The 222,332-nt window shown below is 59.5% G+C and overlaps 9 protein-coding genes and 2 long non-coding RNA genes across 24 annotated transcripts; 7 read left to right on the top strand and 4 right to left on the bottom strand.

The window, feature by feature from the left end:
- The first annotated feature begins 427 nt into the window (after window positions 1–427).
- Nudt14 (nudix hydrolase 14) lies at window positions 428–7,687 on the top strand. 2 transcript variants are annotated; one of them, XM_047540916.1, is made up of 6 exons: window positions 428–861; window positions 3,686–3,729; window positions 4,357–4,421; window positions 4,581–4,818; window positions 6,807–6,956; window positions 7,363–7,481. In XM_047540916.1, the coding sequence occupies exons 1-5, from the start codon at window positions 781–783 to the stop codon at window positions 6,928–6,930; spliced, it is 552 nt and encodes a 183-aa protein (XP_047396872.1). In that variant the 5' UTR covers window positions 428–780; the 3' UTR covers window positions 6,931–6,956; window positions 7,363–7,481. The 2 variants fall into 2 exon arrangements, with proteins under 2 accessions (XP_047396872.1, XP_047396871.1); XM_047540915.1 differs by lacking the exon at window positions 6,807–6,956 and having other exon boundaries at window positions 650–861; window positions 7,363–7,687.
- A 4,871-nt stretch (window positions 7,688–12,558) lies between these two features.
- On the top strand, window positions 12,559–33,704 carry Jag2 (jagged canonical Notch ligand 2). 2 transcript variants are annotated; one of them, XM_047540342.1, is made up of 26 exons: window positions 12,559–12,661; window positions 12,881–13,231; window positions 19,787–19,844; window positions 21,252–21,503; window positions 21,580–21,640; window positions 24,557–24,687; window positions 24,778–24,897; window positions 25,048–25,161; window positions 25,390–25,503; window positions 25,652–25,765; window positions 25,847–25,893; window positions 25,989–26,162; window positions 26,975–27,125; window positions 27,213–27,365; window positions 27,439–27,552; window positions 27,701–27,814; window positions 27,892–28,005; window positions 28,101–28,217; window positions 28,603–28,630; window positions 28,704–28,789; window positions 29,315–29,428; window positions 29,500–29,615; window positions 29,975–30,223; window positions 30,734–30,865; window positions 32,028–32,184; window positions 32,328–33,704. In XM_047540342.1, the coding sequence occupies exons 1-26, from the start codon at window positions 12,602–12,604 to the stop codon at window positions 32,807–32,809; spliced, it is 3,723 nt and encodes a 1,240-aa protein (XP_047396298.1). In that variant the 5' UTR covers window positions 12,559–12,601; the 3' UTR covers window positions 32,810–33,704. The 2 variants fall into 2 exon arrangements, with proteins under 2 accessions (XP_047396298.1, XP_047396299.1); XM_047540343.1 differs by lacking the exon at window positions 25,652–25,765.
- A 25,441-nt stretch (window positions 33,705–59,145) lies between these two features.
- LOC124977309 (uncharacterized) lies at window positions 59,146–65,009 on the bottom strand. 2 transcript variants are annotated; one of them, XR_007107139.1, is made up of 4 exons: window positions 64,692–65,009; window positions 63,271–63,386; window positions 60,087–60,724; window positions 59,146–59,838 (listed from the first exon to the last, which is right to left on the bottom strand). XR_007107139.1 is itself a non-coding variant. In XM_047540766.1 (4 exons), exons 1-4 carry the CDS (start codon window positions 64,974–64,976, stop codon window positions 59,585–59,587), a joined length of 675 nt encoding a protein of 224 aa, XP_047396722.1. In that variant the 5' UTR covers window positions 64,977–65,009; the 3' UTR covers window positions 59,146–59,584. The 2 variants fall into 2 exon arrangements, 1 of the variants encoding a protein (XP_047396722.1); XM_047540766.1 differs by having other exon boundaries at window positions 59,146–59,813; window positions 60,087–60,131.
- A 17,444-nt stretch (window positions 65,010–82,453) lies between these two features.
- On the top strand, window positions 82,454–92,424 carry LOC124970986 (uncharacterized). Its single transcript, XR_007106244.1, has 3 exons — window positions 82,454–82,785; window positions 87,109–87,220; window positions 92,343–92,424. It is a non-coding gene; the product is annotated as an uncharacterized LOC124970986 (long non-coding RNA).
- On the top strand, window positions 92,422–95,479 carry Gpr132 (G protein-coupled receptor 132). The gene has a single exon (XM_047534593.1). The coding sequence runs from the start codon at window positions 92,450–92,452 to the stop codon at window positions 93,488–93,490; it is 1,041 nt and encodes a 346-aa protein (XP_047390549.1). The 5' UTR covers window positions 92,422–92,449; the 3' UTR covers window positions 93,491–95,479.
- Window positions 95,480–103,240: 7,761 nt separating this feature from the next.
- Cdca4 (cell division cycle associated 4) lies at window positions 103,241–112,179 on the top strand. 3 transcript variants are annotated; one of them, XM_047540423.1, is made up of 2 exons: window positions 103,241–103,260; window positions 109,746–112,179. In XM_047540423.1, exon 2 carries the CDS (start codon window positions 109,752–109,754, stop codon window positions 110,475–110,477), a length of 726 nt encoding a protein of 241 aa, XP_047396379.1. In that variant the 5' UTR covers window positions 103,241–103,260; window positions 109,746–109,751; the 3' UTR covers window positions 110,478–112,179. The 3 variants fall into 3 exon arrangements, with proteins under 3 accessions (XP_047396379.1, XP_047396377.1, XP_047396378.1); XM_047540421.1 differs by lacking the exon at window positions 103,241–103,260 and adding an exon at window positions 103,783–103,987 and having other exon boundaries at window positions 109,746–112,178; XM_047540422.1 differs by lacking the exon at window positions 103,241–103,260 and adding an exon at window positions 108,195–108,216.
- Window positions 112,180–117,419: 5,240 nt separating this feature from the next.
- Clba1 (clathrin binding box of aftiphilin containing 1) lies at window positions 117,420–124,776 on the bottom strand. The gene is made up of 5 exons (XM_047534576.1): window positions 123,908–124,776; window positions 122,660–122,805; window positions 121,105–121,234; window positions 119,439–119,555; window positions 117,420–118,168 (listed from the first exon to the last, which is right to left on the bottom strand). Exons 1-5 carry the CDS (start codon window positions 124,322–124,324, stop codon window positions 118,004–118,006), a joined length of 975 nt encoding a protein of 324 aa, XP_047390532.1. The 5' UTR covers window positions 124,325–124,776; the 3' UTR covers window positions 117,420–118,003.
- Window positions 124,777–138,583: 13,807 nt separating this feature from the next.
- On the top strand, window positions 138,584–165,434 carry Ahnak2 (AHNAK nucleoprotein 2). Its single transcript, XM_047538606.1, has 7 exons — window positions 138,584–138,708; window positions 146,179–146,237; window positions 146,339–146,437; window positions 146,975–147,076; window positions 147,799–147,949; window positions 148,176–148,357; window positions 148,478–165,434. Exons 4-7 carry the CDS (start codon window positions 147,062–147,064, stop codon window positions 164,756–164,758), a joined length of 16,629 nt encoding a protein of 5,542 aa, XP_047394562.1. The 5' UTR covers window positions 138,584–138,708; window positions 146,179–146,237; window positions 146,339–146,437; window positions 146,975–147,061; the 3' UTR covers window positions 164,759–165,434.
- A 3,188-nt stretch (window positions 165,435–168,622) lies between these two features.
- Window positions 168,623–176,047, bottom strand: Pld4 (phospholipase D family member 4). 2 transcript variants are annotated; one of them, XM_047540890.1, is made up of 11 exons: window positions 175,944–176,018; window positions 174,080–174,166; window positions 173,513–173,679; window positions 172,634–172,817; window positions 172,194–172,314; window positions 171,607–171,734; window positions 170,670–170,870; window positions 169,947–170,086; window positions 169,644–169,809; window positions 169,460–169,556; window positions 168,623–169,204 (listed from the first exon to the last, which is right to left on the bottom strand). In XM_047540890.1, exons 1-11 carry the CDS (start codon window positions 175,968–175,970, stop codon window positions 169,002–169,004), a joined length of 1,521 nt encoding a protein of 506 aa, XP_047396846.1. In that variant the 5' UTR covers window positions 175,971–176,018; the 3' UTR covers window positions 168,623–169,001. The 2 variants fall into 2 exon arrangements, with proteins under 2 accessions (XP_047396846.1, XP_047396847.1); XM_047540891.1 differs by lacking the exon at window positions 174,080–174,166 and having other exon boundaries at window positions 175,944–176,047.
- A 9,867-nt stretch (window positions 176,048–185,914) lies between these two features.
- On the bottom strand, window positions 185,915–211,117 carry Cep170b (centrosomal protein 170B). Of its 6 annotated transcripts, none has more exons than XM_047539115.1 (19): window positions 210,944–211,117; window positions 208,036–208,167; window positions 201,004–201,093; window positions 199,694–199,772; window positions 199,187–199,245; window positions 197,988–198,126; window positions 196,753–196,857; window positions 196,159–196,629; window positions 195,205–195,923; window positions 194,803–194,976; window positions 194,245–194,338; window positions 192,371–194,077; window positions 190,977–191,217; window positions 189,195–189,354; window positions 188,718–188,861; window positions 188,542–188,630; window positions 188,125–188,218; window positions 187,974–188,025; window positions 185,915–187,876 (listed from the first exon to the last, which is right to left on the bottom strand). In XM_047539115.1, the coding sequence occupies exons 2-19, from the start codon at window positions 208,138–208,140 to the stop codon at window positions 187,629–187,631; spliced, it is 4,770 nt and encodes a 1,589-aa protein (XP_047395071.1). In that variant the 5' UTR covers window positions 208,141–208,167; window positions 210,944–211,117; the 3' UTR covers window positions 185,915–187,628. The 6 variants fall into 6 exon arrangements, with proteins under 6 accessions (XP_047395071.1, XP_047395074.1, XP_047395073.1 ...); XM_047539118.1 differs by lacking the exon at window positions 210,944–211,117 and adding an exon at window positions 210,456–210,670 and having other exon boundaries at window positions 190,977–191,112; XM_047539117.1 differs by lacking the exon at window positions 210,944–211,117 and adding an exon at window positions 210,456–210,670 and having other exon boundaries at window positions 194,245–194,335.
- Window positions 210,829–216,475, top strand: LOC124976212 (uncharacterized). 3 transcript variants are annotated; one of them, XR_007107014.1, is made up of 3 exons: window positions 210,829–211,098; window positions 211,479–211,639; window positions 212,312–216,475. It is a non-coding gene; the product is annotated as an uncharacterized LOC124976212 (long non-coding RNA). The 3 variants fall into 3 exon arrangements; XR_007107013.1 differs by lacking the exon at window positions 210,829–211,098 and adding an exon at window positions 211,303–211,358; XR_007107015.1 differs by lacking the exon at window positions 210,829–211,098 and adding an exon at window positions 211,303–211,358 and having other exon boundaries at window positions 211,479–211,811.
- Window positions 216,476–222,332: the final 5,857 nt, after the last annotated feature.

The following is a 222,332-nucleotide window of genomic DNA, read 5'->3' as shown; positions in this document are numbered from 1 at the left end:
TCTTGGGTCAGAGAACAGCAGCTGGCCCATGACAGACAGCTGGCCCCAAAGCTAGATAAAAATCAGTAGCTCCTTCCCCAAGTGGCAGGTGGATTGTTCAGACCAGGCCAGTTCCTTTTTGTGGGAATCAGGAGGAGAGACGGCCGACTCTGCGTGGGCCCCCTACCCCACCCCAGTCCCTTCCCCTCTCCTGCAGACCCCCCTCGCCCCCAGCCCTCCTTCCTACTGGCTGAGCGGTGTCTACACTCTCCCCCACTGTGCTCACCCCTGGTCCTCCCCGTTAGCTCCACTAGGGCGCCCAGACCTCAGGCTCCTGCAACTCCCCGCCAGGGTCCAGCATTCTGCCCGTGGAGGACTGCCACCCCTGCTCCGCCCTGGAACGACTTAATCGTGGGGTTGTCACAGACCGCAGAGGGGCAGGCATCCCTGGGCTCACCTCCCCCCAGGGTTCAGGTCTTTGGCCCCCTCCCCTTCTCTCCCAAAACGTACCACCTGAGCCCGCGCCCCAGCCGGCCCGGCCCACTCCCACCCAGCAGCCAGGGCCGGCTGGCAGTCCCTCCTGGGCCCGCACCCTCCCCGCGACGCCCACGTCCCCGCGGGGCTCACGGAGTACCCGGGACCAGTGCCCCGCCCGCGTGCGGCACTCGGTCGGTGCTACCTGGGCGCCACGGCCCGCCCCGCGCGCACTGAGCATGCCCAGAGCCTCAGGCACGCGCCCGCCAGCTCGTGTCCGGGGAGCACCCTGCCCCGGAAGCCAGGGCCGGACTGCCCCGCGCCGCCATGGAGCGCATCGAGGAGGTGGCCGTGGGCCGCTGCGCCAGCTCGCCCTACCTGCGGCCGCTCACGCTGTACTACCGCCAGGTGAGTTCGCCTCGCCCGCGCCTCCGCGGCCCGCGCTGGCTCACTCCGCGCGGCCCGCTCGCCCCGCCCCACGAGGACCCGCCCCGGCCCGTCGAAGCCACGCCCCTGTGTCCACGCCCCGCGCTCGCACTCCGGGGCCCCGGAGGCCACGCCTCCGGCCAGCGCCAGGACTCCGCCCGAGCCCCGCCTCGGTACTGCACCGTGGTCGCAGGTTCGCTGATCCGTGAACATAGGCCCCGTCGGGCTCAGGGAGGACATCTGAGGAGGACCGCTCATCCCTCAAGGGAGCTTTGCCTTCCTACCTGGCCACCCAGTCAATGAGTCATTGGTTGCTCTAGGGATCAGGGGAGGCTTCCTGGAGTTGGTGGCCCTCCTGCTAAGACTGGAAGGAGGAGATAACTGGGCAGAGGAGGAAGGAACGTGGAGCACCGAGGCCCGTAGGGAGAAGGCAAAAGAGGGAGCCTCTTAAGGGGGTTTCCAGGGGTCTTCACAGGGAAGGCACCGCTGCCCTCGGCAACATCATGCAGCTGCTGCTCTTAACACACAGTAGGCTCACACTTGTTGGGTGGATGAGTAGCCCAGGCCCTTGTCTTCCCTTACCCAGTCCTGCCACCTTCCTCCAGTCGTTGGCCAATGCCTGGCCCCATCCAGGTGGGCCCTGTGTGTGCCTGCTTGCCTACCTGCTACCCTGTACTAGGTCCTTTGTGCCACTGGGTCCTCCAGCCACAGTCAGTACCACCCCTTTCTGAGCCACAGCCAGGCCAGGCAGCCCAAGACCTTGGTGCCCCTCTGCCTAGCCCATGGACTAGCACCATGCCCTCCCATCACACCCGGTGGCTGCTCTTGTCAGCCCTGTGCAGCCTTCCAGCTGAGAGGCCCCAGCCCTCCCCTCACTGCCTGATGGTCCTGCTCCAGAGGACAGGGAATTCTGTTTTTCTGGTTGGAGCCAAGGGCACTGCCAGTCTGGGGGAGCAGCTGGGGCCAGTCAAGGGACAAGGGTGAGGACATGGGTTTCTGTCCTTTTCCCTTTGACTGGCCTGGAGCAGGGAGGCTGGTGGACGTGAGGATGCTTGGTGTGGCTGCTCGGCCTCCAAGGGCCTGGGCCCTGGTGGGTAGTGGGTGGGGCAGGGTGGCCTAGGCATGGTCCAGCTGTGGCTGGTGCCCACAACTTTTCCCCTACTTCCCAGGAAGAGCCGTAGGGTGGCCCCTGGAGGGCCGCCCGCCAGCATATTCCTACGGATAGTCTGGTGACTGAAGTGATGTGAGCTGGGGCAGGCTGTGAACTGATGCAGGGGACCGGGCAGCACTCCCTCAGAGACCAGGGAACACCGTGGGGCGTCTGCACCTGTGGTTGTTTGCTGCACCTGGGTGGGGGAGGCCTGGTGGACAGACAAGTGAACCAGAAGCCAGAGAAACCTTTGGCCCTGAACAGGATGTGGCTACCTCTATACCCTAGGCCTGTCCCTCCCTCCCAGGACCTCAGGGGTCTCTCTGGGCCTTCCCTTGCACCTTGCTGGACGTAAGGGTCTGACAAGTTTTGATCTTGAGCCAAGAAGGTCCCTGAGACCTACACAGGGCAGCATTTACCCAGAGGTAGGCCATGACTGGGGTGGGCACTGAAGGCTCCATTGTAGGCTGCATGGGGCCCTCCCTGGAGCCTGCCCTGGGTGGCCAGACGTTGGGCAGGCCTGGGCTTGCCTGTGGGGTGGTGCCTCAACCACCTCTGGGGCAGCCTGACCTGCACAGGACGCAGGCCCTCCCCTCTCCTTGGAAGCCTGACTGCCACACCCCTCCTGGCCACCTCTGTCTGTAGGCTAGGCTTCAGCTGATCTTCCTGACTCCTCTGGGCCTCCATCTATGATACTCCCTGAGCTGGAGTGCCCACTCCCTCTCTGCCTCCTCCAGGAAGTCCTCAGGATTGCTCCTCCTCTTCTGCAGCCCTGGCTTTAGGCTGCATATATTTCAAAGCTGGGGTGGAGCTCCAGCATCTGTCATGGGCTGGCCAGGGCCGTGGGGCTGACCCAGAGGCTGAGTGGCAGATGGGCCAAGCAGACCAAGGATGGACAGGCAGGGTTTAGGTCTGTCCCCATCAGCAGGGATCCAGAGTGAGGAATGGACACTGCCAGCCCAGCTTCCAGATGGAGCCCATCTTGCTTAGTGGTATCCAGCTGACGGAAGCCCCTCATACCCAGGCCCATTGGCATCAATTCTGGCTGCCCTGTGGGCCTGTTGGTCAGGTCCAGTGCCTGCCCCTCCAGTCCCTCCATCCACTTCGTTCTGCTGGGACCCTGGAGCCTGCCTGTGGGGAGGCAGGACCATGAGATGTGTGAGAGGCAGCCCAGGGCAGGAGCTGGGTGGGGAGTCCCACCCTCCAGCCACCGTCCATGGGTCAGAGTCCTGCAGCATGCCCTCTCCACAGCCCAGCTGCTCTTGGTGCTGGGCCCCTTGCAGGACCAGCGTGCCCTTCTGCCTCCTGTCTCCCTGGGTCCAGTGGCCCAGCCTCAGCAGTCAACACCTGGCCCCTGCTGTGCCTGCATGGGATCTCCCTGCCCTGACTGTGAGGTGTCAGCAGTCCTTTTTGGGCCCTCTGTGCTTCCCATACCCGTGATAGCGTACACCTCTGCAGCCCCTCGTGCCCTTTGCCCCTCTGGGGGTCAGGCTGCCCTTGACCTCCCACTGAGGCTCCTAGCTCCCCTGGGCCCAGGCCATGGGCAGGACTCCCTGCCAGGAGCTGGTGTAGCAGCTCTGTGTGGCCTTAGCTCCCAGGGCCTCCACACATGCTGACGGACACCTGGCCCTCCTGACTGCAGCCCTGCTCTTTCAGAATGGTGTCCGGAAGTCGTGGGACTTCATGAAGACCCATGACAGGTGAGGGTCTCGCCTGGTAACTGGGAAGCCCTGGACACACCAGAACCCTGCCGTGGGGCCCATCCACCCCCTAGTTTTTGCTCTCCTTCTGGTCCTTAGTCGCCCTTTCTCTCAGTCCCGCCTTTGGCTGCTCTGTCGCTGAGGGGTCAGCCTGAGGCCTGGCATCTGGGTTGGGTCCTGGCTCAGACCACCTGGATCATGGCAGCAGGCTGCCCTCTTAGAGCTGGAAGGCTGTCCTGGTGTCCTTGTCCCCAGCACTGGGGCACAGGCTGGATGGAGATGTGGCCTGAGGCATGCAGCACTTATGCAGCTGGCTAGCAGGGGCCAAGTGTCCTGTCAGTTACCTGGCCTCCACCACCCCACCCTGACACAGCCAGCTGTTCAGCATGTCCTACCCCCTTTCCTGCTAGCTGGAATATGTAGGTCCAGGTCCTGGCCTGACCATGTATCCCTAGCAAGCTCTGGCCCTGCTGGACCTCAGTCTCCTCATCTGAGCAAGGGGCCAACTTTCCTGGGCTGCTGGGAAGAGGGAGAATGAAGCATGCTGGGAACAGAGGATGGGAACCAGGGTCCCCAGCGAGGGGAGGTGGGGCCACTCTGTGCTGAGCTCCCCTGACCCCCACACAGCGTGACCATTCTCCTATTCAACTCTTCTCAGAAGAGCCTGGTGTTGGTGAAGCAGTTCCGGCCAGGTAAGGCCAGACGGGTGTGGGGTGGGGTAGGGAGGAGGGATCTGCAGGGCACTTCCAGTTGAGGGTCTGTATGCAGGTGTGGGGGCTTCCAGGAGACACTGAGGCCTGGAGAGAAGGTCTGGCCCCGAGCAGTCACTGGGAGGCACCACTGTCCCCCAGCTGTGTATGCAGGTGAGATGGAGCGCTGTTTCCCAGGGTCTCTGGCTGCTGTGGACCAGGACCGGCCCCGGGAGCTGCAGCCAGCACTGCCTGGCTCCGCAGGGGTGATGGTGGAGCTGTGTGCCGGCCTCCTGGACCAGCCCGGGCTCTCGCTGGAGGAAGTGGTGTGTAAGGAGGCATGGGAGGAGTGTGGCTATCGCCTGGCGCCCTCTGATCTGCACCGGGTAACCACGTACAGGTGAGGGGCCGGGGACAGGACATCAGCTGTCCTCGCTGGGGAGAGGTGTGTGTGGGCGGGGCAGATTCCTCCTTGGCTTTCCTTGTGGACGTAGCTCAGATCCTCAGCGAGGCCACAGCCCCGGGTTCTTGGGGCTCTCCTGGAGCATGCTTGGTCCCTGTCCCCACCCTGCAGCCCAGCCATGTGGGGCCAGGCTCCCGGTGGCAGCTGCTACTGACAGATGCCTTCACTTCCTGTGGGATTAAGCACCGGGGCACTGGGGGTGGGGTGAGTCACAGCTCTGTTCTCAGATGGAGGCTCAGGAATGAGGAGAGGCCAGTCCTGGGCCCAAGGGGACAGCTCTCAGGAAGGGAAACCCTGAGCTTCGGCACCCATGCCAGCAAAGCCCAGGCGTCCCCTCTCCTCCTCCGCGAGACAGGCTGGCTTCCCAGACAGGATGTGGGAGTCGGGGATGAAGCTCCCCGACTCCAGCTGAGGCCCGGGAGCAGGAGGAGGGTCCCTCAGCCACCTCTCAGCCTGGCATGTGGTCACTCCATTTTGGGCCCCAGGACCTCACCATGGGGCAGGGGTTCCACACAAGGCAGGATTTTCCAGGCCCAAGGGTTGCAGGTTGTGAGTGAAGGGCTGGCTAGCTCATCTGCAGGTGTCCTCCGTGGGGCCCTGAGCTCTCTAGCCTGGGGTGGTGGGGCAGGGAGAATCCAGGGGCCTGGTCTTGCTTAGGGGATTGGCCAGTGGGTGGGGCAGTGGACCAGGCAGGGACAGAGGGGAGGTGGGAGGTTCCCCAGGGGGTGCTTCTGGATAAAATGCACTGGGTAGGGTCCTGGCAAGGTTTCAAGAGCACAAAGACAGGTAGTTCCACAGACGGGTACTGGCTGGGGCCTGATTCTGAAGGTGCTGGTGGCCATGAAGGGCACTGGGTAGGGGGACATCTGACTGAGACCTGCACTCGGAGAGGAGGGTGGGACCATGAGGAAGGGAGCTGAGTGGAGGTCAGCACAGAGGTCCTTGTGGCCTGCAGAGGCTGGACAGACAGCAGAGCCTACCAGAGGTAGGGCACTCACCTGCTGGACACAGATAACAAAGCCCAGGAGAGCCAGTGACCAGCTACGGAGTGAGGGAAAGTGGAACCTGCCTGTGGAAGGCCAGCCCCCGACTGGGCCGCAGACGGGCTGCCTCCTCCACAAGCCAGTGGAAGCAGGCTGGAGACCCCACCACCCAGGGCACAGGCTGTGGCTCTGGGCAGGAGCCCGTCAGGGAGGGTCTGTGGGGATGGGAGTGGGGGCACAGAACAACCTAGGGGTTTGGTCTGGGGCCCCCTTTGTGGGGCTGGGGGCCTTGGGAGTCCCCCAGCTCTGCAGGGCCGGCTCCACCCTGAGGGCTCTCGTTGTGCCCTCCTGGGTGAGCAGGGCCTTCCCCAGCCCAACATCGCCCAGACACCCCTGGGCGCACACCTGGTTCCCCGCCTGGCCCCTGGCCACCCCATCCTCACATCACAGTCACCACTGCCACTGGGACCCTGTCCATGCCAGTCTGGGCTACTGACCACTGACCACTAAGGGAGTAACTCCTCCCCCATGTCCAGCCTAGGACAATGGGCCAGTCCTGGAGGCTTTGCTGCCAGCCCATCCCACACTGCCACACTGAGAGCCCCAGTCCACACTCTGGCCACGTTGGCCCACGCTGACCTCACCTGGAACTCAGACCTGCACCACGGGCCTGCTGGGTTTTCCCTCTTCCCATCAGCCCAGAGTCTGGGTGCAGACAGGTCTGGCAGAGACCTCAGCCGCCAAAGGAGGGGGCTGCAGACGGGGCCAGCAGGGGAAGAGGCCCTGGCTGGACAATCGGAGGGCGGGGCAGGGAGCTGCAGGAGGTAGCCTCTCCATAGCGGCCTGCTGTGGGCCTGGTGGTGTCGGCAGCACCCTTCACACCCTCACTGTTTCTGGGGCTCCCGAGTCGAGTCCAAGGCCGGGTCCTGCTTGTCTCCCCAGGCTGCAGGCAGGGTGTCAGCCGGTCTGGAGACGCCTCAGGTACGGGTCTTCCCAGCCCACGGTTGTGGCGGAATTCAGCTCCTCGTGGCCACAGGACAGGCCATGTTTCTTTGATGGCTGTTGACTGAGGACTACTCTCAACTCCTGCAGGTTCCTGCCACAAGTTTGTCCTCAGGGCCAGAGAGACAGTATCTCTCATTTTCTCCACCTCTGACCTAGAAAACCCTCTCTTGAGAGTCGCCTGATTAGACCAGGCCCACCAGGATGACTCCTCTGTGGCAGACTCAGATCAGCCACATAGGGTCTGGAATCACATCTGCAGAACCCTTACTGCTGACATGAACTTGGGCTGGTCATGGAAAGCATGCCCCAACGTGTGCCCAGGTGCCCCACTCAAAGCCTCGTTGTGTCAGAATATGCTTCTTGGGTGGCAATCTAGGCAGGGGTGGGGCAACCCAGAATCCCACCCACAAGAGGTCAGAAGGAACAGAGCAGAGAGCATGGGGTGACTCACAGGGCCAACTTGGTGGCTCAGCAGGCCTGTCTCAACCCACAGGTCCGGAGTAGGGCTGACTGGCTCTAGCCAGACCATGTTCTACGCGGAGGTGACAGATGCCCAGCGAGGCGGGCCAGGAGGGGGCCTGGCGGAGGAGGGTGAGCTCATTGAGGTTGTGCACCTGCCTCTGGACAGCGCCCAGGCCTTCGTGGACAACGTGGACATTCCCAAGACCCTTGGTGTTGTCTTTGGCATCTCTTGGTTCCTCAGCCAGGTGGCTCCCCGCCTAGGTCTCCAGTGAGACTCTGGGGTGGAGTCTTAAAGAGGCTGGTAGACCTGGCCACTCACCGTCCTGCCCTGCAGACCTAATAAAGCTTGTGCGGTTGTAGCTCATGGCCGCTGGCACTATGTTCTGTGACGGGCAGGGAGGAGAGGACCGGGTGGGGTGGGGAGCTGTGAGTTGCCCTGGGTGGGTCTGGGTGGGCGATGACAGACTCTGTGAGCCCCTCGGCTCCCTCAGCTGCAGGCCATGTGGTGGCAAAGGGCTGGGGACAGGCCAGGGGTGAGCCACAGGAGGGTCAGCTGGGGCAGGCTGGGGCCACTCTGTGCTCCTCTGGGCAGGGGGCAGAGAGTCCAGGGCATGGCCAAGCTGGGTGCTCAGGGAGTGCAGGTCACAGGCCCGAGTGGGCCTCCTAGTCACTGCTGTGGGACAGACTGTGTCCACAGGAACGGGGGCTGAGCCAGTCCTTGAAGGCCTGTTGGAAGGGGTCAGCACTGCTACACCTTCCAGAGAGTGTGTACTTCCTGCCCCTGAGACAAGTGAAGAGCTGGGCTACTGTCCCCCCAGGAGCCTGTGGGCAGCGCTGCCCCTCACGGCCCCTGGGCTCTGTGTCTGTGAGGGACCCTCTGTCAGTCTGCAGGGTCTGGGGAAGGTCTGCAGGCCTGCCCCATCACGGGGACCCAGGGCAGTAATCTTGGCATGGATGCCTGGGCCCCTTGCAGGACAGCTTCAGCTGGGCCTGGGACCTTGCTGGTCTGTGCGCTATGCCTGCAAACCCCAGTGCCCTGGCCCACATGCCACTAGCCTTGCTTTCTGGCTGGAGACTCCAGCCAAGTGAGATGGGCACAGCTCAGAGCTGGTCCCCAGAGCATCTGGGGTGGTGGGCTGAAGTCGCCTAGGCAGGGTCCCCCTGTGACTAATGCTGTTGCTGGCCCTGGAGATGCCAAGTGACCCATCGGGCATGGAGGCGAGACTAAGGGTCGGGTGGCTGTCTAAGGAAGGCCACGCCTGACCCTTTCTGACGGTGGTCACCTGGCTCAGTCCTCTCCAGCCTCAGTCGCTCAGGCCGATGGACCTGAGTAGGAGTTGCCAGGGAGCACCGTCCCCGTGGGCAGCTTGGAATGGGAGCGGGAGTGACCAGGAGGTCTGCTGGGAGCCCAACTTGCTGCTCTGTGCCCATGTCCCCTTGGGCCAGCCCTGACCTAGAGGGATGGAGCCTGCTAGCAAGAGCTGAGGCAGGACTGGGGCCCTCCTGCCTCCCACCCACTGCCCTGCCCTAGGCCCAGCCAGACAGGCAAGCAGGTGACGTGGAGCATGCAGGGCCTGGAAGCCCTCCCCTCCGGCTCGCCTGGCAGCCACGCTGGGGACACCTGAGCACATTGCGGAATGGCCTGGGGAAGCCTGGTCGAGGCTGTCCTGAGGAGGCTGTGCTGAGGGGCCACTGGGGCAACACCACCTGTATGCAAATTCGGGCTACCGCCAGGTGGGACCGGTGGGAACCCAGCCAGGCAAGTGACAAGCTGCCAGGAGGGGCAGACTGGGCTGGGCTGCAGCGGGGTCCTGGCCCGCCAGCCGCCCCTGCCCAGAGGAAGTCCAGAGGATTCCCAGGAAGGAGCCCTCTTCAGGCTCCAGCCACCCCACCCTGTCTCCCTCACTTCCAGCTCCTCGTGGCCCCTGGGCACCTGGATTTGGGTACAGTTCATCCCCTCAATCTGTCCTGCAGCCTGGTGGGCAGGTCAGCAGGCGCGGCTGCCTGGCCTAATGGAGTTGGCATCAATTTCCCGGCACTGTTGGGGGGGGGCTGTAACCGGAAACTCCCCTCCCTGGCCGATGGCTATATTTAGCACCATAGGACGCTGGCGGAAGCACAGTTCACTCCTGAGCCCAGCCAGCTCTGTCTAAACTGCCTGGCCCCAGCCTGGTCCCCAGCAATGCCCTTTGGGACCTGAAGGCCCTGGCAAGGCCAAGTGCTGCCCCCACCCCTGCCTGTCCGACACAAGCTAGGCATTGGAGAGGGGCCCCCGGCGGGGGTGGGGTGAAGCTGGGGGACAGTGGGCCTCAGCAGAGCCAGGGAGGCTTCCTGGAAGGGGCCTCCAACCCCCGAGCCCTGCAGGCCCAGCACAGGGGTCAAACGCAATCCAAAATCCGTTACTGCTGTTGACTTGGAAATCTCTACAGGGAGGGAACCCCAGGAAGAAATCCCCTTTATAATGCCCAGTCCCTCCCTGAGGGCATGTCAGGCCACCTTCTCGACCTGCGGCCTCTCCTGGCCACCATCAGGTCCAGGCTGTGGCTCCCAGCAGGCAGGAGAGGAAGGTGAACTTGGGGGGGAGGGGCATCTGTACCTAGCAGGTGGCATCCTGGGCAGGAAGGCAGGGACTGACCCCTGGTTCTGCCCTGATGCTCACTAGCTGCCCTGGCCACAGAGAGTCCCAGAGGACCTGGAAGGAGGCGGGAGGGGCCAGATCACCATGTCCCTGATCTTCAAAAGGTGGGACAGCAGGCGGGCGCCCCAGGGATGCTGCCTCCCTGCTGGGAAGCCTGCTGACGGTCTGCACAGGGGCCCTGCCAGCACACACTGTGCCCACTGCCTAAAGCAGGAAATGAGAGCAGTGGATGAGGAGGGTTCAGGTTCAGTTTGCCCCCTGAATTCTGCCTTGCTCATGGTGGGGTTCTCTCCCCAGCCCCCATGCTGCCCGGTGCTGGCTGGCCACCAGCCCCTCCCACCTGCACTGTGGCAGTGCCCTGACCTGGCCCCCGTGCCCCTCTCCTGTCTGCAACCAGGGCTCTTGGTGAAAATGAAAGCTGCCTGCTGCCCAGCTCAGCAGCTCGAAGGCTTCCCCTCGGTTGCAGCAGGAAGACTACAGTCTCCATAGTGGCTTGACCTAGTTGCCACTGTCACAGAGGCCCTTGCCAGCTCAAGCTTCTCTGGCCCCAGGGCCTTGACACATGCTGTTCCCACTCCTCACCCGGTGGCCCCTGCCCACCATCTGGTTCTCAACAGAGCTTCTGGCCTGGTTTTGGTCATCTGCCAAATGGTTTATTGCTCTACATTATTTGTCTAAGTCCCTGTCCACCCCTGAATGGAAAGTTCCTTGACAGTGGACAGGGGCTATGACTGCCTATTTATCACTTGGTCAAGTTCCCTGTAGGGACATCCCAGGTCTCCCAGGTAGCAGGGCAGAGTGCATGGGCAGGGATGGAGATGGGACCCACTCTCCAGGTGGGTGAAGGGTAGGAGGCATCCCCACTGGGAGCTTCCTTCTGCAGGAAGTGACTGAAAGGCTCTGGACACAACTTGGAATCCCAGGGGTCTCTGTGTGTGGCAAGGCCTGGCTTGTGTCTTGCCCCCTACCCAGACTACTCACCTATAGGCTGGAGACTTAGGGAGGGTGGAGTCTCTGACAGCAGAAACAGAGGCTGTGGTCATGGGGCACTCTGGCCCTCTCCTTCAGGGACCCTGCTGGGGCAGGGGGGACAGGTGGATGGGTTGTGGGGGGCATTCCCAGGTGCTGGATCCCCAGGGCAGGCTGCTAGGAACAGCCTAGTGAGGCAGGGCAGCACCTCTGTGCCCACTTTCCTCTTGACAGCCCAGCCCCTGAATCTGACTGGCATCAGTGCTTCCAAGTCTCCTGCTCCAGGAAGCCCCCTGGCTGGCAGTGACTTGGTCCAGGCAAGGGGCAGCACCATCAACACCCATCCCAGGGCCCAGATATTTCGGGAGCAGTCAGGGGGAGAGGACAGCCCAGCTGTGGGTGTGGGACCAGGAACGTTCCTCGGTATGGGGATATCCAACCATCACAATGACCACAGCCCCTGGAAGGGGTTCTGATCAGTGGAGGAGAGGCTGTTTGGAGACAAGGAGCCCTTGGTGTTGACCTTGTGTAGAAGGAGCAGAGAGGTCACCTAGGGAGAGTGCAAGGAGGTGATGGCAGAGGGGTGGGACACAGGGCTCCGCAACAGGGCAGCAAGAGGATACTCTTCAGACAGCCCTCTGGACGTGTACCCCCGGCCTTTGTTCCCGTTTCCCGCCTCCCAAGCCAGGACCTCTGATCTGGACGTTCCTCGAGGGCATGGCCTGACGACCCCACGCCAGTGCGGAGCTGGGCACATAGCCTGCGCTCAGAAGCGTTTATGAACGGTCTGTTCCACCCGCGTGCCTCGCCGAGGGGAGGGCCGGGCGTCGGAAGGGAGCAGCGCCCTCTGCAGCCGGCATGGAGAAGGCAGGAGGGATGAGCGGGGTAAGATTCCCTGGGGAAGGGGGTGCACAGCCGGGGCCGCGCCCGCCCCGCGTGGAGGCCGAGAGGATTTGCGCAGCAGGCGGCATCTCCTCTGGGACCCGCAATAGCGCGGCGGCGGCGCACTGATGGGAGGGGACCACGGCGGTGACCTCAGGGGGCGCCCCACCTCCTGCCTCCTGACCCCAGGGGGAACTCAAGCGCAGCCGAGACTGCCTTGCTGTGCTGATCCCTCCTCGCTGGGTCCGGGCAGAGGCAAGGGCGCAGCCCCGCCGCCCCGCTGACCCACTGTCCAGCAGCCCGCCGCCCAGAGAGCAGGCCGCGCCCTCCTCGCCTTTAAAGCCCTGGGCGCCCCCCAGCCCCCCCGGCCCCACCCCGCAGCGCGGCCCCGCCCCCTCATGCATATGCAGGTGCGCGGGTGACGAATGGGCGAGCGAGCTGTCAGTCTCGTCCCGAACTTGTTGGCTGCGGTGCCGGGAGCGCGGGCGCGCAGAGCCCAGGCCGGGACCCGCCGCCGCCGCCGCCGCCGCCGCCGCCGCCGGGTGGAAGCCGGGCCGGCCGCCGGAGCGCGGCCGCAGCGAGCCGGAGCCGCCGCCGCCCCTGCACGCCCGCCCGCAGCCCGCGCTCCCGGCGCTGCGCTCGACCCCGCCCGCACCGCCGCCTGTGCCGCTGCCGCCGCCGGCGCTTGAAGGGCGGGCGGGCAGGCGCTGGAGGCCGGCGCGGCGCCGGAGCGGGCGCGGGCGGCGGCGGCGGCGGGGCCGCGGGCGGGGTCGAGGCGGCGATGCGGGGCCCGGGGCGCCTGCCCCGGCGGCTGCTGCTGCTGCTGGCACTCTGGGTGCAGGTGAGCCGGGCGCGCGGTGGCGAGGGGCGCGGACAGGACGCACCGGGCCGCCCCTCGGGGCCCGGAGGGCGCCTCGGGGCCGCAGCGGTTCGGAAGCCCTCGGGGCTGCGCGCGGCGGCCGGGGTGGGGGCGGGGCGGCGGGGCTGCCCCCCACCGGGCGCCTGGCGGGCCGACCCCGGCCCGCGCCTCCCTCTGCTCCTCTCGCCGCCTTATTTTTAGGCGGCGCGGCCCATGGGCTATTTCGAGCTGCAGCTGAGCGCGCTGCGGAACGTGAACGGGGAGCTGCTGAGCGGCGCCTGCTGTGACGGCGACGGCCGGACGACGCGCGCGGGGGGCTGCGGCCACGACGAGTGCGACACGTACGTGCGCGTGTGCCTGAAGGAGTACCAGGCCAAGGTGACGCCCACGGGGCCCTGCAGCTACGGCCACGGCGCCACGCCCGTACTGGGCGGCAACTCCTTCTACCTGCCGCCGGCGGGCGCTGCGGGGGACCGAGCACGCGCGCGGGCCCGGGCTGGTGGCGACCAGGAGCCGGGGCTCGTCGTCATCCCTTTCCAGTTCGCGTGGCCGGTAGGTGCGCCCCTTCCCCACGCCCTGTTCTCCCCGCTCGGCGCTCTGCGCCCTGCACGGCGCTCCAGCACCTGCGGCCCCGCGGGGTACGGGCCGCTTGCGCCCAGACGGGGCGGGGCCGGTAGGGGGCGCCCCGCGGTGGGGCGTCCCTAGGCGCGTGCTCTGCGGGCCGATCCGCGCCTGGCCACGTGGGCGCGCAGGGGCCGCGGGGCCGACGAGCGCGGGCGCGGGCGCGGGGTCGCGGCGGGCGGAGCGTCCCGCGTGCGCGGCGGCCCTCGGCGTGTGCCTGCGTCGCCCCGCGCGTGTCTGTCTGGGTGGGGAGGCGTGAGGCGCCCCGGGCCCGGGCAGGCGGCGGAGGCATGTGCGCTGCGCGTGCTGGGGCCGGTCTGGGGCAGGCCCTGGCGGAGCCGCCCCGGGCCTGTGGCCAGCCTGCTCCCGCCCTGCAGTTTCCTGGATGCCCGGGGGCACGGGCGGGCGCCTGGGACCTGGGTCGGGAAGGCCTAATGCATGTGTGTTGGCGGAAGTCCTGCTGATGGGATAGAGATCCCCAGGAGAAGAGTCCTGGGGCCCCAGTGCTGTGACCCTCCCTGGTGCCTCTGTTTGTGGGTGTTTTGATTTTATTGTTTTGGAGGGTGGGAAGCTGAGGCTAGGGGGCGTCCTGTCTTCTTTGGGGTTGGCCAGAGGCAGGAACCCCGGCCTGGGCATCGTGGGCATGCTTGGTGGAGGATGTGGGGATATTCCGCTTTGGTGGGAGACAGGCCCTTGCCTATGGCTTCCTTGGGCGGTGGGGTGCAGAGGGCTGAGGCAGGGAGACTTCTGGTGCTTGACTTTGTTCCATTTCTGGCACCGGAACTTGTAGGTTCTTATCTGCTTGCTCGCTGTCTGCAGGCCTGGAATTGACTGGGGTCAGGAACTGGAATGGTTGTGAATAGGTCTTTGCTTGTGGAGGAACAGAGCCTGGGGCAGCTGGGGCCTGTGATTAGGGAATGGATGAAGCAGGTGCCCGGTGACTCAAAGGCCTTTGCTGACTGTGGACTTCTGACTGGCCTAGCCATGGGGAGGCATAGGCGTGTGTCCACCTGATGTCCTGGTCTTGGCTCTCCACCCTGCCCTGGTGGTGCCCTGGGTAGCATCTTCTTGTCTCCATCTTCGCCCTTCCTTGTCCCACCACACCGGGAGTGCCTGCCTGCCACAGCCCCTCTAACTCTCCCCTGCCCCTCAGCACCCTGGTGTTCCTTGACCCAAGGCCCTCAGGATGGGAAACGTGTCCCCAAGATGGAAAAGGTCAGGGGCAGGCATGGGCAGGGCCCCGGCCGTTACCACCAGCCCAGCCCCCCTCGCCCCCACAGTGCGCACCAGGCAGGTCTGAGCAGGGCCCGCAGCCTGTCATCTGCGCTTGGGCTGGGGCCAGCACTGCTCCAGATCGCTACCTGAGGATGTGTTTTCTGCTGGAGTTGGCAGCAGTGGCGTGGGGGCAGGGAGGCCCTGGAGGAATGTGACGGGCCAACGCGTGTCCCCGTGGCTCTTTGCCCCACCAGGCGGCCAGTCTGTGTGGGATGGGATGGGCAAGCCCTTGCCTTCCCTGGGGTCTGGGCCTGGGTCTCAGGCCCATCTCACCTCCTGTCCTACTGCTCCCAGCTGGTTCCCTCAGTGCCCAGGAGGGCTGGGGCCGTGGGGTAGTGGTGTGCTTGGAGGCAGCTCTGCTCTCCCCTCTCCCCTCCTGCCGTGCGACCTGGCCGCCAGGCCTGGAGCTGGCACGGTGATGCCAGCACCCTGGTATTTCCGCTCAGCCGGCAGCAGCCCTGCGGCTACGCTTCTCCAGCTTGCCACAAGTTCAGTTCTGTCCCGTGAACTGGGGTGCACTTGGAATTGAGGTGGCCGCTGGAGCAACTGGCTCTGAGTAGGCAGAGCAAGGGCTGTCTAGGATCCCAGAGACTGAGGCAGGCGCTTCAGCCTGGAGGGTGGGCCAAGGTCCTACATAAGACCAGTGGAGACCCCTGGGGTCCCGGGAGGAGTGGACGTGAGGTTAGCCTCTTGAGAAATGAGACAGCGGTGGAGGGTGCCCGGGAGCTGCTTTGGACGCTGCCGGTGGCCTTGCTTGGTGCTCTCTGTGGCCTTGGCTCCACAGTGGTCTCAGGCTCATCCTCAAGTGGGTGGGCCTGGGTTCTTGGATGTGGAAAGGTGTGACCACCCCCAGCTGGGTGTCCGTGTGTGGGGGCTGTCCAGCCTCTCTTGGCTCTGCCCCAGATGCCCCTCGGAGTTTGGTATCACCCTGGCTTGGCCTGGCCTGTGGCTGTCAGGTGTGCTCATTCACAGGTGTGGGTGTGTGCTCTGAGTGTGGCAGTGGCCAGAAGAGGGTGTGAAGAGGAGCAGGAGGTTTCCTGTTGGGCCTTGTGGGTGGTGGGATGGGGCTGGCACCTGTTGGCTGAGGCAGGTACAGGGTAGTTAGTAGTTGGCTATGACCTGGGCAGCCAGGGCCCACCCTGCAGAGGGCTGGCAAGGGAGAAGCCTTGGCTAGCCTACCTTTTGGACCCAAGACCCCTGTCCAGAGTGAGACCCTGTTCCCCAGTCTGCTTCCTTGGAAGGGGACCCCTCCTGGGGTGTGTACTGCGGGTCCCAGAGGGCAGCTGCATCTGGTGGCATGGTAGATTGTGGACACCAGGCAGGTCTGGGGTTGTAGGGAGAGCCAGGGAGGCAAGGACCCTGCAGACACCTAGGAGGGCCTGGGGCCCAGTGTTCTGTGGACTCAAGGAGCTGAGATTTGGGGTTGTGAGCAGTTTGGGTCTGGCTGTCCTCACCAGAGGCGGATGCAGCAGTGCTTTCTACTAGGACCTTAGGAAGGGCACCCAACTTGGGCGCTGCTGCAGCCCCCGGCCTGGCTCCCCAACCCTTCCCTCCTCCACTGGCTATTCAAAGAAAGCCCAAGAGCCATGGTGTGCTTAGGAGTGGGAGAGGAGGACTCCTCAGGGTTGTCCCATGTAGTGGGGAGGGGCTTTGTGGCCCGTAGGGGCCATGAGTGCCAGGGGCAGGGCTGGTGGGTGTGAACACAGGGCCCAGCCCCACTGCATCCAGCTGCCATGGAGGCCTAGCCTTCTGAGCCCTGAGCAGGCCTGTGCTGGGAGGTGCACCTGGGCAGCCCTTGGCAGGTGTAAGCTCCAGGCTGCCCCTCGCCTTGCCTGAAGCTGGGGGCTGGTGCACCACTGGCCTCTTCCTCACCCTGTCCACCTTGAGGGCCTTCTCTGCACACAGGAGTGGTGGGGGTGGGGAGGGCACTGCCTTGTCCCTCTTATACCTTTTCAGTTGAGACTAGGAGCCCTGGTCAAGGGGAACCCAGGGATGGCCGAGCACTGCTTTGCACCTGGGCGGGGGAAGGGCTGCCCAGTCAGTAGGGGATTTGCAAATGGCTGGGGCCTTTCTCTGTGTCTTGAGGGTGCAGCTGGGGAGCAGGTGGGTTGCAATAGATGGGCATGCAGTAAGGGTTTGTTGGGAAGGGATCATGGCTCTCAGGGAGCTTCCCGGCTGCTCCGTGGTGTCTGGACTGAGTGGGGCATGGGCCGGGCCAGTGTGGGGTCCTGGAGAAGCCAAGCCAGGGCCTGAGCTGAAGGTGGTGGTACTGACAGAGATCCCTAATCACCAACCTTAGCTGGTCCCCAACCCCAAATGGTCCCTGTCCCCATGCTCAGCCTGAATTGGGCCACCTCCCTCCTCATAGCAAGTATCTGGGACTTGGGGGTGTGAGGGGCACCCAGGGAAGGCTTGGGTGGGTCTTTGGAGCCTGGGGTGGGGGGTTGCCCCCTCCCCTCTCCCTTGGGTGACAATGGCCCAGGAGGCCTGAGTCTCTCCAAAGCTCGGGTTTCAGGAAATGTATCTGCTGAGAGCTCCTGGCGCCGGCACCTAGTGCTGTACTCTGGGGGCCAGTGGGGATGCGGAGAGAACCAGGTGGAGGCTTGGACCCGGGCTGTGAGCCTGGAGGCCATGCTGGCCTGGTGCCTCTGGCCGTGGCCTCCGTGACACATCTGACCCTATGTCTGCCTCTACCCCACTAGCCCATGCGTGGGCCTCGTCAGGCCAGCCCACGGGGATAGGCAAGGCAGGGCCATCAGGCATGAAATGCTCCAACTGGGTGAACTCTGGAGGCTGGGTTGGGAGGATGCTCTGGGTTCTTCCTGCTTGTTGGGGAAACGGGGCAGGTGAGGTCTCAGATCTGTGCCCAGCCCACCCAGCCCCCATTCCCTGCTGGTCCTGAGTCCCCATGGGTCCCTAGCACAGCAGGAACTCAACACCTCTGTCCAGTGCCATTGTTCTTTCTGTCCTGTAGGGTTTGGTGTTGACAAAACCCAGCCCAGGCCACGGGCTGCTGGCTGGAAGCACGGGAATGAGAGGTTGATATTTGCAGGGAAGGAAACTGAGTCCTGGAGGCAGGCGGGCGGGTGGGGGCCAGGAGCTGGGAGGGCCCAGCAGGGCCTGGCAGGTGGGCTGAGGTGCAGGTGCTGCCCCGCCTGCCAGCTCAGGTTCTCCCTGGATGACTTCCTGCCGCCCAGGTGTAGGGAGCCCAGCTGGCGGGCGGTGGGGCCCTCTCGGACGGCGGGCGGGCAGGCGGGCGGGCGCATGTCCCTGTGGGAGTGTGTAACTGGAGCCCCAGGCTCATGCGAAGGTGGCAGTAATCCTACCTGGGCGACTGGCGTGGGTTTCCTGGGAGCTGGGAGGAGTTCCCTGCTCACCCTGCAGCCCAGGTGTGGCCGGAGCAGCTGAGCCCTGGCTGTGGGCTTGGCCTGCTTGGGTGGTCTGTGGCCCTGTCCTCTTGGCCATGGTGACTCCCAGTCCTGCCCGGTGACTAGAGCAGTTCTCCAGCCATTGGTCGCAGACCCCCAGTGGCCTCAGTTTTGCTGAGTGTTGGTGACAAAGTCCGAAGTAGACCCAAGGCCCTCCGTGCATGGCATGCTGCTGGACACCCGCAGCCCTGCTGTGTCCCTCCTCAGAGCCCTGCTGCGTGGTCCTGCTCACGCTGCTCCTCACTGCCCTGCAGTCCCTGTCCCCAGGCCCCCCGCCTGCCTGGCCCTGCAGATAGTCTTTGCCCTGGCCCTGTGCTCCGACCTCCAGGACAGGAACGGTCTCTGGCATTGGTCTGGACTGGTCTGTGCTTCATGTGAATGAGCGCAGGGGACAGCAAAGCCTGGAGGACCTGGAGGCCTCGCTGCCCCTGGAGGTAGACAGGACTGGCCAGGCAGAGGTATCCAGGTGTAGGCCCCACGGTGGTGTTCCAGACAGGCGGGTGGTGGCGCTTGGGGACTGCTAGGGTCCTGTGGGGGCCGGAGGCCTGTGGCTATAGGGAACCCGGTGAGAAGGGCGGCTGCCGGTGCCTGGCCTGGGCGGGGGGCTGGCAGGCATGTGGAGGAGGGCGCTGGCCTGTGGGAGGGTTTAGAAAGACTAAAATGTAGGACAGAGGGACCTAGTGACAGCCCCCTGGGGCCAGGGAAGCTTCTAGAAGGCCAGGTGGTCCCTGCTTCTGGCCGTGCTCCCAGATGTTTGTGGGTCTGGCGCCTGGTGGAGGCAGGTGCAGGGTGGGCACCAGTGCAGGTGTGGTCAAGTGAAGCCTGAGGTGTCCTGTTTGAGGTGGCACCCGGCAGGGCTCCCCAAGTCCGGGCTGGGTGATGGAGGCTGAGTGTGATTTGGTCTGGTGGGCAGTGAGTTCGGTGGGCTACGTTCTCTCGTGCCAGGCAGGTGGGTGTGGGTGGCAGACTTGGGGTCAGCGTCAGTGGGAGGGTGCAGGGGCAGTAGGGTGTGTGGCCTCCCCAGGACAGCCAGGCTGCAGGGAGAGGGGCGTCTTCCCAGATGCCTGATGCAGTGTCCCTTTGGTGGCAGACCTGCCATCCTGGGGGCCCTGGCCCAGTGGAGCCGGGCTGGCCCTGGGGTTGCCCTGAGGACCTGACTGGGTGGTGTGGATGCAGCCAGAGGGCAGCGCAGCGGAGCAGTGCGGGTTCCCCCTGCAGGGCCAGGGCTGCTGTTGCCAGGGTGACTGACAGCAGCTGCGCCCATGGCTGGGCAGGAGGGCCAGATGCTGGGGCAGCTGTGGTCCTGTCTGAGTCTGTGCCGGGTAGACCCAGGGCCTCTTGGGCCTCAGTTTCCTCATCTGTACCTGCCCAGACTTGGAGTGGGTTCTGCCCGTTTGCCGTGAAGCTGCTGCTTGGCAGGGCAGCACCTGAATGTGGGCCTGGGGGGCAGCAGGGTGGGCAGCTGGTAGTGGAACCTCGAGTGTCCGGCCGCCGGGGTGTCCCCACGTGGAGCACTCCTGTCCTGGCTGCCTGCTGGGCCGGCCTGTGCCACTGCAGCCGGTCCCCTGCCTCGCGTCAGCTCAGGGTGGGCTGGGCATGGGCCTTGGGGGCTCCAAGCGCAAGGAGCCTGAGCTGGTGTGACCAGGAGGGGTCTCTTCTTCAAGCTGAGATGGGGCCTGAGGGTGCCGGGCAAGGGGCTTCTCAGCTGGGGAGGGGGCCCGGGCCTGACGGGGCGTGTGCTGCCCTGCGGCCGGCAGGCGGCTGACGGCCCCTCTGTCTGCAGCGCTCCTTCACCCTCATCGTGGAGGCCTGGGACTGGGACAACGACACCACGCCAGATGGTGAGTGAGCCGCCGGGCGGGCCTCAGCCGTGGGGAGGCCCGTGTCTGTTGGGACAGAGGCTGGTGCTCCTGGAGGACCTGTGTGCGGTTTCCTTTTCTCGATCAGCCTGCCAGGAAGCTCTGCCGCCTTTGTGCTTTGGCAGAGCTGGGTGTGCACTGTTCTCCCCGCCCCAGCTTCTTCAGCACCGTTCTGTTGGACGTGTCCTTTTGGGGCCCTTGTCAGGGACGTGGTGCAGTGGAGCACCCTCAAGCAGCTCCCTCTGGTTTCGTGGCCCTCTGTCCAGGAACGTGGGACCAATGGCTGTCTCCTCAGGGTGGCACATGAGGGTCTTGGCCCTGTGGTATGAACAAGAGCCTCACAGGCGGAGGGCCAGCAGGCCCGAGAGCTGGAGGTGGGATGGCGCCTGGCATCAGAGCAGCCATGCAGGGTCCCCATGGTTGGGGATGGCAGGGTCACAAGGCCAGGCTCCAGCCTTTGCCTGGTGCTGCAGGGCTCAGGCTGCCCTGAGAGGATAGGCAAGGCAGGCAGGGCCAGGTGTGGCCAGGCTGTGGGCTGGAGGAAGGGGCTGTGGGTGGGGCAGGCCTGCGGAGGGAGGGCCAGAGACTGGTGCAGTTCGGACATTCTGCACTGGAGGACCTGCAGGCAGTGCTGTGTGGGCAGCTGGGTGCCCAGCCAGGCCAAGCCCCAGGGCCCACACTGACGATGCTAGGGTCGTGTGGAGGCTGGGATCTCAGGTCTGGGGTGGGTGGAGGCTCAGGCAAGTTTATCGGGGTCCTTGACAAGGCTGGCTGGGCTCGGGGTTCGAGGCCAGGCTGGGGTGAACTGGCCAGGGGACTGATGACTCCAGGGCTCTCTTGAGGGCCAGCTGGGTTCTGCAGGGGTCCTTGATGCAACCTGGTGTGAAGACACAGGGAGAGTGTCATGGAGCTGTGTGCCGCCCCCACCAGCTCAGGGTGCCCCGCCCCTGCAGCTCCCTCTAACGCGAGACCCAGCTGTGGGCTCCTGGCTCCCTGTGTCTGGTCCAACACAGGCTGTTCTAAATGGCAGCTCTGGGGTAGGAGAGAGGCCGGGGCTGGACACAGTGCCAGTGGGTACTGGCACTGGGGCAGTGGGGCTCAGGTGTAGGCACCTGGGCTCCTTGTGGCCTTAGCTGCTGTCCTGGCAGGCCCCACCCCATGGGTGTGTGGTGCACGTCCAGGGGCCGCAGGAGCGCGGGGTTGACTGGGACCAGGCAGACACTCTGGGCCCCGAGCTTCCTGCCTGACCGGGAGTGTCCCCAGCTGTGGCACATCTGTGGCTTCCTCTGTGCCCCAGCACCTCCAAGGCCAGGAGCTGGTTGGGCCCTTTGTGCTTTCCATGGGGCGGGAAGGGCGAGGCACAGCCGGCTGACTCTGCTGCCCCCCAAGAGGAGCTGCTGATTGAGCGGGTGTCTCACGCGGGCATGATCAACCCCGAGGACCGCTGGAAGAGCCTGCACTTCAGCGGCCATGTGGCGCACCTGGAGCTGCAGATCCGCGTGCGCTGCGACGACAACTACTACAGCGCCACCTGCAACAAGTTCTGCCGGCCCCGCAACGACTTCTTCGGCCACTACACCTGTGACCAGTACGGCAACAAGGCCTGCATGGACGGCTGGATGGGCAAGGAGTGCAAGGAAGGTGAGGGCCCTGGGTAGGGTGTGGGGCGGGCCGCTGGGCGGGCCGCTGCAGCTGTGCCCTGCTCCTCTGTCCGCAGCCGTGTGCAAGCAAGGATGTAACCTGCTCCACGGGGGATGTGCCGTGCCTGGGGAATGCAGGTGAGCCCGCCGGCCCTTCCCTGTGACCGCCCAGCCGCCCCGGGAGCGCAGCACGCACTTGGGCTGGGCTCCTGCATCGGGCCCATGCTGGGGTCAGGCACCTACTGCCGAGATGGGCCGTCCCACCCTGCGAGGCGTGTGGCCATCCAGGGCCTGCGGAGTGTCTGGTGGTGGCCCTGTGGGACAGCAGGGGCCTGGGGAGAACAGCCAGACGGTCATGCCATCAAGGGCCAGAGGCCTCAGAGCCACCCACAGACCAGCAGCCTGCAGCAAAGAAGGAGCACCGTGGGCCAGACCTGGGTAGGGATTGCCAGTGAGGCCGGGGAGATGGAGGGGCCGGCATGACAGAGCTGGAGGCCTAGGAGGCTGTGAGGGTCAGGCTGCTGCAGATTGTGGCCAGGGGTGGCGGTGGGGTGACAGCCAGGGGAGGTGGCGGGGCAGGCCAGGTCTGCAGACTTCCCAAGGGCCCCCATTTTTTTTTTTGAGGTACTGGGGATCGAACTCAGGGCCTTGTGCTTGCGAGGCAAGCACTCTACCAGCTGAGCTATCTCCCCAGCCCCCAAGGGCCCCCATTTGGAGGTGGGTTTGATGTACCCATGTGGGTGGGTGGGGTCAAGAAGGACCCCCAGCCTTGTGGCCTGAACCCGGCAGGGGGTGACTGGGCAGGGAAGGCCAGCAGAGGAGCAGCCGAGGGGGCGTGGAGACGGAGGGCTAAGGAGAGGCCTTCCCCAGAAACGGTGCCAGTGGCGCGTGGCTGTGGTCCTGGGGCTGGGAGTGCAGGGCAGAGGCCAGCAGCAAGCCCCTCATTGCATGGAGGCGCACTGGTGCCAGGGCTGGTGTCAGGTGCGGGCCGCAGAGACGTGACTAGGTGAGGGGCGCACTGGCTGGCCACTCTCACCCGGGTGCTGGAGGAGGCCCTGGGAGGCTGTTGGAGTGGAGGGGCTGCAGGTTGGTAGGAGGCTGTGGAGTGGGGCTCCAGACCTCCTTGGAAGAGCTCCCCCTAAGGGCGGGGTGCACTTCAGGCCAGGACGCTGAAGCAGGAAAGGAAGGCACCTGAGGTCACTCTGACTTTGCAGAGGGGAGCTGGGGGCTTGGAGCTGGGCTGGGGGTGGGGACGTGGTTGCCTTGGCCTGGAAGGTGGAGTGGGGGCCCCGCCCAGTCCCAGGGAGGGGCACCAGGCTGCGGGCTGTCCCTTGCACACACTGAGGGTTCTAACTAGCTGGTGGTCTCAAGGCCCTGCAGGGAATACAAGGGGCCCTGGCCCAGAGGGAGCTGGCATCCTATGAGGGGCACAGGAGCCACACCCAGGGTGGAGGAGGACAGTGTGGGGCAGGGAGTGGCCTCTTGGCTCGGCCTTGTGACCTGTGATGGAGGTGGGTGGGGACTCTGGGTCAGAGCCTGGGCTTGGCCTCGCTCTCCTTCTGGGCCCTGGGTGCAGCGCTGCACCTCGACGCCTCTACCAGTGTCCCTGGGTGGTTGGTAGCTGCAAGGCCTGAGTGCCCCTGCTGGGACGGGGAGGAGGAAGAGCCGCCTGTCCCCTCACCACCTCAGCATCGGGGCCAGTAGGTGAGCCCCACCCACCCTCTCGCTGGCCCCGTGGGTGAGGCAGCTGCTTCCAGCAGCCCAGGGCTCAGGTTTCAGCGGAGGACACTCCCCTCCCCAGCCGGATGCTGCGGAGATGGCTGAGCCTTCCTGCCGCCTCCCCAGGCCCTGGAGCTGCTGGCGGGAAGCAGCGGTGGCGTGGGCTGCCCCGCCCAGGGCTGAGAGCTGAGAGCGTGCCCTTGGGACCCGCGAGGTCTGGGCTCTGAGCCGGGCCCTGCGCTCCCTGGCTCCCTGGCGGGTGAACCAGCCACGTCACGGCCCCACCCTGAGCCTCATCTCCCAGTGTCACCTGGAGGGAGGACGCTGGGTGGAGCCCAAGGCCCCATCACATGCCAGTGCATACGGGGCTGGGCCCTGGAGCCCCCTGCTTCCAGCCTCAGTTTCCCAGCCGGGAGCCTGGGTGAGCCGGGCCATGCCCTCCGTGCTGGAGGGCAGCTCAGGAAGGGCTGTGGTCTTTCCTTTTATAAAAATAACTCCTGGCGGGTGCCGGCGTGGAAGTGACGTGACCTGGACGTCATTCCCGTCCCACAGGACGTGAGTGTTGTAGGAAGGGGCCCTGGAGTCCCGCGGGGGCCTGGAGAGCAGCCCACTGGGACCTGGGGCGTCTGCTGTAGGACACTGGGCACTTGGACCTGGTGGCTCTGTGCCGCCCACTCACCTTCTGAAGGGCTCACGGAGGGGCAGTGGTGGGCAGCAAGGGCAGAGCCTGGCCTTGGCGTCCTACTCTCAGAACCAAGGACCCCGTGGGGCCGTGGTTGGAGCTCCTCTTCGGCCAGCAGCCATCCCAGCGAGGGCTCCAGCAGGGCCTCCCGGGCACCTGTGGGCCTCGGTACTCCAGAGCTGCGCTTTATGGGCTTGGCTGAGGGACAGGCTACTGCCCTTGAGTAGCAGCAAGGTCACGTGCAGTGCCCAGGGTCACACAGCCAGGGTGGGCAGAGCCCTCTCCTGATGCCTGGCCAGCCTGCCAGGCCCCAGTTGCTGCCGCCAGCCCTGACACACCTGGTGAGTGGGAGCTGTGCGCGCGCCCGGCCTGCAGGGCCTTCCTTTGCCGGCGCCTGTGCCGGGGGCTGGCTCAGGGTCGAGTCCCAGAATAGCTCGGGGAGGAGTGACGGGACAGCTGGGGGCTGAGTGTCCATGGCCAGCAGCCGGGAGTGCCTGTGGCAGTGGCTGGCCTGCGGGTCCCTAACCCCTACCTGGCTTGGAGCCGCTCTGGTTCAGAAGCCAAGACCGCTGTCCCCAGGGTGGCCTGCATGACTGTCCACTTCTCAGCCACTCTCAGCCGTCGCTCATGGGACTCACGCCTTGGCCTCCCAGGTGCAGCTATGGCTGGCAGGGGAGGTTCTGTGACGAGTGTGTCCCCTACCCTGGCTGTGTGCACGGCAGCTGCGTGGAGCCCTGGCACTGTGACTGCGAGACCAACTGGGGTGGCCTGCTCTGTGACAAAGGTAGCCTGGGGTGGCTGGGGGTGGAGGCCAGGCCCCAGCTGAGAGGTGGGAACTCGGGGTCTGTCCCTGAGGACCTGCCCTTGTCCCCAGACCTGAACTACTGTGGCAACCACCACCCCTGTGTCAACGGGGGCACCTGCATCAATGCTGAGCCTGACCAGTACCACTGCGCCTGCCCTGATGGCTACTCTGGCAAGAACTGCGAGCGGGGTAGGCTGGGAGGCAGCCACGAGCTCGGGTCAGGCTTGGGGCTGGCCCCTGGGGAGCACTCCTTGGGCTTGGGCTTTGTGGGCCTGGGGAGGAGCCCTCGGCAGTGGGGGGGCCTGGGTGCCACCTCCCACCCCCACTTTGATCCTGCAGCTGAGCACGCCTGTGCCTCCAACCCCTGTGCCAACGGGGGCTCTTGCCATGAGGTGCCATCCGGCTTCGAGTGCCACTGCCCGTCAGGCTGGAGTGGGCCCACCTGTGCACTGGGTGAGTGCCCATGGGTGTGTTTGGGCTCCAGTCTGGCCCCCAGGGACCTGGGGAGAGGACAGCACCCTGGAATGGGGGCAGAACGAGTGGGTCCACACACGTGGACGTGGATGCCGTGGCCGGGGGACCCGGTGGCAGGAAGACCCAGGCGTGTAGCCCTGCTTCCCACCAGGGGCCCTACCTCCCCACACAGACCATGCCACACGCCCCGCCTCTCCACCTCCGCAGATATTGACGAGTGTGCCTCAAACCCGTGTGCAGCAGGCGGCACCTGCGTGGACCAGGTGGATGGCTTCGAGTGCATCTGCCCTGAGCAGTGGGTGGGGGCCACCTGCCAGCTGGGTAAGGGCTGCCCGGGGCCACATGCGCATGGACATCAGGCTGTGCATGTGGCTGCTGTTGCTGCTGCTGCTGCTGGGCTGCGGGCGCTGGGTGCAGGCCGCGGCGAGCAGGTGGGGCCCAAGCCCCACGGCTCCCTTCTCGTTCACAGATGCCAACGAGTGTGAAGGGAGGCCGTGCCTTAATGCTTTTTCTTGCAAAAACCTGATTGGCGGCTATTACTGTGATTGCATCCCGGGCTGGAAGGGCATCAACTGCCACATCAGTCAGTATGGGTGGGCGGCGCAGGTGGGTGGGACTGGGGCGTACAGGGCCCCCGACCCTGACCCTGACCCTCTGCTCCTAGATGTCAACGACTGTCGCGGGCAGTGTCAGCATGGAGGCACCTGCAAGGTAGGGCACTGTGCCAGCCGCCCCCGGGAGGCGGAGTGTGGCCTGGGCGGGAGGCTGTGAGGCACTGGCCTCACCACCCTGCCTGCTCCGCCCAGGACCTGGTGGACGGGTACCAGTGCCTGTGTCCCCGTGGCTTCGGAGGCCGGCACTGTGAGCTGGAGCGTGACGAGTGTGCCAGTAGCCCCTGCCGTGGGGGTGGCATCTGCGAGGACCTGGTGGATGGCTTCCGCTGCCACTGTCCCAAGGGCTTGTCTGGGCTGTTCTGCGAGGTGAGGCCTGCTGCTGGCCATGCTGCTGGCTGTGCTGCCTGGGGTAGGAGCAGCTGCCTGAGTGACCTGCAGGGTCTGCCTTGGGAGCTCCCCAGAGTGGCCTGTTTCCCGTGCTCCTGAGAGCCTGGCAGGGTGGGGTTGGCCTTAAAGGGTCAGTGAGTTTGGGCTCCTTTGGTGCTTGTCTGACCCATGAGCCTCTTCCTGCAGGCAGCCCAGGAGCCCCATCTGATGGGAGAGCAGCCTGAGAGAGGGTTCCAGGTCAGGGTAGGGTGCCTGGGTGGGAGGGGTGTCATGGGTGCAGCGGGCCCTGAGCAGGAGTCACTGTCCCCTGGAGCCCTTGCCCTCCTCACTCCCTAGACCCCTCCTGCCTTGACCCTGGCCACATCTGCCTCTGCTCTGGCCTTTGTAAAGAGGCTGAGCCTTCTGCCCAGCAAAAGCCTGGCCTAGGTCAGCAAGCATGGAGGTGACCTGCTGTATTGGCTCTAAGGACGCCTGGCATGTGGGGTCAGGAGCTGGCCTTCCTGCCAGCAGGAGGAGCTGAGGCCGGATGCCGTCTGTGGGAGGCAGAGGAAGCTGGGGCTGTGGAGGCGAGGGGCTGGGAGGGGCCTTGGGACCCACAGGTGTTTCCGTCCAGCTGACCGCCAGTGTGGTCTCAAGCAGGCGGCCTCCCTTTAGGCTCTGGCCAGCACTGCTCAACCTGGGGCTGTCTGGTCATTCAGGTGGAGCAGTGGCCTGGCCTTGGGGATCCTAGGGATCTGTCTTCAGGCGAGCAGTTGGGCTGGGGTTTCACACCAGCCCTACCCCGGTCGCAGGTGGACGTGGACCTCTGCCAGCCAAGCCCCTGTCTGAATGGTGCCCGCTGCTACAACTTGGAGGGTGACTACTACTGCTCCTGCCCTGAGGACTTTGGCGGCAAGAACTGCTCGGTGCCCAGGGTCCCCTGCCCTGGTGGAGGCTGCAGAGGTGCAGGGCAGCAGCCTGCAGGCCCAGTGGGGTCAGGGAGGGGCGAGCCTGGGCATGGCTGGCCTGACTGCTGTCCCTCTGCCACAGTGATTGATGGCTGCGGCTTTGAGGCGGGGTCCCGGGTGCCTGGCTCCAGGCCCTCTGGTGTGTGCGGCCCCCACGGGCACTGTGTCAGCCAGCCCGGAGGCAACTTCTCCTGTGTCTGCGACAGCGGCTTCACGGGCACCTACTGCCACGAGAGTGAGTGCCCCCTAGGGCTGGGCCGCAGGGCGGGCTGGGCCCCCGCGCGGGGCTCACGTGCCCTCTCCAACAGACATCGACGACTGCCTGGGCCAGCCCTGCCGCAACGGGGGCACCTGCATCGACGAGGTGGACTCCTTCCGCTGCTTCTGCCCCAGCGGCTGGGAGGGCGAGCTGTGCGACACCAGTGAGTGCGGCCCCGCCCTGCCAGGCCTGGCCCCGCCCCCAGGCCCCGCAAGCCCACGCCCCGCCCCGGCAGGCGGGCCGGGTCCTCGCCAGCTCTCGGTCCCTTCCCAGCGCCGGTGCTCCCCGCTGACCGGCGTCCTCGCCCCCAGATTCCAACGACTGCCTCCCCGACCCCTGCCACAGCCGCGGCCGCTGCCACGACCTGGTCAACGACTTCTACTGCGCCTGTGACGGCGGCTGGAAGGGCAAGACCTGCCACTCGCGTGAGTGCGCGGCCGCGGCTGCCCGCGGGGACCCTGCCCTGGCCAGGCCTGCCTGTTGAGCCGCCGTGTGCCCGCAGGCGAGTTCCAGTGTGACGCCTACACTTGCAGCAACGGCGGCACCTGCTACGACAGCGGGGACACCTTCCGCTGTGCGTGTCCCCCCGGCTGGAAGGGCAGCACCTGCACCATTGGTGAGGAGCCTCGCTTGTACCGTGTGCACAGCCACCCAGCGCCCGCTGCCCCACCTCAGCTGGGGTCTGAGCAGGCCCCGCCTCCCTCCCCACAGCCGAGAACAGCAGCTGCCTGCCCAACCCCTGCCTGAATGGGGGCACCTGTGTGGGCAGTGGGGACTCCTTCTCCTGCATCTGCCGGGACGGCTGGGAGGGCCGCACCTGCACGCACAGTGAGCTGCGGCCCCCGGGTTGTGAGGGACGCTTGCCTGTCCGGTGGGGCGGGCCCATGGAGGGGGGCCCACGTGTTTCCACCAGGCTCCCAGCCCTGCCCCCACCCGCTCCTCCAGTCCTCTGCCCACACCCCAGGCCCTTCCCCAGAGCTGCTACCTCCCCCTGCAGCTCAGGGCTCCTGCTCACAGGCCCCCTTACTCCACCTCCTTGGTGACCCTGCCTGGACTCCTGACTCCTCTCCAAGACTCTCCTGCCCCACAGCCTGGGGGGGCTGGTGTGGACAGTATCTGTCTGCCCTTGAGCCCGGGCCCCCAGGCCTGGCGTGGAGGCCTGCTGGGCAGGTGGGTGCTGGACCAACGATCTTCTCTCTTTCCTCAAATCCAGACACCAATGACTGCAACCCTCTGCCCTGGTGAGTGGTAGCCCCAGAGGTGGGTTGGGGGCTTCAAGGGTAGGACACCCTGATGCCCACCCTCTTTCTGCAGCTACAATGGCGGCCTCTGCGTAGATGGGGTCAACTGGTTCCGCTGCGAGTGTGCACCTGGTTTCGCGGGCCCTGACTGCCGCATCAGTGAGCAGCTTGGGGTGGCCGGGTGGGCGCAGGGCATGGGCTGCAACCCTGGGAGCCCCTCAGCCAGCCCGGGTGTCATGGTTGGAGACCTAGATGTCCACATCCTGCTTCTCCTGAGCCACTTGTGTGTCCTACCTGGTCCAAGGGCATGCCCTCTGAGTGCCGAAGGGTGGCCCCACCCTGGACCAGCGGAGGGTTGCGGGAGGCGGGGGCCGTCAGGGCATAGCACAGCCTGCTGCTGTTCAGCTGTGGCCCAGAGCTGTTGTCCACTGGGGTCCATGCTGGTGGTGGGGTACCCTAGGAAGGGATGGAGTCTGGGGGCTCCTGTGCACCCCGTGGCAGAGGCAAATAGGGGACAGTGGGTGTGGGAAGGCCTTAGGTGGGCGAATGACAGTGGCAGCCCCTGTCCCAGCCAGGCTGCTACAGGCAGGTGACCCAGGGCTGCTCCCCTGGACCCTCCCTGGGTCCCAGGCCCTGCTTGGGTGCCAGCCTGTTGCCCCTGAGCGCCAGCCGCTTTCTTTGCAGACATTGACGAGTGCCAGTCCTCGCCCTGTGCCTACGGGGCCACATGTGTGGATGAGATTGATGGATATCGCTGCAGCTGCCCGCCTGGCCGAACTGGCCTGCGGTGCCAGGAAGGTAGGCCTGGTGGGGCTCTGCTGCACAGGGCCGGGCCCGGACACCCCTGTGACCCTGCCCCTTTCCTGCAGTGATGGGATTTGGGAGGTCCTGCTGGTCCCGGGGCACGCCGTTCCCACATGGGAGCTCCTGGCTGGAAGACTGCAACAGCTGCCGCTGCCTGGATGGCCACCGGGACTGCAGCAAGGTGGGGCCCCGCTGGGAGTCTTAGGCCTCCTGCCCTGCCCTGCGTCCTGTGGGTCTGCTGAGATGCTGACCCTGGGCACCCTCGATCCCAGGGCTTCCTCTAAGACGCCAGGAGGCTGCACTGGGGTGGGTCGAGGCCTGATTGCACCTTACTCTGAGACAGGCCCCAGCCCTCCGCTCACAGCTCGGGAAACAGGCTTAGCCTGGCCCCACCGGGCCGCCTGCACCAGTGGACAGCTTTCTGAACTGCAGTGGAGTTCAGCCTGCCCCCCTGGGGCCTGGGTGGTGGGGCAGGGCCACATGGTGGACCTGCTGACCAGCCATCTGTTTCTGTCTCTGTGGTGTCAATGCCTGCCCCAGGTGTGGTGTGGGTGGAAGCCCTGTCTGCTGTCTGGCCAGCCTGCCACCCTGAGTGCCCAGTGCCCACCTGGGCAGCAGTGCCGAGAGAAGGCCCCAGGCCAGTGCCTGCAGCCACCCTGCGAGTCCTGGGGGGAGTGTGTCTCAGGGGAGCCCCTGCCACCCAGCACGCCCTGCCTGCCACGCTCCGGCCACCTGGACAACAACTGTGCACGTCTTACTCTGCGCTTTGACGGTGACCAGGTGCCCCGGGTGAGTGTGCTCAGCCCAGGGGCTGCCTCTGCTCCTGAAGGGCAGGGAAGCCATGGCTTCCACGTAGCTGCCTGTGGGCTCAGGTGAGGGGCCACGGCTCGGGGGAGGCTGGGAGAGTGGGTCCAGGCTGGGCTTCCTGTTTGCCCAGCTGTCTGGGTCCTGGACCACGGGTCATGGTGGGCTGCACTGGTCTGGTTGTTGCCTGCAGTTTTGTGGATAGTTCTCCTTCCTGCTGAGGTCCTGCCCTAGTCATCCGGGTGCCTGGAGCTGACCTGCCCATCCCCCCAAGCCCTTCTCCCCCCCCCCCCCCCCCCCCCCCCCCGGGGTCTATAGGTGGAGTGACTGCCCCAGGACAGGGTTGGGAGGCAGGGTGGTGCCTCCTCTTGTCTGCTCTGCTCCCCCTGGTGGGTTGCAAGGTATGTCCCACCATGAGCTGCTGGCCAGCTGAGGGACAAGCAGCCTCAGGTCCTGGGCCCCCAGACCCTGCTCACCTGCTGCCCATATTCCCAGGGCACCACTGTGGGCGCCATCTGCTCTGGGATCCGCTCTCTGCCTGCCACGAGGGCAGTGGCCCATGACCGCTTGCTCCTGCTGCTTTGTGACCGGGCCTCCTCAGGGCCCAGTGCAGTGGAGGTGGCCATGGTGAGTGTCTCCTGTACAGGCCCAAGCCCCAGGGGGACCTGGGACATGCCACAGTCCCATAGAACCAGGCAGACTTGAGGGCAGAGCAGTGGGGACTCAGCCTGGGGCTGGATGGGCATCCACCTGGGGACGTCCACCTGGGGAATGGTGGGAGGGCAGAGGGCAGAGGGAGTGAGGGTAGAACCAGGATGTCCAGGATCGGAGTGACTGGAGTGGCCCAATGACTGAGGGAGCCATGGGGTCAGCTTCTAGGGGTCCAGAAAGCAGGGTGTGGGCTGTGGTCTCTGATGTGAGGGAGAGGTCCAGAGCAGAGGTCCACCTGAGGGGGTCCACAGGGGCTTGTCTGTGGGTTTGGAGGGGGTCACTCTGGTGGCATGGAGGGAGTGAACAGTCTCTGACTGGCCCAGGTCTCAGGCTGGGCTGGGCCTGGGCTGCAGAGGCCGCGCTGGGTGGAAACGGGTTGGGGGCTGGGTCAGCAGGTAGCAGGCTGGGCCAGGTCTGGGAGGGGCAGCATGGGCAGTGATGGCCAGCACCCCTGGCTCAGCTGGGCAGCAGAAGTCCTTTCCTGAGTCTGCTGTCTGAAGTCATGGAGGTTAGGGCTGTTGGGCAGAGGGCCCTGGTGGGGGGCACGTCCTGGAAGAAGTGGCCTTCAACTGGCAGTCAGATTGGCCAAGAGGAGTTATCACAGGCAGGGGACACCAAACAAAGGGGGGGTAGCCTTGGTGCTTGGTGGAGGGACAGTGGTTAGGGAGAGGGCATGGTGGAAAGTGTCTTGCGGTGCAGGCTGGATGCCAGGGTGGTGTGTGGGCAGAGGTCAAGGCCTGGGGACACTGCTGGTTTGCAGAGCACTTGGGGGGCGTGGCCAGCAGGGTGGAATTGGGGGCTGGGAGTGGATTGAAGGGGCACCCCTCCCCGTGCAGAATGCAGGGACAGTAAAGGGCTAGCCCAGGCCACACCCTGCCGAACCTGCCCAGTGGGTATGTCCCCACCTTAGCACCTTTTCCCATGAGCCCCCCACAGGGGAAGCCTTGGGCCCCAGGTTCCCCAGCCCTCACCGTGTGCTGCACAGCCCTGGTCATGGCGCCTCCTGCTGGCAGCCTCCCGTGCAGCAGCCTAGGCCTGGGCCGGCTGGGGCAGGCTTCAGGGACATCTTATGCTGCAGTCCTTCAGCCCTGCGCGGGACCTGGCCGACGGCAGCCTGATCCAGAGTGCTGCCCACGCCCTTGTGGCTGCTATCACTCAGCGGGGCAATAGTTCACTGCTGCTGGCGGTCACCGAGGTCAAAGTGGAGACGGTCGTCATGGGTGGCTCTTCCACAGGTGAGCAGGACCCCCAGACCCAGGGAATCCTCCAGGCAGACCCGGCTCAGAGGCTGGGCAGGGTGTGGAGCCCCCAGCCCTCTCCTGCAGAAGCCTGCCCGAGCGGCGGCCGGCTGCGGCTCCTCAGCCCCTCCCTCGCCCAGGTCTGCTGGTGCCCGTGCTGTGCAGCGTGTTCAGCGTGCTGTGGCTAGCCTGTGTGGTCATCTGTGTGTGGTGGACACGGAAGCGCAGGAAAGAGCGGGAGAGGAGCCGGCTGCCCCGGGACGAGAGCGCCAACAACCAGTGGGCCCCGCTCAACCCCATCCGGAACCCCATCGAGCGGCCCGGTGGGGGCCCGGGTGGCGGGGGCCACAAGGACGTGCTCTACCGGTGCAAGAACTTCACACCGCCACGCAGGGCGGGAGAGGCACTGCCCGGTCCCGCAGGCCACGGGGACGAGGAGGAGGACGAGGAGCTGGGCCACAGAGAGGAGGACTCCCTGGAGGCGGGGAAGTTCCTCTCAAGTAAACTCACCAAAGACCCCGGCGGCTCGCTGGGGGGGCCAGCCCTCTGGGCCTCAGGCCCCAAAGTGGACAACCGGGCCGTCAGGAGCGTCACGGACGTGCCCCGTGCTGGCAAGGAGTAGGGCGTACCGCCCACTGGGCCGGGACCCAGGACCCTTGCCGGAACCCTGCCACCTGCCGGACCATGGGAGGCCAAGACCATGTGCATAGTTTCTTTATTTTGTGTAAAAAAAACCACCAAAACCAAAAAAATGTTTATTTTCTACGTTTCTTTAACCTTGTATAAATTATTCGATAACTGTCAGGCAGAAAACAACCGAGTATTCTCAGATAGTCGCTATTTTTGTAAAGTGCGTCGCTCGCTGTGTAGCGGGAGAGCGCAGGGCGTGTCCCCCAGGTGGGTGGCCTTTGTCACCAGAGGCTGTGCGCTGTTTACAGGACCTTCTTTTTTATTCCTCACTTGGGTTTCTCTGTGGCTCCAAACCAAAGAGCCTGAGACCCGTGGCCGACAGTGTGGCCCCTGGCTGTCCCTGGGACCCATGGCCAACAGTGTGGCCCCTGGCTGTCCCTGGGACCCATGGCCAACAGTGTGGCCCCTGGCTGTCCCTGGGACCCATGGCCAACAGTGTGGCCTCTGGCTGTGTGGCTCCCGGCTGTCACTGGGACCTGTGGCTGTTGGTGGCGGAGGCCGGTGGGCAGAGCTGCCGCGCTGTGGCCGGCCGTCTGCCAGCCGTCCCTGCCTCCCTGCCCGTGCTGCCCAGCGACCCTGCACTGTGCTTTCAGAAGTGCCCTTCCCCGCTGCTTGGTTTCCCCTCCTGGGACGTTGCAGCACTGACGCTTGTGACAAGTGCCTTCACACAGACCCCCGCAACTGTCAGCGTTCGCTGTGGGCGCCAGGCCGCTGCCCACCTGCTGGCCCTGCCCCCTTGTGAAAGTGCATTTCTGTACATATGTACATATTAAATGAATCACTCTGTATATTTGATTTAATAACTTAAACGTTTTGGCCTCCCCGTTCTTTGGGTGCTGTTGCTTTTTTATTCGGAGTCAAAGCAGAGAGGCCCAGGAAGGTGGGGTGTGGGCGGGGTGTCAGGCTAGGCGGCCCTGCTGGCCTCAGGTCCTACGGGCGGCCCTGGCCTGGAGCACCTTGGTGCCCTGTGGTGGTTGGCGCAGGCCTGGTTGAGCACTCCTGGAGGGTCTGGGTGCCTGGCGTCCCACCTGCTGAACAGCCAAGAAAGGCTGTATGAAAGTGTTTGGAATCTAGCAATGAGGAAGCATTCGGGTCCTAATGAGTGTCCGTGCTGAGTCCGACGGAAGGAAAGCCCAAGGGAGATGCAGCAGGTGACGGTGGCTGAGTGTTGGGCTGACCCAGGGCATCGCCCAGGTGTGCACAAGCTATTCTGCCAGCTGCGAGGGGCAGGGGCTGGTGGAAGGTGAGAAGCAAAGCCAAGAGCCATGGCCAAGGAAGGAGGAAGCCCACAGGAGCCGGGGAGAGGGATTTCTCGGTACAAGTTGTCGGGTGACCTGACCTGCTGGTGCTGTTAGGGTGATTCTGGACGTCTGTCCTTGGGCCATTTCCCTGAATTCTTCAGTGATCCACGCTCACACACGTGCTGGCCTGTGTCCTCCTGCCAGCCTCCTCACTGCAGCAAGGCCAGGTGTGCAGGGACAGGCCTGGGAGCTGGTGGGGGCCTTGCTCACTGATGGCTGGACCCAAGCTAAGCCCTCCTCCTCTCTTGTCCCCAGGGCAACCAGGCAGCCCAGTGGGAAGTCTGCGCCCGAGGAGTTGTGGTCTATGCCTTGACGTGGTGCACACAAGACCTACTTGCCCACCACCAGATTGGCCCCAAATCCCCCAAGCCTGGAGTTTCCTTGTAAACAGTGTTTACCTAACTTGGGGTCCGCTAGGTGCCTGGTAGGAAGAAGCATGACCTGTCCTAGGCTCTGCACACTTCCCTCCTAAGTGACTTCAAGGTCGTTGAGCGGATCACAGCGGACCCAGCACTGGGGAGCCTGGCCCATGACAAGGAACCCCAAGGGGCTTGTGGAGGCAGGGGGCATGCGTGCAGGGGCTGGGGCTTGTGGGACCACCGAAACAGATCAGAGGGTGGGTGTGGCTCATGGTGGAGCATTTGCCTAGCATGGTGAGGCCCTGGGTTTCATCCTTAGCACTGGGGAAAAAAGGCAGATTATAAACAAGCGTGCTGTCTGTACTCACAGAAAACAGTGTTGGAAGTATTGACAGGTCAAGTAGAAGCTGTTTAGTGGGTTTGAGAAAACAAGTGGGGTGTCTAGAAATGAACAAACAATGCCCCAACCTAACCCTCCAAGAGCAGTTAAGCAACTACTCCTAGACACTGCAGGAGAGAGGACTTGTGAACTGGAAGATCTGTCAGGAGAAGTCATACAGAAAGCAGCCTAGAGGGACAGATGAAAAACGGATGGGCAGGGCTGTCCTGAGGCTCATCACTGAGGGGCACCTGTGCGGACAGTGTGGGTGGCAGGCTGGGGCCTCTGCAGCTGCCTGCTGTGCACGTAGGTGCTCAGGCCTGCTGCTCCCTCAGCCTGCTGCCCAGCATCCTAAGCCCATCCGGGTGCTCCACACCCTCTGCCCAGGCCTGGCCTGATCAGCTGCTGAGGGGTGCAGCCCTGCCCGGGTGACCTGATGCCAGCAGCGGGTAGGAATGAGATGTCACGTGCCTTTTTTGGCCCAGCCGCGGCCAGCACGTGCTGATGGCCACAGTGAAGCAGCCTGGGCACGGGGCCTGGCACACTCCACGCCGGCCCTGCGCTCAAGTCCCTCCTGGGTGGGGGCTCATCTTCACTTCCAGTGCTGCCCCACTCTTGGTGGGGCTCTGAAGGCTGACCCTGCGACAGGCCCAGCTCCGCTCCTCAGCCCCCGCGTGCGGCCGCCTGCTCCGACTTGTCCCTGCCGCTGGAAGCCCAACTGCGTGTTCCCTCCTGGGGTGAGGAGCTGACCTCAGAGGGGCCCTCAGGGCCAGCAAGTCCCACCAACGACAGCTCGCTCAGCCCCACGGGCTGCGCACTGCCACTGAGGGCGTTGCTGGCCCCAGGGTTCACCTGGCCAAGCGAGAAAGTGGTGGTGGGAAGTGTTGGTGCCTGAGGCCACCTGAGTTGGCTTGTGCCCCTCCTACATCCCTGCTGCCCAGACAGGGAAGGACAAGACATCGGGAGCAGTTGGGGCTCCAGGGGGAGGTCTGGGTCCCATGCAGGGGGTCACAGAGACCCTGGGGTGGCACCTGCTGGGGCCTGGGCAGCAGGTGGGCAGTCCTCAGCCACAGGACACAGACCCTCCCACCATGTCCCACCACTGCAACCAAAAGAGTGACCTGTGCTCAGTGGCCAACACTGCCAGTCCAATCCAATGGCAGGGCAGGGCCACCCCCCGCAGGATAACTGCCATGTCTGTCCCCTGTGTCAGGGCAGGGGACAGTGATGGAGAGGCCCTGCTGGCCTGCTGTGTTGCGGGCAGTTCTGAGGCCCCGCAGCGGCACCTCTCGCACCCACTGCCAAGAGGGCTGCCCACCCGGCTCCCAGGCTGGCTGCTTCCTTGGTGCCTGGCCCCAGGGACCATGCCAGCTGGTTCTGCTTGGCGACAGCTCTGCCTGCCCTTGTCTCCGAAGAAACCGGCTCAGGGGGCAGAGAGGAGATCCACACGGGAGCCCTGTCCCAGGAGGGCCAGGTCCATTAACCCCTGCAGGCCAGGCCACAGGCAGCTGGCATTGGCCCTGTGGTGGCCATAGGCCCAAGTCCAGCTACCCAAGTCCCAGCTGGGCCCACCCCTTTCTCATCAGACCCCCAGGCCCAGGTCACCCAAGGAACCTGGGTCAGCAGGGATCAGGGAGGGTCTCAGATTCAGAGCAGTGGGAGTCAGAGACCACTACTTCAACGGGCCTTCGCCTGGGAGGAAGGGATACACACGCGCACCCTGGACTCTGGGCCTCAGAAGCTCCCTGCAGAGGTGGCCCAGGTGTGGCCTTGGGAGAGGATCTGGGGAGTGGGGGACGATCTCCCAGGGGAGGGCAGTGGGCAGGGGGTGCAGGTTAGGGAAGGCCTGGCTCTCTAGCAGTGGACCTTCAGAGGCCACAGGTGGGCTCTCCTTCCTGGGGGAAGGCTGGAGGGTGTGACCCTCGGGGGTCACTTCTTCACGCAGGTTTTCCGCCTGGTGCTGACCCAGGAGGGAAGCCTCTGCAGAGCAGCCCAGGTGATGAGGCCCACGTGAGATAGCCCGGAGCTTCCGCAGACCCGAGGCTCCTGAGAGTCGGCTCGGTGTTCTGATGGATGGGCCCAGGACACTCCCTTTCCCAGCAAAAAGTCTGCAGGTGGTCCAGGGGCCTTGACCCAAGGCTGGCTCTGGACGAGGTTGGGAGATGGGCCTGAGCAGGGCCCAGCTGTGTCCACAGGTGTGGAAGCCCTTGCATTCGGTACAGTGAGTTCTGAGGGACAGCATCCTGCCACCAACATCACTCCCCTGATCTGCTGGCCATGTCACCCCACGGCTGCACCCAGACCTCAGCACAAGTAAAAATACCTGCCTGCAGGGACAGGCCACCTCTCATTCTGGTCCTCTCTGCCTCCTTCCAGGTCCCCAACGAGGGGCCTGTCCTGCCTCTCACCTAGGGGGCCTGCTGAGCAGGCCACTCCTGCAGCCTCAGGGCTCGAAGACCCCAGAGCCCAACGAAGATGGCAATGGTCCTCGGGGGGGCTCAGTGGCTGGAGAGGTCTGGCCAGGACCCCATGGTACCCGTGACAGGTAACATGCAGGAACCTCTGTGTACACGCGCACACACACACACCCTCCTGGTGCACCTAGGAGCCAGCGTCCAGTGGTGGAGCTGCCCCCTCCCTCCAGGGCACTCGCCTTCACCCTCCCCGAAGCTTGGGGCCAGTCGCCTCTGCAAGGCTACAGCTCTGCTGGCCCACTTGGCCCTGTCCATGCTTTCCTGATGACGGATGAGGCAGAACAACTTCAGATGAGTGTTTGCTGGGATTACAGGCCGGCTCCCCAAGCCCAGCTCGCTTGCTTTTATTTATTTTTATTTTTTATATTTTTAATTTATTTTATTGTAAACAAATGGGATACATGATGTTTCTGTTTGTACATGGAGAAACAGCATACCATTTGCATAATCATACATTTACATAGGGTAATGGTGTTTGATTCATTCTGTTATTTTTTTCCTTCCCCCCACCCCTCCCACCCTTCTTTTCCCTCTATACAGTCCTTCCTTCCTCCATTCTTGCCCCCCTCCCACCCCCCATTACGTGTCATCATCTGATTATCAGTGGGATCATTTGTCCTTTGGATTTTTGAGATTGGCTTATCTCACTTAGCATGATATTCTCCAATTTCATCCATTTGCCTACAAATGCCATAATTTTATTATTCTTTATAGCTGAGTGATATTCCATTGTGTATATATATATCAATCACAGAATCTTAATCCATTCATCAATTGAAGGCCATCTAGGTTAGTTCCACAATCTGGCTATTGTGATTGAGCAGCTATGAATATTGATGTGACTGTATCTCTATAGCATGTTGATTTTAAGTCCTTTGGGTATAGGCCAAGGAGTGGGATAGCTGGGTCAAATGGTGGGACCATTCCCAGTTTTCTAAGGAATCTCCACACTGTACTAATTTGCAACCCCACCAGCAATGTATGAGTGTACCTTTTTCCCCACATCCTCGCCAACACCTATTGTTGCTTGCATTCTTGATAATCGCCATTCTAATTGGGGTGAGATGGAATCTTAGTGTAGTTTTGATTTGCATTTCTTATTACTAAAGATGTTGAACATTTTTCATATGTTTGTTGATTGCTTGTAGATCTGTAAAGCGTCTGTTCATTTCCTGAGCCCATTTGTTGATTGGGTTATTTGTATTCTTGTTGTAGAGTTTTTTGAGTTCTTTATATATTCTGGAAATTGCACTCTATCTGAAGTATGAGTGGCAAAGATTTTCTCCCACTCTGTAGGCTCTCTCTTCACATTGCTGATAGTTTCTTTTGCTGAGAGAAAGCTTTTCAGTTTGACTCTATCCCAGTTATTGATTCTTGCTTTTATTTCTTGTGCTATGGGAGTCCTGTTAAGGAAGTCTGATCCTAAGCTGACATGTTGAAGATTTGGACCTACTTTTTCTTCTATAAGATGCAGGGTCTCTGGTCTGATTCCGAGGTCCTTGATCCATTGTGAGTTGAGTTTTGTGCAGGGTGAGAGATAGGGGTTTAGTTTCATTCTGCTGCATATGGATTTCCAGTTTTCCCAGCACCATTTGTTGAAGAGGCTATCTTTTCTCCATTGCATATTTTTGGCACCTTTGTCTAGTATGAGAAAATTGTATTTATTTGGGTTTGTGTCCATGTCCTCTATTCTGTACCATTGATCTACCTGTCTATTTTGGTGCCAATACCAAGCTGTTTTTGTTACTATTGCTTTGTAGTATAGTTGAAGTTCTGGTATTGTGATACCCCCTGTTTCATTCTTCCTGCTAAGGATTGTTTTAGCTATTCTGGGTTTCTTATTCTTCCAGATGAATTTCATGATTGCTTGCTCTATTTCTGTAAGGTAGATCATTGGGATTTTAATTGGAATTGCATTGAATCTGTATAGCACTTTTGGTAGTATGGCCATTTTGACAATATTAATTCTGCCTATCCAAGAACATGGGAGATCTTTGCATCTTCTAAGGTCTTCCTCAATTTCTTTCTTCAATGTTTTGTAGTTTTCATTGTAGAAATCTTTTACCTCTTTGGTTAGATTGATTCCCAAGTTTTTTTTTTTTTTTTTTTGAGGCTGTTGCAAATGGAGTCGTTTTCCTCATTTCCCTTTCAGATGTTTCGTCGCTTGTGTATAAAAATGCTTTAAATTTATGTGTGTTGATTTTATAGCCTGCTATTTTGCTAAATTCATTGATGAGGTCTAGAAGTTTTCTGGAGGAGGTTTTTGGATCCTCTAAATATAGAATCATGTCATCAGCAAATAGTGACAGCTTAAGTTCCTCTTTTCCTATTCGTATCCCTTTAATTTCTTTAGTCTGCCTAATTGCTCTGGCTAGAGTTTTGAGGACAATATTGAATAGAAGTGGTGAAAGAGGACATCCCTGTCTTGTTCCCATTTTTTTTTTTTTTTTGGGTGCTGAGGATCGAACCCAGGGCCTTGTGCTTAAAAGGCAAGCACTCTACCGACTGAGCTATCTCCCCAGCCCCTTGTTCCCATTTTTAAAGGGAATGGTTTCAGTTTTTCTCCACTAAGAATGATGTTGAGGGACTGGGGAGATAGCTCAGTCGGTAGAGTGTTTGCCTCGCAAGCACAAGGCCCTGGGTTCAATCCCTAGCACCGCAAAAAAAAAAAAAAAAAAAAAAAAAAAAAAAAAAGAAAAAGAAAAAGAAAAAAAGAATGACGTTGGCCATGGGCTTAGCATAAATAGCCTTTGCAATGTTCAGGTATGTTCCTACTATCCCTATTTTTTATAGTGTTTTGAGCATGAAGGGATGTTGTATTTTGTCAAACGCTTGTTCTGCATCAATGGAAATAACCATATGATTCTTTTTTTTTTTTTTTTTTTTTTTTTGGGTGCTGGGGATTGAACCCAGGGCCTTATGCTTACAAGGTAAGCACTCTACCAACTGAGCTATCTCCCCAGCCCCACCATATGATTCTTATCCTTAAGTCTATGGACATGATGGATTACGTTTATTGATTTACGGATGTTAAACCATCCTTGCATTCCAGGGATGAATCCCATTTGATAGTGGTGCACAATTTTCTTAATATGTTTTTGGATACGGTTTGCCAATATTTCGTTAAGGATCTTTGCATCTATATTCATCAAGGATATTGGTCTAAAATTTTCTTTCCTTGATGTGTCTTTGCCTTGTTTGGGTATGAAGGTGATGTTAGCTTCATAGAATGAGTTCGGTAGTGTACCCTCCTTTTCTATTTCCTGGAATACTTTGAGAAGTGTTGAGTTCTTCTTTGAACATCTTGTAGAACTCGGCTGAGAATTTGTCTGGTCCTGGGTTTTTCTTGGATGGTAGGTTTTTAATGGCTTCTTCTATTTCATTGCTTGATATCTATCTGTTTAAATTGTGTATGTCCTCCTGGTTCGGTTTGGGAGGAGCATATGTCTCTAGAAATTTGTCAGTGTCTTCAGTAGTTTCTATTTTGTTGGAATACAGATTTTCAAAGTAGCTTCTCATTATGTTCTGTATCTCAGTGGTGTCTGTCGTGATATTTCCTTTTTCATCATGAATTTTAGTAATTTGAGTTTTCTCTCTTCTTCTCTTTGTTAGTGTGGCTAAGGGTTTGTCTATTTTGTTTACTTTCTCAAAGAACCAACTTTTTGTTTTGTCAATTTTTTGAATTGTTTCTTTTGCTTCAATTTCATTGGTATGATTTGTATTCCCAGTCATTTGGGCTAATTTTTGGTTTTTAACTTGGCTTGGTTTCTTCTTTGAGTGGTTTTTCTCTAAGGTAGTTCCTCCCTTTGCTGACCTACATTGTTGTTTTTCATTTCCTCCTCATGGAATATTTTGTTGAGAACATTCATCTCACGGCCTTCAAACTCCTATCTTTATTTTGAATGTTAGGCACTTTCATTATAATGTGCCTTGGTGTGGACCTGTTGTGATTCTGTGCATTTGGTGTTCTGTAAGCCTCTTGTATTTGATTTTCCATTTCATTCTTCAGGTTTGGGAAATTTTCTGGTATTATTTCATTGAATAGGTTGTTCATTCCTTTGGTTTGTATCTCTGTGCCTTCCTCAATCCCAATAATTCTTAAATTTGGTCTTTTCGTGATGTCCCATAGCTCTTGGAGATTCTGTTCATGATTTCTTACCATCTTCTCTGTTTGGGCAATTTCTTTTTCAAGATTAAATATTTTGTCTTCATTGTCTGAGGTTCTGTCTTCCAAGTGATCTAGTCTTTTGGTGATGTTTTCCATTGAGTTTTTTTATTTGGTTTATTGTTTCCTTCATTTCAAGGATTTCCTTTTTTTTTTTTTTTTTTTTTTTTTTTTTTTTAGAATCTCTATCTCTTTGTTGAAATGATCTTTTGCTTCCTGCAGTTGCTCTTTCAACTGCTTATTGGTATGATCATTCATTGCCTGCATTTGCTCTCTTATCTCATCCTTTGCTTCACAAATCATCTTAATCATGTATAATCTGAAGTTTTCTGACATTTCTTCTAACATACTGTCATTGGATTCTATTAATATAGAATCTAGATTTGTTTGGATCATTTTCTTCTCATGTTTTTTTCATGTTGTTCATGTATCTTCCCCTCTAGCAGTGCAGATCTGGGGTATTGCAGATTTCCTCCTATAGGCTTATAGTGGCCCTATAGGTTTCCAAAACCCTTTCTTTAAGGGGAGATCATATTAGCAGTGCCCAATTCAGACACTATGCAATCCTAGACCAAATAGCCCCTATGAGGACATTAACAATATTGTCATAATAAACAGAATGAGTTCAAATATTATCTTCAGTAAAACAAACAGGTTTGCAATAAGGTCTGCAGTTTCTAATGGAGAACAAAGGGGATGCAGAGGGATGTAGAATGTGGCTGTTAATGAGATAAGAAAAGAATATACAGAAGTTCTAGATAATAGAAAGGGTGAAAGTGTAACCAAAAGAAATTGGATGTTAGCATGCAAAAAGGGAGAAAGAGACTCTGAGGGAACAGGTAAACAAAGGGAAAAGAGAGCAAAAAAAGTAAAGAAATAAAAACTTAAAATTGTTCAATAAGGAGAAGAAAGAAAATCTACAGTATAACAGTCATATAGTATTCAAACCTCCCAGTTTTCAGTAGCCTGATGCATGAGAGGTACCTGACAATGAGCTTCAAGCCTCCAGCAGGCGTCTCAGGATGGGATTTGCCCCACCTAAAGATGGGAGATACAGCTTCCAGGATTATCCAAGATGGCCGCTCTGGCTTGGAAATGTGTTGGCAAATGGGGAGCTGCAGCTCAGGGTGTGGCCGTGGTCAGCTGGAGGTCCTGGAGGCGGGATGCAGTTGGTCAGGCAGGGGTTCTGGAGATTGGATGTGTTTGGTGTGGTTGTGGAATCCTGGAGGCCGGGTGCAATCAGAGGGTCTGGGGTCCTGGTGATAGGGCACAATCAGTTGGTCTGTGGGTCCTGGTGGCAGGGAGCAGTCAGTCGATGTGAGGGCCCCAGAGGTAGGGAGTGTTCGGTCGGGCTGAGGGATCCTGGAGACGGGGCTCAGTCAGTCCAGCCAGGGGTCCTATGGGGCCTGGCTGTTGTCTCAAAGTGGCGGCAGCCACGTGTAACCAAACCTGCAGGTACTGTTACAGTGAACTTCCAGGCAACAGCAGGCAGCTGGCGCTCCACTGGCAGTCTGCGATCAGTTTGCTGGCAGCTGTCGGGCGATCGGGAGGTGAACTTCAGGTGGTGTGTGATGGGTAGGTGTAAGGCAGGTGATGGACAGGCAAGAAGTAGGCAAATGGCGGATGGTAGATGCCTGACAGTGAGCAATCTGCACTCAAAAAAGGTGTCAATACGCTGGCAGACTGCAGGTGATCACAGCAGACAAATGGGGTAAACAGCAGGGGATCAATAAGCAGCAAAAACTGCCTCACCAAGAAACAGATATCCTCTGCTTGAAACCGGAGTTATGGAGCGACAAGGAACGCAGCCTCCCTCTAGTCCGTCATGGATCCTCTCTCTTGCTTTTAGTTAGAAATTATCGTTGTTTTTTGGTTTACCTTTCAGGCTGCGATTCATTTTGAGTTGGTATTGCATACGGTTAGATACTCATTTGTTGTGGGCTCTGTGTTAGAAGGCTCCTTCCTCCACTCTGTACCTTTACACACTTGTTAGAAGTCATGCATTCTGCCAGGCATGGTGACACCCGCCCGTAATCCCGCTGGATTAGGAGGCTGAGGCTGAAGGATCGCCAGTTCAAAGCCAGCCTCAGCAATTTAGTGAGGCTCTAAGCAACCTAGCAACACCTTGTCTGTAAACAAAATATAAAAAAAGGACTGGGGATGTTGCTCAGTGGTTAAGCCCCCCTGGGTTCAATTCCTGGTACCAAAAAAAAGTCACATGATTTTTATGTCTTTGGGCCAAAACCACAATATTCTGATTACTGTAGCTTTATTGTGTCTTGATGTAATGTTCTTCTTTTTTTTTTTTAATTTTTAATTTTGAGACAGGGGCTCACTAAATCACTGAGGCTGGCCTTGAACTTGCTCCGCCTTCTAAGTCTCTGGGATCACAGTGACTTCCACAATTTTGAAATCAGATTCTGTGTTCTTTTCCAAGGCTGTTCAGGCCATTCTGGGTCCTTTGTATTGCTACGTGAATTTTAGAGTCAGCTTGCTAATTCGTGCCCAAGAAAACTACTGAGATTTGGTTTGTTTTTCAGTTTTTAATTTTGAAACAACTTGTGTGGCCACTACGCTGCCCTCCTGTGGGGTGTGCACAGCCCCCTGGATTCAATCCCTGGTACATATGACTGAGAAGAGGAAGTGGCTGCGCAGACTGAACAGCTTTGGTGGCCCTTGTCCTCGGGGTGTGCCGTGCAGGATTCTGTGGTGTTCAACACACAGGCAGAGCTGTAAACCACCCTGTGGCCAAGACTGATGCAGAGGAGCAAGACGCCCCACAGGGACCCCCGAGGCCCTGTAGGATGGTGCCTCCACCCTCCGTGCCATCCGCCACTACTCTGTAGTAGACGTCTACAGTCTTGCCATTCAGCTGCCATGCTGAGTTCCACAACGGGCTGCCCCTTGAGACTGGCTGCCTCCCCAGGTCCTTGCCATCTGGTTACTGTGAGCATCAATAGTTTACCCCTTTTCCAGGCGTGCTCCAGTCTGTTTAGCCACACACCCACTGAGTTCTGGTTTGGGGCTACTACCAATAAAGCTGAGGTAGGGCCGTGGTGTGGCTCGGGGTAGAGCGCTCGCCCAGCACGCACAAGGCCCGGGGTTCTGTTCCCAGCGCCACAGAACGAGATCAAACCCATCAACAAACAAAGCCCTACCCATGTTGGTGTATGAGTGTTGGTATAAATGTACATTTTCACCTCTGCAGGGTAAAGGCCTGGGTGGCAAGTGCAGGGTTGTCTGGGAAGTGTAGGTCCAAGTCTTAACAAGTAAGACTGGTTTAGATTCACAGTGAGCTTGGACTTCAGGATCAGAACTCCCGGAGCCCCTGCCCGGCGCCCCCACCTCTGCTCTGCACCTGCCGGGTGGTGCCTTAGTGACCGCTTGTGAGGACTTGTGGCGGCTGAGTTAGGAAGCACCTCACCACCCAGAGCCACCCTCTGCTCACACCCCATGGCTGGGGGCAGATGCCCAGTGACGTGTGCCCATACTGCAGCGTCCTTCAGAATCGGCTGGCTGCCTCCAGGGCCTCTGTGCCACGCCTGTCTTTCCTCCTGGCCATCCTCCTGCCTCTGGCCAGAGCCATTCATCTTTTTCCTGTGTCGCTTTTTCCAGAAGCTCATGAAGTGGGAATGGTGCAGGAGGCAGCCCTTCCCCATCACCTTTCACTAGCCTCTGGACGCGCGGTGTGCACAAACCACTACTGAATCTCCCCTCGCCGGCATCGTGGCTGCTTCCGAGCCTGCGCAATGATAAACAAAGCCAGCGTCGGTGTGCGGATTTTGTGTGGCATGTGTTCAGTTTGGGCATTCTTCTGTCAGAAATACCGGGGGGCTGCAAGGAATCAAGCCCGTGCGGGGAAGTCGCTCAGCAAGGCAGACCTCACGGCTGCGGAAGGTGCAGCTGCAGAGCCTGGCTCACAAGCACACCTGGGTGGGCAGTGTGCCTGCTTTATCCCCAAGGCTGCGCTACCCCTTGCTCTGATAGGAGGAGCTGGGCTACAATGCACGCAATTGGCTAATTTTAAAATTGGGGCGGGAAAAGGGAAGGGCTATGGTTAGCGCATCAGTTGGATCTTACTTCACAGTAAGGGCACCTGCTATACTCCAAAAATGGACCACTGGACTTTCTCTTTCTCACACGTCCCCCTTTTTCTTTTTACACCTTTCAGTCTCAGTTTCATTGTTTCTTGTAGCCTTCGCTATTGCCCTCCACCCTAGACATATTAACTTTTTGAGGTGGAAGTTGCCCACAGAGTTCTCCCCGTTTTAGCGAGTCAGATAGCTGTCAGGTGACTGGGAGCACTTGGTAAGGTCCTTTCCAGCATTGAAACCAAGTCGCCAGCCTGGAAGTGATGAACTGTGAACTGCAGAGGAGTCTGAGTAGCAGCTCTCAATAATCATACCAGCAGAAACAAAGAAGCACACAGCTTCAAACTGACTCGGAACAAACTCGTGCCTCTGACAACATTTTGTGATGCTGATCAGGCCTGCCTGTATGAAAACCCTTCCTCTATCACCTCCCGGTTATACTGACTTTCAGGAGGTCTGGCACAATGTACCTCTCAAGTAGAAGAACTGCTGTCTCTTCTTTTAAATGCCCATGTATGGCTGTGCTTTGGCTGTACTCTCCTGCCAGGTGTTCAAGACCAAGGTGGTCAGAATTGACCTTGTTCCTGTCTAAGAATCAACTGAGATTCCCCGGGGATCGCTCTTGGGGACCGCTGAGAAGCCTCTTGGCTCCTTTAGTTTTCCTCTACCAGTCGTGCCATCTGCCAGGATGGGTCAGGGTCTTGCTGACCCATCAGGGACCCTTCCTCTCCCATGACCCTGCTCTTGGCAGAACGTGCACTGCTTGGCTTCTCGTGTTCTGGGTTCCTCGTGGTCCCCCTGATCAGGAGGTCAGGTGACTCACCTGAGTTTCAGGGCCCTTGAGGGGTCCCATTGTTCCCTGGGTCCTTGCTGACCTTAGAGGGCAAGGGCCAAAATATTGCCCTTTTTCTTCCCTGACTTTGGCTCTGAGTTTTGGGTTTCCACATCCAGCAGGCCAGTTTCATAGTCTTGAGCAGGAGTACTGGGTTTTCACTTTAATGTCTATAATTAGTTGGCATCAGTATTAGTGCTAGAAGTCAGCATCATATCCTACCTGTCCTGCAGGTGATAGCTTACTGTCTCACATTAACTCAGGTGGTTCTATTGAAGCAATGCTTTTGCAAAACACTAACTGGCAGTTAGTGTTTTAGTTAAAAAGTTTTACAAGGAAAATCCAAAATAGAATTAACTAGAATAAAAATAATCAGTTTTTATAATAGCTATGCACCAAGAAACATAATTCTTATAATACATTACTTTACCTAGTAATGTATTATAGCCACTGTTTATTTTGAGATCACTGTAATTGTTATAACCCCCGCCCCCCGCAAAAAAAAAACAAACCTGTCTTTCACTCCAGGCTGCTTTGGAGCCATCCTCACGCAGAGGAGGGCGAGAGGCAGAGAGAGCCTGGTCTCAGCCCTTGACAAGTCTCAGGTAAAGTGCTTTATTTCTGAAGTTGGTCTTTGCCTCTTAAATATCATTTTACAAAGTTCTCCTGTATTATTTCCTATTATTTCCTATTTCCTATTATTTCTATCTGAATATCAGTTGACACAACACAACATTACATCTGAAACAGGAATCAAACAGAAAGGCTAAGAGAGCTCTTAAACAAATCAGACTCTCCTTATTACTTCCAAAAATATATTTAAATTCCCATCCCAGAGTAAAGAGTGATAACAGGTTACATCATTCAAACACAAAACATTAAATGATATAGTTATCGAGTAAATTGATTATTTCTCTATAAATCTGAAAGAAACTATTGCTACAGACATTTTAGTCTGGAGAACACCAACGTGGTAAAATGCTGTCCTAAGCTTTACGTTTTAAAACTCAAAGAACGCAATACTTTTAATACACAGAGAAGCCAGTAGTGATTAGGGTTACAATTACACAGATGTTAACTAAGTTCAGTTTTTACTTTAAAAACTTAGAGAAGGCTTGAACAGTTCTCAGATGTATACTTAACCGTTGTTTATGTAACAGTTACAAAGTAAGCATTTAAGAGACTAAAACCAATATGAACCCTGGTCCCTTTAGGACTTACTGTCCCTAAGTAATAAAACCTAACAGATGCAGGAAGTGGTCTTGCTAGATAAGAGCAGGGTCATGCTTTAAGGACCCCTCGTTGTTTCTAAACAGAGAATTTGCACGGTGAAGGTAAACCTTAGAAAAAACCTTGGATAACTCACTGCCCACACCTGGTGGTGGCCCCTAGGGAGAGGGAAGTGGCGCTTCCTCGCCATCCAGGCGCAGTGAGGAGCAGCTTTCCCTGTGCTCTCTTGCTGTCCCCACATCGGCAAGGCTTCTGTGGGGTCCCTCCCTTGGCGGACACCTGGGTGAGTGAGTGGCAAGGGCTCTTGTGTTGGAAACCGGTGCTCCATCGCGGTGTCTTCTGGAAGTCCCCGGGCCTGTGGCTGGCTGCCCCTTCCCCCGGCCGGGTCTTTCCACTTTCCAGGTGCTCGGGGGTCTGTGGTTTGGAGTCCCAGGCTGGCCAGGGATTGTGCTCCTGCTTCTGCTGCTGCCTGGGCCCCTTTCGGTCCTCCTCCTCTGTCACGCCCACTGCGTGTGAGGCCTTTGGCAGCTGCCCTCCGCTGCCGGGCACCCTGTCCTGTTCCTTTCTCTTGGCCTCCGTGTCTGCTATCAGAAGCGGGTGCAGTCCCTTCCTGGGCAGTCTGCAGCCCAGCCGCCTCGGGCCTCTGCCGTCTGTCACAAGCTCCTTCATGTGGACTCTTGGGATGCCTCTGCACCCTCGCCCTGTTCCCGTGGGCTGCCTGCCCTGTCCCTCAGCAACCTCAGCCTCTCCACCATGGCTGCCAAGGTCTGGACTGGTGGCTGGGGCGCTCCTGCGTGGACACTGGCCTCCTGGTCATGTGCTTTGCTCTCACTGCATGTGTCATTTTTGCATTCAAAGCTGGACGTGACCGTCAAAGAATCTCCCACCTGGGCGCTCAGTGGCGTGTGCAGAGGTGGGAGGCAGGGCAGCGTCCCGTGCCGGCGCGGGGCCTCTGGCTTCTCATGGTGGCCCCGGGGTGGGGAGCTGGGCCGGGCCCCTTGCTGGTCAGGTCGGCTCTAGGCAGCTGTAGGTCCGATCTGAGGCGCCTCCTTAGGAAGAGCAGGCGCTCTGGCCGCCTCAGATGGCTGCTCCCCTGCGCCTGCAGGAAGTCCAGGGCGTTTCCCCAGCGCTCACCTGGGAACCCGGCCAGCTCCTGGAGGGGCTGCGAGGGGCTGGCAGGGGTGGGCATGTGGTCCCGGGTGTGGCTGCTCCCTGTGCCCAGCCCTGACTGAGCAGCGAGCCTCTAGCAGCAGGCTGTCCATCGCCAAGGGTCTCCTTTCCCGCCTGGCGCCCCCAGAGCTCTGGCTCCAAGTCCTGATTCTCTGTACCTGACAGCGGTCACTCTGGCTCTGGGGACAGCAGTGTGTCCGCCTGCACTTGCCTTCAGCATCTTACTTGCTGTTAGGGCGGAGGGGCCATCCTGAGCTCCTCGCCACCTGGACCAGGAGCTGTGGTTCCTGTTTGACAGGCACTCTGGCTGGGATGTGGGGTACAGAGAGACACCCAGGGAGGAACCAGCCTCTGCCCTGGACAGGGCACGCCTGTGCATGGACTTAGGGAGGCCGCTCAGTGACACTCCATTGCTGATTTTAATTTTTACTTATGTATTCATTTGCTGTCCTGGGGATTGAATCCAGCAGCACTTTACCCCAGCCATGTCCCCCACCCTTTTATTTTTGATTTTGAGACAAAATCTTGTTAAGTGGACAGTCTGGCCTCAAATTTGGAATCCTCCTGCCTCAGCCTCCCAGGACTTCAGGTGTGCACCACTGCAGCTGGTTGGTTTTTTTCTTCCCATGCTGGGAATCAGACCCGGCCTCGTGCATGTTAGGCAAGCCCTCTGCCACTGTGTTTTATCTTTAAATTAATTACTTTTTCCGACTATGAAGTAAGACTTGTTTGTCAGGGAGCATTTTGAAAGGCAGAGGCCCAGGGTGGCGGGGGAAGCCACTGAGCAGCCTGGCTGGCCTTGGGTTTGGAGCACGCTTCTGCCCTCTCGTTCCTGTGAGTCCTCACCCAGGTCCCCTGGCGTCACCCGTGGTGCCCTCGCACCAGGTCCCAGCAGTCGGTGCCCTGGGCCTCAGCTAGCAGCTGGCCTGTCCTTTGTCAGGTCTACCCTGGGTACCTCCTGCTTCCAGATGCCTTTGTGGGTGGTCTTTCACTTCAGTTTCCCTTGTTTCTTGCGGTGTGAGTGCCATTGTCTTTGCTGACCATCTTACGTCCCACAGACGCACCGAGCCCCTTATCACTCCCGGCTTCCCTCCTGGAAGGGCGCGGAGCTGCTGGCCGTGACGTCCAGCACTCTCTGTTCGTTCCCCAACGAGAGCTTGCAGGTGCCCCTCAGGGAGTGTTTGAAGGAGCACTACCAGTTGCTTCCAAGAGGGGCCGCTGCCTGGTCCCCCAGCAGGGCGCTGCGTGAGGTCTGCGGAGGCTCTGGGCCCCGTCGCAGCTCCTGACTAACCAGCAGCCTCCTCTGGGCTTTGCGAGGAGCCCCTGGTGGCCCGAGTGCCAGCAGGTCAGAGGGGTGGTGGAGGCTGTGTGCCTCCTCCCTCCCTGGCTATCCCTGGACACGCCTAGCCCTTGCCCTGGGGAGTTCGATCCATCCATACCCGGCAGCCCCTGCGGCAGAGGCCCAGGGAAGAGCCAGGGCCTGCCACAGCAGCCCACGGTGTGGCCTGCTCACACCAAACAGCAGGGGCCGGGGATACCAGTCGGGGCTGGCCCTTGGGAGGACTTGGGGTTCCTGTGGCCCCACCCCAGCCTCCTCATCCCCTCCTGCCCTGCTGCCTCTTTCTCCTCCCGCTCAGAAACATGGAAACCCTCCCTGTCTCCCACTGTCTTACCCACTTGGCTCCTGCTGGCTCCTTGAACAGCCCAGGCTGCCTGGCACCCCTGAGCACCTGCCCAGCCCAGCACCCACTGCTGCCCCACTGCCCCTCCACAGGTCGGAGGCTCACCATCTTCTCCCTGGAGCTCAAGTTCCAGGCAGGGCCTGGCTGGCCCTGGGCACTGTCTGGACAGTGGGGGCTGAGGGCGGGCCCCAGCGTGAACCTCGGCCTGTGAGTGAGCCCAGATCTGTAATGGCTGCAGAAGAGTTCCCGCTGTCCCCCTGGCTATGCCGAGGGGTGGCCCTGGAGACTGTCAGGCGATCCCGCTCTTTCCTAGCTGGGCTGCTTCCCTTCTGCTGGCGTGGTTAAGGTCAGTACCAAGGGTCACATGACTGCATTGGCTTGCTCTGAAAGCCCACCTTCCCTCAGCCCACTGTCAGCTTCTGAAACCCACCAACACAAGGAGCCACGACCAGCTGGATTCTGGCAGGGCCTGCACGCGCCTGTGGCTGAGATCAATCCATCTCTTGACTACAGGAGCTGCTGGGAGCCGTGGCCACTTGCAAGCAGCCCCTTCTGAGGTGCCTGCAGTCCTGCTCCTGCGGCAGGCACGGTGCTCTCCATCCCTCTCCCACTCAGCTCTGTGTGGAAAGCAGGCGCGCCCCGCTCAGCTGCCCCGCGGGGTGCGGAAGGGTCCCCAGGCTCTGCCTGACCTCGAGAGGCAGAGGTTTGCCCCGAGCTGCTGCTTTCTGAGCACCAGTGCCCAGGGAGAACCCGTCCACCCCTCACTTGCCCAAGTGAACAACCACACCTGCAGCACAGCCCCGGGCACAGGGCGACACACAGCTTGAACTCCCACCTGGAACTAAGCCGGGAACACTGGACCCGCGACATCCCACTCACCCAGGAACCCCGACACGGCAGCTCGTCAGCCTCTGAGATGCACGAAGGAGGCGCCCCCAAGACGGACGCCGCGCAGCCTGGCCCCAGCGCCTGGTCTCTCGCCACGAGCCGTCCAGGGAAATCGCAGTGACGAGCCTGGGTGTCCTGTGCCGTGGGGCCTCAGCAGAGTGCTCTTTCTCCTGCCCCCGAGGACCACGTGCAGGGCCCCGTCCAGCTGACCCTCTGGGGCAGAGCGGCCCTCTCCCTTGACACGCTGCAGAACTGGTGGTCAGACCCCCTGGCCCTGCAGTGGCTGAGTCTGCCGCGTCTCTGCCTGTGCTCCGGCTCAGTGTCCTGTGAGCCTGCGGCCGTCTGGGCCTCTCTCGGTCTTTCTGTGACCTGTGGCCTCATCCTGTGACGTGCAACGTGGGTGTTTAAACCTTAGACGTTCAGACTGGAGTGAAAGAACCTACACTTGCTCGGCTCGTGACCGTCAGGGATCTGCAAGGTTCCCTGAGCCGCTGCCGCCGAGGGTGGCCAAGCCTGTGACTTGGCTGTTCTTCAGTGGGTCCGGCGGAGCCGCGGTGCGGCTGCGTGGCCTGCTGAGGGCACAGCCTCCAGTAGGACAGCCTCCAGCAGCTGGGAGGGCGACTGCCAACTCCCTCAGCACTTGGAGCCAGCAGGGGTCACAGGCCCAGGCCCTCCAGGCTGAGTCCAGGCTGAGTCCAGGCTGGTCTTGGCCTGCGTGACTCTGAGGCCACCAGGGTGAGGACCGGAACCCCTGGCATGCAACGACAAATCAGTGGACTAGAAGATGAGCCGGCAGCCCTGGGGTGAGGTGCAGGGGCAGGGTGTGCCCTGGCCACGAGAACCCAGTACAGGGGCACTGGGAGCCCCACGGCGGGATAGGCTGCCTGCAGGGTCTAAGGAAAGGAAGGACACCGTGAGGGTCTTTAGTCCTGAGCTCGAGGTGGGCCAGGTCTTCTGTAATCACCGAGGGGTCTACTGCTGCCCAGGGCTGTGCTGTCGCCACGCCTGAAAATCAGCCGCAGAAGCGGGAGGAAGCCTGAATTCACCTTCCCCCCAGGTCCATCTGTGGGCCACAGGTGAGTGGGCCCCAGGAGGGAGGGGTCCGAGGGCCATGGTCCTCCTGCCAGCAGCAGCCCCCTTCCCGTGCCCAAGGTGCCCTGGCTTGTTCAAAGGCCTCGCTCTGACCTCACCCACTGGGTTGCCCTGCAAGCAGGCCACCCCTCACTGCCTGCAAACCCACAATTAGAATCAGACCCCAGCACGTCCCAGGGGTAAGTACCACCCTGGCTTGGGAAGGAAAGGCTCACCGTCCAGAGCACTGGCCGCCTGTCCTGGGGTGTGGGCAGCAGGACCTCTAAACAGGTGGGGGAGTCTAGCAGGCTGCGAGCTCCCACCAGAGACTCTGCGTCCAGGGTCTGCAGCGGAAGGAGCTGGTGGTATGGCTAGTTCTCCTCGGCTGGCTGGAGCCTCAGTGGTCACAATCACCTGCCTGGGAGGCGGGGGGCCGGGGAGGGGAAGGAATGGCTGCTTTCAGCTGGGCCCCAGGGGACCTCAGGACACTGGCCTCACCAGGACTAGGAGGGGAGTGCAGGCACCCGGAGAGCTGGCCTCACTCTAGGCAGGAGTGAGCGGGGCCGTGTCTGCATGTGCTTCCCCCGGGGGCTCCTGTGTTGGGAGCATGGTGCTCAGCACAGCCCGGTTACCAGGTGGGGCCTGCAGGAGGTCCTTAGGTCGAGCTGCCCTGGGCAGGGGCTCACACCATTCTCGTGGGGTCCCGCAGCCCCTGGCACCTCACCCGGCTTCCTGTCCTGCCACATCATCTCTCCTTCTTACAGGTGCTTCTGCCAGGAGGCCATCTGCTGTGATGAGACCCCAGGGGCCCTCACCTGAGCCAAATCAATGGGGCTGCCCGGTCTTGGACTTCAGTCTCTAAAATTGTGAGTCAAATAAACCTCTTTTCTTTATAAGGTACCTAGATTCAGGTATTTTTGTCATAGTACAGAGGGAGATGCTGATATAGATATGGGCTCCCTGGTTGCAATAGGGATAGTGGACAGATTCTTTTTAGAAGATCAGATAGTAGAGAAAAAACCCAAAAACAACTGAATTTGAACACCAAAAGACAGAACTAATAGACAAATATAAGAGCTAATTCCTTGGGGGCAAATCAAAATAACAGAGAAACAGTTAGAAAACCCAATCAGGGAAAGAAGAAAGTTAAAATACACAAAAGAAGAAAATAATCAAAAACATAGAAAAAATTGTAAGAAAACACTGAATGCCAAGCAAATAAATCTGGTTCAAACAGATGATTTCTAAGAACAACATATTATAATTAATAATTTTTTAAAATATATATATATTTTAGTTGTCATTGGATCTTTTATTGAACCCAGGGCTTCACTCATGCCAGGCAAGTGCTCTACCACTGAACCACAACTCCAGTCCCTTAATAACCTTAATTAAATAACAACAGATGCCTGAAGAAATTTAAAAGCCCAAGTACACAAGTAAGGCAGACCAATTTTCAAAGAGACTAGACTATATTCCAAGAATCCTGTGTATTTTAAGGCAAAAGTAACTACAATACTACCTAAAGTATTCTGGAATACAGAAAACCAAGGGAATTTTCCCATTTTAAAATACTTGTTGAATAATATTAACAATAAGACTCTAAAAATGTAGCAACATAATGTAAAATTGAAGACTGATCTGATTAACATAACAGCAAAAAAATTAATTAAAACATTAGTAAATGGGATCAAGCAACACATCTTTCAAAAATCACACTCTGAGACTAAGTGGGGCTTACTTGTGGAATGCAAGGATGGTTCATCAATGGAGAATGTTTTAATATAACTCATCATATTGACCGACGAGAAGACAGAACTGGGGATGTGGCCCAGTGGTAGAGGGTTTGCCTAGCATGCACAAGGCCCTGGGTTCCACCCTCAGTTTTACCAAAAAACAGGAAAAATCAGAAGACAAAGGTAGTACTAACATCTGCTCAGATGCATGAAGAGACATTTGATAAAGTTTAACATGTATTTTCTTTTGTTGGGGTAAAATTTGCACATAGTCAAATGGACAGCACAAAAAAAATTTAACTCTTTTTCCGGAACTGCTTGAGAGCAAGTTGCTGACCCAGTGCCCCACTGCCGCAGCACTTCAGGAGGCAGCCCGCTAGGACGGTCCCCTCTGTCATCAGAATGCGACTGTCAGAAATAGGACTTAACTCAAAGTGCATCTGCCCCGGCCCCCTCAGCCCCGTGGGAACTGCGTAAGTGTGGGCAGTCCTTCCCTCTGCGGCCAGGTGGCCCGCAGCTGTCCTTCCCGCCATTTTCTCTCTCCTCCTTGCTTTCATGCTCTCTTCCTGGCTTTCTCTCTCTCTCTTCCTCTCATTTTCTCTCTCTCACCCTGCAGGGAGACACTCTGCCTGTCCACTTAATAAAATCTCTTGCGTGAGTTCCCGCATCCGGAGTGGTTTCTGGGTGCTTTCAGTTCCTATCTGGATGTCCACTTCCTTTCCTAGATTTGGGGAGGTTTGGGTCATTATTTCTCTGCACGTGAGTTCTAGTCCTGTCTCTGGTCCTCCTGGGACTCCTTAATGCATGCATTGACCCACTTGATAGTGTCCTCTGAGTCCCTTTTGCTTTCTTCACTCTTTTCACCTTGTTTTGTCTTTTTTTTTTTTTTTTTTGGTACCAGGGATTGAACCCAGGGGTGCTTAACCACTGAGCTGCACCCCAGCCCTTTTTTGTAGTTTTTTTTAGAGGGAGGGTCTTGATGAGTTGCTCAGCACCTCACTAAGTTGCTGAAGCTGGCCTTGAACTCACGATCCTCCTGCCTTAGCCTCCTAAGCCACTGTCAGCACCCTGTCTTGGGTCCACTGATCCTTCCTCTGCACTGGTCCTATCTGCTAAGAAACCCTTCCAGAAAACCTGTGTGTTCAGTTACTGTGCTCTTCAGCTCCATGATTTCTGTTTGGTGTTTTAAACTATTTTCTCTTTGTAGAAATCCTCACTTTGTTCAAATATTGTCCTCTTGACCTCAGTGAACAACTTTAAGACAGTTGCTGAACATTCTGTCAGGTAAATCATACAACTCTGTATCATGAGAGTTCGTTTCTAGAGATTTCTCCTGTCCCTTTGTTGGGAACTTGCTTCCCTGTTTCTTTGTTTTCCTTGCTTTTCTGTGTTGGTGTCTTTATATTAGACCAAGTAGGTATCTCGGTTTTTATGGACTGATCTCATTCAGCACAAGACTGATTACAGCCCAGTCCAAGATCCAGCTGCTCCAACCCCCTCTCTTTGCTCTCAGCTGCCTTCGGATGCCCAGGGCTTGCAAGGTCCTGCCGGTCCTAGTGAGGGAGCTGAGGCTGGTCCTTGTGCGACACGCAGGGACCTGGACTGCTGGAAGCGGCGTCCGACTCGTTCTTCCTGAGGACTTCTGCCCCTCTGCTCTTTGCTCAAATGGCCGTTTCTTCTCGCTATACTCAGTACACCAGGTCCGTCAGCACTCAGAGACAAGCTGGACACCAGCCAGTCCTCGGGGGAGCTCCTGGATATGCTGAGTACTGGACATAGAGACTACCTTTCCCTCCCCATGGGGAAGTGGGGAGTGTGGGCTCCTCCCAGCCACCTGGCACTGTTGAGGAGGGGGGTTCTCTCAAATGTTCCTGCCAGTTTGATGTGGATGGGCCCAGATTCACTTGGGTGCAGAGACTCTTACCTGGTTCTGATTTCCTCACAAAGGGCTCTCTCTGAAATTTGATGTTGAACTGGTGTGTTCTTGGGAAAGCCAGGCCCAGAGCCCCCAGTTCCACCCTGTGGTTGTCACCCCAGGTTGGTTCCGTGCTTAGTGAGTCTACTTCACTTTGCTCTTAGTCCTAGGCTTTGGCCTAATTCTGGAGGCCAATTCCTGCTACTCACCACGGCCTCTGGGCTTTGCCCTAGCAACCTGAAAGGCTTGGCCAGGCCTGTGCACTCCAGCCCATGGGGATGGTCAGGCCGTGGCCCCGGGTGGATTCTCTCCTCAGCCCTCAGCCCACAGCGGCTACTGTCTGCAGGGCTTTATGGAGGAGCTCCCTGCACACAAGCCGGGGCCTAGGCTGGGATCCGAGCAGAGCCCCAGGCAGGCTGCCGCCCCAGTCCACATGACCTGGTTTCCAGAAACCCCGCTCTGCCCCGGACTCTGCTTGTCTTCACACCCCTCTTGTGGGGAAGCCTGGGGTAAAGTGTGCTCTACTCCTACTCCACTGCCCTCTCTCCCATCCCTGCCAGGAATGACCCTGCACATCTGGGCCACCTGCAGTTGCTGTGGTGGGAGGTGACTATCAATCCAGCTACTCTGCCTGGCCAGGATCCATGTGCACTTTTTTTTTTTTTTTTTTTTTTTGGCGGTACTGGGTATCGAACCCAGGGCCTTGTGCTTGCAAGGCAAGCACTCTACCGACTGAGCTACCTCCCCAGCACGTTTTTTTTTTTTGGGGGGGTACTGGGGATTGAACCCAGGGCCTGGTGCTTGCAAGGCAAGCACTCTACCAACTGAGCTATCTCCCCAGTCCCCCCAGACGTGCACTCTTGACAACGCTTTCTCAACAAATGCCATACATTCATGTCAGCTCCACAGCGGCTCCCATACCCGACCGGGAAGATGCCAGAAGCACACCCATTAGGTGAAAGCCAGGAGAGTGTCTTCTACCATACTGTCACTTAATATTCATGCAACTGGAGAAGGGAGAGAAACGAGGCGCTGAAAACACAGGAAGAAATGCAAGATCACGTTTTGCAGATGATACGATCAAATCCCTACAAGTTCAAGAGGATCGGCTTAACTTCTATCACAAACACATCTGAATTCTTCGCTGAGACGGAAGCAGCATAATCATCGGCATCTACACAAAAAGTCAATTTGTTAGCAGGAATGACCAGAAAAGATGCCATTTAGCACAGCACTCAGAGTCACAAATCCCAGGGGGAAACCTGGTGAGGGAGGCGTGGAACCAACGGCAGGCCCCACACTGAGGCGCAGAAGCGCAGTTGGGCCATCTCAGGGCAGCGCAATCCGGCTCCTGGTCCAGGAATTTCTCCTCTGGTGTGCTTCCTGTCTGTACTGCCCAGAGGGGATGGTCCCAAAGGGCCAGCAGGGCTGGCCACATACATCATGCCACGCTACCATCAGGGACTGCTCCGTCATTAGCTGCAGACAGCACTGGACCCTGCGGGAGCCCAGTGGTCAGTGGTCAGTGCCTGACCCGTGTAAAAGGAGGGTGTGTGGCCTGCAGGTTAGCAATGTCTCGGCTTTGAGTAGAAGAAACCCCCCGCGGAACGCGACCTTAACAAACAGGCCTCTCCCCCGCTGGCCCGTGGAGGAGGCGTGGCCCTGCTCAGCCGCTCCACAGGCTGTCCTATTCTGAAGCAGGTGGGCGTTGCCCTGCAGCCTCGCGGCCTCCTCACTGCAGGAGAACGGCCTCCTCTGCAAAACTCCAGGCAGAACAGCTGCAATCCAAGGGGTGCGGCTGGGTGCTACGCGTCAGGAGAGTTAGACGGATCCCAGCCAAGGGGCAAGACAGCCGGGACGCGTGGCGCCGAGCCGCTCGGCGGCATGTGCCACGCTGTGGAGACCGCGGAAGGACACCGAGGGCGCTGCTCTCCCGGGCTGCCAACGAGACAGCCCCGCTGCGGTGGGGAGGCGCTACTTTACTCTGTATTGTGAATTTAATAGAATAGTGTCTGTTATCTACAAGTAAACAAAGTAGAAAATTACTCAGCCGTAAAGAAGAATGAAATTCTGGCATTTGCAGGTAAATGGATGGAGCTGGAGAAGATCATGTCAAGTGAAATAAGCCAAATCCAAAGAACCAAAGACCCAATGTTTTCTCTGATTTGCGGACACTAATTCACAATGGAGTGGGTCCTGGAGAAGAATAGAGTTACTTTAGATTAGGCAGAGAGCAGGGAAGACAGAGGAGGGGATATGGGCGTGGGAAGGATAGTAGGATGAACCGGACGTTATTACCCTGCGTACAAACATAACTATACGACCGGTGGGATTCTACACCATGTAGAACCAGAAGAACGAGAAATTATACTCCATTATATATGATGTATCCAAGTGCATTCTACTGTCATGTCTAACTAAAACAAACTAAAAAATAGAAAAATCAAGGAAGAAATTAGGACAGAAGTAGGGTTTTTTAAAATGCTACATTCAGAAACTTGTTTTTATGTATAAAAAAGTACCAAATAACCTTTAAAGGGGAATTTATAGGGCGAATTACAAAACACAGCATTTAGTCCTAAGGAAGTCTCTGCCTTCTAAAACGCGTGGGATTTGTCAAAACAGCATTGGTGACAATTAGGTAGCTTTGAATGTGTATGTTTATCTGAAAATAAGAAAAACTGAAAACAAATAGGCCAAGGCAAGGAGCAGCAGAGACAGCATAGAGTTAATAGAAACACAGGAGGAAAATAGAAAACGGGAAAACCGAGAACAAAAGGTAAAAATAGGAATCCTGAAGAAAATTCAAGCTGATTGTCTGAAAAGTTTATTTCCAGCCTGACAAGAAGAGAGGATAAAACCTAGGACAAAGGGAAAGGAAACGCCATCGCCTGAGAGCATTAACTGTAGGAGGTTTTTTAAAAAACACTTTTATTAGTTGTTGACGAACCTTATGTATTTACTTGTGCGCCCCCCGCTGAGAATGAACCCAGGGCCTCACCCTTGCCAGCCAGGACCCCAGCCCGGTGGGAGGTTTTCGTTTGTTTTGTCAAGTGTATACCAAGTTCTTTCCATCCTGCGCCAAGCAACGGGCAGCGGCGCCACAGTGCCGGACAGGTGAAGGCCCTGCCACCAGAAGTAGAGGCAGAAGCTGGGGCACCAGCTGCAGCACGCAGTGCCTGCCCGAGGCTCGCGTGGGGAGTCTCTTCTGGGCTCTGAGCGTGGCACTTGCAAATCGAGGACCACTGCTGTCACCACCAACGCATCCAGCATCCAGCTGGTGCGCACCGCCACCCCAGGAAAGCAGCGCGCCCGTCACAGCGCACCCTAGCGGCGGGGCCGGAGTCCCGCTATGCACTGCCCCTGGCCGCAAGAGGGGGCCCCCGACGGCTGCTGAGGACGAAGGGACGCTAATCAAAAAGAGATCAAAGAAAAGTCAAAAGAAACGTGATGGAAGGAAGAGGAAGACCCAGGGCAGCAGCCTTCCCGAGGGCAGGTCCAGGGCGGCTTCTTGCCGGCGCTGCTCGGGGGCCGGCGTGCAACCTGGCAGATGGCTGCGTAGAGGGTGAGGAGCCTTCTAGAGTCCATCTGAGGACAGTCAAGGTCCGGAGAAGCAAGACCGTCCTCCTCCGGCCCGTCCAGGCTGCATGACAGAGGTGCTGATTGTTCTAAAACATAAAGTGTGAACGGAAACATTTGAAAACCCAGACAAAATGCACAGACTCTCAGAAAACTAAGAAGAGGAAACTGAGATAAGAAGAAGCAAAACCAGGAGAGTCTGATCATCTGAAAAGTTAGAGTAGAAACCAGATCCTCTCAGCACACTCGTGCGCATGCACACACACACACACACACACACACACACACACACACCTCCCAAAGCCCCAGCCCATCAGGAGTTCCAGGCTGCACTTACCAAACCCTCTGAGAACAGATGATCCATAGGAGAGATGAGTCATTCCTGAAAGAGAAGTACCTGGAAGGAAAGCGTCTGACCACCTCACACAGCTCCCTCCGAGCCAGGAAGGGAAGCTGGTAAATTGTAAGCCAGTTTTATTGATGAGCATGAATTAAAAGATCTTAAAGTGGTAGCTACCCAAAATCCAACAGAGTACTAAGGTCACATAAATTTATCTCAGGAACACCAGGAGAATTTTAATCAGAAATTTTAATACAGAAGCTCACTGGGGTGGGACTGGGGTTGTGGCTCAGTGGTTGAGCACTTGCCTAGTGAGGCACTGGGTTTGATTCTCAGCACCACATATAAATGAATAAAATAAAGGTCTATTGACAACTAAAAAATATTTTAAAAAAAAGAAAGAAACTGGGTTAAGAAGAAAAGTAACATAATCCTTACATTGATGCAGGATGAAGTATTTGATGAAGTTTAATCTATGCTGATGGCTTAAAAAATAGAGAATGCAAACCAAATGGAGTTTTCCAACTGAATGAGGTCTATTTCCTGTAAACTCATGGTCATCATCACAATGACAGGGACTCTGTCAGGGTTCCCGTTAAGTTGGAAAATGCTCACACTCACTGTTCAGCATCATCCTGGCCAATGCAACAAGACAAGAAAAAGAAATCAGGAGTTTAGTAGAGGAAGGGGGATACAACTGTATTGTCATTCCTTTTCAGGTAAGGTGATGACTTACACTGAAATATCCAAATAATCAACAGATCAATCAATAATTAGCACTAATCAGAGGTCAGCAAGGTTGCCCAATAAAAAAGTCAATGACATTATTTTAAGCCACTAAATATATAATGGGAAGAGATGCTATTTTCAAACAGAGCAAAAATCATAAAACATTTGGGAATTGAGTATGGACTCCACTAGTCCTCAATGGGAAAAAACAAAACAAACAACCAGAGATCTCTCTACAAGCCTCAACAGGAGGCGGCACTAGACAGCAGCTTCTGCCTGCTGCTGGCCGGGGGCCAGGCTGGGCGGGCACTGCTGGTGCACTCTGGGCCAGGGTTACCTTGGCCATGCATGCTGGGTTCTGCTGCCCAGATTCCTGTGGCTTGGGAGGCTGAGAAGAGGCACTGAGTAGCAGGGCATCAGCCTCCAGCCCCTCTGGGTCGGCCTTTGACCCCAGCTGGTCCCGCTGGAGTGAGCTGCCCTGGCCCCTAGCACCCCACAAGTTGGGCCTAGGCCCTGCCTATCTGAGGTGTGGAGACCCAGCATTCCCCCAGGATGCCCTTCCATGCCGAACCGTGTGGCTCAGAGGACAGGACACCCTGGACCCTCTGTCTCTCATGCTTGGTCACAGGTCAGTGGCCCACGCTGGTGTTCTCTGCTCAGCCCTCTGTGGCCTGAGCACCTAAAACATTGAGTGGTGACCAGCTTTGCCTAGGTTCTTCCCAGCCCATCAAGTGGGAATGCCGGGGCATGCTGGAGCATGCCAGCTGCCTGGCTAAGCTGAACTGCTTGGTTCCTGTGTGTGTGCCTGCGTGTGTGGAGGAGGGGCCAGGCAGGGAGTGAAGAGCCAGCCCTTTGCTGAGCCAGGAGATGGGAGGTGTGGAGGGAACAGGTCCAGGGGTCCTCCCATCCACTCACCACTTGGCTGTACATGTGCTGTGTGACATCAAGCCAGTTGCTTAACCTCCCTGGTGTGCTGTGTCCCTGCCACAGGCCCTGCCCCTGCCCCTGCCCAGCTCTCATTCTGCAGGCCCTTACTGAGGGCTCTTTCTGCCGTGGTCTGGGTTGGAAGATGAAGATGGTGAGGGTCTGGGATGGAGCCAGGGCAGGCAGAGGCAAAGACTCTCAGCTGGCGCCCACGCGCTCAGGCCAAGGGCAGAGAGGAGGGCGTGGGGCTGGGACAGCACGCCAAGAGCATGTCACAGGGCCACAGGGCCCAGGGCTCTTAGAGGAGGGGCGGGGGGACAGCGTGCAGTGCAGAGAGCTGACTTCCAGCACCAGGACTGCCGCTGAGGGGCCAGGCAGAGAGGGCAGCTGGGGTGGAGCAAGGGTCCCGTGAGGCTGTGGCCCAGGAGGAGCGGGCACTGGTCCTTGGGTACTGGGGGTCTACGGTGGCCTCTAAACAGAGGAGAGACTTCCTTGGCAGCTGGAATGCAGAGGGTGTGGACAGCAGGGACCATGGCTGGGTGCTAGGTGGACAGCTGTCTAGGAGGTGGATGTGATGGTGGAGAGAGGAAGGAGCAGCCCCGGCTTGGGCTCGGGGGTAGAGTGCCTTGATGGAGGGGTTGTGGAAAGATGAGGGCCTTGGGGTGCGGCTGGCGAAGGGCCTGGAGGCCAGCTGGAGACCCTCACTGGTGCTTAGGAGTCAGGACTGGGAACAGAGGTGAGGGAGGCCAGAGCTGGGGCATCCATGAGGAGACCCAGGAGGAGAGATGCAGCGTGGGAGAGGCAAGAGGCGGTGGGGAGAGGAAGACCGTGCAGGGTAGAGAGGTGAGGGGGACAGCCTGAAGCTCAGGTAGCACCGGAGGCAGGCAGACCCCACGTGCTGCGAGGACACAGACCGGGCCTAGGGGAGCAGAGTCACAGCAGGCCAAGGGGAGCTGGGGTCGGTGCAGGAGCTCCAGGACCCCTGGGTCTGCCTCTGGAAGGTGACACGGACACAGTCCTGGGTGGCACCTGCTGTCCAGACAACCCCTTGTGCTGCTCTATGGTGGAGGCTTTTTATCCTGATCCTAGAAGGACTGGCACACGGGGCCAGGGCCGGGGCTCACACCTGCACCTTCCTTCCATCTGGACCACAGGTGGGTTGGTTAAAGGGCTCAAGGTCTGTTTAAGTTCATATGAAAGTCAGGAGTTTACCAAGCTTCTGGCAGGAAGGCACTCTGGAAACTTAGCACCAAAAGAGAGGTCACAAAGGAACCAGAGGAAGAAGCCACAAAAGGAAAGCTGGCAGAACTGACTGCACACGCGGGCACCCCACGGAGCAAACTCCCAGCATGGCGGGGAGCAGGTGCGGCGGCAGGTGGGTGGGCAGCCTCCGTGCAGTGGGAGTTAGTTAGGACCTGCAGCCGCAGCCCCGGGCAGAAGGCCAGCAGCCTCTGACCAAGTTTCCGCATGGAAAACCAAAAGGACTTCTAGATAGCAGCTCTCCAGCAAGCGGGAATATAGGGCTTACCCTCTCAGGCCATCAGCAGCAGGCGGCCCCTGTAGCCACCGAGGTGTCACCTCCCAGCACAGACAAAACAGACAGGGTGTACCAACTCCAGGGGTCTGGCATGGCATCTGGCTTCTCTGTGGGTGAGACCAGCAGGGGTCAGTGCAAGGGGCTCCATGCTCAGCAGGGACATGGGCCACTCATCAGAGCCTCCCAGGGCTCTGGGTAAATCTCGAGAGAGGTCCAAAGCAGGTGTTTGCACGCAGAGGTGCCTGGCAGATGTTTGCACTCAGTGTTTTCCAGTAAATTTTTAAAGTTAAGCACCGTTTTCAAAGTCAGTCAACATAACCAGATTAGTCGGCTGGTATCTGTGACTGTCCACTGGTGGGGTGTGAAGTGGGCTCAGCTTCTTTGGTCAGCTCCTGAGGACATGCATCAAGTGTCCTTGCTCCAGCCAGGTGCAGTGGCCCACACTTGCAATCCCAGTAACCTGGGAGACTGCAGATTGAGTTCACAGCCAGCCTGGACAACTTAGCAAGACCCTGTCTCAAAATAAAATAAAAAGGCCTGGAGATGCAGCTCAGTGGTAGAATGCCCTGGGTTCAGTCCCCAATACCAAGAAAAAACAAAACAAAAAACTCCTTACTCTTAGAAATGGTTTTACTGGGTCAATGTGCAAGGAACAGATGTGATTCTCATGCAGAATTATTTCTAAGCAGAAACCTGGAAACCACTTCAATATCAACAACGGGAGACTTATTAAGTAGCTATAGGTTCACTCTGAAGATGATTACAGACTGTAAAGCATGCTCTTACTGTCTGCTGTGATGATATTTCCCCAACACAAACTTGACCCTGCTGCTCCCCTGCTCAGACACCTGCCATGGCTCTCCACTGCCCTCCTGACCATGCTGGAGCCCAGGAGCCTCTCCCTCCAGTCTTCTCTTCCTGGGGAGGTTCTCACCAAGCATTTCTCACTAGTCCACCTTTGCTTCCTGGCACCCTCTGCCTGGCATGCAGACCTGCTGAGGACTCAACCCAGAGCCCCTCCCCAACACACTCTACTCCCCAACACCCGCTCACTTCCTACCTCTTCCTCCCCTGTGCCCCACTATGCTCATGCCCCCCACCTGTACCTCCAGTTATTAGGTCCCCTAAGGAGTGTTGGCCTGTCCTGTGCCAGACCTGGGTTTGGGGTGCAGAGCGGTCAGCAAGGGAGCTGTGCTGCCCTTTTGGGAGCCAGGAGGTTCTGCCAATAGGAGTGGCCCTGCTGGAAGTGAATCTGGGCTAGGGATCAAGCCCCTCGAGGGCGCAAAGGGCCAGTATCTTGTCTGCACGCATTCCAGGGACATGTGTTTGTTGATTGACTGGAGGGCCAGGAGGAAGGGCCAGGAACACACACGAGCCCTTTCTAGGCCTGGTGGGGAAGCTTCGCCACTCACTGTGGGTTCAACAGCGATCTCGGTCCGTTGCCCGCCGGGCCACTGACAGCGGCAGTCGACTCCCTGGGGACTCGCTCCCAGCCCCAGGCTAGCCAAGTCACCCTCTGGGGCCCTGCCGTCCCACCCCGGCGGGCCGGTGGTCGCAGCCGTCACAGGGGCTCGGGACAGCGTCCACGCCTCGGGAAGGGACCCTTGCTCTCCAGGCCGCAGCGCCCCGGCCTCGCCACGTATGCGCAGGGTGCAGGGCCCGCCGCGACACGCTCGGGGGCGCGCACAAAGGCGCATTCTGCCGCCGCCGCCAGCCCCGAGCCCTCCACCTTCGGTCCGCGGACGGCCTCGCCCGGCGGGGCCCAGCCCACTGAGGGGGTGTGCCGGGGTCGCGGTCCCCACCTGCCCGCTCCGCCCCCACGCAGGCGCGGGCTTGTCCCACCGCCGCGCTGGAATCTACCGGCGCTAGTTTCCGACCCCGCCCGGCGGCTGCGCGTGGGAGGGGCGCGGGGCCGCCCGGCGGGGACAGTCAGTGGGCCCCACTCTTCAGTCCCCACCGCGGAGGAGGCTTCGCCTAGGAGTTTCCGCACCCAGGGGAAGCGCCCCGGCTGTGCGCGAAGCCTCCTCCTAAGGGCCGCGTTGGGGACTGTGCGCGACCAGCTGGTCCCTCTCCTCTTCTGTGTTCCCAGGGCAAGATGCTGCATTGGGAAAGGACCTCGAAGACGCGCTGCGCCTGGACCCGGCAGGGGCTGGAGTGGAGGGTGCTCCCGGACATCAGGGCGGGGCCAGGGCCCAGCAGGGCTCCGCGTGGCAGGGCCGATGGGTTAAGTCCCAGGCCTTTGAGTACCGTGCCTATGGGAAGGGGTGCTCATTACTGGGACTTCCACTTACTAGATGAGGAAACTGAGTCATGGGAGCTGAGGTGACAGAGCAGAGTTTGTCCCTCGGTTCTCCCCAGAGAACCTTCTGTGGGTCCCCTCTGTGAACTCTGACCCTGGCCCCATCGACTTGGGTTTTTGAGACCCTGCCCTCCTTTCCTGCACCCAACAGGGTGTTCCTGCTTGCTACTTGATGCCTGTTGGGCATTCAGTGGTGACTGAACCGGGGTCAGTGACACATGAAGTTGTACCAAGTGAGTGGGGAACTGTCACCAGCTCAGAGAGGTTGTCGGGGTGGGACCTCAGGCTGTGCCCACTCCTTTGTGGGCAGAGGTGGGGCCCAGGGCATCCTGAGATCCCTCTTGATACCAGGCAGTCCAATGCCCTGACAGCACTAGTCAACCCACTGGGAGGCAGACAGCTGCCCCAGGCAGGAGGAGGGTCAGGAGTTTCTGGGGCAGCAGGGAAACCAGGTGAGACCTGGGCTGGGATTTGGGAGCCTGGGTTTGGGAGTCCCACCCCCTGCCTCCCTGGTGGACTGGCAGGCAGGGCCTGGGTGTGACACAGCTCTCTGGAGTTGGCAGGGACTAAAGGGCGGAAAGCTGGCCTCCACCCTCACCCACTGAGACAGGAATCTGTGGCCCCAGGGGACAGAATCTGGGTGCCCTGTTCTCCACAAGGCAAGGGTGGGACAGGACTGGGTGCCAAGAACAGCACCACACAGCGTGGGAATAATTGCTGCCAGTGCCCGCCCAGCAGCCTGGTATAGGTGGCAGCCTCTTCCTGGCCTGTGGTCTTTGCTCCTCCTGACTGCCCTGGATGACCTTGGGCATCAAGGTCAAAAAGGGTCTACACTGCCACGTCCCTGAGGATGAATCTTGGGTGGGTGCAGCTTGAAGCAGTGACCATACCTGACTTCAGGCCCTGTGTGCTGGCAGACCCTGCTCCCATCTGGGGCCACAGGGGGGAAGGGTGTTATTGGGTGGGTGTCCCTCATAGGGGTGGCACTGGGCACAGGATCTTGGCACACTCAGATGTGCTCACACATGTACACACAAAGCCTGCAGAAAAGCAGCTCCCCTTCCTGGCTACAGCCCCCAAAAGCTGTCCTGAAGGATTGTCCCCATATGGCTAGAGCAGAATTGGAGGCCCTACGGACCCCACCCCATAGCTGCAAGGTCACAGGTCTGCAGAGACAGCTGCCTGAGACCCCTGTGCTGTGGGAGCTGGAGACCAGTCCGTGCTCTGTCCAGTAGTTGGCCCTGCGAAGACACCGGAGTGATGCCTTCCTTCCCCCATTTTCCAGGGGGGAAACTGAGGCACAGAGGTCAAGTGACTTTCCCAGAGCCACGCAGCAAGCTGGAGGCAACACAGCCAGTTCAAGGGGGCCTTAGAGAAATCTTGGTGATCCAGCCCTTCCACTCCCAAGAGCCAGGGGAAGAGGCATCCCCTTCTCTGGCCTGTGTCCTCGTTCAGGAAATGGGCTCACAGTAACTACCCGGTAGAGTTGTCCTGAAGACCAGAAGGCACCAGTCAGAGCTCGGCTCTGCTGGCCAGCTCCCCGCCCCTGGTAGCTCCCAGCACCCCATCCTAACCCTGCCACCAAAGGCACCAAGGCTGGGCTCCCCCTGGTGGCCACCTTAGTGTGAGCCTAGGACTACTTCCACTCAAACCCGGTGAGCAAAAAGACCTGAGGGGGCGTGGGAGGAGTTAGGCTATGAGGGCCCTGGCCTGCAGAGGGGCTGCTGGGTTGGAGCCACATGGTGAGGGGCCGGCCCCTGCGTGGGGTGCCTGGAGAGGGTGCTGGTCCTGCCAGGGTGTCTAGGAAGGCTGCACTGAGGAGCCTGGAGAGGAAGCTGTGGGCAGTTGAAAACCACTGGGTCCAAGGGACACCACCCAGAGGATGGCCGCAGGTGAAGCAGGGACTGGGCATGACCTGTATGCAAGAGGAAGGCAGATCCAGATGCACAGGTTGGAAAGTCCCTGGCCGATGCCCCAGTCTTGCTGTTGCTCCAGTGGCAGGGCGAGGTCAGTCTGAGACCTCAGTCAGCCACACCGGGGGAGGCTCTCTGAAGGTCTTGCTTCTGGAGGCCTTCGTCCACTTCTTGGCCCTCAGAGGTCCACAGTGACCCTGTCCACTTGCCCCAGCTGACAGCCATCCCAGCACCAGGTTCCAGTTTGGCCCTGGGCAGCCAGGTTGGTTGGAGTCAGGAATGGGCAACTGAGGCTCCAGGAATGAGTGGGTGGATGTGGGTCCAGCCTCCCAGGCAGAGTCTGTGGTGGCCACGTGCTGGTCAGGGAGTGACAAGGCTCATCCACGGAAGGGCGCCCAGGGTGCTCTATTGTGGGTTTTCCAGGCGTGGCTCCAACTTCCCATCCTCCTGCCTCAGCCTCCTGAGTATCTGGGATTGCAGGTGTTCACCACTGTGCCTGACCACCCTGCAGATCCCCCCAGATTCCCCAAGCGTCTGCCCACAGGACCCTTCCTCTTGGCGCCCGTCCATGCTTGGCCTCTTCTGAGTGCCCCATCCAGGTGCCTATGCTGGCTTTGCTGGAGGAGGGTCTGCTTGTGGATGGTTGTATGGCTGACCCTTCTTGCTGGGCTCTGTTGTCACAAAGCTGGTGGTTCCTTGTCCTGGAGAATGACCTAGGGTCACATCTGGCTTGCCTTACCAGGAGCTGGGGGGCCCCTACATGTCCCCTGACTCCTGTGTGGCAAAGCACTCCTTGGTGAGGGCTGACCAGGGGAGATAATGGGTTGGGGTGTGGCTAGCCAAACCTGGTGGCAGGGATCAAGCGTCCCCAGGGGCTGGTAACAGACCCGCATCATCTTGCAATTGCCCACTGACAGAGCAGAACTGGCAAAGGTATGCAGGCCTGCACAGCCTGCGAGCACAAGGCCCATACAGTCACACCAGCAAAACTCACAGGCACACACTTCTGCACTTGGAGGAACACAGGGGCTCGCTCTCAGGACACACCCAGCCCAGACTCCCAGCCCAGGCACCATCTTGCCCTCAGAAGGCCAGGGTGTCATGATGGAGCCCCTAAAGACACTGAGAGGGATTGTGGGAGAGGTGGCCCTGTTGTGTGGGTCCTCTCAGCCTCAGTCTCCCTTCCAGCAATGGTAACCTCCTATTTACCAGGCACTGTTCCAGACTCACGAACCATCCTGTGATAGAAGAGATAGAAATAAACACCTTCGCACAGATGGGGAAACCAAGGCACATACCATTTGGAAATGTGTCCCAGCTAGCTGGGACTCAGGTCCAGGACTCTGATGGAGCCCGGGAGCTTTTTTGGGTGACTGTCGGGTGACCAAAGGTCACTCCTCCTGGGTCTCCGGCACAGAGTGAGTCTCTGCCGCGAGGCAAGAGGCTTAGAAATTTAGGATTGGGGCTGGTGCGAGAGGAGCTGCGAGGAGCCCCGCCTCCAACTCCGGAACCCATCCCCGCCCCGCCCCCGCCCCCAGCGGCTGGGGCCAGCCCTGGGAGGAAGGGGTCGTTGGGGTCGGGAGGGCCCCCACCTGGAAATTCCAGGCTCCTGTGTCAGTGAGCTAGGGATCACCCCCTCCCCCGACCCCGGCCCCAAGGCGGTTTGGCACACTGCACAGGACAGATTCCGAGAGCGAGGGGGCGTGGCTCCTAGGGCTTAGGGCGGGGTCGGGGGCCCACCTTTTCACCGTCAGAGCCCCCCACTCCAGTCCAGTTTCAGAGTCCAGAAGGCTTGAGGCTTACCAGGAAGGGGTCGGAGGGAGGGCCCCCAGCGGGGTTAATCAGGAAGGGAGGCCCGGGACACCAGGGCCTTTGCCCCGTCCTGGGGATTCTCCCTTCCTACTTGAGGGCAAGTCCTGCCCTGCCCCGCTCTGCTGTGTTGCCCGCCGAGGGATGGGACACCTAGTTCGGCGAAGCCCCCAAGGTCACAAAGGACCGCAGGTTTCAGTGCAAACCGCTAGCTGAGCGGAGAGACGTCTGGAGCCTAAATACAAATCCCAGTTGCACTTCGATTTTTGCATCTGCAGAATGGGAACAAGGGCAGGACCTATCTCTCAGGGTTACTGTGTAAGAAAAAGACAAAGGCGAAGGTCGTTTTGCTGCGGATCCCCTAGGTGCCCATGCTCGAGGTCCCAGGAAATCCGTAGCGGGTCAGCCCTCCAGCGTCAGACGGTGAAGGTGGAGACGCGAGTCTGGGGCCCAGCTCGCCGCGCGTCTCTGCGCCTGCCTGCCGGGGCTCGCTCCAGGACTGGGGAGCACCCCCCGCCGCGCCCAGGGCCGGGCGCACGCACCTCCCTGCGCTCGCAGACGCTGCTTTCCCCGCAGCCTCGAACAAGCCCTGGCAGGCTTCATCTGCCCCGGGGTGCAGATGGGCGCCGGCGCTGCTGCAGCCAGGTGCCTAACCAGCCTGGCCTGCGGGGGTTGGGAACGCAGGCGGTGAGGGCCGAAGTAGGGGGCGAGAAAGGGGCAGGGAGTCTCGGGAATTGCAATGAGGGAAGGGGTCTCCGGGACTCAGAGACCACCCCAAGACAGCTGATCCAAGGCGGACTAGCTGCCCCTCCTGGAGGGCGTGGGGGCAGCATTCCGTTTCCCTGCTAGGGAGGAGGAGGCTCCGGATCTTTGTGCATTTGGTGGAAGGCACAGGGACTTGGCCCAGGACCTGTGGGGAGCATCAACTGCCTGGGTCCCCTGGAAGAGCTGATGTGGGAGCACCAGCTTCACTAGGGAAGGAAGCAAACTCCCGCAGCGCTGGACGAGTCTGCGGTCCTGGAGCACAGCCTCCTGCCCCTGGGACAGAATTGCTCCTGGGACAGGCACTAAGTGGGAGACCAAGGATGAGCCTGCAGGCTCAGCCCTGCCCAATGCCAGGCCCCTGGGACCAAGTCCCCAAGAGAGCCCTGGGTGGGCAGGTGGGTGCAGGGCAACCAGAAGCCACCAGGTGGCAGGGCAGGCAGTGGGACTGGGGGATGTTGGGAAGGAGCTGAGCGGGTGCAGTTGGCTGGGCTGGTGTTTTCCCCGCCTACCCCACCCCTTTCCTGGAGCAAACTTTTGGGGTCACAGGTGGGGGCACATGGGCCTGGACACCCTTGCCCCACCGTCAATCCCTGAGACTAGAGGGGTGCAGGGAAGCAGCTATCTTAGATCACGGGGTGGGAGAAACTTGAGGTCCCCCAGCCCTGTGGTGAAGAGCTGCGTGACCCTCAAGCAGCTTCACCAAGTTCCACGTGCCTCAGTGCCCCGTGAGCAATTCCAGGCTGCCGATTCTCCTTGTCCTCAGGAGAGACAGGCTTCTGGAGAAGCAGGGCTGTCTGAACAGAAGAGAAACTGACCACTGGCTGCCCCAGGAGAAGAAGCCGTGTGACCAGGGACCCCTGGTCTGAGCTGGTGCTGCGCAGGTCAGAGCCCAGCCATGGCATTTGGGGCTGGGTACTGGGTGTACGTCTCCCATCAGGGCCTGGTCGCTCCTAGAGCCCCTGTTCAGTTACGCTGAGCACGCTCACAGCACCCCCACCCGATGGTAGCTCCTGCTGGGGTAGGCCTGGCTGGTGATGGCTGTCCCTTCTGTCCCAGGCATTGAGGCTTGGCAGGGCTGTGGGCCAGGAGATGGCACAGGAGGGACCTGGAGGTAGGGAGGCCCAGAGTGCAGTGGCTGAGGCCTGCCTCTATACCACCAGGAACCAGACAGGAGGAACAATGGGTTTTGAGGAGTCCAGGCCAAGGCTGCCCTCCTGCCCGTCAGGGAGACTGTAGTGGGCAGTCCTGACCAACCCCAGAAGTCTGGGGCTTCCCTGCATAGGATCGGGCAACTGCCCTTACTGTCACCAGGGTCCCTGGGAGATTTTCTGAGTGAGGTGAATGAAACAGGTGCCGCAGGCCAGAGTGGGCCAGTCTGCAGAGTCCCCCACTCCTGTTACTTCCCTAGGATGGGTGGCAGGCACTGGACTAAGGGGGCTGTGTTCAAAGTGGGCTGCTCCCATCAGCCTCCTGCCCTCCAGGGGCTACCTGCATGGAGGCAGGAGCAGGCAGGGCTGGACTCTCCTCCTCTGGTGCAGCTGCGAAGCAACAGGTCTGTTGGAATTGGGGAGATCTCCAGATGGTCAGGACCCAGTGTGGGAAGACGAGGCTCAGAGCTTGGTGGGTGTGGGCAGCTGGGGCATGTGGGAACTGAGGGGGAGCACAGGCCTGCGTCCCTAAGCAGCTCCCTGCTGATCCCCTCCCCAGACCCTGCTTTCCAGAGGAGGGTCAGTGTGTGAACACAGGCTTCACAGGCTCCAGACACCTGAGTGGCCTGAAGACTGGTTTGGTAAGTGCCATTGGCAGATGAGCCCTTCTTGGGTGCAAGCCCAGCTCTGGGGACCTGGCCACTAGGTCTGCATCACAGATAGGTCGGTGCCACGGTTTTTTGCGATGGAGTGACTGAGGTGTGTCCCAACCCAGGCTTACGCTGTGGCATGATTCACACCTTCGATGCTGCCAGCCACCCACCTGACTGCCCCCCTCCCACCCTACCTCCCAGCCACCCAGAACTCACCTTCTTCAAACTCTTCGCTCCCCCGCAGGTGGGTCTGGGTGCCTTCCTCCTTCTGTGCCTGTGCAGTGGAGGCCTGGGTCATCCGTGCCCTGCACAGTCAGGCCCTTGCTGGGCTCCCAGGAGGCAACTCTGAGCCCTTGGAATGTCTGAGACCCCTGGGGACACGGCAGGCAAACAGCACTTCCTGGCGCTCTAGCCCTGAGACTTTCTCTGCTGGATTCCGATTCCCAGGGCATAGGGCCTGCCTGGAAGTGGTACCCCAGGTGGAGTCAGCTGTCCCGGATGGTAACGAGGAGCCTTGTAGGGAAAGTATGGGACAGACAGGTAGACGAATGATCAGAGGGGTGACGAACAGACAGAGGAGTGGATTGATGGGTAGAGGATTGGTGGAGAGAGGAGGGATGGGTGGATAAGAGTGGATGGTTAGATAGAGGGACAGAAGGAGGAAGGAGCAGAGGAGTGGACGGAGGGAGAGATGCATAGAAAGAAGGGTTGCTAGAGCAAAATATCTGAGACTGGGTAGTTTATAAAAAACTGGAGTTTGTTTCCTGCCAGTTTTGGAGGCTGAGAAGTTCAGGATCAAGGTGCTGGCACCTGGCGAGGGGCTTCTTGCTGTGCCATTCATGGTGGGTGACAGAAAGGCAAGAGGAGGTGAGTGGGTGCAGAGGGGGTTGACTCATTCTTTTATCAGGAAGCGGCTCCTCTGAAAGCAGAGTTGAAGGCCCCAGCAGGGCAGAGGTCTTGGGGGCAATCAGCTTGCACCTTACCCCCTCACAGGCTTCAGACCCCGTTGCCTGCACATTCAGGCCACAGCAGGCGGATAGAGAGGTGGATGTGGATGGATGAGTGGAAAGAAAGAGGGATGGGTGGATGGAGAGAGGGTGAATGGGTGGAAGGCAGGGTGGACCGTGGACGGAGGGCAAGCACAGCACATGGACAGCTGAGTAAGGAGAGGGTGAGTTTCAGGTCACACCGTAATTCTTTTAACATGGCTGATGTTTGGAAATGCAGGACAATGTGGAGACATTTTTTTGTAGCCAAGCTCTGTAACACACACTGCTGAGTAACCCATGAGTTAAAAGAAGAGAACCTAATAGAAATTTAAAATGCCTAAGATGGCTTGATAATAAAGACATGTGTGCCCAGACCGGAGGTGCGGGGGAGTGAGGGCGGGGAAGCAGCCTCAAGGACCTGCGCTGAGGAGAGATCCTGGACCTGCAAGTTCTGTCTCTGCCTCAGGGGGCTGGGCCTGCTGGGGAGGGACTGGCTGCAGCGGGCATGGGGACTTTTTTCTTTTTTTGTAGTTGTAGGTGGACACAATGCCTTTGTTTTATTTATTTACGTGGTGCTGAGGATGGAACCCAGTGCCCCACGCACGTGAGGGAAGTGCCCTACCACTGAGCTGCAGCCCCAGCCCACAGGGACCTTTTTGGGTGATGGAAACATTTTATATCTCAGTTGTGCTAAGATGCATTTATCCAAAGTCAAAGCACCAAATGTCACTAAACTGTACCTCAACTTAGAAAGTCAAATGAAAGAAGGAAGCTTTGGGGTACAGAAACAGGAATAAGTCCAAGGAAGGCAAAAGCCTAGATAAAGCTAAGACAAGGAGTCAATGAAGTAGAAAATGAAACGCACCAGAGATCACGCCACACTTGTGGATTTGAATGACAAGAAACCACAGGCTGGCAGCTCTCAGATACAGGGCTGGTGTTCAGGATGCGTGAACTCTCCTAACACACAACCAAGAAACGTGGCCCACTTTAAAAATGGGTCAAATATCCAAACAAACAGCACCAGAGAAGGTAAACAGACAGCAAGTACAGGAAGGGCGTGGTGCGTCACTTACCGCCAGGAGACACCCACACCCCCTCAGAAAGGCTAAGCCGTGAATGAACGCCAAGACATCGCGGGTGCTGACCAAGAGTGGCGTAAAAGGGGTACTCATCCCTCACCCGCGAGAATGCAGCCTGGTGCAGCCTGGGCAAAGCTGGCCGCTACTCGCCGTGACCACCAGAGAATCCACTGATGAGTCCTTCTGGCGGCTGTTGACAGTGGCAGAAGACTGGAAATAGATGAGGCAGTCTTCGCTGGCGGTCCATGCATGAAATGACACGACTGTTCAGCAAAAATTGACGGCTGAGTTCAGGCTATCTCCCACCCATGGACAGATCACAGGTGCCATTTTCCCGTAAAGGAAACCAGATTCCACGGGGCACTGATTGTAACGTTCCATCCACGCGAACTCTGAGAACGACTTCAGGCGTGGCAGGGGAGCAGGGCTGACCACACGGGCACGGTGCGAGTCTGGGGTCCTTGGGGCCGTTCCTGCCTCGTGGCTGTGCCCTTGTCAAGCCTGGGGTACCAACATCAGAGAGCAGGTTTTCTGTGTGTCCATTTAAAAATCAAAAAATTCAAAGCAGGAAGTGCCGAAGAAAGGTAATAGGATACCATGAACAACTGTGTCCACGTCTTTGACAGTATAGACGGAATGGGCGAGTTAGAAAAATGCAATGGCCAAAGGAAATGGAAAGTAGAGCCCCCACAGTCCCTAACTATCAAGTAGATTTAAGGGACCGTTCAAAGCCTTCCTGGGCAGACATCTGGGGAGGTCAACCTCTGGGCCAGCGAGGTCAGAACTGCCCTCAGGAGGGCTGCTCCAGCATGGGCAGTCCAGGACAGCTGGTCACAGGGGGGTTGCTGGGTGGAACCCCCCACACTGTAGGGCCCCCCACTTTGTCCTCAGGGTCCCCAGGTGTGAGCCCGGAGCCCTGCGTGGTTTCTGCACGTATGCGTGCTCCACACCTCTCTGCGAGGACGTGCACCTGTGTGTGTCTGTTTGTGCACAGGTGTGTGTGAGCTGAGCAGCCTTGGTCTCTGTCTGGGCAGGGGAGGAAGCCTGAGGGGTGCAGGCAGGAGCAGGGGTGCAGTGCCGCCGCATGGAGGAAGCCCTGGCTGACAAGGAGAGGTGCATTCGCAGATGCCTGCAGGTGAGGGGCTGGAGCGGAGGCACAGCGCACTCTGCTCCCCTGGAGTGGCGGGTGGCACACGGGTGTGCACGCGCTCGCCACACAGGCATCCACGTTCGCGTGGGCACAGGCTTGTGCACGCACAGCCTTCCCCTCGGTCTCCTCGACCCTGCGTCCTTCAGCAGCACCCGTTCACCCCTCTGCACCACTTCCCCTGCCCCGTGGCTGGAGACTGAGGAAGGCCAGCCTCCTCTGGCCTCTGAGTCTCCTCTGGGCACCCTGACCCCAGGCTGTGCCCTTTGGCCTCCCCTACCCACGAAGCTTCCACCCCCGGCCTTTGCACTGGCTGCCCCTCTGGATGCCCTTTCCTGGGTGCAGGACTCAGCTGCTCTGCGAAGCTCCACCGCACTCCAGGATTGGGGTACGGCCTGCTTCTGCTGACAGTGAGGGATCCCTCTTTGGACTGTGGGTCCCTGTGCGGCAGAGGCCTCCCTCTACCTCAGAACCTGTCCATGGTGGGCTCCTGCTGGAGTCTGTCTGTCCTGGTCCTCCCCTGGTAGTGACAGGTGAGGGGTCCCCAGGACGACAGCCCCCTGGGTTGCTCCCTGAACCCCTGGAGGCTGAGGTGGCTGGAGCCCCCATGGCCTATGGGGGACACCAGACTGTTTCCGGAGAGCTCTGTGGGTTCCGGAGGCAGCTGTGTCTTCTGTGTGGGCTGCTGTCCCTCGGCCGGTGCCTGGGCAGGTGTCATGGACGGGTGGCAGAGGGAAGGGGCCAAGCCACACCACAGCACCAGGGCCACCAGGTCACTTCTGCTTTTCACCCCGGGGCAAAGGCTGGGGAACTGCGCACGGCCCCAGCTCCAGGCCTTCCCCACGGCTAGCATGCAGCGGGAGGAGGACAGAGAGCAGGGTGGTCCCCCGTGCTCCAGACCTCCCTGGGGCCATGGCAGGCAGCCAGGGCTTTGGACCTTGGACATTGGAGGCCAGATACTTCTTGGTGGTGGTGTGAGAGCCACCTGCGCGGGATTGGGCCCGTAGCAGCAGCATCTCTGGCCTCTACCCAGTGGACGCCAGAACACCCTCTCCAGTGTGTCCAGAGATGCTAACCATGCCCTTGGTGGGGGCTCAACCCCACCCTGGGCAAGGTCCTCCAGCCTGGGCAGTGCTCGGGTGAGGAGGAGGGTGTCAGTTGGGCAAGGCTGGCTGCTCAGGCCTCCTGGGCAAAGATCTGACGTGAAAATCTGGACCCTACCACAGCACCCGGGCTTTGCTGGGCTGCCTCGTGGCCAGGAGTTACGCAAGGCTCCTGCCTGCGGCAGTCGGGACAGGGTCCTATGCAGAGGGGACGAAGGGGATAGCGCCGGCTTGCACTCTGCCTCTCTCCACCAGGTCCAACTCATGGGCGGCCCGGGGGAATGGGCAGTTCTGCAGCACCTGCCCTGCCCCCATGCCCTGAGGTCTGGAGGCCTAGTCTTCGAGGTTCGTCCTGTCTCAAAGCGATCCTCAGGACAAAAGCAAATAGTCCTAAAGCTGCAGAGTGGCCTTAAACAGGTGTCTCCACAACCCTGCGGACAGCCCCAGAGGTGCGGGTTCTGCCTGGCTCTGCCCTGCGTCCTGGAAGCAGGTATGGACAGGCACCTCGGCCGGCCCCAACTGACTCACAGCCCTAGGTCACTGAGGGCCGCAGGGGCTGTGCAGAGGGGTGTGCCTACTGACACTGTCTCTGTGGGGAGGAGCGACACCCAGGGAGGTCAAGAGACAGCTCCTGGGCAGAGACGATGGAGCCAGTGCTGGTGCCCCTCCAAGTGGTCCACAGGCCCACTGTTCCGACAGCCGTAGGTTTGCTGGACCCTCCCCCCATGGCCTCTGGTCCTCCCCAGGACCCTCCATTGAGTAGATGGAGCCTGAGCTAAACTGTCCTCCCACTCTCTGCCCTCGGGACACTGAGCTGGTCCAGACAGGCTGACCCCAGCGCAAAGCCAAGAGGGCAAGACAAAGAGCAGTGGGGATTGGGGCAGCGTGGACAGGGTCCTCCAGGAGAGGTGACCACATGGTGTGAGGTCGGTGTAAAGGGGAAATACCAGGAGCAGGGCAGGCTGAAGCTGGGTGGGCACTGGAACAAGCCCCCGGGCCACTCCCCACATGGCTGATCCAGGGATGGGCTCCAGACCCTGACTCCCCCAACGGGGATTTTCTCATGGATATTTCCAGAAATGGAGGTGAGGTGTCACAAGCCCCCACTCCACAGATTGTCACACAGATGGGAGGGACCTGCAGGTCTCCTGCCACACCCAGCCCCCAGGCCCTCCCGGGCTGCTCCCTCAGCGCCATGGGGCTGTCACCCCCTGTCCCTGTCTTCACATGGGTCCTCCCCCAGCCCCAGGCCCCCAGTCCTGGGGAGCTCTGTGCTTGATGGTGGCACTCCGTGACAGTCTGTGACAGCACCACAGGGCCCCAGGGACTCCTCTCCCTCCCACCCTGTCTCCTGCAGAGGTGCTGGGCGAGTCTGACCTTCTCGAGGGGCGGGCCATGTGTCCTCCTGTCTCCCTTCCGCACACCTGGAGCGCTCCTGCCACGTGGGGATTCGGAGCTGGCTCTGACCATGCGATACCTCAGGCACAGGGGTTCTGAGGGCCTGTGGGCTGCCAGGCCTCCCTTCCCTGGGAAGGACACCTCTGTGGCATAGGCCCGGTGCTTGGGGTTGCTGGGGCTGCAGGTAACCTGCCCTGGGCTGTCGTGGTTGGGATCTGGAATATCCCCAAAAGCTCGTGTGTTGAAAGTGTATTTCCCAACCCAGCAAGGCTCAGAGGTGGGCTCAGAGGTGGGCTCAGAGGTGGGCTCAGAGGTGGGCTCAGAGGTGGGGCTTGCTGGACAGCCAATGATTGGATCCCAGGGCTCTGACCTCATCAGTGGATTGGTCCATATCCACAGAGACCAGTGGACTTCTGGGAGGTGGGACTGGCTGGAGGTGTGGGTCACTGGGGGCGGCCGGAGGGGCTTTTCTTCACCCTCACCTCTCTTTCCCTGCTTCTCTCAGCTTTGCCCTGGGCCGAGCAGTTCTCCTCTGCCATGTCCTTCTGCCATGGAGCCAGCTGACCATGAACTGGATTCTCTGAAACTGTAAGCCAAAATAAGTCCTTCCTCTTTGAGTTGTTCTTGTCAAGTGTTCTGGTCACAGTGACAAAAAGGTGACTAACATAGAAATTGGTATCAACAGTGGGGGTCACTGTGGCCACTCTTCCTGCTTTGGTGGTTCAGAGACTTTAGAACTGGTTTGTAGGAGGAGCTTGGGCACGCAGGCTGGAGAAGCCTCCGGATGTCCCGCGGAGCTTGCTGGGCGTCGGTGGCGGGAGCTCGGGGCCAGACGCTGATGGGAATGTGGATAGGAAGAACTGTGCTTGATGCTTCAGAGGGGAGGAGACCTCTGCTGGGAACTGGATAGAGGCCACTCGGGTTACATGGTTGCAAAGAACCTTTCTAGCATTGTCCATGCCCTGAGACTGTCTGTCAGGCTGAATGTAAAGATCACCGACTACTTAATCTAGAGGAGGACATTTCAAGGCAGCACAGCATTCAGGCAGGGGTCCGGGCATTGTTGGAGGATTTTAGTCAGGTTACTGAGAGAATCAGGAGCAAAAAGCAGAGCAGAAAGATTTGAAAAATTTGCAGTTTGGCCAGAAAAGGAGCAGGTTTAAAGTTGTGGCCCCGGTCGATCTTTTCTGAGGAGATGGGCACCACTGAAGAGAAGCCACGTCTTTGAGCAATCAGCAGGAAAGATGCCATGAGGGCATGCCAGGAATCCGCAAGTCACACCCGCTGCAGCCTCAAGGGAAGAGTTTCCCCAGGATTCCCAGCCCTTGGAGGTGAGGGCCGAGGGTGCCTGGCCACTGCTCAAGCTGCAAAAGCCATCAGCACTGACTCTGAAGGAATGAGAAATGCTGGAGTTTTGGGGTCCTGGAGGCTTCCACTGAGACTTCGAAGGGCTGCTGGGGAGGCCAGGCAACATGTAGCAGCTGAGTCCCTGCGGGCAGGCCCTGGACCATGATGCATGGATGTGAGAGTGAAGCCAAGGCTGTCATGGAGACCCCTGGAAGTTCGAGGTGCCAAGAATCCAGTGCATCTGCTGAGGAAAGCTGCAGGAAGCCAGCATGCCAATCCAAAATAGGCTGCGCTGGCTGCAGCTGGCAGGGGCTGCCCCGGCCTGGGGCCCACATCCTGCCACTGCACTGGACGTGGAGCTACAGAATTTAATGTTTTCCTAGCAGGATTTCAGTCTTGCTTTGGCCCCATCCTTTCTTCCTATGCCCGTTTCTCCCTTATGGAATGGGAAAGTCTACTCTGTGCCATAATATATTGGATACATGTAACTTGCTTTTGAGTTTTACAGAGACTCACACTGAGAGTTTGTCTTGAGTTTCAGAGCAGACCTTGGACTTGAAATTTTGAGCAATTCTGTTAAGACTACAGGGACTCCTAGAGACAGACTGAATGCATTTTGCATTGTGAGGTAGATATGAGCTTTGGGGGGGTCACGGTGGAATGTTATAGTTTGGACCTGGAATGCCTCCCAAGAGCTCACGTGCTGAAAACATGACCCCAATGCAACAAGGTTCAAAGGCGGGGCTTGTAGTGACGATTGGATCGTGACATCTTTAACCATCAGTGAATCAGATCATTCGCTGGGTTCATCCATTGACAGCAGAATGGCCCAGGGGGAGGAGGGACCTGGATGAGGGTTTGGGTCACTAGGGGACACCCTTGGGAGGGTGCATCTTCCCCCCAGTGTCTTTCTCTCTCTCTCTTTCCTGGATAACCTGAGCTGAGAAGCTTTCTGCCACACCCTTCTGCTGTGATGTCTGGTCTTGGAGCCAGCTCCAAGAGGAGGATGGATCCGGCACGGCTGGATCCTCTGAAATGGTGAGCTGAGATAAACCCTCCCTCCTCTAAGTTTTTCTGGTCGGGTATTTTGGTGACAGTGAAGAAAATATGACTGAAACGTGGGCCTAACTGGTGCACACTTGATTGAAACCACATTGGTGACTCACACTCAGGGTAAGTTTGGTTGAAGGAGCACCGGCTAGCGATGAGGACTTTCAGAATTGGCAAGTTCTTGTGTTGACACTTCTCAAAAGCCCCTCTCCTTCCCCATCCTGTCCTTTTTCTGTGAAACTGTCTTTAAAACTTCCCTGGCTGGAACCTGGGAACCTCTTTCCCTCTTGTGTGTGGGAAGGCTGACCCTATGGAAACTCCCAGAAACCCTGCCTCCCATTCAGCATCATAAAAGGTGGGAGAGGCAAGGACAGAGCCCTCCTCCAAGAGATGGTCCAAGGATAGTCCAAAAGGCCAGGAAGACCCGTTCTGCTCAGAGGTCACCAGCTCAGCCCACAGATCAGGCGCTACAGTAACAGACGGACCCACTGAGAGGCAGCTTGGTTTCTGGAAACTAATGGACGTCACTTACCATAGTGACAAATCTACAGAGACAAACCTCACAGCCAGCAGTGCAGAGGCATTGTGGGCAGCTCGTCAGGTTTGGATGAGTTGAGCGACTTCAGGAATAATGACTAACAGGCCCATGTGACGCATGCCTATAATCCCAGCAGCTCAGGAGGCTGAGGCAGGAGGATCACAAGTTCAAAGTCAGCCTCAGCAACTTAGTGAGACCCTGTCTCAAAATAAAAAGATAAAAGGGGCTGGGGGTATGGCTCAGTGGTTAAGTGCCCCTGGGTTCAATCCCCAGTACCAAAAAAAAGAAAAGAAAAAAGAAAAGAATAATGACTGAGAGAGACACAGAGGGTGTTAAATCCATGGATCCTGCACACCTATGTCCACTACACATGGCAGCCAAGAGGTGGAAGCCACAGAGTGTCCAGCAGAGAAGTGAAGGTCCATGCACCAGTGGACCATCGTGCAGCCTTGAGAAGGAGGGACGCTGACAACTGAGCAGCAGGGAGGGACCCTGGGGACACAGTGCTGATGGAAAGAAGCTGTCACAGTAGGGCAGACGGTGGGCGATGCTGCTCAAGATGCGGTCCCAGCAGCCAGCAGTCCCATGCGGTCCCACGCAGCTGCAGGGCAGAGGCCCGGCAGGGCACGGCAGGGAGCTGGTTTGCTGGGCAGTTTCAGTTCCTCAAGGCCACCAAGTCCTGGGGACAGCGGCTGCCCTCTGTGAGTGTGCTAAGGCTGCCCAGCTGTTCCCTTGGAGGTGGTGAAGCGGGCACTGCTGGACCTGCTTACTTTACCACAGTGAGGGGAAAGTCTGGGAGTCCGTGGAGAAGAAAATTAGCGAGCTGAGGGCTTCACCACGCCTGGAGGAGACCACAGCACCGGAGGGCCAAGTGCGCCTGCCCCGCGGGAGGAAAGCCCTGGCCACCCCAACGCAGCTGTCGGGGAGGGTTATGTCACTGGAAAGCACCACTTGGCAAACCCCAAGAGATGGGGCTCTTGGTGGGAGCAGAAGGCAGAACTCCCCAGACAGGCTGGTCAGGGCAGGAGGCTGTGTCCTCCCACGGCGGCCCTGGACACCTGGACTCCCCAAGGCGGGCAACGCAGGACCAGGGGCACAGAGGTCAGTGGCTTGGGGTGGCCCCTGGTGGACGTGGCGTGTGCACCAGACCCCTTCAGGGTCCCAGCCCCTGGGCAGGTGCGGTGCCTCAGACCTGCACACTCGTCGGGCTTCCTAGACACCTAGGGGTTTCACCGCGCCCACTTGAGCCCCCAGAGACCGCTGCTCAGGGGTGGTCCTGAGAGGCAGAGGGCTTGGGGCTTGTGGCCAGGCATGGGCTGAGACCCATGTTTCTTGGGGAAACCCCCAGGGGCCCTGGCCTTTGGTACGACTGTCTGGTGCAAGACTGTTTTTCACCCCTGAAGCAGTGCTGGCCACAGAGCTGCCCTGGAGATGTCCCTGGACACAACCCCTTCCCCTGTCCCCACCACTGTAAGGACCAGGACTGGGCCAGGTGCCTTGGGGTGGGCAGGGGAAGGGGCCACACCCCCCACCTGGAGGCAGCCCTTGTGCAAGGAGAGGTCTGTGGGGGGTGGACGGGCTGGCAGCGGCCGGTGTTTTCCAGAAGCTGGAGGCTGCATGTTTGGCTCCAATTTGCTTTGGCCCAGGGCTTTGCAAGCCACAGGAAGCCTGTGCCCCCACTGAAGGACGCTTCCCAGGTGGCCCCTGGCCCCCTGCCCCCAGTCGCTGTGGGGCCCCTCAAGGAGGAACCCCCAGGGGAGCCCCTGTGCCCGCAGGCCTGCCAGGAAGCGGGCAGAGGGAGGGCAGGGCATCTTCGGCAGGGCACCCCTCAGGTGTTCCGGGGAGCACGGCGCTTCTGTGCCTGGGCGGTGTGGCTTCCCCTCGCCAGCCCTCCTGCTGCCTATGCTGCTGGGCTGCCTGGGACACAGGGAAGGTGTGCACCAGCTGGATGGAGCTGCCTGGCTGTGTTGCCCTGGGGTCCCTGGTCTCTGTGCCTGGGGTCCTGGTTCATCTCCTGCTTGCTCTTGCTGGGGATGCTGTCTGTGCAGGCAGGCGGGCCTGCAGCCGTTGGCTGACACCCTGTCCCGTGGAAAGCGGGGAGGCCCCACTGTCATCACCAGGAGATAACACCCCATTGGCCAGCCCGGCTCAGCTCTGCTTGTGGTTAGGGGAGTTTTGGAGTGAACGTGTTCAGACCCCTCTACTTCCTGAAACTTCAGTGAGCCCTGGAGAGGGGCACACGGCGCCGCGGCAGGATGGGCCTGGGTAAGTCACCGTCCTTGGCAAGCTGGCAGGGTCCTGGGGGACTGGCCCCCCAGCAGAGCCTCTGAGGGAAGGCCGTTTGCTGGAGCGAAGGAGGGGCTTGGTTGAGGGCCCTTAACCTGGGGCTATCCCCAAGATGGGACTTGGGGGCACAGTGCCCTAAGTCCTGTGGTGGAGCCTCTGTCACGTTGGTGTCCCCATCTACCCTGATTCCCTCAGGAGAGCCTCAAGGGCTGCTAGTACAGAAGCCAGGCAGGGGCTGGACGTCCCCCACCTCTCTTGGCCTGTGTGCTCTGCCATCCCCTGGGAGCAGCCTGGGGCCGCGTGGTTAGTGGACGCGGGGCTCCTTCCCTCCAGGGTAGTCTAGGCTGCGCAGTGCCACAGAAGAGGGACAGCAGGACCCTGGGGCTCTGTTGCAGTGGGCAGTGGCCCATCCAGTCATGGGGCAAGATGCCATGGCTGGTGGCTCACAGGTCTCTTAGGCTGGGCATCCAAATCACCTGGCACAGCATGGGCTGGCTTCATGAAGCCAGGCTGGGCAGAGCCACGAGGAGCATGGCTGACCACCGACTGCTGGAGAGGGAGGCTGAGCAGTGGTCTGCAGCATCTCTGTCCAGGACACATAATGCCATGCTTTAGGGCCAGGCACAACCAAGGCAAGAGGGCAGAGAGGGGCTGGGACGAGGCCGGCAGCTGGGCAGGAGGGTGCGCCTCACCCACAGTGCAGAGACGAGACCGCCTTAGAGACCGTGTTAGAGACCGCGTTAGAGACCGTGTCCTCTCAACCCTGACCTGCCCCAGTGGGAAGGTGGAGGGCTGCCTCTGCTGGGGCGGGAAGCAGAGCCCACTCCTCGCGAGGAGTCTGCGCTCCAGCCTGAGCGCATCCCGGCCGCGGAGACCGAGTGAGGGCAGTTCTCGGAGAAGGATGTGGGAGGAAGGGGTTGGAGATACCCCACAGTGCCCGCGGTGCTGAGGGCGGAGGCCGGGAGGGCACTGCAGCAGCCCAGGCTGGCGGCCCCTGAAGAGCGTGGCAGGCCGTGGCCGCAGCCCACATCTGCGTGAAGCGCTCTGTGATGGACGGCCAGAGGGTCACACAGCAGGTGCCAGGGCAGTACTCCCGTGTGCCGCCTGAGCGTTCCCAGGTACTGTGGCCAGCGGGTGGGCAGCAAGCCAGTGGCAGCCTCCCCAGGGGTGCGTGTGTGAAAGGAGAAGTCGCCGAGGGCGCTGGCCAGGCGCAGGGGAAGGTGTGGTTGGAAGATGGCTGGACAGAGTGGCGGTTTGCAGTGGGGGCTGGGAGGCAGGGGACGCAGGCAAGCAGTGTCGGGGCCGCTGCAGAGCAGGCGGAAGGGATGGGGCTGACCCAGGCCCACCTCCTGACTCTGACTAGTCCCCAGGTGACGTCCAAGGACCCAGCTGCGCTGCTCTGTCTCCAGCCTCCGCAGTTTCCCCAGGAGCCTGGCGCCACCGGGCCTGGGCTGGCATCGTCACACCGCGGGCGCCGTGGGCCTTGTGGACATGCAGTGCTGGGAGCCCTGTGAGTGCTGTGGGCCTCGAGGGCATGGCGGGCACGTGCAGGCTCCTGGGCAGCCTAGGCGCCCCTTGCTGCCAAGTCAGGCCCCTTCCCAGGGCTCAGCCACTCCCACCTACCCACAGCTGAGACAGACCCCAGAGAGTGGCCCGGTGGCCAGGGTGGGCGAGTCGAGCAGCCATCAAGCAGGGCCTGGCCTGGCTCCCACCCTGCTGGAGGGCCACGTCTGCTTCTCAAGGTGGAGCAGCAAGGGATCCTCTCACCTGGCCCTTGTCCTCTGACGCACACAAGAGCCAAGGGGTAGCGAGGGCCCGACCCACTGCACCCTTCCGGGGAAGGACCTGTGGCCAGGAGGGTGGGGCACACCTTACCTCTCCTCGTGGGAGACAGCCCTGCTGCCCCAGAGATGGCCACACAGCACCTGAGCTGCCTGGCTCAGGGCCCCTGCAGTCCAGCAGGTGAGAGGGCCCTGTGCAGTCTCACCTGAGGGCAGGGGAGACTCGGGGAGCAGGAAGCGGCTGGTAGCAGCCGTGGGTGTGAGCAGCAGGGCGGGCGCCTGGATCCTGGCTGGCCTGAAGCTGCATGCTCGTGGAGCAGAAGCACCCAACCAAGCACAGGGCCCGCTCGGAGAAGCAGAGGCTGGTGACTGGTGTGCAGGCAGAGTGGGCGGCAGTGCGGGGCAGACACCCCGGGCGGCCATGGTGAGGAGTTCAGCCCAGTGTGGGGACAGTCCCCGTGGGCCCGGAGTCTCTCTTCAACTGCCCCGGCTGCTCCGGCACCTGGGCGTCACCACCAGCCCCTTTGCTGTGGTCCAGGGGAACCCTTGGAGCCCAGAGGTCAGACAGGACCCCAGAGCTGGGCCTCAGTGCCCTGTGGTGCCTGGCCGGCTGTGCAGGTGCCAGATCATCTTCCCTGTCCAGGCTGTGCCTCTGTAGGCAGGCGGGGCCCAGAGGAGCCCCTCGGTAGTAGGGTGGCCCTGCCAGCTGCTGGGGAGCACGGAGGCCAGCCTCCATGGGAGGTAAGCACCTCAGGTTTTCTACCGGGCTCTCACTGCTCTGGCCCTTGTGAGAGTGGCCTGTGGGGCTGCGGCTCTCCCAGCTCAGGGGATGCAGATGATTTTAGGGACAGGTGTGGTGAGCCCTGCAGGGAAGGGTTTGTCTCTCCAGGGTCTGCATCTGCTGGTTTTCCAGAACTCTCTGCCCAGCAGCAGGGAGGTCCTGGCCCTTTCGGTGTTCTGAGGCTCATCCTGGGCCTCCATGCTCGCGTCTGATGTATGTGGCCTCACAAGGCTGCCTGTGCTGCTCTGCGTGTGTCCCTCAGGATCTGAAAGGAGACAGCAGCTCGCAGCGCTAGGCAGGACCCCACGACCAGGACTGGGCCCAGGAGGAGCGGTTCAGCTGGAAAGGAGGAGTGGGGCAGCTGTCCCCACTGCTCCTGGACTGATCCCCAGTGGGCTCAGCACAGGAGGACCTGAAGTCCCCTAGTAGTGTCCTGGCAGGGGAACTATGAGGGTCCTCGTCCCCTTCACACTGGGCAGCTGGCTGAGACCCAGGAAGTGGAGGACACTGGGTAGCTTCCTCCCTGCTGCCCCTAGTCACGCTTGCAGAGGGCCTTTCTGGATTGTCCAGCTGGACATCTCACTTGGCCATGTCCCTTGAGGGGTTGCTTTGACTTCTCACACACTGAGAAGCTTCCTGTGACCTCAGGAGAGTAGCTCAGCTTCCTGTCAGCCCCAGCTTTTAGAAACAAACTTGAAGAAGGAAGGCAGGGAGCTAGGGAGCTGTGCCGACCATGACGCTGCAGTCCCGGGGGGCCTGGGGGCTGGAGGCCCGCTTTACGTGGGGCTGCCTTCCAGGAGGCTCTCTGCCTGGCCCAGTGCCGTCCCTGGTGGGGAAGGTGGGATTGGGGCCGAGTTGCCCTCTCCATACCCATCTTCCTTCCTTCTGTGGAAGCTGAGACGCACGTGTACCAGACTTGCAGACAGGAGGACCCGGGGGGCCCCAGCTCCCCAGGGTTCCAGGCTCACAGTAGGTCCTTGTGATGCCTTGGAGTGGTCCGGGGCTCCTGCCTTGCTTACACCCTCTCTGCCTTGCCGCCATGGAGCCAGTTTTAGAGCTGCCCTGTTAGTGAAGGGTGCAGAGAAAGAGGTCCCCTGGAGCCTACTGTCCACCTCCCCATGCCCTGTGTGCAGAGGACACCGTCCTCAGGGGTCCCCTGCACACTGGGCAGCAGCCTGTGGTACAGCTTCTGGGTCACACGCACTTCCCACCGTCAGTCACCTCCCAGGAAACACTCTAGACAGAGATTTCCTAGGTGAGAAGGGAAGCACCGGGCTGGGAATGTAGCTCATGGCAGGCCGCGGCGGGAGCAGGGGCGCCCGGGTTTGTGCCCAGTGCTGACAATGAAACGAAAAAACAAAGGGACGTATGGAAGAGTTTTGGAAACCTATGGCACAATTGTGCTTCCAAACTTTTGTGGCGACTGAAACCCCCTCAACACGTCACAAGGACACCTACCTTTTTCTCCAAGACAAGGAGAGTTAAAATTCTTCATTTCTGGAGTACTGTGTGACAGCTTCATGCTCACTGGCTTCAGTGATTCTTTCTATTAGGTTGCCTTTTGTTGATTTGGGGGAGCTTTCTGTATGTTAAGGACCTGACATTGCATCCCACAGGATGAATCAAGAGTTGGCACATCATAAATGCTCTCTAATCGTTTTGTCCAAAGAGTGAATTCGTGATCAGTTCACAGGATTTAATCCAATCTTCCTAAAGCAATTTCAACCTCTCTTTCTCTAGGTCCTTTTAAACTGCCGCAGTACACTTCTCATTAGGACCTGCAAGGCGCACAGGGTGCACTAGAAAGCTTATTTTAGAGCCAGCCTGAGATTGGAACCTGCGAATATGCCAGGTGAGCGCACTCCTTCAACCCTGAATAGTGAGGAGGGGCCCCAGGAGCCTCCTACCGCACCTCCTCCTTCGCCTCTCTTTGCATGTTGATTCAAAAAGCAACACGCAGAGGCAGATTTCTGAAACAAAAACGAACTGAGACAACAGACCCACAGGCTCTCCACCAGTCTCCACCAGGAGCTGACAAGTGTCCATCTCACCGTTCTGGAAAGTGCTGGGAACAGCAGGAAAGGGATGAGGGACAGGAGCTCTCTTGTCCACGTCCCAGAAGCACTGCCGTCCCACGTGCCCCTCAGGAGCCCTGCTGGCCATGGAAGAGCTTGGCAGGGGCCATGGTGAAGAGCTGGCCATGAGCCTCCCCCTCTGCCCTGCTGCCTCCCTTCTGGGGCTCTTCTGCCCACACCCCGAGGCTCCCGCCCAGGTCACACGCTGGGGGAGACGAGTGGAGCAGGTGGGACTTGGTGGCCCTAAGTGAGGGCCTACAGGCGCGTGGGCCTGAGCAGGTGGCGTGGGGCCAGGCCTCATTAGGACCCTGGGCGGACCGCGTGGCAGTGTGGGGTAGGCGGGGGACGGACCAGAGCTGCTCTGAAGCAGGCAGGCTGGGCCGGCTGCACAGGCCTCGCTTCTGCTTCCACCTGGGTAAAGGGTCCTTTGCATCTTTGAGGCACCACACAACAGGGGTGCTGGGAGGGGGGAGGACAGGCTGGGGGCGTCTGAGGCTGGGGAGTGGGCTCAGGTGGCCAGGGGGGCGCCTCCCTCCGGCCCCGCTGCCTGCTCTCCTGGCACAGCTCTTGTGCAGAGGACCCTCAGTCAGAGCTCAGAGGCAGCCCAGCACTTCTGGAGCCTCAACTTGTCCACCTAGACTGGGGACAATGACACAAGCAGAGTGAGTGGACAGTGGGTGGGTGGCCTCATACCTCACACCCAACAGGATGGCCACTACCAGCAGACAGAAAATAAGAGGGCTGGGGTGGAGCTCAGTGGTAGTGTTTGCTTAGCACGGTGAGGCCCTGGGCTCCGTCCCCGGCTCTGTCCCCAGCCCCTCGGGAAAAACATCAGAAAACAACGCCTGCAGTGAAGGACACGGGGAGACCGAGCTTCTGTCCTGTCGGGGGCCAAAGTGGAGCAGCACTGGGGAGGCATATGACCAAGCACTCAGCATCCGGCAGACTGGGGTTCCGTCCACTCCCCGGCTGGAAACACAAGGGAGGGACCTGGGCCAGGACTTGGGCGCTGCCCACTGGGCCCCACTTCTGGCGCTGCGTGAGTGGGCTCTGGTCAAATGCTGGGCATACCACTAAGGCTGGACTCACAGGACGCCCAGAACCCCGGGCCAGCAGGAGGATGGCAGGCAGTGGCCGCACACGGCTGTGATGGCTCTCACACCCTGTGGCCTTCAGAGCCCCGGCTCCAATATCCTCTTGGCCTCAGAGGCCATGTGACCCTGTACAGTGGTGGCCATGTGCTCTGGGGTCACGGTGAACCTCAGCGACGGCGCAGACCTAAGGCGCCACTGAGTCTGGCTTATGCCCACGCCGACTTCTTGCCGTTTATTTCCAGCTGGTTGGGTGGCAGGTGATCCCGGGACTCTCCTGGGGGCTGAATGGGCGTGTGCAGAACAGACGTCCACCGTGAGGGCACAGGCTCCCCTGGAGAGAGTCTGAGGACCCTCCTCAGCCCGCCCGCCCCCGTGGGGCTGGGGCAGCAAGCCCGCACCCTCGTGGGTCTGCACCCTCCATGCAGGAGTGCCCACCCTCATGCCAGGCACCACGAGCAGGAGCCGATGGAGTCCCCAGAAGTGAAAGAGACAATTTTAGAATTCAGCAAGTGAGTTTAAATAAGCAGGTTAGACAGACACAGAAAGAGGAACAAGCCAGCATCGGGTGTGAGGCACCCAGGAAGCAACGCAGGAGGGGAGGAAGCCCAGGGTGCGCCGCGGCCCCGGACGGGGAGGTGCACATGACCGCCAGGCCAGCAGGGCCACTCCCCAGCATCAGAGGCCAGGACTCCATCAGCACCCACCTGTCAGAGAAGAGTCCGGCTTTGGTTTTTCAGGACTGACTTATTTCACTTAGCAGGAGTCTCCAGTTCCATCCTCTTACCGGCAAAGCCTAGGTCACACAGGCTCTACTGCCGCCTACATCTAAAAAGAACAAGGACAACTGGACGCTGGAGCTGAGGCGGGCCCACTGGGGAGCGCCGAGGGAACTGGGCGGGCGCGCTGAAGGTGTTTCTGGCAACAAAGGCAGGGACGTTTGCACCACCGCCTTTGTAGAGCAGGATGTGGCCCAGTGGTAGCGGGAGCCCCAGACGCCATCCCCCGCACATGCCATCCCCCCTGCACACGCCATCCCCCCACACCATCCCCCCCTGCACACGCCATCCCCCCTGCACACGCCATCCCCCCACACCCCCCCCCCGCACACGCCATCCCTCCTGCACACGCCATCTCCCCTGCACACGCCATCCCCCCACACCATCCCCCCTCACCCCATCCCCCCCACGTCATCCTCCTCACACGACACCTCCCACGCCATCCCCCCGCACACGCCATCCCTGCACACGCCATCCCCCGAACACGCCATCCCCTGCACAGCAAAACAGACAAGCCGCAGGGAGAGCAGAAGAGCATTCCTAAGGGCTTCCCTCTAGCACCTGGACGCTCAGCTGCAATCCTCGCCCCCAGCGGATGGCAGGAGGGCGTCGGGCTTGGGGAGGTGATCAGATCCCCACGGTGAGTGAGTGCCCTTGGCAGTAGGACTCAGGAGCCACCTCGCCCCGCAGTGCACTGAAGACACGGTGAAGGTGGGAAGCAGGCCTCCCGGCGGGAGCGTACTGGCGGCTCCATCCAGGTGTCCAGCCTCCAGGAGGGTGAGCGCAGCACCTGGACGTCAAGCAAGGAGGGACGTCTCAGAAGAAAGGCCTGAGGCTCAGAAGGACAAGCAACAGGCCTGGCTGGGCTCAGAAGGTCACAGGCCAGCAGACCACCTGGCTGACTCCAAGCAGCCCTCCAGAGCTTGCTCAGCACCGCTGGGTCGAGATGGTTGCCATGCGGTGCTATGTTGTTCAGTCTTGTTTAAAAATCACAATTTTTAAAACCATACAAACTGAAATGAGGGGACATGAGTCACACACAAGCCAGGCGGGGGGAGACTGGATCCACTCAGAGGTGACTGCACACTCATGGAGCCCTGCAGGTAATCTCTAACCCATCCGGAGGATGGAGGGGGAGCAGGAAATGTGGAGTCAGCTCGCTGGTCCCCGAGGCGAGGGCTGGGGCTGCCCTGAGGAGGGGGTCACTGAATGCCAGCATTCGCTTCCCGGGCACCATGGAGGGGTCCTGGCGGGCGTGCCGGGCTGAGGGAGTAGGCATCCCCAGTGTCTTGTCTCCCTTCCTCCGTGCGGTCCCCATCCAGATCCCTCTTTGTGAGGACGCCCTGCCCCACTCTCTGATCACCTCAGTCAAAGTGCTGCTTCAAGATAAGGTCACCTTCTGAGGTCCTGGAGGTGAGGGCCCCACCGAGTCTTTTGGGTGAGGACGGACATTCGGCCCCTAGCAGGAAGCCCAAGGGCAGTGAGACACATGGAGAGCTGTTCCAAAGAGGACAAACAGGTGGAGGAGAGCCATCGAGTACCAGCCAAGCTGGATGGGCACACACCTGGTAGCCCTCTTCTCAGGAGGCTGAGGCAGGAGACTGGCAGGTGCCCCGCTGGCTCTGGTCTAGGCCCAGCTGATGCTGCCAGGCCATGGCTGGCAGCCCCACCCTCCGTCCCCCAGCATTCCTGGGTCCCACCCGGGGTAGCCCCTGGTTCCTCCATGGAGGCTCCGACCTGGCACCACAGTGGGAAACCTGCTCAGAGGTCCCCACTGGCTGGTCCTGGCAGGGAGGGCAGCAGGCCAAGTGCTCGGGTCAGGGGAGGCGGAACCTAGAGGCAGGCAGAGTGAAGGGCAGCCAGTGGGCCAGGGGAAAGGGTGGCCCTCCGTCCTCGGGCACACACCAAGGATCCTTTTAGAGGGAGCAGCCTGGGAGCCCTGTCCACAGGCGGGCAGATGCCCTGCGTTCTCACCTCCGGCCGCTCGGCTATTGGGGGGGGTGTGAGCTGGAAGCTCTGTCCAGGGTGAATGGGCCCTGCTTCTGTAGGGGAACCAGACGGGTCTGCAAAGTGGACACCAAGGCCACACAATATTAAAGGATTCACCACCATGTCCCTGTGGAGGCCACAAAGAGCCCAGGTCCCCAGCTTCTCCAGGTTTTGGAGGCTGCCTGTGTTCCCTGGCCTGAGCCCTGTCCTCTCAATTCGAAGCCACCATGACTGTTTTCTTTCTCCCTGTCCCTCATCTAAGCACCTGTGATACACTGGGCCAGACGATCCCTATCTTATAGTCAGCTAATTAATCCTAATTCTATCAGCAACCTGTTCCCCCGCTGCCATGACTACTAGCACATTCACAATTAGGGATTAGGATACAGACATGTGTGGAGGAGCTCATTATTCTGCCTACCACAGAGATAAAGAGCATCATGACATAATGCCAAAAGGGTCAATTCACCAGGAAGCAGGACAATTTAAAATTTGTATGCACCAATTAATGAAAGCTTCAAATATATAAAGCAAATCTTGAGTGACCTAAGAGGAGAAGTGGGCGAATCCACCATCATGACAGGGCTGTTAGTCCTCTTTCTTTGTAACTGATAGTTCAAGGAGGCGGGGAGGAGATAATACTATGCATAAGGAAGGGACAATGCCTGAGTCAGGGCAGGGGCAGGGGCCAAAGCCTGAACGAGGCTGGAGGAGGGTGGCGATGAGCACCCAATTCCGGATGCTGTTGAGCGTGTGCCCAGAAGGGCACCTGCTCAGCTGTTGGAAGACAGAAACACTCATCCTTTCACACATGCCCACATTTTTTAAAACTGACCTCAATGAGTTGCAAGGAGTGTATCCTGCCCAGCCTGTGTTCTTGTCCCAGTGTCAATGGGTTGGACATCCAGGATCTGAGGATCTGTTTAAATAATCTCTCTGGAAATTTTTGTAGCAGCTGGTGGGCCTGGTCTGGTGTCACAGGGATCTTGATTTTGCTCTTTCTCAGTTCTGTGGATCTTACTCTTGTTTCTGCCCCACAGGAAATGCCACCCTAGTGGCCACCCCTGTCCCTCAGACCATCTCAGGACCGGCTGGGCTCTGCAACGCATCCTTTGCATCCTTTGCATCCTTCCATGAGAGCAGCAGCATGGTCCTGGTGGTGGTGTACAGCATGGTGTGTGCGCTGGGCCTGCCGGCCAACTGCCTGACCGCGTGGCTGACGCTGCTGCAGGCGCTGCAGGGCAACGTGCTGGCCGTCTACCTGTTCTGCCTGGCGCTCTGCGAACTGCTCTACGTGAGCACGCTGCCCCTCTGGGTCATCTACATCCGGAACCAGCACCGCTGGACGCTGGGCACGCAGGCCTGCAAGGCAGCCGCCTACATCTTCTTCTGCAACATCTACATCAGCATCCTCTTGCTGTGCTGCATCTCCTGTGACCGCTTCCTGGCCGTGGTGTATGCGCTGGAGAGCCGAGGCCGCCGCCACCAGAGGACAGCCATCCTGGTCTCTGTGTGTGTCTTTGTTACTGTGGGGCTCGCTTACTACCCGGTGTTTGACATGGAAGTAGAGAAGGACAGCTGCTTCGAGCCAATGCGGATGAACGAAAAGATCGCGGGCTACCACTATGCGCGGTTCGCCGTGGGGTTCGCCATCCCCCTCTGCACCATCGCCTTCACTAACCACCGGATCTTCAGGAGCATCAAGCTGAGCATGGGCCTGACTGCTGCCCAGAAGACCAAGGTGAAGCACTCGGCCATAGCAGTGGTGGTCATCTTCCTGGTCTGCTTCGCCCCCTACCACGTGGTTCTCCTCATCAAAGCAGCCTCCTTCTCCTACTACAGAGGAGACAGGGTCGCAGTGTGTGCCTTTGAAGCCAGCCTATACACAGCCTCCGTGGTGTTCCTGTGCCTGTCCACGGTCAACAGCGTAGCCGACCCCATCATCTACGTGCTGGCCACAGACCATTCTCGGCAAGAAGTGTCCAGAATCCAGAAGGGGTGGAAGAAGTGGTCTGCAAAGACAGAAGTCACCAAACTCACGCATTCCAAGGACTCAGAGGAGATGCACTTGCCGGTGGTGCTTGCAGATGGCTGCACATTGCCCCCGACTGTGAACCCTCCAGGGCCACAGCCAGCTCGGTGGGGTTCCGTGCACACCTCAGAGAGGCTGGTCGAGGAGTCCTGCTGAGCCCACTGCACTGCAGGGGAGGCCTGTAGGTGTGGGAAGCCGGGGTCGGAAATGTGGCCACAGTGTCCACAGGCTGGTGACAGATGCCCCTCTCAAGGACACCCTGTTGTTTCTCATTCCAGGCCCCCCATTCTGTAAGCCTCTGCCCTTGGGTGTCCTTCCCCTAGGGTCTCCAACGTGGGAGGTGGCAGTGATGGTCCCAGGCTGCAGAAGCCCAGGGAACTCGGGCATGGGAGACTCACAGCTTGTTCTAGCAGGCTCCTGGGCCACCGGCCAACCGCAGGGCTGTCAGCAGAGCTCTGGGCGATGGCTTTGTTTTCTGTGCTTTTCTGCGAGCGCTGCTGGGTGACCACTGCAGTGCATCCTGGGCTTTCCATGCTTCTGCCTCAGGGGTCTCTGCAGGCCACACTGAGGGGCCCCGGCACCAGCACAGTGCCTGGGTTGTGGCACAGCCCGGGAGCAGCAAGGGGTGGGAGTCCAGCCCTGAGGGTCCTTGTCTGGGCTTTCTGAGCTGGACAGACACAGGCTGCCAGGGTCCCCTAAGGGAGCCATGAGGGAGGGTGGCCAGTTGCTGGCTCCCGTGTGTCTTCCACAGGGAGCCCCAACACTCATGTTGGGAATACCAGTCAGCCGGAAATGCTGGTGCACACACCAGAAGGCTGAGGCACAGCTGCCCCAGAGAACGAGGATGCTCGGAATTCTTTTGCATGGAGACTTCCTGGCTTCATTGTTGCAGGGGAAGAGCCAGGGGCTGGGCCAGGTTAAGTCAGCAGCAAGCAGTTGACCACCCAACCCTCACCAGGGCTGGAGTACAGGGGAACCCTCGGCTCTCGCAGACCCCAGCTCTGCTGCTGCTGAGCCTTGTCTGGGCCAAGCATGCTGACGCTTGGTCTCCCCATCCGGAAGGTGGGAATGATGACACCTACCTCACTGGTCACTGCTGGGGCTGACCCTCCCACCTGCCTGACACCCCTGCCTCAGACACTTCTCACACACTCAGAGCACCAGGGCAGGAGCCTGAGCTGAGCAGTGGAACTGCCTGGACGCAGGGCCGGCTGCCCGAGGCACACTTAGGCTGCTTCCCTGGGAGCTCACAGAGCCACTGTGCTGATTTGGGGTCTCACTTCTGTAAGGCAGGTGGAGATGGCTGCTCTTCGCTGTGAGAGACTTCTGAAAAAGAGATACAGAAAATACATTTAGAAATAAAAACACACAATGCATGTTCATCCCACTTTGTAAAAGAAAGAACCCACCTTACCTAAGTGTTCTTCATCTGGAAGTCCCTTGTGGGGGCCAGGTCATGAGGAGGGTGAGCCCTCCAGAACTCTAGGAGTGCTGGCAGGGGTTCTGCAAACAGGAAATTTAGGGGTGTGTGAGAGCAAAAAGACCCCGGAGAGGTCGCCTGCTGGTGTCCTGGGGCTGCTGTAACTGATTCCACAGCTGGTGACTGATCCCAAAATAACCTTACAGTTGTGCAGGCCAGAAGCCCAAGACCCAGGTGTGGCAGGGCACACCCCTCTGGAGGCTCTGGGCAGGGTCCTTCCGGCCTCTTCCAACTGCCCTGGCTAAAGGGCTCCCCAGCTTTTGGACATGGCTCTAATGTCCATGTCCAGAGACATGCTGTCTCTGCATTGCTGTCCTTTCTGTCTCCAATGGCCATGGGGACACCACCCTGCCTGCTGGGTTTATACCTGCCTGGTTCCCTGTGCTCCTGGTCCTGTAGCAGGACCTCACCACAGATCCAGCAGGGAACCTGCCTCACAGCACCAGGGTGACCATGCTGCCTTCCGTCCTGCCTCTCTCCACCCCTGAGCTGAAGAGGCAGCCAGCCTGTGATAAATGGCCCTGAGTGCCTTAGGTTCCGGTGCCCTCACACTCCTGATACCAGCGTTTTAATGCATGGAGGCGGAAGCTGGTCCATGCAGCACGGTGGGTGAGCTTTGCCTCCTGCAACGCCATGGTACCCGTGGACCTCCCTGTGTCCGGAGAACTTGGTCCAACTCAGTGGACAGCCTGAGCGGGCGGGGCTGGGTGGGATGCGGGGGCGTGGCCGAGGGTTGGGCGGGGTCGACGGCTGAGGCGGGCGGGCGTGGCCGAGGACTGGGCGTGGCCGAGGGCTGAGGCTGGCCGGCGTGACGGGGGGGGGGGGGGCTGGGCGTGGCCGAGGGCTGAGGCTGGCTGGCGTGACGGGGGGGGGGGGACTGGGCGTGGCCGAGGGCTGAGGCTGGCGGGCGTGGCCGAGGGCTGAGGCTGGCTGGCGTGACCGGGGGGCTGGGCGTGGCCGAGGGCTGAGGCTGGCGGGCGTGGCCGAGGACTGGCCGTGGCCGAGGACTGGCCGTGGCCGAGGGGTGAGGCTGGCGGGCGTGGCCGAGGACTGGCCGTGGCCGAGGGCTGAGGCTGGCCGGCTAGACTTGCTGGCTGGAGGCCTGGGACCCGACTGTACGAGAGAGGTGCGGGGATCCGTTAGGGCCCGGCCTTGCCTTTCCCACCGTGGCGTGAGGCCGGACCGGCACCAGCGCGCCAGCGCGTCCACCGAGGCCCGGACGGCAGGGGCGGCAGGGGTGGGAAGCCCTATCCTGTCCTGAAAGCCAGCCCTCCTTGCTCGCTCTTCACCGAGGCCCTGGGGACCCCAGGTCCATTCCCTGGGCCAGGGTCGTGATCAGCCCCCGGTAAAAGGGCCTCCCGGGACTCCTACATGCATACCACGTGTTCTGGCCTGTACGGAGGCGGGAGTGACCGGGAGGCCCCTGAGTGGCCTCTTCTCTTGGGGTTCCTTCCCATCATAAACATGAGGACTAGAAAAGTTCTTGCGCAGGGTGGGGCTAAATAAAAGGAATTTCAACAACACTATGTCACTTAAACCATGTAGCACTTTTTTAAAAACGTGGAACACTTCATAAATTTGCTGTGTCTTCCATTCTACTCTTCCCCATCGTTCCCATTTTAGTATGTGTACTGCGAAGGGAGCATATTCTTTTAAACGACTGAAAAGACGAAAGAGGAGGCGCCTGGGCAGGAGTCAGACAGCAGGGACAAGAACTGTCACTTTCCTGACCTAGTTGGCTACTTTTCCCTCTCAGAATCATGGGACCAATAACAAAACTGAGAGCCAGTTGGGCAGAGAGGGAAAGCTTGTCCTTTGACCAGAGATTAGAGAATCCTGTAGGAAAGACACTCTGATCAAACAAAGGATGAGGACCTTTCAGAGGGAGGGGAGGAAAGGCAGGGGTTCCTTGAGTGGAATTACTCATGACTTTTGAGTAGGGCCCCCTCTAACCCGGGAGGAGGGGTCTCTTTCCTCAGATGCTTATCTGGACCTCTTTCAGCTGGGGGTCAAGAGCAGGCTGTACCAAGATGGCCCAGCGGATGGGAATCTAATCAGGGACATGCTTTGCAAAGGCAAGCTAGTGAGTGGGAAAGCTGCAGGTCCACAGGGCTTCCTCCATGGCTGAAACCAGCTTTGTCATCCTGCAGCTGGTTTCCCTGCAGCTGCCTGGGCCCCAAGGTCTACATGGCTCGGGGTGGGTAGGGGTGGGGTGGGCAACGGATGACACGCCTGGTCTGGCAAAGAACCCTGGTTAGCAAAAGGTTTATGTCCCAGGGTCTGAGAGGGTGTCAGCCTGGTGATGGGCTGTAGCCCCATGACCCCTCCTCTGGGCTCCACTCCACCCCCTGCAGCCTGGCCTCAGGTCTTTGCCTCTGTGGCTTGCAGCGGGTGAGGAGTCCTCGGGACCCAGCCTCAGGCCACTGCTCCCTGGCCTTCAGGCTCTGTCCACTCAGCACAAGTTCAGCCCATCCTCCGTCCCCTCAGGCCTTTCACGGGGTGTCTGGCTCCTGTGTGGTGCAGTGTAAAGTCACTGGTCGTGGCCACCACTGCCAAGAGGTTTTCCAATTGGTCACGGCTACCTCCTCACAAGGGGATGGGAGTCTCCCACTTAGATGAATTTTTAAAAATACCACTTTCATTTTTGCTGCTACAGAGTAACAAATAAATAGACCTTTTTGATTCTGTCAAGCTAGGCTACCCCAAGGGCTTGGGCTGGAAGCCACCAGGGGCACCTGGCCCAGATGAGAGGTTGCAAGGGTTTGCCAGTGTCAGGGAGGCATAAGAGACCAACAGGCGGGGAGGCTGGAGATGGGCCCTGATGTGGCCAGGTGGGCATCCCGGGGGGGCCTCCTCTGCTGGGTCTCAGAGGGCCTGAGAGCAGTGGTGTGGAAGCCACGTCAAATTAAACAACGGATGCTCAGGGAGACCAGGAAGCTGGGCAGTCACCACTGGGCGTACGTGTTCTTGCAGACCAGGTGGCTTGGAGTTCCACCACCTAGAGATGGATCCATGGCTCTGGCAAGTGCTCGCCTGAGGGGGGACAGCACCTGGGACCTTCCCAAAGGCCAGACCTGTGAGAAATGCAAAGTCCAGGGGTCCATTTTCAGAACACAGTATTTAGCCTTAAATGGAAAATGACTTGGGGTGTAGGAAAGGCAGCTGCAGGGGAGAGCAGGACGGAACGGTGCACGTAGGTAACACAGAGTGTGAGGTTCACAGACCCTGGACACACAGGAGGGAGAAGGAAGGGACCTGACCAACAGAGATGGACTCTGCACGTCCAGCTCAACCCAAGGGGACTTTCCTGCCACAGGAGCACACAGGGAGGTGGGGACAACTAAAGGTGCCTCTCTTTAAATAATCCAGTAGGAGGCAGTAAAACCTAGGTGATGTTCCGAAGACTGCACCCCAAGCCAGTGAGGAACCAGGGAGAGACCCTACGCTCCAGGGGAGAGAACACCGGTTGTACCCAATCTGGGGGTCCTTGGCCACCAGGCACCTGACCTTGCAAGACCATCATTAAAGTCAAGTCTGGCTTTAGCTGTCCCTGTGTCTCTCAGTCCATTCTTTGGGCTTGAATTGGTGAGTGTGTTTCCCATTGGCCCAGAGGGGAGTGAGCTGACTCCAGCCAAGGGCCAGCTCCTTGCTGGACATGGGGGCACCCAGGGATTGAGGCCCCGCGCTGCTGAGGCTGAGGCCCTCCAGGGCAGTGGGTGGAAGGCTGCCCAGCCCCTGCAGAGGGCTCTGCCTGCTCCTGTTGCTGCCCTGGGCCACATCTGTCCTTTCCTGCATGAGTGATGGGCATAACAGGGTGTTGTCATCAGGCACTCCCAACCGTGGTGCATCCCAGGAACCCCAACTGGCTCTCCCTGCCACTGACCACCTCCTGTCCCCCAGTAGACCTGCAGTGCACACAGCAGGTGGACCCTAGGTGAGAGCCTGGGGAGAAGCTGCACTGGCCGAGTGGGGGCTAACCGTCGTGTCGGGACCCGGCATCCCCTTGCCTGGCATTGATCAAGGGCGCACAGCCTCGGCAGCTTCCTGAGTCGGGGGAAGGCTTTTCAGAAACTCTGGCCCTTGGGGCCAGCCCCAGGGAAAAGGGGTGCTGCAGACCCCAGGCCAGCTGGTGCGGGGGGCTGAGTACGCCAGCCCCCTGAATAAGGCGTGTGGAGGAGCTTGCTGGCTCATGGTCAGGGCCACCCACAGGCAGCCCAGGCCCACAGTGGGGAACAGTCCAGCTGCCCAGACACCCCTGAGACCCTGCGAACCCGGCCCCTGAGTAGTCACCATTGGGCACCACTGTCTCTTTTCTAAGAGATAGCTTACTTTGGACAGGTTATGGCCCAGCTCCCCCGTGCCTCAGTTTCCGCATCCATAATGATGAGGCAGAGATTGCTCCTGGGCTGCAGGTCAGTAACTGAGATGTGACACTGAGCTTCAGCTGCCCGCCCAGCAGAGGGTCCTGTGAAGACGCAAAGTTCACTTATAAAACCACCAAGCTGGCTGGGGTTGTAGCTCAGTGGTGGACCGCTTGCCTAACATGTGTGAGGCACTGGGTTCCATCCTCAGCACTGCATAAATAAAATAAAAAACAAATTAAATAAAGGTATTGTATCCATCTATAACTAAAACAACAACAACAACAACAACAACCACCCAGCTAGCTGTCCCTAGTAACTGCCCTCCAGGGTGCCAGTGGCAGGTCCTCAGTGCACCGGGGGGCAGCCCCCTACAGAGCCAGAGCAGGGTGTCTGCGTGGCTGGCAGTGTCTGTGCCCACCTGATTCTTTTCCTCCTCTTTGGCACATCCTTCCAGACCCTTCCGAAAGGAGAACCTGCCTATGGGCACTGTGGAAAATATATGGTGTGGGTCTCTGTACATGGTGGGTGAGCATTTAAATTTAGTTTAATTGACTCATAATAATTGAACATATTTACAGGACACCATATGCTCATTTGGATACATGTACGGATAACATTGGTGTAATTAGCATTTCCATCTCCTTGAAAAGATATCATTTCTTAGCCAGGCATGGTGGTGCACACCTGTGATCCCAGTGACTCAGGAACCTTAGGCAGCAAGATGGTAAAGTTCTAGTCCAGACTCAGCAACTTAGCGAGACCCCGTCTCAAAATAAGAAATAAAAAGGACTGGGGTATGGTTCAGTCATAAAGCACCCCTGGGTTCAGATCTCAGTACTGCCAAAAAACCCATATATATATATATTTACGTATGTACACTTTAGTTTAGCATCTTTGAGCTCCTCTCTGCTAGGTCTTTATAAGGTCACCCTGTGGTCATGGTGAACCCCACTGCACTATGGGACACGGAACTCACCCCTCCTGCCGAACTGTGCTTGGGTCCCCTGTTCCCCAACACTTCCCAGCCTCTGGTAATCACTATTCTGATCTCCGCTTCTATAAGATCAGGTGCCCTTTTATCCAACTTTTCATGCTGAGGTAATTTCCAAGTTACAGAAAAATGGCAAACGTAGTGTGGAAGGTCTGGATGCTCCCTTCCCATGTGCCCCACCTGCCCACCCTGGCCTCCTTGTTCTTGTTTGTAGACTGTCTGCACAGTCCGAGCACACATGCCGTAGAATTGATACGCGTTACCCTCAACACCTCAGGGTGCTTTGGAAGTAAGCAGACTCACAGAGTGAGTCGACAGGAGGAAACTGACAGGCCAGATGCCTGTCCAATCTGTAGGACTCCCACCAAGGTTTCTGCATTTCCAGCAGGAATCCCGGAGTGAGGCCTGTTCCCTGTGTCCCATCCCAGGCTCAAGGTGGTCTTCTGGACGGGACTGGCAATGCTAACAACTCCTGTTGCCTGGGTGAGATGGGCTCCGCCACGCCTCCCCACTGTGAAGGTAGTTAGTAAGCATCTTACATTTCTGGGTAGCTTGCCATTCCCTGTGAGGTCGGGCCCCCTTTCTCCCTTTGCACATGTTATATACTTTCTATGTCTGAATTTAATTCAGGCTCAAGAATTGTTCTTTTGCTGTGTAAAGTAAGCTGGTGCTGTGTCCTCTCCACCTGTCTCTTCACTCAAGCACTCCTCACTTCATGGTACAGATGTTAGCTACCTGGCTCTGGTCTTGGCTCAGCCCTCCTCCCAGGAGCTGGTGGGGCTTGGAAGCCAAGACCTGGGCTCCAGGGTGTGCGCTGCTGCCAGGATAGTCTTGTTTCAGAGATGGGAGTATACGTCTGCATCTATTTCTACACCTAACAATACTAAAATTGGATTTTTGTCAACATCTCCAATTTCAATCCAACAACCCCGAAGCTGGTCCAGCCTGCCCCTTTCCTTATTTGCAGCTCCCTTCTCCAACAGTGAGAGGCCTTGAATTCTTCATCCACACTATTTGCTTACTTGTTCAACTCCCAGCACCCTTCCAGGCTCCCCCTGCAGGTTAAAAGCTGTTTTTCATAAAGAGGATGGAAAGGGAAATGGAAGGTTAGATTTTACCCTGCTTATAAGCTTGTAATCTGTTTTCTGTTGCTGTAACATAATATCTGAGAATGGGTAATGTATAAAGAAAAGAGATTTACTTAGCTCACAGTTTTGGAAGTTCAAGGGCATGGTGCTGGCACTGGCTTGGTTCTGGTAAGGGACCCATGGCAGAATGGCATTACAGTGTTGGGAGCATGTGTAGAAAGAGATCACATGGTAAACCAGGAAGCCAGAGCCAGCCTTGCTCCTTCGTAACAACCCTCTCTTGGGAACTAACTGAACTGGTGCCCCAACATCCATTCGGAGGGTGATTCCCACAATGACCTATTTACCTCCCACTAGGCCCCACCTCTTAAAGGCCCCACCATCCCCCCAAATCACCACACTGAGGACCAAGCTTCTGACACAGGAACCCTGGGGAACACTGAAACCATATTCAAACCACAGCATGGCCAGCATGCTGCCAGTGCTGGGCAGTGGGTGGGAGACTGGAGACTCCTGGGCCGAGACAAAAGGCTCTCCTACTCATGGCACCAAAGACAATAGGTGCTTCAGGTTGTCCTTTGCTCCCAAGCCTTTCAGGCAACAATGTGCTTGGATAGCAATACTGGTCACTGATGGCTGGTTCTCAGCTGGAGCTCAGGACCCATTCCTAGCTTGTCCCTGTCACGGGAAAGAGTTGACTGCTGCAGTGTAGGATGGAGGTCCTTCCTTCTGGTGGCTACTTCAATGTTCTGAGTCCTTCTAGGGAATCTTTAAAACCCGGCTGTGGTCCTGGTGACCCCCAAGCTTGTATCTGGTGTCAGAAGTGAGGGCAATGCTGCAGACTGTTTTTCAGTCTGTGTGAATCTTTCACATACTGTTTTACCATGAAATGACGTCAGATTTTTTATCAGACGCTTTGTCTATGCTTACTGAGCTTTTTCATACCTTTTCTCCTTCATTCCTTTTATGTGGTGAACTGTGTTGTCTGCTTTTGGAATGTTAAACCAACCACGCATTCCTGGAGTACGGCCAACTTGGTTGTGATTATTTATTACGCTGGATCTGATTTGGAATGCTCATGAGAGACTAGCCTGTCAGTTTTTCTTGCTCTTTCTAAGTTTCAGCATCAAGGTTTGGCTGACTCTGCAGCAAACTGGAGACTTGTAGCTGGGCATAGTGGGCAACACTGTAGCCCCAGCTATGCAGTAGGCTAAGGCGGGAGGATTGCTTGAGCCCAGGAGTTCAAGGCCAGCCTGGGCAACTTAAGGAAAACTTGCCTCTTAAAAAAGATATTTAGGGGCTGGAATTGTAGCTCAGTGGTAGAGTGCTTCCCTAGCACACGTGAGGCCCTGGGTTCCATCCTCAACACCACATAAAAATAAAATAAAATCATTGTGTCCATGTACAACTAAAAAATATTTTTAAAAAAGATATTTAAAGCTGGGCTTGGTGGCACATACCTGCAATCCCAGCAACTTTGGAGGCTGAGGAAGAAGGACTGCAAGCTTGAGGCCAGCCTAAAAAATGCAGCCAGACCTTATCTCAAAATAAAAAGGGTTGGGGATGTAGCTCAGAGGTGAAGTGCACCTGGCTTCAATTCCTGGTACAGAAATATAAAAAAGGAAAAAAAGAATTAAGACTGATGCTTTTTCTTCCCCTTGAGCCTTTAAAAAAAAAATTCTAGTTCTTTGGGGGTTAATTTTCCTGAATACACTAATTACTGTTGCCCGAAAACTTGACAACTCCGCTATCAGGGTCACGCATGGACCTGTTTCTATTATCTGGGCTCCTCCCACCCCCGTTTCCCACCCTTATTTGGTCCCTTGTCCTGCCATGCCTTGTTAATGTTTTAATGAATGCCGGACACTGGGTGAAAGCCGCATGCAGCTTTCAGAGAGCATTTCTGATCTCTGCAAATCTGGCGGGTGGAAAGCGGCATCCATCAAAGCTCCAGTTTGCGTTGACTGTTGCGACCGGCTGGACTTCTTGTCACCCTCTTAAGGGTGAGTGTTATCTCCGCCCACCTTCTGCCGGCTTGGTCTTGTTCTCAGGCGCCGGACATCTGCCTGCAGGGAACCGCGCTTGCTGCGTGGGCCAAGCTCAAGCGTTTGCTTTTAGGCCCCGGGTCCCGGTCCCCGGTCGCTTCTCCAGGGTGCGGGGACGAACCCGGGCGTCGCGCACGGCTCTACACCGAGCCGCCCCTACCGTTGTGAAGCCGCCACTGCTCCCTACGCTCACGGTTTCTTTGCTCTCGAGTGGGACGGGGACCACGGCTTCCGCACGCGCACCCTCCACCCTCTCGGCTGCCCACCGCCCCGAGAGCCTCACGGCAGGTGCGGCGTAGACCTGCCCTCCAGCCCGCGGGGGAACCTGGGAGCCCGGAGCAGGAGGGGCGGAGCCGGGGCACCTGCGGGCTGAGGGTGGGGCGCAGCGCGTGGGGGGAGTTGGGGGCGAGGCTGAACGCGAGGGCACCTGGGAGATGGGGCGGGGCCTGGCGCGAGGGCATCTGGGAGCAGAAGGGGCGCACGGCGCGCAGCGGCGCACGCGAGCCCAACGGCCGCCGCCGCGCGGGAAGCCTTACCACCGAAGCCCCGCCCCGCGCGGGTTTGAACGAAGCCCCACCCAGCGCTCAGCCAATCGGCGGGCGCGCAGCGGCGCCATGGCGACCCTTTGTGGTCGCTGAGCAGCTCCCTGGCTCGGAGCGGAGCGGCGGCCGGCCTGGCGGCGCAGGTGAGCGGGCGTGCGGGCGGGCGTGCGGCGCCTCTGCGCGCGCCGGGCGCTCCCGGGGTGGGCGGGTCGCAACGGGCTCCCCGGCCGCCGCCCTGTGCGCGATGGTCGCACCGCGGCCCTCGGGGAGGGCAGCCGCCTCCGGGCCGGACCGACGCCCTGCCGGCGGCCTCCTCCGCGCCCCTCGGCCCGCCGCCCCTCGCACACCCACTCTCGGTCCACCGTCCGCCCCTCGACCCGTCCACCCTCGGGCCACCCTCGGGCCACCCCGGGCCCTCTCCGTCCACCCTCCGCCTACCCTCCGCCCACCCTCTTCCTCCCTCCGGCCGCTTCCTGCCCGGTTCCTCTCCCGAGCGCGCGTGCGAGCGCCGGGCCTGGCCGGGGTCCTGCTAGCAGAGCAGGCCGCCCCGGGGCCCGTCCTCCCCGGAGCGCTGGGCCGGAGTGCTGGGCCGGAGTGCAGTGCCTTCCCCTTGTTTATCGCCTTTTTTAGCGCCCGAGGACGAGGACCCCGGGACGCTCGGGGCGGCTTCGCCCGCCTGCTGCCGTAGATCCTCTTCCCTCGGAGCCGGTCAGGGCCGCCCTGGACGCCCCGCCAGCCCTCTTAGGTGGGACCGGGAAAAGCACCAGAGACACTTTCAAGAGCTTCTTTCCCTAAATTAGGGTCACCAAGGAAAAGGCTGTTCTGAGCACTTTCCGGGGATGCACTGTCCGGACAGCCTCCGTGTTTTCTCCCCTGGTGGCCTTTGTGTGTGGCCTATCAGTCCAGAGGACTGAGGCAACCATTCTTTCAAATGAGCTGACAAAGTTAAGGTTGCACCTTACGAACTTCTTAAACATGACTGCTCTTTATTTTCACTGGTCGCCATGTTTTATAGTGAAAGAGTAGAAAGTCAGCCATGGCTTTTATCTAGGCAGAGTAGCAGGTTTTATCTTGGAAGGGGGCCAGAAGTTCCTCTCATTTTGCCACTGGAACTGCTTCCAGGCATAAGAAAGTCTCCTATCCTTCTGAGAATCCAAAGTAATTGCAACCAGCACGTAGTAACTGTCAGCAGACTGTGGTGGAATGATGAGCTCACATCAACCTCAGAGACCAGGGACTTGTTATATCTTCCCTGCCTTTTTTTAAATGAGATATTTCAGACTGAATCCGATTGTGTGATAGAAATTGAAATTGTTAGTGTTGATTCACCTTAAAAGCCCCATACCCACAACAAGAGTGGTTGGCAGTGGCTACAGGTCCAGCTGCAGTGGTGTCAGTGTCGGCTCAGGTCCCTGACCACACCAGCCCTCCTGATCAGAAACTGGGGATCTGTGTTTTCAGCCAGTAAGAACTGCTGCTGGAGTACAGTATGGCAGCTGTGGGGGTCCTGTGTCTGCCCCCTTGGGTTGCTCTAGGGGAGCAGTTGGAATCACTCGCCTTGCTCCCCACTGACCTCTGCTGTCCCTTGCGCCTTTCAGAGTTCCTTTGTTCACTTGGCCCTGTCTTCAGGACAGTGCTTGGCCTGGAGGAGGCCTAAACCCTGCTGGTGGGATTTGAGGCATTTAACTGGATGTGGAAAGGCCTGGCTACATGGGAAATAAGGGAGATGTGAAATAGTTAACACACTCTGTGTACAATTTAGCAGGAAGCCAGGCTCTGCAGCCCCCCAGGGGTAGGGCTTTCTTGTCATTCCTGTATTGGAAGGGTTAAGCAACCTCAGGCCAACCGCAGGAAGTTGTTCCCAGACCAGGCCGCAAGGCCAGTCAGAGCCATGCTTCTTGCTAACTTGGTCTCAGACACAGAATCTGAATAGGGAATCCTTACTTACCTCCTGAGCCCACCATTGTCCCTTTATTCTGGATCACAGGTTTTGGGCAATAGCACTTTGGGTTCATGAAATTGTAAAAACTGCCCATGAACTTTATTCTCTTTTGTAGTAGTAAACATTGGTATTTTTTATATTGAAGTAACAAAATTACCCCTTTCTTGAGATTAGGAGCACTCTGAAGGGATGCTATTATTAGCGTGGACTCTTCTCATGGCGCACAGAACACACCTTATGTGCAGAAGAGGCAGCTGCTAAAATGGCTTCTGATTTTCATGTGGTGGCCCTATATCATCCCATCAGCTGACTTATTTACTTTGTAATCAAAGTATAATTTAATACAATAAAATGAACAGATACTGTGCAGTGCAGTGAGTATTGACAGATGTGTCCTGTGTCACTAAGAGGTGTGTCCCCACATCCTGGAGTCCCTCTGCCCCTTGCTGGCAGTCGCCTACCCCCAGCAGCAGCACTGCCTGCCATCCTGCTCTCACACTGGGTTCTAGACTCTCAGGTGGGCTGTTGTGATCCGTCCACATTGTAACAGAAGCCATTATGGTTTTTGTTGCTGATTTGTATTCCATGGTGAGGGTACACCACAACGTATCCATGAGACTCATTTATTTTTAATATTTAAAGAATGTCCTCAAGTTGGGGCTGTAACTTGGTGGTAGGACTCTTTCCTGGTGTGCTCAAGACCCTGGTTCTGTCCCCAGTACTGGGTGGGGGAATGTCCTTATCTGCAGTGATAAAGTAAGGTTAAGGGCAGAGCGTGAGGCCAGCAGAAACATGGATGTGGAACAAGGCTCCCTGTAGGAGGCGGGAAAGGTGGGGGAGTGGAGCAGTCAGCTTAGAGAATCAGCCAAGCAGCAGGGGAGTTTTCCAGTACATGTGCAGGAGAAATCAGACCTCCTAGAGGTCAGCCGAGTGCTCAGCCAGTGCCTTTCTGAATGCGTGTGCCCCTCTCCCTGGTGCTAACCCAGGAACCAAGGGTTAGGAACCCAAGTGCCAGGACCATTGCAGCAGCAAAGTTGGAAACCACTGTTACCTGGGACAGAAAGCTCGGTGTAAGTGAGTGGCATGACCTGGCCTGGAGCAGCCTGCCGTGCTCCTGCAGGCTCTGAGTGGGCAGGCGACTATCAGGGAGCATATGATCAGCTGCAGAGGCAGAGCTTGCAGTGGACTATGCAGAGAGGAGACTGCCTTGGAAAGGGCTGGAAGGAAGGGACCCACAGGGTGATTGGCTTTCTCTGAGTGCTTACAACTGGGGGACATTTTTGTTCTTTGTGTTTTTGGTACTGGGGATTGAACTCCTGCCTCTGCCTCCTGAACCACTGGGATTACTGGGATTATAGGATTGCATGCACTTGGCCTGTTTTGTGCTTTTTGATTGTCTAGTGAGCTGTCTTCAGCCAGGCAGGTTAGAAAAGGTGGAGGCTGTGGGAGAGAGGGAAGGCCTGGGGGCTGGGGTAGGGAGGTGGGCAGGTGTGGCCTCCTTCATGAGTGGAAGGGGGCGCTATTTGTTTGCCCCTCTCTGTTTGGTCCTACCTCTGGTACAGGGACAGAAACTAGAGAAGCTGTCATTTTTATGTTCTGGCCATTTCTGTTAGGAAGTTGCTGTTTAGCTTCCTAGAGAGCCTGATAGCTTCCAGGTTGTCCTGGGGTCCGGCTGGCTTTCAGAACTGGTGTGAGGGTCTTCATGGAATGTGCTGCCCAGAGGTTCATGACCTAGAGATAGGGATGCCAAGGACATTACTGTTCAGGGTAGCTCTGGGACCATGTCCAGGTATGAGGGGTGCATCCTGCCCCGTTCTTACTACTTTTGTGAGTTGCCCCATGTGCCCCTGGTGGGCTATACTGACCTCTGGTGGACCTACCCAGTCGTTACCTGGTTTACAAAGCCAGAGAGGGCAATCAGGAGTTCTGGGTATAAGCTAGGGCTCAATTTATGATGTTTGAGTCCTACATTAAACCTTGCAGAGTTGGAATTTTAGATGTGGTTTAAAAGAGAAACCCAGGACCGGAAGAGATAGAGGAATCTTTGGAATTTAATTTTCCCCCAACACAATTTTTCTGTGGTATAACATAATCTTAATTTTCTTGATACACTTAGAAGTTTTATGCCAGTGATTTAAATGCGATTGGAGTTTTAAAAACAACAACTCTGTAAAAGTTAAATTTACACCAAGACAAAGAACTTGAATGCTACAATACCAGACGTAGTTGAGTGTAGTGTATGTCGGTGGTGAACTCCTGCTCATTAAGAACCGGTTGTCTGGTGTGTGTGGCATGGGATGGGGTGGGTGGTCATGCTGCTTTGCTCTCTGGGGAAAAGCTGTGGCTCAGGCTTAACTCTTCAGTTTGAAATACTCTAGACCCACAGGAAGTGGCAGAGAGGCCCTGCAAACCTGTCCCCTGCTGCTCCAGGTGGGTACCAGGGGCAGTGGGGAGTGGGGTCCTCTGCAGTCCAGCACACTTGTCCCTTAACCCCAGGATTCCCTCCGGCCCCTTATTTTGCCACTGCGTGAGTGTCGTGTGAGTGGGATCCTTCAGGAGACCTTCCATGGCCCTGGATGGTGCCAGTGCCTTCCATTGTGCTTTGAGTAGGATTGTGGTGTGGCTGGGCCCTTCTCAGCCTTCCTCAGCCGAGGGGACTGTGGGGAGCATTGTGAACGCTCTTGTATACCTTTTTATGTGAACCTTGGCTTTCATTTCTTTGGGATAAATGCCCAAGAGGTTATTTAACTTAATTAAATTTGACGTGTTATATGCATGGGAGGTGATATCTGTGACTTTGAAAGGAAATTTAGAAGGACAGGGGATCTTTTCTTGTCCGTCCCAGGGTGGGGTCCGCAGGAGGGGCCCACTAGGACACTTGGCAGCTGGTTCTCCCACACTGCAGAACTTCTCTGCTTATTCCTGTGCCTTGTGTGGGGACAGCACATGCTTCCCACACCTGCTTCCCAGAGCCACCTGGCTGCACAGGGCACCATTGCCTTGGGAAAAAAATCCTAAAGCTTGCATATTTAAGAGATTCTGTTTGTGAATAATTTGATGAATTTATTCATTTAACTTGAGTCATTTGAAATAAAGATGTTTTGCTGCTTTACAAACATGAAAGAAGAGTGACCATGCCTCCTGGCGTACCTGTGGTCTGGGAAGGGTAGTGCTGACTGGAATGCTGGTTGTGTCAGTCTGCCAGGCCCCATGGCTCTGAGCCCCAGACTTGTGCCCAAGTGCAAGGGGAAGTCAGATGGAGAGCAACCTGTCCAGGGAATCCCTGAGCCCTAGGCATGCTGGGCCACGGGGCGGCGCAGCGGGAGAACGAGACAGGGTTTGCTGGGACCCTCGTCCCTTCTGAGGGTGCTGCTGTGTGTGGAGCCAGGTAATGCTGGCCAGTTGGAGTAGGAGGAGGCCAGGCATTCTGATCTGTGCATTTCTGGGGCTACAGTTTTCCACTGAGCTGCCCCCCATAAATGACCATAATTTTATTAGTATTAGGAGGGAAGGAACCAGCCGTTGTGAAACGCAGGGGACTCTCACTAGTGAGGATCCCATCGCACATTGGCTTTTGAAGGTGGACAGCATGACAGTGCCATGAAAAGCCCTCCTGCCCTGTCCTCTCCAAGGCCCTGTGTTCTGCGCCTCACCCCAAAGTTCCTCTTCTCTCACAGACGCCAGTGCTTAGATTTCTTTCAGTACAAATTTTCAGCCTGACACTTTAAAGAAGGCAGTTTCTCCTGTTTGTTTTCCTGTTGATGGAAACATTGTGCTACAGCCTTGAGCTGTGTCGTTGGTGACAGTATGGCTGTGCCAGCATCACAGACACAGGGCTGCCTTTCAGGTCATGCCTTTGTGCCTATATGTGGATGCCCCTTCGCTCTCTGATGAGTGTCCTGGGGGCACTGTGCTAGGTGCTGAGCTCTGCTAAGTGGCATCTTCCTTGGTTCCCACAGGGCACGATGTTTGCACGAGGACTGAAGAGGAAATGTGCTGACCAGGAGGAAGACGGGGAGGGTGCCCCTGCTGGCTTTGGCTCCGTCCCTGCCTATAGCCTACAGCGGCAGTCGCTCCTGGACATGTCCTTGGTCAAGCTCCAGCTCTGCCACATGCTGGTGGAGCCCAATCTCTGCCGCTCGGTCCTCATCGCCAACACCGTCCGGCAGATCCAGGAGGAGATGAGCCGGGATGGCGCATGGCGAGGGGCAGCACCCCAGAGTGTGGGGCGGGTGCCGCTCGACCGCCTGGTGTCCACGGAGATCCTGTGTCGCACAGCGAGGGGGCCGGAGGCGGGGCACCCTGTTCCTGACCTGGGAGATGACCCCTTGCAAGGCCCAGTCTCCGAACTTTCCACAGTCAGTTCAGCACAGGTGCCAAGGAACCCTCAGAGCAGCCTTTGGGATTCGGGCAACCCTCAGGAAAACAGAGGAAGCTTTCAGAAGTCTCTAGATCAGATATTTGAGACCCTGGAGAACAAAAGCCCCAGTGCTGTGGAGGAGCTGTTCTCTGACGTGGACAGTTCCTACTACGACCTGGACACTGTGCTGACAGGAATGATGGGGGGCACGAAGCCAGGCCTCTGTGATGGGCTCGAGGGCTTTGCCACAGCAGCCTCACCTCCTGGCTCCAGCTGCAAGTCTGACCTGGCTGAACTGGACCATGTGGTGGAGATCCTAGTGGAGACCTGAGGCCCCCAGTGGGCCACGGACAAGGCCACATGCCCCAGAGAGCTTTTCTGATGTACTGTGGCCACACAGACACACAGGGCCGCAGTCCTGTGAAGAGTTCGCACCACGGCAGCCTGCGTCCTAGCCCTGTTGGGCAGTCTGCTGATTCCAAGAGTGTCCTGGGACAGACTCTCATCGGCAAGGGCTACAGACCCTAGGCCTGTGCCTGTTCCCTGGGGAGGGCAGGGCAGAGGCTGATGCTGGGAGCTGGGAGCTCTCCGAAGGCTCCTCAGCCCTGGGCTAGGTGGCATCCCATAGCCCTGGGCCCTCGTTCCTTTTGTGTCCTGGCTGCAGCTCCCATGGAAGATGGCGAGCCACAGGCTGCATCCAAACTCATTAAATCTAGATAGGTGAACTTTTAAAACTCAGTCTTACACATTTGGGGCAATATTTTGTCTTAAGGTATTTTTTTAAAACTTTTTATACTTTATCTCTTTAAATTTTTGCAGTTATTTTCTTAAAAGTCTATTTTTTTGTATAAACATCCTTTGCTGCTACATTAGAAACGTGTGTAACCTGAACAATTGCAGTTGGTGTATTTCATTGTTGGAAAGTTTAAATGGAAATTTTTTTCAGTGAGGCAGCAGTGTAAGGGTTCTGTTTTCTACTTCAGCTGTTTGCAGGACCCTCTTAGGTTTTGTTACAACAGAGTGCGCTTAAAATGGGAACTGCGCGCAGCTGGTACCCTCTTCACTAGACCTGCTCTGAGGCCTTGTCTCTTTGCCTTAGTGTAATGATGGAGGGCTCTGTTTATGCCCATTTACATATGCAAATGCCACTGGAGGCAAAGGTCAGGATTTGTGTGGAAATCACAGGCACCATTTGCTCTTCAGAAACTGCAGTCAGCCTTCCTTCAGGTGGTCACAGAGGGCGCCTTCCCTAAGTTCCTGGCATGGCCCTGGCAGAGCTGTGTGCCCCTTTGGAGCATGCACAGTGGGCTGCTGTGTGCCAGGCACGCGTGTCAGAAAGGGTGTGTCTGTGCGCTGTTGGGGTAGAAATACTTAGACCTGCTCTATTAAATTGGTGCTAGAACAGAATTTTAAGGTTAAATTTAAGTCCAGAATGAAAGAACTCTGACTGTGTAACTTATGTCCCCTTGATCTGAAAGGTCATGTGATGAGCTGCCCCAGGAAGGGAGCTGGTGTGGCCCTGTGCCCGACCTGCCACATCTCCAGGTCCTTGCTGCCTGCCACGCACGGGTGTCCCTGTCTCAGCCTGAAAGGCTTGTTTTCCTTTGTGCATATGACCATTGTTCAGCAGGGATTGTTGTAAACCTCACTTTATTAAAAATCTGTCCAACACCCAAGATGGGAAGGTGTTGTGTCAGTTTTCCCTGGTTGGCTTCAGCTGTACCGTCTGCCTGCCTGTGGAGGCAGGGGAGGCTCTTCACTTGGATACACCAGCCAATGATGGTTTTCCTTTTCCTGACCTTAGGTAGAGCCTCTCGGGTCAGGCACATCACGGCAGCGCGGCCGGCTCTCTCTCTTTCCCATCCGTGGAGGGCTGCCTCCTGATGAGAGCACTGCTCCCCCAGGATGCTCAAGGGTGCGTGTCCATAGCATGACCGGAAGCAGTGTTGGCTTTCTCTGCAGCATTTCTGTTGTAAATCTCACGAGTTCATTTCAGATTGGCCGAGTGTAAGATGAAGCAAGGGAGCGTGCTGCCCTTGTGCACGGAGGCCTGGTGCCCTGAGCTTCCACACCCAGGGCAGAGTTGCCTCCCCTGATCTACCACACGGGTGGCGAGGAACCCGCGGGACTTGCGTTGAAGAGCCCCTTAGCAGTTCCTCATGCTCCGGACTTAGACGTAGGCCTGGGAAGTGCTTGTTCCATGGTGGCCCGTCAGTTGTGGGGGTTTTTTTTTTTTTTTTTTTTTTGGCGGGGGAGGGGTTCGGTGGGTACCAGGGTTTGAACTCAGGGGCACTCAACCACTGAGCCACATCTCCAACCCTATTTTTTGTATTTGGAGACGGTCTCACTGAGTGGCTTAGTACCTTGCCGTTGCTGAGGTTGGCTTTGAAACGTAGTCCTCCTGTCTCAGCTTCCTCAGTTTTTACATTATGTGTATGTGTTTTTTAAAGATGTAGGTACAAGTAATTGACTGGAAACAGTTTTCCAAGCATTTGATAATTTTGTTTACAAACTATTTATATAGTAACAAATATAAATTCGTCACCCAAACTACAGTGTTTTGGGGATCTGCCTCCAAACCCTGAACCCTCTGCGCTGAGAGAAGTGGGCATTTGATTTTAACTTAGTTGATAGTTTGTGAACACCAGGTGTGCATGCTGTTCCAATGCACATAAGTATGGGGGGGGTGGCAGCCCAAGACCAGGGAGCATGCTGCAGAAGCCTCAGGAAGTGACCCTCGCGCAGGCTGTTCCACACAACCTGGAGACCCTTTGCCCTGGAAATGTATTGGTTTTTTAAAGATTGAAAAGTAACGCATACTGATTTCACCCATGTGCACTGTGCACGGCTGTAATCCAACCACTTTGTAGCTGTAGGCTGAGGGCTGGGATGTCCTCAGTTGTGAACACCCTGGGTTTGTTCCCTGGGTTTGTTCCCAGTACCAGGGAAGAAGAGAGAACACAAGCCACCACATGAATGTTCCTCTAATTCTGAAGTCTGTTTGGCGGATCATGCAACTCTCCCCAACAGTGCTTGAGTGTGGACTTCCTCAGGAGGACATTCCATGTGAGCAACACAGTCCTCAGCTCCAGAAGGATGATGTTGATGGGCGTGCCCACCAGCCTGCACCTGGATCCCTCCTGGCCTCACCTGGCTAGCGCCTCTGCCTGACACTGCCCATGAAGGTGATGGAGATGCAGTGGTTAAAGCTGAACTCAGACCAAAGTGCCTGGCCTCCCAAACGCTGCTCAGAAGCAAGGGTGTAACCAGATGATCTGCTTCAGTGCAAGGAGCTGTCAGAAGGTACCTGTGGCTGGCTGCCCCAGGCAAGGGTCCCTGCTTCAGTGACTCAGTTTCCCACAGGCCCGCTGCTAGCCTCAAGTGGTAGACTCACTGGCTCCACCTGTGAACTAGGAGCACTCCCAATATGTGCTGAGGTCAGCCTCAAGATGGAGAGTTAGAGTTCATCTCTCTGTAAACAGCCTTAATTGGTATCTAGATTTCTGGAAGTTTCCATCTGCAACACCTGTGCCATGTCCTTCCTGGGACTTTCACCAGGCCCAGGTTGGTTGGTTGGCACTGTTGTGTGTGTTGGTGGTTGGGTTCAGTCACAGGAAATGAACTGTGCTTGAACTCAGGGGCACTGAACCACTGGAATATATCCCCAGTCCTTTTTTAATTTTTAGTTTGAGACAGGATCTAAGTTGCTGAGGCTGACCTTGAACTTGGGGTCCTCTTGCCTCAGCCTCCCAAGTCGCGGAGATTACAGGTACATGACACCTTGCCCAGTGGGTGACTTTCCATAATGCACTGTGTGCTGGACGGTCTGCCCAGGGTTCTCAGTAGACACAAGAAAGGCAGGGCAGCTGAGGCGTGTGGTGTCTTTGGGCTCGAGTGGCCTCACGGCCCGGCAGAGCCCTGCAGAGCCCTGCAGCGTCTGTAGTGGGAAGCACTCTCCTGGAGATGGAGTCGCACAGCAGAGTCCTCTGCCACTCCCATGGGGCACCAATGCTCCCCGCAGGCTGCCGTCTCTGGCCTGTTTCACCCTGCCCTGTCCAGTGGGTGCCAGGCCTAGCACTCCGTCTGCCCTCCATGCCTCCCAAGCTGGCTAGTGGTTTGTTTCCAGCATTCCCAGAGCCACTGATGGGAGGTGAGTACAGGGATGACTAGCCGGACCTTCCTCTTGTGGAGGATGCTAATGGTTACCTGAAGGGGAGCCAGGAAGTTCAGAAAGAGCCCCAACAATGAGGGGCCCAGAGCAGCCCACTAGCAGGCCGCGGAGGGGGTCACTGCCTCTGTGCAGACGGGCTGGGTGGCCAGGTGAGGTCTGAGTCATCCCTGCGGCCCTGTGCTCTGTGGGCTGCACCTCGTCTTTTTGTAAAAATCCCCCAAATATTTAAATGACCAGCAGCTAGTTCCCCACATTCCTGCAGTCAGGATCTGGTCGGTCACGCTGACCTGCTGCTCCATGGTCAGCTGGGTTGTGGAGGGACCCATAGGTGAAGCCCAGAGTGAGCTGAAGAGGCTGCTGCAGCCGGACTTGGGACAGAAACATGTGACTGAACCACGGACTCCTGCTCCCCCTACCCTTTACCGTCTCCCATAAGTGGCTTCGGGCTCAACACCTGGCACTCAAGAAAGCTACTGCCCCACCTGTGCTAAGCTGGGGGACGAGCAGGGCCTGGACTCCAGGGCAGCAGGTGGCCCTGGGTACTTGCCCCACTGCTGACTGCACAGTGACGGCAGAGTGCAGGCAGGGCCAGGTGGGGCACTGGCCGCCCTGAGCTGGTGCAGGCCTGATCCCTGCCATGCCCTTGCCCTCTTTCCAGCTCTGGCTGCTGACCTGGCAGCAGTGGACCAAGGCACCAAGCAGAACAGGTGGCAGGAGCCTGGCCCATGGCAGTCCCAGGTGTGTGATCTGTAGCCTCACACACCTCAGCCTGGGTGATGCCCCGCATCTCCTTTCCATCCAGGCTGCCCCAAAGCCCAGCCCCTGGTGAGGAATGATGGGAGAAGCTTTCTCCTGGTCGTCCAGATTGCTGTTGCTCTGGGGAGCTGTCTGGGGTGGTGTGGGAAGGGGTAGTGCATGTGGGCGCACGGGCGTGTGCTGGAGGGAGGGGTTGGGTGAGGGCTGGGGACTGGCTGGGTCTACTGGTACTGAGTGCCCAGCGTGTCTCAGGGCCCTTGCTTGCCACACCCTGTGCACTTCCTGGGGAAGCAACCTGGCCTTTCTGTGCTCCCCTGAGGGCGACAGAGGTCACAGCCCCTGCCGACACCAGGCAGGGCACCCCTTCACCACAGCCTGCAGTCTGCTCCACTGGAAGGACTCAGAGGAGGGGCTGCACCTGAGTAACTGGAGGACACTGTGCATTGGAAAGCCCCTTGTTCATGCTCATTTGTACACAGCAGAGGGCACTGCGCCAGCCCCCCGAGCCTGCTGCCTAGGTTGGCCAGTTGTGAGTGTTGTCCATCTGTTGTGTTTTTCTGAAAGATATGTACATATCTCCCAGGGCCTCACACATGCTAGGCAAGTGCTGTGCCATTGAGCTACGTTCCCAGCCCCCTGAAACAATTTTTAAACAAATCTGAGCTGTGGAGACCATTCTAACCTTAAAAACCAGGTTAACCTTGGAAAATAGAGCATGTTTATAAAATAATTCCACAGATAATAATTCCTTAATGTTCTCTAATACTCAGCTCATGTTCAGACGTGTCTGCCCTGAGTTTACTCCCCACTACCAAAAAAAGTTGAAAAGGACATTTGGAGCAGGACTTTTTTTGGTACTGGGGAGTGAACCCAAGGGTGCTCTATCACTGAGCTACACGGCCAGCACTTTTTTAGAATTTTGAGACAAGGCCTTACTAAGTTGCTGAGGCAGGCCTGGAACTTGCAATCATCCTGCCTCAGCCTCCCAAGTCTCTGGGATGATAGGCATGTGCCACCGTGCCAGGCTACGTTTCAACTTTTAAAAACAGGTTCCAGTGTGCATACAGTGGTGCTCACAGCATGCCTGAATTGTGCCCCCTGGCGATGGTTCACGTGGGGAGACATGCATGGCTACTCCCTGGTCATGCGAGCAGGGTGTGGCCCTGCCCCACAGACTCCGTGTGCTGCCCAGGACTCAGCATGTCCCCACGATGGGATGGTGAAGGCCCATTACCAGTGTGTCACCTCAAGTCATGGTGCTTTGTCATGGGAACACTTCAAACCCAAGAACGTAACCGATGTGCAGTGACTCTCCTGAGTGCTTGTGCTGTGGAAACCGGCACCTTGCCCGTGACCACCTTGTCCTTGGCTTCTGTGTGGGCGGTGGCTTTGGGCCACTGCTGGGTGAGGTCACATGGCCGTGTCTCCTTGTGCCTGCACTGTCTCACTAATACGTGCCAGGTCCATCCCTGGAGGCAGTGGCAGGGTTCACCCAGCTGGTGGATGGCAGGGCTCCCTCAGGCGTGTACTGCATTCCTGTACCTGAGTGTGGGAGGACAGTGCGGCTGAGCAGGCCATGAGGACGTGGGCCTGCAGCTGTCTCCTCCACAGACTGGCTCTGTCGCCTTGCAAGGTGCCCAGCAGCGAGCTGGGATCTCGTGGGGTTGTGCTGGGGAGCCTCCGCACTGCTTTCCACGAGGGCCACGTGTGCTCCAGCTCAGTGTGCAAGTCTCCCCTCCCTCCCTCACGTTTTCCTGGGTGATGCACCCCTGTCTTACCTGCACTTCCCTGATAGGGAATGACCCTGGGGGCCATTTGTGTGTGTTCCGAGAAGCACGCATCCTGGCCCTTTGCCACCTGCCATCGTAACACTGCCGCTGCAGGGTTGGAATCGTCCTGCTGTGTTTTGCTGTGTGCTGTGCCACACTTCTGGTTCAGGATGAGAACTTAAGGCAGCTTTCCTAACATCTGGTGCCATAGAAACAACCCGAGTTACCCCTTTGTCGTGAGCCTCAAGCCACGGGCCACACTTGGTGCACAACTATTTGGGGTGACCACACCCAGGCTGGCATGACCAGGGACAGACAGCTTCCTTCCTCCTCCTGGCAGGCACAGCAGCCATCACCTGCATCTGGACCAGTGGGTCAGGTGACAGGGAAGCTGGCACCTTCTGGGCAAGCTGGCCCCAGGGTGGCCTTGAGACAAACAATGGGGGCTCTCACTTGGAGTGCCAGTCCCCCAGCCCAGCATGGCCTCTGCAGCCCCTCCAGCTCAGGCCTCTCTCTGGAGACAAGATTTCATCCCCGGTCCCTAGAGAGTTAATGAGTCAGCAAGAACACAGGCTTACCAAGGACCTTTTATTAAATAAAGCTCTACAAAGTCAGTGCCGCCTGCTTGGCCCTTCCCTGGGAAAAAACAGTTGCCACGGAAGATGACCAGGGAAATCCACCTGCCTACCCACCTGGACCTCCAGGGGTGGCACAGTATGGCCTCCCATCCACTCGGAAAGGCCTGTCCCCAAGGTCATCAGTGGGAAGGCAGGTGGGGAGTGTTCATGGCCCTTCCAGGAAACAGCACAGAAGCCCAGGACCAGGTGCAGATAGGGTTTCCCAAAGCCCCGCTGTCTCCTCAGTGGTATTTCAGCACATACCCACTTTTGAGCCAGGCCTGGGGTCATCCCTGACACCTTCCACCAGGAGCAGGTGGCACCGACTGGGCAGGCTACAGTGCATTCAGAAACCCCTCCCCTCTGCACAGGGGCTGGCTCTGTCCCCGACCCACCCCTGTGCTTCCTGAGCAGACCTGAGGCAGGGGTTTTGAAAAGATCCCAGGAAACTGATGTGGATTTGGGAAACAGCTACACAAAATAGTACCAAATCCAACCAGTAAGAATGTAAGATGCCTCATGAAGACGTAATGTACTCCTGTTCTTAGCAGACATCCCTGTTAAAGAATGCCAGTTTTAGGTTACGTGGAGGGAAAACCTTCTTGTTCTGTGGACTTGTGATGTACCGCCCATTTCCATGCAGGGGTGTCTTCAGAAAGAGGCTGTAGGCAATCAGGCTCCCCTGCCTGTGGCCAGGTGTCCCTGAGAGCTGAGAAGAGGGCAGCAGTCAAGTACAAGTGCAGGTGACCCAAGGTGCCAGGCTGGCATCTGCCCTACCTGCCTCAGGCCCTCAGTGCTCTTTCCTTGGTCATCATGGTCTAAAGACCTCATTGTGCAGTGCACCCAGAGAAGCAAACGGGGGGTTCACTGCGACCAAGGCCAAGAGGCGGCCACCTGTCCCTGGACGCCTCTCACGGTAGCAAGCTACTGCCACCTGACTTCCCGAGTGAAAGGCCAGCTTTCTTACCATTCTTCGAGTGGCCTATGGCCCCCAATATGGGTGGATCTCTCTTTTGCAGCACAGGGAACTAAACCCAGGGCGTCTACCACTGAGCCACACTCCCAGCCCTTTTTATTTTGAGACAGGGTCTCACTGAATGGCCAAGGCTGGTCTTGAACCTGGAATCCTCCCGTTTCAGTGTCCCAAGTGTCAGGATTGCCAGCAGGGTGGCCTGTTTCCTTAGCAGGCTCTCGGCCCTTCTGCTGGGTCTGGCCCCTGCCCTCCATGCTCCTGGCCCTGCAGTACCCACCTGATGGCTGCTGCTGGACCCCTTCAGCGCTGGCAGCCACAAGCATGTGACCTCTTGTGCTCAAAGGCAAGAGTGCTCACCTCAAGGTTCTTCCAAAGGGCAGAGGCACCCTGTGACAGGCTCTCCCGGGTGCCACCCGTCAGGCTGCAGCCTGTGCCAGCTGGGTGGACCCTTGCCCCACACTGCCCCAGAACCTGGCCCCAGCGTCCTCCTGCAGAGAGCTACGCCTCACTGGCCTCACTGCTGGCACTCTCCAAGCTCATCTGCGGCACGCATTGCCCAGGGGCCACGCTCTCCCACCCGCGTAGAGCCCCGGGACAGAGCCTGGCTACCTGCAGTATCTGATGCAAGGTGGGCTTAAGTCCTCACCCAGACAGACAAGAGATGGCTGCAGGAACACAACCTTCTGCCACCCTCCTTCCTGCCTTGAGTCCACAGTGAGGATGGTGGCAGGACCCTCGAAGGAAGCAGCAGAGCTCACTGCCAGGGGAGACCCAGGGCTGCCCTGCTCTTGGAGTCCCTCTCAGCCCCAGGTCCTCTGCTCCCAGTCTTTGGGATGACACAGTCAGAGTCCTTGGCAACAGAAGTACCCATCTGCCCTAAACAATAGGCAAGTTCATTTTTCTGAATCCATAAGGATTAAAGGAAGAACATAAACCAGAATCAGTGGAGACCCAGAGCTGTGTACAGACCTCACCTGGCTGCCGAGGCCTCTCCTGGGGCACTCACCTTGGTCTGGATCAGAGCTCTGCAGTGGTGCAGGTGGAAGGTGCTGACTGCCAGCAACTCTTCAGGACCTTTGAGGTCAGAATCTTCTGAAATGTGACCTTGGTCTCTGGAAAGACTCTGAGGAAACAAACCTCTGTCACACAGGTAACATGTTTACTACTTCCGCTCATTTCCCCTTTTAATCCAAGCCCATCTACCAAATTTCACCCTAAAATTGCAGTTACCTTAATTCTGGACATGCTCAGGCCCTGGGAGGGTCAGGCCAGGGCCTGCCCTGATCAGTGCTGCCACCTGCTGTCCACCACCTGATTCAGGGGCAGCCAGACCTTGGTGCCTCCAGACCTGCCTGCTATGGCTTGAATGTATCCCCCAAGAGTTTCTGTACTGAGCATGTAACCCCAAATTCAGAGTGTTGATGGTACTTGGGGGTGATTAGGGTAGACCCAGGCCATGGGGGGGGGGGCTCTCCCAGTGGCATTAGTGGCTTTATAAGAAGAGAGAATTGAGCTGGCATGACTACACTGTATTGCCTTGTGATGGCCAGCACCATGTTAAGATGCGCCAAACAAGGTCCTGACCATGCCAGCACCATGATCTCCAGAACCATGAGCCAACTAAACTTCTATGCTTTATAAATTACCCAGGTATTTTGTTATAGCAACAGAAAATGCAGTAAGACACTGTTCAACAGAAACACCTTCACAGCCACCTGAAAGATGAGCACCCACACCCTGCCACCACGGGAGCTGTCCCACCTGAGCCTCCCCTTCAGAAATACCCCCTGCTCCTGTTTTCCCTGCACCAGGAGATCTCCTGACTGGCCAGTGTGGCACACTGGTGACACAGCAATCACCCACACCACTGCCTTCACCAGGGCCAGCAGGCCTGCCTAGGCAGCTCCTTTTGAGCTCTGTGTTTAAAGGTTTCCTTACTACTTAACAGTGGAGGGCTGGGGCTCAGTGGTTGAGCACTTGCCTAGCATGTGTGGGGCACTGGGTTTGATCCTCAGCACCACATAAAAAATAAATTAAAAGTATCGTGTCCATCTACAACTAAAAAAGACTAAAAAATACTTACATTGTTGAAAGGTGCCTACTAGTGTGGTTTCTTGATGACACAGACCTTGAATGTGTATACACTGGGCTTTGCTGGCTCTGGGCTGCTCCTACCTTAGGCAGCAGCAACTCATGCCTATGGGGCCACCTCTACCCCCTGTGGATGCACACTGGCCATCCTCCACTCTGCTGAGGGCCTCTCCTGCTCAGCCTCATGCATGTGCCCACACTGGAGTGTGCCCCATCCCCCTCAGCAGGCCCTGGCCCAACCCCCAGCACGTCCCATAGCATCTGAGGTGCAGGCATACCCTGGGGCCTGTAGTCCCCAGCAGAGCGCTCCCACCATGCTCTGGAACTTCACCCAGGGCACCTTCCTCCTCTCGCCACCAAATCCATGTGCGTCGTCTCCACATCTGCCCCTGTTCCTACTGGAGCCTGCACAGGTGTTCCAGTGCTGCCCAAGACAGGCACACCCACACTCCTCACCACCAGTGGCCTTCTGAGCAGTCAGTGGCTTCAGACCTCAGGAGAGGTGGCCTTCCAGTCTCATTTTCTCCACTTTCCTCCCTGTCCCCAGCCCAGTAAAGTCTCCATCCCCTGAACTGTGTCACCTTCTGAGCGGCTTCTATGCCGAGAACCAGGAAGAGCTTCTCCTGGCAGTGAGACTGGCTCTGGAGGCATCGAGAAGCAGACATGGTGCTGGTGTTCTGCAGGGCTCTCCAGAATGTTCTAGATTCAGAACTGGAAAACATTAAACAGGAGGCTGAAAGCCTTCTGAGCTGGTCAGGAAGCCCAGTCTCATAAGCAGAGGGGCACCTGGCATAGGGGAGTGAGATGCGCCCCTTCAGGAGCCTGGCCGTCTTCACTCAGACACAAGCCCTACATCCAGCATTCCTGATCCGGCCCTGCCTCTTCCGTGCACAGCATCCTCCGGGCATGGCAGGCTTATTCTCAGCAGGGTGTGTCTTTGGGGCCAGATATCTGCTGGTTTGGCTCACTATCATAGCTGTGCCGGCCACAAAATAGATGCCTGCAAACTAGGAGAACATCGAGTGCAGAGGAACGGACGAAGAAACAAACGGGGAATGGCACCATCATGGCCAGGCACTGGGGCAGGAGGAGCCTGGGGTCTGCAGCTCATGCCCCGGTGAGGACGTGTGGGTGCCTACCACGCAGCACAGGCGCCTGCGACCCACCAACGCCTGCATGGCTTCCCAGGCACGCCCCGTCTCAGAACAGGCAGACACGCCCTACAGCCCCAGGCGGCACTTGTGCCCTGTCTCCCCTGTGTCGGCCCTGCCAGGACTGACCCCAGAATAGCTGTGCCTCCGGGGAATGGCCTGTCAGTGCCACCCCATGGCCCCGGGGCTGAGGGGCCACCCTCAAGGCAGGCTCTCCCTGGGGGCTGTGCTGCGCAGGAGCCTCACACACAGAGGGAGCCAGTATCTGAACCGTGCAGGCCACAGCCTCCTGGGATCCAGGTGTCCCTCCCCGGGCCACTGGGAAGGCCGGGTCAGTGCCCAGTAGTGGCCAAGATGGGCCAGGCCAGAGCTCTGACACGGGAGGCCTACCCAGACATGCATGGAGCCCATGGTGTGCCGCCCCCAACCACTGGGGGTCAGGAAGCCTGCTCACCACCTCCCCTCCCCTCCTGGGGCCTCAGGCCAACTTATCTGAAGCATCTCAGCCCTTCCACCACCTCAGCCCAGAGCCTGTTTGTCACCAGCTGCTAGAAGTCACTGTCTGCACACAACTGCCAACCACACCTGATCTCCCTGGGAGCTGGCAACCCTGCAGGCAGTACTGGAAGCACGAGGTGGCCTGCCTGGGGGTACTTTCTATAGCTCTGGGGTTGAGCTCGTGGGGCTGCCAACAGCCACTGCCAAGTACCCCAGGGTCCCACCACTTGCCCGGGCCCACCACTCCTGCTACCCTCCCCTGCACTCATGCTGAGACACAAGAGGAGCTGGGAACCCAGCTGGCTTGCTCAAGGTGTGCAGGGTCAGCAATGCTGCAGGTCCAGCTGTGCTGCCAGTTCCTCAGGGACACTAGCCTCCGGGGGGCTATGGGAGCAGTGACACTCCCCACGAGGTGCAGCCACACCATCAATCAACCGTGCAAGTGCAGAGCTGCCTCGGAATTTTTAGTTCCGTCCGTGTTCATTACCACAGTCTATGCGCAGATGCAAGGCCAGGATCTTCTTCGCTGCTCATTTCTAATAAATGGTCTAAGGTGGAAACATCTTCAGGTACCTGCTCAACTGTGACTTCTTGAAAAGCAAACCTAAAAATGTTCTCATACCTGAGAACAGGCTGGAAAGAAAGAACATTCCAGAATCAGGAGAAATACAGGCATTAGGTCACCATATTCTGAATAACTAATTTTGATACAAAAGAAACCTGTGCTCAATTGAGCAGTCAGTGCCACCATCATTTGACACTAAAACCTCCCGCTCTGTCAAGGGTTCACAGGAGGTGGGAGAGAGCACAACTCAAAGCTCATCGGAGATGCAGAGACAAGGTGGCCTCTGCAAATGCTGGCTGAGAAGTTCACACATACAAAGGAAACAGCCTCACCTTGAAAAGGCCCTGAGGGGTGGGGACAGTCTGAACTGGGCGTGTCCTAATGCCAGCTGGGGTGGGTGAGGCAGATGAGGTGCAGGTTTTATGTATTCCAACATGCCCCCATCTGAAGGGTGCAGGTTTTTTCATTTGCCTAGTGTTTCCTACAAAATTCCCATATGCAAAAACATTCCTTAGTACACAAATCACACTGGAAAGAAGTCCCAGTTTGAAAACAAGGGTCACAGCAGAACTGGGCGGGCCTTGCCAGAGGCCAGGAACTCTGGCTCAGGAGAGTCTGCATCGCCAGTAGCACCTTTCATTTCCTTCCTGACTGGTTAAGGTATCTTCTGTTCTCTGATGTGTGGTGTGAACCATTTGGGAAGAGCCAGCAAAGAGGACAATAAGAGAGGGGCCAGTCAGTCAGAGCAGGCAAGGGTGGGCACTGAGTCAAGGGCCAGGGCTTTACTCCAGCCATCTGTGATCATGCGACTTTAGGATCTGGGACTTTCTAAACCTGCAGATTCAGAATCAGAAAAAAGAGCTCCTTCCCCACAGGCTCTGAATGAGGCCACACAAGCACTGCCCTGCAGATGGGGTGTGGTCAGGGAAAGTGGCCCAGCTTGGGTGGCTCCCACCTGGTCTTGCCCAATTCATTTCTGCAGCCTCCACTGTCAACCAGTCCCTTCCCTGGCCTTTTGAGGACAGGGTGGCCAACCCCATGACAAGGGAAGGAGGTCAAGAGATAAAAGAACCCTCAAAGGCTGACAGCCCCCAAACCCAGTGCCTCGATGCCTTTGAGAGGTCTTAAGGCCTTTTCCACGCAATCTGGTGACAAAGACCACAGAAATACCTCTGAAGATGGGTGGGAAGTGGTTCCTGTCGCCCCGGATCCACCCTGGTGCGGCAGTTGAGAACCACATTCCTTTAAGGCAGGAGTTCCTAGTGGCTGAGGATCTGTGGGTCTCTCCAGGAGTTCAAGAGACTGAGGGAGTCCAGGCTTGGCTGAAGATTCTTGAAAGCCTTCAAACTCCCCCCACGTGCTGCTGAGCTCTCCTGGGTCTGGACAACTGCAAGTCGGAAGGCCCTCTCCCGCTGGGGAGCTGTTGGCTTTCCCACCTGGCACAGGCAGAGAAGGCTGGCAGTGGATCCTTATCTGTTCCCAACTGTCACCATTCTGTCCTTCAGCTGCGAAGCGGCGGGAAACCTCGACCGGTTCCCCTGCGAAGTCACTCACGGACTCTCCCCAGCGCTCCTGCCGGCCTTGCATCTTGGTGCGGCCAGGCCAGCAGTCCCAATGGGAAGCTGCGCAGGAGACATACAGTTGCTGGGCTGAAGCTGTCCAGAGCTGCGCTGGACAGGGCCTGGGGCGCCGGGAGCCTCGCGGTTCGGTCGGCGGGGCTTCCTGACGAGTGCCACGTGCCGCGGTGGGCCGATACCGCCTGGTCGCCGCTGACCAGTCCGCCACAGGGGCGTGTCCTGAGGCCAAACCAGGCGCGGGACCGGGAAGCCCGCGGGGAGGCCGACCGCAGTCGGGAGCGAGTCTGGGAGGCCCCGAAGACAAGGTGGGCTGCCGGGCGCCAGGCCCAAAAAGGAAGAGAGGGCGCGGCGCCCGGGAGCCCCGGAGCGCGTCCCCGCGGGAGGGCGGACGGCGGCCCCACGCACTTCGCTGCGGCTGCTGCCCGCATCCCCCGCGGCCCGGCCAGCGTTGCCCAGCAACGGCGCGCGTCGGCCCGCTTCCGGCGCCCGCCGCCGTGGCGTCAGCACGCTGCCGTGGGCGTGGCCGACCCTCCCGGCCCGCCCTGCGGGCTGCACCTGCGGGACCCGGGTGCGCCGGCGCCGCCTGGCCAGGGCTTGCCTGCCGACCGGCAGGAAAGGTTCTCGACGCTTTGTCACGCGCCTCGCGTGCCATTGTGCACCCGATACCCGCCCGCGTGGAGCACACGCACTCCGGAGTGAGCAAACGCGAGCTGCCCACTTCGCCCGCGCCCGGCCCTCAGGCGGCCTCACTTCTGCCCTCCGGCCCTGGGTCGCACGTTCTAGCCTTGGTCCCCTCGTCCTGCTGTAGCCACTTTTGGGGCGAGTCTGCTGCTGGGGAATGTTTTTTCCACCGAACTGGAGGCTCCCTGAAGGCCAGGGACCAAGTCCGTCTTCCCAGAACCTAGCCCGGTCCTAAATGGCCTGAACTTGTAGGAGGATGAGGGTCCACTGCCTGCAGGGCACGATCCCCTCCTCCCAGGTCTCATGTAGTGCTGGAATCTCTGCCGGTCATTAGCCAGCCCCCAGAATAGGATTAGTGTGTGTATGGGGAGGGCAGTCACCCACTCCTGCTGCCACCTGCCCTGGGGTGAAGGCACTAATGAATTTTTGCCCTCCCTAGGCATTCCCTGTCTTTTCCCATCTGTCCCCTAGGCTCATGAAGTCGACCTGTGCTTCACTCCATTTCCCCTGCAGCCTCACCAGACTGGCAGCCATGCCAGCCTCTGGAAGGGAAGGGCCAGGCCCCCATCCCTAATCCACAGCCACCTGCAGCCCACCTCCATGCTCACATTTCTACCACACTGCAGCCTCCTTAAGCCCTGCAGGGGCCTGTCCTTCTCAGCCACACCACTGAAAAATTTGATTTTAAAAGTGAGGAGATGAGTTCATTCTCTGCACCCACCCTGGACTCACCCTCCTGACACCCCCACCCCACATACTTTCCTGAGAAGCAGAGCAGCCTGGCAGTGCTCAGGGGAGCCTTGCAGTCCGACTGCTCAGGACTAGGTCTTGAGCACCACCCCAGCACCTGCAGCAGACCTGCGGGATGGGGGTCAGGCACTGCCTGGACTCTCAGACAGTGGCTCCACTTGCCTTGTCTTCACCAGGGACAGTATCAGTCAGCAGTCCTGCTGTCTGTCCCTGCCCACTGCTCCAGCTCCCCTTACCCACTGTGCTTGCCACCCTTGAAGTCCAGGAGTTAGAAGCGGAGGGAGAGTGCTGTCCTCTCAGGGGCTGAGGCCTGGGCCCAGAAGCCCAAGTGAGAAGGAATGGGATGCTTTTCCAGCAACTCCCAAGCCTCTCTGGGCCTCAGCTTTCTCCTGGGGAGCTTGGTGGCCCTCAGGTGGTAGTAGAAGGAAACCACTCAGGCACCAGCAATGACGGGTTCCAGTGCCTGGCCATGGGCTGGAGGTGGGGGGCATCTGCATTACCTGATGTGGCAGCTGGATGATGTTTGGGGGAACATCACTGAGCACTTCCTAATCCCCTGGAAGCTGTGCATATGGGACCTTCTGACGGAGGCAAACTCACACACGTGATTAAAGCAAGGGTCTAGAGATGAGGAGGTGGTCCTAGATTATGTGGTTGAGCCCAGCATAATCATATGGTCCTTACAAGGAGAAAAGAGATGCCAGGTGTGGTGGTGCATTGGGAGGCTGAGGCAGGAGAATCACAGGTTCAAGGACAGCTGTGGCAACTTAGCAGAGCCCTGTCTCAAAATAAAAAATAAAAGGGCTGGGGGTGTAGTTCAGTGGTAGAGCACCCGTGGGTTCAATTCCAGTACTGAAGAAATAAGTAAAGGGCTGGAGATGTAACTCAGTTGTAAAGTGGCCCTGGGTTCAATCCCCAGCACTGAAAAGAAAGAAAAGAAAACCGAGAGACAGGAGATCAGTGCCAGAGAGAGAAGATACAAAGATGCAAGCAAGACCAAAAGCTGAGGAATGCAGGCAGCAGGAAGCCAGAAGCACCAGGAGACTGAGGTCCCCTGCTGCCTCCCAGCACTGGGAAGGAGGGCGAGCTTGTGTTGTTTTAACCCAGGCCATGTGTGGCATTTTGCCACAGCAGACATTTGGAACCATTATACCTGGATAACCCCTAGTGACCACACTGAAGAGGAAGGGTAGAGGTGACCCTGACATTGGGTGACCAGCCCTGGCTGCAGGAGGGGTGGGGCAGCCCAGGTAGCTGTTAGGTGGCCCCTGCCACTTGGGCCAGCATTTGGGCAGACTGTCCTGTTTCACAGCACAGTCACATGGGGCATGAGCCCAGCAGACCTCAGGTAGGTGGGCAGAGCAGGCAGCTGCTCAGGTTTAATTGGCTCCACCTGCTGAGAATAATGGCCAACGGAGTGGCTCCCCACTAAAGTCAGGGAGTGGACACAGGCCATGACTCCCCCTGGAGGAGCCCAGGCTGCCACCTGCCTGTCCCCCCACAGCCCGGCTTAGAGCCAAGCCTCCCCATCCCATTCTCAGGAGGAAGGGCCACTCTGGGTCCTGAAGCAGGTGCCACTTTGCCTGGAACCCATAGTCACCCTGGTGGCTCCTGCATCACCTAATAGAAAGGACTGGCTGAGCAGGGGTCTCTTGCCCCAGAAATACCCAGGTGTCCTTCTCCTCCAGGATCCCTAGGCTCCAGCTCCTCCAGTGCAACAGGGAGGATGTCTGTCCCTGCCTCTGTTGTCCCGTGGAACGTCCAACCCTGGAACTTGCTGCAGCTCAAATCCAAGCTGGCCTTTGCATCTACCGCCAGGGGGCAGTGGAGGCTCAGGGGGAGGAATCCAGCATCCCGGCAAGCCCCCCAACTACCCTGTGTCCTGGTCCTAGGCATGTGCTGAGCTGTGCAGGCACAAAGGAAGAGACCTGGGGGCTATGCCCAGGCCAGAGACAGCCACTTAGCTTTGGGGGAAACTGAGGCAGTTAAGGGGGGCAGCCGTGAACATGTGGGCCATGTGCCACCTGCTGGGCCAGCAGGCCTGGAACCCTCCCTATCATCCCCGAGGGGCTAGGGTGGCTGAGAGGTCCTAGATGCCCCCGCTCCCTCTGTCTGGGTTGGGCGGGGTGAGGCTGTGGTGGGAGGGGCAGGGACAAGTTAGAGCTATTTTTGTTACGCTGCTGCAGTTGCCGCAAGGAGGCATCAATCATTGATGCTCTGGGCATCCTGGCCTGCCTGGAGACACGCAGGAGAGCAGTTGGAGCATCCAGTGGGGGGTAGGGTGACACGCCAGCTCCTGGCCCAGGCCCCACCCGTGAAGGAGACCCTGCCCTGGGAAGGACAGAGAGCAGGGCATGGCACAGTCATGCAGCACCCTTGGGTGACATTTAGAGGTGTGGGGCCTTGTGTGTGCTGGGGTGGTCCTGAGCTGGCTGTGTTCTCATGATGCTGGGGGTGGTGAGGGAGAACTGATTCTGGAGCTGAGTCCTGCTGTAGTGGCCTTCCCCAGCTGGCATCTGTCCCCAGGGGTGCACCTGGGTGCGATGACAAGAAGTCCTGGCAATGCAGGCTCTGTAGCAGATGAAGGTCAGGCTGCAGCTGGTGGAGGGATGGGAATGGGGCAGACACACTTTGTCCTGGCTTCTGCTTGCTGTGATCCAGGGGACCAGTTTGGGCTTCTGAGGCCTGGGTCCCGGGGAGCAAGGACCCTGTGACTGGGCCCATCTGTGGGCAGGCCCTCTCAGAGTCAGCTTCAGGGAGACACAGCCCACAGTTCCACAGGGTGAATCTGGGGCCTCTGGGGTGGGGAAGCTCTCTGGGTTGACACCCCAAGTTATCTATTCCTTAGGACACTGACCTACCATCTAAGAAGGGGCTAACAGGTGGGCAATAGCAGGCAGGCCTGGGGTGGGGCGCTCAGCTCCCTCTGACAGCCAAACTGCAGCCCCAGCACTGGGGCCAGAACAGAGCCGGACTCCACCGGCTGGTGGATACAGCCCTGGGGACAGGGCTCCTGCCACCCTCAGCATGGAGCCCAGGGCCCTGAGCCAGCCCTAAGGCGACTCCCAGGGCTGCAGATAAGCAGGCCAGTGAGCACACCTTGGCTTCACCAAGGAACTGGCACCCCTGGGCATGCCATGGCCAGGACCTGGGACCACCTGTGTGCGAGGAGTGGACAGGACCAGTGGACACAGCTCAGGAGGATCTTGGCTGACCCAGGGTGGGGGTAGGGCTGGGGCACAGCCCCACTCACAGGATTGCATATGGGACGGCTTGGTCCTACCAAGACAGCCTGAGGGCTGTCCTGCTTTGCTGAAGGGGAACACAACAGGTAGGGGGAGCATTAGGGGAGCCCAGGGTCACACCAGGAGGCCATCCCTGCCTCCTCTTCCCCACAAAGTGGACAGGAGCCACCACAGGCCCATGGTAATCATACCAACCAGTATGCGTCACATGGAGTGAGTCCACTTGATTTGGGCGGGGCCCAGTGGGCCACATGACTTCACTAAAGGAATACACCTCATGGGGTAGGGGGCACTCCTGGGCCTGTGCCATAAGGTCCCGATTCCACCAGACTGGCCCTTGTTCCCAGGACCTGTCCTGGGGCCCAGAAGCCAGATTCAGACCCAGTGGAGACCAGTAGGCTGAGATCTCCAGCAGATGTGGGCAGATGCAGGGACACACCTGGGACATAGGGACACACATACCCAGGCACATGACGGTTCTCTCTTCCTGGATCCAGGGCCATTCCCAGGGGAAGGGGTGAGACCCCATGTCCCCACCTGAAACACAGGGCTGTGCCAAACTGTGCCACGGGAGGAGGCTGCCAGGGCCCTTTCCCAGCAGTGGCTCCAGTGTCCGGCTGACCTGCTGCTGGCAGGCTGCCTGGCAGCCGCAGTCTGGCTAACGGGAACCGTCAGAGTGCGTCATACCACCCAGCTGGCTCACCTTGCAGTCTGGCTAACGGGAACCGTCAGAGCGTCATACCACCCAGCTGGCTCACCTGGGCCCTACTGGCTGAGCATGGTCCCCTTGTGAGTCTGAGATTGTTTGTGCTGTTGTACATATAAGTGCATGTGTGCCTTAGTGTGTGCATGTGAGCGTGTCTGGGTGTGTGTGCATGTCTGACTTGACTGGGATGTATCCAAGGTGGCCTGTGGTCTGCCTATGAATGCGTGTGTCTGTGTGGCCCTTCTGTTACAGCCTGGTCCCTTTGAGCTTCTCAGTCTCTACTGCCCCCCAGGCTGCCTCCTGCCCCAGTTTCCAGCCCCAGGAATAGGGGTGTATGTGTGTGTGTTTGAGTGTACCCAGCATGACCAGCACATTGCCAGGAAGGTTCTTCTTGACAGTAGCTGTCCTGTCTGGATTGTACCTGCCTACAATGCCTCCAAGATTTTGCTTCTGCCCCATGGTGTCCTCAAGCCTATGCCAGGCAAGGTCTCAGCCACCTCTCAGTTTCTGCAAAACAAGAACTGTTGGGCTGAGCCCTCCATGCCCATCCCCCATGCATGGCGCCAAGGGGAGCCCAGCAAGGTTTCCCACCTGCCCTACTCCAGGCCTCACCAGGCCCCTTCTGCCAGCCTCTGCAATATCCCAGGATCCCTCCACTCTGTCCCCACCTCCCTGCCCTGGTCCAGCTGCTCTTGACTTCCAGCATTGCTCTGCCTCCCCCCACCCCACCAGCCACCTCAGTGGTTTTTCCTCAGCCCCCACGGACCTTTGCAGACCCTGCTTGGAGCCCATTCTGCAGAGGCTCCCTCAGCCTGTCCCCAGCTCTCCAGCTTAACCCTCTGCACCTAAACGACACTGTCCTCTCTCCTGGGAACACTTTCTGCCCTGTGTCTGACTCAGGTCCCAGCTCAGGCTGTCTGCCAGGAGCCCTTCCCAGCCAAGCCCCCACCCAGCACTGCCCTACAGAGTACCTCAACTTTGTAGGCTTGGCCATGCCTTCACCAGTCTAGGGCCTGAGCCCCAAGTTAGGGCCACCACTGTGCCCAGCACCCAGCTCTTCAAAGAACCTCGGGAAGGATGAATTCTGGCTGGGGGTCCTGGGCTCCAGGACGGCTTACAGCACCCGGCACTCCCAACTGCACAGCCCTCTGCGAGTCCTGCCCAGTCCACCCTGTCCTTTCTGGACGTTCTAGTGCGGTCTTTGTTACTGCAGCCCGCCGCCCTCCTCTCCTGCCCTGAATTCCATTTTGTCCTGATTAGCCCAGATCACAGGCCGTGCTCCCCCGTCCCTCCTCTTCCCAGGTTGGAGGTAACAACTGCGACAAGTGCTAGAACCCTGGGGCAGGCGTCTGGAGGGTCTCCACCTAGCTCTGTAGACCCAGAAAGGCTGACTGGGGGCGCGGGGCGGCGCCAACCGCAGGGGCCGGGGGCGGCGCCAGCGCGGCGTAGCCAATGGGCTGAATGAGGACTGCGGCACCGCCCCGCGCTCGCCGCGCAGTGGCCGGCGCGGGCTGGGCGGGCCCGGGCGGGTCCAGCGCGGTGGTCGTGAGGTGCGGGCTGTGTCCGCAGTCCGAGGCTGGCTGCCCGCGGCAGCACAAGGCAGCGAGGACGAGCGCTGCGCCCGCCCGCCCGCGCACCGGAGCCGGGATCGCGACTGGACGCGCCGGGCCGCTGGCGGCCCGCACCGCCCGGCCGCCACGATGTGCGACTGCTTCCACGTGGTGCTGCCCACCTGGCCTGGAGCCCCAGGCAGCGGTGCGCCTCCTCCCCGCCTGCAGCCCGCTCCCCTCGGCGGGTGGGCTCCGCGGGCGTGTTGGGGGCGAGCAGTGCGGGCCGGGCTGCCGCGCGGGCGGGCGGGGGGCGCCCCAGGGCGGGCCCGCGGTCTGGCGCGCGCTGGGTCCCAGCCTCTCTTCTGCGTCTCGCCTTTGACCTGTCCCTGTCTCCCGGCGTCCCGCTTCTCCCTCGGGGTCTCCATCTCTGACCCTGCCGGTCACTGCCTCTCTCGGGTCTCCGTCACTCTGTCTCCCTGCTCCTGTCTGCTTCCCTCTCTGTCACCATTCCTTTTTCCTAACCCTCGGGAACTCTTGTCTTACTGGGACAGGCGGCTGTAGGGCAATGCTGCCCAGACCGGAGTGTGGCTGAACGTTGGAGGGAACTGAGGATCCTGGGAACCTGCTCCAGGCCTGCCCTCTGACCTGCTTTGGGAAAGAGCAGCCTGGTGGGACCAGGAGTCAGGGCTCTTGGCCTTGGTCCAGAGCTGCCCAGGCTGGCCTGGGCTGGGTCCACCGTGTGGCTACTGTGTGTTTGAGTCATCAGTTAGGTGGTGGCTGTGGCAGGGCTAGGTCTGAGGCTTGGTAAGGGGTCTGAGTGGGGCCAGAGATCAAGCCACAGGGTCCCCCTGTGCTGGGCAAGGGAGTGTGGGTACTGCCCACAGGGGTGACCCCTTCCTCAAGCCTCTGCTGCAAAGTATCTCTCTGTCCCTGCCCTGGGTCTGGGCCTGGGTGTCTCTGTATCTTGGAGGGCAGGGTGGAGCAGCAGGGGGCTGTCCTCCAGGCTCTGGGTCAGTAATGCAGCAGCCTGCCACACCCAGGGCACCTGGCCAGCCCTGGCACAGGGGCTGGGGCCGTGCTGCATTGGCACAAGCTGGACCCTGTTCCTTGGGGGGAAACCAGTCGGTGATGCTCATGAGACTGCCAATGATGCAGAGGGTTGCCCGGCGTGGCTGTCCCTCCACCTGCAGGGGGGCTCCCAAGGGCCCTCCTGTGGCCCATTTGTCAGACAAGGACTGAGGCCAGGATGGGAGGGTGGATCTGCAGGGCCACTGGAGGAGGGAGCCTGGGCCCCTACCAGCAGTCCCCCTCACTGTTCCAGGGGACCCCCTATTTGGGCTTCCCCTGCCCAACTGGGAGCCTAAGGTACCCTGACTCACCCTGGACAGCACTGGGAGAAGGCTGGCTCTGGCGGGTGGCACAGACCCCCAGCCTCTTCCTCCCTCACTGTGGTTCTGGGTGGGCTTCGCTAGAGGAAGACGGGTGGAGCCCCAAGGATGTGGGGTTTCTCTGCCTCCAGCTTCCCTGTGCACCCTGGACACTGCTTCCTCACCCATGAGTGCCTGAGGCTTCTAGGCTATGGGGTCTCATGACCATCTCGCCCACCCTCTGGCTCCACAGGTTCCTATTCTGACTGCCCCTCCCCAGCTGAAGGCCTTAATTTCTGCTTTTGGCGTTGTGGTTCCCTGACCCCTCTGGGTCAGTCCCTCCTCCTGTCCAACCTACAAAGCATCTGCTCTTGGAGAGTGAGGTCAGTGGTCCTTGCTGCAGCTCTGGTAGGAGACCCCCGGATCAGAGCCCCTGGGGGTTCTATCCAACACAAAGATCCCAGGCCCTCCACAACCCTTCACTGTGGCCCCGGGACATGCATAATTGAGATTTGGTCCTGGGCCTTTTCCAGCTTCAAACCCCCTCCCCGCGAGCAGCCCAGAGCTCAGCAGCCCTGCCCTGCCCTTGTCTTTCTGCCCAGCCTGAACTTGCCTTCCTATATCAGCCATGCCTGGTTCCCGAGCCCCCTGGTGCCAGCCCCTCCCAAAGCCTGTCTGACTTCTTGACTGCAGCCCTGGGAAAGGAGCACTTTGTGGTTCAGCTTGTGTGTCCTCTAGTGGCCATGCTGGGAACAGGGAGCCTGTGGTCCCTGCATAGGGATCCGCCCAGTCTAGGGACACTCCTACTCCTTCACCCACCACATTCACCTACCCCATGCAGGGGGGTAGAATCTCACCCTCTTGGGCGTGGGTCTCACACCCACCCCTATCCCAGGGGTAGGCCTGTTCCATCCCAGAGGCAGAGTTGAGTCCTGGGTAGTTAAAGTGGCAAGAAGACCCCACCCCCAGCCCTGGCCCCTGCAAATGCCTGGTATGGCCTAAGCACTTCCGCATCCCTGGCTCCAGGGGGCATGGGGTTCAGTGGCACTATGATTGGTATTAGGGTGGTCTCTCCCCCAGGGTGTGGCTGGGTCTTCCCCAGGATTGGTCTGCAGCTGGCTGTGCCTTCTGCCTGTCATGGCTGGGGAGCTGTAGGCTGGAGCTGCCTCTGCACAGTGGCGCCGAACTACGGCTGTGCAGTCAGGAAGACCCTGGGTCAGCACCGCACTGTCCTCTCCCCAACCAGGGACACTGGGGGGCAGTGTCCCATTTGGCAACTGGTACCCTGAGGCCAGGAGAGGAAGGCTGTGTCCTGCACCATAGTGGCACTCCCTGGGTGCACTGAATGCTTGGGGCAGTGATGTGGGTCTGACAGGTGCTGGCTCTGCCCTACCCCACCGGTAACAGGGTTCCAGGCCACTCAGTGAGGAGGAGGTAGCTGAGGTCACCCTGGGATGCCAACCCCCACCCTTCGAATGAGGTAGGTTCTCAGAAACCACACTGGTGGTGGCTGTTGCTCCTGGCAACACTCCAGGTCATTTCCCTGGCCAGGGATCAAGCTGGGCAGCACAGGGCTGAGGCTGTGCTGTCTCCTGGCTTCTGGTGCCTACCCCAAGTCTCAGACTGTGCTCACCTGGTGCAGCCAGGGGCAAAGGGTGCACAGAACCCAGGAGTGGCAGGAGGGTGGAGCTGGTGGGGCCCCCAGACTCCCCATGCCCACCCCACCCAGGGATGCAGCAAGAAAACCCTCATTACCTTCTCTCTGCCTGGACACACTTGTCTGCCCTGGGCTAGTTGTTACCTCTTCCAGGAAGCCCCTGGATTGCTGGGCTGACCTAGCTATTCCTGACTCTGACCCTTTCTGTGTCTTTCCTCCTATGACTTCCTTTGCAGAAGGCCTCTGTTTGGGGTTCAGCTTGGGCTGGCTTGCCCAGGATGTGGGGAGGTGTAGGTGTTAGCAGGAGAGGGCTTGAGCCCTGGCAGCCAGGTCCCTGGTGGTCCCTGGTCATCTGGGGGTCCCTGCCACCTAGTCCAAGAGTGAAAGCCAGGCTCCTCAGTCTCTCCCAAACCCTGCACTGGGGATAATGTAAAGAGCAGAGGTGCCCACCCATCTCCACCTGTCTACCTGTCCATCTGGCTCTGAGAGCCACCCAGAGCCAGTGTGTCCTAAAGGCCCTGGGACCCAGGAGGTTCCACCTGAGCAGAGCAGGGATTCGCCCAACGTCTGTCCAGCAGACACAAGGCAGGCTCTGCTGTGGCACGTGGCCTCGGTACACGGGGAGTCAAGGAGGAAGGCCTACCCAAAGGAGACCAGGAGCAGTTCCTAAAGAGAAGGGTGGGGCAGGGAAGGAGGGCTCCTGCAGAGGCCGGGAGAACTGTGCAGTGGAGCAGGACGGGTCTGGGGGTAAGATGGACAGGTGGCCGGGGCCACTGCTATGAGGGAAGGAGCCCCAAGTGTTTTTGGTGCTGGGGTTAGAACCCAGGGTGCTTTCCCACTGGCTACACCCCTGGCCCTTTGTGTTTTTGAGACAGGGTCTCACCGGGTTGCCCAGCCTGGCCGCCAGCTTGCAGTCTGCCTCAGCCTCCCAAGGAGCTGGGACTCCAGTGTGCACCGCCTGGCCCCCGTGTTCGGCAGCTCTGGTGGGGAGGGCTGAGGCGGGGGCTGGGGCCGGCAATGGGCCCAGGTGTTGGGTGAGCCTGGAGGGGGCTTGGCGTGGATGGGAGTCTTAGCTCGGCCACCGTTGGGGCCACCCGCTCCCTGACTTCTGTGCCGGGGGGCTTTGGTCTTGAGGGGTGTCACCTGCCCTGCCTGCCCTGCCTCTACCTCTCCCTTCCCTTTGCTTTTCTTTTTTGGAAGCCACGGGCCAATGGGAACAGGACCTGCCTTGCTGGGATGAATATTTAATAGTCAGAAGCGTTTCTCAGACGGAAAGCTGGAACTGGGCCCAGAGGCCTGGAGCGGGAAGCCGTCTGCCCACTCCCGGCACCCAGACGTGTCCAACGCCCAGAGCCCGCCCCCGCTGCCAGGCTCCTGTCCTGCGTGCTGCCCCCATGCTGCCCTCCCGCCGTGTGTGCTTGCGAGGGGGTGGCTCTTGGGCCCCTCTCCAGAGAGCTTCTGGTGGACTCCATCTTGCACGCGGCCTTGCTCCCACCGTGGAGGTGGATGGTGAAGTGGGATCAGCTGCTCTGGACAGGAGTTCAGGAAGGGATGCGTTGCTGGACATGGGTTTCTGGAAGGACGGTGGGAAAGAAAGGCAGTCAGGGCACCAGGGACACAGGGAATGGGACCGATGAGGGGCCTCCTGCAGGCTTGGGCTTCCATCCCCTTAGGCACCAGGAGTTAGCGGTCAGTGCCGGACCCCGTCTGCGGGGCAGAGGAGGCCCCGTGTGAGCTGAGTCAGGGCCTCTCTGTCTGCAGCTCAAGCCCTGGCCCCCGTCGCCCTGCGTGGAGTCAGACCACGACTTGCCCCCTCCCGTGTCTGCTGGACCTCCTGACCTCTCCTTGCTTTTGAGAGCTGGACCCTCTGTGGGCGGGAAAGAGGGCAGCCTCCGATGGGGCAGCTGGGGACAGGACCCCTGTGGTGGCTCCCTCCCTGACCAGTCTTGCTCCAAGGCGGCGCCCACAGCTCCTCTGACACATTGCCTGAGAATGCCTGCTCCCACCTGGGCGTCCATACCAGCCGGTTCTCGCGCTCGCTGCTCACCCCCGCCCTGCCTGCCCCGCCAATGCCAGGTTCCCATGGCGACTCTGCACTGGGCTGTGGGTCCTGGTGGCTTTGAGCCAGGTCCGCCTGTGCAAGTGGGCACCAATGGCACATCTGGGTTCCTGGGTCCCAGGGTCTGTGATGCGGCTCAGCAGTTGCCTGCAACTCCTCCAGTGACCCAGCACCTACCCGGCCACTGAGCCCGGCCACATGGAACGGGTCCGGCAGTGGGGTTCCTGGGAACTGAGGCAGGTGGGCAAGGCCTTCTGGGCTGCCAGGTGAGCTCCTGTTGGAGTGGGCACTGGCCAGGGGCAGGTGGTGGGGGTGGCAGCTGTGACTCCGCCCCCAGGGGACGGTGGTCTAAGCCGAGTCTGTCTGACCTTCCAGCCTAACTTCAGCCTTTCTGCACACCTGCTCCGTCCTGCCTGCACCCACCACTCATCAGCTTGGGCCAAGGCTGGGAGCCATCTTGTTTCTGAGCAGGGAAGGTGCCCAGGCAGAGCAAATGGCTTGTGCCCGGGCCTGGGGACTGCAGAAGACCTGAGTGGAGTGCAGTGCCTTGCGGCAGACCTGAGTTGATGAGGGCTGTGCCTGGAAGGGAGGTCATGGCCTCCTGGTCACCCAGCAGCAGGCTGGCTTTGCAGGCCCTCCCCTCAGCTGCCGTGAAGTGGGCATGTCTCAGCTGGGGCCCCAGCAACTATGCTATGGCCCAGGACCCCCCAGGCAAGTTGAGCTAGGAGTCAGGAGGCACCGAGCAGCTGCTGGGGTGGGATTGCTGGGTGGTTAGCACACGTGGGCTCAAGAGAGAGGGGTAGTGGCCAGCGTCCCTTACCCACTAGGCCCAGCTACTGGGCTCCACTCTGACAAAGCCTGCCCCACCTGGCCCTGGGGAGTTGGCTACCTGGCGGGGTGTCATGCCTGGTGGGGTGTTGGGCAGCAAGCAAGCCCCAGGTGAGAGGTGGGTGGGGTGCGTGGGGGTGGCCGGCCTCCTGTGGCAGTGTGAGCAGCATCTTCTCCTTTGGTGACCGTTGGTCTTACCTCAGCCTTTCCCGGCGGAGTCTGGGGTCCGGTGCTGCCCTTGCCTTCCAGGACTGGGGGCCCCTGGGTCTCGTCCCATTTCCCTACCTGTCTTCCTCTGCCTCCTCCCTACCTTGGAGCCCTCTGACCCACCTGGGGCCCTTCTCTTGCTTTCCCCACCTCAGGCTGCTCCTGGCTCCCATGTCCCAGTGGAAGGTTCGGCTCCCTCAGCTGCCCCAGAAAGCCCCCGCTCTGGGCCACCATGTTGGGCAGGGCTGAGGGTGCAGGCTGTTCTGTGCTGACCTCCCAGGGGCTGGCTGGACCCCTCCCAGCTCTGGAACCCTGGGTTCGGCTCCTCTGCTGTGTGGACTTGCCCCAGCCTGCCCCTGGGAGCAGGAACCCTTCTCCAGCTGGGCCCTGCCCACTGGGCTGTGGGCACAAGGCACAGGGCGTGGCATCCCTGGGATCCCTGCATATCTGCAGCCAACACAGCTGCTGCGTCCTGCCCAGGCCTGCTGGACACCCAGAGCCAGGAGCTGGGTGCTGAGCCCTGGGGACAACAGGAGAAGAAGGCAAGGAGGGGCGGGCCTGGCAGCTGAGCTCTGGGTGGTGGGCGATTGGGGTCACTGGACCCAGGGGGAGTGTTTCTCCACCACCACTCGGATCCAGATGCCGGGAAGGGCGTGCCTGTTAAACATACTGGGGCCCAACCGTAGCCAGCTCGTGGGTCCCCTGGAGCTTTGAGGGCTGGGAGCCGTCAAGGACTGAAAGGGCCAGGCTGCCCTCGAGGGGCGGCCACAGCCACAGCCACTTCCCCAGGGGCCCAGCCTGGCCACCTGTGGGCTCCAACCTGTCCTCGGAAGGCATCCCCCTGTCCCTCCCTGCACACACAGCCAGGCCTGCTCCGAGCGGTCTCCACAGGGAACTGAGGCAGGGCCTGGGAGGGCGGCCTCCCTGCAGTGTCCATCCACACAGCAGGATGCAGTGTGCACTGACTGGGCTGGCAGCTGTGACTCAGGCAGGCGTTTCCTCCCCGAGTCAGCTGCCTGGGCTGGGGGGCACTCCGGGTGGGGGCCCTGGCTCCCCAGGCTGAGCTGGGGAGGCTGGCCCAGTTCCTGGCCTGTGAGGGGACCCACCCACCCCCACTGGTGGGGCTCAGCCTGCTGAGGAGGAGGCCGGGAGGGAGGGACGACGGGGAGGCTGTGGAGGGAGGGCGGGCGGGGCGTCAGGGAGGCAGCCAGCTCAGGAACCTTTTCTGGGCCAGTTGGGAGAGCGTCTTGGGCCTGGCCTCCTCTGTGAGGCTGCTGCCCGCCCCGGCCGGCCTGTCCCCTTTCAGTTTCAGCCCTGCGGCACCTGCCCCTCACCACTCAGCAGGTCAGTGGGGGCCGGATGGGCAGCCAACAAGGGGGCTGCAGGGGCAGAGCTGGCCTGGGCATGTCCTGATCCCTGACCCAGAGCCCGCCTCAGGCTAATGTTGGAGGGCCGGTCTGCCGGTTCACAGTGGCTCCTGCTGACTTGTAGGGCCAGCCAGGCTGGGAGGGTCATCGGTGAGGGGCTATCTCGACTCCAAGTGGCCTGGAAACTAAGAAGGCCTGGCGGGGACTGCTCCCAGCTCCTGGACCAAACCCGGGGTGTGCGAAGCGTGTGCAGGGCTCTGGGTCCCACCCTGGTCATGGCTGGGGTTGGTGGCTCTCTCTTGAAGGGAGCCTGGGCTGGGGGGACGTTGCTGCCAGGGCACTGGCATGGCCATTTGGCAGCAGGACAGATTTCCAGGCCCCCTGTGTGTCCTGGGGCAGTTCTAGGGTAGTGGTTGCTGACCTGTCTGGCATGGGGACCTGGGTTGTGGAGGTGGCTCAGCAAGGCCTGGTTTGCTTTCCTGCAGCTGCCAAGGTGCACTCTGGAGCCTAGGGCGGAACCGCCCCTTGGTCACAGCACCCTGGCATCTGGCCTTTCCACCCAGACTCAGTTGACTTTGGGGATGGATGGGCATGGGAACTGCACTGCTGGCCACTGAGTCCCTTGGAGCTGGTGGGCTTGCCTGAGCCTCTGCTTCTCCAGGTACAGGAGATGGACTGGGCCCACCTGCTGCCCCTCTGGCCCTGGTACTAGTCCTGCTAAAGCTGGGCGAGACTTGCTCCTTGCCTGCAGCTTTGACCGACTCCTTCCCTTTCCCTCCCCAATGCTTGCCTTGCACTAGCATTTATTATGCATCAAATGTATGCCAAACTCTGAGTGCTTGGTGAGCACAGTGTTCTGCAGACCAGAACTAAGGAGTGTCCAGAATCAATGGCAGGTCACCCTGTGAGTTTAGGGTGGAGGAAACAGCCTGTGAAGTCCAGAGACAGGAGAGGGCCTGGGCCCCAGGCAGGAGCAGAGAGGAGCTTTAGATGGTTGGCAACAGGGAGCTACAGAAGATTGTTTCAGGAGAGGGTGATGTGAACACTGGAGTGGGTGAGGAGCCCTGGCCCTGGGGCTGCCGAGCCTGGTTCCCCCAGCTCGGCCTCTGAGGCTGGCTCTGTCTCCACATTCACAGAATAATCTCCAGAAACATCAGGGGTGGGAGCAGGCCCCTGAGTGCCTGGGGTGTTGCTCACAAGGTCAGAGGTCTTGTGACAGTCAGCCGAGCTTGGCACTTTCTTCTTGAAGTCCAGGATGTGGTGAGGTGGAGCTGTGTGCTTGAGTCTGTGTGGGTGCCCAACTGAGGGCAGGGTGGCGGCCTCCACTGGCTAAGCCTGCTCACTCCCATTGCCAGAGCCAAACTGGAGGCTGTCCAGGGTGTTGGGTGGGAGCAGACCTCGCCACACGGGCCTCTGCACGCTCTCTCAAGTGGACGGAGAAAAGAGAACCTCTGCAGTCTCCCGGTCCCTGTTGCCCTGGTGACATGCAGAGAGGCCCACCACTCTGTCCAACCTGGAGGCCAGAGCTCACCCTGGGTGGTGGCTTGGGTGCGAACTTGGGTTTTGTTTACCTGAAAGCTCCACCTCTGTGGCCCTGCACAGCAGGGCCCTGCAGGCAAGGTGTGGTAGGGTCATTTGGGGTAGGGTGCCCTTCTCTGCAGTCCCTGCTGTGTCACTCCCTGTTCCCCAGGCCAGTACCTGCCCCCCACAGCCCACATGTTCAGGCCCCGCCCTGGGGTATTCCAGTCACTGGAAGCGACTTTTCTGGGCTGGGGTTTCCACCAGGGCTCACTGGTGTGAGGGGCTGACCTGGATCCTTCCCCCAGCTGTGGGTCGGCACCTGCAGGAATGTGGGGTCAGCGGTGGTGTACGAGGCCCTTCGGAAGAACTGGGCACTCCCAGGAGGGTGGGGGGAGGCCCTGGATGCCAGCAGCCAGAGCAGCTGGGCCCCCTCAGGTGTGTCCCCTCCATGGCCTCCTCTGCAAAGTGGGGCTTTGTGACTGTCAGCAACAGTGTTGTTCCAGCGAGCGCTAACAGCTGGGCTGTTTGTAGCGCTGTGAGGACAAGGACAGTGTCTCTGGTGGGCAGGTGGGTGGGATGCCTACCCTGTGCTCTGGGGCCAGGTGGGGCTCCCTCAGGACCTGGCCGAGGCCGTGCAGCCGGTGGAGGTGGCCAGACTCCTCCTCTCCCAGGCGGGCAGGCCGACTGAGCAGTCTTCTCCTTCCTGTTTGTGCGTCCCTGGGCCAGGCTCACGGCAGCTCCTGGTCACAAGGCCCCTGGCAGCGTCCTGGTGGCGAGGAGGTGGTGGGCTGGTGGCGCCGCCTCCTGGCCTCTGCTCTGCATGCGTAGGAGGGCGGCCCTGAGGGAGGCCCGCAGTGGGCCAGGGCCGGGCGGCTGGGCGGGGCTGCGTGTGCCTCTTCCTTCCCTCCTCTCCTCCCCGTTCCCAGTCCAGGGTGTGTCCTGCCTCCCAGTCGTCAACACCTTTCCTCAGGGCCCTGGACGCCCCTGAGCAGATTTAGGGTGCAGCTTCTCAGGACTGGGGGGCCTCCATTGTGGGGCCGGCCCCAGCTCCCCCCCAGCAGCCCACCACCCTGCCAGACCTGTGGGTCTGGACTTCCTGCCTGGAGGCTCCCCTGTCCCAAGGAGCCACCTCACAGATCCCTGTCCTGTCAGCTGCCCACCACCCCATACGAGAGGGAGCTTCTCCCTGACTCTGGCTTTGTCTGACCAGAGGGTGGCCAGGAGGCTCAGGAGGGAGAGGGAGCCGCCGGGTACCTGGGTGCCCTGAGAAGCTTCTCAGGTCAGCGCCCACCCAGCCCAAGGACCCCAGGCCCACCCTAAGACTAAGGGAGTTGCTATGGGCCAGTGGCCCAGGGAGGCCCTGGGGAGGGGTTTCGGCCCGGAGCAGCCTTGCCTGAAGGTGACCCTGGGGGGGGGACATGACGCCGGCTTCTGCCCCTGCCCTGAGCCCTCCCCCAGCCCGTTTCCTGGAGTGTTGAACGCCAGGCCCCAGCTTGGGGTTGGAGGCTTTGGCTCTGGGCACAGCAGAATGGGAACCGGGGTCCAGAGAGAGGCTGCCCTGCTGCTACCCAGCTTCCAGGAAGGGCAGTGCCCAGAGGCCCGGAGCCTTCCTGGGGTCGCCCTCCCTCCTCCCGCCGCACCCTCCCCCTGCAGTCCTGGCGTGACTGGGCGGGTCCTCTGAGGAGCCCTGCAGGAGTGGGGTGAGGGCTGTCGGGAGGCAGTGATGGGGCGTCAAGCACTCCCGTGTGGGCCTGGGGAGGCTCGGTGGGAGCCGCAGGGGACCCCGTGGTGGTGGACTGGTGTCCCCGTGTGAAGGCATATGAGCTGGCCATGGGGAGGTGGGCCCATCTGGCCCAGGTCAGAGCTGTACAGGAGACAGCTCCACCTGGTTAGGGAGCAGGGGTCTGTGGGGAGACCCAGGGGAGGGCGCCAGGAGCAGACCCCTTGCCCAAGGTCAGATTTACCAGTCCCCCCATGGGGCCCTGGAGTCCAGGGTCTGGGCATGCTGCTGGAGCAGTAGAAGGAGGTGGGCGGGAAGTGGGGTGGGCGCCAGCAGCTCCTGCCATGGCCCAGCACCTCTGCCCTGCCTTGGCCTCTTCCCCATCTCCCCTGGAGAGCCTGACCCAAGGCTGTGCCCGGCCCTCCAGTCACCTTGAGGAAGCACAGAGGAAGGCCCACGCAGGACCAGAGCTCTTGGGGCGCACAGGTGCAGCCTGCTGTACTCTGCAGACGGGGGTGTCCATGGCCTGACACCCAGGCAGGACAGGTAGGCTGGACCGTGGGTATCCATGGGGAAGTCTAAGCTCAAAGAGGGGACAGGCTGGCTCAGGGTCACATAGCACATTGGTCAGAGACCAGCAGCCAAACCCAGACTCCTGCCAGAACTGGGCTTCCCCATCTCCTAATGGGGTGGTCTCCAAGGCTAGGGCACCTCTCTGTGGCACAGGAAGTGCATGGTCCCAGACACCAGTACCCCAGCATGGGGTGCCCTCCGTATTCTACCAAGTCTGGCCCAGGGTCCTTAAGATATTTGAGGACCCCCTAGGCAGGTGGGGTTGAAGCAGCACTTGTACCCCTGGTCACCAGCAAGGAATCTCAAGCAGGAGGCAGCCCTGGAACACAGGCCTGTGTGCCAGCCAGAGTCTGATCAGCATGGTCCCTTCTTCAGTATCCACTACGATTCAGGGGGTTGGGCCCAAAATTCTGTCTGTGGAAAGATTTTATTTATTTGTTTTTTTCTGTCTCAATAAAACTTTATTCACAAAACAAGGCAGTGGGCCAGATTAGGCCTGTGTAGTTCACTGACTTCCTGTCTCCTGACAAAAAAAGCACAGTACCTGATTTTATGAGTCCAGAATGAGTCTCTGGGACTGGTGGGCACACTCACCAGCTGTAAAATGTCAGCTTGGGTTTGGCAGGGAGGTGGCTGAAGATGGGCATTGCTAGTCTCTCTCTTTTTTGAGACAGGGTCTCACTCTTTTGCTGAGGCTGGCCTTGAACTTAAACCCTTCTACCTCAGCTCCTGGGGGGCAGGGATCCCCAGCAAGGCCACTGTGCCCAGTCTCTTGGATTCCCAGTGTCCCATGTGGGAAGCGGTTCCACAGGGGTTGGTACTGTTTGGAATGTCTACTTCTTGAGCAGCACTGACTGTTTTTACAGTTGATCTAAAGCTTCCCATTCATTGGCATAAAGTTTGTACTTTCCTCATTTTGATTCTATGTGAAATTTTAAATTTTTTTATGAGAAAGAATGCAGATTATGCAGCTATTCCAATAACCAGAACCCTACTGAGGAGCAGACGCCTCACCTGCTCCTGTACTGCTTCCCACTGGACGGACATGCCTCAGGTGCTTCTCCTCCCACTCTGTGGACATCTGAGTCTTCCTGGTCCTCAGTGCTGCCAGCAGGACTGGCTGCGGCCGTGCTTCCATCTGGTTCCCCAGTTGATGGGCCACAGGGTAGGTAGGATGTGGTGGCTGTTTCCAAAGGTTGTACCAGTCTATCCCATGCCTGGGACGGGGCAGAACCTGCCACACGTCCTCCTCACCGCCGTCAGTGGCCGGGCTTGGCTGGCGGGCCTTGACTTTCAGGGGCACTACCCTAGAGAGGAGGGTGCCAGGCACGGCTTCATGTGGCCACTGGCCAGCGCCGGTCCCCCCTGGTGGGCAGCCTTTCCCGCACTGGCTGGCCCGCCTTTCTGCTGGGTTGTTTTGTCTTTTGCTTAGCTTGTGAGGACTCAGTGCTTTTCGGAAGGAGGCCCGTGCTTGGGCAGCGTCTTGTGACATCTGTGCCTGTTTGGGGGCAGCTTCTCAGGTCACACTGGTGTCTTTGGATTTGAATGAGCAGCAGCTTCGAAGATAGACATGCTCCTCAGTCATTTCCTCTGGGAACTGTTTTTGAGTCCAGTTTAAGAATTTTTTCCCCCTAACCCAAAGTAATTTCTGTTTATCTTATGGAAGCTTTACGGCTGATCTTTCCACTGTGGACCCGTGACCCACATGACGCTCTCTTCCTGTGCTGAAGGTGGCCTTGAGGTTAGGCTTTTTCCGTGCGACTGTCCAGCGAACCCTGCACTGGAAGAAGAGGGTCCTGACATTCGACGTGTGTAGGAGTTTCTGGAATCCCCATTTCACAGGCTTTCATCTGTATTTCCCTGATGAAGATGTCAACCATCTTTTCTTGAGCTAATTGACCATTTGCACATCTTTTGTGAAAGGCTAGTTCAAATCTTTAGCTCATTTTCAATCGCAATTTTTTGGAGTACTATATGAACATGTATGTAAAAAGTGATATATGTGCTATCTGAGTGGTAAATACATATTCATAATCTATATTTTAGTACTTCATTTTAATCACACTATTGACCTACTGGCTAACCCAGGGGTGCTTAACCACTGAGCCACGTCCCCAGCCCTTTTCACTTTCTATTTTGAGACAGGGTCTCACTAAGTCGCTAAGGGTCCTGTTAAGCTGCCAAGGCTGGCCTCAAACTTGTGACCCTCCTGCCTCGGCCTCCCACTTGCTGGGATCACTTGCTGAGCCACCATGCCTGCCTACATCTTCTTGTCTTTCAAATGACTGCCTCGTGGGTGACGTCTGTACTTGAACTCATCACAGTCGCTGTGCCGCTTCAAAAGTCAAAAGTCCAGTGAGAACTGACCAAGGACTGCTGCGGCCCTGTCCTTGGTGCTGAGCCGTCACCTGCTTCTCCTCCACACCTGTGACAGCACGCGTCACCATTTTTGTGTGTAGTGTCGCCTTCTTCCTTCACGGTCATTGAGGTTTGTTCTGCTAGGCTGTGAGGCCCCTCTGTCCTGAGTGCGCCGTCCTTTCTAGCAGCCGCAGAATCGCCTCTACCATCCGCACGATCCCTTTCTAGATGGTTGTCTCACCCTGGGACCCCTCGACCCTGCGGCGGCGGATCTCCCCAGACCCAGACAGGCGATGCTGGCGTGATCCTGGTAGAGTGTGAGCCTCTTCCTGCTCACCTGCTGTGCACCCCGTCCCACTGTCCTGCCACTGCAAGGCCTGGTCACAGTCTCCACGAGATGTGGGGCCAGGCCCGCCGCTTTATCCACGGTGTTCACGGCTGAGACCTGTACCCCAATCCAGCCGGCCGCTTCTCAGTGAGGTCTGGCTGGAGCGCTGTTACCCTGTGCCCTGTCAGCTTCCGAGCGGCCATGGCAGACTGGCCGCAGAGCCAGAGGTGCTGGCCATTGGGGCTTCCACAAGAAAAGTCTGCCCACGAGTGCTTCACACAGTCTTCTGTTAAAGAAATCAGTAAAAAGAAGTGCAGACAGGCGTGTGCAAAGGACACCTCTGCCAACGAGGGGGCGTAGGACAGCTGTCCTGTGAGACCAGGTCACCCAGGGACAGGTGGCCCTCTGCATAAGGATGCACTAGGGGTCCACGCATGACCAGGTTTCCTAGCGTGTCCCTTGGCTCAGCAGCTTGGGACCAACTCTGGTCTCCTCTGCTGGGCTCCACGCTGCTTCTCATCTCAACTGCTCCTCTAACGCTGTCCGGAGCTCTCTGAGGTCTGCGGGTTTTCTCCGTCCCTCCCGCTCTTCTATCAACCCACAAGGGGACAGCAGCCTCTCCGGGCACCTCAGACCTGCTGTTGAGCTGCTCTGGGAAGGTTCAGCTGGGAATGTCCATCTGGGTTTGAAACATGCTGCCCCTCCCAAGTCCTCTCACACCGAGCACAGCCAACCTGGTCCACTTCAGTCCCAAACCTGCTTTCCTCCAGGTGTGACCAGCTCTCAGCAGCTGCCTGTGTTAATGGCGATTCTTGGGGCAGTTCAGAGGAGGGGTCCGTGAGCCGCTTGCTGCGGGTGTGGACAAGCCTTCTGAATCCTCTGTACGTTTGGTGTTTATTGCCGGGCACCCATCAGCATGTCCCTACCAATAGCCTATCTCTCCGCAGTGTCTGGCCGGCAGTTGCAGCCCGAGGAGCCAGGGGCAGCCACTGAAGAGGACCGCTCTGTAAGTGGGACCGGGGAGGGAGTGTGTTCTCATAGCCGGCCCTTCCTGGCCTTGCAAGAGCCTGAGTGGCTGACGGGAACTTGATTCTCTCCTCCTGCCAGGTGACCCAAGGACCTGTGGACGAGATCATCCGGCCACGGCCACAGGGGTCCTCCCCTGTCTACGAATGCACAACAGAGGCCGCTGGCTTTGCAGTGCAGGTGAGCAGCTGGGCAGAGCCCTTGGCTGAGTCAGGCCCCGGCCCCCGGCCCCCCAAGTCACCCTGTGTGGGCAGTTTGCACGACGTCTGTGCTGCACCCTGCCCTATCTGCTGCCATCAGGCCATGGCTGCCCTTCAGCTGTCCCCTCTATGTGCCCTGGGCACAGAGATGCCTGCAGCTGGTGTGAGCTGGTGTGTGGTGGGGGCCTGGTGGGACAGAGGTGTGCACGTGTGCAGCCTCTGGGAAGGACACGCGGGCCCTGGGAGGCCTGGAGGCCACCGGAGATCACCTCCTACCTCTGGAGTTCTTTCCTCCACGCTCAACTCCGGTCGCCACAGGGTTTGCCAGAGGGAGCTGAGGGCTGGCCTGGCAGGAGGCAGGAGGCTGAACGCTGCCTTTTCCCTGGTGGCCCTCAAGGGACGCAGCTCCCTCTGCAGCTTCTGGGTCCCTCTGCCTGGGGTCTGCTGGCTGGAGACCTCTGTCCCCCCTGTTCCTGGGGCTGGGGTGGGTGGTAACTCCCAACCCCTGTGGCTACAGGAAGACGCCCCAGGCAGGCGTGGCTCCTCGGGGAGACGGAGATCCTGGTGGAAGCGGGACTCGGCAGACTCACGGGTCTTCTCCAGGATGAGTCACCCGGAGGTGGGTGTGCGGGATCCAAGGTGCCTGAGGCAGCCCCTCCCAGGACTCCAGCCAGAGGGAGGGTGGGGAGCAGTGAGGAGCCTGGCAGCACGTCACTGGGTCCCGGGCGGATATGGAGGCTCCCTGTGATGAGGGCACAGACCTCAGCTACTCGCCCACCCGGAGGGGCGGTGCCAGGTCAGCGCACAGCCACAGACGCGTCAGGGCTCTGCGGGGGCCCTGAGGGGCACGCGGCCTCCAAGGCCGTCTGCTCCTTCCTGGGTGGCCTCATCTCTGCTGGCCACAGAGGGCGCCATCAGGTCCAGTGCTGTCCAATGCTGCGTGGGCTGCCCCTGGTTTCCCGTGTTGCCTGGGCTCTCTGGCCCTGTGTGATTTGAACACTGGGTGTCCTGCATGTGCCCAGTGCTTCACTTGTTTGTGACAAGAGAACGAGGTTGCCGGTGACAGCAGGCGTGGGCCACAGTGCCGCGGAGCCTCTCCTCTGCTGGCCGGGCAGTTCTGGTAGGCTGGGTTGAGGGCACGGGAGGCAGTGCCCACTGGGGCTCTCCAGCCGACTTCCTCCGGTGCTGGGACACCGCAGCCTGGGCCCACCTGGCCGATGCTCCCACCTCTGCCGTGTGTTGCCCAGGGCGACAGGCAGATGCTGAGGACCCCACCCTCGGGAGACTGGCCCTCGCAATGAGGGTGCTGCTCACTGTGGCCCTGATGTCCTTGTGCTCCAGGCTGTGCAGGAAGCGGCAGAGGTGACGATGGAGACTGAGGTGGAGGCAGGAGCCAGTGGCTACAGTGTCACAGGTGGTGGGCGCCAGGGAATCTTTGTCAAGCAGGTGCTGAAGGACTCCTCGGCGGCCAAGCTCTTCAGCTTGAGAGAAGGTGCCATGCCCATTGTAGCCCTGGGTCCCCAGGATGGGGGGAGATGGAGGGGAGGGCGGGGGGCAGGGCCACACCCGGAGCTCAGGATGGCCCCCCTTCATGTCTCTGCTCAGCTGCTCCAGCCTGGGCCACTCGCGGTTCCTCCTGTGCCCCAGGGCTGGGGAGCCCCGGCGCCCCCACATGGCAAGAGTGGGAACCAAGCCAGAGCTGTTCCTTCTTCCTCTAGGGGATCAGCTGCTCAGTGCCACCATATTCTTTGATGACATTAAATATGAAGATGCTCTCAAGATACTTCAGTACTCAGAGCCTTACAAGATCCAGTTCAAAATCAGACGGAAACTCCCTGCCACAAAGAGTGAGGAGTCGGCTGTCTGTGCCCCTCCGCGAGGCTCCAAGGGAAGGGAAGAGGTGAGGCCCTGCCCAGTGAGGCTGCAGAGGCTGCCCCGCTGCACTGATGCCCCTGCAGTCTGGTCCCCAGGGCCCGGGCTTTGCTGCCAGCTCCCCTGAGTCCCTCCCCCTGTGTTTCAGCACAGAGACGTTGCCGAGGAGTGCACAGAGACCCCTACAAAGACGCCGGAGGCAGATGGAGACCGGGAGAGGCTCATCTCCAAGCCCAGGATGAGCCGTGGCAGGCGGCCCCAGGAGAGGCTCTCCTGGCCCAAATTCCAAGCCATAAAGGGCAAGCGGGGGCCTGGCCCCCGGCGTTCACACAGTTCCTCAGAGGCCTGCGAGCCTGGAGACGTGTCCCCAACTAGAACAGACACGGAGGCCCAGCTGCCAGAGGAGTTCCTGGAACAGAAGGCAGGGCCAGGCCGTCAGAGGAGGAGAAAGTTCCTGAACTTCAGACTCAAGTTGGGCTCAGGGCAGGACCCGTCTGCTGCAGGGCATCAGGGCAAAGGGGCCCAGGGCAGGCCACATTCTCCTGGGGTGCTGGGGGAGACGGGCCCCTGGGATAAGGGGCCAGAGGACATGGGGGCTGCTGCAGGGGGAAAGAGCGAGGGGAGAGCACAGTCACAAGACGCCATGTCTGAACCTCCTGCGCAGCAGCAAACGGAGCCAGAGCCGGGTCTCCCAACACAAATCCTCGGCAACAGAACCCCTGGAGAAGGGGGAGGGGTGGCAGCCAGGGGCCAAGGGAAGACACAGCAGGTGAAAGCCCAGCAGAGGGCAGCAGCGCACAGCGACCCCAGGCCTGGGACTGATGCAGACCCCCAGATGGGCTGGACAGAGGAACAGGAGGAGGGACAGGGCCTGGAAGTGGGGACAGCAAGACTGTCCCTGCTGGACACTGGCCGGCCAGGCAGCACACAGGCACACCCACCAGGAACACAGGTCCAAGTACGAGAAGTAAAGGCCCCCAAATCTGGAATTTCCAAAGAAAAAGTACCAGAGACAGAAAAAGGCAGCAAAGGACTTGAGCTGAGAAAAGACAGGGGCAGGACACAGGTCACAGCAGGGAAGGACAGGCCAGCGGGCACAGGGCCCGCTGCACACGGATCGGGAAAGGAAGAAGGAACTGAGCAGACCCCAGAAACACTTCAGGAGAGGGCGTGGACACAGGAAGGCAAGGACAGGGAAAGGCGGGAGACAAAGGTGAAGGTGCCCAGGTTCAAAATGAGCTCTCTGGGATGGCCACCCACCAGGGAGGCTGCAGCCAGCCAGAGCAGAGCAGGGCGAGAAGAGCAAGAAGACAAGAGACACAAAGGCCAAAGAGAGAACACAGGACCACACATGCTGACCACGGACACAGAGGAAATGCTAACACAGGAAGGAGACGCAGAGAGCCTGCTAATAGGGACACCAGAGAAGGACAATGCCACCACAGAAAAACATGTGAAAAGGGGGGACAGAGAACCAGAGGGCAGGGACAGCAAGTTCAAAATGCCTAAGTTCAAGATGCCCTCTTTCGGGGTGTCGACCACCAGCAAGGGCTTAGATGGATCTGTCGAGGTGACGACACCCAAGGTAGAGAACAAGGAGGCCGTAGCCTCCATCCAGGGTGATCTCAAGCACCCTGATGTCAGTATCCAGCTGCCCACTGCTGAAATGGACGCCGGGGCTGTCCAGGTGGGGGTTACACTCTCAGAGGCCACCCTGCCCGAGGGAGAGCCGCCAGAGATCCGGGCAACGGGACTCAGCACAAAGGGGCACTTTCCCAAGGTGCAGATGCCCAGCATCCAGATGCCCAAAGTGGAACTCAAGGGCCCCCAAGTGGACATCATGGGCCCCAAGATGGATGGGAAAAGCCCCAAGGTCGAGGTGAGCATCCCTGATGTGGACGTGGAGATACCCTCCTTGCAGGTGGACATACAGGCTCCAGATACGAAGCTGGAGGGGGACGTGGCCTTGCCAGACAAGGACGTGTCCACCAGAGACAGCAAGTTCAAAATGCCCAAGTTCAAGATGCCCTCTTTTGGCCTGTCCGCCCCCAGTAAGGCCCTGGACGCATCCCTTGAGGTGAAGGCGCCCAAGATGGAGGCCGACGTGGCCCTGCCCTCTATTCAGGGTGACCTCAAGGGTTCTGACCTTAGCATCCAGCTGCCCTCCACAGACATGGATGCCAAGACTGGACAGGTGGGTGTGACCCTCCCAGAGGCCACCCCTCCCGAGGACCACCTGCCAGAGGGCCCTGCAGCACAAACTGGACTGAAGGGCCACCTACCCAAGGTGCAGGTGCCCAGCATCACGATGCCCAAGGTGAACCTAAAGGGCCCCCAGGTGCACATCAAGGGTCCCAAGCTGGGCATGAAAGGCCCCAAGGGCGAGATGAGCACCCCTGCTGTGGAGGTGGAGATGTCCTCCGTGGAAGTGGACATTCAGGCCCCAGACGCCAAGCTGGAGGGGGACGTGACCCTGGCAGACAAGGACGTGTCCACCAGAGACAGCAAGTTCAAAATGCCCAAGTTCAAGATGCCTTCTTTCGGGGTGTCAGCGCCTGGTAAGGCCCTGGACCCGTCCGTTGAGGTGATGATGCCCAAGGTGGAGGCTGAGGAGGCCCTCCCTCCCATCCAGGGTGACCGCAAGAGCTCTGACCTCAGCATCCAACTGCCCGTGGCTGACCTGGGCATCAGGACTGGACAGGCGGAGGTTAAAATCTCAGAGACCACCCTACCAGAGGGAGAGCTACCAGAAGACCAGACAACGGGACCCAGCATGAAGGGCCACCAAAAGTTGCAGGTACCCAGCATCAAGATGCCCAAAGTAGAACTCAAGGGCCCCCAGGTGGACATCAAGGACCACAAGGTGGACATGAAGGGCCCCAAGGGTGAGGTGAGCACCCCCGCCCTGGACATGGAAATGCCCTCAGTACAGGTGGACATGCTGGCCACAGACGCCAAGCTAGAGGGAGAACTTGCCCTGGAGGAAAAGGACGTGGTCACTAAAGACAGCAAGTTCAAGATGCCCAAGTTCAGGATGCCCTCCTTTGGTGTGTCAGCCCCAGCCAAGGCCCTGGATGTGTCCATTGAGGGTAAGATGCCCAGGGCTGAAGCTGACCAGGCCCTGCCCTCCATCCAGGGTGACCTCAAGAGCTCTGACCTCACCATGCAACTGCCCTCTGCTGACCTGGACGCCAGCACTGTCCAAGTGGGTGTGACACTCCCAGAAGCCACCATGCCTGAAGGAGAACTTCCAGATGTCCCTGTGGCAGGAGCCAGAATGGAGGGTCACCTGCCCAAGTTACAGATGCCCAGCATCAAAATGCCCAGAGTGGACCTCAAGGGCCCCTCGATGGACATCAAGGGCCCCAAGGTGGCCGGGAAAGGCCCCAAGGTCGAGGTGAGCATCCCTGAAGTGGACAAGGAGCTGCCCTCCTTGCAGGTGGACATACAGGCTCCAGATACGAAGCTGGAGGGGGACGGGGCCCTGGCAGACAAGGACGTGTCCACCAGAGACAGCAAGTTCAAAATGCCCAAGTTCAAGATGCCCTCTTTTGGCCTGTCAGTCCCCGGTAAGGCCCTGGACGCATCCCTTGAGGTAAAGGCGCCCAAGATGGAGGCCGACGTGGCCCTGCCCTCTATTCAGGGTGACCTCAAGGGCTCTGAACTCAGCATCCAGCTGCCCTCCACAGACATGGATGCCAAGACTGGACAGGTGGGTGTGACGCTCCCAGAGGCCACCCTTCCCGAGGACCACCTGCCAGAGGGCCCTGCAGCACAAACTGGACTGAAGGGCCACCTACCCAAGGTGCAGGTGCCCAGCATCACGATGCCCAAGGTGGACCTAAAGGGCCCCCAGGTGCACATCAAGGGTCCCAAGCTGGGCATGAAAGGCCCCAAGGGCGAGATGAGCACCCCTGCTGTGGAGGTGGAGATGCCCTCCGTGCAAGTGGACATTCAGGCCCCAGACGACAAGCTGGAGGGGGACGTGACCCTGGCAGACAAGGATGTGTCCACCAGAGAGAGCAAGTTCAAAATGCCCAAGTTCAAGATGCCTTCATTCGGGGTGTCAGCGCCCGATAAGGCCCTGGACCCATCCGTTGAGGTGACGGTGCCCAAGGTGGAGGCTGACGTGGCCCTCCTTCCCATCCAGGGTGACCTCAAGAGCTCTGACCTCACCATGCAACTGCCCTCTGCTGAACTGCACACCAGTGCTGTCCAGGTGGGTGTGACACTCCCCGAAGCCATCATGCCCGAAGGAGAGCTTCCAGATGTCCCTGTGGCAGGAGCCAAACCGGAGGGTCACCTGCCCAAGGTGCAGATGCCCAGCATCAAAATGCCCAGAGTGGACCTCAAGGGCCCTTCGGTGGACATCAAGGGCCCCAAGATGGACGGGAAAGGCCCCAAGGTCGAGGTGAGCATCCCTGACGTGGACAAGGAGCTGCCATTCTTGCAGGTGGACATACAGGCTCCAGATATGAAGCTGGAGGGGGACGGGGCCCTGGCAGACAAGGATGTGTCCACCAGAGACAGCAAGTTCAAAATGCCCAAGTTCAAGATGCCCTCTTTTGGCCTGTCAGCCCCCGGTAAGGCCCTGGACACATCCCTTGAGGTGAAGGCGCCTAAGATGGAGGCCGACGTGGCCCTGCCCTCTATTCAGGGTGACCTCAAGGGCTCTGAACTCAGCATCCAGCTGCCCTCCACAGACATGGATGCCAAGACTGGACAGGTGGGTGTGATGCTCCCAGAGGCCACCCTTCCCGAGGACCACCTGCCAGAGGGCCCTGCAGCACAAACTGGACTGAAAGGCCACCTACCCAAGGTGCAGGTGCCCAGCATCACGATGCCCAAGGTGGACCTAAAGGGCCCCCAGGTGCATATCAAGGGTCCCAAGCTGGGCATGAAAGGCCCCAAGGGCGAGTTGAGCACCCCTGCTGTGGAGGTGGAGATGTCCTCCGTGCAAGTGGACATTCAGGCCCCAGACACCAAGCTGGAGGGGGACGTGACCCTGGCAGACAAGGACGTAACCACCAGAGACAGCAAGTTCAAAATGCCCAAGTTCAAGATGCCATCCTTTGCCCTGACAACCCCAGGCAAGGGCTTGGACGGGTCAATTGAGGTGATGACGCCCAAGATGGAGGCTGGTGAGGCTGTGCCCTCAATCCAGGGTGACCTTAAGCACCCTGATGTCAGTATCCAACTGCCCTCTGCTGACCTGGACGCCAGCACTGTCCAGGTGGGTGTTAAGCTCTCAGAGGCCACCCTGCCCAAGGGAGAGCCAACAGAGGTCCGGGCAACAGGACTCGGAAGGAAGGGGCACTTTCCCAAGGTGCAGATGCCCAGCATCCAGATGCCCAAAGTGGAACTCAAGGGCCCCCAAGTGGACATCATGGGCCCCAAGATGGATGGGAAAAGCCCCAAGGTCGAGGTGAGCATCCCTGATGTGGACGTGGAGATACCCTCTGTGCAGGTGGACGTCCAGGCCCCGGACGCCAAGTTGGAGGGGGACGTGGCCTTGCCAGACAAGGACGTGTCCACCAGAGACAGCAAGTTCAAAATGCCCAAGTTCAAGATGCCCTCTTTTGGCCTGTCAGCCCCCGGTAAGGCCCTGGATGCATCCCTTGAGGTGAAGGCGCCCAAGATGGAGGCCGACGTGGCCCTGCCCTCTATTCAGGGTGACCTCAAGGGCTCTGAACTCAGCATCCAGCTGCCCTCCACAGACATGGATGCCAAGACTGGACAGGTGGGTGTGATGCTCCCAGAGGCCACCCTTCCCGAGGGCCACCTGCCAGAGGGCCCTGCAGCACAAACTGGACTGAAAGGCCACCTACCCAAGGTGCAGGTGCCCAGCATCACGATGCCCAAGGTGGACCTAAAGGGCCCCCAGGTGCACATCAAGGGTCCCAAGCTGGGCATGAAAGGCCCCAAGGGTGAGATGAGCACCCCTGCTGTGGAGGTGGAGTTGCCCTCCATGCAAGTGGACATTCAGGCCCCAGACGCCAAGCTGGAGGGGGACATGGCCCTGGCAGACAAGGACGTGGCAACCAGAGACAGCAAGTTCAAAATGCCCAAGTTCAAGATGCCATCCTTTGGCCTGACAGCCCCAGGCAAGGGCTTGGACGGGTCAATTGAGGTGATGACGCCCAAGATGGAGGCTGGTGAGGCTGTGCCCTCCATCCAGGGTGACCTCAAGCACCCTGATGTCAGTATCCAACTGCCCACTGCTGAAATGGACGCCGGGGCTGTCCAGGTGGGCGTTACGCTCTCAGAGGCCACCCTGCCTGAGGGAGAGCCGCCAGAGGTCCGGGCAACAGGACTCGGCAGGAAGGGGCACTTTCCCAAGGTGCAGATGCCCAGCATCCAGATGCCCAAAGTGGAACTCAAGGGCCCCCAGGTGGACATCAAGGGCCCCAAGTTGGACGGGAAAAGCCCCAAGGTCGAGGTGAGCATCCCTGATGTGGACATGGGGATACCCTCCGTGCAGGTGGACGTCCAGGCCCCGGACGCCAAGTTGGAGGGGGACATGGCCCTGGCAGACAAGGACGTGTCCACCAGAGACAGCAAGTTCAAAATGCCCAAGTTCAAGGTGCCTTCCTTTGGGGTGTCAGCCCCCGGAAAGGTCCTGGACCCGTCTGTCGAGGTGACGGTGCCCAAGGTGGAGGCTGAGGTGGCCCTCCCTTCCATCCAGGGTGACCTCAAGAGCTCTGACCTCACCATGCAACTGCCCTCCGCTGACCTGGACGCCAGCGCTGTCCAGGTTGGTGTGACACTCGCAGAAGCCACCATGCCTGAAGGAGAACTTCCAGATGTCCCTGTGGCAGGAGCCAGACTGGAGGGTCACCTGCCAAAGGTGCAGATGCCCAGCATCAAAATGCCCAGAGTGGATCTCAAGGGCCCCTCGGTGGACATCAAGGACCCCAAGGTGGCCAGGAAAGGCCCCAAGGTCGAGGTGAGCATCCCTGACGTGGACAAGGAGCTGCCCTCCTTGCAGGTGGACATACAGGCTCCAGATATGAAGCTGGAGGGGGATGGGGCCCTGATAGACAAGGATGTGTCCACCAGAGACAGCAAGTTCAAAATGCCCAAGTTCAAGATGCCCTCTTTAGGCCTGTCAGTCCCCGGTAAGGCCCTGGACGCATCCCTTGAGGTGAGGGTGCCCAAGATGGAGGCCGACGTGGCCCTGCCCTCTATTCAGGGTGACCTCAAGGGCTCTGAACTCAGCATCCAGCTGCCCTCCACAGACATGGATGCCAAGACTGGACAGGTGGGTGTGACGCTCCCAGAGGCCACCCTTCCCGAGGGCCACCTGCCAGAGGGCCCTGCAGCACAAACTGGACTGAAGGGCCACCTACCCAAGGTGCAGGTGCCCAGCATCACGATGCCCAAGGTGGACCTAAAGGGCCCCCAGGTGCACATCAAGGGTCCCAAGCTGGGCATGAAAGGCCCCAAGGGCGAGTTGAGCACCCCTGCTGTGGAGGTGGAGATGTCCTCCGTGGAAGTGGACATTCAGGCCCCAGACGCCAAGCTGGAGGGGGACATGACCCTGGCAGACAAGGACGTGTCCACCAGAGACAGCAAGTTCAAAATGCCCAAGTTCAAGATGCCATCCTTTGGCCTGACAGCCCCAGGCAAGGGCTTGGACGGGTCAATTGAGGTGACGACGCCCAAGATGCAGGCTGAGGTGGCCCTGCCTTCCATCCAGGGTGACCTCAAGAGCTCTGACCTCACCATGCAACTGCCCTCCGCTGACCTGGACGCCAGCACTGTCCAGGTGGGTGTGACACTCCCAGAAGCCACCATGCCTGAAGGAGAACTTCCAGATGTCCCTGTGGCAGGAGCCAAACCGGAGGGTCACCTGCCCAAGGTGCAGATGCCCAGCATCAAAATGCCCAGAGTGGACCTCAAGGGCCCCTCGGTGGACATCAAGTGCCCCAAGATGTACGGGAAAGGCCCCAAGGTCGAGGTGAGCATCCCTGATGTGGACAAGGAGCTGCCCTCCTTGCAGGTGGACATACAGGCTCCAGATACGAAGCTGGAGGGGGACGGGGCCCTGGCAGACAAGGACGTGTCCACCAGAGACAGCAAGTTCAAAATGCCCAAGTTCAAGATGCCCTCTTTTGGCCTGTCCGTCCCCGGTAAGGCCCTGGACGCATCCCTTGAGGTGAAGGCGCCCAAGATGGAGGCCGACGTGGCCCTGCCCTCTATTCAGGGTGACCTCAAGGGTTCTGACCTTAGCATCCAGCTGCCCTCCACAGACATGGATGCCAAGACTGGACAGGTGGGTGTGACGCTCCCAGAGGCCACCCTTCCCGAGGACCACCTGCCAGAGGGCCCTGCAGCACAAACTGGACTGAAAGGCCACCTACCCAAGGTGCAGGTGCCCAGCATCACGATGCCCAAGGTGGACCTAAAGGGCCCCCAGGTGCACATCAAGGGTCCCAAGCTGGGCATGAAAGGCCCCAAGGGCGAGATGAGCACCCCTGCTGTGGAGGTGGAGATGCCCTCCGTGCAAGTGGACATTCAGGCCCCAGACGCCAAGCTGGAGGGGGACGTGACCCTGGCAGACAAGGACGTGTCCACCAGAGACAGCAAGTTCAAAATGCCCAAGTTCAAGATGCCATCCTTTGGCCTGACAACCCCAGGCAAGGGCTTGGACGGGTCAATTGAGGTGATGACGCCCAAGATGGAGGCTGGTGAGGCTGTGCCCTCCATCCAGGGTGACCTCAAGCACCCTGATGTCAGTATCCAACTGCCCACTGCTGAAATGGACGCCGGGGCTGTCCAGGTGGGCGTTACGCTCTCAGAGGCCACACTGCCCGAGGGAGAGCCGCCAGAGGTCCGGGCTACAGGATTCGGCAGGAAGGGGCACTTTCCCAAGGTGCAGATGCCCAGCATCCAGATGCCCAAAGTGGAACTCAAGGGCCCCCAGGTGGACATCAAGGGCCCCAAGTTGGACGGGAAAAGCCCCAAGGTCGAGGTGAGCATCCCTGATGTGGACATGGGGATACCCTCCGTGCAGGTGGACGTCCAGGCCCCGGACGCCAAGTTGGAGGGGGACATGGCCCTGGCAGACAAGGACGTGTCCACTAGAGACAGCAAGTTCAAAATGCCCAAGTTCAAGGTGCCTTCCTTTGGGGTGTCAGCCCCCGGAAAGGTCCTGGACCCGTCTGTCGAGGTGACGGTGCTCAAGGTGGAGGCTGAGGTGGCCCTCCCTTCCATCCAGGGTGACCTCAAGAGCTCTGACCTCACCATGCAACTGCCCTCCGCTGACCTGGACGCCAGCGCTGTCCAGGTTGGTGTGACACTCGCAGAAGCCACCATGCCTGAAGGAGAACTTCCAGATGTCCCTGTGGCAGGAGCCAAACCGGAGGGTCACCTGTCCAAGGTGCAGATGCCCAGCATCAAAATGCCCAGAGTGGACCTCAAGGGCCCCTCGGTGGACATCAAGAGCCCCAAGATGGACGGGAAAGGCCCCAAGGTCGAGGTGAGCATCTCTGATATGGACAAGGAGCTGCCCTCCTTGCAGGTGGACATACAGGCTCCAGATATGAAGCTGGAGGGGGACAGGGCCCTGGCAGAAAAGGACGTGTCCACCAGAGACAGCAAGTTCAAAATGCCCAAGTTCAAGATGCCCTCTTTTGACCTGTCAGTCCCCGGTAAGGCCCTGGACGCATCCCTTGAGGTGAAGGCGCCCAAGATGGAGGCCGACGTGGCCCTGCCCTCTATTCAGGGTGACCTCAAGGGTTCTGACCTCAGCATCCAGCTGCCCTCCACAGACATGGATGCCAAGACTGGACAGGTGGGTGTGACGCTCCCAGAGGCCACCCTTCCCGAGGGCCACCTGCCAGAGGGCCCTGCAGCACAAACTGGACTGAAGGGCCACCTACCTAAGGTGCAGATGCCCAGCATCACGATGCCCAAGGTGGACCTAAAGGGCCCCCAGGTGCACATCAAGGGTCCCAATCTGGGCATGAAAGGCCCCAAGTGTGAGATGGGCACCCCTGCTGTGGAGGTGGAGATGCCCTCCGTGCAAGTGGACATTCAGGCCCCAGACGCCAAGCTGGAGGGGGACATGGCCCTGGCTGACAAGGATGTGTCCACCAGAGACAGCAAGTTCAAAATGCCCAAGTTCAAGGTGCCTTCTTTCGGGGTGTCAGCCCCCGGTAAGGCCCTGGACCCATCCGTCGAGGTGACGGTGCCCAAGGTGGCGGCTGAGGTTGTCCTCCCTTCCATCCAGGGTGACCTCAAGAGCTCTGACCTCACCATGCAACTGCCCTCTGCTGACGTGGACGCCAGCGCTGTCCAGGTGGGTGTGACACTCGCAGAAGCCACCATGCCCGAAGGAGAACTTCTAGATGTCCATGTGGCAGGAGCCAGACTGGAGGGTCACCTGTCCAAGGTGCAGATGCCCAGCATCAAAATGCCCAGAGTGGATCTCAAGGGCCCCTCAGTGGACATCAAGGGTCCCAAGGTGGCCAGGAAAGGCCCCAAGGTCGAGGTGAGCATCCCTGATGTGGACAAGGAGCTGCCCTCCTTGCAGGTGGACATACAGGCTCCAGATATGAAGCTGGAGGGGGACGGGGCCCTGGCAGACAAGGACGTGTCCACCAGAGACAGCAAGTTCAAAATGCCCAAGTTCAAGATGCCCTCTTTTGGCCTGTCAGTCCCCGGTAAGGCCCTGGACGCATCCCTTGAGGTGAAGGCACCCAAGATGGAGGCTGGTGAGGCTGTGCCCTCCATCCAGGGTGAACTCAAGCACCCTGATGTCAGTATCCAACTGCCCACTGCTGAAATGGACACCGGGACTGTCCAGGTGGGCATTATGCTCTCAGAGGCCACCCTGCCCGAGGGAGAGCTGCCAGAGGTTCGGGCAACAGGACTCGGAAGGAAGGGGCACTTTCCCAAGGTGCAGATGCCCAGCATCCAGATGCCCAAAGTGGAACTCAAGGGCCCCCAAGTGGACATCATGGGCCCCAAGATGGATGGGAAAAGCCCCAAGGTCGAGGTGAGCATCCCTGATGTGGACGTGGAGATACCCTCTGTGCAGGTGGACGTCCAGGCCCCGGACGCCAAGTTGGAGGGGGACGTGGCCTTGCCAGACAAGGACGTGTCCACCAGAGACAGCAAGTTCAAAATGCCCAAGTTCAAGATGCCCTCTTTTGGCCTGTCAGCCCCCGGTAAGGCCCTGGACGCATCCCTTGAGGTGAAGGCGCCCAAGATGGAGGCCGACGTGGCCCTGCCCTCTATTCAGGGTGACCTCAAGGCCTCTGAACTCAGCATCCAGCTGCCTGTCACTGAAATGGAGACCGGTGCTGTCCAGCTGGACGTGGGGATCCCAGAGGCCACGCTTCCCGAGGGAGAGTCTCTGGAGGCCCCGGCACCGGGCCTTGGACTGAAAGGCCACGTACCCAAGGTGCATATGCCCAGTGCCAAGATGCCCACAGTCGACCTCAAGGGCTCCAAGGTGGACGTGAAAGGCCCAAAGGGCGAGTTGAGCGCCCCCGCCCTGGGCATGGAGATGCCATTCGTGCATGGCAAAGACACCAAGCTGGAGGGGGACCTGGACCTGACAGACAAGGACGTGTCCACCAGAGACAGCAAGTTCAAAATGCCCAAGTTCAAGATGCCTTCTTTCGGGGTGTCAGCGCCTGGTAAGGCCCTGGACCCGTCCATTGAGGTGATGATGCCCAAGGTGGAGGCTGAGGTGGTCCTCCCTCCCATCCAGGGTGACCGCAAGAGCTCTGACCTCAGCATCCAACTGCCCGTGGCTGACCTGGGCGTCAGGACTGGACAGGCGGAGGTTAAAATCTCAGAGACCACCCTACCAGAGGGAGAGCTACCAGAAGACCAGACAGCGGGACCCAGCATGAAGGGCCACCAAAAGTTGCAGGTACCCAGCATCAAGATGCCCAAAGTAGAACTCAAGGGCCCCCAGGTGGACATCAAGGACCACAAGGTGGATATGAAGGGCCCCAAGGGTGAGGTGAGCACCCCCGCCCTGGACGTGGAAATGCCCTCAGTACAGGTGGACATGCTGGCCACAGACGCCAAGCTAGAGGGAGAACTTGCCCTGGAGGAAAAGGACGTGGTCACTAAAGACAGCAAGTTCAAGATGCCCAAGTTCAGGATGCCCTCCTTTGGTGTGTCAGCCCCAGCCAAGGCCCTGGATGAGTCCATTGAGGGTAAGATGCCTAGGGCTGAAGCTGACCAGGCCCTGCCCTCCATCCAGGGTGACCTCAAGAGCTCTGACCTCACCATGCAACTGCCCTCTGCTGACCTGGATGCCAGCACTGTCCAGGTGGGTGTGACACTCCCAGAAGCCACCATGCCTGAAGGAGAACTTCCAGATGTCCCTGTGGCAGGAGCCAGAATGGAGGGTCACCTGCCCAAGTTACAGATGCCCAGCATCAAAATGCCCAAAGTGGACCTCAAGGGCCCCTCGGTGGACATCAAGGGCCCCAAGGTGGCCGGAAAAGGCCCCAAGGTCGAGGTGAGCATCCCTGAAGTGGACAAGGAGCTGCCCTCCTTGCAGGTGGACATACAGGCTCCAGATACGAAGCTGGAGGGGGACGTGGCCTTGCCAGACAAGGACGTGTCCACCAGAGACAGCAAGTTCAAAATGCCCAAGTTCAAGATGCCCTCTTTTGGCCTGTCCGCCCCCAGTAAGGCCCTGGACGCATCCCTTGAGGTGAAGGCGCCCAAGATGGAGGCCGACGTGGCCCTGCCCTCTATTCAGGGTGACCTCAAGGGCTCTGAACTCAGCATCCAGCTGCCCTCCACAGACATGGATGCCAAGACTGGACAGGTGGGTGTGACGCTCCCAGAGGCCACCCTTCCCGAGGGCCACCTGCCAGAGGGCCCTGCAGCACAAACTGGACTGAAGGGCCACCTACCTAAGGTGCAGGTGCCCAGCATCACGATGCCCAAGGTGGACCTAAAGGGCCCCCAGGTGCACATCAAAGGTCCCAATCTGGGCATGAAATGCCCCAAGGGCGAGATGAGCACCCCTGCTGTGGAGGTGGAGATGCCCTCCGTGCAAGTGGACATTCAGGCCCCAGATGCCAAGCTGGAGGGGGACGTGACCCTGGCAGACAAGGACGTGGCCACCAGAGACAGCAAGTTCACAACTGTTGATGTAGATACGCCTTTTCCAAAAGAAGAACTGGAATTGAAATTCCAGAGACCCCATTTTAAATTTTCTAAATTTTCCCTCCCCCATAACAAGGGTGGTGAGGATAGTGCTGGCCTGGACGAGGGCTCTGGGGTGTCCCTCCTCAGTGTGTCCCCCAGGCCTTCTTCAGAGTCTCATTGTGGAGAGTCACAGGAGCCTAGCATGTCTTGGGCCATGTCATCTATGGGTGTTCCCAGTTTTGCCACATCTGATCTTCCTCCTGTTAGATTTGACGGTACTGCTGACCACACTGGGGATGCTGTTTTCCCAGGCAGTTCAGATTCCACACTTAACCACACCCTTGGGCCTTTCTTTTCACCTGGTGCCCGTGCTGAGTGCCCTCAGCCCTCCTCCTGTTCTTTACAGCATGATATTCCCTGTTCTGGCTCTGAGACCTCTGCCGTCCTCCAGGTGGGAACCGTCATTCCTGTGTTCCCCCCCGAATACCGGCTAGGCCCTGAGGATACCCTGCTGCCTGTACTTCATGCCCGTGTAACTTTTCCTAAATTCCACAAACCCAAATTTGGATTTTCCAGTGCCACTGCAGTTGATGCGGAGGCAGATGCACCTGCTGCAGACGGCGGCACAGGCCTGTCTCTTCTCTGTCCTGTTGAGGGGGTGGATTCCTCAGGTGAGCGAGCCATGGTGGCCAGTCTCCCTGCCTCTCAGCCCTTGTCCCTAGGTGTCCCTGCATCCCCAGTGACGGAGGAGCAGCTGGGTCCACCTCTCCTCGGAGCCCCAGCTGAAGATGCTGACCCCGATGGGAAGGGCAGTCCCTTTAAGATGCCTCGACTCAAGCTCCCGGCTTTTAGCTGGTCTCCAAAAAAGGAGGCCATGGCGACTGGGGACCCTGGGGACCACCCAGAGGACTCCGCACTCAGCCTCGTTCTGGATCCGGACCAAGTGCATACCCAGCGTGGGGTCCCGATTTCCCAAACGGAAGCACAAACAGCTCTGCCTCCAGAGAAGGAAGGAGAGAAGGCGCGGCGCAGGAGGCCCGCCATCGCCATGCCCAGACTTTCACTTCCCAAACTGCGGGCTTCCAAGGGCCGGGAGAGCGTGCCACCGGGAGGCGTGGACGCTGCCTTTTCCAGTACCACAGGTGGATGCGACTCTGAAGCCACAGAGAAGGCCCGCCATGCTGATGGTGGCAGGGACACCGGTGTGAAGTTCAGCACCCTGGACGGAGACGGGGGGCCCACCCAGGTGCCACAGTCCCCTGGTCCCAGTTTAGGTCTTGCCAAACCCAATCTCAGCGCCTCCACAGTCAAGGTGGAGGTGAGTCTGTCTGAGGCTGACCTGGGCCTTCCCACACGTGACCAGGCTGTCAGAGGTGACAGCAGAGAATGCGGGCTGGGGGACACCTTGGTGAGCCAGTCCCATGGGGAGAGAACCGCTCCCACACCACCCCAGGACGTGCCCCCCGCGGAAAGCGCAGAGGAGGGCACCGCAGCCGGAGAAAGCCTGGCAGGTGGGCAGAAGCGCTGGCTCAGAGTGGCCAGCTTCCACACGCCTGGCGGCAGGCGCCCTTGCTCCAGGGAGCGAGGGGCGTCCTGGGAGCAGGATGCAGCCGAGTCGTGCATGCCGGCTGCCCGGGCGCCAGCAGAGGCGTTTTCCCAACCTGGGTCGGAGGAGACAAGCGTGGCCCCGCAATCCTCAGAAGCAGAGACAGAAGCGACCGCGCCCGAGAGCGAATCCCCTGCAGACGTCCCGAGCCGTCAGCTGGGGCGCCCGGGCTTGAGGCTGCACCTCCCTGCTGCCCCGATGTGTGCGTCGGGCCCCGGGGGCAGGACCCACCCAACTGAAGACTTCCTTCCCCTTCAGATGCCTAGAGTGAGGCCTTCTGAACGCCAGGCTCCACCAGCAAAAGGGTGCGGGGAGCCTCCTCCCAGGCCAGGAGGAGGAGACCTTGTCAAGGCAGAGGCCAGCACAGAGACGTGGTCCCTCCAGCCTGAGGGTCCTCTGAAGCTGAAGGCTTCCAGCACCGACCTGCCGTCCCAGGTTTCTGTGGTGAGCGTGGACCAGCTCTGGGAAGATTCCGTGCTAACTGTCACGTTCCCCAAACTAAAGGTGCCCAGGTTCTCCTTCCCTGAGTCCAGCTCTGAGGCGGACGTGTTCTTTCCCATTGTGAGGGACGTCCCCTGCGTGGAGGCGGGTGCAGAGGCAGCCCGTCTCCAGGAGAGTCCCGGGCTCTGGGGAGCCAGCCTCCTGAGGGCCGCTGGCACTTCGGGGCCTGGGGAGCGGCCTGAGGGCCCCGACCTCTCCTTAGAGGCACCCCCAGTTTCTAAGGTCAGGGTGCACATCCAGGAGTCTCGGGGTGAGAGTCAAGGGATCACCATTTGCAGCGGGGTGACAGGAGAGTGCGCTGGTCTTGGGGCACCCGAGGCCCTTTCCTCCCAGATTGTGCGGGAATCTGAGATCCCTGCATCCACAGTTGAGATGCCTTCGTATGGATTTTCCTTGCTAAAGGCAAAAATCCCAGAGCCCCCTGCACAGGCTAGCACGTGCGCCCTGTCTCAAGACTTGGGGGCATGGGAGCACCCTGGAGGGGCCCCAGGAGGAGACGCTGTCCCTGGAGGTCCCTGGCCTGACCCTGGAGAGCCATTTGAGGTCATCTCTACCAGTGCCGGCCTGCCGGGGCCACAAGCATGCGCGAGAGAGGTCTGCTCTGGCCTGCAGCTTGCAGACGGCGGCTCTGATGAGGAGCCAGCAGAAATCCTCGAGTTTCCCTCCGACAGCAGCCTGGAGGCAAGCACCCAGCTGGCAGGTGAGGACAGGGCTCCAAAGGAGAAGCTGGAAGGTAAAAAACCTTCTGGGTTGTTGTGGTCGTGGCTTCCAAACATCGGGTTCTCTTCCATGGACGAGTCCAGCGTGGAGGCCGGAGATGATGCCGGGAGGTCTGCTCCCATCCAGACCCAGCCTGGGGCACGGTCAGACCCAGAGCCACCAAAAAAGCAGGAGAGGGCGGGTTGGTTCCGGTTCCCCAGACTAGGCTTCTCCTCTTCCCCTGCCAAGAAGAGCAAGGGCGCAGAGGCCGAGGCGGGCCTGGCAGAGCAGAAGCTGCAGGAAGAAGCCGCCACCTTTTTTGATGCCAGAGAAAGTTTCTCCCCTGAAGAGGAGGAAGATGAAGTGGCAGCTGGGGCCGCAGGTGCCAGGCTGGGGTCCAGAGTGATGGTGGCGTCCTCGGCAAGAACAGCACTGACCCTGCTGGAGCACAGAAGTGCTGGGGAAGAGCCTGTGCCCAGGCCCGTGGCCGAGTGAGGGCAGAGAGGTGCGGCGCCAGCAGAAGGGACGGAGCGGGAGGCAGGGGCCGCGCCTGGCAGCACCGGGCACCCACCCTGACCATGGACATGGGAACCAAGCAGAAACGAGCAAGAACGTCGGTGCAACACCACCCACCCTCCTGAAATGGAGCCAAGAATGTGCCCAGCTCCCTCCAAGCCCGGGAGCACCCAGGTGCCCAGACTCCCCGCACGCGGGAATTCGCCAGCACGTGTGGCCGCGGGATGGCTGCTGGGGGTCTGCTGGTGCGCCACTGCTTCCGAGGCCGGTCCCTCGCGGAGGGTGTGGAGCGGGCCGGCGAGACCTGCCTGCTGCTGTTTCTTGCTCAAGGCGCTCCCTCCTCCAGGTCTGGGAGACGGTTACTGGCTCACACACCAGCTGGCTCCTTGGCGACAGCCTCCCCGTGGCAAGCTTCAGGATGCTTTGGTGATGATGCACACATGCTGGGCAGAGAGGAGATGGCCAGCCAAAGTGGTCCCCGTGGGCAGGGTGGGCAGCAGAGGTGGGGACACCTGAGTTGTCCTGAGACATCCATGCTGCTGCCTCGCTGTCTGCAGCGGGCAGTCCCGTGGTGTGGCCCCGCACCCCGCGATGCACCACTGCAGATGGAACTGGCCCGGCTGCCCCTGGATTGGCAATAAAGCAATGTACCTGTGGTCAAGGCTGCTGGGTCCTGTGTCCCACACTCGCCACACCGCAGCTGCCCTGTGCATGCTTGGTCCTGCTCTCGAAGGCCACTCTAGAAAGCAGGGTCAAGGGTGCACAGTGGGTGTGTCCCTGTTCCTTTGTCCAGACCCTCTGAGCAGAGGCCATGAAGGAGATGAGGAGGGAGATGGACCCTGAGGTCATGTGGGGTGGGGACACCAACACACACCCGTCCCACAGGCTGGAAGATAATGTGCAGAGCAGGACAGTAGAGAGTGGTCCTGGCTGGAGGCCCAGCTGACCCTGGCCAGGTTGGCCTGTCCTCACAAGCTGCAGGTGCCTCGGGGCAGCCCACATGGGGGTGGGGGTTGAGCAAAGTGGAAGGTTTCCTGCAACCTCCCTGCGGCCTGACACCCGCCTGACTCTGACCCATGGATTTGCAGTGTTCTGAGGGGGCAGCTGGAGCCGCACCCAGGTCCTCCTAGCCCAGGCAGGCTCCTGCAGACAAGTGCTCCGTGCGCTGAAGGGAGGACAGCGCTCTCCTGGCCGGCCCAGGAGCCGCTCTGGAGGACAGTGGTTGGGGTGCCCCTGCTCCCAAGGATGCCCACCCCCTGAACTGCCCCCAAGGGCCCCAAGGTGGAGGCCAAGGTGTTCGGGAGCACGGTTGGTTCTCCTCCGTGCCACCGTGGACTGCCACACCTGTCCCTGTGGCTGGCAAGTAGGACTACCCATGTCAGCTGACCAAGAAGCTTCTAGAAAGGGAAGCAGGCCTCTGTCCCGCAGGCTAGTGGGGCTGTTGCGTTCTCCACCCAGGACGCTCCGCTTCCCTCTGCCCCGACTGGAACCAGACGGCTTGGCACACTCCTGGGAGCTCGGGGGTCTGCCTCGCTCCACAGCTTTCCGCTCCTCTGAACTGGAGCCAGGCTGGCGGTGGGGCACGGGAGGCCAGGAAGGAGGCTGTCAGAGGCCCCGCAGGGCCCTCAGGACCGCGGTGCTCTGTGTGTGCCGTCTGGGCTACAAAAGCACACTGTCTCCACTTAGCACCTCCAGACCACGCGCATCTACAGTCCCCACCTCTGAGTGAGGAGTCCACGTGTGGCTCAGAGGGACCGCTGCCACAGCTGCCACCAAGGTGTCACCAGGGGCTGGGTCTCGTCTTCAGACTCGTGTTCATTCCTTGAGCACAGGGTGAGTGAGGGCCTGAGCTTCTGGCCACATGGACCTCCCCGTGGTACAACCCTCTTCATCAAAGTCAGCAAGGCGGCGGCGCACTCCGTCATGTGACCAAGGAGGTGACACCCTCCATCGCCTCTGTGTGTTCTACTCATGACAGGCAAGGCACAGGTCTTGACCATGAGCAAGGAGGTGAGATTAACAGGGACAGAGTAGGAGACAGAGACAGGAGGCCGGTTTAGTCTGCCCACATTCCAGGAAGGCCACGTCGTGGCGCCCCAGGCCCCAGGTCTCCCAAGCCTTGTCACTCTCCTCTGGAGGGTGGGAGTCTGCTTTGGAGCAGGCCTTTGAGGCCATCACAGATGTGGCCCCAGACCCCATGGTGTGGAAGCAGGCTTTCCAAGGCTGAGGGCCACCAGAGCAGCCCAGAACATGGAGTTCTCCCTGGGCATGGCCTCCAGCCTGGGCAGCAGTGGCCAGAGACCACAGCCACACATACAGCCCTGAAGGGCAGAGGTGGGCTAGATGGTGTCTGCTCCAGAGTGGGACGCTGCTATATAGGCCTTCAGCCAGCAGGGGAGATCCGGGTGGTGGGCGGCGTGGGACCTTGCGGGGAGCAGCCACGGCAGCCTCAGAGCTTCACTCTGCCAAGTGCAGCCCACACGTGGGAGCTGCCAGGGCTTGTGGATTCCCAGGTATCCCAGAGCCACACACTCTCTAGGTCCTCACAAAGCAGGCAGGGAGGCAGGCTGGATTTAGGGCCCACAGAGGCGGGTGCTGAGGCCTAAGGCATCCTTCAGGCAAGTGCAAGCACAGGACGAGACAGAAGAACTTGCAACGGCCTGTGCAAACTGGGCTGGTCGCCCTGGGAGCATAGAGGACCAGAGAAGGGCAGGGAGAGCCGACCAAGGCTGTGGGACAGTAGGGGCGGCAACTACTTGGCGTCTGGTGAGCTACGCTCCACCTTGGCGTGGGAGGTCTCTGGGCCTTGAGTCTTGGTCAAAAGCATTCAGGAGAGTAAGTGCTGAGACAGGCTTCTGACTCAGTACACAGAAAAGTCAGAACTCAGTCTCCAAAGTGGGCTAACACCTGCTTCTACATCAAGGATAGAGTGAGCTCCAATGAGGTCCCTTCAATTCCCCACCCCAGCTTTGTGTCCTCTTCCTCTTGGGAGCTCAAATCTAGATTCTCTGGAACCCATACCCTAGCTCTGAGATCTGGGTCCTGTATCATGTACCAGCTAACCCAAATCCTGGGCCCACCCACAGACCCCGGGCCCGGGCCACAAAGCCCTCGGTTACTCCACAAACCAGACCCACCCACATAGCCACAAAACCTGCCCACACGGCCTGGGGTCTCTGGTCCTGGCATGCCAGCGCCGCCCACAAGCCTCAGGCCCCGCCCTCGGACGCCAACCCCGCCCACACGGCCCTGGTCTCCACTCTCACGCCGCCCCCACCCTATACACCCTGGCTCCTTCCGCAGCCTGCATCTTCCAGTAAAGCGCTGCAGGTGCAGTTTTTGTGGTTGCCACCGGCCAGCCCCAGCGTCTCACTCTATAGACGGCCGAGTCAGTATTTGGGCTTCGGATTAGGAGACCCGGAGGGTGGGTGCGTCCTGAGTTGGTCCTCAGCGCCGAGGACCCCTTCCCAATCCGCCCCTAGGCTCCTATGGCTCTGCCTGGGCGAGAACGGCCTACTCTCCCAACCCCGCGGACAAGTAGCAGGGCTTTGTTGGAGTGACCACCTAGACGCGGGCCCTTTGCGGGGTCCCAGGGGCGGGAGAGGGGAGACTGGCTTGCAGGTGGCACTTGCGGGCTGGCATTACTCCCTCTGGTCAGCAGTTTGCACCCACCCGAAGGTTGCGCACTGCCGACCCTGGAGGATCTGGGCAGGAAGGAGCTGCAGAGCCTGGACAGAGGGGCTGCTGTGAAATGCAGCCATGATGAAGAGCTTTCCAGCGTGAAGCCGGAGGCCATGGGCCCCAGCGGGTGCACACACGAATGGAGAAGACAGGAGTGCGACCTTTGAACTGGGCCAGGCCTGGGAGCCACAGCATCTCTTATTGGGGGTGGCACTTGGGCACCTCTCAGCAATGACCCACAAACTCTACACCTGGGCCTGGCGCAGCAATCATGCTGGGTGGCCAGTGAGGCACATCTGGGCCCAGCCTCTCCGTAGTTTCGGTCTTCCGGGTAAGAGTTCCCCCTCCCATTCCCCGAAAAGCCTGTGCAGTTTGAGGGTGCAGAGCTGCAGCACAAATCCTCAGAACCTGGGTTCATCTGCGTGGCAGTTCTCTGGCCCCAGCTAACGTTCTTTTGCGTGTATAATTTCTGAACTTGAACAGCCTGGTGGACAGCAGTGTCCAGTGAGGGCTGTAGACCTGGAACCAAGGGTGCTGGGCCTCAGTCCTGCCAAGCACAGTCCTGGCCTGGGGCTTGTCCGTCCAGACCCACGGCATAGCGGGAACTCCAGTCCCGCTCGAAGAGTTGCCGCAGCTGTTCCTGTGCAGGTGGCACCCCTGGCTGGGCATGGAGGGCCCTCTGGCTGACCACCAAGCCCACACCTGAGGTGCTGCTGAAGTAATCCTCCGACCAGTTGGAGGTGCCTGTGGAGGGGTCAGAAGGAAGGCAGGGGCTCTGGGCGCGGCCCTGTGACTGGCTCTGGGCCTGGCTTCAGTCCAGCCGAAGCACTGGCTGCTCTGCCGTCACTCCACCATGTCACCCGGGGGGTGTCCTGGGCCCCGCAGCTCCGGCTCTCTCCACCTGCCCCTGTGACAGCTACCTGGTTCCCAGAACTCCGCTGAGACCCTGGCCGCCTCCAGCAGCCCCCTGCCCTGTACCCCGATGCCCCGGCTGCTCACCTATGTAGGCTGCCTTCTCTGTGACCATGAATTTGTTGTGGTTCACCCGGCTGAATGGGATGTTGGAGTGATTCCCCACAGGCACGATGAAGACTTTCTTTGGGAACGAGAGGGAGCGTGGAGGGCTGGGAAGGGAGGGGCGGGGAGGGTCTGCCCTACCCCCACCCTGGGGGCACAGCCTCACCACTTCCACTGAGATGCCAGCAGAGGGGTTGCTGAGGGCCTGCAGGGACCGCAGGTAAGGGAACATGGTGGGGTCCGTGCTGAGCCCACAGCTGACCAGCAGACGCACACACACGCGTCTGCCAAAGGCAGCGTCCCGCAACGCGTCGTCCAGCACTGGCCAGTACCTGGGGGAGGAAGGGTCAGGGTCCTGCCTACAGGCCCTGGGTCGAGCAGGGGTCCTGGCAGAAGGGAAAATGTGCCGAGCCCAGGAGCTGCCCGTGGGGTGGGCCTCTGCTCTCCAGGGCCATGCCCCAGTGGTCACCTAGCAGGGCGGCTGAAGCGGGTGGTGGGGAAGTACTCCATCACTGAGGCGTAGATGAACTTCCGGGCGCCCTTCATCACTGCCAGCACCGCATCCAGGTCCCGGGTTCGGCCTCTGGGGCAGAGAGCTGGCGGGGAAGCCTGTGGTGCAGAGGTGCCTTTGAAGCACCGCCACAGGCTCCCTCGGGCCTGCGACCCCAGTACCCACCAGGAGTCCCGTGTGGGGGAGGGGCAAGAGGCACTGCCCGGGAAAGAGCGTCTCGGGGAGACCCCGGGCCTGGCCTGAGCCTGGCCAGCACCCAGCCTCTGGGGCCTGGGCTGGAGGAAGCTGCTCCGCTGCCTGGAGCGGGACCCCCACGTCAGGGTCTCCTCTCGTTCTGGCGCAGTCTCTGCGGTGGACCAGTCACTGGGGTAGCCGGGGCCTCAGGGAGCCAGGGGCATCCCTTTGCCCAGCACAGTAAGGGAGGGTCTGGTGCCCTGGCACCCCAACCCCATAGCCTCTGAGCCCACCCACAACTCGGTCTGTTTGGAGACCCCAAGGGCCACAGATCCCACCACCTCCCTGGCTGTTGGTCTCCCAGGTGGCAGTACCAGCCTGCCCCGTCCATGGCACGGGTCCCTGAGGACCTAGAAGCAGTGCTGAGGGCCAGCCCATGGGGCAGGGGCTCTTGCTGATCTGACCAGATGAGGTAGAGAGGACCTGATGGCTCGCACCCCACCTTACCGAGAAGTAGGCAGTGGTGGGCACACCGCCAAAGCGGCCCCGGAGGGGCTGGAAGCGGCTGATGTGGGATGAGAAGTTCTGAGGCCAGGTTTTGGGGAGGACAGCCTGGGGTGCCCCCAGCACCCAGTAGGTCTGGAAGGTTTTCTCCAGGTCGTGGGCCAGGCGGCTGCAGTTGTAGATAATGGCTCCAAGCTCCTTCACCTGCAGGAGCCACGGTCAGTGGCCACAGGAGCAAGGCCCACCAGGGGCAGCCTGGGCCTGCCCAATGCGTCACTTGCAGGACCTGAGTGGGGTGCCCAGGAGGGAGGGCACTGCTCCCGGGCCCTGTTTTCCTGAACACTATGTTCCAGGGGTGAAAGTGGCATTTGTTGGACACACAAAATGCACAAAAACACAAGGAAATAAAATTGCTCTTAATCTTGCTGTGGAGGGTTAGCAACTGTTACCATGTCACGTCCATTTTCACACACACACACACACACACACACACACACGGATCTACTTAGTGAAATGAAAGCACCCTCCTTGGAGAACTCAGTCAGCCCAAGGAGGAAGTGTCCCCTTCATCCTTGACACCTGGTGTGTGGTGCTGTGGGTGGAACCAGCACCCGTGTGGCCACCGAGCTTCGGCTCCAGGTTTAACGCCCCGCTTCCTCTGAAGCCTCCTGCTTCATCATCTGCACCTTTCCAGATGCTGAGGGCTAAGCTGCTTCCTGTGTCCCTAGGTGTTACTCTGTGACAGAGCGCCGCCTGCACGGAATTCCCTAACTGTGCAGTGTCTGATGGCTTCCTCCGCGTAGGTGTGATGACTTGGCCATGCGACCCAGGATTCCACCGGCTGACTTCTCGTGACACTGACTGTCCCCTACTAGAGGGGACGTGGGAGTGGGAGGGAGGAGCTCTGGGTGGGCCTCCCAACCCGGGCCCTGGGACTCACCTGTGTCAGGGACCTCCAGTCCATGTTGGCACTGCCCAGGTAGATGTGCTGCCCATCCACAACCCAGAATTTGGAGTGCAGGACGCCCCCAGTGAAGTGCTTCATGGGCACCTGCCGCACCTGGGCACCTGCCATAGGACATGTGGCTGTCTCTGCACTGGCTTCAGCTGTGTTCCCTTCAGAGCAATCTTGCCCCCTCAGTGTGGACGCTCTCCCCATCTTGCAGGTGAGGAAATGGTGGCATGGCAGGCCCAGGGTCCCTCTGGGTAGCCCGGCTCCAGAGCATTAGCAATGACTGAGCCCATTGCCGCCCGCTGCCTGCTGCCCGCCTGGAGCAACTGGCCTCAGTCGCCACCCACAGGGCAAAGTGGCAGGGCCCCCAGGCTGCCCTGGGGAACAGGACACTGGCTCCTGGAAGCCTGCTGAGTCCCGCTGACCCTGACCCAAGGGAGCTCAGAGGCCTGGGCTTCTCCCTCCAGGGCCCTGGTGAAGCACCGGGGCCTCCCCGCCTGCCTGGCAGCTCTTTGCCCCTGTCCCACGGTGCCGGCAAGACAGGGCCACAGGACCAGGATGGAGAAAGCACCTACCCTGGGCTGCCAGGACCTGCAGGTCAGTGGAGTTCTTGGCCAGCGTTGGGCTGTTGGTGGCCACCATCAGGGAGACGTTCCTGTCCAGCAGCTGCTGCAGCTTCTGCAGAACGGCCTCTCCCTGTGAAATCAGGCTGGCCGTGAGAGGTGGCCCCAGGCCAGCCCTCTGTCCCTCCCCTCCCCCCGGACTCGGGACTGCCTGCGGCCAGGGCTGGACCAAGTGTCTGGCTGACCTTGGTTGGGAGCAGACCTGCACTTTGGCACAGCCTGCGTGCTCCGACCCCAGAGGCCTCCCGTGCTCTACCCTGCCAGCGAGCTCCCCACAGGGGCTCCTTCCCAGTCCCCACCACAGAGGCTGGCCTGGCTTTTGTGTGCCCACCGCTGGGGCAGGTTGGGGGCAGCCTTCAGTCTCAGGGTCAGGGTGGGGGCCAGGGATGCACCGGCTGGGAAGAGGAGTCATTGACCCCGATGTCAGGTCCTGTGAGGGACCAGTAGTAAGAGGCCACATGGATGCTCTCCTGGGCAGTGTCCAGCAGCTGCAGCCAGGCCTGGGCCAGTGGCTGAGCGGATGGGCTGCCAGCAGCATATGGCAGGTCCTGAGGGATGCTTTCCACAAGGATGAACCTGGAAAGAGAGCCGAGAAGGGGACCCGGGTGTGACTGTAGGAGCCACCAGCCTGCTTGGACCATCTGCTCCCTCCCTGCTGCCCAGCTGGAGAGACTGCCGCCAGCGTGGCCCTGGCCTAAGCCCCCAGGTCAAGGGTGCAGGAAGGGGGCAGCTAAGCCAAATTGGGCGGAGGAGGCCTAAGACCCACAGGCTGGGGCAGCAGTGACCCCCTGAAGCGTGTCATCGAGGAGCCTGAGGGGACAGGGCTGCCTGTCCCGGAGCCGGGAAGTCTGGGAGGCCCGGCGCCCCTGCAAGCCCACAGGGAGCAGTTGTCCCCGCAGCAAGGTGAGTGGGGAGGTTCTGGGGCCTGTGCCCCAAGAGCAGGGTGGGGAGGCTGCGGGGCCTCGGTGCAGCGGGGCAGCACTGAACCCTGCGGGTGAAGGACTGGAAGACGCCGAGTCTCACTCACAGGGCTCGGTGTTCGCCAGCCTGCCACAGCCCCCAGCGGGCAGCCCTGTACTGTCAGGAGTACCCTGTGCGCGGTTCCCAGCCCACCCGAGCCCGTGGTCCAGGTCCTTCTCATGACCTGTGTCCCCGCAGGGGCTGGTGGAGGGTGGTGCTTGGCCCAGAGGCAGACCCCGCGGTGGAAAGCAGACACTGCCCAGCGAGATCTGCCCCTCCCGGCCACCACAGGCCCCTTCAGGCGTGCTCACTGGCAGGAGTCCCTCTGCTGCCCAGTCTGTCCTTCCAGGGCCTCCCAGGACTCCGGGGCCACTTCTTTGGGGTGTGTCTGGTACCAGGTGTGAGGAAGGGGCACTTGCCACAGGAGGTAGGTGAGAGTCAGGAAGCCCAGCCCCAGCGTGGCCAGCATGCCCAGCACCTGCAGGAGACATCTCTGCAGGGTCCTGGTGGGCCGAGACAGCCCCTCCAGCACTGGAACGAAGGGCCAGGCTCCCCAGAGGACCAGCTGCACCTGGGGGAGGTCTCAGTGGGGGCGGGGAGGACGGAGAGAAGCCCGGCCCCTCTAATTGGGGTCGGAGGTCTGCAGCCCACTGTGCGGCAGAGATGCAGGCAAGGGCTGCAGCTGCTCCCGCGGGCTTGCCTCCTCCCTGGCCTGCTCCCCATGCACCCCAGGGCTGCTTTCGTCTTCTGTACTTGGGCCCAGGGGTCTCAGACTTTATTTAAAAATTGACTTTTAAAGTAATTGTAATCAGGAATCAGGCTAAAACTCCCAGGCTGTGGAGTCCCTGGTGAACCCTCCCTGTGACCCTGGGTCCTACCGTGCTCCCTCTGCCACGTGGGCTGTGGGGTGGCGTGGAGCAGCACCACTCGGGGTCCCCTGCCGCTGTCCGCAGTGGTGCCAGCAGCTGCAGGAGGCAGCCTTGAATCACAGGCAGCTCTGGCACCACAGTGTCAGCCCTTTGTGGGGTCCCCACAGACACACTCTGACTCCCAGGAGCCAGTCACATCCGGGTGGGGACCGGCACCTGGGCTCCCCCCGACGCCCCCCACAGACAGCCAGGCTGCAGGGGGCAGCCTCAGCGTGAGCCCCAGAGCTGACTGCACCCACGCCTTGAGGCCCTGTGTCAAGCCTGTGCTCCCCTCTCGGTCCCCTTTCGGTGGCTGTGGGCGTCTGAGTCTCGGTTCCTTGTTTCTGCCAGCGGCAGCTGAGTCTGAAAGCACTCTTTCTGCTTTTGTGGCTCAGTTCCTCCTGACTGGCCACAGACAGTTGCTCCCCTTCCAGGGCTGCTGGGTCTTGGACCCTGGCTCTGCAGCCGGCAGTTGGCAGGAAGCAAGGCCTGGGACGTGAGGGTGCTGGCAGCCAGAGGCCTCCCACGGACAGCCTGTGTCCAGGGCAGGGCCGCCCCTTGCAGCAGGGCTGTGCGGCCAGCTGGGATGGACTCGCCTGTGCCCGCAGAGTAGTGCCTCCATGAGGAGCTGGGAACCCAGCCAGCACCACCGCCCTGAGGGCACCACGGAGCAAGTGCCTGGGAGTCGTGGGTGCAGGGGATGGGTCGCCCTGGCTCTCCAACCCCCGACCAAGACACCACAAAGGCAGGAGCAGGCCTGGCTCCCTGGCCATCATGTGGGGACTGAAGCTCAGGGTCCAGGGCAGCCTGGGCTGCTTGTGTGGAGCCTGCTGCTGGGACGAAGGGACCCCTGGGGTTTCTCTCTGCTGACCTTCCCAGGCTGGGGCTCAGAGAACTTGACCTGGGAGGGTGCCCAGGGCCCGAGGCTCTGTGGGCCCCAGAGCCAGAGCGTTGCAGGGCGGTGGACCTGCACAGTGGACGGCAGCAGCACAGGCAGATACCAAGGCCCAGTACCCTTCTGGCTGGGCGTCCCTAGGCAGTGGGTATGGGGTACGAGCTGGGCTGAAGCTCTTGAGGTGACCCCACACAGGGGCAGCTCAGGGGCTCTGTGAACCCAGCTTCAGGCTTCCCCTCCTTGGGTGACTTTCAAGAGAGGTGGCCAGGGTGAGGTTCTGGGCTGGGGCACTGGGGACCCTCAAAGGGGTTGCTCCCCACTCCCTCCTGCTCCTCCTGGGAAAAGCGTTTTTGCCTTCCAAGGTGCCCAGGCAGAGAGGCAGGTCGGAGCACGCAGCCATCTGGACCTGGGCCCTGTCACAGGCACTGCAGGGCACTGCAGACCCTCTGGCCTCTTCCTGCATGGGACCGTCCTGGGGCTGGGGAGACGGGCCTCCCAGGTGGCTCTAGGCAGCTGAAGATCCATCCTCCTGCAGGGGCCCTGGGGGAGGGTCTGGCTATCTGGTCAGGCATCTTAGGGCTGGGGGCAGGGGATGGACTCTGAGCCTCCCCAGCCCCATGGCGGGCAGCCAAGGGACCCTGGAGGCATCGGAGGCCACAGCTGAAGGTGTGGAGTTGTGCCCTGCAGGGTGTGGGGCCCAACTGCCAGACCCAGGCTGGGGCAGAGGGCCTGGCTGCCAACTCAGTGGGGCCCGGATGCCCCAGCTGTCTGGCAGTATAGACTGGGTGAGGAACTGGCAGCTGCAGGGCCAGCCAGAGACTGTGTGAGTCCCTGGACCTGGGCTGGCTGGGAGGATGGAGCCATGGGAGGTGGACAGCAGCTCCTCCCAGGGCCTTTGGTCTGGCTGCCCCACCCAGCTCTGACCTCCCAGGCACCTACCTCTGGGGAACCTGCCTTGGCGTCCATCCTGGCTCCAGCAGCAGACTGCAGGCCCCTAGGCTCAGAGTGGGCCCACCTGCCTCCTCTCAGCCTACTGCTTCCCCTCCTGGCTACTTCCTCTTTGTTCTGATTACCCCACCCCCACCTAAGAACAGACAGCTGGAGCTGAGTGGGCCACCAGGAGGTGGGGCTGAGAACTTTCACCTCCTCCACCCTTCTAGGGGACACCCACAGAGTCCCAGGGTTCAGCTTGACCACAGGCCCCAGAGACCTGAGCAACAGTGTCTTAAGTGATTCCAACTGTACTAACCACATCTAAGAGCAGGTGGTGTAGAGGCTGGGTTGACTCCACAGCCACTGGGAGTTGGGTCCTGTGAGCTCTGTCCCTGGTGCCTAGAATCCCTAGCTTCATGGTCCCACAACAGCTGCTGGAGCTCAGCCCTTGCCTCCATATTCCTAGCAGAGGATAAGGGACATCGCAGAGGAGGCTTCCTGGAGCTCCCACAGGCACTTCCTTTGGCTATGATCTAGAGATTGAGGTGGATTTGGTCACAGTCCTGCACTCAGCTACACAGGAAGCTGGGAAGTGGAGGCAGCCCGGGCCTCCGTGCGGAATAGAGGAGGTGGGCTGCCTGCAAAGGTAGGCCTGGCTAGAGGGTCGTGGCGGGGGCTCTGCCTTACCCATCACCGCTCTGGCCAGGGTCTCCTGAGTGCAGTCCCTCTGGCCCTTCAGACTGGGCCTTGAGGTCCGGGTTCTCCCACTCCTCAGCAGGCAGTGGGCTTCTGTCCAGGGTGCTGACCGAGTGTCCACAGGGAGGGCATCAAGCTTACTCAGGCAGATCGGGCCTGGTAGGCCAGGGTGGATGGGGAAGAGGACCCTCGTCCCTTCACTTCCCACTGGACAGGGCCCGACCTGGCCTGGGATCAGCCCTGTCCAAGCAGTGTCAAGGGCAGCCTCTGCTTTCCGGCGGGTTCCTGGGTGTCTGGGTGCTGCTGTGTGCCAGGCACCCTCCTGCAGACTCTGGGCTCTGGGTGGCAGGGAGCCAGCTTCCCGGGACTTGGGCTACGGGACTGCAGACAGGTCTTCTCTTCCTGCCTGGACAGCACAGGAAGGCCCTTCCTGGGAAGGCCAGTGCACAGCGCAGAGCCTCGGGCTGTCATGCCTCCATCTCACAGGACACGCTCGCTTCCCGGCTGCGCTGGACGTGGAGATTCCTTCGTAGTCACTTTTCTCATGCAGATGTGTGGCTGCTGGTCCTGGGAAGGAACGTCACACAGGTGAGAGGAGGTCACCTGGCGTGTGCTCCAGACCTGTCCTTAGGTGGTTGAGTGGAGTCGGCCTGGGTCCTGAGTGTGCTCCTGGTCCGGCCGCGGGAACCGGGCTCTGGGTGGGCGTGGGTCACTGTGGTAGACACAGTGTCCACTGCTCCCAGGACACCTGAGCCCAGGCGCGCAGGACCCTGCCCGAGGCTCTCGGCTCAGCGTTCTGGTGGAACTGGTTCTCGTCGTGAGCTTGATCAGTTGGCACGTCCCTGCTGGCCACTGGTGTTGAGGCTCCCAGGCACGGGACCGCTTGGAGTCCCTTGGAAGGTGCCTGTTGGAGACACGTGCCTGTCTTTTACCCCTTGACTTCTTCCTCTGACACCAGACGGTCGTTTTACGCTTTGGATACAAATTACTTAAGGACCTATGGATAGTTAGTGTCTTTCGCTTTCTCTTCCTTCAAGGTGATCTGGATGAGTGGACTCTGAGTTTAAGGAAGTCTAATTCATGTTCGAGCAGCTTAGTTTATTTTGGAATTTCCTTTTGGCTAGTGCTGTTGATGTCCTATTAAGAAACGGTTCTGGGGGCCTGGTTGCCGTGCCAGGCAGGCATGGGCTCTCCTCCTCCTCCGGCCTCCGTGGGCAGCCCCGCTCTGCTGGGCACGATGCTTTCCTGCCGGAGCTCCGCAACGTGCTCCGGAGATGGCGTAGTGACCACCGTTTGCCTTCCCCTCCCCAGCGGCTGAGCTGCTGGGACGGTGGGTCAGAGTTCTCCGGCAGCTGGCTGGGCCCGGGCCGTTGCTCGGGGATTTTCCTGCCCTGCCCCGTGGTCACTCCACGTCCCACACATCAGGGTGGTTCTTTTCATCACCATTATTTCTCTGCAAGTCTGTCTTTTCTCTCGCCGGGGCTTTGTTCGAGGCAGGTCTATCATGGCGCCTTCGGTGGTGGAGGCTCAGAGGCTCTCTTCTTGTGCGGTGCCCGCTGGGAACAGCCGGCACACACTTTTCATATGGGGTGTTTTCCTGCCTCCAGATGCCGCCCGCTCTTGCACGCCTGGTCATTTTTGGTTGGACGTTAGGTTGGGTCCCCTGGTGTGAACCTGGATTTTGTTCTGTTCCTTTAATGAATGTTGGACTTTGTTCTGGCAAAGACGCTGTCACCTTGAGACTTGCCTCAAGCATTGCTGGGGCCCAGGACGGGACACGGGCAGCCGTCCCGTCTCTGTCCCGAGTCTTCTCCTCGCCGGTCATCCCACTTTCTATGGTTCCTTCCCCGTCCGAGCCCTGCCCTCTCCTCTCTGCCAGGACTTAGCCGCCCCCTCCGGCTGTCTTGTCTGTGAGCCTGGTCGCCTGGGCCTCCTGGCCAGCTCATCAACCTTGCCACCTGTTCGGAGGCCGCTCCCTGTGTGACTGCAGCCATGATAGGTCGTAAGTGGCGTCTGCAGCTGAGCTGGCTCGTCCCCCTGTGAGGGGACAGTCCTGTGCTGCCACCGTCCCGTGTCTGCACGCTGCTGTCCTGGATATTTCCCACGGTCCCAGGTGGGCGGGTTAGAAGTCAATCCCCGTAAGGTATGTGGGACCCCACCCCACATCACAACTGCTTCGGGAGTCGCGGCGAACTTTCACGTCTCCCAGGCCAGAGAGAAAGCCCAGGGTGGTGCAGAGTGTGCTTGGAACCAGGACTGCGAGACGAAGCGGTACTCATGAACATTTATCACTGAAAGTACTTAGAAAGAAGCAGATTATTTTCAAATTATGTAGTAGGGAGGAAAAAAAGAGTAGGAGCAGAAATATATGAAATGGGAAAGAAATAATACAGCTGAATGTTGAGAAAGACAAGTCTAATCAAGAAAAAAAGCAGGAACACAAAACTTAACATCGATGGAAAGGGAGGTGTAAAAACAACCCTACAGGTGCTAAAAACATATTAAGGTACTACCACAATTGTATGCCAACACATGTGATAGCTTACATAACAGTCTATGCTCCAGAAGGATCCGTGTGCTGCTGAGAAGAAAGTGCATTTCTCATTGATGGATGGAATACTCTATATACGTTCAAGTCTAAATCATTGGTTTTATTATTTAGTCCTATAGTTTCTCTGTTTAGGTTTTGTTTGGAGGATCTATCCAGTGGTGAGAGTGGTGCTTTAAAGTCACCCAGTATTATTGTGTTGTGGTCTGTTTTATTCTTGAAGTTGAGCAGGGTTTATTTGATGTATGTAAATGCTCCCTTGTTTAGGGCATAAATGTTTACAATCATTATGTCTTGCTGATGTATAAATTCCCTTAAGCAATATGAAATGGCCCTTTTTGTACCTTCTAACTAACTTTGATTTGAAGTCCACTTTGATATGAGGATGGAAACCCCTGCTTGTTTATGCAATCCTTATGGGTGATACATTTTTTCGCATCCTTTCAACTTCAGTCTGTGGATTTCTTTGCCTGTGAGGTGATTCTCTTGGAGACAGCATATTGTTGGGTCTTGGTCTTAAATCCAATCTGCCAGTCAGTGTCTTTTGATTGATGAGTTGATTATTATTGAGATAGGATTTATATTCCCAATCATTTGGGTTTATTTCTAGTTTTATTTTGAATTAATTTCTCCTTTGATTGATTATTCCTTAGTGTAGTTTTTCCCTTTGCTGGTATTCACTTTTTTTTTCCCATTTCATCCTCAAAATATTTTGTTGAATGTTCTGTACTGCAGGCTTTTTAGTTGCAGATTCGTTTAACTTTTGTTTATCATGGAAGGTTTTAATTTCATCTTCAAATCTGAAGCTTAATTTTGCTGGATATAGGATTCTTGTTGGCATCCATTTTTTTCAGAGCTTGGTATATGTTATTCCAGGACATCCTAGCTTTGAGGGTCTGGGTTGAGAAATCAGCTGAGATCTGAATTAGTTTTCCCCTATATGTAATCTGACATTTTTCATTTGCAGCCTTTAAAATTCTATCCTTATTCTCTGTCTTAGTCATTCTCATTATAATGTGCCTTGGTGTGGGTCTGCTGTAATTTTGTACATTTGGGGTCCTGAAAGCCTCTTGTAGTTGATTTTCCATTTCATTCTTAGGTTTGGGAAGTTTTCTACTATTATGTCATTGAAAAGATTGTGCATTCCTTTGGTTTGTATCTTCACACCTTCATCTATCCCAATAAACCTTAAGTTTGGTCTTCAGGTTATCCTATATTTCTTGGAAGTTCTGTTCATGTCTCTTAATGTCTTTTCTCCATAGTCAACTTTGTTTTCAAGATTATATATTATGTCTTCATTGCCTGAAAATCTGTCTTCCAAGTGATCTAGTCTGTTGGTGATACTTTCCATTGATTTTAAAAAATATATTTTTTAGATGTTGATAGATCTTTCTTTCATTCATTTATTTACGTGGTGCCGAGACTTGAACCCAGTGCCTCACACATGCCAGGCAAGCGCTCCACCACTGCGCCACAGCCCCGCCCTCCACTGATTTTTTATTTGGTTTATTGATTCCTTCATTTTGAGGATTTCTCCTTGATTCTTTTTCAGAATCTCCATCTCTTTATTGACGTGAAGTTTTACTTCCCGTATTTTCTTTCTGGTTTCACTCCTTACATCATCCTTTACCCTGCAGATCAGTTTGACGTGTACGTTCTAAACTCCTTCTCTGGCATTTCTTCCCCCATGGTGTCGTTAGATTCTGTTATTGAAGTATCTTGGGTTGTTTGGGGTGATTTTTTCCTTTGTTTTTTCATGTTATTCATGTGTCCACCCATCTAGCAGGATGGATCTGAGGCAGCAGAGTTTCTACCCTGTGGACTTGCAGTGCTTGGAAGGTTTCCTGTGCCTCACAGCTTAGGGGATACAAATAGCAACAACCACCAATGCCAACAACATATAGCACTAAACCAAACAGATCCTACTATGACTTCTACAGTGCTGACAGTCACAGGAAACACATGATATGATCAGTTATTACCCACAGTAGAAGCAGTTAAGTTTGTGAAAGGGTTTACGATTTTGAATGGTTGGCCGGGAGAGAACAGAAGTGAGGTAGCATGTGATGATTATGAGGGAGGAGGTGAGAAGATAGAGTGAAAAATTAAAGGAAGAGTGAAAGATAATAATAGAGATTGGCTGTTATCAGAAGAAAAAAGAATCAAGAGAAACAGATAAGGAGAGAAGTATATGTATATGTATGTATATAAGTTAAAAATTATAAAAAGAAAAATAATTCAAAATTGAAATATACTAATCAAAAATTCTAGTCCTCAAAATATTGACCCATGAAAAATAATTGACTTAAAAGTGCTAGAAATGGGAAAGAATATGAAAATGTATAAATGTGCATGAAATTAAGGTCACAATTAAACAGAAAAGAAAAAGCAGAAAAAAAAAGATCTCAATGGTAAGTTAGAGAATTGTGTCCATTGGAGTTCGAAAGATCTCAGCTTCCCTTCTCAGCAGTGTCGGGTGGGTTGCTGGGGTGAGGGGTCCACCTGAGGTGGGGTTAAGTTTAGCTGGGCTCCAGGCTCTTTGCCGGTTGCCAATTTGTCTGGAGGCTTTAAATCAGCTCACCTCCAGGGTTGGGCCATTATTTCTTGGAACATATTTTTCTGAAAAATTTCTCAAAGTTTTTGCATTGAAAAAATGTGGGTCTATTTCTTTCTGGAGATTAGTTGCTTTCATGGATGGTAGATTTTTAATGGCTTCTTCTATTTCATTGCTTAATACTGATCGGTTTAAATTGTGTATGTCCTCCTGGTTCAGTTTGGGGGGGCTTATGTCTCTAGAAATTTGTCAGTGTCTTCGGTAGTTTCTATTTTGTTGGAATACAGATTTTCAAAGTAGCTTCTCATTATGTTCTGTATCTCAGTGGTGTCTGTTGTGATATTTCCTTTTTGTCACGAATTTTAGTAATTTGAGTTTTCTCTCTCCTATTCTTTGTTAGTGTGGCTAAGGGTTTGTCTATTTTGTTTACTTTCTCAAGGAACCAACTTTGTGTTTTGTCAATTTTTTGAATTGTTTCTTTTGCTCCAACTTCATTGATTTCAGCTCTGATTTTAATGATTTCCTGTCTTGTACTACTTTTGCTGTTATTCTGTTCTTCTTTTTCTAGGGCTTTGAGCTGTAATGTTAGGTCATTTAGTTGTTGACTTTTCATTCTTTTCTCCATGTGCTCCATGCAATGAATTTTCCTCTTAGTACCGCTTTCATAGTGTCCCAGAGATTTTGATATGTTGTATCATCGTTCTCATTGACCTCTAAGAATTTTTTTATCTTCTCCCTGATGTTTTTTGTTATCCATGTTTCATTCAATAGTATATTATTTAGTCTCCAGGTGTTGGAGTAATTTCTGTTTTTTATTTTGTCATTGATTTCTATTCTCAGTCCATTATGATCTGATAGAACACAAGGCAGTATCTCTATTTTTTTGCATTTCCTAAGGGCTGCTTTGTGGCATAACATATGGTCTATTTTCGAGAAGGTTCCATGTGCTGCTGAGAAGAAAGTGAATCTGCTCGTTGATGGATGGAATATTCTATATATGTCTGTTAAGTCTAGGTTATTGATTGTGTTATTGAGTTCTAAGGTTTCTTTGTTTGGTTTTTGTTTGGAAGATCTATCTAGTGGTGACAGAGGTGTGTTAAAGTCACCCAGAATTATTGTGTTGTGGTCTATTTGATTCCTGAAATTGAGAAGGATTTGTTTGATGTACAGGGATGCACCATTGTTTGGGGCATAAATATTTACTATTGTTATGTCTTCCTGATTTATGGTTCCCTTAAGCAGTATGAAATGTCCTTCTTTGTCCCTTCTGACTAACTTTGGCTTGAAGTCCACTTTATCTTATATAAGGATGGAAACCCCCGCTTTTTTACTGAGTCCATGTGCATGGTAGGTTTTTTTCCCATCCTTTCACCTTTAGTCTGTGGATGTCTTTTTCTATGAAGTGAGTCTCTTGCAGGCAGTATATTGTTGGGTCTTTCTTTTTAATCCATTCTGCCAATCTATGTCTTTTGATTGATGAGTTTAGGCCATTAACATTCAGGGTTATTATTGAGATATGATTCTGTCCATGATTTCTTACCATCTTCTCTGTTGGGCAACTTTATTTTCAAGATTAAATATTTTGTGTTCATTGTCTAAGGTTCTGTCTTCCAAGTGGTCTAGTCTTTTGGTGATGCTTTCCATTGAGTTTTTTATTTGGTTTATTGTTTCCTTCATTTCAAGGATTTCCATTTTTTTTTTTTTTTGAGAATCTCTATCTCTTTGTTGAAATGATCTTTTGCTTCCTGCACTTGCTCTTTCAGCTTATTGGTATTATCATTCATTGCCTGCATTTGCTCTCTTATCTCATCCTTTGCTTCACGAATCATCTTAATCATGTATAATCTGAAGTCCTTTTCTGACATTTCTTCTAACATACTGTCATTGGATTCTATTAATATAGAATCTAGATTTGTTTGGATCATTTTCTTCCCTTGTTTTTTCATGTTGTTCATGTATCTTCCCCTCTAGCAGTGCAGATCTGGGGTATTGCAGATTTCCTCCTATAGGCTTATAGTGGCCCTATAGGTTTCCAAAACCCTTTCTTTAAAGGGAGATCAATATTAGCAGTGCCCAATTCAGACACTATGCAATCCTAGACCAAATAGCCCCTGACAATGAGCTTCAAGCCTCCAGCAGGCATCTCAGGATGGGATTTGCCCCACCTAAAGATGGGAGATACAGCTTCCAGGATTATCCAAGATGGCCGCTCTGGCTTGGAAATGTGTTGGCAAATGGGGAGCTGCAGCTCAGGGTGTGGCCGTGGTCAGCTGGAGGTCCTGGAGGCAGGATGCAGTTGGTCAGGCAGGGGTCCTGGAGGTCGGGTGTGTTTGGTGTGGTTGTGGGATCCTGGAGGCTGGGTGTAATCAGTCGGTCTGGGGTCCCGGTGATAGGGCGCAGTCAGTTGGTCTGTGGGTCCTGGCGGCAGGGAGCAGTCAGTCGATGTGAGGGCCCCAGAGGCAGGGAGTGATTGGTCGGGCTGAGGGATCCTGGAGATGGGGCTCAAGCAGTCCGTCCAGGGGTCCTATGGGACCTGGCTGTTATCTCAAAATGGCGGTAGCCACGTGTAATCAAACCTGCAGGTACTGTAAGAGTGAACTTCCAGGCAACAGCAGGCAGTTGGTGCTCCATTGGCGGTCGGCAATCAGTTTGCTGATTGTTGTCGGACGATCGGGAGGTGAACCTCATGCATTGGGTGATGGATAGGTGTAAGGCAGGCGATGGACATACGAGAGGCAGGCAAATGGCGGATGATAGGTGCCTGAGAGTGAGCAATCTGCACTCAAAAAACGCGTTGATATGCTGGCAGACTACAGGTGATCACAGCAGACAAATGGGGTAAACAGCAAGGGATCGATAAGCAGCAAAAACTGCCTTACCAAGAAACAGATATCTTCTGCTTGAAACCGGAGTTACGGAGCGACAAGGAACGCAGCCTCCCTCTAGTCCGCCATCTTGGATCCCCCCGATTAGTTGCTTTCAAACAAGAAAATCGGTGGCAGGTACAGTCATGCACATCCCCGTTGGGGGGCTTTTATTCGTTTCTGCAATGAACCGAGACCCACACAGGCTCGGGGCCATGATCTTCCATCTGTCCCTACTGGGGTCTTGCCCTAAACCCACACCCAGCTCCCCAAGAGCATCCCCAACCCGACAGGACTCACACCACTCCTCAGGCTGCCGCCCGCCACCCACCTCTAGGCCAGGTGGTCCAGGAGGCCCAGGAGGCCGAGCTTCATGCCCCTGTGCCCGGTAGCACTGGCCTAGTTCAGGTTCCAGTCTTACCTCCCGATTCCTTTCCTGTACCCCCAAGCCCAAGGCCCAGCTGCACTCCAGGGCGGACCTACCTTGCTCCTGAGGGAGCTCCTTTCATGGAGCCACAGCCCACCTGGCCTCCACCTCCTGCAGCCCCGGTCACTGGGTGGCCTGCTCAGAGACTTCCAGGGGCCTGGTACTCGGCAGGCCTCCAGAAAGGTTTGCTGACTAAAGGGCCCGCGTGGTCCACTTTGACACAGACCTTGGACACCTCCCAATGTGGCCTAGCTTCCTCCTCCATGAGGGTGCCAGGCTGGGGGGCCTGTTCCTGAGTCACTATGGGCGGCTGCCATTGGAGACCTTCATGAAAGTTGGGAGACACACCTGGCTGCCGGGCAGGTGCCAGTGGAGGGGGCAGGCCACGTGGGGCCCACAGCACTCGCTCTATACCAAGGAGCCTGACCACTGCCTTGGCCACCCACCAGGCTCCTCAGCTGCATCTGCACTGAAACCCAACCAGCAGCCACCTGCACCTCAGGGGCCTCCCTGGGATGGAGGTGGTGGGGACAGTGACACCCTCAGGCTTGAAGACCTAGAGCTGCAGGCACTCAGTGAGGTAGTGATGGGGAACAAACTGGGGTGGCAGGGCCCTGGCACCTGCTGCCCTCTTCTGCACAGTTCAGCCAGCGATTGAATGCTGTGTCCCTGGGGGCCAGAATGAAGGGTCTTCCTGCTCAGGAGGAAACTTGCCTGGCTTTCTTGCCTTGGCCGCCACCTGGTGGCAACGCCTCTGAATTGCAGCCTCTCTGGTCTTGGGGGCAAAAGGAATGTTTGAGGCCACCAGGAAACTCGCTGGGCCCCAGGCAGCACCCACCCCAACACCAGGGATGGAGGCGCAGAGCAAGGCACAGACGCTGGTTTGCTGCCACGTGATACAAGAATGATTTATTAGAACAAACTCCATGACAAATCATATAAAAACCATTTTCTGAAAGACATCCACAAGACCACCTGAGAACAATGTACAGAGATACCTCCGAGAAGCCAGGCGAGTAGGTACTAATCCCGGGTCGAAGGCTGGAGGGAAGGAACAAAGGAACGCGATGTGGGGGGCGGGGACACCAATTTGTGCATAAAAAGAATCAGTACAGTGGCGGTGTGGGCGTGGATGAGTCTCGGACAAGGGTGAGCCTCACTGGCTTGTTTCCGGGAACAGGTTGTGGGCAGCTGGGAGGGGCATGCAGGGTGGGCGGCACCTGGGCTGGCCGGACTAGCACCTCCTCCAAATGGACAGCAGGCTCTCGGGGTGGGGGCCAGGCGCGTCCCCTGGCCTCCCTACACACACACATACACACGCGTAAACATCAGGTGGCGGGGCGCAGAGGTGCCAGGGCCCTGCACTGGACTCCACGCCAGCTATCTGTAAACAGCAGGCCTGTCACCCACGGGGCCGGCAGCCACCTCTCCACGGCAAAGGGCCTGCCTGGCTGACCCCGCAGATCCCAGGAGCAGTGTGGGGCACACCACCCTGGGCTGGTCGAGGGGAGGCCCCACGCTACCGCAGCCAGCGGCTCTTTGGCTCAGTGGCTCCAGGAACGGCCACCGCTGCAGCCGAGGAGCACATCCTGGTCACCCGGCCTGCTCCCAGCTGAAAGGGTCCTGAGAAAGCACAATGTTCCTGGCGGTCCCCATCCCCACTGCAGGTCAGGCCACGGGAGCCTGTTGTGGATGACCTACTTAAAGCCACAGCACAGGGGAGGCAGGGGAGGCCAGAGGGGCAGGTCGTCTAGACCACCAAGCCGGGAGCTCCTGGGAACCTGCTTTCCGGCTGCTCTGTCTCGCGCTCACTTCCACCCAGGAGCTGCATGCCCGTGTGCCCACGCCCGGGGCCTCTGGAACCCAGGTCCCTGGCTGGCTGGCCCCTGCGGCTCCCGGGGTGCAGTGGCAGGCAGGCCTGGGCTGGCTCTAACGGTCTCCACGGCCCTGTCCCGGGCCAGGCCCGGCTCCTGCCAGCCCACCCACGCGCAGGAGGGTTCTCTGGGGCAGCCCAGGCTCGGTGGGTTTGGCAGTTGTGTTGGCACCAGGTTCTGCCCACATCTCCAGGGCTGCTCAGCTGCCCAGGCTGCTGGACGGGGACAGGCGGCACCACCAGGGCCTGGGCCCTCCTTCCGGGAGGAGCAGGAACACGCCTGCGCCCCCAGCTCCACATGTGGCACCAACGGGTCCACGGCCCGGCCTCTCTTCCTCTGCCAGCCCTGGGCCGGCACACAGGTGGCAACAGGTCAGTACAGGGCCTCCTGGCGAGGCCAGGCAGGGCCCTTCCAGGCTGAGTGTGGCATCGCGGTCAGCCTGGTGGGACCCCCTGTAATGGCACACACTGCTTTTTTCTTTAAAGCTAATAACAAAACAACAGCGATGGGGTGCGTGTCCTGGACGGCGTGCCCCTGGCAGCGGCCTGTGGGGTGGGGGCTGGATGGGGCTGGGGGCTGGCTGGGCTGAGGAGGGGCGGCCCACGGGGTTATGGCACATGTGGGGTTTTCGCAGAGCCGCCTGAGGTTGGGCGGGGGAGAGGTGGGCGGGCAGGGACAGGACACATGCGCCTGGGAGGCTGGCCCGGGCGCCCCCCCAGGCCTGTGGCCTAGATCAGGAACCTCTCTGCGTCGGGGAGGAAGGCGGGCTCCGGGAGGCCGGGGGGCCCGCAGTTGGCCCGCTGTGGGAAGCTCCTCAGGGGCAGGGCTGGCAGCAAGGTCTCTACTGAGGTGGGTGTAGACGGGATCTGGGCCGCAGGCCGGCTCTTCCCGAGCCCGAGCTGACCCGAGCTGGTGCACGCTCTGCTCCCCGTGAGCAGGTCCAGGTTTCCACTGGGGTCCACGATGGCATTGATCACTGCAGGGTGGGGGTCAAGCAGGGTCAGCTAGAGGCCCTAGTGGCAGATGGCCCGGCGGCTACCCTCCCTGCCTGCCCGGGTCCAGGCCACACGCACCTTCCAGCTGCTTCTGCACTCGCCGCAGTTCCTTCAGGATGGCACTGATTTCCTGGGGGAGGAGTGGGGGATGGAGCAGGACCCCGGGCCAGGCCCGCCCCCGCTAGGCCCAGGGTAGGTGGGCCTTGCCTGCCCCCGCCCCCGGCCTCACCTTGTTAGAGGTCTTCAAGATGGGCACCTCGTTCTCGGCGTTGATCCTGGCCTCCAGGTCCTCCCATGCCCGGCCCGTGTTCTGGAACAGGATCCTCGGGGGGAGGAACAGGAGCAGAATGAGGATGCAGGGGGCAGGGGCGTGACACCCTCCCGGCCCTCCTGCGGTGGCCACGCTCACATCACCCCTTCCTGGGCCCAAGGGGGACACAGAGGCCCAGAGCATTAGCAGGACAGGGCTGCTGGCACGGTGGGACCCATCCTTGTGATGACACGGAGGGACAGGGCAGGAGGAGCAGGCGGGTTCCCGAGCCCAGGGTCCGGGTCCGCGGGGCGGGCGCAGCGTGCGCAGTCAGGCCACGCACCTGGCAGCCCAGCCCACACAGCACGTGGGCACTGCCTGAGGGCCACGACTCACTTCATCTTCTCCGCGAGATGCTCCGTGTTCTCACGGATGGCGTGCGACAGTTGGGACACAGGGTTCAGCATCAGGTTATCGAAGATCACCTGAAGGACCCAGGTGTCCACATGGCCCGCAGTCCCAGTGGCCCTCCACCCTCCTGCCACCAGGTGACCGGCATGGCGAGGCCGTACCTCCTCCCGGTTCCGAGGCCTCGTCCTGTTGGCCAGGGCGTCCTCTCTGCTGGCGTTCATGTTCTGGTCCAAGTCTCGGGAGCTGAGGGAGCCAGGCGGCACCTTCTGGAAGTGGAGGCTGGCCTCTGGGATGCGCTGCACCAGCTGCAGGGGGCAGGGCAGGGTAGCACCGGCTCACCCGGTGGAGGGCGACCCCAGGGTGGACAGAGCGGCCTCTCTGCTGCCCCAGACACGAGTGCGCCTCTGCCTGCTCAGTGCCCCCAACGCCTCTCCTTGGATGGGGCAGCTGCGTTCACAGGTGTGCTGGCCTCCCCAGGCCACGGCCTCCTGGGGCAGGGCTGTAGGGAGTCAGCCCAGAGCGTCTTGCTGCAGCCCGCCGAGCCCAGGGGATGCGGGACTGGGGCGGGACCGCGGCTGCCCTGCCCTGCCCTGGCAACAGGCACTGACCCTGCTGTTGCAGGGCTCACCAGGGCTCACCTCCTCGTGGGCGGAAATGGTTGAGGCAGGGGTGCTGGGCACGTTCCCAAGGGAAGGGCTGCGGGTGGGCCCCGGGGAGCCCAGCGAGTCACCGTCTCCAGCCACGTCGTGGATCTCTTGGGCCAGAATAGCCACATCCTTCACCAGGGTCTGGCTTAGCCTGCAGCAGGCAGGAAAGGCAGCAGGTCTGTGGGGGTCCTCCGGAAGCTCCCGGCATGAGGGAAGAGGGGCAGCCGAAGCCAACAGGCCTGCAGGTGGCCCCTACCCGCAGGTGTGCTTCCTGCAGGCCCAGCGGGACTCTGCCATGTGGAAGCAGCACTGGATGAGGGGCCCCCACTCTGGCCCCATGCCACGTCCAGCACAGGAATGGGCCAGAGCCCCGCGAGGAGGGTCCACTCACCACTGCCACAAGGGTGGGCAGTCCGACCAGAGGAGGGCAGTACCCCTGGCCCTGGGCAGGACTCCCCTCCCCCTCCTCCCGCCCACAGGACTGGGTGTGGTGGCTGCTGGGTGTGGGTGCGACCCAGCCACAGACTGTGGGGCACAGGCACCCACCCCTGTGGGCAGGAAAGCTGGGGTGGGGAAGGGGTGGATCATCATGGCCACTAGGACCTGGGGTTCCTAACTCCCTGGGTCAGAGCTGGGCGAGGGTGGGAAGCAGACCCAGAGAGGCCAGGGCCTTCCCACGGGCAGTGGCCACAGGAGCAGGGCACTCCCCTGCGCCCTGGAAGGGCAACAGGCATGTCCCAGCAAGGCACCCAGGCACAGAAGAGGGAGACCAGCCGCCCACAGGCCTTCCTGGGTCCACCCCTGCCGGCCCATGGAGACCAAGTCTGCTCCCGTTGTCCCAGGGCCTCGACCCCCTGCCTCTCCCTGACCAGCAGCTCCTCTGCCCTCTGTCCCCCAGCTGGGCTGTCTGAGCAGCCTCCCATGCTGCCCCCCAGGTCTAGGGTCCCTCAGTGGTCCAGCCCCCCACGTTATAGGAAACTCGGAAGGACGTCCCTCTGACATGAGGTGACATGCCCTGCTTTGGGCCCATGCTGCCACCCATGGGTGCCTCTCTGCCCAGGGGCACACTGGCGCTCAGGGGCTCCTCGGCGTTCTTTCTCAGTCCTGTGGGGCCTGGGGACCCCCCCGCCTGTGCCTCCCACGCATGCTGTGCTCCGTCCAGGGCCCACACCTACCTTCTGGGTGGCCAGACAGCCCCCAAGCTCGGCTCAGGTGGCATCACCCGGCCACACCTCGGCACCCAAGGGACAGCTCTGCCCCAGCCCTCCTTTCTCCACCAGGCCCCCACACGAACACCCACCATGGCCTCAGCTGCCACTCCCCCATCTTTATGTGGGCCACCTGCCTCTGACCTGAGGGCCACCTGCTCTGACCACCTTCTGGGTACCTCAGGGGCTCTCCAGCTGAGCATCCTCAACAAAACATGTGGCATCCAGCTGTGTCCAGGACTCCACCTGCCCCTGCCTGGACCTTTCGGGCCCTGCCTTTGTGGCACTGACCACTGTTCAGGGGAGATCACTCTCACGCCACTCATCTCCCTAACCGCTTCTACCCCATCTTCTGGCCCAGATATGGACAGCTGCCAATGACCACGTGAGGAAGTCATTTCCAACAAAGCACTGGGGCACCCTCCTTATTCCTGGGGTCCCTGATCCACACGGGCAGATCCCCACTCACCTGCCACCCACCCACCCAAGTCTTCTCCAAGCCTACCTGGGGCCGGAGTAGAGCCCCCGGCCCAGCCCCTGCCCCAGGATGCTCTTGGCCGCTTACCTGGCAATCTCGGCGATCTCTGCCGTCTGCACAATGAAGCCATAAGGATCAGGCTCCTCCTCGTCATCGGTGTCCCGGAGGCCAGGGGCCCGGGAGCGGGAACGGCCAGAGCTGGCAGCCCGGGGGGTCTGCGTGGCTGTTGAGGCATGGGAGCGTGTGTGTTTGGGGGAGCCGTGGTGGGAGCCGTACTCCTCCTCGGAGGTGGACGTGTGATCCGAGCCCTGCTGCCGGCGACGCGTGTCTGGGGCGAGCGGATTGGTTCAGAAGCAAGAACAGAACACAGCGAGCTCAGCACCCATGCATCCCCCTGGGCCCTTGAGTCCCCGGACTGCAGGGTGGGCTGTTTACAGCTGGCGCCCATAGCCAGAAGCTGTGGGGACCACAGGCCGCCACCTGCCCAGAGAACATGTGGGCCAAGTGGCCAGGTACTCCCAGGCCCACCACAGTGACCTGGGTGTGGCCTGTGCCTGATGAGATGGGAATCAGCAAGGAACGGCGCTGAGCGACATGAAGATGGGTGGCCCTCCCAGGTGCAGACCCCGGCAGGGTCCTGGACTCCTTACCAGCCCTGCTCTGAGGCCCTAAAGCAGCTTCCAACAGCAACGGCTCCGTGGCTGAGGGCTGGGGGCCGGCATGCCTGAGCGGCACAGGGGAGTGACAGTGGGTTCCACCAAGCAAACGCCCTGCCCATCTCCTGCCCAGTGGGCCCAGCAGGCAGGGAGGCGGGAGGTGGAGGCAGGAGGGCCAGCCCAGGGCAGAGCAGGTGCAGCCAGGGCAAGGGGCAGAGCCGCAGCTCCTGAGCCTCCAAGCAATCCACTGGGGGTGAGCGCAGCAGCCCTGGCAGGTCAGGAGAGGGCAGGTTGCGTGCTTGAGGACATCGCCAGGGTGGGTGGGCACAGCTCTGTGGCCACAGTTGCCCACCCCTCCTCGCTGCACACACGGGCCTCAGGGTGCAGGGCTGGCCTCCCCGCTGAGGGGTCTGTGGGCTCGGAAGGGTGTCAGGGAGGCTCCCTCTGCACGGGCACAGGCATACACAGTGCCCCTGACCTGGTCACGCCACAGTGCGTGAGGGGCACGGAGCGGCAGGCGCGCCCTCCCCAGGTCCCCAGGCCCTGAAGCTGGTGGTTCAGGGGTCATCAGAATTGGAGTATAAGCAGAGTGGCAGGGCCAGGCCCTGGGCCCAGTGGGGAGACAGGACGCGTCCCTCCACCCTGGGGAGGGTCCTGAGCACCTGCCCGCACAGGGACAGCCAGCACTTGCGTGTGACTCTGCAACACAGCCATCCAGCTCTGGGAGCAAGGGCTTCTCTGGGCTGCCACTCGGCTGATGTGGGGAGGCCCCTCCGGCCTGCTGGTGGCCACCTCCCACCTGCCAGCCCATCACCCCACACTCACTGGAAGAGTATCTGGCGCTGCCTGGGCGGGCCCTGCTGAAGGGCTGGCGGGAGCCCGCGGCAGGGGTGGCCGTGGCAACGGCGGCCTTCCTGGTGGCAGCTCGGGCTTCGGCCACGGTGGGCTTGCGGCTGGCCGAGGACAGCTCGACACTGCGGCCAGAGAAGCCAGTGCGGGCGGGGGCTGTCTCAGAGTCGCTGGGCCCTGTGAAGGAGCCTGCCCGCTTCCGGGGCATGGCCAGGATGTCCAAGCGTGACGGCTTCTTGGCCTGCTCGGGAGCTGGCCGGCCTGCTGGCTCAGGGTTGGCCAGAGGCCCCCGTTCGCCGTCCACAGTCTCAGTGTCTGAGGCATCCCCCAGTCGGGCCCGTCTCAGGCGGGAGGCCCGAGTGGGCCTGGGGGTGGACAGGCTGTTGGAGCGGGTCAGCGCCTGCTGCACCTTCTGGGCACTGGTGGACCCTCGGCTCTGCTCATCCCGGGCAGCAGGAGATGGTGGGGGGGCCACTGGTTTCCGGCGAGGCCCTGGCCGCCCTGCCCCAGTGGCCTCAGGAGTCTCGCGGTTGGAGATGACCGAGTCTGAGCTGGGCGGGTGGGTGAGGCCAGGGCCCCAATCATCATCGGGCCAGTCCAGGGACCCTCGGGGCCCAGGGCCACGCCGTGCGGCCGGGCGCTGCGCGGGCTCCCCAGGGCCCAGCTCTGCTGCTGGCAGGTGCTGCTGCTTCTCCATCAGCTGCTCCCGGGTGCTGCTCTGGGCGGCACCCCCGGGGTCTGGCACAGTTGGTGGGGAAGGAAGCTTCTCTTGTCGCCCCCGGGGCTGCAGGGTGGTTGGGCTGGGTCCATTCTTGCCACTGAGCAGGCTGACGGTACTGGCCGTGTCCACATCTGAGTCCCCAGACAGGGAGTCCTCTGGTTGCCTGGGGGTGCTGCCCCCCTCGCCCTCTTCATCTGCAGACTTGGAGAGCAGTCGCGCCTCCAGGGCTGCCAGGGCTGTCTCGGTCTCCTTCAGGATCAGACGGGTGTCCTGAGAGTGGCCGTCCATGCGCGAGGCCCGGGCTGCAGCCAGGTCCTGCAGGAGGGGGTGACTGGAGATGTGTGGGAGCTTGCCGGGCACAGGGGAGCTGCTGGCTGGCTCCCTGGTGAAGCTCTCTTGCCGCACGAAGGCCACAGCCTCCTTGGGTGGGGGTGGGCAGGGGCTGCTGGGTGCTGGGGACCGCCCGGGTCGCAGCTGGATGACCATCCTCCCGCTGGTGCTGACGTGCAGGCCGTCACTTGCCGCCTGCCCAGGGTCCTCCACTTCCCCAGGAGCCACGCTCGGTTTCTTGGAGAAAGCAGCCTCCCTGTGCTGGTCTCCGATGAAGAAAGACGTAGGGGCCAGCTCTCCAGGGGTCCTGGGTGAGCGCCTCCCCCTGGCCCAGGCTGGTCCCTCTTGGGGGCTCCTGTGCCTCTCCTCCAGCAGCTCTGGGCCCAGCTCCGGGCCCCGGCCCCCATCTGACCCACTGGCATCACTGAGGCTGTCGGGGTCCAGGTCCTCCTGGCCTACGTGGCAGCTGGCCGGCTCGCTGCCCAGGTCTGGCGGCCCGGGCCCACTTCTTCTGGCAGCCTCAGGGCCTGCAGGACTGGCAGCTCTGTCGCCAGGTAGCCGAGGGAGCAGTCGCCGTGTGCGCACAGGCAGGGGCCCCTCCGCCTCTCCGGCTCTGGGCCCGGGGCCATCTTCTGCAAAGACCAGGACGGCCCAGTCAGAGAAGCCGCAGGTCTGCAGCCCCACAAGTCTGCGGCCCGACCTTCTCCAGGTCCAGGGTGGGCAAGCTAGGAATGTGGTCAGTGGCCTGAGGTCGGCCTGGCCTGGCCTCCACCCCCATGGCCTCCCTGGGGTCACGTACCTGCCAGACCTGGGTCTGAGTAGCTGTCGGCCAGGCTGGCCCAGCGGGACACCCACTTCTGACCCCCAGGGGAACCTGGAACCAGGAGGCCCTGCTGAGAGAAGGGCAGAAGTATGTGTCCACAGCATGGGCAGCACACAACTGCAGGCCAGGGGCCAGATGGGTGTCCATACGTGCTACCTGTACTTGCCATACACACCCCCATGTGCAAACAGCAAGGTGACCCCCACCAGCCCCATGGCCTCACCTGGGCCTGTGTGAATCCAGTGTGAACACCTACTGGCCAAGCTCTGCCATAGGGCCCCGATCAGGGACTCAGGGCTCAGCTCTGGTCAGCAGCTGTGGCTGTGCCCTGACCCTTGGCTCCACCAGCCCAGTCTAGGACAGCACATGACTGGTACCCAACTCAGCTTGGCCTCAGCACCTGGACCTGAGCCCTCCATGCCACAGCCCGTTCACCCGCCACAGGACCCTACTTTTGGGGAAGGCCAGCCACAAGATCAGAGGTCTGTTGAACTGGGGCCCCAGGCCCTCTTCCGGGGCCACCTGGGCCTGTACCTGGTGCTCCACCTGGGGTGCCAAGCCTGGTGGCCTGGAGGCAAACTCCTGCAGCAAGGCCATGCGCTGGGCCACGCCCCCATCACTGGCCTCGTCTCTGTCCCCTTTGATGACTGGGCGAAAGGTGGCTGCCGACACCCTGGAGAGTTCAGGAGACTCAAATACCCCAAACACCTGCAAAGGAGGAGACAGCACAGAGGTCAGAGGTGCCTGGCCTCCACTCCTGCTGGGGTGGACACAGCAGGACACAGCTGGACATGTCAAGAGGGAGACGGGTACAGCTCTGACTGGGTAAGAGGCTGAGCAGGGTAGGCCTGTGTACAGGGCCTCCTCGGGACCCCCACCCAGCTGGACCAGGTCCGGGAGCTAGAGGGGCTGGGCAGACCACGGAGACCCCGGCACCTGGTCGATCATCTTTCGGGCCTCCTCCACCTCCCTGTCCTGCGCCTCCGTCTCGATGGTGTAGGTGCCTGCGTCGCTGAGGCTGTCTTCCTCCTCCTGTCTGCGCGCCTTGGTGAGCTGGGGGTCTGAGGGTGCTGGCGGGGGTGTTGGGGGGCCAACGGGGCTGGTCCCACGGGGTGTCAGGGGGGCAGGCAGCGCTGGGGGTGCCTTCTCAGGGACGGGCCTGGCGGCCGGGGAGCTCTCCCGCAGACACTGGGCCATGAAGTCCTGCGCCAGGCGGGAGCGGCGCCCCACGCTGCCGAAGGGACGGGCAGGGGCCCGGGGGGCGGGTGAGGTGCTGCCCAGCCGCTCCTCTGTCTTCTCCCGCTTGAGCGAGCTGGCCCTCTGCGGCCCCGGGCCGCCGCCTGCCGCGCGGGTTGGAGCCCCCGGGCGCTCCCGCTCCCTGTCGTTGGCGCCTGGGCCACGGCGCTTGTCCGGCTTGGGCTCGCCCGCGGGGGTGTGCGTGAAGGACTGAGAGCGCTTCTTGCGGGGCGTGTCCTCGTCGAAGAACTCGATGACGAAGGCCTGCTGGTTGTGCAGCAGCTCCTGGGGGTCCCGCTTGATCTGCCTCTGCAGCCGCACCTGTTCCCCGGGGACCTCGGGGGTGGCCCCGGCCCCTGCGGCCGCCTTGCCCAAGGGGTCCTCTGAGTCGCTCTGTGTGCCGTCCTCATGCTTGTGGCCTGAGGGGACCCCAACCCATCCGGAGACAGCACTCAGCACGGGCCCCCTGCCATCATGCGGTCTCCCGTGGGGAAGGGTGTGGCCCCCCACACAGCCGAGGTGGCAGCCGGGAGACTGGACACTGCCCTCACAGGTGGGCCCGGCAATTCCTCCATGGAACCGCCCAAGCTGCCGGGCCTGCGCCAGCGTGGTGCACATGCAGCCGGCACGGCCGTCCCCCCGGGGGGCACTCACCCTTCAGGGTGCGGGTGTGGATGGGTAGGTCGCTCTTGGTGCTGTGGCCGTCCTCCCCGGGGCCGGCCCGGCGCAGCAGGCTGGGGTCGTTCTGCACCAGCCAGTCGGCCACTTTGGTCTCGGCCGAGACGGTGTCCACAGGCGTGGCCTCCTTGCCGGGGGGCCTGCGCTGCCGCAGGGAGAACTTGGTGATGTGGTCCTTGATCTTCAGCTTGCCTGGGCTGCCGTCATCGAACTCGATGGTGAAGGAGGCGTGGCTCTGCACCACGGGGGCCGGCCCCCCGCCCGCCTCCTCCTCCTTGGTGGGCACCTCATGCACCGGGGGCTCCGGGGGCCGCGTGGGCTGTGGGGCCTCCTTCGTGGGGATCTCGAAGTAGCTGGGCTCCCGCCGGAGCGCGCAGCCCTGCAGCCCCACCGGGGTGCGGACGCCGTCCAGCTCTCCATCCCGCTGAGCCGCCTCCCTGGGACGCTCTGGGGGGAAGTGTCCTCAGGCCAGGCCTCGGGCGGCCACCCTCTGCCACCAGGCTCCTCTCCCAGGCAAGGGCAGCGCAGGCCCGGCACCCCCCGCCCTCGAGCCCCGGGCGCGAGGCCCACCTGGGAAGGCTTCCTCCTGGCGCCGGTCCTCAGGCGCTGGCGTGCTGTCGTCCTCGCCCCACCAGGAGGGCTGCCCGTAGAGGGGTGTGCGGTAGGCCACCGCCTCTGTGGGGAGGGAGTGGAGCGCTCGGGCCCAGGGCCAGGCTCCGAAGACCCTGGCCCACTGCTGACCGCTCGGAGCCAGTTTCCGCACGCCTGCTGGCCCCAGAGATCCGTCCCACCTCCCAAGACCACTCCACCTGTCGGCACAGTGGCCGTGAGGCACAGAGGGTCTGGAGGCCAGGCCAGCAGTCAAGAGCCACGTGCTCCCGTGGAAGGCACTTCCTGGGCGCAGCCCCGTCTGGGACCTTCCCTGACCCGGCGCAGCGGTGGGTGTCTGCTGCAGGGCAGCCCCGTCCTTGCTGTTGGCCCTGGGACCCTCTTCTGCCCCTCAGTGTGCTGTGTCTGCTCTGCTGGGGCTGAGCACCTGTCCTGCCGCTGCTGCACCTGCTAACCTTGGGGACCGCTCCCGACCACTGTCACCAGCTGTGTGCATTCACAGGCTGGACCCGACAGGTGCTCCAGGAAGCTCAGATGACTTTCTGGAAACCTTCCCAGTTCCGAAAGACAGGCTTGGGCTGGGCTCCAGAAAGCAGTGTGCCCGGGGTGCTCTGCCCCGCAGACGTGCAGGTGAGGCTCAGGGGCAGGAACTCGGAGTCCCTGGACACACCCCTGTCCACCTCAAACTGCCCCCCATGCCCAGCCAGGAGCTCTCATGCCTCCCAGGGCTACGCGCCCTGTGCCCACCCAGAGCTGGGTGGCAGCTGTCCCCACCCAACACACAGCCAGGTTTGGGGACATCCACCCAGCCTCCAGTTCTGGTTCAGTCGGGTCCACACACCTGATGCTCAGCCTCCCCACCCACACCTCCTGCCTCTGACCTGCTCCAGACCACAAGGGCGGCCAGCTGGTGGCCACCAACTGTGGGCCCGAGGGATGTGAGTGTGTACAGGGTGAGGGGGGCGGTGTTCGAGCTGGGTGCAGGGTCACGCAGGGAGGGCAGGAGGTACATTTCGGGGGAGATGGGGTAGAGTGGGGAGGGACCATGGGAGAGGGTCATGGTGGGAGGACAGTCACCAGATGGAGGGCACACTGGGGGGATGGGACCGGTGAGGGAGAGGGTGCATGGTGGGGACATGATGGTGGCCCTGTGTGACACCCCACACGGACATAGTCATCACCAGCCTGAGGCCTACCTGCTCCGGGTCTCCGGTCCCCCTTCTCAGGCCTGGGATGCAAGGACTCACAGTAGGGCGTGTGCTCGGGCAGTACCTCTCCTTTCTTGGGTGCTGGGCCTTTGACGCTCACCTGAAGCTGGCTGGTGTACTTCTCGTGCTATGGGCAGGCCAGCAGGGGTGAGGGGTGGGCACCAGCCCTGGGATACACCCACCTAGGGCAGACCCAGCCTCTCCCTCACACTTGGACAGAGCATGACCTACACTGGTCAGCAGCTCAGGATCCAAGGCCTCAGACCACAGAGCTTCCAGGGGCAGCTGGGGCTTGCTCTGATGGGGAGGCAGCAGGCAGGGACACCAGTAGGAAAGCCTGGACACCGCCACCTCCAGCCCCCACTGGACACAGGGTGGCAGGGTTGGAAGCGCAGGGGCCCTCAGGGTTGGGAAGCAGAGCGGCCTGTATACTGAGATGGCCCACAGGCCCTGCTGCTCTGGCTGTGTGACCCTATGCTGCCCAGTCGTTTGAAAAATAGGCTGAGGATGGTCCACCCTCCATAGGGCTCCTGGTTCTCACGCACCTGTGCCCAGGCAGACAAGCAAGGGGAGAGGAGACACCCTGCCTGCTGTGGCTGCCCAGTTCCCAGGGGCTCTGTAGGAGTGGCCCCAGCACACGAGGGCACCATCCTCGCAGGTGCTCCTGGGCCTCCACACGCCTCCCCCTGCCCTCCTGCTCCTGGCCTCAACAACACCTTCCTCATACCCAAGATGCAGGTGGGCCCGCCACAGGGGTCCCGCTCCTTGTCCTCCTGTGGTGTACTCTGTTCCCAGCGAGACCTCAGCAGCCCCTTCCTGGGCTCTTGGCCACCTCACCTGAACTGTCTGTCCTCTGAGCCACAGAGCCAGACCTCACAGGGGCCCACAGCCTCAATCCCTGTGGTGGTCCTGAGCTCCAGGGGGCCGACGGCTCAGCCCTGCCCTCTGTTCCCTCTCCAGGTGCCCCCCAGCTGTCACCACTTGAGCCTGGAGGGTAATGACTACTTTCCCCACCTGCCAGACTGGGCTACCTGGCAGGGTGGGACAGGGCAGGCTGATTAATGGTACCAATAGCCAGGATCTGGCCCTGGGGAGTGTAGGCCAGGGAGACAAGGCAGAGGAGCAGAGACGGGGTGATGGGGCTAAGCCCTCATGGCCACAGATTCCAGGGCTGGCCTGGCACTGACCTTGAGTGCCTCCTCGGGAACACGGTGCTGCACACGCTCCAGCACGTACATGTTAGAATGTGGACTTGCATTAAGGAGAACACGGAGCAGACAGAACTGGGTGGACCTGCACCCAGAGCATGGGGGTCAGTATGGGAATCCATGCCCAGGGCCTGTGAGCCAACTCAAGCCCAAGTCAGGGGTCCCTGAGAGGGAGCCCAGCCATGCCACCACATGCTCAGAGCACAGGACAGCCAGCCTGAACGACTCAGGGTCAAGCCAGGACCCTTGATCCCCAGCCCTATGTGACCTTGGGCTGATCAGGTAGGCTGGCAGTAGGCCTTGAGGGGGGTTCCCTGGTTACCCACCAGGAGGTGGAGCCCAGCCGTGGGCACAGTGTTCTCGAGTCCTGAGGGTTCCAGCTATGAATGCTGAGGCCCCTACTCTGCCTCCAGCACAAAAGAGAACTGTGGTCCTGGGTCCTGAAGGAGAAGCCCACAGGAGGGGAGCTTCTCAGGGAAAGGATATCGTAGCCAAAGCGGATGACATCATTGAGCTTCAGTGTGATATACTTCTGGTCTGGGATGCGCACATCATTCACAAATGTCTGTGGAGGAACAGCGGGCAGTGCTCTGAGCTGTGGGGTCGGCCAGGGACGGCTGCCAAGGCTATGCAGACCCTCCCTGCTGACCTCAAGGTGCCACAGCTCTGTGGACATTACAGCTCCCTTGGGGGGTTGGCCTTCCAGGGCCCAGGAGTGCAGACCGGGTCAGCAGCCCCAGGGGCCCTGTCAAGCCCACGCAGGTAACAGAGGGCCACCTGCCCTATATAGGTGGGCTGCCCCATCTGATGGGTGGGCTGAGGCAGGAGGAGGCTCGAGGCAGACCCCAGCAGGGCCTGAGGCCCCCTTGCTGGCAGCATCTTGAGGAGCTGGGAGGGTGGCACCCCGTGCTTGTAGGAGGTTCACAGTGTAGTTAGGCCCCCTGAGGACACAGTGGGACCCCCCACTCACAACTGCATGGATGGGAAAAGGATGGAGCCTGATGACTTGTTTTCTTATTGAAATACATCCCATGTCCATCAAAATACAGACTGGAGAGGTCCATATAGGAACCTCCAGGACAGACGTCCATGCCCCTGCTCTTCCATTCCACACACCTGGCTCCTCTCAGCCAACCCTCCTGCAGTCGGGGCCTCCCTCCTGGTCACCTCCCTGCTCCTGCCAGTGTCAACTCACAAAAGGGAAGGGCACATAGCTCCCATACCCAGAGAGGGCACTCAGGCATGGGTCCTTTCATGGGCGGGTGCCTTTCCCAGCCCTGTCTCCCCTACCACCTGAGGTGTCCACTCACTCGGAGAAAGCAGCCCCACCCATGAAGGTCAAGTTCTAGCCAGTGAGCCCTTCCGGCCTCTGTAGCTAACAAAAAGAGGCTTCCTCCCCAGAAGAGCAGAAGGCCCTGGAGTAGAGGGGGCTGGGGGTGGTGCCAGGGCAGGCACGAAGGGGAGGGGCCAAGGGGTGGGCCAAGCTAGGAAATGAGGGGAGGGGCCAGAGCTGAGGGGAGGGGCCAAGGACAGGAGCTGAGGGGAGGGGCCAGAGCTGAGGGGAGGGGCCAAGCTAGGAAATGAGGGGAGGGGCCAGAGCTGAGGGGAGGGGCCAAGGACAGGAGCTGAGGGGAGGGGCCAGAGCTGAGGGGAGGGGCCAGGACTGAGGAGTGGGGCTAAGGCAGAGTGGAGGGGTTAGAGCTGAAGAGCAGGGTCAGAGAGTAGAAGGGTGGGGCTAGGGCTAAGGGGAAGGTCACTGCAGAAGGGCAGGTCCTGGCAGAGTCTAGCACACTTACCCCGTTGAGGCTGCCCAGGTCCTTCACCCAGTGCTCATCACGGTCCTGGTCGTAGTTGATGACAGCATGCTGTTTGTCCACGCTTCGTGACTGGGGAGGCACACAGATGACCCTCAGAGGCCTCATCTCAAGAAGAGAGGTGCCGCTACAGGCCCACCAGGGTGGAGCACTCCAGCTGCCTGTGCCCTTTGCAATACCAACACTAGCCCCTGAGCCCCACAGTCCCTGGTACAGTACACCCCTTAATGCCCCTGAGCCCCCAATTCTGGCAAAGTGCACCCCTCAATGCTGCCAGGACAGGCCACAGGCTACTAGGGCTAGATGCCTAGGCCACTTCTCCCATCCTCTGTTCCCCCTGGCCTGCCTTCCAGGACTGCCCTCCCCAGTACCCCTTCCCATTCAGCCATGGGAACCCGTGGGAACCCTATGGTCATCTGGGACAGGCTGTTCCCTTCCAAGGGCAGGCAGGGACATCCAGCAGAACCCAGAGGGAAGCTGGTCAGGAGGCCTGTCTCAGGGAGGAATCTCCTTCTCCTCCTCCTGGCCTTGCGCCACAGGAGCACATAGCCTCTAGTGTGACAGACACGTATGCATGTGAATCTCAGGGTCACTCCTATGCTGACGGTCACACAGTTCCATCCTCCAAACCCCGGCAGGCCAGGGCCTGGCACCTGCCGATATCTGCCCACAAACCCCTCAACATACACACAGTACTTCCATACGAGTCTCAGTTTCCCTGGCTACCAGTCTACCCAGGACCTCTTTGAGGACAGTCACCCCAGCTTTCTCATGCTGTCAGCCTTGGCTGGAAGGCCACTGCTGAGCCCCCCATTCCCCACCAGGACAGAAGCAGAGACAAGTCACCTTCTACCTACTTAGGTTCTGCCAGCATGGGCCATGTCACCCAGTCCACAAGGCTATGGATCTCAGGTCTTGGCACCTAGCACCAACCCCACCCCCACACCACAACTCATGTTGCACTGTTGGGGGCTGTGGGGGTCTTGGTGGTGCCTGTGTCTCTGCTGACCCTATCCCCCACATGAGAAGCCACAGGCCTGGGGCCCAGGCAGAGAGGCCAGCAGGACAAGCCAACCCTGGGAAACTATCAAGGACAGTGTGTGCTCCAGGTTGCACCCCCGCAAGACACTGAGGTCATCCTCCTGAGTACCCTGGTGAGATTAAGGGCCTGCAAGGGTGCTCTCCTCCTCCACCACAGGATGGCCGCAGTTCACAAAGCCTGGACCTGCATTCCAGTGGGACTTCCCCCAAGCTGGTCACCCCCGGTGTGGCAAACAGGTCAGGTAGCCTGCCGCACTGGAGAACCCCCCTCCCTGATCCTCTCCACCTGCCCTGCTCCATCAGTAGATAACTGAGGACCAGAAGCCCCCAGGACACAAATTCCTTCCTAGAAGCCCCCGGGACGTGGCCTTCTTTCTTGTCAGAGTCCAGGACACACAGCAGGGGTCGGGTAGGGGTGGACACAGGCAATGCCACATGGATTGGCCAAGGCTTCATGTCTAGCCCCTGCAGGGGTGCCAGGGCAGATCCCAGACAGCGCTGCAGCTGAACAGACTCAAGGTGGCCAGCAGGGCTGAGCCCTGGCCTCCATACTCCCATAAACACTGCCATCATGCTGTCTGCGGAGTGTGCACTCAGAAGCTCCAAGGTGTCTAGTTTGCCCACAAGGACGGTGCTGCGGTGGAGACCTGGGGAGCCACAGAGAAGTACAGGAGACGGGCAGGGGCCACGTCTCATCCTGCACAGACCCTCTGTCCTCTCAGGATGTGGGCAGGGTGTGGGGACTATTGAATCAGGAGAACTGGGTCCTTGGGGTAGCCATCTCTGAGTGACCTCCATTGGCCCAGTCTACATCATTCTTGGGAAATATGGGTTAGTGGCTCAGCTAGCCAACACTTTCCCTGGGAGGCCTCAGGACCAGTCCTGGTCCAACTCACCTGTACCCAGAGCAGCAGGTCTCCGGCAGGGTGGGTCAGACCTTGAGACCCACAGCTCCACGCCCAAGCCCCACCTCTTCCCATCCCAAACTCTTTACCAAAGTTGGCACCCAGCAGCAGCCTCTGCCCTAGAAGGGACAGGCCAGAGGTCATTCCAGACGCTACATCCTCCACTGGACCCCAGCCTGTTCCCCATGGCCTTGGGTGCAGAACTCCTGGTACTTTCTCCTTCTGCTGGCCTTGGTCATCAGCAAAGGGCAGGGGAGGTGCTTGCGGGACACTGGCACTCCTTCCTCTGGGCCTTGGTGTCCCAAGGAAGAGGGTTGGAGGAGCTTCCCCCCCTTTGGGGCCACAGGGTAGAGGGAATTGGCAGCCCTCAAGGAGGATTGTGGGTGCTTGGGGCTCAGACCACTTAACTGCCCCCCTGGGCTACCCTGAATAACGGCACCATGATTCCTACCTCAGAGTCCACTCTGGCAAGTGGGAGGTCTGGGGCTCTGAGATGGGGCTGGGGGCTCACCTCTGCCTGAACCCCATCGTATGCACAGGCCGGCTCCCTGTCTCCCCTGCTAGACATTCGGAAGGAGCCCACTGCCTCAGAGCCAGGCTCTGGAAGGGACAGGGAGGAGGAGTGTGGCGGGGGGGCTTCGGAAGGTGCCTAGGGTAGCTCCCGGCTCTGCTGGCCTGAGGCAGCTGGGACGGGCAGCTAGGACTCCATATTGGCTGAGGATTGAGCCCTGGAAGGGCTTCCCCTGACCTTTCCATCAGGGGCCCCCTGGGCCTGCTGTCTAGCACCCAGACTCCCTGGACACCCTCCAGGCCCCTCCTGGGAGCGCCGGCCCAGCATACCCCCTGCCACTCCCAGGCACACACATCACTGGTCTTCATCCTTGGCCCTCGAGCTGCAGCCATTCCACGGCCACTCCCCGTCATCCCAAACCCCACCTGGCCCTTGTCAGCATTCTGATCTTGTCACTCTGCTGCTGAAACTTCCTGGGACTGCCCCTGGCCTTGGAGGAACAGTGGCCTTGCCTGAGAGCCACAGGCTCTGGGGACCTCTCCATGCCCTCTCCCTGCCAGTCTACCATCTGGTTCTGGCCACGCCCCTCTGGGACTCTGAAAGCATAATCACTTAGACCCTCACCTGGTCCTGGGTTGTGGCCCACACAACGGTCTCTGCAGGCCCACCACCTGCCCTGTGCCCACCACCTGCTCTCTCCCAGAAAGATGCCCCCCACCCCAGGTTCCCAGTCTTTGGACTTAACACAGGGGTCCCACCACCCCCAATCACACCTGGGCCTGGGCTGCCCACCTACTCCCAGGGCTGACCCTCCACTGCTGGCCAGGGCCTTGACCCAGACGAACTTCTGCCATGCCCCTCGCAGATCACAGGAGCACCAGGGATGCAGTGTCCCTCTTCCAGAAACCTCCATCCTAACCCTGACACTTCAGGCCAGAAGCAGACGCCCTCTTGCCAAGCCCACACGCCCGGGGGCTAGAGGCCAGTCCCCCCGGGAAGCAGCTCCTGGCCCAGCCTCAGGACCTGAAACACACGAACCAGGGCCTGCAGGAAGGAACGCCTCCGTGCAGTGGGTGACCGCAGAGCATGAAGCGGCCAGAAGCCTCAGAGTTGGGAGAGGAGGTCCCACAGTTTGTGCTCACTTTTAAATGGAATGAAGATGTGTCTCCAAAGTGCCTATCTGATGTCCTTGGTAGAGGAGAGCCCTGAACTGGCTGTGCTGACCCTGGTGGTGGCCACAACCCAAGGTTCTGGGCACACCCTCCTGCCAGCTCATCTCCAGCGTCATGCCAGAGCACACAGCAGGCTGGCTGGATTTGTGTGCAGGGGCTCCCGGGGATCCTCTGGCTGTGTTGTCCAGGAAGCAACAGTCCCAGTCCCGGATGTCACACGTGCCCATGGACAGCCTGGGTGGAGGCCCAGAGGACAGAGGATGCCTGCCCACATGCTGGCAGCACGCGCGTGTGACGTGTGCCTGAGGTCGGTGGGCACACACCATGTGTGTGCGGGCTCACCTGTGCGTGCATGCCTCTGCATCCCGTGGCCTGTACCCAGCTCTTCTCAGGCCTACAGAGGAGCAGACTGTGCAGAGCAAATAGGCCCTGGAAAGCTTGGTCTACAGGTGGCACGTGCCACAGCCAGTGGCTCTGTCCCCAGAACGCAGACCCCCAGCTCCTCTGCCCTGCTTGGCCCAGGCCAAGTCCCTCCTGCCTAGCTGTGGCACGGCCACGGTCGTCTGGCCCCACTGTACCCCACGAGGCTCTCCTTCCCGAAGAGGCCCTTCCTGCCTGGCCCCTCGGCTACTCCTGCTGGCCCTCCCTGCTCATGCTGTGTGCCCGGTGGGCCCTGTAGCTCCAGTCTGTGCACAGTGCCAGCCCTTCGCATCTCTCCCCACAGGGGAGAGGAGAATCTCACTGATGGCTAACGTTGTTTGTGCCCAGCTGATGCCTGGAGTGGACTGTTCTGAGCCCAGAGTGGGAGCGAGGTGAGGGGACGAAGGTACAGAGGACTGCAAAGGGACCCAGAGAGGAGGCCAGGGTCACTCCAGGAGCCAAGAGGAAGGAGCTGGCTGGTGGGCTGGGGTGGGGACTGGTAGTCCTCATAGGGAGGTGAAAGTGACCAGGTCCCCTGGGGAACCGGGGCAGGCATGGGGGCTGGGAGCCCTGCCGTGAATGGCCGGCTGGAGGTGTGGGCTGAGGGGGGAGGCAGCGCAGGGACGGAGGGCACCTCTGACGCCCGTGCAGCCGTGGGCGGGGGGCAGAAACCAGGGTCAAGTGGGCACAGGACAGTGTGACCACTGGGCCACAGGCAGGAGCAGAGGGGCCGAGGGGCCTGGAGCGGAGGGCCCAGAAAGCCACTGGGAGGTGACGACAACGGGTCCTGAGGGCCCGGAGGGGTGGCCATCAAGGGAAGGCAGCTGGGGTGGCTGGAGACCAGCTGGCATGGGGGCAAGGGGTTCGGGGTGAGGATGTAGGCTGGCCCCACAGAGGTGGCTCCACAGGGGAGTGAGGAGGGAAGGAGGCTGGCCCCACACAGGCCGGCACGGGGAGGGGCGCGGCCTGCACTCGCTCTGTCCTGCGCCAACCGCTCCAGCCTCGGTTCCCCATGCAGGATGTCACATGGCAGCACTTCCTGGGACATGGAGGGCAGGCCAGGGGCCACCTGGCAAGGAGACCCGAGAAACCACCATGGTCCTGCCTTGCTCAGGCCTCTGTCACCACCAGGTGAGAAACAGGAATTGGTCCTCAGCCCCGCTCTGGCACCCCAGCACCTAAGAACAGCAGGGAGCAGAGCCAGGGCAGGGGCGGTGGGAGCACCTAGGTGGGTCGCCTGCGCCCCAGGCTCACTCTGGCTCTGCTCAAAGGCCCCAGTGCTGCTTCCTCCCAGAGCCTCCTGGCCACCTGGGGGATGGCAGGGCATTACCCTCACCACGCCTGCAAGAGGACAATGCAGCTCCATGGTCCTCACTGGGGAGCAACCGGCCAGGTCCAGCTGTGGGCTGCACTACAAGGCTGGGGACACAGCCCAAGACCCCCACCCACCTTACTGTCTTGGTGCTTTTAAATGAGTAAAAATCATCAACACGTAGCTTCAAGGCACATGAAAATGACAGGAGGCAAGTGTCCTACGCACTGGCCTTGCCCATCCCTGCCCATCCCTGCCTGTCCCTGTGGTCTGCAGCTGTCTTCAAGCTACAGCGGCCCTGTAGGGGCAGTGGGTAGTACTGGCTTGCTGCTCCTGCAGTCCCTGACACAGTCTGACCACCTACCAGAGGCACCAAGAGGGTGGAGGACAGAGAATGTTCTGGATCAAAGGAACAATGTGAGGGGTGCTAGGTGCAGATCCAGGTACATCAGAGAACATGTGGAGAGAGGCCAGGGTGTCTGGCTTGGCCCAACCTGCCCTCAGACAATACACCTTAAACTGGGCCTTTGCAGGCTATGGAAACACTGCTCATAGTGCGGGGGCTGGAAGGGCAAGATCAAGGTGCCTGAGTCTTCTAGGCAAAAGGGTGAGCAAGCTTCTGCAGGCTCCACTAGGGCCCTAATCCCATTCCTAAGGACCCTCAGGCCTCATGGCCCCAAAAGCCCCACCTCTCAAAGTCATCCCACTGGGGTTACGTTTCTACATGTGAATTCAGAGGGGACACAAACACTCAGACGCAGCACAGACACAAACGGAGCGTCACTGGGGCAGGGCTTACCCTGGACGGAGGTCAACAAACATTTGCCACCCAGGTGAATGTGCATGTGCTGGCACCCCTGCCACAACCCAAGCCCTGCCCACCTGTCAGAGCCTTGTGCACCCAGGGAGTGTGCAGGGGGAGCAGGGTTGCACACGGAGGCGAGGTCCAAGAGAGGCCAAGGCCAACCTGCAACACCCCTGGGGGGCTGCAAACGCCCCTGTACCCAAGTGACTCCTCGTCTGGACAGACAGGGTTGCCCAATAGGATGTTCTCCTTCTTCTGAGAGTCCCATGAGGGGCCAGGGCCCACGTGCCACGCGCGCTGAAGGGTGGGGTGGGGGCGGGCTGCCGGGAGCCCAGCTCACTTACACCAGCAGGAAAGGAGACCCCAGGCCAGGACGGCAACACTGCGCTGTTTTCCCAAACAGCCCAATGAGAAGCCCCGAGAAGCCAGCCCAGACTCTGAAACCCAGGGCAGCCAGAGAGAACTTTCTGGCTGCCGAGCCCTGCTCCCACCTGGGGCACCATCGGGAGGTCCCCCGGCTTCTACCTGGACACATCTAGGAACAAGGCCACCAGGACCATCCTGGGACAGCCCTGATGGCTGGGCAATGAGGACACAGAATGCCCTCTTTCCAGCACCTTCTGCGGTGGGTCCTCAGCCCTCTGTCTGCACAGGGCACTGTCTCACCTTCCTGGGCCCTAATGCTCTGAGGATCCAACAGCAACCCAGGCATTTTCCCATCAGAAATAGGCCTGACATCAGAAGCCTGTGCCCACAGCACACTCACGTCCAGATGTGCCCACAAGAGGCCCCAGCGCCCAGCTGTGGGTCCTAGGGCCCAGGCAGAGATGCCCCCAGACCCCACTCACCTGCAACATGAGCTCGCACTCATCGCGCCCCACGAAGATGAGCTCGCGTGGGAGCCGGTGGCGGGTGCCGCTGCTGCTCACCAGGAACCACGACGTGACACTCATCTTGGTGCTGACGAGGCCTATCTGGCCCTAGAGGGAGGTGGTCATCAGAGTGAGGATCCCTGGCCTGGGCCTTGGCCCCGTGGACACACCTGAGGCCCAGCAAAGATCTGCCCATCTAAACTCAAACTGGTTGATTCCAGAAATGCAGGACTTCAGCCACAGCAGGCCACCCAACCCTCCCCACGTGGCCTGAGTCGACTGCCTTTGTCTCTATGACCTGCCTCCCCTCCAACGCTTCCCTGTGGACCCCCCAGGTCCCCCCATCCTTCACCCACCAACACATATTCCCCGTATCTCTATGTGCCAAGGGACAAGGTCCATGGGATGATGGCTGCACTGCCTGTGTGTGGACCTACATGTCCACCTGACCCACCAGGAGCAGAGGGCCACGTCCCCCAGGGGGATGCTCCGGAAGCCCTGACACAACAAGGCCCTGGAGCCCAAGACTGGCTCCATCGTGGCTCAGTGGAAATGTAAGAGCCATGGCCTTGTTTAAACATCATGAAGGACTTGTAAGCTTTGAGAGCAGAGCACGAGCTCTGTGCCAGGGCACAGGTCCATGCCCAGGAGTCAGCCCTGGGGCTGAGTCCCTGCACATCACAAGCCACTCCACATAGACTTAGGAGGAGATGTGTCAAAGGTGACCAGAAGACTAGTCAAGAGGTGAGAGCAACAACCCAGGACAGAGGCGACAGTGACTAGGGCCCAGTGAGAGCAGGGGGTGGCGGGGACAGGGCCACCACACACAGTGGTGTGGAGTTGGACATGAGAGTGGGGCAGAGGAACTGGGAAGGACTCCAGGGTCCTGGACAGAGCTGGACAGGTGGGGCCACTGCTAAGCTGGGAAGTCACACAGGATGCCCCCCCAGGTCTCCCAGGAAGTGCACACAGTCTACACATATAAGGTCACACAGTCACCCTCTGCCCTTGGGGGCCAGGCCTTATACTGCAAAGCCCGATGCCCACACCCAGAGGCTAAGCTGAGCTCTTTACCTAGGTCTCAGCTCCCTTCCAGGTGGGCAGTGGGCAAGACCAACACTGGGCTCCACCCACAGGAATGCCCAAATGGCCATGCATCCCACGGTGTACTGCACCTTGCCAAGCAGGTAGGAAGATGTAGAAAAATCTGCACCAGGAGAAGGCAGTTCCAGGTTGCTAGAATGTCCCCTCATCTTGGGGCCCCTGCCCTTTCTTAGGGCCCAGCCTCAGAGAGGCAGGCACTGGAGGCCTAGGGGTGAAACTTCAAAGTCTCCACAGCCCTAGATGGCAGACACAGGGCCTCCATAACCCTACCTCCCAGAAAGTCCTAACCCTGCTGGAGGAGATGACAGGGTTTTCCAGAGAGACCCCACCCCATCAGTGAATCTCCCAGCCCCCATGCAGCCTCAGATCTCATGCTCTGCTGTCACCTGCTGCCAGTTCCCTGTGGCCAGCAGACTCCCCAGAGGAGGCCACAGTCTCTGCATACAGCAAAGGGAGGTCAAGCCCCCAGAGCCTGGTCAGGCAGCTCTGCAGGAGCCACGCCACACACTGTCACCACCATCCCATCCTGAAAAGGCCTGGGAGTCACCCGAGCTCCCCAGAAGCCTGCCGCGGGTTTGGGGCTGGGCTGGCCTGGCCATCGTTGCTAGGAGGGAGAATAATAAACACCCCAAACTTGTCCCCTCTGCTATCCCAGCCAGAAGGGCCACAGCCCGGAGGGGAGGAGGAAAGGAGGTGGTGATGCGGAGGGGTGGGGGCAGCGGCGAGGTAGGCAGGCTGCTGGAAGGAGCAGACAGGCTGGAGACAGGCCGAGAGGAGGCAGGGACAGCGGGGAGACGGCGGCGGCGGCGAAGGGAAATGAGGAGAGAGGAGGAGGAGGAAGACGGAGGGAGGGACCGCGGGAGGAGGGGGACCGGGCCAGGAGGGAGGAGGCCGGGAGGCGGCCGGGCGGGAGCGCCAGGCCCGGAGGGGGAGGGAGCGGCGCCTTCTCCTGAATCAGCGCTGGTCGGGGGCGGCCATGGCCCTGCCGGTGCCAGGGCGGGGACCCAGGTCCAGGCCTGCCCCCTCTACAGGCCGCGTAGACTCGCACCGGGCAGGCCGCGTAGACAGGCGCTAGGCAGCCGCCTCCTGCCTGGCGCAGACCTGGGCCGCCTCCGCGGCGGCGGGGACCGGCCTGGCCAGGTGCGCCGGCGGCCCCCGCCCCGCGCCTTTGTCGGGGCCGCGCGGGTCCCCGCTCCCCTCCGTGCCCTCCCCGCGCGCCGTGCGGCCCGAAGGCGCGCAGGTGCCGGCGGCCCGAGGCCCTGCCGCGGCGAGAGCGGGCTGGCGCGTCCTACCTGCGGCTCCGTCTCGGCCCCCGGCTCGGCCGCCTGGTCCCGGCTCGGCCCGGCTCGGCCCGGCCCTCCCGCCCGGCCGGCCGAGCGCTGGGCGGGGCCGCCGCCTAAGACATGCCCGGCGCGGCCCGCACGCTCGCGGCAGCCCCGGCCGAGCCCACGGGCAGAGCGGCGGCCGGCGACCTCGCGCGGCGGGTCCCTGACGTCTGCGGGCGGCACGCCCCGCCCCCGCCCGCGGCCCCGCCCCCGGGCCCGCCCCGCCCCGCCCCCGCCGGAAACCAGGTTAGGGCGGGGCGGCCGGCAGGTGAGCGAGCCCTCGCGGGCGCCGCCCCAGGCCCGCGGCCCCGGGCCCCGCCGTCGCCTCCGCCCTCGCCCCGCCCCCTGCCCAGCCGCCCCGCCCCCGCCCACCTGCCCACCTTCCTCTGGGCGCATCCCGGACCCACTCCCCTCGGGTCCCCGCCCCATCGCGGGTCCCAGGCGGGGTCCGGTCCCTGCGTCCGGGGCGGAACCCGGCTGGCACGGCAGCTCGGTCTCCTGGCCCTGGGCCTGCGGGTTAACGCTTAACTACGCTTCCAGAGTCCAGCCGCATCCCTAGCCCCCAACCTTTGGCCCCAGCGGCCCAAACGAGGGGTGGAGGGTGAAGGAGGTAGGGTGAACCCCAGCCCGATCTGGGCCTTTCCTCCCGTGCACACCGCGCCCGGCGGATGGGGCGTGCGTCCAGTCGCCTTACCTCCGACCGCACCTCTCCAGGCCGGGCGGGGGTGGGGCGGTAGGCGTCGGCGCGGCCCTACCTGGACGCTCTCTGTGGGCCAGACCCCGGGGGCGGGGGCGGGGCTCGGGCCGGGAGCTCGGGAGGCACTCCGGGTTCCTAGGATAAGTTCTCACGGGCGGCGCGCTCCGTGCCAGGTACGACTGGAGAGGCGTCCAGTGTCCCCAGAGCCGAGACGGAGAAGGGATTAGCGCTGGGGGCGGGCGTCTCTGGAGACGCTGTGAACGAATTTTCAAGAGGACGTTCCTGCATTCCAGGTGGGGAAAAGGCGTGAGCAAAGGTGTGGAGGAGGGAAGCCAAAGTGGGACCCTATCCTAAGGGTGCTGGAGCGGCTGGACCTGCCCGGACTGCGACAGCGCCAGTCCTGCCTCGCACCCGGACCTACTGGCCATTCTGCGGCGCCTCTCCACAGCCTGTGGTAACATTCGCTGGGCCCGATCTGGGAACAGGAGCATGGGGTGGGGTCGGATGTACCCCAGGACAGAAAGAAGCCCGCACCGGTCATGCGCTGGGGGAGACTGGGGAAACCACGGGAGTGTGCCAGGTGGTGGACAGCCTGAGGACGCCAAGGAAGAACCTGTGTGGAGGAGGTGGGATTGTGGGGGAAGGGGAGGGACCTGTGGCCCAGTGATCAGGCATTTGGACTCCATCCCGAGAACAATGTGGCGCCAAAGGCATGATGCCAGCTGAGACCTGTTCAGATGAAGGCTTTAGAGAGCACTCAGGTGTCTTCGTGGGTGGGTGGTAGAACTTGGAAGGGGTAGGCCTGGCGTCCAGCCATAGGTCCTGAGCTGAAGAGTGGGCAGAGGGTGCCTGAAGGAGGGCAGATCTAGTGAGAACCAGGAGGAAGAGGGTCGCCTCCTTCCCAGTGAGTGTAGAGGGGTCGCAGGCCCTCTCTCCTGGAAACTCCACCTGCTTCCTTCTGCCCTCTTCAGCCCTCTCAGGGCTCTTAGGAAGCCCCGTCCAAGGGGACTTAATCTCCCTCCTGGTTTTGCCTACCTCTGTCCACATCTTGTTAAGTGACCCTTTATAAAAGTCATTTTTTTTCTATTTTTGCCTTTCTTCTGCTGGGACCTGGCCTTCCTCCAAGGGGAGGGACTGCCCCCGGTTCTTCCTGGGCCTCCCGAGCCAGCTGCGTGGAGGTACTAGGCCAAGGTAGCTGCACCAGGAGGGCAGATGTGGAGTCAGCAGTGGAGCCGTGGACACACCCGTAGGCCTGAGCACACCCAGGTGAGTGGGCCAGTGACATTCTGGTGCTCCAGAGTTGGGGAGCTGTATCGGTCCTGCCCAAGCACCACGATGCTAGAAGCCCTCAGGGACAGATGGTGACCCTCCTTAGTGCACACTAAAAACCCACTGGGAGACCGGAAGAGGAACTCAAGGAGGACATAAGGCTCCAGTGCCCTCAAGTTGATACAGGCATTAAATGCAACCCTAGTAAAATTAGCTTCAGATAGTTTTATAAATACACAAAAATTCTAAACTCCATGAAGAAATAAAGATGCAAAAATGTCTCGTCTTGAAGGACTGGAGTAGAGTTTCTCCAAAGAAGAGACCCAAGCAGCCAATAGGCACACGAAAAGAAGCTGACACCACTAATCATTAGGAAATGCAAATCAAAACTACAAGGAGGTACTGCCTTGCTATTGCCCAAGCAAACCTAGTGTTGTGGTGGGGGCCGAGGAACTGGCACGTGCCTGTGTGCACTGTTGTGAGAACATAAGATGGTTCAGTTGCTACAGAGCGCAGGAGGGCAGTTCCGAACCTAAAAACTAAAAGTCACCACCAGTGCCACGTGGGTAGAGCGGAACGTGGGACCTGAGCAGACAGCTCTGTACGCCCATGTTCACCACAGCACTGCTCACAACAGCCCCGAGGGGCAGAGCCTGCAGCCGCGGCAGCCAGAGTGTGTGCTATGAACCTGCATTAAATCTCCCAAAGACACCTGGACACAGCGCAGCCTGGACGACCCGTAACACTATGCTGAGGGGAACAGCCAGTCTCAGGGGCCCAGTGCTGAACCAGTCCGCTCACAGAGGCTCCTGGTGTGGTCAGATCCACAGGGACCTGGGTGGCGTGGTGGGTACCTGGGGTGGGGCGAGGGGAACGATGAATCAGGGTCTACTGGGGAGTTGCAGTTTGGGGAGATGGAAAAGTTCTGGAGCTGGAGGGAGGCCATGGCCCCGTGGCAGTGTGGGTCCTTAGTGCCACTGGACTGGTGACTGGGAATGGTCCCTGGGGAAATGGTGTGTTTTGGTTATTCTACTATATGATAAAATGGGACGAAGAGCCCATAGAACTTGGAGAAGGAGAAGAAGGAGGATCTAGCACTGCCAGCAGGTAGCCTGTCCTGGGGCCACCGGGACATTCTGTTAGCAGCCTACTGGACCCAGGCCTGAGGTCTGCATGGCCACTTAGAGCGATTAGTTGTGCATGTAAAGTCCAGGAGGAACGGGGAGTGATTTTGGAATCAGGGTGTTGAGACAAGAGGGTGGTCTCCTGGAGAAAACCTGCCCGTGGACCCCATCCCACACCTGACGGGGAAATGCACTCCCTACACGAGAAGTCTAAATGCAAAAAACAAAACCACGAAAGCATTCGAAGGAAACGCAGGAGTTTATTTCACAATCCCAAGACGAGGAAGGTTTTTCTAAGCAGGACACAAAAACAAAAGCCTTAAAACACATTCCTGCAAAGCTTAACAAATTACAAACGGCAACAATTGCACTGACACTGGTTTTAGAATCAAAGGAACTGCAACATGCAGGGGATCGGAAGGCGCATGCCCACAAGTGCCGGTGCCACCTGGGCACAGACAGTAGGTGCCGGTGAGGAAGGGGCTGCGCCGGGAGGGGCCGTGGCTGCTGCTGCGGGTGCTTCGCTTCACCCACGGTCAGAAGTGCAAGTGGGTTCTAGGGGAGAGGGCCGCTCAGCTGCTGGCAGCGTGTGGGTGAGTTGGGGTGCAGGTAGAGGGGCCTTGGTCCCTCCTGTCTCCCCAGGCACTGCTGGGATTGTTCTGCTGAGGAAGCTCATTAACAGGAATTGTGCTGTATTTGTTTCCATTGTGGGATGAGGTCTTGCTATGTTGCCCAGGCTATGTTGCTTTAATCTTCAGGGCAGAGAATCAGGAGGCAGGGAGTCCCAAAGAATGGCCCAGAATCGTGGGAATGTCCAGCAGGTCATGTGGGTTTGGGTCAAGGACACCATGACCTCAGGGTCAGACAGGGCCCAGCTAGTACCTGGGGCTGGAGGCTGTATGTAGGTGTCCCTTGGGAGTTGCAGTGGGGGTCAGTGGCCTCCCTTGCCCTACACAGCTGGCCCTGCCTGGCCTCAAATGTCCTGAAGCCTACAAGGGAGCAGGGCCGGGCCACCCTCAGTCACATACTGACCCCACATCCTGCCCTCTGGGACTCTGTCCAGGGGTCTCTGATCAAACACACCCTCTGGGAGTCGGGGAGTAGATCATGGGACCCCTGTGGCCCCTGCTCTGACTTCCTGTGTTTGGTCATTAGTCTCACAAGCAGTATAAGCTTCCAGTCACCAAGAGGCCCCTGAGAACTGGTGCATTTGCTACTTATGGGAGAAGGCTGAGGTGCTGGCGCTGGGGGCCCCAACAATGGCTTGTCTAGTTGTCTGTCCAGGTACTCCTTTGCCAGTGACCAGAAACCCAGGTCAGCTGCAACCAGCAGCTGGGCTTCCTAAGCTGGGTCAAATAGCACCTCCACAAACTGGTTCCTTCGCAGGTGACTTCCTCTACTTTAAGTGTCCACCACATGGCCATTTAGGCCTCTGCAGGCCTGTCCAGCCCATGAGCTAGCAGGAATCACCGGTGGCTGGGTCCCTGGGTGCAGCAGTCCCAGTGGGGCCGGTCTGTCTGCATGCTGCCAGCCCAGGCAGCTCGGGCAGGAGCAGGATTCAGGAGAGAGGGGCAGGGCAGGCCCTTCCTTCAGGCCTCTGCTCCCCACAGAGGTATGGAGGCCCGGTGCTCTCCAGGCTGGGTGCTCCCCTTCTGAGACCCAGCCCTCCGCCCTCGGACTCAGCTCTAACGCCCAGATAACTGTCTGTACACAGCAGGAGGTCCCAGGCCATAAACACTGCTGAGGGGCATTCTGTCCAACCTGTCCACCCGGCAGAGAGCCCCCGGCACAACCTGGGGGTAGGTGACACTCTTGTGCCCCAGGGAGGCAACTTTGCCCTCCACTCCTGTGTGGGGGCAGCGGGAAGCTTGGGGAGAGTGTGACTGCAAGCTTAGGGGCAGGTCCCCCGCCCGCCTGTGCCACTCCCACGCAGCACGACCCGGAGTGCAGTGACCCTGCTGGCCCACGCTGCCCACCCCGCTCGGCCTCCACAGCCGTGTTCCACCCCCGCTGCGCGTGCCTGCCTCCTGCATTCATGCCCCCAGCCCCAATGCCCCCGTGGCCGCTCCCCGTTGCTTTCTGCCTTCGCGGCTCCACCTCTGGCCCCGGGCTTGTGAGGCCAGTCTGGGTGTGACAGTGATGAGCTGTAGGGAGAAGTAGCGGGGACCCCCATGTTCCTGTCTGAGCATCTGACGGGCCGCAGAGCCGTCTCCCTCGTGGCCAGGCGGGTTCCCAACCTTCACCCTCCGCACGCGGCCCGCAGTTCTCTTGGCGGACAAGGCCCAGAGAAGGTCTGAGAGCCGCTTCCCTTCTGTGGGAATCCTTTCTCCAGGATTCACCAGACCAAAAGAGTGTTTTGGTCACCTGCTGTAGAACCCCGCTTCCAACGCCACCCGTCAGGCCCTGATGGTCACCTGCCCCGCAGCCTTCCAGCACAGCTGGTGCTTTCAGCCACCCAGGGACGGCTCTCCATCTCAGCGGGGGCACCAGGTCCAGGGCCGGGCATAGGAACATGCCCAGCTTTTAGTCAAGGAGATGTGAGAAGCATGCTGTTTGGAGGGAGGGCATGTTTCTGGGAATGCTATTCTTCCTATTAAAGAAATAACCTGGCCAAGTTTGTGATCCAGTGGTTTAGCATCTGCCTGGCATGCGTGAAGCCCAGGGTTTGGTCTCCAGCACTGCAAAACAAATAAATTAATAAATAAAGAGATGGGGTACGGTGAAACACCCTCTTCCCTGCATTTGCTGCATTTTCTGGGATAGTTTGTGATGGTTGGAGCTGCAGCAGATATTTTGTGACCAAGAGGAGAATACCTAGAGCAGAGTAGAGAGGCAATTCCAGATCCCTGTCCTAGTCGAGCTGCCCCAACATGGATGGACTCATCAATCTCATTAAACAAAAGAAGCATAAAACTCTCTGTTGTTGAAGCTACTGTTGTTGGAGGTTCTCTTAATTGCACCTAAAAAATCCATTTAGCATAGTATGCTTAGGTCAGCTTTCTCCAAGCTCCGTTCCTTGGAATACTGATAATACATATTTCTATGAAAGATGCATCCATTTTAGTGATATATGCACGCACACTTTTTAGTGGAAATGTGTTTGCCTGCCTTCCACTCCATCTCCCGATCTTCATAACTTCTGACTTGGAACCAGAAACGCCCAGGGACGGTGAGGTTGGGAGGAAGGTCCTTTCTCTCTCCTCCAGTAGGCCATGAGTGCTTCCATTTTGCATTCCTATATGGAAATCCCTGAGGCAGGCCACTTTATAGAGAAAGGATTCCCACTGAGGAGGGAAGTGGTTCTCAGACCTTCTCTGGGCCTTGTCCACCAAGGAAACCGTGGGGTTATGCGTGTGGAGGGGTGAAGGTTGGGAGTGAGCCTTGGCCGTGAGGGAGCGGGCTTCGTGACCTGAGGCCGGCCACTTAGGCTCATGGTTCTGGAGGCCGAGGTCCAGGGCCGGGCCTGGTGGTGGCCCTCTGGCTGGCACAGCCCCTAGGTGGTACAGGGTGCCGAGACCTGCCTCCGACACCGTAGTCAGGTTAGGTTTCCTCCCGAGACCTGGCCATGGGGCACTGACCCAGGCCAGAAGCCCTGGAGCGCCGCCCTGGCCGCCCATGTGCAGGCCCAGCGCGGGCCTGGGAAGGAAGGTCAGGGCCGGCTCCCAGGCAGGCGCTTGGATGCTTAGAAAGTCTCAACGAATCTGAAGATGGAAATCATAGCCCGTGTCTTCTGGTCTCAGTGAAGTCCAGCCACAACAGTAGACAGGGAGGGAACCCTGAGGAGTAGGCACAATACCTGCCGTCATCGCCCGCGCCACAGCTCCGCCCGGGGTTCCTCTGTGCTCCACCCCGGGCTGGGAGGAGCTGGCGGGTCCCCGGCCTCGCTCCTGGGAGAGACCCTGGTGGGCAGCGCACGCCTCCCCGCGCTGCGGCTGCCTTCGCCTTCCCGTTTCATCTGCCCACTCTTCCTGCGCTGCATGGGCACACCACAGCGGGAATTCCTCAGCGCTCGGGAGGCCGGCCGGCCGGCCAAGACTGCAGATTTGGCGTCTGCTGAACGCCCGCTGTCCCGGCTGCAGAGGCCCTCTTGCTGCGTCCTCACGTGGTGGAAGGGACGGGCCCCTCTCCGGCCACTCTCCCAAGGGACTAACCCACTCCTAGGGCTCCTGTTCCATGACCCAGTCACCTCCCCAAAGTCCAGCTCCTACCCATGGCTGTGGGGTTAGGATTGCAACTGGGAACTGGGCGGGGCGCAGGCGTGCAGCCCATGGCGGCTGCTGTCCTGCTCCAGTCCTGCCCCAGAGTCAGCCTCCAGGGAACCCTACAGCCCTGGAGTGCCCTCCACGGGTCCTGGTCCAGGTGGCGTGGGTGGGGGACACCGCAGGCTCTGTTGGCCAGTGAGAGTCCTGTGCAGGAACAGGCCCGGGCAGAGGGAGAGGAGGCAGCTTAGGGAGCGGGAGCATCCTGGGTGGGGAGCAGGGCCTCCTCAGCGGAGGTCAGACCACGGCAGCCTCCCACCACCCCGCCAGCAGGGTTCTCCTGCGCTGCGTCCTGGGAGGTAGGTGAACAGGACCAGGGCTTCCTTCCTGGTCCCCAACTGTCCTGTGGCTCCTGTCACCATCTGCCCCCAGACAGACTGGCCCACAGCCCAGCTGCTCACCTCTGGCCACCTGCCTGTCTCGCCTGACCACTGCCTTCTCGCTTCGGCTGCTGACGTGCCTGCAGCCAGGTCCACCAGGCTGCCTCCACCAGGCTGCCTCTACCAAGCTGCCTCCACCAGGCTGCCTCCATCAGGGCTGTCCTCCACCAGGGCTGCCTCCACCAGGCTGTCCTCCCCCAGGGCTGCCTCCACCAGGCTGCCTCCACCAGGCTGTCCTCCACCAGGCTGCCTCCATCAGGGCTGTCCTCCACCAGGCTGTCCTCCACCAGGCTGCCTCCATCAGGGCTGTCCTCCACCAGGCTGTCCTCCACCAGGCTGCCTCCACCAGGGCTGTCCTCCACCAGGGCTGCCTCCACCAGGCTGTCCTCCACCAGGCTGTCCTCCACTGGGGCTGCCTCCACCAGGGCGGCCTCATCATGCTCTTCTCTCTCACCTGCCTCCTCCTAGGAGGCCGTGCCCGTGGACAGGCACTGGCCATTCTCCTAAGCTGCCCAGGGAAGCCTACAGGACCGCCTCCCACACGTCTGAGGGAGTGAGACACTCTGAAGCAGGTGGCCGAGACTTCCGTCCTGGGACAGCTAAAATGAGTCATGAGGCCCAGGCGGCCTCCATGCACCTGTGCAGAGGGACAGTGCTCCTGGTGGTCTAGTGCAGATGCTGATTCTCCTGTTCTGCGGGCGCAGGAAGGAAAGCAAGAAGGGCCCAGAAGCTGAGAAGGCAAGGACCCCCTCAGGGAGCCCAGGAGGCAGAGCAGAGAGGGACAGGGTGGCCCGTGGCAGGACTTGGTTTGCCGCACTGGCTCTTCAGGATGGGGAGCCTGCAGTGAGGTGGCCAGCAGAGGGGTGAAGGTGAAAGGCAGCCAGAGCAAGGTGCAGGGAAGCTGCGGCGGCTGAGCACCAGCGGGCCTGTCCCTCTGAGGTCCTGGCCTGGCCTCACACCACCTTCGCCTTCGGGTGAGCACAGGTGGCCCCTGCCGAGCTGGGCCTGAGTGAAGGCAGCAGGTGTGCCTGGAGGGCTGCGGGCTCCTGCACAGGTTTCTGCCTCTTCTCCCAGGCCGAGGACTCGGGCTCACACCTGCACACGTCAGCCGAGCGCCTGGACTTTCTAAGGGTCTTCGCGCTTCCTCTCCCGGGACCTGACCCTCCAAGCAGGCAGAGACCTGTCACCAATCCCCCACCCCCAGCAGGACCCTGGACCAGCCCAGGCTGAACAGGGCACAGGGTAGAGGGGCACTGCCCACCCTGGGGGTCAGTCCTACCCCGCCAACTCCACTCCCCATGCAGGCTGGGGCCACCCGCTTGTGGACACAACGGAAGTTCAGACACTGGAAGAGAAGGGTCCGAGCCACCTCCTGTGCAGGGACACAAGAGACCTGTAAAGCCTCGGCCTTAGCAAAGTGGGCTGGTAAGTTGTCAAGAAGAGAATATTCAGTGATCAACGTTTCTTTCTATTTCAATAATGAGCTTCTGGCAATGGAAATGGAAAACCTATCTTTATAAGAGTGAAAAATAAAACATGCTTAAGAAAACCACTAAGGAGGCACAGAACCGAAGTGAAAAGAAAAATGGAATGAATGATCTGGACAAAGGAAATGCAGTACCAGCTAGAACCCCAAACCATCCTCACGGTGGCCAAAACGATCCAGATCTTACATGGAGGAATAATGGCCAAGAACAGCCAAGGAAAGAGAGAGAAAGAAGAGTGAGGGATGTTGGCCTCCAGATAGTGCCTGGAAGTATCTCTAAAGCTCCTCCAGCCCGACACACAAGGACTGGGCCAGACGGAAGTCCTCTAAACAGACACATCTGACAGAGAGGGAGGTGACTCAGAAGGAAAGAAGGGGAACGATTCAGTAAGCGGCACCGGACAACGAGATCACGTCTCTGAAAAATCGACATAGCAGGCAAATATTGAACTCAGATCTATCAGATATTGAAATGTGGAAATAAAAAAAGTGGGGAAAAAGCAAGATTAGCACAAACGCACAGGATGAAGGGAGAACTGCCACTAGCCAGAGGCCCCGGAGCTGCAGAGGGGACGCTGGCGCCACTGCACAGCCACGCCGGAGCTGGGCGTGGAGAAAGATGCCAGGCGCGGCACGCACGGGGGAGGCTGGGAAGGTGCGTATCCAGACGCCACCATGATGCACGGGCACGAAGGCCTCTGGGAAACAGAGAGAAACCAGAAGGACAGAGGCAGGAACGATGGCGGGCAGGAGGGCGGGATGAGTGGCTGACAACACCGGGGAGGGTCACGCCCACCAGCCGTCAGTGAAGTGCCCTCAAAGCAGCCCCCAACCCAGGGCCTACCCCAGGCCTATCCCAGGGCCTACCCCAGGCCTACCCCAGGGCCTACCCCAGGCCTACCCAGGCCTATCCCAGGCCTACCCCAGGGCCTAACCCAGGCCTACCCCAGGTCCCTACCCCAGGCCTATCCCAGGCCTACCCCAGGCCTATCCCAGGGCCTACCCCAGGTCTACCCCATGGCCTACCCCAGGTCTACCCCAGGGCCTACCCCAGGCCTACCCCAGGGCCTACCCCAGGCCTAACCCAGGCCTATCCCAGGCCTATCCCAGGGCCTACCCCAGGTCTACCCCATGGCCTACCCCAGGTCTACCCCAGGGCCTACCCCAGGGCCTACCCCAGGCCTACCCCAGGGCCTACCCCAGGCCTAACCCAGGCCTACCCCAGGGCCTACCCCAGGCCTAACCCAGGCCTATCCCAGGCCTACCCCAGGGCCTACCCCAGGCCTACCCCAGGCCTACCCCAGGGCCTACCCCAGGCCTACCCCAGGCCTACCCCAGGGCCTAACCCAGGCCTACCCCAGGGCCTACCCCAGGCCTATCCCAGGCCTATCCCAGGCCTATCCCAGGCCTACCCCAGGGCCTACCCCAGGGCCTACCCCAGGGCCTACCCCAGGCCTAACCCAGGCCTATCCCAGGCCTATCCCAGGCCTACCCCAGGCCTATCCCAGGTCTACCCCAGGGCCCTACCCCAGGCCTACCCCAGGCCTACCCCAGGCCTAACCCAGGCCTATCCCAGGCCTATCCCAGGCCTACCCCAGGGCCTACCCCAGGTCTACCCCAGGGCCCTACCCCAGGCCTACCCCAGGCCTACCCCAGGCCTACCCCAGGGCCTACCCCAGGTCTACCCCAGGGCCTACCCCAGGTCTACCCCAGGCCTACCCCAGGGCCTACCCCAGGGCCTACCCCAGGCCTAACCCAGGCCTATCCCAGGCCTATCCCAGGCCTACCCCAGGGCCTACCCCAGGTCTACCCCAGGGCCCTACCCCAGGCCTACCCCAGGCCTACCCCAGGCCTACCCCAGGGCCTACCCCAGGTCTACCCCAGGGCCTACCCCAGGTCTACCCCAGGCCTACCCCAGGGCCTACCCCAGGCCTACCCCAGGCCTACTCCAGGGCCTACCCCAGGCCTACTCCAGGGCCTACCCCAGGCCTACCCCAGGCCTACCCCAGGCCTATCCCAGGCCTATCCCAGGCCTACCCCAGGTCCCTACCCCAGGGCCTACCCCAGGGCCCTACCCCAGGGCCCTACCCCAGGGCCTACCCCAGGTCCCTACCCTAGGGCCTACCCCAGGTCCCTACCCCGGGGCACTACCCCAGGGCCTACGCCAGGGCCTGGGCCTACCCCAGGGCCCTACCCAGGGCCTAACCCAGGGCCTGGGCCTACCCCAGGGCCTACCCCAGGGCCTGGACCTACCCCAGGGCCTACCCCAGGGCCTGGGCCTACCCCAGGGCCCTACCCCAGGCCTACCCCAGGGCCTACCCCAGGTCCTGGACCTACCCCAGGGCCCTACCCCAGGGCCTACCCCAGGGCCCTACCCCAGGGCCTACTCCAGGCCTACCCCAGGGCCTACCCCAGGGCCCTACCCCAGGGCCTGGGCCTACCCCAGGGCCTATCCCAGGGCCCTACCCCAGGGCCTACTCCAGGCCTACCCCGGGGCCTACCCCAGGGCCTGGGCCTACCCCAGGGCCTACCCCAGGCCTACCCCAGGGCCTACCCAGGCCTACCCCAGGCCTACCCCAGGGCCTACCCCAGGCCTAACCCAGGCCTATCCCAGGCCTACCCCAGGGCC

Source organism: Sciurus carolinensis, chromosome 2 (genome assembly GCF_902686445.1).
Source record: "Sciurus carolinensis chromosome 2, mSciCar1.2, whole genome shotgun sequence".
Classification (NCBI taxonomy): domain Eukaryota; kingdom Metazoa; phylum Chordata; class Mammalia; order Rodentia; family Sciuridae; genus Sciurus; species Sciurus carolinensis.
Note: the sequence above shows the minus strand (reverse complement) of the source record. Positions and strands in the feature narration are given on the sequence as shown.

Coding starts and splice junctions, on each gene's coding strand:
- Nudt14 (XM_047540915.1), top strand. CDS start 781: ATGGAGCGCATCGAGGAGGTGGCCGTGGGCCGCTGCGCCAGCTCGCCC. Junction 862..3,685: donor TCACGCTGTACTACCGCCAG/GTGAGTTCGCCT, acceptor CTGCTCTTTCAG/AATGGTGTCCGGAAGTCGTG. Junction 3,730..4,356: donor TTCATGAAGACCCATGACAG/GTGAGGGTCTCG, acceptor ACCCCCACACAG/CGTGACCATTCTCCTATTCA.
- Jag2 (XM_047540342.1), top strand. CDS start 12,602: ATGCGGGGCCCGGGGCGCCTGCCCCGGCGGCTGCTGCTGCTGCTGGCA. Junction 19,845..21,251: donor CAACGACACCACGCCAGATG/GTGAGTGAGCCG, acceptor CTGCCCCCCAAG/AGGAGCTGCTGATTGAGCGG. Junction 28,006..28,100: donor GGGCAGCACCTGCACCATTG/GTGAGGAGCCTC, acceptor CCCTCCCCACAG/CCGAGAACAGCAGCTGCCTG.
- LOC124977309 (XM_047540766.1), bottom strand. CDS start 64,976: ATGCGCCTTTGTGCGCGCCCCCGAGCGTGTCGCGGCGGGCCCTGCACC. Junction 63,387..64,691: donor AGATCGCTGTTGAACCCACA/GTGAGTGGCGAA, acceptor TCTCACCCACAG/AGAAGCCAGATGCCATGCCA. Junction 59,814..60,086: donor ATCTGTTCTCAGAGGGTTTG/GTAAGTGCAGCC, acceptor TCTGTCATGCAG/CCTGGACGGGCCGGAGGAGG.
- Gpr132 (XM_047534593.1), top strand. CDS start 92,450: ATGGTCCTGGTGGTGGTGTACAGCATGGTGTGTGCGCTGGGCCTGCCG.
- Cdca4 (XM_047540423.1), top strand. CDS start 109,752: ATGTTTGCACGAGGACTGAAGAGGAAATGTGCTGACCAGGAGGAAGAC.
- Clba1 (XM_047534576.1), bottom strand. CDS start 124,324: ATGCAAGGCCGGCAGGAGCGCTGGGGAGAGTCCGTGAGTGACTTCGCA. Junction 121,235..122,659: donor GCATCTGCGCATAGACTGTG/GTAATGAACACG, acceptor AATGTTTTCCAG/TTCTGAATCTAGAACATTCT. Junction 119,556..121,104: donor GCATAGAAGCCGCTCAGAAG/GTGACACAGTTC, acceptor TTGTTTCCTCAG/AGTCTTTCCAGAGACCAAGG.
- Ahnak2 (XM_047538606.1), top strand. Junction 147,950..148,175: donor GCTCTTCAGCTTGAGAGAAG/GTGCCATGCCCA, acceptor TTCTTCCTCTAG/GGGATCAGCTGCTCAGTGCC. Junction 148,358..148,477: donor GCTCCAAGGGAAGGGAAGAG/GTGAGGCCCTGC, acceptor CCTGTGTTTCAG/CACAGAGACGTTGCCGAGGA.
- Pld4 (XM_047540890.1), bottom strand. CDS start 175,970: ATGGACGCCAAGGCAGGTTCCCCAGAG. Junction 170,087..170,669: donor CCACCACTGCCTACTTCTCG/GTAAGGTGGGGT, acceptor TCTGCACCACAG/GCTTCCCCGCCAGCTCTCTG. Junction 169,810..169,946: donor CGCTTCAGCCGCCCTGCTAG/GTGACCACTGGG, acceptor TTCCTCCCCCAG/GTACTGGCCAGTGCTGGACG.
- Cep170b (XM_047539115.1), bottom strand. CDS start 208,140: ATGAGTGTCACGTCGTGGTTCCTGGTGAGCAGCAGCGGCACCCGCCAC. Junction 189,355..190,976: donor GAGATCGCCGAGATTGCCAG/GTAAGCGGCCAA, acceptor TGCCTGCTGCAG/GCTAAGCCAGACCCTGGTGA. Junction 188,219..188,541: donor CATCTCGCGGAGAAGATGAA/GTGAGTCGTGGC, acceptor CCTCCCCCCGAG/GATCCTGTTCCAGAACACGG.